Source organism: Falco cherrug, chromosome 8, assembly GCF_023634085.1.
Source record: "Falco cherrug isolate bFalChe1 chromosome 8, bFalChe1.pri, whole genome shotgun sequence".
NCBI lineage: Eukaryota > Metazoa > Chordata > Aves > Falconiformes > Falconidae > Falco > Falco cherrug.
The window spans coordinates 25604439-25870472 of NC_073704.1; the positions used below are offsets into that span (position 1 = coordinate 25604439).

The following is a 266034-nucleotide window of genomic DNA, read 5'->3' on the forward strand; positions in this document are numbered from 1 at the left end:
CACACACCCATTGCTGGGAAGACACAGGATCCTGCTGGGAAACGATGCATAAACACAGATGGAAACCCAAAACCCCACTGCCGCACCCAGCCCATGCAGGGGACCCAGCCAAGGGCAGGAGCCACCCCAATCCATGTGAGGCCCAGGGGTACCATCTCCTCAATGTGCCCAGGCTGCACTCCTGCGGGGGCTGGCAGCCAACTGGGGTACTGCCCTGCCACCATGCCAACTCCCAGCACTCTTGTGCTTTGCTGTTGCTCTGGGACATCAGTCCTCAACATGACACCAAGGGCTTGTGCCTTGTTTTGTGTGAGGGCTGGGCAGTGCCAAGGCAGGGGAGCAGCGGTGGGGTGGGGTGGGGTGGGTGGCAGGCTGCAGCTCGGCTTACACCAGTGACTTGCCTCAAAACCACCCAGCCTTTGGGAAGCGTGTGTGTTCCCGTGCACTTGCACCCCTGGGCAGTGCAGGGACAGCCGCATGCAGGTCAGACCCTGTTTCAGGGCAGCCCCTACTCACCTGGTGCCCGGAATCAGGGCATCCCGGGGTGGCACCGGGTGACCATCCCTGGGGAGCCAGTCCCTGCCCCTTGGCACCCACCCCAGCCCGTCCTGGCTGGGTCCGGCTTCCACCCACCCAGTCCCCCCCAGCTCTGCGCTGACTTTGGCAGGCTCTGGGTTTGTCTGGCTCCGTACCAGGGTACAGGGTGTGCATTGCGTGGTGATGGGTGCAGGGTGCGAGGTGCAGAGTGCAGAGTACCTGGTGTGGGTTGCAGGGTGTGGATTTGCAGGGTGCAGGTGCAGGGTGCAGGGTACCTGGTGAGGGTTGCAGGGTGTGGATTTGCAGAGTGTAGGTGCAGGGTACCTGGTGCGGGTTGCAGGGTGTGGATTTGCAGAGTGCGGATTTGCAGAGTGCAGGGTGCAGGTGCAGGGTGCTAGGGTGCGGATTGCGGGCCGCAGGGTGCGGGTGCTGCTCCCGGGCCGCCCGAGCGCATTCCTCCGCGCCAGCAGGGGGCGCGCCGGGCGGAGCGGCGGGGCGGGGCGGCGGCCATGCAGGTACCGGGCGGGCGGCGCGGGGCGGGCTCTGCCGGGGTTGGGGGGGGTCCCCGGGCCCCCGGGGGTCACGGCCTGGGGTGGGGGGGGAGTCCCGGCGCTGTCCCATGACGGCGGTGCCCGCAGGTGGCGGCGCAGGGCTCGAAGCAGGCCGCGCAGGCGGCGGCGCAGGAGCTGGTGAAGTTCGTGAACCGGAGCCCCTCGCCCTACCACGGTGAGGAGCCGCCAGACCCCCTTCCCCTTCCCCTTCCCTTCCCTTCCCCTCGGTGCGGCCCCCTGACGGCTCTCCCCCCGCAGTGGTGGCAGAGTGCCGCAGCCGGCTGCTGCAGGCCGGCTTCCAGGAGCTGAAGGAGACGGAGCACTGGGAGGTGCGGCCGGCGCAGAAGGTGGGCCCGGCCGGGGGGCGGCGGGCAGCGGGCAGCCCTCACCCTTGACCCCTCACCCGGGTCCTTTGAGCCCTCACCCTTGACCCCTCACCCCTGCCCTCTGCCCGCAGTACTTTGTCACCAGGAACTACTCCACCCTCATCGCCTTCGCCGTCGGTGGCCAGTTCCAGCCCGGGAATGGGTTCAGCCTGCTGGGGGCCCACACCGACAGCCCCTGCCTCAGGGTAAGGCCGCTTGGCTGGGGCCTTCCCCCGGCGCCCCCCAGTTTCTCTCCACAATGAAAAACTGCCCTGGCTCCCCCTGTGCCCCACAGCACTGCGGCTGCCTGCGCCTCCCCGTCCGCTGCCCAGAGCAGCCCATGCAGACCCCCAGCGCTGGCCCACCTGCTGTTATCGCCTCTGCGTGCCCTGTCCTGCAGAGCACCTCGCTGTGCCCTGCGCTGGCGGGCTCAGCCCAGTCCCCGCTGGTTACCCCTGGGTAAGTGCCAGTGGTAACACCTCTGCTCTCACCCAGGTGAAGCGACGCTCTAAACGGGGGCAGGTGGGCACAGTGCAGGTCGGCGTGGAGACCTATGGAGGGGGCATCTGGAACACCTGGTTTGACCGTGACCTCACCGTGGCCGGGAGGGTGATTATAAAGGTGAGCTGGGCGAGCTGTTTGCCCCTAGCTCTGGGTCCATGACCCTCACCCAGAGTGGGACCTACTGCAATGTCTCAGCCCTGCAGGCTTGGCCCCAGCAGTCTTGTGTTTCAGGACCCAGCCACCGGGCGCCTGGAGCAGCGCCTGGTACATGTGGAGCGGCCCATCCTCCGCATTCCCCACCTGGCCATCCATCTGCAGCGCAGCATCAATGAGAACTTTGGGCCCAACACCGAGCACCACCTGTAAGGCCTGGCTTGTCCCCGACCCCTGGCCAGCCCTCAGGAGGGCTGGGACCCAGCTGGAGTGGTGCCCAGCCTCAGCTCTCTCCCTTTGCCAGCCGCTCATCACAGTGGAGAGGTCTGCAATGGCTTTTCTTAGCCCCATAGAGCCCTCCCAGGAGATGCTTCTAAGCTTGGGACTTGGGACAGGACACTGGGGTGTCCTGAGGTGGCACGATAGATCTGTGCTTGAAATGATGTGTGTCCTTGCTCCATTTGACACAGCAGTTGCTCCCTGGAGGAGCAAGGCAGGCACCCCAGGAAGGGTTGGTTGCATGTAACCCAAGCAAGAGAAGTGACCAAAACCCTGGGAGCTAATGGCATCACCTCCCCACAGGGTTCCCATTCTGGCCACTGTTGTGCAGGAGGAGCTGGAAAAAGAAGTGCTTATGGAGGCCACACCTTGCAACTCTGCAGCCCAGGTGAGCCAGGTAACAAGGACTACCAGGAGCAATTGCTAGGACCTCACACTTGTCGACTTTGATTTCCAGTCCTCAGGGACCTGCCAGCAGGTTCCTTTTCCCCTTCTTGTGAACTGATAGTAACCTTCCACTCTGCCCCAGAGCTGTGTACACAATGTGTCTGCTCAGCCATCTCTCTGTTCCCGCCCTGGTCTGTAGCCATCATATAGAAGGGGGTGCAACCTCCCTAAAGCTGTCACAGCCTCCTTGGGGAGACAGGGCAGGGAGGGGGGATTGAAGAGGGGGCAGAGAGCCCCTCGCTGCACCCTGTAAACGACCCTGCTGTCCTGTGCAAAGTGGAGCCATGAACACAGGATGTGTTAGTAGGAGGGAGGACTATGCCAATGTGAGTGGGGTGTGGGACGGCTCTGCCAGGGGAAAGAAGGAGTTTCCCCTGCCATCCACTGCCTGCTCTGCCCGCCGCTCTGCTTTCTTCCCAGACAGAGCGGCACAGCCCTGTCCTGCTTTCTCTGCTCTGCCCCCAGCTGGGGGTGAAACCAGAGCAGATTGTGGAGCTGGAACTATGCCTGGCGGATACACAGCCAGCGGTGAGTAAGGGCAGGAGTGTCCCTGTGCCCGCACGCAGCCTGTGGGCTGGCACTGCACAGGTTTTACCCGGCACGCTTCCTCTGCCTGGGGCGTGCCAGGGCTAGGAGCTGAGTGGAATTAGAGGAGGCAGCTCCTGAGGGGCAGAGGTGAGGGAACTGGAATGGGGACCCAGCGGCAGGTGCTTTTTGGTGACCCAGAGCCTGTGCCTTGCTCTCCCTGGCTCTCTGCCTGCAGATGCTGGGCGGTGCCTTCGATGAGTTCATCTTCTCCCCACGCCTGGACAACCTGCACAGCTGCTACTGCGCCCTGCAGGTGAGTTGAAGGGGCAAAGGAGCCTGGAAGCAGCGGTATGGCCCCCACACACCTCTGCTCAGCTTAGCAGGGCTGTGGGCTGAGCCAAGGCTCTGCAGGGAGGCCTGTTCCTGTGGGGTGGATCGCTTGTTTGAAGATCTGGGGCTGGATGGGGGCTGCCCCTTTGCTAGGTGTGTGGGGTTTCCAGCAGCTTCCAGGGGTGACTCTGGCTGTCACTGGGCAATGTGTGTGTCCACAGCTCCCTTCCTTGGTGCTTTGAGCTCTCCTGGGGAAGTTCATGACAGCTCAGTGCTGACCTTCCCAGGATGGGAACCACTCAAGCTGGTGTCTTTTCTCCTCTGACCCTGCAGGCCTTGATTGACTCATGTGCAGCGCCCTCCTCCCTCTCCCAGGAGCCCAATGTCCGTCTCATCGCACTCTACGACAACGAGGAGGTGAGTGAGGGGCACAGCTGTGGAGTAGCTGGCACAGGGAGGGGCTCTATGTGCTTTGCTCTCCCTGAGCCCTGCCTAGCAGGAGACAAATCCCAGGTCCCAGTAGGGCAAGGGGGATTTTGCTTACCCCTCTGTGGAGCATGGCTCAGGCAGGGGGTGGGAAGCACTGGTGTGGTTGGAAGCCGCTCTGCAGCCTTTGGGGAGCATCCTGTCACTCGGCTGGCCCCTGTGGTGCCAGGGGTTATGGCACATGGGCTGTTACTGATGGTGGTCCTTGGCAGGTGGGGTCAGAGAGTGCGCAAGGTGCAGAGTCCTTGCTGACGGAGCTGGTGCTGCGCCGGATCTCAGCATCACCGCAAAACCTGACAGCTTTTGAGGAGGCCGTGGCAAAGTCCTACATGATCAGTGCTGATATGGCCCACGCTGTGCACCCTAACTATGTGTGAGTAGTCTGAGAAGTGTCACAGGCCAGAGCAGTCTGCTCTGCTGGCTGGGGGGACCTATCCCTGTCATTCCCTAGGGAGTACAGACAGGACAGTCCTTGTTGCAGCAGGGAGGGAGGGCTGTAGCATGAAACTCCTGATTCTCTTTTGCAGGGACAAGCATGAGGAGAATCATCGTCCGGCCTTCCACAAGGTGAGGGAAGCCCTTTGTTCTGGGCTGGGCACTGCCTGTCTGTCCTGCAGTGCTATGAAATGCTGTGGACGGGCACCGTCCTCCAGCTCCTCCCTGGAGAACAGTCACGGGGTGCAGCTTAACAGTGCTCAAATGGGAGACATTTGCCCTGCAGCACTGTTTGGCTGTGCCACACATCTGGTGTTAATCACCTGGAACCACAGCATTGGTCCTGGTGCCCTTCCTTGCTCTGAGCTGGGGCTGTCCTTGTGGCAGGGCTGTCCCCATCCCCACGGATCACCCAGGAAGGGGAGAATGGACTGATGGGTTGGGGTGAGACAGCAGTGCCTGGACATGTGTGTTTTCCAGAGCCACCGACTGGTGCCTTCCCTTTGCAGGGCCCCGTCATCAAAGTGAACAGCAACCAGCGCTATGCCTCCACAGCTGTCACTGAAGCAGTCATCCGGGACATCGCCGCCCGCGTGGGCGTCCCTCTGCAGGTGAGCAGAGCTGGGCGAGCCCTCTGTGAACGTTACCAGCTTGGGCCACAGCCCTGCCCCTGGGCTCAGGAGAGGGGGCCTGTGCCAGACGCCCACCCCTCAGTTACTGTGTCTGTCCCTGCCGGGGTCTGCGCTGCCTGCTGCTCCAGGGCTGCCTTGGGGAGCGGGCTTGGGAACCGGAGAGGGGGGCCTGGTCTGAGCGTGTCCCATCTCTGGAGGATTTTGCACCCTGGCTTGGGGGTGGTGCTGCTTTCTTGTCCCAGGTTGCTTCCCTTCAGGCTTGGGGGCCCATGTGGGAGGCTGTGGGGCAGCGTGGGGAGCTGCTGAGGCTGTGTCCCCATGCAGGAGTTCATGGTGCGCAACGACACACCCTGTGGCACCACCATCGGCCCCATCCTGGCCTCCCGCCTGGGGCTGCGTGTGCTGGACATCGGCTGCCCTCAGCTGGCCATGCACTCCATCCGGGAGATGTGCTGTACCTCAGGGGTACTCCAGAGCATCACTCTCTTCAAGGTGAGCCCCATGTTCCCCCATCCTGTGCGAAGCCCCCTCCCTGCTGCTCTGCATCTCCTGCATCCTCATGTCCCCATCCAACCCCCACCTTGGGGCCAAGCCCAGCCATCCCACTGGGCTCCCTACCCCTCTGGAGCAGCGCTAGTACTGGCTGCTTCGGGAGGTGCCCCCTCGCATCCCAGCCTTCCCTGGTGACTGCCATCCCCAAATGGTTCCTATGGCAACTGGCACTAGCCTTGAGTCAGTGATGGGTTACTATGGCGACGCGGTCCTGCTCTCTGCGAGTAGCTCCTATGACGCCGCATGCACGCCGCATGCACGTAACCCAACAGGGAGCCACTGCCAGCCCCCGCTGCCTGGCCCCCTGCCCCACCCTGATGGCCTCTCTTGTTCCAGGGCTTCTTCGAGCTCCTGCCAGGGATCAGCAGCAGCCTGGTGGTCGACTGAGTGCAGCGGGGAGGCTGAGGCTGTGGGCTCGGCCCTGGGGCCATTAAAGCATCTCTGTCTCAGTCTCACCAGCGAGTGGTCCATGAGTTCAGTAGCGGGTGGGGCTGACGGACCTGGGTCCCCTGGGGCCTCCTGTGGCTCCCGCCTTTTCTCTGCCCTGGGGCCAGGAGTGGGACTTGTTCACCCACCCACAGCGGCCCCCTCAGAGTCGCATTGTGTGGGGGGTCCCAGCTAACACCAGAAGAGGATCAGCCTGCCCCAGGGGAAGCCCAGGGGAGGATGTCTCCTGCCTCCAGCAGCGCTGGGGCTGCCTACAGCCCCAGGAGAGCAAGGGGAGGGCTGAGCCTGCCCTGCCGTGGGTGCTGCCAGCCCCGAAGCTGCAGCCGCTCGGTGCTCCCCGGGGCCGGGGTGGGCCCTGCCCGCAGCGGCTGGGGGTCGGGGCTGCCCGCCCCCCTCCCGCCCAGCCCGGGGCGCTGCCGCCGGGCGGGGGTATGAAGGCGTGGCCCGGTGCTCGCCGCTCATTGGGCTCTTTTGGTGGGCGTGGTCCGCGCGGGAGCCAGTGGGGCCGTAAGGCTGGGAAGAGGCAGGCGGTGATTGGCGGAGGCGCCGCGGGCGCAATGGCACACCCCCGGGAGGCGTGGCTCGCCTCCAGGGAGGTTGCGATTGGCGCCGTAGTCGGCCGTCTTCCCCCCGGGGCGCGACGTAATTGGCCCCGCTCGATAACAGGGGGGCGTGAGCCTCACGTCCAGGGGAGAGCAGCGCGGCTCTCTGAGTGGCTGCGGCGCCGGGGGGCGTGGCGCAGCAGCGGTGGGCCGCGTGCCATTGGCGGGGAGGCAGCGGTGGGCGGGGCGCGCGGCGCGGCGGGGTGCGGGTTGGCGGCGGCAGCGGGGGCGCGGCCGGCGGGTGCGCCATGGTGCGGCCGTGAGCGGAGCATGGGGCGGCGGCTCCTCCGGGCGCTCCTCTGCCTCCTCCTCCTGGCCGGCCGCGGGCTGTTGCGGGACGGAGGTGCCTCCGCTACCGTCACCGCCGCGCATGGTGAGACCGGGACCCCGGGTAGGGCGGCGCCCCGGGCAGCGCAGGGGCCGGGGGGCGCTTCCCGGGAGCGGCGGGGCAGGGAGCTCCGCGGCTGGTGCTGTTGCCGCTGCCGTGGGTGCTGTCACGGCGCGCAGCGGCAGGCCTGGACCCCGCCGGGGAGCAGGAGTGGGCAGCCTGGTAGCGGCACCGTGAGTGCGTCACTGGCACCGGGGGGCGCCGCTCTCCTGTGGCTGCCGGGCCGGTGGTGGTGCTGGCCCCAGGGCGCCCCTTAGACTGGAGCGTTGCTGTCCCCCCCGGGGCCGGCTGGACGGGACGGGAGCAGGGCGGTGCTCGCTTAGAGACCCTGCCCGGGGCAGAGCGGGTGCCTGGGGCTGCCGCAGGGATGGGGAGCCTCGGGCAGCGGCCCTGAGAGCCGGCTCCCCCCGAGACCCCGGCGCCCTTTAGCCGCCCTCCACCGGTAAGCGTGGCTCGGGCCAGGACACGAGAGCGGGCTGGTGTACTTGCTCTTCTCCAGCTCGGCCCGTGCGGCCCCTGCCCGGGGCTCTTGGGTGCCCGTGTGCCGCTGCCGGTAGCAGGGCTGCAGCCTCCCCACCCCCTCCCCTCCCGCGCGCCCCCCCTCACCGTACGGCACGGCCCCGGCGGCCGCTGACTCACTACGGGGCGCCTGGGGGTGCTGCGTCCCTCGTCCTCCGGCGGGCCCGGGAGCGCCGGGACGGGTCCGGCCGCACCGCGGGTGCCCCGCCGTCTCCCGGGAGCAGGCGGGCGAGGATGGTGTCGGAGCGGCTGCTGGCGAGCCCCGTCCTGCCCGGGGGAGCTCCCGGGGCCGCCGCCCCGCCCGGCGGAGTGTGGGGCATCCCGGCAGGAGGCGACGGAGCCGCTTCAGCACCGCGGACAGCGCCAGCCCGGCCCCGCCGGCCCGGCCCGGCCCCCGCTCCCGCCGCCCCCCGGGAGTCGCCCCTCGGCAGCGGTGTCCTGTGCCCCGCTCCTGCGTCGGCCCCCGCCTTGGGGCGAGCTGGCCCGTGGGTGCCCGGGTTCGGGGACCCCCATCCCCACTTGCCGGATTTCCCCGCGGCGGGCTCGGCGGGCCCCTCCCTCCCCTCCCCCCGGTTGTTTTCTCGTTCCTTCCTTGCCATCCGGGGCTGAGTCATCGCCTGCTGCCGTCTCGCTGCTGACGGTCTTGGACCGAGGGGGGGGGGGGGGGGGAGAGGAAGGGGGAAGCCGCCCCCTGGCTAAGTGCTGCCCCCCGAAGGACGTGGAGAGACACACACCCCCCACACCCCCAGCCCCACCCTCCTCTGCATGCTTTGGGGGTCCCTCTTGCAGGGAGAGTGGGTCCCTGGTGTCATAGGGTGCAGGGCTGTGTCCCTGCCTTGTAGTGCTACATGTGTGAGGGCAACAGATGCAGTCCTGCAGGTCTCTGTCTGCTCAGTCTTTCCTTCCTAACTGTTAGCACCCCAAAAAGCTCCAGACCTCCTCCTGCTCCCTAGAGCCAGAGACAGGCTCTGTACACAGCTCAAATCTTGGCTTCTGGGGGGGGGGGGGGAAGGCTGACACTGAGGCCCTGCTCTTGGTTATCAGCTTGTGCCCCCCCCCCCCCCCCCCCCTTTCCCCCCATCACCACATTGCACTGCTACAGCACTTTCCTGGAGAGTGGGTGTCCCCAGACAGCTTGTGATGAGCAAACCCCGTTGGAGCCCCCCTTGGATGCTGTCCTGACTGGTCTTTCTGTCTGTCTGTCCCAGGCTGCCTGTTTGACCGGAGGCTGTGCTCCCCCCAGGAGGTGTGCGTGCAGGGTAAGTGGCTAGCAGGGGTGCAGGGATCCTTCTGTTTTCCCAAGGGAGTGTGGAGGGTACAGGGCTGCCTTTCTGGGGTGCAATGCAGGGGGGCATGGAAGGAGAAAAGTGGGGCTGTGCCCAGAAACCCTCACCCTAGGGTGTTCATTCATCTGGCTGTGCCACCTCCCCTCTTGCAGATGGGCTCTTTGGACAGTGCCAGGTGGGCTCCGTGCAGGACAGACCCTACTTCCAGGTCACCTCTCCCGTGCTCCAGCGCCTGCAGGATGTCTTGCGGCATCTCATGGCACAAGGTGAAGGAGGGAGCATAGGGGGAGTTACTGCGGCCTGGTGGGGACTGCATTGCCTAGTGGCGCTAGGGCTGCCTGGGGTCCAGCTGATTCTGGGATGAGTGGGGCCAAACCCAGGCCATGGGACACAGCGCCTGGACAGCAGGGTGGCCTCCCATCTGCTTGCTCTGTGGTCCCCAGGCCGTCTCTGTCTCTCACAGCCCTCTCCTGTGGCAGGACTCTCTTGGCAGGATGGCATCACCCAGTATGTGATCTCGCAGGAGATGGAGCGCATCCCCCGCCTCCACCCTCCACCCTCGCTGGAGCTGGCGGCCAGGGACAGGTAGGGCAGCACCAGCCACCAGCCTGCGGGCAGAGCCCAGCAGGGTGACAAGGGCTTCATCCCCCAAATGAGGTTTTGGAGGGGGGACCTCCCCTTTACCCAGGTGAGTCACCCCAACACTGTTTGCCTCTGAGGTTCCTGTCCCTCCGTGGTTCCCCCCGGAGACCCCCACTCCCTGCAGACCCCAGCTTGCCAGTGGCTCAGCATCTGGAGCAGCCCCCACCACTGCTGCCCTCCCCGCTGGTGCAGCGGTACCTGGAGCACCTCCTGCTGCCCTCCCCACCCCAGCTGGGCTATGAAGAGGCTCTGCTCAACCCTTACTCTTACCACAAGGTAAACCATGGGGGCAAGTCCCCTTCTCCCAAGTGGAAAGGTAGAAACAGGCAAGGGGCTGCTGCGCTCCCAGCACCCTCCTGCCAGTTCTGGGGTGTCCCCTGGCTCTGGGGTGCCCTGCCATGGGGTGGCAGGGGCCCTGTGGCGTTTGACCATGGCAGCTCTGTGTTTTGGTTGCAGTTTGGCTACCAGGACGGCACTCACCAGCTCCCCGGCAGTTCAGCCAGGCGGAGCCCCGAGACCTCCTCGCTGCTGGGCCGGGTCCCTGCCCAGGCCCTTTTTGGGGCTGGACCTGTATCCTCCTATGGCAGGCAGCCAGGAACGGATGGGGGGCATCTCTTCCAGGACTTGGGCATGCTTTCCCTGCCCAGAGAGAAAGCCAGTCACCCAGACCCTGCCAGCACCAGGCTCCAACACAGCTTGCGGCTCCCCAGTGACTACATGGACATGGAGGAGAGGGAGCAGCCAGCACCTCTGGCCGCCCAGCCACCCCCTGCACAGACAGGTACCATGTCCTCCAGCCAGGCACCAACCCTCATACCTATCCTGTCCCCACAGCCACGTTCCTCATGGCTCAGACTCTCCCTCCTCTTTGGCTTCACACCCACGGGCAGCATATCCCCCTTGCCCACCTGTCCTGACTGCCGCATCCCTGGCCCGTGGTCCCTGTGTGGATGCCAAGCACCTGACCTGATGCTTCCCTCTCTTGCAGATGCTGCTCTGAAGAGACTGGCCTCCCTCCTGGCCAGCTATGGCCTGGGGCTGCCAGAGCTGAGCACCCAGCAGCTGAGCAGCCTCTCCACCCTCCTCCAGCTACTCCAGAGCTCTGGTGAGCAGGACACAGGAATGGGGCAGGGAGGGACTGGCAGTGGTGGGTGCCAACATGCTGTTTAGGGGTAGGGGTTGTTGCCTCTTGAGGTGAGTGCTGCAGGACCTCTGTCTGTCTCCTTCCCAGGTGTTGCTGGCCCCGAAGTGCCAACAGCGAAACGGGTGGGTTTGCAGCAGGGTGGTGCTGGAGGAGGTGCCGCGCCACAGGTGGGATGGGGGGAAAAGGGGCAGCGCCCGAGGGCTTCCGTCAGACGTCTCAGCTCCTCCCTTTCCCTCCCTCCAGGTGACCGAAGGGGATATGCAGCACGGAGAGGAGCCAGTGCCCCCTTCCTCCACAGTGCCTCCCCTCAAAGTCCCAGCCAGCAGCTCCCCAGAGGACAGGCTGAGGGGCAGGGCAGCGTCCTCGCCAGCCCCCTGGGCCGAGCCACAGCAGGGACACAGTGGGAATGCGCTCAGCCCTGGGAAGTCGATCACGGTGGAGAAGAAGAGCTACACAGAAGCAAAGGACAGTGGAGCGCAGCAGGGCATGCGGCCACCAGTCGAGTATGGCTACATCGTCACAGACCAGAAGTGAGAGCCCAGGGGCTGGGCAAGGGGCTGTGCATGTGGGAAGGGTCTGTATCCTGCCAGCTGCAGCAGCTCCACGTGTTCAGCTGAGCCTGTTTGAGCCTCTGGTAGGGTCAGGTCTCCGGTAGGGTCAGCTCCTCCATCTCTTCTTAACCTGCAGCCCTTGTCCCATCCTAAAGCCTTCGTCTCTCAGCTCACACTAAGACCAGAGCTTGTTGCTGCAGGACAGGAGGCTGGGATGGGCTCAGTCAAGTGTGCATGCACAACTGCCTCCGCATGCTCATGTGCAACGGCGGGGTTAGCTCACTCCCATCATCACCACCACCACCACCTCCCATGCTCTTCCCTTCTGCCTATCCTGACACCCCTGCAGCCAGCACAGCCCTTGCTGCATGTGTGGGACTCCCTGAGCCTGCCTGTTCCCCTTCCCCAGCCACGGCGAGCATGGGCTCCCTCCTCACCCACCACCCACTCCTCACCCAGCCACTGTCCCTGCAGGCCCCTGGGGCTGGCCGCTGGTGTGCGGCTGCTGGAGCTCCTCGCCAAGCACCTCCACCTCTCCACGGCCAGCTTCATCAACATCAGGTGAGGGGAGTGGGGTCGTGGGGTGCTGCTGCCACAGCCCTGGCTGTGCACAGCCACCCTGGGCAGGAGTTCTGGAGGGACTGGGCTGTGGTGGGGATGGGGGTGTCTGTGCTTCCTGGTCTCACACGGTGTCCCCTCACTCCCTGGCAGTGTTGTGGGCCCTGCACTCACCTTCCGCATCCGGCAGAACCCCCAGAACCTCTCGCTGGCAGACGTGGCCAGCCAGGCTGGTGAGTTGGACAAGGGTCTCCCAGGCCTGCTCCCCTCTTATGCCCCCCTGCCAGTTGTGGGGTGCTGCTTCCCAGGGACAGGGAAGGCAAGGCTCCCACCATAGATCCCAGTGCCTTTGGCTGAACTGGGAAGCTGGTGTGGGGTGGGCAGCTGTCAGGGGTATCCATTGGCTCTGTCTCTGGGAGGGTCTCTTGGGTGGAGGGGAAGCGCTCCTCTGACCATCTCCTCTCCATCCACAGAGCGAGTGAAGGCAGAGTTAGAAGCAGAGCTGGGCCTGAAGATCATGCAAACAGGAGTGGGAGAGGTAGGAGTGAGCATGCCTATCCCTCAGGGCTGGGGCAGCCGGGGACAGGGCAGTGGGGGTGCTGCCGCCGGGTATGAGCCGGGAAGCATGCTGTGCCCCAGCTCCGGGGCGCAGGGGTCTTCATGAGTGAGCTGCCCCTGTGGGTCTGTGTGGCAGCTGAGAAGCAGAGGGCTCTGGGCAGTGTTTGGGCTGCTGTCTTGGAGACAGACTCAGGCTTATCTGGGACAGGCTGGAGCAGGACTGCTCCTGTGTGACCCCCTTCCACCCGGCAGCATGATGCTGCCCAGCTGCCTGCTCTCCCAGGGCACTCTGCTCTTCCCAAAACAAAAGCTCCACAGGGTTCGAAGGCAGTTTGGGAGTGTCTCCCAGAAGCTTTCCTCTCCTCCATCCCAGACCAGGGGGCTACAGGCTGAACCCTGCAGGGCTCATCTTTACCCTCACTTCTCTCCAGCCTGTGTACCCCATCTTAGCTGCGATGCCCGCACCCCAGTGTTGAGCTGTGCCTAGAGCACCCCAGAGACTGTGGCTAGGCAGGCAAAATGCCATCGTGCCCCCAGAGAATGGCAAAACAGCTGAAGGCAGGGATGGAGCAGGAGCCATCTGCTCAGAGAGGGCCACCTCCTCCCCATGCTTCTCTGGGGACCCCCGGGAACAATCTCCTGCGGGGGGAGCAGGGGCTGGAGATGGCATACAGAGCTTGGCTCCCGGGTTTGCGGTCTGGGGAGGGGAAGTGGTGCAGCACGTCTCTGACCCAGGGTCCCTGTTTCCCACCCTCTTGCCCTGTGGCCGTAGCCATGGGCAGGGAGGAAGGAAAGGGGGACCTTGGAGAACGAGGAGGCCATGGAGAAGGGGTGGCCTGGCCACCGAGACAACCTGTCTCCATCAGCAACATGTGGAGCGTCGCTATGGCAATGCCTTTTGATGTGGCAAGGGGCAGGAGCTGGAGAGATGGCAGAGATGACAGAGCTGGAGCTCAGAGGAGGCTGAGGCAGCTTTGCAAGCCCTCTTCTGCACAGAACTCCCCAGTCGAGACCAGCTTATGTTTTTCCTTCAATACCCACCCTAGGCTTTGAACTTGATGGAGCTAGTGCAAGATTTGGGGAAGGAGGGGAAGGAGGAACGTAGGGACAGCACATGGACAGCAGGGCTCCGGGCAGGGGGCAGGTCCCTTCTGTTCTCCCAGCCCTGCTGACATCGCCAGACCTTCTGACACCTCCAGGGGCTGCAGGGCCGCTCCTGCTTGGGTGCCCTGGGGAGCTGGGGGGTGCTGGCCCTGGTGGGCGCCCCTGGCTGCAGGGCTGGGCCCTGGTGACAGTCACACTGGCCGCTGGGGCTGGCAAGGCTGGGGTGCAGGCGGCAGCAGGGACCCCTGGGGCAGGGCATCCCCGGGTGATGATGATGATGGCGTAGGTGACGCTGATGCAGTGTTCCCTCGGTAACCTCATCAGGCTCGTAGCCAATGGGAGGCCATGGCAGTGAGGTAATGCTGGGCTCTGGCACCTCATTGGGCACGGGGTATTTGGTGGTGCCCCAGCATCCCTGTGCTGCCCCAGGACCTGGCCGTAGGTGGGGACATGGCAGCATCACCGATCACCGGTGGCTCTGGGACAAGGCCCTGGGGGGTCTCAGCCTTGGGGCGGTGTGTGTGTGTGTGTGTGTCTCATCCAGCAAGGGCTCAGCACCATCCCAGCATGGGACTGGTGTGGATTGGGCTGTCCCCCATCAGCTGGAGGGAGGGAGCCCTGGAGGCACTACTTGCAAGGTGGCAGGGGCTGCTCTGTATCCCAGCTGAGGAGAGTGATGAGGAGGACCTGTCCTTCAGCCATTGCAGTTGGGAGGCCACCAGACCTCTGGCAATGCCACCACATCCCTTGTGTTCTGCTGTGGAGCAGTGGCTACAGGGGAGAGCCAGCCCCATTTAAGCGAGTCCCTTGAGAGCAGCAATTGCTGTCCCGGACCCAGCACTGCAGTGGCCCATCCTTTGCCATTAACCCTTTGGGCTGAATCTGGCCTTTGTTGATCTCCAGCTGGGCAGGAGCTCACTGAACCCAAGTTCCATGCAGCTACTGCCTGCCCTGGAGGTGGGCAGCCCTGGGTGCTGGGAGCAGGGGAGCACCAGGCTGCTGCTGCCTGGACTTGGCCAGGTTCTGCTCCTCTTGCAGTCCCAGGGACACCAGTGTGATCAATGTCCCGTGCGACATGCTAGTGGGTGCACCATACCTCACCCCAGTGACAGACGCCAGCTCAGCCCAGCTGAGGGTACTGGGAGCATCAGTGCAGCACCAAGTGCCCTTTCTCTGTTTTAACCCCCAACAGCCCCAAATGTGGTGCAGAATGGGGTCCCTGTCTGCACACACACACCCTCCCCCAGCCATCTCCGCCCCATGCAGATACCCCACTGCTAACCCCTGCTTGGCTGTGTCCCCCAGCGAAATGAGGCTGCTGCCTACTCACGCCCGTCCCGCTTCGGGGAAGGCTTCCACTCAGTGCTGCTGACCTTCATCACACTGGCATGCGTAGCAGGCATTGCCATTGCAGCCTCCGCAGCCTTCTGCCTCCGGCGCCATGCCAAGCAGCGGGAGAAGGAGCGCCTGGCTGCCCTGGGGCCTGAGGGTGCTGCTGACACCACCTTCGAGTACCAGGTAGGACCCTGCGGGATGTGGGATCCTGTGGGATGCAGCACCACTCGGGGTGCACAGAGCTGCCCTACAGCATCACTGTGGCCAAGGGACAGGGCTCTTCCTGGGATCCCCCAGGAGCTGTGCCGCCAGCACATGGCTTCCAAGTCTCTCTTCGGCCGTGCCGAGGCACCAGCAGCACCAGCAGAGACCTCACGAGTCAGCAGCGTCTCATCCCAGTTCAGTGATGCCCCGCAGCCCAGCCCCAGCTCCCACAGCAGCACACCTTCCTGGTGTGAGGAGCCCGTCCAGTCCAACATGGACATCTCCACTGGACACATGATCCTGGTGAGCTGGCCTGGCAAGGTGGCAGCCTCCCTCTTTGTTCCCCATGTGCTGGGCTGACCCCTGCCCCTCTACCCCTAGGCCTATATGGAGGACCACCTCCGCAACCGGGATCGGCTGGCCAAGGAGTGGCAGGCTCTCTGTGCCTACCAGGCTGAGCCCAGCGTCTGCTCCATTGCCCAGAGTGAAGCCAACTTGAAGAAGAACCGCAACCCTGACTATGTGCCCTGTGAGCATCCTAGTCACCCTGCCTCAGGAACCGCTCCCAGGGCTGTGGCAGGAGGGAGGTGTGGGGCACAGGGATGCTTGGAGCCACAGCAGGCTGCAGCTTGGGTTTGCCCCCAGATGCCCCAGGCACTTACAACATCCTCTGGTCTCCATTTCCCAGATGACCACGTGCGGATCAAGCTGAAAGCTGAGAGCAACCCATCCCGCAGTGACTTTATCAACGCCAGTCCGATCGTGAGTGGTCACTGAGGGATTCTGCCCTGCCACCTCGCTCTCTGATATGCTCAGCCCAGGCTCTGGGGTGGAGCTGGACTGAGTTAGCATCCCTGAGGGCTACGGATGTGAGCAATGTGCGGGCCCCATTGCTCAGATGTGGTTAAAACCCATTTCCCTCCTGGCTGTGGCATGTGAAGCTCCCTCCCCAGCCCTCCCATCGCCCTGCAGTATCCCCTCACTCCTCCCAGCGTCACTGACCCCTGGCCGAAGAGCATGCAGTCTGACACCCCCTTTCCTGCTCCAGATTGAGCATGACCCACGGATGCCAGCGTACATCGCCACGCAGGGGCCGCTGTCCCACACTATTGCTGACTTCTGGCAGGTGAGCGTCACCTGGCTGTGTCAGCCCAGCGAGGTCCCTCTGGGTGCTGCCCACCAGATGGGTCACAGCGGCTCAGCTGCCCTCCTGCCTGGGCTGTCACTCAGCGGTGACACCCCCCATGCCTTGCCTGCAGATGGTGTGGGAGCACGGCTGCACTGTCATCGTCATGCTGAGCCCGCTGGCTGAGGACAGCGTCAAGCAGTGTGACCGCTACTGGCCTGACGAAGGCTCTTCTCTCTACCACATCTATGAGGCAAGTGTGGCTGGTAGCCTGGGGCAAGGAGCATCCTCCAGTCCCTGTTTCCCTGGGCACAGTCCCCCTGCCCAGCACTGACGCCCACCGGCTGCCTCTCTTGGGCAGGTGAACCTGGTGTCGGAGCACATCTGGTGTGAGGATTTCCTGGTGCGCAGCTTCTACCTGAAGAACGTGCAGTCGCAGGAGACCCGCACGCTGACGCAGTTCCACTTCCTTAGCTGGCCGGCCGAGGGCATCCCCACCACCACCCGACCCCTCCTCGACTTCCGCAGGTGAGGGCCCACCTGGTGCCCTGCCAGCCCCGGGGAGCTGGCGGTGGTCCCTGCTGCTGGGGACTGATGGGTGAGGACATCGCTGCTGGTGTGATGAGGGTCAGGGCTGTGGCATGGGCCGGCGGGGGGGGGCAGGGGACTGCTGTGCACCGTGCATGGGGAGGAGCGGAAGAACCGGGTTCTGGCCAGCTTGGGATGAGGCTCGGCAGAGCGTGGTGGGCAAGAAACGTCCAGCTGAAGTTACGAGGGCTCTCTAGCCTTCATGGGCAGGGTAGGAAAGTGCTCTTCCATGGAGCTGGTATGGGGGACAGCGCTGCCTGGCCCTCTCCCCAGCCATGGGTGCAAGAAGAAACCCCCGGAGCCAGCCTTGGATAGCTGTGACCAGCTGCTCCCTGTGCCCTTCAGCCAGTGGTGGGTCCCTGGCTAGCCTGGGGAGAGGGCTGTGGGGCTGGGACTGCTCCCAGGAGCTTTGCAGGCAGTGCCTGCTGGGGTCTCGGGGACTCTGGGTGGCGGTGGGCTCCTGCCAGGGACTGGCCAGTCACTGTCCCCAGGCCATATGGGGCCAGAGACCCCGCTTAGGGCAGCGGGGGATCCCTGAGCACGTTGCCCTCCTCTCTGCCCTGCTCATTCTCTCTCTGTCTCTCTGTCTGTCTCTGTCTCTCTCTCGCAGCTGCCGGCGTCATTTTTGTGATTTGCAGCTAGTAATCTGGCTCCAGTTGCATAGTCACAAAAGTGATCGTTGGCAGCCGTGCCTGCTGCATGGAGCATGCCGGGAGCCCTGCCGGCGCCTGGCCCCAGCTTCACGCCCCACCGGACCAGAGCTGCTCCCTTGGGGGTCCCGACACTGCTCCCCACCCTGGGCTGGGCACCCAAGGAGCTGGGCTCCTCTCCCTGTCCCAGCCCTATCCCATGCCCGGTACCGCTGGGGAGGCCGGAGGAGTCTTGCACCACATCTCCAGGGGCACATCATGGGGTGCTCACTGCCCTCTCTCTGACTCTGCACAGCAAGAGGCACCTACCTAGCACGGTTGTGTCCCTGACAAGCAAGACACTGACCTGCTCCCTCTTGTCCTTGCAGGAAAGTGAACAAGTGCTACCGGGGTCGCTCCTGCCCTATTATTGTGCACTGCAGGTACTGCCAGGGAGGGAGGGGGGAATGGGCTGGGGGGCGGCTGCAAGGCTGGGATCTGCTGGTCAGGACTGGTCCCTGGTGTCAGTCCCCCTGGTCCAAGCATCTGTGTCTTGCAGCGATGGTGCAGGCAGGACCGGGACATACATCCTTGTTGACATGGTCCTGAACCGAATGGCCAAAGGTAGGTGCAGGGCAGCGCTGCTTCTGCTCTGCTGAGGGGGCGCAGGGCCAGGTGCTCGGCCTGGGGAGCCCCCTGCTAGCATCCTTCTCCCCCTCTGCCCCAGGGGTGAAGGAGATAGACATAGCTGCTACGCTGGAGCACATCCGAGACCAGCGGCCTGGCATGGTGCAGACAAAGGTACCTCCTCAATCTGGGGATCCCCTCCCTTAGCGTGCACAGCCCAGGGCCAGGCTGGTGGGGATGCTCATGCCCCCCTCCTCTGCTCCCCCAGGACCAGTTTGAGTTCGCGCTGACAGCTGTGGCTGAGGAAGTGAATGCCATCCTGAAGGCACTGCCGCAGTGATGGCAGCAAGCTCTCCCCTCTCTTCTTCTCCCATACCCACCCCCGGCTTCTCGCGCTCTCCTTGCCCTGCTCATAGGGCTGCTCTCCCTGTAAAATGCTGTCTGTGCTGCTGGCTCTGTCCCCCTGCCCCAGCCCCCCCTGCCCCTCTCCCCAGGGACACAGGGCTCAGCCCCTCTGCGTGCAGGGCATGACAGCCTATTGCCCCTGCTGCCACTGCAGAGGGAACTGGGCTTGTGTCCCCTACCCTTGCGGAGGAGGGGACCAGGTGCTGAAGCTGGGAGCTGGCTGTAGGGCCCCCCAGCCGGTCCCGTGTCAGCTCCTTCCCAGTGCCCATGGAGGGGAGGGGGCAGGAGCGGGCAGGGGTCCCCCACGGTTGGGGGGAGCACTGGGGTGCAGGGGGGCCTGGTGCAGGCCCAGGTCCCTTCCGTGTGCTCCCTGCCTCATCACTCAAGCAGAAGATAAATTTCTAGAGAAATATAATTTTGTATCTTGATGTGAATAAAGTTCTCGTGTCACGTTCGTGCAGCTGCAGCTAGGCCTGGCCTCTGACTGTGTATGTATCGGGGGGGGGGTGGTGTACAAGGAGTTCCCCCCTTTCCCCCTCATCCCTCCAGGAGCACAGCCTGTACGCCACAACTGTTGCACACGTGCAGCTGGGACTGCCCCCGCGCCCCCCGCCCCCTTGCCTGCAGGGAAGGATAGGGGGGACCCTGCAGCCCCCAGCTCAGAGACACCCCACAGGCACTAGCTACTGCAAACAGGTTTATTGACAGCTGTCAGCAGAAGGGGGTCATGGAGAGCGGGGGCTACAGCAAGGAGGGGGGCAGAGCCCGGCCCCGCTGGCTGAGCCCAGCAGTGCTGCCCCTCGCTGCCTGCTGCCAGCACCTCCCGCAGCCTAATCTACCGCAATCCCCCTCCAGCCCCCTCCCCTCCAGCCCCCCATCCCCACCCTCCCCCTGCCCTCGTGATGTCTGGGGCATCTTCCCCCCAGCCCCTGGTAGTGCTTGGCTGTAAGCCCTGTCATGCCCCCCACCCCACCCCGCCGCGTCCCACGGAGCCAGAGGGTGCTGGGGGAAGGGGGTGGCAGGGGGTGGCCGTGCAGGGAGAAAGCGGAGTCCTGGCTGGGAGAGCCTCCGTGGGCGAGCAGGCGTGCGCGGTCCCTGGGCGCAGCAGCCTCAGAACACACCTGGGGAGACAAGCGGAGGGGGGGACACAACAGCACCTGTGAAACCCTCCTTGGACTAGGGCTGGGGAGGGCAGGGAGGGAGGAAGGTCCCAGGAGAAAGAGGAGGAGAGCCAAGGCAGGACCGTGGGCAATGGTGAGGGTGGGAACACCTGTGAGCATCACTGAGGGTCACTACTGCTGCGGGAAGCAGGGAGGGACAGTGCCCTGCAGGGTGTGCAAGGCGTAGGGAAGGGGGTGACCAGGCAGGTTCTGCGATGGCGGGGGGGACAGAGGAGGAGGAGGGGGTACAGGCAGGAGCGACAGCATCCAGAGGCGAGAGACAGACACAAGGCACCAAGCAGAACCCACGTGCACACCCCTTCTGGCAAGGAGGGAGAGCCTGACCCAGTACTCCCCAGCCTGGGCAGGGGCAGGCAGCGGGCAGGGAGGCACCAGCTGGGGCCCCTGCCCTTCTGCTGGGCAGGCGGGGAGAGAGGAGCAGGCAGAGCCGGGACACACCTGCCCGTGGGCATCCTGTGCTTCCAGGAGCCAGGGCAAGGAGCTGTCCCTCTTCCCGGGATCCCACCAAGGGCCGCTCTTCCAGCCATGACCCCCAACTCTGGCAGCCCCTCCACCCCTGGGTGCCACCAGCCACCCACCCACCTGAGCAGCAGCAAGGAGGCAGGGCAGGAGGGACTTCGTCCCTTGCTGGGGTAGGCAGGAGCCAAGTCCCAGGCAGCAAGTCCCCACCTCCCCTTTCCTCTCCCTGCCCCATGGGGAGGGGGACACAACCCCAGCCCCACACTCAGAGCAGGGGGCAGTGCCACTGCTTTGCTTTGGGGGCAGGTTCGTGCCCCGCTGTGGCAGGGCTGCTGGCCCCCCGCAGCTCCCGCTCCGGCCCCCCCTGGGGACCACGGGCTCTGTGGGTGGAGGATGAGGTGCCAGGGCTGCCCCCCGGTTCCGGCAGGGTGCCGGGGCCATGCCCACCTGCTTGGTGGTGCCCTGCAGCCTCCATCTCAGACAGGCTGTAGGCCATGGCCAGCTGCAAGTCCTCATCCTCGTCCTCGCTGTCCGTGTAGAGGCAGACTGGTGAGGAGCTTGGGGGTCGGTGCGAGGTGGGCGGCGGGGGCGAGGGGGGCCGTGGGCTGGGGAAGGCTTGCTGTTCCCGCCGGCTCAGCTCCAGCCCCAGTGCCATGTCATCAGGGACGCCTGTGGGAACAGGGGCAGGGGACAGGGGTCGTGTCTGCTCCAGCACTCCAGAGCTGGCACGAGGTCCCAGCAACTCCTGCCCACCCCACGAATCCTCCCTGACAGATCCCCAAAGCCAGGCCAGCCAGGGCTCAGCCCAAAATCAAGCCTGGATGCAGCACGCCCCAAAGGGAAAGGGTGCTTGGAGGTGGCACTGCCAGATCCCAAGTTGGTCTGCAATGCCACTTCTCACCATCGATGTGGATCGACTTCAGCTCCCCATCCTCCTCCACTTCCACCCGCTCCCGCCCGTTCTCGATAATCCTGCAGACAGACAAGTGGATGGTCAAGGGCCAGCCAGCTAGAGCATCGCAGTGGCATGCTGCAGGGTCCAAGATCTGCTGATGAGGGGGTCCACGGGGATGAGGTGGGCCAGCACTGCCCTCACCGCTTTGTGGTGATGCGCCTGCCATTAACAAAGGTGGTGGAGGTTGAGACGGAGCGGAAGCCCAGCCCTGCATCGGTACCAGAGCCAAAGGACGAGGCAAAGAAATCTGGAGAAGGAAGCAACAAGGTCAGTGCCAGGGGGTGGGAGACACAAGAAAGACAGGGGATGGACCCTGCAGAGGGGGATGCAGTGTCCTGGGACTACTCTGCTGGGTAGAGACTGGCAGCATCTCCTACCTGAGGATCCTGGGAAGGGGGAAAAGAAGTGGCCACCCCCATGGTGCCGGGGGCCAGGTCCTCGCAGCTCAGAGAAGGGCAGCATCTCATCTGAAAGGCAGGGCCCCCGCCATCAGCACTGCTCCCACGGCTTGGCAAGCCAGAAGCAGGGCGCTGCTGTGGGGACCCCCAAGCTGGGGCCAGCCATGTGCTCTGCCCCTGAGCCCACCCCTGGACCCCCATGCCCCACACACACCAAAGAAGTCGGCGAAGGGGTCTCGCCCGCCGAAGAACTCCCGGAAGACGTCGTGAGCACTGCGGAAGGTGAATGTGAATTCAGGGGCCCCAGCATCAGCCCTGGACCCCCCTGGTCCTGCTGGAGGGAAGAGGCTCAGAGTTAAGAAGAGCCCTGGATGGGAACACCCAAGTGTGGGGAGCCCTGGGGTCACAGACCCACACTGGATCTTCAGATGGGGCCATATCCAGAGCTGCAGTAACCCCCACAGCCCTGCTCACCCACTCACCTGCCCCCATGAGTCCATCCTTCCCATAGCGGTCATAGACATCGCGCTTCTGTTCTGGAACGAGAAGAAAGGGGGCTGCGGGGAAGCTGGCTGCCAGGCGTGGGCACCGATGCTTCCCCTGGCCAAGGGGGATGCCATGAGCCCCTGCCATGCCAGCACTGCTCCCAAACCCAAGTCAGGGCCTCAGGCAAGGATGCACAAGCCTCAGCCCCGCCGGGGACACCTCATCCTGGAGGCCAGCACCCCAGCATCTCTCCCAAGACCTGTTCTGAGGGAAGGTAACCAGGCCCCACAAGCCAGGCAGTAAAGCTGCCTCCCAGGCATGTCCAGGGATGCCACCTGATGAGCCCAGCAGCAGGACATGCCAGGGTGAGCAGTCCCAAGGGTGGGGGGACACATGAGACAGCACCATGGCCTCTTACTGTCTGACAGCACTTCGTACGCCTCGGCGATCTCCTTGAACCTCTGTTCAGCATACTCCTTGTTGTCTGGGTTTTTATCTGGGTGCCATTTCAGTGCAGCCTTCCTGTACCTGCACAGACAGGCAGCAATGGGCATGTAGCAGCCCTTGGGTACTGGGGGAGTCCTGGGCCAGCAACCCCCTTCTAATCGCACACCTCCGACCCTGTAGGCAGGGGCACCCCAAGGCTGCTTCACCCCACACCCTACAGCTTCAGGCATCAAATGGGAGCTCCCTGGACTGCTGCTTCTGCCTCCTGAGCAAATATTTGTGGCATGACCCCAGAGGTGCAGCCTGTGCCCACCTTAGCTGCCCTTGGCAATGGCTCCGGACAATGCTTACAGGTTTGCTCTGGAGCCTTCCTGGGCTCCACCATGGGCACGCATGGATGAGGGGTTGCTGGGGGTCTCCTGGGTCCAGGTGAGCACAAACAGCCCTTTCTTCCTGCCTGCAGCTAGCTGGGGTTAACCCAGGCTGCCCTGCTTCTCTCACCCACTCTTTGGAAGCCCCCTCAGCAGGGAGCTCTGTCACCCCCAGGTGACACCCATCCACACCTATTCCCCCTGGTGATGCCTCATGCCAGTGAGAGCAGTGAGACCTCAGCAGGGTGCCAGACAGCAGCTGTGGGAGGCTCTGTCCATCCCCAGGCCTCCCCTACAGTGCCTGCGGCACAGCATGTGACCCACCAACACAGCCCATGTCCCTACCAGGGGACATGGTGCTCCCCACCCTGTGAGCACCGGCCCCCAGACCCTGTCACTAGCAGAGCCCCCACGCCCCAGCCCCTGTCATCCCCGCACCCTCTGGCAGAGAGAGGGGATGCCTCCAGACACCAGCAGGACCCACCTCCCACCTTCAGCCCCAGGCAGAGAGCAAGGACAAAGGGACTAAACCCCACCAAGAGATGCCTTTGTGCAGCAGCAAAGCCCGGCCCTGCTCTGGCCTCCGCACAAAGGAAACAAAGGCTGGATTGTCACCTCTGGAGCTGGTCCCTGTCTCCACCGGCTCATAGGGAGCCCCTGCTTTGCAGGTGCCAGGGTAGTGGGGGGGGTCAGGCTGACCTGCCCGACAGGCAATGGCACGCCTGCCGCGCACTTACGCCTTCTTGATGTCGTCGGCAGTGGCGTTGCGGCTCACCCCCAGCGCTTCGTAGTAGTCCACCATGACGTGCGGCTGTCCCGTGGGGTCACTGCGGGGAGGGAAGGCAACGTCAGGGGGTCCACAGGCTGTGAGGGGGCATGGGCGGGCTGCTCTGCCCTCCCTGGGCACCCCAGCCACCCCGCAGGTCCCCCCGAGAGCAGCTCAGCAGCAGCCCTACACACGGCTCCCCAGCACCCTTGCCGGCGCCTCGGCCACCTGCATGCACCCACAGCCCCAGCCGGGGACCCTTGCTGCTGCCGCACCGGCGTCCCCCCAACTTGCCCAAGCAAGGGGACAGGGATCCCTGCCGCCCGGCCCCGCGACGTGTCCACCCCGCTGCCACAGCTCCCCTCCTGTCCCCCCGGGAGGCTCTGTCCCAGGCCGGGGGGGAGGCAGCGGGAGCAGCCCGCTAAGGTGCTTAGCGGCTGGAGCGGATTAAGGGCTCAGCGGGGACCCTCCGCGGCCCCGGGCACCTCGGGGCACTTCAGCCGGCCGGCCCGCTCCGGACCGAGGATGGGAGCGGGATGCCGCTGCTCCAGGCCCCCCCGACCCCCGGGTGCCGCGACACCCCACCCCCCCGCCGGTACTCGCCGCCCGCCCGCGCCGCTCGGGCGATCAGCTGACGGGGAGGGCGGCGCTGGCGCCAGCCCCAGCGCGGCACCGGGAGCGCGGCGGGGCGGTGCCGCCGGGGACCGCCCCCCCCGGCCCGCTGTAAACACGGCGCTCCCGGTGCCGCCCGGCCCGGCGCTGCTGCTGGAAGTTTCCGCGCCGCCCCCTCCCCCGCCGCCTCCGGCGGCCAGCCCCGGGCTGCCGACCGCGGATCTAGGCCACCGGGAGGGGCGGGGGCGGCAGCACGGAAAGGGACCCCGCCGCGCCGTCCCCGCCGCCCCGGCGCGCAGCTCCCCCGGTGCGCCACGGTCCGCCAGTGCCCCCTTGCGCCCCTCTCCCTCCGCACCCCCCCCCACCCCCGCCCCGAGCCGGTGCCCACCTGAGTGCCGCAGCCGAACCCTTCCCGCCCGCCCCGGGCCGCCCGCGGCCGGCGTTGCACGTCCCCCCCCCCCGGCCGCCGCGGGGCCTGGAGGCGGGCTCCGCCGGCTGACGAGCGGCAGCTGCAGCCAACCGCGGCGGCGGCGCCTTGTGACGTCACGCGTTCGCTTTTCAGGCGGGTGAGGTCATAGAGAGGCGTGCTCACGGGCCTTCGCCGCCGCCCGGTCTCCGTCCCCGCGGCCCGGGGAGGGACCTGGCCGGGGCCCCCGCGGTCCGCTGCCCCCCGGCCCTGCCGCGCCCCCCCCCCCCCCCGCAGGGCCCCGCAAGGCGCCGCGGGAAAATCAGGCGGCGGTGGGAGCCCCCCCTGCGGCCCCGGGCTCCGCTCCCAGGGGCTGCGTGTGCGCCCGGGGCAGCACCGACGAGGGGGGCACTGACCCCGCCGGCCGCCCCCGGTGCTGCGAGCGCTGCGGGCCGCGGCCGACCCCCTCCTCCCCGGGCGGCACCCGGGCGCCGCTTGCCCCTGGCCCGCTGCCCGGTCAGCTGCCCTGCCGGTCCCTGCCGGAAAGGCCCGCGGGAGGGGACAGCTGGGGTGACTCAGCGCTCTGCCCCGGCCGTGCCGCCGCCGCGGCGGGGGCGTGCAGGAGGGCGGGCGCCGGGAGCCCGGGCTGTCTGGCACCGCTGCGGCCCCGGCAGAGCATCACCAGCCCCGCACCCTTCCCAGCCCTGCCCGGGCCGAGGGGAGCCGGGAGCAGCCAGCCACCCCGGTGCCGGGGCTCAGGGGACAGCCGCCCCTGGGAGCTTTGACGTGGACTTTCTTCTCTGCATGGCCCCTGCCCAGCAGCTGCTGTAGAGGGGCTGTTCTCGCCCATCCGCAGGGTCACGGGCTGTCCCGAGGCCACTCACCTGCACCCATGCATGTGTCTTGGCCAGAGGGATGCTGTCCCTTCTGGCTCTCTGCACGGGAGAAGGAGGAAGCCTGGTCTTTGCAGGGCCAGAGCCTTTTGGAGCCCCACCACTCCTGCACTGCAGCTGGGATGTCTTCCTCACCTCCCATAGATCCCTAGCTGGGAAGCCTGGCAAACTTTCCTAGTGCTGCTGTACCCGGCAGGCTGGGGAGACCTGGGTGCTGAGACAGGCCGTTCCCAGCAGTCCTCAGGGAACGGTTTCAGGACAGCCGTCCCCGAGAAGAGCCCTCCCCAGCCACGAGCAGTGGGCTTGGGGGAGCACCAACCGGCACAGGTGAAATGCCAAGGGTATCTCTTGTGCCGAGGAGCATCTCCTCCCCAAGGGATGGGAGACCTGTCCCCTGCCATCCGACAGCACTTGATGATTTCCTTAAGTGACTGCTTGGAGTATTCCCTGCTGTTGGGGATTTTCTCCTGGATGCCATTGCAGCAGTGCCCTCCGGCACCTGCCTGACCAGGAGCAGGGAGTGGGCTCCCTGGGGTGGCTGCCTCTGGCCAGGGTGCCCTCGCTGGCTGTCAGGGGCTCTGGTTTGGCTTATGCCCAGCAATGGGCGCCGGGCTGGCCCGGGCCCGGCTGGCATGGGCACTAGATGGAGCCACAGGCTGCTTCACAGGGACCCCACCCTGCTGACTGGGAAGCCAAGGATATGCCACCAGGACCTAGCCGAGTCTCGGCACGTTGCTTTCCTTCCTCATGCTTTTGCAGCTAATGTGGGAATAAGGACGTCCCAGAGCTGCCAGGTCTCAGCCCACTCTGTGCCCAACGGATGGGGAGGCTTCCGTGCTGTGAAAAGGAGAGGGACCCATATGCTGGCCAGGGCTCTGGAGTCAGGGGAATGTATTACTGTTGCTTTCATGGCACGTGTCCCTCACCCATGAGATCAGGATATGCAGTGAGGACTTACACCTCCCTCATGTCCTTATAGGAGGCCGTGTGGAGTTGGGCAGTAGCCTACCGAGGCACTGGCAGGAGAGAGGACGTGGTGCCAACCACACCTTGCCCCAGAGCTGCCACAGTCACTCCCCTACTCAAACCAGCAAAGCCAGCCACCTCGCAGCAGCCGAAGAGAGGCAGCCCATCACCTGCTGGTGCCTCCCATGGCATACACCTTCAGCCACAGCACCCTGCCCTCTTTTCCCTGCCCTTTCCTCCTAGGTCAGCCCGAAGTCCTGGCGCACCCACCTGCCAGCCTGGCTCACACCAGCTTTGAACCCAGCACAGGCATCTTGAGTGTATCTCAAGAAGACCCTTGTTTCTTCACAAATTCTGGGGATTGCTGCGTTGTGAACCTGTTTTTAGCTTTCCAGGGTCACAAAAATGCTCATGAAATATTCCTTGAGGCTTTCTGAGAAAAGACCTTTGGGGTGAGTGAAGCAGGACCCCAAAGGACCAATTTTTTTTTTTAATCCGAGTTACCTGATCTCTTAGGAAGCCAACTGAATTGCGTCATGAACTCGTGCTATATTATTATGCAAACCACATATTAAAAGAGATTTTTTTTTTCAGCGCTGAGCAATATTTCAACTTTTGGTTTCCTCAGGAGAACACAAACCCTTTCACAGCTTACTCAAAATGACATACTGCAAAATCATATTCTTGGCAAATTTTGAGCTGTGAAGTGCTCAGTGAGCCACAGCCAGCCATCTCTTCCCTCCCCTTCTCCCTGCTTCCCGAAGGAAGGTCCCCATTCCAGGGCAGTCATGTGGAGATGCAGCAGGGAGGGAACAGGAGCTGGAGCTGGTGGGATGGAGTGAGAAGTGGCTGAGCAGAGCGAGGCAGGCTGCTGGATGCCATTTCTGTGCCACCTTCCTCTGCCTGCCCGCTCCCAGGAGAGACAACAGCAGCAGCCATGACCATGCTCCTCACCTCTGGGCATGGCTACAGGGTCGGTGAAGCCTCCAGAAAAGGGGTCAGTAGGAGCAGTGGGTTTTCTCACCCCTGGAAGAGCTGCACCAGGGTGGGACATCACCAGCTGGTGACAGCTGAGGACATCACTTGAGTGGAGCACACATTTTTAAAATCCACATTCGTTCTTTTACCCCCAGTCCTGCTATCTCATCTAAACAGCCCTGCTCAGCTCCTCTGAGTTCTCTGCACAGTCGATTTCTCCATACCCTCATGTTTTTGATGCTCCTCGTGTTTGTCTCGATGGCCATGCTCTCAGCCACCTGCCCATCTCTTTCTTAATATGCTCTGTTCTCATCCCAGCTGACTTTTCTAGAATTACACCTTCTAGGAGCTGGGGAGTATCCAGAGAGGCAAAGTCATCTGGCTGCTTTTAGTTGGTGTAGCAGGACAGAGAAGTGAGAAACAGCAAAGTCAGGGTGACTTTCATTCAAGGAGGGCAATGACTTTGGGACAGATTTAGGGATGTGATAGACACAGGCTGTGCATCCCAGGCACCGCCCCATGGCAGTGCATGCCTGCGGTGACGACAAAGCTGCTGCCCCAGCCAAAACCCAGGCAAAACTGAGGTGCTTGCAGATTTTAAATCAACAGCGTCAGAGGCTGGCAGAGGTGGCAGAAGCCCACGACTAAATAGGTTATCCATGACGAGCACTCGCATGGGCCCAGGCAGCAGCTGAGCTTCACAGCAGTAAGAAGTTTCACCCTGTCCCTGGCACATAGTTGATAACAGGGTGGGCCGCAGAGCCTGGACAATCCCAAGACACAGAGGAGCCAGGCATCCCATGACCACCGGGGGGTGAGTGTGGGGGCTGCATGGTCTAGAACTGACCCCAAGGGAAGGGAGATCAGGGGTCATGAAAAGGCTGATACCACACACCCCCTCCTAATGCTGGGGAGCCCTTCAGCCATGGAGGGGAGCAGAAGTTGTGGCTGACGAAGGACAAGAAGGAATTTTATTGAGAAGCAAAACCTGATGTCACTCATGCACATCAACACGCTGGTGCAACCCAACCAGACTCCCAAGCACCAAGACCCTTGTGTCCAGCTGGCTTGGCCAGGTTTTTCTTCAGTGCCCGGTAGGACTGGGGTCACCCACTGTCTGGTCTTCACCATGCCCTTCAGCTACATGGCCAGCCTTGCCCGTTGCCTTTGCGCTAATAGGCGTAGCTCAAAGGTGAAAAAGGAAACAAAAGGGTGAAACAAAAAAGGAGATGCACTCAATTCCTTTGCATTGGAAGAAAACAAGAAAAAGCACAAAAGTATGCCAGTAAGCAGCCTCCTGCTGTTTTCCATAGCCATTGGTGCTTAAATACCAGGCTGTGGATACAATGGAGGAGGCTGTAATTTGGATGCCATCTGTAACAAACCAGTGTGTAAAGCATCACCTGCTAAAATTGACACTTTCAGTTCATCAGGCCCACACTGAGATTATTAATGGACCTAACAGGGTCTTATTGAGCTGCTGATGGTAATTTTTAACAGCTAGGAAAACTGGGGTAATTCCAAAGGACTGAAGGACAGAAATCATTCCAGTCGTTAAGAAAATAAACGGGTTGACCCAGAAAACTCTAGATTACTGATAATACCAGAAAAAAATAACTTAAGAATTAATTTTGATTCTGTCAGCGGAGAATTAAAACTGAAAAAAGCACTTAGTACTGATCAGCCGTGTCTCAGGGAAGGCAGGTATTGCTATGCAAGCTTGTCATCACCTTTCAGCACAATTACATGTCTGGCTGATTCAGATCAACACCACCGGCATGACATCCTTACTTGGAAGCTGGCAGGAGATAGTGATAACAGCATTTGCATAAAACACGATATTGCCGCAAAGAGGGATGGAATAATCTGTTTTCCATGTCCATGGAAGAAGAAGGCTCATAGCTGCTGCCAAAGGTCTTTACAGATCTACTTTTTGCATTGTCCCAGAACATTGACCTCGGCATGCCAAGCCAGCCTGTTTATGTTACTACATTGTTAAGGACATATGAGATGCATCAATAGTAAAGGTGTGCTTGTTAGCCAGGAACTATACTGCTGAGGGCCTTTGTGCTGCGGACCCCCAGGTGTGGGTGCAAGGCCCACAGTGATAAGAAATGTTGACTAATAAAAATTTCGAAAAATGTGAAGCTTAGTGTGGTAATAGCTAGTGAAGGGGACAATTAGCTATTAAGGATGATTTAGAATTGCCCGATTAAAGGGCCACATTGCAGGAAAATTTGCTTTTTTACAGTGAAATACAAAGTAATTGATTTGGGAATTTGGAGGAAGGGGCGGGCAGTCTTGTCACTTTTTACTCTGCACATCCACTTGCCACCCTCAAACTTTATCAGCAGTAATTTGGGTTTTATTTCAAGACCATTGATTAAATCATTAAAGCTGGAGGTGCCTGGCAGGGATCCCCACAGAAGACGGGCAGCCCTTTGCTGATGATTCACCATTGTCAAGCAGCACTTGGGTACCCCAGGCTGCCTCACCAGGCACCACACTAACACTGCTGCTCACTCCTTGGGACACCCTCTGCACTACAAGCCAGTTACATCTCTACCTTCCCCCTGAGCAGACCTGTCATCTCAAGAATGGAAACCAGGCTTATTTGCTGAGGTGGGTTTTCCATGGCCAATTGATGCCTGATAAGGATGCTGAGGGTCCCCCAACACATGCAGGAGCCCTTGGTACGCATCTCTTGCCAGGCTCCGTGTCCTGTTGTTCGGGAGGTGATAAAGCCTTCCTGGTTGTGTTCCATGCAGGGCTATTAAATGGCACTGTGAGAGCCACGCCAACCCAGGGAAGGGCACAGCAGCCCTGGGGTGCACAGGGTGACTGGACATGGATCCTGCTAATGAGGAGGACCACATTAGGCATAGGAGCTCAGCAAACCAAGGCTCCTGAGTCCTTACAATAGGGAAACCCTGCAAAGTAGCTGTTGCTTTACATGCACAGCCCCTCATCATCCAACTTAACTCTGCTAGGAATCTCTCATATATGTGTTCGAGCCAGGCATCCTCAGGATGACCACTGAACACAAGCTCTCAGCCCAGTGACCTGAGGCCACTGGCTCGAAGTGCCCAGGGCTCTGGGAGGAGTAGGGAGGACAGCCTTGGTTTCGCATACCACACTCTGTGTGCACACAAACAGCTCCAGGCAGGAGTACCCTGGGAGCCATTGCCAGGTTGGGTTATTAAATGCATCTTTTATCTCATTAAACATTTCCTTTTGACATTCACTAGTGCTTGGCCAGCTGCCAGCACCTCCTTTCTGCTTTTAACAATTCTATGGCAATCCCCAAGACTCCAGGCTAGTTTCTCCAGGCCCAGCTCTGTTCTCAGAGTGCCGTCAGGCTGGCAAGCTGTTCGTATTACACACAACACACTTCCAAAAGCAAAACCCTCCTTGCTCACATCTGTCCAGCCATCAGAAGCTCAACTCTTTCCCAAAAACCAGGGCAGAGAAGAGCTGCTCCTGTGCCAGGAATTGTTTGCTTTCCCAGGGGACATTGGACTTGCCCACCTGCCAGTGGTTAATCTACCTCAAAGGAGTGGGTGCATCTGCAGAGATGCCCAGGATGAATCTGCCCTATCCTCTCTGCTACCCAGAGGCTGGGCACTCAGCCACAGTCCTGCAGATGAGACGTACTCCTGGGAGCAGGGGAAGTGATTGCTGCCTCTTGCCCCATCACTGCCAGCTCACATAAGCACGCTCTGCAGCATTGCAACAGAGCTGACCACAGCTTTGTTGCAATTCTTGAGAACCCATAAGACAGGAAGGCCCAAAGAGTCAGGGATAAAGACATCACCATACCTACGGTCTTGCCTGGGCCATGCAGAGCCCCTTCAGCCTGATGGGGTAACCTGTGCTTTGCCAGGAGCTCCTACCATCTACCATCACCCAGCCATGCAGAATTCATTGCACTTCTGCTTGCAGTTATTGCTACACTGCTTGTCCCACCGCCAGCTCCAAGAGCTCCTGGAGAAGAGGAAAAGCAGCACTGGCCCCTCCACACAGCCCACCGGTGCTGCAACACTGGCATCCCCTGCAAGCACTGGGACATCTCAGCAGGCTGAGCCCCTCTATCACCTGCCCAGAGGCAGCTTGCTCACACAAGGCATGCTCAGAACCCTGATATGAAGTCACTGCAATTAGCCAGCTGAGGCTTTATTTTGCTCCCGTGGGTGTGTAGCTGCCTTTCCCAGGATGTGAGGAAAGGTGGATGACACTGGCAGCCAGGGAGGCTGACTCTGAACCAGGGAGGCTGCTCAGCCAGGGCTGCTGTGCCCGAAAAAGAGCTAGTCCAAACTCGTCCGCCAGTCCCTCTTAGCCTTGCAGGTTGGGGCTCAGCATGCGTGCGGGGCTGCCTGTATCCCTGGGAGTGCCTCCCCGCTCTTGCCACTGCCCGGTGATTCAGGGCTTAGGACTGTAGCAAGATCTGGAATTAGCTTTATTGTTCCTGTAACACAGCACATGCTCCAGGCAATGCAGCGGGCGTTTCACAATTGACTTCATTTTATCTGAACCAGCAATTACTCTGCTGTTGCTCAGCTCCAGCAGAGAGAACTTCTGTCAGATCACTGCCGTTCTCTGCATCCCAGCAGGTCTTCAGGAGTAAATGCCACACTTGGGTTATTTAAGACATCCACTGATGAAGATCCCCTCTATCTACTCAAGAGGAAGGATGAGGTGCTCAGGGGCCCTTTCTGACTTTAACAAGGCATGCATATCTTAGGGAATGGCAAAGGGAACATTTCTGCCTGTCTCCATGCTGTGCTAGAACATTTCATGGTGGCAAAGCATGTCCCTAACGCTGTCAAGCTGGAAATGCAGCAGCAATAAGACATACAATGCTGGAGCAAGCTGTGCTTTAGGGACCCTACACAGTGGCTTGCTGGGATACTGCTGGGGCAGTTAGCATCGCAAGGGACTAGCTTGAACTCACAGCATCTGCAAGATGCAGTGCAAGCCTCATGCTTTCAACAGACTCATTAGTTTTACCAGCCAATGTTGTTTGCCCTGTGTTAACACAGAGCTGTCTTTCTGCTTTGAGAAAGTTGTCTTCACAACTCACCGTGCAGCAGAGCACTACTGGATTTCTGGGCTTACCAGCCCAGCAGCTGGGTTTGCTGCCCAAGTCCTTGGCTAAGCAGGAGGCAGTGTGTGGCTGTACGGGGCTCTGGGAGCTGTCAGGTTGAAGGAGCTCCCTCCTGCCTTGTGGCTTCTGGGCTCAGGGTGCTGCCATGTCATCCAGTGCAGGCACTGCTGGAGAGCAGACTGCACAGGGGACTGATGGGCTGGAGGCATATCCCAGCTCCTCCACCTCTCCGCTGAACCACACTGCTAAGAGGATTATGGGCAGGGCGACTGTGCAAGGATGGAGCGAGGGGTAAGCAGGGCAGGCACAGATGCAATCTCTTTGGGAAGCTCTTGTCTGAGGTTAAAGACACAGAGAGGAGCCCTGCTCCTGAAGCACCCCTCATCACCTGGTGCTTGCCTTGTGCTCCCCTCAAGCTGGGCTTAAAGTGGAGGGCACTGGACTTCCTCCCTGAACCCACAGCACAGCTGTGGTCTCTTCTAGCTTCCCAAGAGAGTCATGTCCCCAAACTGCCCCGTGACACTATTTGCTCTGCCTGGAACAGCCCGGGTGGAACTGAGGTCTGAAAAGTGGGAACAACAGTTTGGGCTTTCCACAGTGAAGGGAGCAGGGAACCGGGGTGTGGATGGCATGTACCAGACTAGACTCTGAATAGGTCATCTCTTCCCCACTTTCAGCTCTGGGTGCTTTTAGGTGTGGCAGACCTTAACATACTTCTGGAAGACAGCTATTTTGGAGGCTTTGTTTGGGTAACTGCAAGCTCTGCTGACAAGGGGTTCCTGTTAGCAGCAGGTACCCGTCCGAGAGCTGGCTGATCTCCTGGGCCCTGTGTGCAGCAGCAAGCAGGGGTTTCCCCCTACAATGTGCAGGGCTCTGCCCCTGGGGTATCTTCAGTCTGGTTTTCCCTTTCTTCTGTTAAGAGATGGTTGAATTCTGACTCACGAGCCTAAAATATGCCTTGCTTGCTTTATGTACCCCCCTTGGTGCTGGTGCAGGGTCCAAATTTGTTCTGAGTGGTGATGAAAATGATTCCTGAGCAATTCTTGCAACCTTGTGATTTCTGATATGATCTGAAAATGTTTAGAGACATCTTAGGCATGTGGGCAACATCTCTGTGAGATGAGAGAGGGGTTGCCTCGGGATGAATCTTCTTCCAGCCAGGGCAGGCTCAGCCTCCATCGTGTGCTTGCAGGCTGCTGCTACCAGCATCTGGCAGGCTGCTGAGCAGTTAGGCACTGACAAGATGCAGCTGATTGGTGCTTCCTGGATTTAGCCAGCTGTTCTTAAGCATTTCAGAAAAGCTTAGGCATCTGTTTGGGCTTTTCAGATCAGAGGTACGTGGAGATGTATAGCTCTGAATGACTCATGGCTCTCTTGTCAGTCATTGCTGCCCTGCTTGTTCAACATCACAGCATCTGAGCGGTTATTTTCACTGTGAGCATGCATTTGCAGTAATGAAAAACTGGGGATGTTTCACCCTCAGCTCTCTACCAGGATGGTATGTAAACAGATCCAGGCATGTCTTGGAGAAGTATCACATCATTTTACACCCCAAGGTGCTACCAGATTGTCACACAAATCTTCTGAAGTTGGGTGAACCACTCAAGCCTTGTGCAGCTACCTGCCTTCTTGCTGCCTAGCTCTGACAATTGTGCTTCCAAGCACTGCTGCAAAGCATTCATGCTATAAACACCCCGGAATTAATCAGCACCATAAAAGTAAGGAGGATGCTGGGAGACACCCAGCCAGAAGTGACGCCTTGGCATGCAGTACCCATTTCAGTGAGCACCTTGGCAAAGATTTTCATGGGGAAAGATGATCACATCTCTCCTTTTCACACCAATTAACTTGTAGGGCTCAAATTTTGATGCCTCAGTGCTACCAATTACTCTCTCACTCTCATGGACTGTCTGCATCAGCATGGCCTGTGTTATCTAGTGATTTCTGAGGTCGCTCAAAGGACATTTATACCACAGGGAGGAGTTTAGGAATTTCCAGAGTTATCTAGTCACAACAGCATCCTGTCCAGGTTCAGCAGCACTCACAACCTGGGGCACCTCTGTGAAAAATAAACCCTTTTCCCCACCAGCTTGATTAAACCTGCTCTGATTGCTTGGCTCAGCCATTTCTGCAGGTCTCAAAAATGTGTTGCTTAGACACCAGCACAGGCTTCACAGCAGTACCACTGCTTTCAGTCACTTTACATGTGTTCATCAGCGAAGGTGACACTTTCCAGGTGACTCAGGCACAAAGAAAGGCCATTGTGGGTGGATAATTTAGGTCCAGCTTTCAACTTTTGGAGTGAGCTGAGAGATGACAGCGCCTTTCAGTGAAAACTCATTAAGCCAGAGGGCTCAGGCAGAGGCAGAGGCAGGGCTGGCTCTACACCTGAGTGGATGCTGTGAGCATTTTGGAGGGGGGAGGAGAGGATGGACATGTTATTCACCATAGCAAAGGCAGACATCAGTGAAGTCACTGCAAAGAAACTTCAATACTCCCCCTTCAAGGTACTCCAAGCTCTGCCCACCCCCTCACTGGCAATTTCATAAAACTGTGTGAAATCAGATCAAACCCATGGAGGTGCAGCAGAGCCAGGCTGGAGAAGGAGGAGCCTATCAGCAGGCAGGGCTTTCAGGTACAGCTCTGGGGCGCAACTGTCCTTGAGGGGCTTGCGGCAAAGGACAGGACAGAGTTTTCCTGCTTTGTCCTCACTGATCTCCAAAGAGGCCAGCAAAGCTTGCACTTGTCTCTGCAGTGTTTCCTCTGCCCATGCTTTCTCCAGAAACTCTCCCAGGTGTTCCTCAGGGGCCTTGTGTGGCTGGCAGAGACCCAGTCCTGTGCTCACCCAGGGATCACATCAGCACCCACTCCCACCAGGAGGGAAGACCTGAGCCAGGTTCTTCCCTAGCTTTCCTTCCTCAGCTCCTGAAGTCTTCTCTCCCGGTCAATGCCTGGACGGTGCCTTGCACCAGCAGGACACCCAGCAAGAAGGCACCGTCCCACTGCACAGCAGAACCCCTCCGCCAGGACCAGCAAGCAAAGCGAGACCAGCCCTTGTGCCCCGCTGCCCTTCCCCCAAGGGGACCCCCTGGTCTCCCGTGTCCCCTGCATGGCAGGACAGGGGTGCTGCTCCTCCGCGTCCCCGCCAACGCACCCAGCCGGCTGCCGGGCAGCGCAGCCGCATATATGCAGGTGCATGCAAATATGCGTAATATAGGCAAATTTATGCAAGCACACGGACCCGTCTCGGGCGGGGCGGCCTGCCTCGGAGCGTCGGTGCCGCCCCCGGTATAAGGCGGCGGCGGCGCGGCCGTCCCGGCGTGCAGAGCTGCGGCAGCCGAGGGAGGCAGGTCGTGCGGCGGCGGCATCATGGTGAGTGCCGGCCCCGGGCTGCCCCCTCCCTCCGGCCCTGCGGGTACTCCCTGGAGTGGGGTGACCCCCGGCGGGACCCTCCCCGGAGCAGGCTGCGACCCCCATAGCTTCCCGCGGGGGCTCTGCTGGAAGCCCAGAGGTGCGAGCAGCTGCCGACGGCAGTACCCGCTGGGCTTCGCCCTGTCCCTGCCTGGCTTCAGCCTTTGCTGAGCTGCTCCCTCCCAGGCGGTCCGAGCCTCCCTGCTCTGAGCATCCCCTCGCACCCGTCCGAGGCAAGCAGGCCACCGGCCAAGCCCCGCCGTGCAGGGAGGCTGGTGTTTGGGCTGACCCTCTCACCTCTCCTCCTCGGCCTTTTAGTAGTGGTGGTTCTGGTGGTTCCTGCCCGCCTCCCCTGGTAACACCTCTGGCCGGGGAGAGTGCACCCAGCTTGCCAGCCCCCCGTGCTTCAGACGCACAGCTGAGCCCCGGCAGCAAGCTGTGGCTTCACCCACTGCCCCGCGCCTCGGGGGAGGGGGGCCAACCCACGGGTGGGCACCGCTGTGGGTGAGCCTCCGGGCTGCCCTGCTGCAAGCTCCGGCTCCTCAGTTCTCAGCTGCTCTGCTGAGCATCCCAGCCCCAGGGTGCCCAGCCATCCTGCCTGCTGACCTGCGGGGCTGTGCTCCCTGCCCCTCCTGAGCCAGACCTTGCCGTGAAGAAGACAGAGTCTGCTGGCTGGTGACCAGCACTGCTGCATCCCTGGTGCTGCTGGGCTCTGCCCAGCCTGCTGTCAGTGCTGCGTCCCACAAAGCCAGTCCTGGCCACAGTGTGTTGGTGGGGTGAAGTGCAGTGATCAGCATAACTCTGACCCCCGCTCTGGTTCACAAGCTCCTTGACCAGAGAAAAGTCCTTTCTCATTTTGTCTTTCTTGTGGTAATCCAGAGGTGCTTGCAGCTGTGTCAAGCATTCGCTGTGCGCTTCTGCTGGAGATCCTGGAGCTTTCTCAGGACTTACTGTTTGCTCCCTGTGTTACAAAACCTTTATAGACCTGCTGGGAGGGATACGCAGGGTGTCACTTTGCTGCTCCTTGCACCTCAGCTTTGGAAAACATGGGGAGGTGGACTTCTGCCTCTCACCATGGGTATCAAGGGCTTCTTTTTCTGTCATCCCTCACTGTCACTGCTGCCTCTGAAATGCAGTACCAAAAGCACCATAGACACAGACAGCCAGGACTTGCTGCAACCCCTGTAACTTCCTCGGACGGCAGTCACTGCTGTGCTCCCGAGCGCAAAATGGCTGGCTCCACCGGCGTCCTGCCAGCTGACTCACAGCAGGGCACCCATCGCTCTGGAAATCCGGTTTGGTTTGGATGCTCCTCTGCCTTGGTTGTGCCTGATGACACATCCAAGTCCCTGGCAGCAGCAGGGCTGAGGCACTGAGTATTTTGGTTCTTGTTGAAAGGGCTTCAGGCTCTGAGGTGCCTCACCTGGAGGGATTGAAGCTGCAGAGCCCCCCTCCACATGGCTTCTCCTGAGGGACCTGAGGCTGCCCTTGAAGCCCTGGGTGAGGGGACCCTCCCACCTCAGCACTGTGGTTCAGTTAAGAAGTGCAGCTAACACTTCCTCCTCCTCCAGAGCTAATTTAGGGAAGCCAAACCTCAGAGCATGGCAACCATTCACTGCTGCAAATCCCTCCCTTGTCAGGCACCCGTCCTCGGTGATGTCACTTCCTCAGCTCCCATGGTCCAGGTGATACTCCGTTATCTCAGCCTCCAACCCTGCTGGTGGAAGAGCTGCTGCAAGGCCCCAGCCCTTAAGCCATCTGGGTGTTCAGAATGGAGAAGATGTTACTGGGTTCTTCTCAGGGCTGTGGGTCGGGGCAGTCCAGGGAATGTGCTGGTCTGGTGTCCTGGGCTCCAGCAGATGCAACTCCATCTCCCTGGGCCCCTGAGGTGGGCAGTACAATGATGGGAGGCAGAGCATCTGATTTGGGAGAGGGCAGCAGATGGGGATGGACAAAAGGTGCCCAGGCTACACAAAAGGCACCCAGGCTACACGGCAGTGTCGCTTAAACAAGCTGGCAAGGGCCTGGGCTGCCCTGTTGGGGTTGTGCACCACCTGTAGTGATTGCATTTGTGGTCCTGTCTTGGATCTGACCCTGCCTCCCCCTCCCCAGCGCGAGTGCATCTCCGTCCACGTCGGCCAGGCCGGCGTCCAGATGGGCAACACCTGCTGGGAGCTGTACTGCCTGGAGCACGGCATCCAGCCCGATGGGCAGATGCCCAGTGACAAAACCATTGGCGGAGGGGATGACTCCTTCACCACCTTCTTCTGTGAGACGGGGGCTGGGAAGCATGTCCCGCGGGCTATCTTCGTGGACCTGGAGCCCACCGTGATTGGTGAGTGCACCTCAGCTGGGCAGTGACAGCGGTCACTATCTCTGGGAACAACCCACTGCAGGACACTCTGTAGGGTGGCTCCTGCTGCCTTTTCCTAGGGCCCGTTTGAAAATCTCTGACATTGTGCCAACATCTCCTAGATGAGGTTCGGGGAGGAGTCTACCGCCAGCTCTTCCACCCTGAACAGATGATCACTGGCAAGGAGGATGCTGCCAACAACTATGCCCGCGGGCATTACACCATCGGCAAAGAGATCATTGACCAAGTGCTGGACAGGATCCGGAAGCTGGTAGGTGACTGCAGTGGCGGAATGTGTCCCCCTGGGCTGGGCTCCAGCATCTGCTGGGAGTGGGAGCATGGGGCGAGTGCTGCTGTGTCCTGGGAGGGATCTGCAGCTACCCAAGCAAAAGTTTGAAACTTCCCTCCAGCAAAGTCAGTGCTTCGAGGAATCTTACTTGGCTCTCTCCACAGGCTGACCAGTGCACAGGCCTCCAGGGATTCCTTGTGTTTCGTAGCTTTGGAGGCGGCACCGGCTCTGGATTCACCTCCCTGTTGATGGAGCGACTCTCGGTTGACTACGGCAAGAAGTCCAAGCTGGAGTTCTCCATCTACCCTGCACCACAGGTCTCCACTGCTGTGGTGGAGCCCTACAACTCCATCCTTACCACCCACAGCACGTTGGAGCATTCAGACTGCGCCTTTATGGTGGACAACGAAGCCATCTATGACATCTGCCGCAGGAACCTGGATATCGAGCGCCCGACATACACCAACTTGAACAGACTCATCAGCCAGGTTGTCTCATCCATCACGGCATCACTGCGGTTTGATGGAGCCCTGAATGTTGATCTGACTGAGTTCCAGACCAACCTGGTGCCCTACCCTCGCATCCACTTCCCCCTGGCCACCTACGCTCCTGTGGTTTCAGCTGAGAGAGCTTATCATGAGCAGCTATCAGTGGCTGAGATCACCAACTCCTGCTTTGAGCCAGCCAACCAGATGGTGAAGTGTGACCCTCGCCATGGCAAGTACATGGCCTGCTGCCTGCTGTACCGTGGGGATGTGGTGCCCAAGGATGTCAATGCCGCCATTGCCACCATCAAGACCAAGCGCAGCATCCAGTTTGTGGACTGGTGCCCCACGGGCTTCAAGGTGGGCATCAACTACCAGCCACCCACGGTGGTGCCAGGGGGGGACCTGGCCAAGGTGCAGCGCGCTGTCTGCATGCTGAGCAACACCACGGCCATCGCTGAGGCCTGGGCTCGCCTGGACCACAAGTTCGACCTGATGTATGCCAAGCGAGCCTTTGTGCACTGGTACGTGGGCGAGGGCATGGAGGAAGGGGAGTTCTCCGAGGCACGGGAAGACATGGCCGCTCTGGAGAAGGATTACGAGGAGGTGGGCCTGGACTCCTACGAAGACGAAGAGGAGGGCGAGGAGTAGAGAAGCCCCTGGCAAAAAGGACCGTGCTCCTTCCCCATGTTACCTGCAGAAACCCTTTGCAATAAACCGTTTCAGAGCCTCTGTGTCTCCCACTAGCCCCCCAGCTGTATCGGTTCCTTGCCAGGTCAGGTGTGTGGTGAGTGCTTCAGCTCTGCTGCTGGTGCTGCTCTGCTTCCTCCCAGCACTCTCTTCTAGCTCTGGCTTGCCCCTCACATATGTAAGAGCCCCAGTACCAGGGGGATATGGCCAGGATGCATGGCATGCTCTGGGGAAGTGCCCAAGCACGTCCATAAAAGGGATCCAGAGGAGTGCTAATGATGTGATCGGAGAAGTACCTAGCTCAGGCATGGGGTCCTCTTTCTGGGCAGCACTTCTGCCTGCTCCCTGCCTGACTCTGTGGTGCTCTGCCATCGCCCTGGGCCACGTGGCCCCACTCTGCCAGCCCCAGCTTGTCTTCTGCATTGTACCCATGCTGAGTCCTGTCCCTGCCCTGCCCGATGGCAAGAAGTCCAAACATCAGCTCCTGGCTCCAGCTGCAAACTGGAGATTTCTGTTACCCATTATCCAGCACGCTGAGTCCAGAGATTAATTTTCCCTGCTTACCAGTAATGCTCCAGCTATGTTGACCCAGAGGGGCTGTCCTCCCCTGCCCTCCTCCTCCCAGCATGCTCCCGTGTCAGCTGGAAGGGAAAGTGTGAGCCAGCCCCGGGCTGCACTGATTGCTGGAGCCCGGCCAGGTGCTTGTCCCACTGCGCAGGACTGCTGGCACTGTTTCCCATGCCCGTGACCAGAGCACTGCGCTCAGACTGAGTGGTGCCTGCTGCTGCGCCAAAACAGGAGTCACTGCCCCTCATGCCAGGTGCTACTCTGAGCCGCTCCTTACGGAAGTCTGAGTGTGGGGCAAGGAAAACCCCTGCTCCTCCAGGAGTTACCCCATTTGCAGAGATACCTTCTCCCCATGTCTTCACAGAGATCTGATTCTGCTGCTGGAAGCACACAGGAGTGGGAATTGTGTCCTATTACTTTTTTTGTAAAGGTTATCCTGCACCTCTGATCCGGACCCCACCGCAGAGGGACACAGCAGTGTCTACTGAGCAGCAGACCCCCCACGGGCAGGGACAGCTGTGTGAGTGCACCCATGCCCTGGCAGCAAGGACAGAGCCCTTTCCCCGCTGCATGGTGTGTGCAAGGCTGGGGGTGCCGGGCTCTGCCTTTTGCCCAGCCAGCAGCCAGGCTGCTGGTCCACGCATCCTCAGCATCAGCCCTGGCTCTGGCAGGGGAGGCTGCGCCAGCTGGGGCTCAAACTGAGCGGCTTCTCTGAGTGTAGTCACAAGTCGTTAACAGCAAATGGGCTGCAATGACCCTTTTTTTTTGCAGCTGGGCCAGCTCCCCAGCCCAGATTTGCTGTGCTGATCTGCAGTCTCGTGGAGGTGTGCGGCACTGCCTGCCTGTCCCCATCAGGAGAGAAAAGCAGTCCTCAGCCAGAGGTCCCCAAAGTACTGATGGCAGAGGGAGGTTTGCAAGCACCTTGAACTCCAGAGCCTGATGCATATTTCTTAACATGTTTTTCCTACTTTTTCCTGTTGTAGAGGCCTAGGTGGTCTCGAGGTGTCCCTAAATCCCAGGGGATCTGGTGGCAGAGCAGTGTAGAGACTGCTGTACCTGCTCCAGGCCCCATCCTGGTGGCTGAGCACCGCCTGTAACCCCTGTGGTCTGGAGGCCGGACCTCCTGCCCGCAGCCTGGCTGGACGCCCACCGCTTCCTCCCAGCAGAGGAGGGAGGGCAGCTCCGGCCCCCACACCTTAGGGTTCCTCCGCAGCCGGGAGGGACACAGACAGTCTCCCCCTGCCTCCAAGGTGGGTACTCCCGCCCCGCATGCAAATGTACCCAAATGAGGGGGCGTGACGGAACCAAGCCCCTCCCACCTATAAGAGGCGCTGCGGAGGGGATTGCAGCAGCCGCAGCTCTGCGCTGAGCCCCGCCGCACCGAGTCGCCGGGAGAGCCCGGACCCCCAGCCGCAGCATGGTGAGTGCGGGCGGGGCGGAGGGCACGGCGGCGGGGGGGCGCCGCAACACCCCGGAGCACCGGGCACGGCAGAGCAGCCGCGACACGCCCCCTCCTTCCCCGCTGTGACCTTGGACAGCCCTACCGGCCCCTGACCGTGTCCCCCCGCCGCTACTGCCCCGTCGTGTGTGTGTGTGTGTGTGTCCCCTCCGCAACCACCGGTCCCGGGGCGCCTGGGTCCCCCCGCTGACGCAGCGAGGGGGGAGGAGGGGCGGCTGGGGATGGAGAGGGTGACCCCTCCGGTGGGGAACGGTGGCCGCGAACGGACGGGGACAGCTGCCGGGGGTGGAGGCGCCAGCCGGGCACCGGGGGCTAGAGCTGGTCGCTCGGCGGGGCTCCCCCCGCGGCAGCGGGCGCCCCGTCGGGGCTGGCGGCGGCGAACGTGTCTGGGGGTCCTGTCCCTCCCGTCCCGTCCCGCGGGGGTTCTGGCAGCGGCAGAGCGGGCCGGGGCCGCTCTCTAAACCGGGCAATCGCCGCTGCCCTCGCCTGCGGCCGGGGCTATATTTAGCGGCTCGGGAGGGGGACGGGGCCCTGCCAGGAGGCGCAGCGCCCCGCCCGCCGCAGCGCTGACCGGGCTCTGCCGGGACCCTGCCCCGGGCTGCCCCCCCTTCCCGGCGGGCTGAGGCTGCCCTCCCTCCCGGGGGAGGCAGGAGTCCTTGTGCTCCCCCGGCGCTGGAGCAGGGCACGGACCCCGTCGCAGCTCAGAGCGTTATGCAGTCCGGGAATGTGGGAGCAAGGAGCTCTGGGACCCCCAGGCTGAGTAGTGGTGTCCTGCCCGGGAGAGCAGGGTGCTAGGGCTAGCAGAGAAGGGATGCCAGGGGCAGGGGAACAAGAGTGCCAGGGGGAGCAGAGGAAGGATGCCGGGGGTAGCGGAGCAGGCCTGCACCTGCAGGATGGGAGTGCAGAAGGCACTTCAGCTCACAGCCTGCTCCCTGGCACTTCTGCCCACGCAGGTTTTGCAGCACAGGGTTGGGACTGCGCAGCCCAGGGAGTTTCTGTGCTGTCTTAGAGGCTGCTGGGCTTCACCACCAGCCCTCCCCTAGCTGTCACCCACTGCCCCTGCATCCCCAAGGCGCCTTGCCCCAGCAAGCTGAGTGCTTACCTGGCTCTGGAGCAGCAGGAGGGGGGCTCCCCCGTGCTGGTTGCACCTCGTGGGTTAAGTATGTGCCTCTATCAGCTCAGCATGTGTCACTGGGCTGTTGCGGCACTGGGAAGGGGCTGAGGCTGCCAGGGAACCTGGCAGGGTGGCTGGGCCAGGCTCTGTTCCCCACAGTGCTGGAGGACAGCCTCGGGCAGAGTCCATGGAGCTGGTGGCCCACAGCAAGAGCTGGACAGGAGGGACACCAGAGCTGGCTCCTGACCCGGCATGGTGCCTGTGCATGGCCAAGGGCAATGACAGCTGCATGGGGCCCCTCAGGGGCATGCAGGAGATCATCCAAAGGAAAATGTGCTCCCTGGGGCCACTGGCCAGAGCAGGTCCTGTTTGGGTGGCTGTGTGACACTAGCACCAGGCAGAGTCCTCCCTGCGGCATGGGCAGGACAGAGCTGTGTCAGGATCTGACCCTGCCTCCCCCTCCCCAGCGCGAGTGCATCTCCGTCCACGTCGGCCAGGCCGGCGTCCAGATGGGCAACACCTGCTGGGAGCTGTACTGCCTGGAGCACGGCATCCAGCCCGATGGGCAGATGCCCAGTGACAAAACCATTGGCGGAGGGGATGACTCCTTCACCACCTTCTTCTGTGAGACGGGGGCTGGGAAGCATGTCCCGCGGGCTATCTTCGTGGACCTGGAGCCCACCGTGATTGGTGAGTGCTGGAATCTGCACAGCCTGGGGTGCACCTGTGGGTGAGTAGCAAGCAGCTAGTGCTCCTGGTCTGCTGGCAGTATCCTGCACCGGGTTCAACCCGAGGGCCCTCCTTTCCCTGGGAGAAGCCACGAACCTGAGCACCAGCTTTTGTTCTTGAGGTGTCCTAGAGGCAGCAGTGCTGGTCGTCTCGCTACCACATGTGCAGAGAGAGAAACCAGCCCAACCGGCACAGCAGCTCCTGCTATGCAGCTGCACACTGCTGGCAGGCAGGTCCCCATGGATGGGAGAAGCTGAGCTCCCGTGCAGGGAGGTGGCAGTCACCTCCTGCCAAAGAAACATGATGCCGGTGGTGGCCCTGCTGACGTGTGGGCCCTTGGCTGTGCCACTGGCAGGCAGAGCCGGGGAAAGGGATGGGTGCTTGCACCGGCTCATCTGCTTGGTGGCTGGCTCAAACCGACAGCCTCCACCAGGCTCAACCCTACCCTGCTGTTCCCTAGATGAAGTTCGGGCTGGAATCTACCGCCAGCTCTTTCACCCCGAGCAGCTGATCACTGGCAAGGAGGATGCTGCCAACAACTATGCCCGTGGGCATTACACCATCGGCAAAGAGATCATTGACCAAGTGCTGGACAGGATCCGGAAGCTGGTAGGTGACTGCAGTGGGGGGACGTGTCCCCCTGGGCTGGGCTCCAGCATCTGCCGGGGCTCAGAGCACACTGCAAACCCTGCTGTGCCCTGGGAGGGAGGGATCTGCAGCTGCCCGTGGCAGGGATGGACCAGGTCCTGAAGGACTTCTGAACAGTCAAACATTCACAAAGAAATCCATCTCAGAGCAATATCATGTCTCTCTCTCTCTCCACAGGCTGACCAGTGCACAGGCCTCCAGGGATTCCTTGTGTTTCATAGCTTTGGAGGCGGCACCGGCTCTGGGTTCACCTCCCTGTTGATGGAGCGACTCTCGGTTGACTACGGCAAGAAGTCCAAGCTGGAGTTCTCCATCTACCCTGCACCACAGGTCTCCACTGCTGTGGTGGAGCCCTACAACTCCATCCTCACCACCCATACCACCCTGGAGCACTCGGACTGCGCCTTTATGGTGGACAACGAAGCCATCTATGACATCTGCCGCAGGAACCTGGATATCGAGCGCCCGACATACACCAACTTGAACAGACTCATCAGCCAAATTGTCTCATCCATCACAGCATCACTGCGGTTTGATGGAGCCCTGAATGTTGACCTGACTGAGTTCCAGACCAACCTGGTGCCCTACCCTCGCATTCACTTCCCCCTGGCCACCTATGCCCCTGTCATCTCTGCAGAGAAGGCTTATCACGAGCAGCTATCAGTGGCTGAGATCACCAACTCCTGCTTTGAGCCAGCCAACCAGATGGTGAAGTGTGACCCTCGCCATGGCAAGTACATGGCCTGCTGCCTGCTGTACCGTGGGGATGTGGTGCCCAAGGATGTCAATGCCGCCATTGCCACCATCAAGACCAAGCGCAGCATCCAGTTTGTGGACTGGTGCCCCACGGGCTTCAAGGTGGGCATCAACTACCAGCCACCCACGGTGGTGCCAGGGGGGGACCTGGCCAAGGTGCAGCGCGCTGTCTGCATGCTGAGCAACACCACGGCCATCGCTGAGGCCTGGGCTCGCCTGGACCACAAGTTCGACCTGATGTATGCCAAGCGAGCCTTTGTGCACTGGTACGTGGGCGAGGGCATGGAGGAAGGGGAGTTCTCCGAGGCACGGGAAGACATGGCCGCTCTGGAGAAGGATTACGAGGAGGTGGGCCTGGACTCCTACGAAGACGAAGAGGAGGGCGAGGAGTAGAGAAGCCCCTGGCAAAAAGGACCGTGCTCCTTCCCCATGTTACCTGCAGAAACCCTTTGCAATAAACCGTTTCAGAGCCTCTGTGTCTCCCACTAGCCCCCCAGCTGTATCAGTTCCTTGCCAGGTCAGGTGTGTGGTGAGTGCTTCAGCTCTGCTGCTGGTGCTGCTCTGCTTCCTCCCAGCACTTTCTTCCATCTCTGGCTTGCTCCCTGCGCAGGTAAGGGCCCCTGGTCCCCTCCCTAGGGCTGTGGCACACATCCCACCCCATTTGCTGCTCCAGCCAGGGGTGGGTGCTGCTTCCTTGTGTGGTGTATGGCCCCATGGTGTGTGGCCCTGTGTTGTATCCTGGATCTTAGGGGGGCAGGTTTAGCCTGAGCAGGAAAAGATCAGCAGCTGCTGGGACTTCTCCCCCTGTGCAGCCCAAGGGTAGGTGGGCTCAAGTGGACGGACAGTGGTTGAAGCAATGGGAACAGCCTGGCACCCGTGTCTCTGTGGCCACAGTATGGGACAAGGGGCATGCCTGGCTCTGCAGTGCAGCAGGTGCACTCTGCAAGGGTATCCAGCACGGCATGAACCTCCGCAGCTGCTTTACTGCTATGTTGTGGTGAGAGGATTAAAGGAGGGGAATGCTCCCTGTGAAACTGTTTGTCTGCATCTCTTTTTTTTTTTTTTTTTTTTTTTTAACCCCTCTCTGTGGGAAGCCCAACTGCTGCATGTCCCGGTGAGACCTTCCAGCCAAGGGTGCCCACCAGGCTGGGGGTGTCCCCAGCACAGGGGTAGTCATGCTGTCCCCAGGCTCTGCTTGTTCTCAGCAGAACAGGGCTGCTGCACCTGCCTCCCAAGCTGTAGCAGCTCCCAAGCCTGGGCAGCCATCTCCCGCTCCTTGAGCAGCTGAAAAGTTCTGCCTGTACTCCTGCCACTGCCTGCCTGCCTACCTGTGCTGTGCTGAGCCCCTTCCCACAGTGTCCAGCCCCAGAGGCTCTGAACAGCAGAGCCTGGCTCCCACTGCAGTTGGACATGGTAACTCCCATCAAGAGTGTTCTGGGGCTGGGGATTAACTCTCCCTGCTTACTGCTAATGCTCCGGCTGTGCTGCCCTGCCACGGCTGACCTCCACTGCCCTTCCCCTCCGGCAATGCTTGGCTGCTTGTTGAAGACAGCGTGCCCTACTCTCCCTGTGCCCCTGGCAGGACTCCCTCCCAGCAGACAGACACATCCACACCTCTGCAAGAACATCTTTTACTCCAAACGCAAGGCAACGTTGGCGCTGAGAGCTGTGGTGGAGCAGGCGCTGGCTCCCCCCTGCCTTGCTCCAGCACAGCACTGGGACCCAGACCACAGCTCTACCCCAGGCAGGAGCAACCCTCCTGGGGTGCAGAGCTGTGGGGATGCAGCAGCAGCACCCAGGAGAGGTCTCACAGCATCCTCATCTGCTGCTCCTGGGGGTGGCAGCAGCCAGTGAGGGCCCCGTGTTTAGCAGCAGGTCACACATCTGCAGTCCTGGGGCACAGACCAAGCCTCAGGCAGCAGCATCCAGGGCACAGAACACTCCAAATCCAACACACCTCCGGCATGGAGCAGCAGCTCTCCCTCACGTGCAGCAATGCCCTCTGCAACAGCTCCCCGGGGGAGCAGGGACGAGCACAGCTGCTTTTTCCCCTGGCTCAGCTGTATCGCTGCTGTGGGGTGGGACAGGCTCAGATCTGCGTGGTGTCCTGTCCCGCCGGCGCTGGCTGCAGCCCCTCCAGCTGGTGGAGGACATCATTTATACTTGGTCGCTCCTGGGGGTTCACAGTCATCATGGAGGAGAGCAGGCGCTGCAAGCCAGGCGAGTACCTGGAGGGAAGATGGTGAGGAGAAGTCCATGTGGTGCAAAGCACAGGGGGCTGTCTGGGAGCAGGGTCACCCTCCCCAGCCCCTCACCTGCTTGTGGGGGGCATGGTGATGGGGTTCTGCACTGCCAGAGCCACGCTGTCGCCTTTCTGGAAGATGGCATCATAGGGGCCTTCCCCAAACATCATGCAGTACAGCACACAGCCTAAGGACTGGAGCACAGCAGGGTCAGGGCAGTCCCACGGTGGTGGGATGGGGGCCAGGGGGCTGGATCCTTACCCAGATATCTGTGCGTTCATCTATGATGCACTGGCTCGGCACCATGAAGAGCTCAGGGGCACGGTAGGAGATGGTGCAGCGCTGGGCAGCCCAGTCCTACAGGGAGGAAGGTGAGGGTGGGGATGAACAGCCTGGGGCAGGGACAGACTGGTGGGGTGATGTCCCAGGCCACCCACCTGCACGGCCATGGCCTCCCGAGAGCTGTTGACTTCGATGCGAGCTCGGTTCATGGAGCCCAGGTCCATCAGTACAGGCTGGTCATGCTCATCCAGTAGCACGTTCGTGGGCTTGAGGTCCCTGCGGGGATGGACATCACCGAGCGCCCACTCGGCCCCTTGCCAACCCCTCCAAGCCGGGGCTGCCACCCCTCCCACCTGTGTGCATAGCCCTTGCTGTGGATGGCTTGCAGCCCACGGCAGATGCCATGGAGGATGAGGAGGATCCGCTGCTCTGGCATGAAAGTCCCTTTCTCTCGCAGTGCTTCCACCTCGCTCCACAGGGTCCCCCCCTGGCAAATGCAAGCCAGCAGTTACTGCCACTCCTGGTGGCAAGGGGGTGGGGGCAGCCAGGGGAGTCCCCCTCACCTTCACATAGGGCAGGAGGAGCCAGGCTTCATGCTTGGCACCCTTCTCCACCATGCAGTGGGCCACCAGGCGCAGGATGTTGGGGTGGTCGAAGAGGCCATGCATCTCTACCTCGTGCAGGGCAGCCTGACGGTCCTCCTTGTCGTGGCACAGGATACGCTTCAGGGCATAGAAGCGCCCGTCCCGCAGCCCCTCCACCAGGTCCACATAGCTGAAGCCCCTGTGAGGAGCCAAGTGCAGTGTGCGCTGGATGTCGCACTGGGCTAGGGCCTTGTGCTCAACCTCAACTGCAAGCACCCAGGTGAGGGGGACAGAGGGTGCCTGCACCCCTCTCCATGGGAATCCCCCAGGCATGCACATTCCCCTGCCACGCACCCAAAGCATCCCCCCTATGCATGAACAATCCTACTGGCCTAACCACCCCCAATCCCATGGGTCTAAGCACCCAATCCAGGGCATGACTGACGTCTGCCACCCAGCATGAGAATCCTCCATCACGCACAAGCACATCCTACGCTCAGGCATCTTCCCACACCATGCCCAAGCACCGCCTCACACCTGAGCATCCCCTGAAAATCGTGCCTGAAAATCCCCTATATATGAGCATCCCCCCGAGCCTGCACACTCCCTGTATCAGAGCATCACCCCCATACCTGAGTATCACCTCCACCCCCAAACATCCCTCATGCCTGAGCATCACCCCCTTGCACAAGCACCCCCCGTGCCCGAGCATCACCTCCAAGCCCCAAGCATTCCCCCCATGCCTGAGCGTCCCCCCATGCCCAAAAGCCCCCATGCCCAAGCCCCCCCGTGCCCGAGCATCACCTCCAGGCCCGAGCACCCCTTACGCCCGAGCACCCCCGTGCCCGAGGACACCCCCCCGAGCCCCCCCGCGCCCCAGCCCCCTGCGGACCCCTCTGCCAGCCGGTGGAGCAGCAGGTACCGCGCGCCCCCCAGGCTGACGGTGCCGCGGGAGCAGACGCACAGCGCCTGCCCCATCGCCCGCTCGCGTCATCGCCCGCCGCCGCGCGTCACCCATGGCGTCACCCGCCGCGTCACCCGCCGGGCGGGGCGCTGCGGCGTTCCCGAGCCCCGGTGCCGCCGCGGTGGGGATGTCACGCTCCGTCCCGCGGAGCTGACGGGCCGCGGGCGGAGCGGAGCGGAGCGGAGAGCAGCGCCGAGTCGAGCCCCAGGCGCGCCCCCGCACCGTGACCGGGTGGAACGCGGTGACCCCGGCGCCGCGGCACCTCCCGGCTGCGGGCGGTGGCGGCGGCAGCCCGCAGCCTCGGCACTCCCCGGAGCTGGCCTCGGTGAGCCAAGCCCCTCGCCCGGGCGACCAGGCCGGCGGTGCGGGGGACAGAGGTGGTGAGGCCACCCCAGCAGGGCTCGTCCCCGAGGGGATCACCACCTCGCCCTGCCCTGTGGCAGCCCCCCGACACCCCTGACACCAGCTCTGTCACCAGCCTTTGGCCCTCGGTCCAGGGACATTTTCCTTTCCTTCAGACAGCAGCAGCACCCCGGCTGGAGCTATACCCGAGGTCTCCATCACCACCTCTCCTGATGAAGCGAGTGGGCAGAGCTCCCTCGAAGGCATTTTGTCTGGTGGTGACACTTTCATGAGTCATCTTGTCCCTCTACGTGTGTCACCCACCACCCCGGGGGGCACGGGGGTGTGCCTGCCGGCTGGAGCTGGCTCTGGTGGCAGGGGCACTGCCTGCACCCTGCTGGGGGGGCTTTGAGGGGAATGAAGTGTGGCTGGCCCAGGTGTGAGGGGCTGAGCCACCCACCCCTCATCCCTCGTTCCTTCCCCTCCAGCTGTTCCAGCTGCCTGCACTTAGGACCTGGAGGAAGCACCCGGCGCTGGCCAAGAAGGATCATGTGATGGTGGTGTCCACGTCTCCCTTTGTCCCCTATCCTGGGCTTGCTGAGCTCCCAGCGAGGATGGGACTGCCAGCTCTTGCCCTGCTGCTGGCATCGGGGCTGCTGCACACGCAGGTTAGCAAACACGGGTGGAAAGCTTGGGAGAAGCGCGTGGGGCTGAGCTGCAAAGGATCCGGTGGGACAGCTCTGGGATCTGCTTTGCTTTCCTCCCCCGTATCCCTGCTCTTTCTGCTATGGCTTCCTTCTGCTGCAGCTCATGTCCCACCCCAAGTCCCACTTGCACTCCCACCTCCTTGCCTGCCTTCCCAGCACCTGTCCCCAGCAGCACCTGTCCCCCAAAATGCCACCAGATCAGCTGCAGGGTGTTTGATTAGTAAGGCGAGGGGGGGGGGATCAGGCAGTGCAAATGGCTGCCCTGCTTGTCCCTTCTGCTCTCCTGGGACAGCGTGGTTCCTGCCTTGGCCCTGCATCCAGGATGGGGATGGGGAGGGTCCCCCCCAGGAACCAGCCTCTGTCAGTCCCTGTCCCATGAAGGAGTGTGGAGGAGGGGGCAGCTGAGCTTGGGGAGGGTCTGCAGCCCCCCAGCACTGCCCCTTTCCCGCAGGCCTCCTCTCCGGCACGCTCCTTCCAGCTGGATTATGAGGAGAACTGCTTTCGCAAGGATGGTGCCCCTTTCCGCTACATCTCAGGCAGCATCCACTATGCCCGTGTCCCACGCCCTGCCTGGAGGGACCGGCTCCTCAAGATGTACATGAGTGGGCTTAGCGCTGTGCAGGTGTAAGTGATGGGGGCAGCCCTGACGGCACACAGCCCACAGCCATCCAGCCCCTCAGGGTCTCTGGGGTCCCTGGGGTAGGGACAGGGGCAAGGGTGTTGTCTAAGCACAGGGAACGAGGACCAGCCCTTGCACTGGCAGCCCCTGTATGAGCCTGCGCTTTTGTCCCAGTCCAGCCCCAGTTGCCATCCTCAGCTCAGGCTGGAGGCTAGTTCCCAGGGGCAGAGAGACCAGCCTGTGGGATGTTTCCCCATTGTGCTGGGGTGCCCTTAGCCTCTGCGTACTGATCTTCCCTCTTGTCCCAGCTATGTCCCCTGGAACTACCATGAGCCACTGCCAGGGGTTTATGACTTTGCTGGGGACCGGGATGTGGAAGCCTTCCTCGACTTGACAGCTGAGCTGGGGCTTCTGGTGATCCTGCGGCCAGGGCCCTACATCTGTGCAGAGTGGGAGATGGTAAGCCCCAGCATGGCACAGAGGGGTGATGGGTGGTCTGGGAAGGGCACAGCAGGGTTGGTCCTTTCAGCTGGCACAGTGGCCCCGGTGCCATGCCAGCCATGCCCAGGCTGCCACCCTGCAGAGCATGTGCCGCTCCAGTGCCGAGCATTAGCGTTGTGCTGGCCCGGTTTTGGCTGTTTGTCAGCCTGGGCTGCTGAGTGGTTTCTCTGCCTCCCTCTCTGCTGTGCATGTTTTTCCAGGGTGGCCTGCCTGCCTGGCTGCTGTGGAAACCAGACATTGTCCTGCGCTCCTCTGACCCTGGTAAACTTTGGCACAGGGCTCCGGCTGCCATGTCCTTACAGCCTGGTGCCAGTGCCAGCATGCTGGTCTCTCCACACACCTGCCAGCCCTGTGTGCATGGTCTCTCCCATCCTCTATCTTTTGGGAGCCCCATAGTTCATCCTCCACCTCCACTTCCCCATCGTGCTCAGCCCTGCCCCGTCTGCTCCATCCTCCCCCTGGCCGGGTTGGCTGGGGGTGGGCTAGGGTGGATGCTGCAGCCAGGCTGAGTTGCCCTCTGTCCCCGCAGACTACCTGGCAGCCGTGGACTCCTGGCTCCATGTCCTGCTACCCAAGATCAAGCCACGCCTGTACCAGCATGGAGGGAACATCATCAGTGTGCAGGTAGGATGCTGTGGGCCCCCACCCCCTGCCCTGCTCTGGGTCATCTTTGGATGTACCCCAAAAAGCCACCTCTACCCCTTACACCATGACCACATTCTGGCACAGCTCTTAAATAAATCCATCTTGACCTCTGGACTTGGGTTTAAATCCAAAGGCTGGGACTCTGGGGCACCTGCCACTACCCCAGTTGTAGTTTGAGGGACACTGGCAGAGCTGGGGGTTGTGGTGGGGCTGGAAGGTCATTCTCGGGACCCAGATGGGGTCTGTCACAACATCTGATGATGTTGGAAGGGGAGATCTGGATGCTCATCCCAGTGGGCGGTGGGACCTGGCTGCAGCCCTGCCATGTACACACTGGGTGCCAGCCCCTGCCCTGCTCACAGGTGGAGAATGAATATGGGAGCTACTATGCCTGTGACTATGGGTACCTGCGGCACCTGCTGGGCTCCTTTCGCGCACTGCTGGGGAGTGAGGTGCTGCTCTTCACCACCGACAGCATACAGGCCGAGGAGCTGCGCTGTGGCACGCTGCAGGGGCTCTATGCCACCATCGACTTTGGGCCAGGTACCCTTCTGGGGGAGAAGGAGAGGGGCCGGGGGTCCCAGCTCCACCCTGCTCCAACCTCCCTCCCTCCACCTCTGCAGACTCCAATGTGACAGAGGCGTTTGGTGCCCAGCGCCGGGTGGAGCCGAGGGGGCCCCTGGTGAGTTTGGTGTGGGCACCGTGCTGTGGGGGGAATTACCTGCGATGGCTTTGGGGAGGCAGAGGAGCCAGGAGGGTGATGCAGAGAGGGGTGCTGGGGCCAGGCTGTGGGTGAGCAGGGGCGATGTGGCTGAGAGAGGGGTGCCAGAAGCCCCAGCTCCAGGCAGGCAGCCGTCCCTTTCTCCCCCAGGTGAACTCCGAGTACTACACGGGCTGGCTGGACTACTGGGGAGAGGCGCATGCCAGCACCAGCTCGGCTAGTGTGGCCCGGGGGCTGGAGGACATGTTGCAGCTGGGAGCCAATGTCAACATGCAAGTAGTCAGCTGGCAGGGGGGCACATCCCTGGGGGGGATGCCTGGAGTGGGCATCACGGCTCACCTTTGTTCTGCAGGGCTTGGGCAGGGCTGGGACTGTGGCTGCAGCAGGGAGGGAGCGGTGCCTGGAGAGCACCCACAGGGTCCGTGGAGGTGGTGACAGAGCTCTTTGGGGTGTCCTGCAGGTACATGTTCCATGGGGGAACGAACTTTGTCTACTGGAGTGGTGAGTAGGGCCCTAGTGCCCTGCAATGGGAAGGGGAGGCACACTGCAGGGCTGGGGGGTCTTTTCTTGGCCATTCCCAAGGAGCCTATTTGAGGCTTCTGTTCTGTCCCGTGGGGCAGGCTGGCACATACCAAGGGCCCCTGAACCCAAGCTTGTTCCCCCATGGGGAGTCCTTTTATCCGCAGGCAGTGGCTCCCTGTTCTGGGTCATGCCCCTCCATTGCATTGCAGCCAGCCTGGGCCTGGGTTCCGTGTCCTGGGCTCTGCCAGGGCCCCCTTCTCCAGCTCCTGTTGCATTCCCGGGTAGGTGCTGACTTCAAGGACCAGTACAAACCAGTGACCACCAGCTACGACTATGATGCCCCCCTCTCAGAGGCGGGAGACCCCACCGAGAAGCTGTTTGCCATCCGCACAGTCATCAGCAAGGTGCTGAACCTAGCAGGAGGAGGGGGACAGTACTGGGCACCACTGCCTTTGCCAGGCAAGAGCGGGACACAGAGGGACCTGGCAGGGCAGGGGACATCTCCCTGCTTGCCCTGGGGGGCAGCTGACAGTTTGCTGTTCAGTTCCAGTCCCTGCCAGTTGGTCCGATGCCACCTGCCACCCTGAAGTACGCCTACGGCTGGGTGGCTCTGCGGAAGGTGAGTTCCCCGAGGGCTGTGCTGCCCCTGCCTGGCACTGCTGGGCTGCCCAGCACCCATCCCTCTCCTTGCAGTATGCCGACCTCCTGGATCTCTTGGATGTGCTGTGCCCCTCCGGGCCCATTCAGAGCCAGTTCCCCCTCACCTTTGAGGCTATAAAGCAGGTGAGGAGCTGGGTGCAGTGGGGGACACTGGGGGAGATGCTCCTGAGCTTGTCTGCCGTGCCCTGGCCCCAGGGTAGAAAAGCAGAGCTTGTCTCCAGCCCAGTTTCCCTTTCTGTGCCACTCTGCTGTGTCCTGCAGGCCCATGGCTTCGTGCTGTACCGCACACAGCTGCCCTGGGACGTCCTGGACCCAGCTGTGCTGGGCACTCCTCCGCACCACGTCTGCGACCGTGGCTATGTGATGCTGCAGAAGGTGGGGCTGTGGGAGCACACCTGCCCCCAGCCCAGGACTCATGGGGGCTGGGGTCCCTGCTGGCAGCAGGGCTGTGCTATGCCAGGGGCTTGGGGACAGCCAGGGTGCTGAGAGCCACGCTCAGCCCTTGTGGGGTAGCCCTCTGGCCCAAATTTGCCCCCTTTGGGGACGAAGGGCATCCGTGGGCCAGCTCTGGGGGAACCGGTGGCAGGACGCTATGCTGGCAGGCTGCCGGCAGTGTTTGCGATGGTGGGATCTGGGCATGGGGCTGCAAGTGCTGACCCTGTCCCTGCAGGAGTACCGGGGGACGCTGGAGCGGGATGGGCAGACAACACTGTGTGTGACAGGCAGAGCTGGGGAAACCCTGGATGTGCTCCTGGAGAACATGGGCAGGATCAGCTTCGGGGCCAACGTCAGTGACTTCAAGGTGAGGGGAGAGGTTCCCTGGGGCTCCAGAAGGGATGGCCCGGCTGCCTGCGTGGCCAAACACACCTCTCCTGCCACTCGTGACAGATCCCAGCCACAGCAGGGCCATTCCCACACCATCCCCTGGCAAACCTGCCCAGACCAGGATAAGGCCGTGAGGCTGGCACCCCTCTCTCCCACTTGTGCTGCCACAGCAGCCTGGGCTGTGCAGCCCCTCGGAGGGGATCCCATGCCACTGTCACTGGCTGTGAAGGCGACGTGCCTTGGGGAAGGCCAGGCAGCCTGCTTCTCCTGGCAGACCCTGCTGACTCATTTTCCCTCCTGCTCTACGGCAGGGCTTCCTGGGGAACCTCTCCTTGGACTCCAGCCCTCTCAGCAACTGGCTGATCTATCCCCTGGCCATAGACACTGCCGTCCAGCAGGGCTGGCCACACACTGCTCCACCACAATCAAGCAGTGGGGGCAGAGCAGGGCCAGCCTTCTATACTGGGACCTTTGAGACCCCTGGCATCGCCTGGGACACCTTCGTGAAGTTCCCAGGTTGGAGCAAGGTAAGGTGGTGTGTAGCTGGGAGAGGGGGTGAGAGTGGAGAGGGGCACAGCTGTCCTATCTCCATCTTCCAGGGCCAGCTGTGGATAAATGGCTTCAACCTGGGCCGGTACTGGCCCCGCCGTGGGCCACAGCAGACCCTCTTCGTGCCCGGCTCGGTGCTGCACGTTGGCCGCCCCAACAACATCACAGTGCTGGAGCTGGAAGGGGCACCCTCCACCCCTCTCCTGCTCTTCCTTGACCGACCCCTTTTCAACAGGACCCTCAGCCACGGCACTGCAGCCACAGAATAAACACGGGGCTGCCAGGTACAGGCAGCACTTCTCACCAGGGTTGCAGAGATGACAGGGGGCTGGTGAAACACAGGGGTGAGGAGAGGGGCTGCAGGCCCTAGGAAAGGGACACACATCCTGGTATGGACATCCAAAGCTCCTGCCCTCCTCTGGGGCCAGGCGGGGTCTGTGCTACAGAGAAAGTGGCCCAGGACTGAGCTTGTTTTGCATGTTAATCCCACGCTTGTCCCAAATAGTTCCAGTGCTCATGCTGACTCCCCCCATTCCTAGGGGGTCAAGGCACCTCTTTATTGACAATGCAGGCAGAGGAGGTAGTTGCTAACATGATATGGCTGAGGTGCTGATGATATCCAGGAAAGAAGAGGAAGAAGCACAGCCTAGAGGGTGCCCACAGGCGTGGCTGCAGGTGGCTCAGGGCTGCAGGGTCCAGACGTGTCCCACCACCATGGGCAGCAGTGTAGAAGGTAGCCATGAGAAGAGCTGGCAACAGGACCCATGGCTGTAGCCAGGCCATTAAACAGTCTTGGCACCTCACACTAGCACATGGGGACCTCCAAGTTGTCATGTTCCGAGTCACCACCCAGAGTAACATTCATGTCCAGAGCTTTGCCAGGGTTGCCCTGGAATGTGACGTGGCCAGCTCAGTCCCTCTGACCAGTGCTGCTCCACAGGCTCTCCCGCACTGCACAGCCAGTCCTCAGCTGTTTCTCCACCACACCAGTCCTTGGCAGGTGGCAGCAGTCCCCAGCCTTACGTGTGGCTGGCCCGGGCTCGGCGGTGGGTTTGCAGGCAAGCCGTGGAGCAGAAGGAGAAGTCGAGATAATGGAAAGGAATCCGGCCCAGCAGGGATTCTCCACATTGCCAGCAGCGGCTGCAGGAAAGAAAGAACAGAGGTGGCCCTGAGCAAAGGGGACAGCTGCAGGAGGGTTAGAGGAGAGGGCTGTGACATAAGCTACCAGCAGCATGAGGGACCTGGGGCTCCTCTGGTCCTACAGGGCTGATGTGCTCACCCAGGAGCTGGGCCAGGACATGTTCCCTGGAGATGATGCTGTGTGAGAGTGTGGTGTGAGGCACTTAGAGGGAAGCTGAACATGGGGGAAATTGGCCCCATATGGGTTTGTAAAGCCCCTGCCCAGATCAGCACAGGAGTGCCTGGCTGCCCACAAGCCTGTGGGGTGGCACAGGGAAGGGATACGGGGTCAAGGACAGGGGCACAGGAGTGGCTGGGAGGTTGGCTTGCTGTAGATCTGGCTGCAAGTGGACCAAGTTGTCCTTTGCAAAATATTCAGGGGGGCAGGGCAAGAGAGGGACAAAGCTTTTACACAAGCACTACTGGGAATCGAGTGGACAGAAATAGCTTTAGGCTGAAAATGAGAAATGGAGCAAGAAGGGCAGGGAACAGCTGTGCTGACATGGGAGAGTTTGTCTGCAGAGCCATGCTGCCAGGCTGTTACCTGATGTTGGCAAGAGTTGTGCTGGTGTCCTGCAGCTGCGCAGCCAGTCTCCGCTCGGCAGCCAGTGCCCTCTGGGGAGCAGAGAGACAGCTCAGCCCCCCCAGCCCCTGGGAGCTGCTGTGGCCAGAGCCCACCATGTTGGCACTGCCCCACCTGGATCCCCTCCCCCATAGATGGCCTCACCTTCTCTCTGTCGGACAGGGCTGCAAACCGCTGCTTCTCTCCCTGTTCCTGCTCCCAGCGCTGCCGCTCCTCCCGCTGTGCCTGCTCCCGCTGCTTGCGCTGGGCTTTCTGTGCCCGCTTCTTCTCCAGCTTCTTGGCCTCCATCTCCTGTGTCAGGGGCCCTGGCACCTGGGGGCAGAGGGCAGTCAGCATCTCCCGCTAAGCCAGAGGCAATGGCACAAATGGGCAAGGAATGCGTTGCTCTGGAGTCCCCCAGCCTCCAGAAGGTGAGGGCAGAGGGCAGGCACCTACCTTGGCACGACTGTAGTCATACTTGTCTGGATGGTCCACCATGAACTTGCGGAAGGTGTTGCGGGTCAGTTTGTCAGCAGACACACAGTAAGGGGTCCTCTCTTGCCCATCTCTACAAGACGAGGAAGATCAGCTCACCCTGCCATCTTACTACCTGTGTCCCACTGGGCTGTGAGATGCTCAATGGCTACTGCAGGCCAGGGGATCGCAGCCTAGGAGGGGAAAGTTCTTTGTCTCTACACCAGAATCCCCCAAATCCTCCCCTTCTTGCATTTCAAATGCCCTGCAAAGGGTGGTCTCATCCCTACCCTCGGAAATGCCTACTAATAAACCTGGGAGCACTTTGGGACAGTGCCTGCCTGCTGCTGTGCCAGACCAGGCAGGCAGAGAGAATGGCTCTTAGACCCCTTGTAACAAATCCAGATATCCCAGCTGGTAGAGACCAATCCCAGCTGTCCCAGGACAAGGCTGGCACCAGTCTTCCATGGCTGAGAGGAACGAGTTGCTAGGCTCCCACAGTGGGGCTGTGCTCATCAACTGTTGGGTGCCCTGTGGCCATACCTGAGGGCAGGGTCCGCCCCTGCTGCCAGCAGCAGGCACACAGCCTCAGCCTTCCCTGCCCGTGCTGCCACATGAAGCAGGGTGCAGCCGCGCTCATCCACGGGCTGGTTGAGCAGTGCACGAGGCATATCCAGGGGCTGTGCACCCTCCCCATCCTTGCTGTTGCCTGGCAGGTCCCTGCTCTCTGGCACACCCAGGAGGTGCTGCAGGGTCCCCACATCCCCCGTTTTGCAGGCGGTGAACAGGGCATCGCGGAGCTGGGTCTGAGGGTCTCCTATAAGGGAAGGACAGGAGGGGAGTCTGATGGCCCCTGGGGCAGAGCTGTGCTCTGGTCTGACTAGGAAGCACACATGGCACAGTTAAAGCATCATCCTGCTAGCTGGATTTGTGCACTGCAGGATCTCTAGCACCTTCAGTCTGTGACAGTGTGCCACGGCATTGCTGGGTACTGTTAGCAGCAGCTGAGCCCTCTCCTAAGAGAAGACCCACTCCAATCCCCTCCAACACACCTGGCTCAGCCAGGTGGTGTCTGCTCCTCCCAGTTCAGAGCTACTGCTCAGAACACATGGCTCACTTAAAGGCACGTGGCTCCACTACAGTCATCCCACACCCAGCTCCTCTGGGCACCTGCGTGGCAGCATGCCCTTCACCCCACTGCAAAGCCACCAGCAAATGGGGCAGGCATCCACCCAGCCCAGCTCCAGACCCCACTTACCTCCATTGCTCCAGGGAAGAAGCTCAGCCCCAGCTTCCCCCTGCAGCTCTGTCACCAGCTCCAGGCTGGGCTGTCCGCACTGGGTACCACGGCATGCTGTCTCTTTGGCACAAGGCCCTGCACAAGGGAGCACATGGTGTGGAAGAGGGCCAGGGCCAGCATGCACTCCAGCCATGGCAGTCCCTTTCCCCATGCCTTCCTACACTCCTCCAGCCAGTTCTTCCCCCTCACCTTTCTTCATCTTCTTGTCCCTCTTCTTCCTCCTTTGGCGGTTTCGCTTGGGCATCACTTCGAACTCCCGGAGGTCCAAGGTCCCCAGTGTCACTTCCACCATTTCCAGTTCCCCTGCAGGGCTTTCCTCCTCCTCTTCTTCTGTGGCTGAGGGAGGTGATAAGACAGGGCCTGAAGCCCCACACGCAGCACAAATCAGTCGGGGTTCTTGGCCAAGCACACCCTGCCCTTCTGCCCAGCACAAGGCCACACTCTGCAGATCCCCACTGTGGCACCAGGCTCTGTCACAGGGCTGTAAATCTGGTCCTGCACCATAACATCAGACCCCCCTGCTTGCTGAGTCACACCTCCCTCCATCGCTCAACTCACCTCTTTTGTCCTCCTGCAGGGGATCCATCTCTGCTTTCCGCTGCTTCTTTTGCCAGCCCTTCCGGGGGAACCCAGTGATATCCTCCAGTGGAGTGTCCTTCCCTGGACAGCAAGGTTGTTCCTGTCATTGCCTGGGGACAGGAAGCACCCCGTGTCGCCAGGGATTGAGAGTTGAAGAGCTAGCACTTCCACCACATAGAGCAGCATCCCCTAATGCACAAGGGACCACCCTGCCCCACCTGCTCTGACCCACAGGCACCAGGGCTGGTCTGACTCACCATACACCTGCAAGCTGGCCAGTGCAGCATGGACTCGCAGCACCTCTCGCAGGGTGGCCCTGCGGGTGCTGAAGGGGATGTGGCATATGCGAGGGTCACCCCGGGTGAGGGGTGGGTTCCTGCCACTGAAAAGCAGCGCACGGTTGTGACGAGGGGCCCGGAGGAAGATGCGTTGAGCTTCATTCAGGTGCTGTGCCCAGGCTGCCAGCAGGTCCTGAATGTTCTGGGGAGAAAGGGGAGGCACTATGGGGTCCTGAGCACACTGCGTAGACACAGGTAGCTCTGGAGCAGGGAAGTCCCAGGACAGAACAGTCTTGATTGGGCCCTGACGCCCTTCCTGAGCTCACATCCCACCCACGGCCTCCGGCAGTGGTGTGGTACCAGCTCACGGAGCCAGCCATGACCGTGTCCCCCTGCCAAGAGCCCAGTGCTGTGGTGCATCCTCACCTTGAGCAGTGCAGCCTCATTGTAACGCCGCAGGGAGGCTCCGGCTGACCTGGGTGCTGACCCTGGGGTCTGGGCATCACGTAGGCCCTGGGCTGTGCCCTGCCGGGCTCGCACTGTGTAGCGGTGGAAAGTCTTGTGCTCCTGCACCTGGGGACTGTGGAGAGAAGCAAGCATGAGCAACCAGACACCGTGCATGGGGAGGGGGTGAGCTGATGCTCCTGGGGCGCTGGAGGGCTTGTGGCTCCTTTGGGGCTCTAAAAATTAATACTTCTCTTGCAGTGCAACTGGCTCAGCCAGCTCTCAAGCAAAGACTAGGAGCTATGGGTGCCCAGGGTGTGGTAAGCACTGCAGTGGAAGAGTAGGGAGGGGATGGCCATCCAGTGCCTGGCCCACTTGACTGTGCTCACAGGGGCAACCTCAGATCTGTCACCCTGTACTCACCCCCGGAACACAGCTCCTGCAAAATGCCCGCCGCCCATCATCAGCACAACCCAGCATGTGCTTGCACTGAGGCTCTGCAGCGATGCTGTCAGGTCCACTGGCTCCTTGCTGCCACCCTGATACACAGACACCCTTGCTAGCACCCGTGGGATCACCACATTACATCTTGCTACCCCCCAGGACATAGACTAGCACCTCTGCTGACATCAGAAGCAGGTTTCTGGGAGTACCCCAGAGCCAAAAACCAGGCCACCAACAAGCCTGGGGCTCTGACCTGACACCCAGAGACCACCCTTCCCATCATGGGATGTGGAGCAATGTCAGACAGATGTCTACACCCCAGTGCCATCCACCTTCTCTTGGATCCCTCTCCCAACAAGCTGATTGTGACTTGCCTTCCCAGTGCTGAGCACGCAGCGGTAGGTGGAGATAAGCTGGCCCTTCGCATTGCGAAGCAGCACCTTCTGGGAGCGGGGGATCTGGGGAGTCCCAGGGCTGTCACTGGCAGAGGGCAGCAACTCTGACTCGCTGCTTGTATCGGAGCTCTCCGAATCAGACCCTGAAATGCTGGAAACATCACCTGCAAGGGAAAGAAAATGAAGCAGTGGAGCAGGGCAAAATTTAACCAACAGCCTCCCCAAAACTTTGCAGGTGACTCCAAGCACTAGCCCACGACCCCAGGAATGTCCTGTCCAATAACCTACATATCACAAGGGGGCTGTGGGCTGGGGAGATAGAGGTTTGGGGCTCTGGACTCCCAGGTATGTCTAAGCAGGGGCTCAGGAAGAAAATTCCCTTCTCCCCACAACAAGTCAGTAGGGCTCAGGAGCAGTGCTGGACCCCCAGAAGACTCCATAGGAGCAGAATAAAGGGACACTGAACTGGCAGAGGTAGCCAGGGGCTTCATCACTGCACAGAACAGCCCCAGCAAGGCTGCTGCCAGCTCCTGGGCTCAGCTGGGGGAAGCCCCATTCCTCACCTGCATGAGACTTCTCTTCAAACACTTCTACTGGCAGTGTCTGGCGCCCCAGGAGTCGCTGCTTCAGGTTGAAGCGGTGCCAGTCAAGACGGTAGTGTTCTGTCTGTGGAAGAAAGAGGTATCAGCTGGCAGGGTCTTGGTGGTTCATGGAAATTCCCCCCACCAAAGGGCCTGAGGTGACAGAACCCGAGAGCTAAACCGATACTGGGACCCTGCAGTGATCCCGGCTGGAAGACCATGGTACATTAGGGAGTTAGCCACATAACAGTTAATCTAAACAGACACAGGCCTGTATTGCACATACCATTTACCTTCAGTAAATAACATTTTAAGTGATAATATGCACGATTCGAGTACCAGATCCCAACAGGATGTGGGCAGCGGAGCTCCAGGAAGCAGCCAGTGCTGGGCTGCACTGTGTTGGTGTTGAGCCTCCACAGCAGGACCCTGCCAGCCATACCAGGCCTGCTCTCACCTCCTGCTGGGGCCTCAGACTGGCTCACCTGCTCCTCCCGGCTGCCGAACACCTGCCCGCAGGTCGAGCAGCACATCCGCTCTGGCACCTCAGGGACCCCGTGGGCCTTCTCCTCGCTGCTGGTGGTTGCAGGTTTCTCTGGAAGAAGGGTGGGTTGTGCACTGCCAGCTCCCCAGGCTGCACCATCTCCTGGGTCTCATCTCAGCCACCCAAAGAGCCCTGTGGCTGCAGAAGCAGCGTGGGGGGGCACCAAGGAAAGCCCACGTACCCACCCACCAGGCAGCTCCCATGGCGGAGCTCCAGGGCGGCTGCCCGAGCTGTGCTGGGGACAGAGGACAGAGCTCCTTCTGCATGACCTAGGGCTGGCAGACACGACCTGGGCCAAACACCCGCCGCCCCCAGCCCCACGCACCGTGGCCCCGTGGAGCCCCACGCACCGTGGCTCGCTGGAGCCGCCCCGGCGGCCCGTGCATCCGCTGCAGCTGCGGTGACGAGGGTCAGCCCCCGAAGGAGGCCGGGGTCCTGGGCGGCCTCGAACACGGACCTGACCTCCGGGGCCGCCATCGCTCCTGCTGCCAGTGGAAGGGCCTGAGCGACGGGCCCGGGCCCGGGCCCGGCCCCGCGGGCGGCGGGAAACACCCGCGGGTGACCGGACAGGCCCCTGCCCCATCTCGAGGTCCCTCTCCCCGCCCGTCCCGGATCCCACCGCAGGCCCCGCCCCACGGGCCCACCCCCCTCCCTCCACCCACCCGAGCGCACCCTGCGGCCGGGACCCTCCCGCCGCCGTTGTCCCCGGGGTCCTCGCCCCCCGCCGTTAAGTCTCCCAGGCCGTTACCCCCGCGACCTCCCCCGCCGCCGAAGCCGCCCGCCCCCCATTACCCGCTGCCCCCCGCCGGTGACAGGGGCCGCGCCCCGCCACTCACGTGCGGCCGCGGCTGCCCCGGCCCGGAAGCGCCGCTCAGCTGCGGCGCGTCACAGCCGCCTGGCTACGGAGCGCCGCTAGGCTCCGCGCGGCCTCCCGCCCCCCGCCTTCCCATTGGCAGCCCCCGTCCCGCCCCGCGGCTTCCATTGGGCCTCGTGGCCGCCAGTCGCGTGGCGGGCGGGGCGGTGGCCGAGCGGGCCGGGCCGGGCCGGGGCCGGTGGCGGCGGCGCGGGGCCCCGCCATGGCCCACTTCGAGACGCAGTACCAGCGTCTGGAGAGCTCCTCCACCGAGTCCCCCCCCGGCGGCGGCGACCTGCTTGTCCACGTCCCCGAGGGCGCCAAGTGTGAGTGGCAGCACCGGCACCGAGGGCTGGGGCCTGGCCACCGCCGGCGGCGGGGGGCGGCGGCCTGCGCCTGAGGGGAGCTGGGGGCGGAGTGGGGAAGCGTGAGGCGGCCGAGGCGGTGGGAACCGGCGGTGTCCGGGCTGGCCCCGGTGGCTGGGGATGGGGGAGCATCCAGGGACCGATGGGGGAGCCCGGACGGGGGCTGTGGGGCCCGGCGGGGGTTTCGGGGGCCCGGGACGGGGGAGGAGGTGGGGCTGTGCCCGTCGCGGCACAAGGCTGGGCGTCCCGGCGGGCCCCTCACCCTGCGCGTCTTCTGTCTCCAGCTCCGTGGCATCACATCGAGAACCTGGACCTCTTCTTCTCTCGCATATCCTTTGGCCGGGCAGGGTTCAGGCGGGACGCGCCCCGCCGCTCCCGGGCTCTCAGTGCTGGTGGAGACACTGGGTTTGGGGTAACTCGGAGCTGGGGCAGCGTCTGTCCCTTCCTGCGTCCCGTAGGGCACACACAGCTCCAGAGGGGCTGGGGGATGGCAGACCCCCCCTGCCTGTGGGGTGCTGTCACCTGACACTGAGGGGACAGAGAGCTTCTTTTAGAGATCCTCGGCAGAGTGATGATGGTACCAAGTTCTCATTACAATTAAAGCTTTATTTTCTTAACAGGATTCAATTATTAGCATAGCATAGGATTTATAATCGGAGTAGGTCTCTGTAAGCAGAATCAGTGTAGTACAATTCTATTAGTAGCATAGTACAGAACTCTATAGCACTACTTAGCTTATGGTTTGTAATCACCTGGACTCTTTGCAGATTAGTTTATATCTTAATACATACTTTTCTGTATCAGTGTAGTAATCATAATCTAGACCCAAAAATCATATATATGCATATATTAATAATACAAGTCACTCAATCCTTGGAGGAATCAGATGACAGTGGGGGCATCCCTGGCTACTGGTGGGTCCTGGGTCTCACTGTCCAGCAGCAGTTCCAGTCCAAGTTCCCACTTAGGACTTATAACTCCTTGATTTTGTGGACAGCGCTCTGGGTGCTGTGACACTTCCCTGTTCTCTGACAGGGTCATCACCGCCATCAGGTTGGCCGGGTACTGGCACAAAAGGGAGTAATCAGCCTGGCACCTAGGAATCTTGAGGCCAGTAGAGGGGAAAAGAAGAAATCTGTTTGGTTTGTCTACTTGGTTCACGGAAGCTTCAGGGCCTGATAATGAAAGTGATCTGCTCGGTCACAGAGAATGGCTGCTTGCCATTTAAAACGGTGTTAGTTATGCTAACCACATTACCAAGGGTTGGAAGTAGGGTGTGCCGGTCACAGGTGCGAGGGGTACTAAATGCGTTTTTGCCTGTCTCTGTGTTATTCTGCCCTGCCCTGCCCACCCTTGTGCAGCCTGAGGGCAGGCTGAGTTTCTGCTCTGTGTTGGGACAGACCCTTCTCTGGGTGTCGAATGAAGTAAGAAAGGAGCTTGGATGGAGTCAAGTCTTCCTATCCCAGCTGTGCTTTACCTGGGCAGAGTGTGTTTTCCTGCAGCAGAGAACCAGCTTGCTGATGACTAGGGGTAGGAGGGTTTTCCTTTGGTGGTGGAGAGGGGCTTGGCTGGGGAGCTGTGGGATGCCAGTGGGACAGAATCCTCTCCATCCTTCATCAGAGAGAAGGAGTCTCCAGGCTGTTCTCCTTGACTGTAGCTTTCACGTCTATAACCTGCATCAGAAGAATGGCTTCACTTGCATGCTCATTGGAGAGATCTTTGAGCTCATGTAAGTGCAGTTTCCCATTTTTGTGGCTGTGACAGCTGCTGAGGAACAGTCACAGGAGTTTGCTGAGTTCCTGCAGCACAGTGGGCAGGAGGGCTGCCTTTATAGTTGTCCAGTTTCCCCATCATTGGGGTTTTCCATGCGCTGAACCTGCATTCCATTTTGAAGAACTGGTGCCCATGAGCTTTCCTGCCACCATGGCTGACTGTGGGAATGTGTCTCCATGACGTGTGACCCTGGCTGCTTCACGTTTTGAGGGGCAGAAGAGTGATTCCCTCACGCCTGCTCCCTTTTTTCACAGGCAGTTCATCTTTGTGGTGGCATTCACCACCTTTCTTATCAGCTGCGTTGATTATGATATCCTGTTTGCCAACAAAGCGGTAAATCACAGCCAGCATCCCAGTGAGCCCATTAAGGTGACTCTGCCAGATGCCTTCCTGCCTCCAAATGTCTGTAGTGCAAGGTAGGGGCAGTGGAGGGCATGTTAGCCACCACTCTTGTTTTTTCAGGTAATCAGGGTGCCTGCCTGGGCCTGTCTCCCACTGCTTTCCTCTTCTTGCTTGCAGAATCCAAGCAAACAGCTTCCTCATCTGCATCCTGGTGATAGCTGGGGTTTTCTGGATCCACCGACTTGTCAAATTTATCTACAACATATGCTGCTATTGGGAGATTCACTCTTTCTACATCAATGCCCTCAAAATCCCTATGGTAAGTAGCTTGGCCAAGGGTCACATGCAGGGCCACTAAGGGACGTGGGAGGCGTTTGCTGGGTGGTTAGACACAGCTTGGCTTCATTCCTATCCAGAGCCAGCTTCTCTGGGAGACCTGTACTGAGCGCTCTTCCCTCTGCTCCATAACCACACAGGTCTCCTTTCAGCCTCTGCTCCAGCAGCCAACTTATTCCGTATTAACCCTTCTCTGCCCAGTGTGCTTTTCTGCTTGCTGGCACATGTCTCTGCCATCTGCCACCCAATATGTTTGTTCTTTGCTGACGGCCTTTTCTGTGATGCCTTTCAACAGAGAAGGCATAAGCTAGGATATCCTCATAACCTCCCTGGGTTGTGGACAAAGTCATCTTTCTTGTTTACTGGGGGGAAGCTGAGGCATGGAGTTGGTGAAGATCACACTGGAGATTGGGGTGTCAAAGGTGGGGTTTGACATATATCCTAGTCCAGAGTCCTTGCTCTGATGCACATCAGAAGATGTGTCTGCATTCTTTGAGGGGAGACTGCGTCTTGAGAAGAGTAGAGTGAGCCAAGAGGCTTGATTTGTCCCCAGTTTTTCCATAGGTTTCCTCTGGGATACTGCTTAAGTCCCTTCCTCTGTTCCTTTCTCCCTGCTGACTCCAAATGGCAGCTCTGGGAGACCCATGGGAGCCTGGAGCTATGTTTATGCCTCCAAGGTAGCTGGTGTGTGAGTGGCTGGGAAACAGCCATCTGCACTAATCTAGGAATAAAGGGCACCAGGGCAAGGTATGGGGTTTGCTTGCCATAGGCTGAAGCAGTGCAGGGAGGTGCCTCACGTCTTCCTGGTGTTGCACGTGCTTCATCAGCACCCTGAGGTGTGTTCTGGGACCTGGCGTGTGAGTGGGCTCAGCTCAGCCTCTGTCCCTGGGCACATTCTGTCCTTAACCTTGCTGCTTGCCCCCTTCCAGTCCACTCTGCCATACTACACCTGGCAGGAGGTGCAGGCTCGCATCGTGCAGATCCAGAAGGAGCATCAGATCTGCATCCACAAGAAGGAGCTGACAGAGCTGGACATCTACCACCGCATCCTTCGCTTCAAGAACTACATGGTGGCCATGGTGAACAAATCACTGCTACCCATCCGCTTCCGCCTGCCCCTGCTGGGAGACACTGTCTTCTACACGCGTGGGCTCAAGTACAACTTTGAGCTCATCTTCTTTTGGGGGCCTGGCTCCCTCTTTGAGAATGAGTGGAGCCTGAAGGCCGAGTACAAGCGGGCCGGGAACCGCCTGGAGCTGGCTGAGAAGCTCAGCACTCGCATTCTCTGGATTGGCATTGCTAACTTCCTCCTCTGCCCCCTCATCCTCATCTGGCAGATCCTCTACGCCTTCTTCAGCTACACGGAGATCTTGAAGCGGGAGCCCGGCAGCCTGGGTGCCCGCTGCTGGTCTCTCTACGGCCGCTGTTACCTCCGTCACTTCAACGAGCTGGACCATGAACTGCACTCACGCCTCAGCAAAGGATACAAGCCAGCTTCCAAGTATATGAACTGCTTTATCTCCCCGCTGCTCACCATCGTGGCCAAGAATGTTGCCTTCTTTGCTGGCTCCATCCTGGCTGTGCTGATTGCTCTCACCATCTATGATGAGGATGTGCTGGCGGTTGAGCATGTCCTGACCACAGTCACCCTCCTCGGGGTGGGCATCACGGTGTGCAGGTGAGGTGGGTCTCTGCTGCCCCTGTGCTCCTGGCAGCGCTGTGAGGAGCAGTGGGGCTGACAACCATCCATGTAAACATGCTCTTTAGTTGCAAGTAGATATGAATCTGCCTGAATGAAAGGCACAGCTGGGAAGGGTCAGGGGCTGGCAGGAGAAGGGAATTGTGGTGATCTTGGGTGCAGTGGTTGTGTGATATGAGGGGCGTTACTGGAGCTGTACAGCAACACCCCAGGGCTGGGCTGGCAGGAAGGTTTGTCTTGGGCGTGAAGGCTGCAGGCAGAGTTGTGATATGGGCCTGTCACCCTGCCCTCCCAGGATGAGATCTCCCAGGAACTGAGGTGTGATGTTGTGATGTTTCCCCGTCCTGTGCTACAGGTCTTTCATCCCTGACCAGCACCTGGTGTTCTGCCCAGAGCAGCTGCTGCGAGTCATCCTGGCACACATCCACTACATGCCTGACCACTGGCAGGGCAATGCCCACCGCTATGAAACCAGGGACGAGTTTGCCCAGCTCTTCCAGTACAAAGCGGTGAGCTTGGCTTGCATGGGGCTAGAATGGGGACTCGCCCCCATCTCTGCAGGAAGGAGAAGCTGCCAGAGAGCTGAGCAGCTGTTGGGCTGGCAGAGGAACAAGGCAGTCTCAGAAGATGGAGGGCTGGAGCTGGGGGCTGGCTTTGAGACTGCAGGTTTTTTGACATCCTCAAGCTTGTACTGAGCCCATCATCTCTGTGCTCAGGTCTTTATCCTGGAGGAGCTCCTCAGTCCCATCATTACCCCCTTGATCCTCATCGTCTGCCTGCGGCCCAAGTCCTTGGACATTGTTGACTTCTTCCGCAACTTCACTGTGGAGGTGGTGGGCGTGGGCGACACCTGCTCCTTTGCCCAGATGGATGTGCGCCAGCATGGCCACCCGGCGGTAGGTCCTGAGGGTGGTAGGAATGCAGCCTGGGTTTCCCACCAGCATGTCTGGTCCTTTAGAACCATGAGAGGCCATAACTCCCCAATCCTGGCACAGCTCACAGCCCAGCCCAGCCACCTGCCTCTTTGATGGGTGTCTGGGGCTCCTGACACAGTTCAGCAGCTCCAGAAAGCTCTTGTGGCCCAGTTGTGATTATTAACCTGATGTTTTGTGAACCAGGCTTTGTCATTTCTTTATTTGATGTCATTGACTGTTTTCACAACCAAGAGTCTCATGTCCTCAGGAGAGAGGAATGGGGATATCTGGATGTTTGGAAAGCATGACTACTGAGAACCGACTTAAAGAAGCTGGGCTGCTTGTGCACAGGAGAGGGGCAGCCTCAGGGAAATGGGAAGCATTTTCCATTATGTAAAATCTAGTGTGGAGGGAAAGGGTATCCATCTATTTCCTGTGCCTAGGAGTTTAGGTTACTTGTCAGGGAAGACTCCCTAGTGACAGAGTGATGAACTAGAGAGGGGGTGGTCTCACTGTGGCAGGAAGCTGTTAAGAACAGTCATTTGTTGGCTGTACTTGCACCCGCTGCAAGCTGGAGAGTGCAAGAAGAGATTTTCAGCTCTGTATTTTGTGACTAGCACCCATCTCTCCAGTTTCCTTGCAGTGATGCACTGGGGTGGAGGTGGAAGACGCTGTGCTTGCTGCTTCTCCCCCAGGCTGTGAGGGCTGGATTAGTATGGGGCTTTTGGTGTAGCACCTGCTATGCGTGGAGCTGTGACCCAGCTTATGCTGGGTGTTGCGTGCTTTGCCCAGACTGATTGCAAGATTCCTGGGCCTGGCAGGGTTGTAAAGCAGATCCTGTCTCTCATTACCTGTCTATGCTCCACAGTGGATGTCAGCAGGAAAGACGGAGGCCTCCATTTACCAGCAGGCTGAGGATGGCAAGACGGAACTGTCCCTCATGCACTTTGCCATCACCAACCCCAAATGGCAGCCACCCCGCGAGAGCACGGCCTTCATCGGCTTCCTGAAGGAGCGGGTGCACCGGGACAGCAGCGTGGCACTGGCTCAGCAAGCTGTGCTCCCTGAAAATGCCCTCTTCAGCTCCATCCAGTCCCTACAGTCGGAGTCGGAGGTGCCCAGATTGGGGGGGATGCAGGGTGTTCTTGGGTGCTGAAAACCTGCTGATCAGGACCTCTGGGCAATTTTGCCCTTGCCTGGGCTGTATCTGGGGATGCAAATGTGATAGATCAGCACTAGTTGGGATGCTTCTGGGTTTCTAGAGAAGACAGCAGGCTGCCCTGGGGCTCTGTGAGGTGGGAGAGGGGCTGAGAGAGCTTAGGTGCCTCAGCTCTACGTCGCTGGCGGGAATCAGGCCTCCAGGTCTGCACAGGACAGTGATTCTCTCCCTTTCAACTCTGCAGCCTCACAGCCTGATTGCCAATGTGATAGTGGGCTCCTCGGTACTGGGCTTTCACATGGGCCGGGATGGACAGGCCTCCCGCCATCTCTCCGAGGTGGCCTCTGCCCTGCGTTCCTTCTCACCACTGCAGTCTGCCCAGCAGCCTCCCAGCGGCTTCCAGACAGCGGGAAGGGATGGAGAGGGAGCCCAGCCTCGCAGTGCCAGTGCCATGACAGCCTCCGGGTAAGCTGCAGGCTGGAAAGGGGCAGCTGAACACCTTGCAGATTCCTTCAACCTTGCCCAACTGCCATCCTGTTGTCCTAGGTGCACAGTGGCATTTGTCTCTGCAGCCTGGGACAGCAAGGGGCATATTCACCAGCAGAGTTAGGCCCAGGTGCTCAGGCTGGTCCCAAATGACAGTGTGGGGTTCTGGTGTTCTTCTGTAGGTACCACAGTGGTGAGAAACCCCTGGTAGGGAAGAGGCAGTGTCGTGGCAGGGCTGGACACTCTGCATCTGGAGAGATGCTACAGAGGGCCTGTTCCTACCCAGGCCGCAAGCAGATCTGTGCAGGCCTGACATTAGAGCAGAGAGGGGCTGGGCAGTGTGGGAGGCAGCTGGGCAGCAAACACCGCTTGTATGTCCCATGGCAGTGCTGATGCGAGGACCGTGAGCTCCGGGAGCAGCGCCTGGGAGGGTCAGCTGCAGAGCATGATCCTGTCGGAGTACGCTTCCACCGAGATGAGTCTTCACGCACTCTACATGCATGAGGTGAGCAATCTGGAGCTGGGCCAGCCAGAGGGGTGTAGAGCGAGGCAGGCAGGACCGGGGTGCCCTGTCTGGAGTGACTGGGACACCAGTGTGAGTGAGAGCTGAGACCAGTGTCTGTGCCATGCTGGGGAGAGGGTGTGTTTGCGTGTCTGGGCTCTCCCACACAGCTGACTCACTCATGTTTTGGCCTGCAGTTGCACAAGCAGCACGCCCAGCTGGAGCCTGAGCGGCACACTTGGCACCGGCGAGAGAGTGATGAGAGCGGGGAGAGTGCCCACGAGGAGCTGGATGCTCAACGAGGTGCCCCTGTCCCCATCCCTCGCTCTGCCAGCTACCCCTTCTCCTCACCACGGCAGCCTGCCGAGGAGACGGCCACGCTGCAGACTGGCTTCCAGCGGCGATACGGTGGGATCACAGGTACCGGAACCAGGGCAGAGGTCTGAGCTCCAGGTCAGAGTCCGATAACCGATGCCCTTTATGGACTGGCCCAAGCAGCCTGCCAGCTTCTGGACACTGACAGTCCCCAAGGTAAGTCATCTTCCTTCTCACCTGTCTTGCAGACCCGGGCACAGTACACAGAGCTCCATCACACTTCTCCCGCCTCCCTCTGGGAGGCTGGGCTGAGGATGGGCAGTCGGCCAGACACCCAGAGCCTGTGCCAGAGGAGAGCTCAGAGGATGAGCTTCCACCACAGATCCACAAGGTAAGGGCGAAGGCTGTGGCTAAAAGGGGCAAGGTGTACTCTGGATGTCAGACTGGGGTGCTGGCAGCTGGTCCTGGTAGCTGCCACGTTCCCTCTCTGTCTTGCAGGTATAGCCTTGTAGACTGGGGATCTCATGGGAGCTGCAGGCTGGGAGCCTCCTTGGCAGCAGGATGTGGCGTCAGCCTGATTCTTCTCCCATCCTGAGTGGACAGGATAGTCCTGGGCTCCATTTTGTTGCCATCAATTGCCGAAGAGACAAAACAGCCAAACTGGCAGATTTGTGGTGGCACATTGTGTCCAGCCGTGTGTCAAGTCAACGCCACTCTGACTTTTGTGGGGTGAATGCGTGTGTGAGTACCTACATGTGTCTGTGTTCACGTCTGTGTTGTCCATGTCAGAGGATCACTGCAGAGTCTGTGAAAGCTGACGTGACAGGACTAGTGGTGGGAAGCTGTGGACTGGCTTGGAGGTGGCGGCAGCAGCTGCTGTCGGAAGGGATGTGAGATGGCGCCAGCTCCAGATGTCCGCCCAGGGCTGCAACCTGCCTCCAAAACGAAGGCAGGAGCTGTTGAGGGGGCTCTAGCTCAGCTTGTAGCACCACACCTGCCCTGCCTGTAGCCCTGAGGAGGTACTCAGGACCGTGTTCGCCCTCCTGGGGAGGACCAGTGTTGTGCCCCTCAGCCCGGAGCCGGACAACAGTGGGGCAGTCATCCACCCCTCTGCCCCAGCACCCTGCAGAGGGATGGGCCCCGGTGCTGCTATTGTGAGTAAGGGTGGGATCTAGAGCTGGTGGGGACAGCTCTGGCTGGGATCCGGGGATGCTTGCAGCTCTTCCCTGACTCTCATGACATCTGGCCCGTCCCCTGTGCACAAGAAAGGGTCAGTGGGGTGAAAGTCCTGGGTCCCTGACATCCCTCCCAGCTGGCAGCCTCCAGGATGTGCCTCTGGGCTAGGGTAGCGGCATTCTCCCCCCTGCATGGCGCCCATGGGATGTGGGCTGCTAGTAGGCCCTCCTGCAGTGCCAAAGAGACCCCAGAGCGTGGTAGCCTGGTGTCTCCCAGGAGTGCTCGCAGCCCCCTTGGAGCCCACCCTGAAGGTCTTGTGCCCTGTGTATTGGTTCCCTTCCTGCAGGCATGATAAAGGCCTTTCCCCCATGCCCAGGCTGTGGTGCATTGGGTCTGTCCTGCTGATGCAGCCATTTCTGTGGTATTGAGCCTTTCCTCTTCCCCAAGCAAAGGCTTCAGTGTCTCACATCTCCATTGGAGGCTTCCAGCTCTTCCTTCTCTCCTGGAAGGACCCTTTTGCTTGCTGCCAGCTTGTGCTAGCGGGGCAGGGAGGGTACCCTGAACCCAGAAGGGAGAGGCAAACCCAAGCGTGGCCTTGGGGTGGTGAGGGGGGGATCAGGATCGCAGCTGGGCAGCATGGCCTCAGACAAGACCTTTCCACCATTGTTCTGGTTTCGCTCTCTTCCAGCGGCAGCTTGCGAGGATCTGCGCCCCAGCTAACCCCGTGCTGGGCTTTGCTTTCCCCTCCCTCCCTGCCCTTGCCTCTAGCTTGCTTTTGCCGTGCCCTTGGGGAGCACCGCCACCCCTTCTCTGTCGTCGCTGGAGTCCAGGGCTGCCTCTCTTTCCCTGCCAGGATTATTGCCCGCTGCCCTTTGAGACACCTGCTCCCAGGGTACATGCACCCGGGCAGCCAGGGCATGAGCAGGGCTTAGGTGCTCACACAGGGGCAGGCTCTTTGGGGGTGGCCAGGCTCCCTGTTGCAACGGAGAAGGGACCAGAGCTGTGACTGTTCTGGGGTCTATAAGAAACCGCAGTGTGCTAAAGCAGAGCTCAGCATGGGGATCAGCTCCTCACTGCTGGGGTCAGGACTGAGCCAGGCAGGGGGGCCGTGGACCTGGGTGCTGCTGGGGTCCTCCCGTGGAGGAGTGGCTGCAACAGCCCCCACGGCAGCTCCAGCTTGGGGCTGCTATGGCGTGGTGAAAGGAAACTGGAAAATCTCCTGGGAACCCAAGCTCTCCGGTGGCTTCCCCTGCCATCCAGGCTGCCGCCCTGCACAGAGGTGAGCCTCGCCAGGGCGGTGGGATGGGACACTGCGCCTGGGCTTCCCGGCGGAGTTGCTGCTGCTCCGAAAACGGAACAGCCGAAGGCTGGCAGCGGCCTGGGGCACTGCGGGAAGTCTGGGCCTTTCCCTGGGCTGGCAGGAGGGAGAGGCTGGGCAGGAGCTGCCCGGAGTCCTTGCCGCATGTTGTGCTTGTGTCGTCGGTGTCCCATGTGCATGGCGAGCCACTCTTCCTCATCTCCCGGGGCATGTGGGCACAGGGGTCCCTGGGGAGCGCAGTGTCGCGCCCCCCGTGCCCTCACTGTACAGCTGTATAGCCATCTAATAAAGATGGGGTGTATCATCCCTGCCCGTGTCCGAGTGTCCCTTCGCCCTGCCCGGAGCCGGCCGTGGCGCGGGGAACCGAGGTAGCCGGAGGAGCTGGTGGCTGCGGTGGCGGCAGGAGGCTGCCGGGTGCCTGCCCGCTGCTCCTGCCCAGCTGGGCGCTGTCGGGAGCCCGTTCCCGGCCGGCCGGGGCCGCGGGGGGAGGCACGAGCTATATTTGTCCCCGGGAGGGCAGCGCCCGTCCTGCCTGACCTCTGCGGCGGGCAGGGCCCGGGGGCTATCTCGGCACCGCAGGATCGGGCTGGCGGCGGCGATAAGCGGGAGCAGGGCGCCTCGTCTCGGCTTCGGGACCTCCGGGCCCCCGGGCCAGGCGTGCGTTCGTTCGTTCGTCCGTCCCGCACCACCGACGCCACCCCGTCCCCGGCGCTGCGGGGTGGCGGCTGCGGGGCAGGGGGCCGCGGAAGTGGGGGGCCGCGCAGGTCCGTGCAGCCCGGGGCTGGGCGCCGGGGCGGGGACGCACCGGGGGACGCAGAACCGGAATGCGGGCGGGGGAGGGCGGGGAGCCCGGCGGTACCGGGGCGGGGGCGGGGAGGGGGCGGAGCGGAGCGGCGCCGGGGCCCGGCGGGCGGTGGCGCGGGGGGCCCGGAGCGGGCCGAGGGCGGCGGGCCCGGTGCAGGTGAGCGGGCTCGGGGCGCGGGCGGCGCGGCGGGCGGGGCGGCGGGGCCGGCAGGGCGGCTGCGCGGGCAGCGGGCCGAGGCCGCCCGTACCGGGGCCGCCCGTACCGGGGCCGAGCGGCGCCGGCACCGCCCGGACATTGTCCTGGCACGGCCCCGCCGCGCCCCCGCGTGTCCCTCGCCCCGCACGTGTGTCTCCCCGTGCGTGGCCCCCCTGTGTCTCTGCCTTTGCCCTTGCCCTTGCGTTTCCCCCGCGCTGCCCTCCTCTTCCCCGTGCGTCCCCTGGCGTTACCCCCGCCCCGCGCTGCCGCTGCGTTCCCCCCACTGCTCCATCCCCCGCTCAAGCCCGGTCCTAGCACCCCGCTGCCCCCCATGGCTGAGCACACCCCCAAGGGCCCAGGTGGCTCTGGGGGGCCCAGGGCATCGTTACCCCGCCCTCCCAGGACATCGCCAGGGCCCCCAAGTGGGTCCTGGCATGATGCTAGTGTCCATCCCCATGCTTGCACGCACAGTGGGTGCACTGCATGCAGGGTGTCCTTGCGTGTCCCTGTCCCCATTAGTGCCCCCCTCAGCTTGAGCATGCCACCCCGCCCGCTGTGTGTCCCTCCTTGCAGCCATACCCAACAGCCCATCCTGAGACCTTGTTGCAGCCCATCTTCTCTCTGCAGCCGGTGACCTGCCAGGATGGCCGTGCTGGGGGGCTACTGTGAAGGCAACAGCTCCATTGCCCAGGTCTGGGTCCAGCAGGGCTTCCAGCCCTGCTTCTTCTTCACACTGGTGCCGGCCGTGCTGCTGAGTGTCTGCCTGCTGCTGGGTGCCCTGCAGTATGCCTGTTACGTCCGCTTCGGCCGTGCCATGGAGCCCAAGTACATCCCCCGCTCCCGTCTCTACTGCAGCCAGGTCCTGCTGTCCCTGCTCCTGGCCCTGCAGCCCTTTGGTGGGCTGCTGTGGCAAGCAGGGGGACCAGGACGGCTCTACGGGTACATGTTGCTGCATGCCTGCCTCTGGGCCCTCAGCTGGGGCTGTGCCATCGCCCTCCTGCAGCTGGAACACACGCGGGTGCTGGCACACGATCGGACTCGGGGCCACGGCACCGTCCTCCTCCTCTTCTGGGCACTGGCCTTCGCTGCTGAGAACCTGACCCTGGTGTGCTGGAGGAGCCCGCTGTGGTGGTGGGCGCTGGAGGACACCAACCAGAAGGTGGGCTGGGGGGCTGTGGACAGGGAAGGGGGATGAAGCCCTTTGCGGGGGGGGGGGAACAGGGGGCTGCAGCATCGCAGTGCTGGGGTGTGGTGTGCCTGCTGTGCCCTGCCATACCTGGGGTGTGCATGCTCCCTAGCCCAGCAATTGCACATCCCTCCACACCCCCATCTGGCTCAGCTCCCGCTTCTGCCTGGCCTGGTCCCAGGCGTGCAGAGGTGTGGGGGGTCTGCCTGCTCCCCACAGCACTTTAGCCCCCACCTCCCCCTAGGGTAGGGGTCCCCCAAGCCAGAGGGAACAAAGCCAGGTGTGACAGGGGGGAATGAAGGAGTCTGGGTGCTGCCTGAGGTTCTGTGCTCAGCCAGAGCATCCTGCTGGGTGGCATGGGGTTTCCCCTCTCCCCTGGGTGCACTGCACCCCATCCCCATGCCCCACTCCTTGCCTCCCTCAGCCCATACCCATCCTGTGCCAGGCTGGGCTGTGCCAAGGGCCTGCTGTGGCACCTGACCCCCTGCTCTCCATCCAGGTGCAGTTCAGCTTCTGGCTGCTGCGTTACATCTGCACGTTCATGCTCTTCATCCTGGGCATGAAGGCCCCGGGGCTGCCGCGCAAGCCCTACATGTTGCTGGTCAACGAGGAGGAGCGGGACGTGGAGAACAGCCAGGTAAGTCCCAGGGCTGGAGCAGTTTGGGGACATATAATCATAGAATCATTTAGGTTGGAGAAGACCTTTGAGATCATCAAGTCCAACCGTTAACCCAGGACTGCCAAGTCCATCACTAAACCATGTCCCTAAGTATCACCACATCTATGCGTTTTTTTAACTTCTCTGGGGATGGTGATTCTACTGCCTCCATGGGTGGCCTGTTCCAATGCTTGAGACACTGCCAGGGAGGAGTTGGGGACAAAATAGAAATACAGCTGCCCTGGGATTGGCATCATCAGGAGACCAGGAAGGAGCAAAGTTTAGGGCTCCCCAAGCTCCCTGCTGTCAGCAGGATGGGGCCCTGCCGGAAAGATGGAGTGGGGACCCTGGAAGGATGGGGCTGATTTTCTTGGTGGGGAGTTCCCCAGGGCCATTGCCAGCTGGGCTGGGGTGCCAGGCCAATGACCACTCTCTCTGCTCTCCCCCAGCCGCTCCTGCCCGATGCCAGCAGGACCACCTCTACCTGGAAGGATTTCCGGAGGAAGCTGCGGCTACTGGTGCCATACATGTGGCCGAGGGGCAACCACCTGCTGCAGGGGCTGGTGCTGTTCTGCATGGCACTCATGGGGCTGGAGCGGGCCATCAACGTCTTTGTCCCCATCTACTACAAGAACATTGGTGAGGTGCCTGGAGCTCAGAGTGTGGGGCTGCTCACAGCCTCACCAAGTGCTGGGGGCTGTCACGAGTGACCTGGGGGGCTGCAGGGACCTGGCAGGAGCAGGGTCCAGGGGCCCAGGGACCAGCACTGCGTGCTGGGGCTGGTTCCCATGGGGCACCTGGCGATGCTCCCTGCCCCTCTGCCCTGACCTTGCTACGCTGTCCCCAGTGAATGAGCTGACGGAGGGTACCCCCTGGCACACCCTGGCCTGGACTGTCTGCATCTACGTGGGGCTGAAGTTCCTGCAGGGTGGAGGTGCTGGTAAGGACCTGCCGGGAGGGATGGGGTGCCAGGGAGAGACAGCATGGGGCACATCGTGCTGGGACTGGGGTTGCTGGAGATGCCCTTATGCCCCCATCGCTGCTGCTCTCTCTTGGGAGCAGCAACCAGGGCTGGTCCCAGGTTGGGAACAGCTGGGGGGCCTTTCTTTCCCAGCTGGGCTTTCTGAGCTAGCTGCATGCCTCGGTGGTGCCAGTCCCCGCTGACCATCCCGTCGTGCCCTGCAGGCTCCACTGGCTTTGTGAGCAACCTGCGCACCTTCCTGTGGGTGTGGGTGCAGCAGTTCACCAACCGGCAGGTGCAGGTGCAGCTCTTTGCCCATCTGCATGGGCTGTCCCTGCGCTGGCACCTGGGGCGCCGCACTGGTGAGGTCCTGCGCAGCGTGGACCGGGGCACCAGCAGCATCAACAGCCTGCTCAGGTCAGAGCACACCCAGGGCAGGTGGAGGGTGGCCAGGCAGCTGCACCGGGCCAGGCTGATGTGCCATCCCCCTTTCCACCCCCCAGCTACATCGTCTTCAGCATTGTCCCCACCATTGCGGACATCATTATCGGCATTGTTTATTTCACCTCAGTCTTCAGCGCCTGGTTTGGCCTCATCATCTTTGTGTGTATGAGCCTCTACCTGAGTGAGTGGAGGCTGGGGTACAGGGGTGCTGTGCCGGGCTGTGGGGCAGCAGGCACCTGCTGACACAGCCCCCTCCTGACCACAGCTCTGACCATCTTCATCACCGAGTGGAGGACCAAGTACCGGCGGGACATGAACACACGGGACAACGAGGCCAAGTCCCGGGCTGTGGACTCACTCCTCAATTTTGAGACGGTAGCGTAGCCAGTGGGGGGTCCCTGAGCAGTGCCTGGCACTGGGGGGGCTGATCCAGGTGCTGACCCTGGCTCTGTGTCCTGCAGGTGAAGTACTACAATGCAGAGAGCTACGAGGTGAACCGCTTTAATGATGCCATCCTTAAGTACCAGGTACAGCACCCGGGGAGTTGGGGGGGGAAGGAGCTGAGCCTCATGGGCACCCGTGGGGAGGATGGAGCTCACTGTGGGTCTGGTTTGGAGGTGGCAGCATCCCAGAGAACCGTGCCTCTTCCAGGTCTCAGAGTGGAAGGTCAGTGCCTCGCTGGGCCTCCTCAATCAGACCCAGAACCTGGTCATCGGCCTGGGGTTGCTGGCGGGGTCCCTGCTCTGCGCTTACTTCGTCACTGAAAACAAGCTGCATGTAAGACCGGTGCCAGCCTGGGCAGCCCCCTGCCCGAGGTGGGGCCCTGCAGCTGGCGGTGATGGGCACCTCTCCCCTGTCCCTTCCAGGTGGGGGACTTTGTCCTCTTCGGCACCTACATCATCCAGCTCTACACACCACTGAACTGGTTTGGGACTTACTACAGGTAAAGCTGGGAGCTGTGGGGGTGCCTGGGGTCCCCCTTCCCATGGGCACCTGGGCTGGGATGTGGCCCCCCAGACCTTTCCCTCTGGTCTTTGCCCCCTTCCAGGATGATCCAGAACTCCTTTGTGGACATGGAGAACATGTTCGAGCTCTTCCACGAGGAGCAGGAGGTGGGTGCCACCTTTCCGGACCCCGCTCCATGGCACGGCCCTGTGGTCCTGCCCTGGGGACAGGCTGGCTCTGAGCCTGCATCTCTCCTCCGGCAGGTGAAGGATGCGGTGAATGCCGGTGACCTGCACTTGGAGGCTGGGCGGATCGAGTTTGAGAATGTGCACTTCAGCTACGTGGATGGGTAGGGGGTGGCTGGAGCAGGGTGGGACAAGTCAGGCTGAGGCCTGGCACAGGGACGTGGGGCAGCGGAGGTAGCCCTGAGCCCCTCTCCATCTCCCTCTCCCAGGAAGGAAATCCTGCAGGACGTCTCCTTCACTGTGATGCCTGGGCAGACCCTGGCCCTGGTGAGAGCAGGACCTTGGGTGTGGGTTCACTGCTAGAGAGTGGGGGAAGGGGGGCTGGGAAGTATGGGGGTGAGAAGGACAGACCCCCTGATGGGGCCAGCCCTTCCCTGCCCAGCTCCTGGCCTCCAGCAGCTGGGAGTCTCTGGTGTCTCCAAGTCCCTTTACCTTGGCATGCAGGTGGGACCTTCGGGCTCAGGGAAGAGCACTGTCATCCGCCTACTCTTCCGCTTCTATGATGTGTGGGGTGGCTGCATCCGCATCGATGGGCAGGACATCTCCCAGGTGAGGATGGGAGGCCTCCAGGGAGCAGGAGGGGAGACACACCAGCTCCTATGGGCCTCACAACGCTGCTCAGTGCGGGCACTGGCATCTCCTCAGGGCAAGGGTGAGCACGCAGCCCCCACACCCCTTTAGAGGCTGATGTCTGTGCCAGGAGGGGGGTGAATGGCGTGACTGCAGGACCCCTGGGCTGAAACGCTGGAGACTGGCTGGGGCTCCCCAGGAAGGGCCAGGGCACTGGCAGGGTCCCCCCACTGCAGGGTGGAGATGCAGCTGAGCCTGTGGTCCAGGGGGGATGCTGGAGCAAACACCCTGCAAGGAGTGGGGTGGGGGGCTCATGGCTGAGGGGTGGGATTAGGTTTTGGGGGGGGTCTTTCTTTGCAGGGGCTGTGTGTCTGGCTGAGCCCCCCCTTTTCTGTCTCCCCAGGTGAAGCAGGCATCGCTGCGTGCCCACATCGGGGTGGTGCCCCAGGACACGGTGCTCTTCAATGACAGTATCGCCAACAACATCCGCTACGGACGGATCCTGGCCACTGACCAGGAGGTGCAGGAAGCAGCCCAGGCTGCTGACATCCATGACCGCATCCTTTCCTTCCCTGATGGTGAGAACCCCGCGGTCCCCTCTTTGCCCTCCCCTACTGTCCCAGACTTGTAGCTGCCGTCACAGTCGTTCCTGAGTACACCCCTTGTGGGGACACCTGTGTGACCCTGTGCCTTGCTTTGCCGCTTCCCACCATCTTTCCAGGGCTAAATCAGCCCGTGGGCAGGGATGGGCTGAGGCTGCACCAGGCAGCTGTGTGGTCTCAGTAGGACCTCCCCATGCAGCAGGGCCCTGGTCCCCGTTCCTGTCTTGGAGCTCACCAGCACAAGCACTTTCCTGCCCTTGTGCCTGCAGGATACAACACCCAGGTGGGGGAGCGGGGCCTGAAGCTGAGTGGCGGGGAGAAGCAGCGCGTGGCCATCGCACGCACCATCCTGAAGGGTCCCCGCATCATCCTGCTGGATGAGGTAATGGCACCAGCTCCCAGCCCATCCTTGCCCCATTCTGCAGCAGCCCCTGCCCCAGTGGCTGCCTGCACTGCCTGCATCCCTTCCCCACGCTCTGCCTCTCCTGCAGGCCACGTCTGCACTCGACACAGAGACTGAGAGGAACATCCAGGCCTCCCTGGCCAAGGTCTGCTCTCACCGCACCACCATCGTTGTTGCACATAGGTAGGGACAAGGGGAGAGGGCTGATCCAGGAAGTGCTGAGCTCTCTGAGCTGGCCAACCCCCCCAGACGGGCACACAGGCCTGTCCTCCTGCTCAGGAGACGACAGCCCCTGTGATTATAGCTCCTTGCACTGTGCAAACCCCCTCGGACCCTTTCCCCTCTAAGCCAGAATTACCTCCCGGCCTTTCTTTGCAGGCTCTCCACTGTGGTGGGTGCAGACCAGATCCTGGTGCTCAAGGATGGACGCATCGCAGAGCGAGGGAGGTGAGCACAGGGCTCGGGCTCGGTGCTGTCTGCCCATGGGGAACCCTTCCCTGGCTCTGGGGCCAGCGTGGGACCCTGCACCCCTCCGCTCTCCCCACAGGCATGAAGAGCTGCTGCAGAAGGGCGGTGTGTATGCTGGCATGTGGCTGCAGCAACAGGTGGGGGATGAGGGCGACAGCAAGGAGCACTGCATCGAGAAGCCCTCAGGCAGCAAGAAGGGGCCATGAGCATAGCCAGGGCTCTGCTGTGACACTCACCGGGGGCCAGGCCCCCACACCATCAGGGAACCCTTTGCTGGCTGCAAGCTGGGGCCCCACACGCCTCGGGAGCTGTAGGGGCTGGGTTGGACACTCCACTACATTTGTACTCTTTTGCTGTTGTGTAATTTCTTAAACCAGGTCCTTCCCAGCTCTGTGCCTGTGTGCTGTGTGCAGGGTATACATCTGCAGGGCTCCCCCCGGGGGGCTGCGCAGGGCAGGGGCAGGCAGAGTTACTGCCTGTGCCCTTCGGTCAACCAGCAGCTCTGCCACAGAGCTGAGCTCCTTGGGCTTGGAGAGGCAAGGTTGTCGGTGCCTGCCCCATCCCTGCACAAAGGGCTGAGCGTGGCAGGAGGCTGCACTCCAACAGCAAAGGAAGAAGCAGCACAGCTGGCACCTGCTTCACCCCCACGTGCCCCCCATCCTTGTGCCCCAGTTGCAGAGATTCACTGCTCTGGGCTGGACACCAAGCGACTGCTCCCCCAAAGCACCTCTGCATCTTGTGCTATGCTTTTATTTTCTCCCAAGCAGCACTTTGACAAGTCTTGGCATTCCCTCAGCCCAGCCTGAACCCAACTCCAGCCCCAGGGAGGCACTGCCAGCAGGTAACCCCCTCAGCCCTGTGCTGCTCAGAGCAGGACAGCACAGCCCCGCAGGGAAGCACAAGACAGCAGATGGGAAAGCAGCACTGCTCCGCGTGGCTGCAGACCCCCCTTACCAGAAGCCAGCAGGACAAGTCTACCCCCACCCAGGCAACAGCTCCTGCCTCCGACCACCAGCAAGGAAGGGCTGGCTGCAGGCTCAGGGCTGTGTTTGCCCGAAGGGGTTCTGTGCTGCTGCTACCCAGGAGGGGTTCCCCTACTGTATGGCTGGAAGGAGGGAGGCATTCCTGACCCAGCAGCACTAAAACGGGGCCCTGGGAGTTTAGGCCAGCAGAGAACAGGCAGCTGCAGTCCCCCTGTGCAAGTGACACAGTTATAATTGAGTCACTGCTAAGGTTACTTCTCAGTTAATGGCCCTTGTTAAATTAAACCAGAAAGGAAAACGATGTTTCCACTCAGCTTTCAGAATGGTCCTGGGCACCAGCCTAAGGCCCAACGTGCTCTTAAGCATGCAAACAGCGGGGGAGGCACTGAGGGCATGGGGAGTGGGGAAGGGGCTGCCTTCACATTGCCAGGAAGCCACACATTCAGACGTGCCATGTCCGTGTGAGACCATCCCAGCCCCAGCTGCTCATTGCTGAGGGGCTGGCATGGCCCCCCCCAGAGCATGAAAATCCAGCCTCCCACTACTGCAGCAGGCAGCCACAGCCCGGCTGCACATATGAGCATGCAGAGATGTCCCTACGCCGCATTTCCGTCCAGGCTGGCTCTGCCCTCACCCCACAGTCCCAGCAGTGCTGGGACGTGACCATGGCAGCTGTCGCTAAGTGCACGCCGTGGGCTGCTGCTTGCTTTGGTCACTGTGTGCTTGGCCTCGTCCAACAGTCTTCACCTCTTCAGGAGCATCAGCAATTTGCTGCACCGATTTTATACAGGTACTAGGGTGAGGTGTCAGCATGTGTTTGGTGGCTTGCTTACAGCCTCCAGGGAGATGAACTGTCCCTGGTGAGAGACTCTTGTTGTCAGTGTCCAGGCAAGAACCCCATGGCATCCACATGGGAGGCCAGAGCTGCTCCTTCGGTCACGAGTGGAATCCCATGTCCGCTGGCACACCCTGCCTCGCCTGCCTATGACATGCTGCAGTTTGATGGCTTTGAACCGTGTGCCTGGAATGGGAAGCACACAGTGAGCAAGGGAAGATGGGATGCCCTCCCCTGCCTCTGTCCCGTAAGGGGGCACATCCAGTGCCTGAGTGCCCAGGGCTGCGTGTTCAGCAGTGATGCTGCCGCTGCCCCAGGCCAGGCTGCTTTTCTCCTGGTGAGAGAAGTGACCCTAGACAGAGGCCAGAAGCAGCAGAACTCAAGGAGGCTCTCTATGGCACAGCCAGGACAGGATCGACCCCACCACAGTGTGGAGCCTCACTCACCTGCCGCTGTGACTGCTGGTACTCTGCTTCGCTCGCTGACAGCGCTTGGGCCAGTGCCAGATCCTCCTCCTCCTGTGTGCTGCTGGGGACAGCAGTGCATTGTGTGCCTCGGGTCCCCCGAGCTCAGTGGCCCAGCACTCAGAGCCCTTTGGGGTGGCAGGATCTCCTGTCACCACAACCCCCCAGGACAGCTAAGGGCAGGGAGCAGCTGAGGATCACCCTGAACAGACCAGGGGCTGGGGAAGGACCAAAAGATCCAGCTGGGGGCTGGCAGCCAGCACCCTGGGCCAAGAAGAACCATATTAACTCGTCTGTAAGACAGTGCTTTTAGCAGCACCAGGCAATGTGCCCAAGGGTGTAGGCTCCCTGGTGTCCTCTGTGAACACCCCTACTCCACCTCTGTCAGGCTCTAACCACGCTCATCAGCTGACAAGTGGTCAAACAATGGTTTGCCCTGCTCTGTGCTGTCAGTCACTCTCCCCTCCCAGCACCCCGGAGGCCTACTTGCTGAATAGAGCTCTGTGATGGCTCTGGACTCTTCCTTTTCTCCCCCATCAGCCACACAGAGGCATCATCCCAAGCCACATGTTGAGAGGAACGTCATCCCAGAGCCACATGATGCTTCCCCAGGGAAGATCTCATACACAGGCTTGGGGCGTGACACCACGTGTCCCCAGGCCATACCTGGGTGGCTGCACTGAGCTGCATGCTGACTCTGCCAGGGACATCTCCAGAGCTCGCTGCAGTGCCTCTTCCTCACTCTGAAACAAAACATCTTGTCACCAGCTTGGCTGAGGGTGGCAACAGGCAGCCCTGAGGACATGCGGCAGGTACCGTATTGTCTGGCCAGAGGTAGGTGCATGTCCCCTCTCCAAGGCCAGACACAGCCAAAGCGAAGGCCTAGGGCTCAGCACAGACTGGCAGTGCTCTCCCCCTGCCCAAGGTAATGCAGCTCTGCCTGCCGAGCAGGGAGCATGCTAAGAATACCAGCAGGAAGCGGCATGCAGTCTCCTCCTCCTCCACCCTTGGTTTGCAGATCAGACAAGACAATGCCCAGGGTCAACAGCCAATGTGTTTTGTCCCTTTGGGGAAAGCTGACCATCAAACGCAGCTGAGAGGTGCCATTCGAAGGTATCAGCACAAACGCTGATGCCTCTCCAAGCACCTGGGATCCCTGTTTGCCAGGGAAGGACCAGCTGGGGAGCACCACAGCCACCAGCAAAGCATGGGTTAAAAAGCAGTTGCTGCAGTAGCTCCTCACGGCACAGGAACCATGCAAAACCCACCCTAAATGCCCAGGCCAGGCTACTCACCAGTCCATTCTGCAGCATGACAGCTGGAGGAGAAATGCTTCGAGTCTGTGGTGCAGCTGCTCTGCCTCCTCTGCAAACAGGAGAGAAGCTGGATTATTGTCAAGGCAGGGAGCCCTGGTAGGAGTACACATCCCTGCTGATGCACAAGCAGCAGAGAGGTGTTGGTCCTGCATCCCACAGGGAGCCAAGATGAGCCTGGTTGTGCCCACCTCAGAATTAAGAGTCGGGTCAATCACCTTACCTGGCGGCAAGGACAGGAGAAGAGGGGCTGTCTGTTGGCCGGGCTGCTCCACTGCTCATCGTGGTGACTGTTTTGGAGGAGGATGCCTGGGCTCTGGCCACTGCAGCATGCCTAGGACAGACAGGACACCTGTGAACAACTGTTTTACTATCACGAGCCATCCCTGGGCACTGAATACCAGAGAGATGAAGCTGTATGACCAAGACACCTCCCTGGCTCCCTGCTCCTCTTCCTCCTAAGAGTACCCATGTTGTGGGTACTCAACTACACCCAGGAGTTTCAAGTGCTGTTTCTTTCCTCAGAACACTGTGCCAGGATAGGCAGAAACCACCGGCTACAGAATACGGGGCTGGGCAGAGAAGCAAGAGCAAAACAGCTAGCAGGTAGTGCCAGCAGCTTTTGCTACAGGAGGGACAGACTGTCTATACAGCTGTGCTGACTCTAAAAACTTTAATGCTGCTGGACGACACCCCAGCGCACAGGGCAGGGAGTGTGAGAACACAGCAGTCCCAGGCAACAGGTCAGGAGGAGCCAGGATTCTTCCGTCACTCATCTGGCAAGCACAGCCCCATCCCTGCCAGCCTGTCCCCAGGCCCTCACCCTGCTTTGGAGAGGGGATGCCCTGCTCCACTGCAGTCGTGGTCCAGGGGGTGCCGGTGCTTGAGGCAGTAGTTCTTGTGGCACTGGTTGCAGATCACCTTCATCATCTCCTTCTGCTTGCAGCCAGGCTTCAAACACTTGTTGGTGAAGATCTGAAAGATGACACGGCAGTGGTGAAAAGAAGCATGCCCTGCAAGGCCAGGGCTGTCCCTTGCCTCCATGCCAGGCCCTGGGCAGTGACCGGCTTTCCTCACCAGTGCCTCTTCTGTGGGGCTCTGGAGTTTGTCTCTGAATACTAGTTTTCTTCAGACAGTTTATTAGTAATTCACTGGTGCTTCAGTCTCTATAGCGAAGGGTCTCCACGACCACAGAATACACAGCAGGAGAGAGACCACCTCACCTAGGGACTCCTGCCTGCCCTGCCAGGGCAGTGGGGGCAGCCCAGAGCCCTCCAGCTGTTGCTGGGCTAGAATCCTGCAGGGCCAGCTTCCTGCAGCAATTTCCTCCCCTGGCAAGACAGGGCAGCTGATTGCATCTTCCTAACGGCAGCATGCTGTTTCCCATCTTCATATCCCAGGTGGCTGCCCAGCCCCACTCCATCACTACCTCAGCCCCAGACTCACACCACAAAGCCCTACACATGCACACACCTCCAGCTCAGCAACCCTTCCTGCCCTCAGCCTGCGCAGAGGCGGCACGAGCAGGGCTGACTCGTGTGTGGTTTTCGTCCCACCCCCAGGCTTTGGCAGGGACTCAGCAGAGCTCAGCAGCCACATGGAGAGCACCAGGTTCCCACCTTGCGCTTGCGCTGTGCGGGGTCCGACTTGCAGTCACGGTCAATGTGCTCACCCACCACGACATCGGGCATCTCTCCCCGCCTCACAGGGACCGGGGTGTTGCAGAGGGGACACACAGGGACCTGCACATCCTGTAGAGTCAAAAAAAAGGGTCTGGGAGCTGGCAGCTGGGCAACCTCAAGTGCTGTGCGGTCACCTCGCTCCTTCTCAGGATCTGCCTGCCACAGCTTGCACAGCATCACCTGCTGTGGGAGATCCCACCCAGCACCCCCCAAACAGCTGAGCTGCTTCTGACCTGGCAGGTGTGACAGGCACGGGCACAGGCTCTGGGATGGGAAGACAGCACGGCTGGGAGATGCCCAAACCGTTTCACCCAGTGGCACAAGGTGGGGTGGAAGTGTGCGGCACCAATAGGTATCCTGGATTTCAGGGACACCTTCAGACTTGGCACACGTCCCAAGGGGGATTGCCCAAGCGACAAAAGAAGTCGCAAATTATTCTGATCCCTGGCCGGGAAAGCTCAGCAGCTCTGTGTGGGAGGCTGGATTAGACCTCCCCTCCGCCCTCACCTTCTTGTAGGCAGAGGTGCAGTCATGCTGGGCGTAGGCGATGTGGTCGGTGCAGAAGATCTGCTCGCAGGCATCGCACTTCAGGGGGAGGAAGTCTGGGAGCAGGGAGACGCCGCAGACACAGCCCGTTGAGGCCGGCGCTTGCCGCCTGCGGCCCGGCCCCCCCCCCCGCCTCTGCCTTCCCGACGGCTCAGCCCGGAGCCACGGCAAAGCCGGGGCCGCTCCCCTCTGCCCCCAGCTCCCAGCACGGGAACAAAAGGGCTGCGGGTCCGCAGCTACATCTCCAGGAACCCCTCGGGCTCCTCCTTAAAACACCCCCTCCCCGGGTTCAGGAGCAGCATCCCGACACCACACCGAGCTCCCCGGGGGCTGCCAGCCTCAAGCCCGAGGCGGGAGGCCCTCCCCCACCCGGGGCAGCCGCTGCCGTGAGCCCCGGGGGGCAGACGGGCCCTCAGAGCCCCCCACCGCCGGCGGGTCCGGGCTCCCTGCCGGGTCCCGGCCTTGCCGTCCCTGACCGATAGCCGCCGCCCCGCGCCCTCCGCCAAGGGCAGGCCGGGCGGCACGACCCGCCCTTCACCCCTCGCCACACCGGCGGGTGCCGGCCACCGCCCCGCCGCCCCCCTCCCCTGCGGAGGCCGGGCTACCCGCGCCGCGCCGCCCAGGCCCCGGCCTGCGCCGCCTTGCCCGGGCGGGGAGCAGGGCCCGGCCGCCAGGTACCCCCCCACCCCCGGCGCGGCCGCCGTCCCTCACCCAGGCGCTGGCAGGCGGGCCGGGAGCAGTGCGCGCCCAGGTCCGGGAACTCCATGGCGGCCCCGGCGGCGGCTCCCGCCGCGCCCGCTTCCGGCACGGCGTCACACGGGGCGGGGACAGCACCGGCCCCGCCCCGCGCGGCGGCCGCGGGACCCACGGGGGGCACGTCCAGCGCCCGCTGCGGAGGCACCTTCCCGGGCGCGGGGGGAGGCTGAGGGCACGGCCCGGGCGGGACAGCTTAAACGGGGGGCGGGGGGCTCCCTCCCTCCTCCTCCTTCTCCCGTCCCCCCTCCTGCCCCTGCCACCCCCCTCCCATCCCCAAAAGGGGCACAGCGCGAGGGTCCCCCGCTGTATAACGGAGCTCCCGGCTCCCTGCAAGTCACTGCGGAGCCTTCCGGCGCCACGCGGCCACGCCCGACCCAGCGCGGGTGGGTGCCTGCAGCGCCGGGGGTGCAGTCGGCGAGAGATGCCCGGGAGAGACCCCGGCAGGAAGGAACGGGAGTACCGAACAGGGCCAGGAGCAAACTTCATTGATTGCAAAAACCTCTACAGCCACCCAGTAGCAGAACCCGACTCAGACAGGGAAAAAACAGGTATTGCCCAACACCCTGTTCCAGCAGTGACACGAGAGGTGATAACGGTTTGCAGAAGGGGGTCTCTTCACTGCCCAGCACCCACCTGCTTCTGCCCCCTCACTGCCACGCCCCCCTCCGAAGACCCCTTTCCCTCCACTAGCTCCTGAGAGCTGCGTTTGACTGTGCACCCCCTCCCTCCCCCCCAGACGAAACCAATGGAAGTTAAAATTATTTACACTTTTAGCCATTTAAAAACCCAATAAAATAAGATTGCATATGTCCTACTGGGGATGTGGGTATTAGCAGCAGCTACAGCTAGCTCGGTACTCTGCGTGCAAAACGAAAAGACAAACAGAAGACAGACCAAAATACTGCACCATTACTAGGAAGCGTTTGCTGGGGTTGGTGTTTCGATTGTGGCATAAGGCTTCTAGGAGCTGGCTCCTCCCCAGCTACAGGGCAGGGGCGTCTCCTGCTCAGCCAGCAAAGGCCGGGCTCTAGAAGGATGGAAAGGATTCGTTATTCCAGACACAGCACATTAACACTGACGCGTTTCCATCCCAGTCAACACAAACATCTAAAAACCCACTGCACGTTCACCATGTGAGTTTTTCCTTCTTTCCAGTGACGATGGAGGAAAAGGGGGTGCATGAAGAAGACCTACGACATAGATGCTGCTGTCATCACTGCCGCCTCCTCATCTTCTTGCTTTGGCAGCTCAGCAAGTGTGGGAGAAGGGGGGGCTGGAGCAGCTGGAGACTCTTGTGCCTCCTGCTCCTCTCCAAGCCCCAGCTCTACATCCATTTGCTCCAGCTCCCCCTGATCCAGTAGCTCAAAGTCATCTGCTTCCTCCTCGTCCTCTGGTGAAGCTGCTGTCTCTGTCTCCACCACGTCGCTCTCTGACAGCTGTGCTTGGAAACTCAGTTTCTCTTCGGGCTCGGTGGGGAGGAACTCAGAGAGGGAGGGTCCCTCGCTGGCCTCGGAGGACCGCAGCAGGGCGGAGAGGGTGTTCTGCACCGCCGTGGTAATGGCAGTGGTGACGATCTCCTCGCTCAGCGTGTCAATGCAGATGCCCAGGCCCGGGGCAGGGACAGTCTTTGGCTCTGCACTGTCTCCTGCCGCCTGCCCGCTCCCATTGAAGTGCGTATTTACAAAATGGAGAGGAGACGCCAGGCGAAGGATGGAGAGGTCAGAGTCCGCAGCCTCCTTCTCTGCCGAGTCCAGCTCACGGGCAGCATGGGCAAGCTCAGGACCTAGAGGCACACCAAACGCGTCTTCATCACTCTGCGGTCCCAGGTCTCTGGAATGATACTCTTCTACGGAGGGAAACTCTGCCAGGTCCTTGGAAAACGACTCCTCTGGCTCGCTGTGCAGGCTCTGCTGATCTAGGTCTGAAAGGCACCAGCATTAAGAAGCAGGTCCCCTCACCCTGACCCAGGGCACTGACCCCTCCCACCCACCTCCCCTCAGGTGACACACCACAGCTCACTTTTGGGCATCCTCCCAGCTCTCGGAGCGCAGCAGGAAGGATCTGTAGTTATTCCCTTCACCTAGTGGCACAACTCATGTGATGAGCGTCCCTTTTCTCATCCTGTTCTACATACTCTGTGCTCAGAGAGGACTTACTTCTTCAGCTCACACTCTCTGCATCTGGAGCACCCCACTGAAACCCACAAGGTCAGGTAAATTTTGCACGTCACCTGCCTGTTCCTCCCCAGACACTCAAGTGACCACATCTGAGTGGTTACCTTCACCTCACCACTAACCAGCCTTTCTCTCAGCTTGTGAAGTCTGACAGGGTGGGGTGTCCAACCTGTTTCACCCAGCATCATTTACGGGTGTATGACTATACTATACAATTATTTCTATGGGACTTTGTGGATGGCCTTGCTCCCTTGCTGGAGTCACAAGAGAGCATTGCCTCGTGGGTCAGTAATCAGAGGCAGATGTCCACTCAGGACCAACTCATGATCAGGCATGAAGCCAGGGCATGCTGCACTGCTGTTACAGCTTCCTCCTTTCAGTGCTCTTCCCCCGGAAAATACCTGGGTTCTCTCCCTGTTCTCCCGTTTGGACGACCAGTTGTTTTTGAAAAATACATCCAGGGTAAGGAAGGCAGCAAGGTGTCCCATCACGTACCTTCAGAAACGTCTGTCAGCTGTGGGGTGGTAGCCCTTGAGACAGAAAAGCCCCCACTCTCCAGAATGGAAGCCTCCTCATCAGACAGCTCAGAATCTGTTATTGACAGTGCCAGGGCAGTCTTCTTCACATCCACCTGCATGGGATGAAAGCAGAGGGACAAATGCCTGGGTGCCTGACTACCAGTGCTGCCTACCAGGCACTTCTGCACAAACCAGAGGTTCCAGGCAGAAGTCCTTGCTGGAGGGACAGTACGCTGCACAGGGACGCTATGAAAGCAGGAGCGGTCTGGGCAAAGTGCTCATCGCACTGCTGGGAAGGACAGTCTCAGCTCACTGGCTTTCCTGCAATAATTCACTGCCTGAAGCTTTGCCTGCTCTCAGTGAAGAACCTGGAAGAGCCAGAACAAGATGGGATCAGCCTGTGGGAGTCTCAGAAGGCTCTGATCCTTCTTCCTCTCCTGGGATCACCAAGGAGTGGAACAGCCCTTCCCTTTTGCATTCACACTGAGCCCAATGAAGCCTTCTACAGGCAGCAGCAGTTCAAGTATCCAAGTTACTTTGGAAGCTGAAGCTTCCAACTCACAGCCTAGCTACATGCCCAGAGCTCCTGTAAAGAGTAACACTTGGTTCATTTCTGTGGTGCACATATAGAAAGGTCACACCCAGTCTGACTCAGATCAGGGAACTGTGTACAAGACACTAGTGCTGCTCATCTCCCTTTCCCGGTGGTGGGGAGCCTCTGCACATAACACCAGCAGAGCTGATTTCTTTACAAGACACATTCTCTGAGCATCAAGTGTAACCATCAAAGTGATACCACAGGTCAGCAGGAGGATGGAGCACAGCTCACCCTGTCCTGCTACTGCATCATCAGCCCTGAGGCACTGAATTCTCAATACCCAGACTGGAGACAACAGCCTTCATCAAACAAATACCCTTCTTCCCTTGGGATTCTGCAAAGAAGTCTCTGGTTTCTGTGATGTTTGTTATCAATGCAGCTGTACCCAGACCACCCCTTGGCTCTCAAGATACCACAGACCAGACAGGAGGCACTGGTTCCTGCTCAACTCTTTGTGCTCTTACCACTGGGGAGAAGCCTGACAGCTCTGCCTCACTCTCACTCTCTGTTTCTGCCGTTGGCTCATCACCTGCTGCAGGCTCACTCTTCCCTTGTCGCTCTATGAGAAAAAGAACAAAGGCTTTACATGAGACTGAAGGAATTTTATGCCTTTATACAGGGGTCCTCAAACTACGGCCCCCCAGCGTCCTCAATCCGGCCCCCGGTATTTACAGAACACCCCCCCCCCGCCCCGGGGGTTGCGGGGGGAAACCAAGCAGCCGCAGATGACTGCCTGCCACTTCATCCATGCACCGGTCCCCTGTTTAAAAAGTTTGAGGACCCCTGCCTTTATACGTCGTTTTTCCACTCCTACTACACTGTGAAACTGCACAGGTTTCCCAGAAGCCCAAGGTTCCCAGAGACAAGTGTAACCTGTTGCTTTCATTTGTTATTCCCAGGATCACCTGTCCAGTTTCTCTCCCCATAACCCTAAACTTTCAGTCTGTTTTCCCCTGCTCTGCTGTAGCCTATCACCAGTGTTGGCAGCTGTGCTCTCCACTGTCCCTTTGCTAGGGCTCCGACCCAGGGAGTACGGCACTGGAAAAAGTTAAGAGAGAAGGTGGGTCCTTACTCTTCTTCTCATGCTTGTGGTGCAGCGTCTCTGCCTTCATACTGTAGTCCAATTTCATTAGGACGGGCTCCAAACGTGTGTACATCCTCTGGATCAGCTCGTGGTAGACCACCAGAGGCCAGAGCAGAATGCTGAGCACTGCGGACACAGGTGTGGGGAATGTGAGAGACAGACTGAGCACAACCCAGCCCAGCAAGAAAGTCTGCATTGAGGGAGGCGCAGCTGAATGGCATTTGCTCTCTCATCTGACTCTGTCTAAATCCTCATCCATGGCTAATCTTACTCATTCCAAAGCTGCTTGATTAACCAGGTTTTCCTCACAGATCTCTGTTAGGATACGGATTTATGTTAAGATAAAATACAAAGCCCTCCTCTTCAGCCACTGCATCACAGCCCCAACATGCAATAGAGGCCCTGAAATGAGGTTATTAAAACTAAAAATCAACAAAAACTTTTATAAGGGTAGCAGCATAGAGCTCATACAGAGATGCGCTAGCAGCCAACCACCTGAACAGAGTTAGCAGGGACTCACAATGCAGTGAAAAAGGTCTTATTTACTAAACATGCAGCTTGCTTAACACCTCTCGATATGGATTTTCCCACTCTAGGAACTGAGGGACTGCGGCTTTCTGCACCCCTGGAGCTCCCCGGCACGGCCGGGAGCGAGAGCTCCCCCTCCTGACTCCGGCGTTGTACTGCATTCATGCACTTAAAGCCAGAGACTGCCCGGAGCACACTACCCGTGTTAATTAATCATCTAGCGCAGATTCCCTCAAGAAAATCACAAATACGGTTCTACCAGTGTATCAACAGCACAGTTAGGTCACGTTTCAGCTTAAGTCAGACAGAAGAGCTGCTTATACTCACAAATGATGTAGGAGATCATTATGCCTGGAACATAGTGTCCAACTACAGCCAGAATCAGGCAGCCTGAACAGACACTCATGCAGAACTGAAGGAAGAGAGAGGAACAAAGAGAAGTGACAAGAGGCAGAGATACGTCTATGCAACCAGTGCAGGAAACCCAGTTAGAGCAAAATGAGGGACGCTCCTAATAAAGTCAGTACACCAGCTTTGCATTGAGTAACATTCAGATGCTGACAATCACAACTCAGACAGCTTGGTTGGGTTAAGCTGTTAGCATTAGAGGTTCAAGTGCAGGAAGACCAAGATAACCCAACACCCCAATAAAATGAATCAAAAGTTTACTGGACGCTTCTTTACGAAGTAAATTATGTTCCTTGAGGTTAGGATGGGATAATGCAAATTGCCATTTTAGAGTACATCTCTCCTGCAGAGCCCAGCATTTTAAGAGAAGCCTGTACTGTTCTGACAGAGACAGGAAGCTGTTACAGAGTCACCAGATGCTGTGCCACTGCTATGCCATAAACCAGCTGGCAGAAGCATTAACAGAACCCACGCTCCCACCAGACCAGGACCTTCTGCCCCTGGAAAAAGTGGAAGTATAATGGTGCAGCCCTGATGGCTTGTCCTGCATTCTCCTGGGGAGGGAGAGAAGTGAGAACAGACACCCTGCAAGCCAGGGCACAGGTTCAGGCATCAACTAAATCCCACGATGAAGTTTCATTTGTAATGGAAAGGGTGTACAAAAGCAAGGGCCCTCTGAGGGCTTTGCTCCCAATGAACTCATGCTTTATGGGCATCTTTGTCCTGGTCTCCTGCTGCCTGTATTTGGGAGAGTGTTTTCACAGAGGAGGAGTAATCAGCAGTCATAGAAACCTTTTGGTACACTGGACCTCAGCAGCCCTGATACAAACCCAGTGGCTGGCCTGTCCTATTTTTTGTGATCCTAAGGCAACTCCTGTCTACAAACCCTTTCCAAACAACACACAGAGCCATCACAGCATGGTTAATCACAAGTTTCTATGCAATCAGAAACACTGCTGCATTTGGACTGGGCTAGCTAGGATCTTGGCTAGCAAAATAGGTAGGACCAGCTTAAAAATGGAGCCTGTGAAAGGGGCAGAGACTGCAGGCTCCTTTTTTCTCCTCAGTCCCAATCTAAGAGCTTCCTTTGCATGCTAAAAAATAAAATTAAGCATAGCTAGCCATTCACAGAGGGCTAAAGTTCAACTCCAGCTTACAAATACTGGAAGCCAATTACTCTATTTACGCTTCCCATGGCACAGAGTTTGAAAGGAATCAACAGCAAATGTTAAATCGGGACAGCAATTGTAAAAAATAATGATTTTACATTCTTCCATCTCCTAGGCCACTAGTAATGGAAAGAAAAGCCCCTGCACAGAAGAGTAGGTATCTCCAGCTTACCTTGGCAGGATTTTGCCTCTTGTACTGTAGCAGTTCCTGCAGGTACAGCCTGAAGGTGACCCAGCTCTCTGCCAGACAGTGGCACAGCTCAGGGACACTGAGCAGGTGAGGTTGTGCCCCTGAAGTCACCCCCTCACTAGAGACAGACAAGAGCAAGAAGACAATCTTTGAACATGGTCTGTTTTGTTGTGGGAGGGAACAGCTGCAGTGGGAAGCAGGGATGCCTACCAAAGGCTTGACAATACTGACTGCATCTTCACCTGAACTACAGAAGCCACCTGGAGATACTTTTTTCCTTTAATCAGGAAGAGAGCCAAAAACCACCTGAACCAAGCAGCAGCAGCAGACACCATGCCACAGCATCCCTGTGCCACAGGCCCAAGATGCAAAGGAGTTTACTCAAAGCCACACAGACAGAAGAGCTGGAGGTGGAACTAGTTATGTGGCTTCCTCTGGCACCAAGTCTTGAGGTAGCCAGTGCGGGGCTCAGACCTATAACCACGGCCAAGCACAGAATGCAAGCTACGCCACCACAGACAGCACGTATGGCCTGCAAAAGTCAGTCTCAGGGATTTCCTTCTCTCTGGACGATTCTTAAAATAGTCCAGGACAGATCCAGGGAAGAAACCCAAGTTCCTAATGTCAGAACTACTTGAGCTTTATTGCTACTGAAAGAACACTAACTTTCCCCAGAGTCTCAAACTGTGGCTCCTGAGCTGATAAGCAGCTCCCAGTGCAGTAGAAACAGCTCCCAACATTTCACAGCAGGAGCCATGCAGTCTATCGACAACAGCAAAAAGGGCAGGTGAGATCACCACACTACATTAAGGCTTCCCCACTCTCCCCTCTCACCACGGAACACATCGGTGAGCTTACCTCTCCCCTCCTGGCTCCTCCGATGGCTGTGCTGTAGAGAGAACACAGCAGATTAGTCAGCCAAGTGAAAAACACAACCCGACATTTTTATCACTTGAACAGAGCAGAGCTGGAGATGTATCATCCTTAGCTAGGGATGCACCCTGGGGACCTTCTTCATGCTGTCACGCAAGCAGGAATCACTGGCTTGGAGTCTGAGCTGCTCAGGTGTCCTCATTTTGGCTGAGATGGAGTTAATTTTCTTCCTAGTAGCTGGTACCATGCTGTGTTTTTGATTTTTGTATGAGAATAATGTTGATAACACACTGATGCTTACTTTAAGTCCAGGACTTTTCAGCTTCCCAGGCTCTGCCAATGCGGAGGTGCCCAAGAAGCCAGGAAGCTCAGAGCACCCAGAGCACTGGTCTCAGAGTGCCCCAGCCCCAAACTTGCAACCTGTGTTGACAAGACATGGCAGGACACTCATATCTGAGGTGCACCCTGCTGCTAGCACACGGGCTCTCTGCTGCAGCGATTGCACAACTTGCCCTGGCACCCCATGTGTGTGGGCAGTGCCATCCCTAGGGCAGCTGCCTAGCCCTTGTCATTCACAGAGGGCTGCCAGCGTGGTTTCTGAGCTGGGCAAAGCTTCAGCTCCCACCTCAGAGCTCAACGTGGCACCAGCAGGTCTGAGCTGCATTTCTCACCAACCAGCCCAGACCACAGTCCCTGTCAGGATGCTGTGTACAAATGCCAGAGATCTCCCTGCTGTCTCTATTGTCTCCCATGGAATTAAGTAACAAATAGCAGTCTTGTGTATAATTCTCTAATTTTAGGGCTCTTATGTCCCCTGACAGCCCTCTCTGCCATGCACAGATAAAACTACACTCCTAAGGTCCAGCAGTCTGGATAAGAGCAAGGGAAATTCTCCCATTCTTCTCTGCACCCAACCCAGTGATGGAACAGGCACTTCATGCAGTACTGAAGGGAGGAGCGGTGTTTCAGTGGCAGAAGCCACATGTGATTGTTCTCTGCCTTTAGATAGATAGAGGAAAAAAATCCCAAATATTTCTATGCCAACTGGAACTCATGAGCCTGGCTGCCCACAGATTTGGGTGTCCTGGCCAGCTGACTAGTGTCTGAGGATGTACAGGCCTCAATCAAAGCTCTTCCAGCCTTAATAAGCCTCTTGTGTCTAACAAGGCCCTGACCATGCTGTGAAGGCCCCTCGAGGGCTACCCTCCTCTACCAGTCAGCCTACTGTCCTAAAGGTGGTAGGGATGGATACATCTTTGATGTTGTCTAGCCAACAGCAAACTTGGTCCAAGAGGTTCTAAAAATCAGTAGGACCCTATCTCCCATACCACATGTCACTGCATAAACAGGACTAAAATCCATGAAGAGTGTTTATGCTCTAAGTACAGGCCAATTGTTAGAAATGGGCTGAAAAATGCAACATGAGCAAAAAGGGGGTTGAATCCTCCCTGGAGTCATCAGCCAGATGCAAAGCCCAAAAGCAGCAACAACTCCCCCAGGGATGCACAGAAGAGGCAAACATCCGTCACTGCCAACACCCAGTGAGACTTCAGCCTCCAGTTCAAGTTGCAGAAGAAAGCAACTGCTTGTAGCAGCCTTGCCACTGTTCTCCCAAGACACAGGATGTTGGGCCAACTATGTCAGACTCCTCCTACAGCTGCAGGCACTGCACCAGCCGCCCTGCACAGTGCAGCGGAGCGGGAGGCCATCCGCTCAGGGGAGGAGGCGATTCTTTGAGAGCATGACCCAGATTTCCAGTAATCAGGCCTGACAAGAGGAGTCAACTGCTCTCAGGCTGGGCTGCCCATCCGCTCCTCTGCCCATGACTGTTCAGCGCAGTGGCTGGGGCAGCTGGCAAGCACTGCTCACAAAGGGAGCTCGGCGTGCGGTGAGTATTTCGGACACAGCTCCACCCCCACAGAGTGGTTGCTTCTCTCACGCAACTGTCATTGCTGTATTTTGTTACTGTGCTCAGGAATCTAAAGCTGCTTAATCACAGCACACAAAAATCCAGCTATACCTCAAAAGCCTCATTATTACCTGCACTAAATCACCAAATAAATGACATTTGGCACTAGCCAGTCTGTGATGGCTGACCATACTGGTTGTACCAGCTACCAAATGAGGTGCTGGGATGCTTGCCATACTCTGCTGGAAAGATGTGCCTTAACACAGTAAGCAGGATGGCACACGAAACCCATTCTGCTCCAACTGCCCGCAGTAATCCAAGCCATCCAAAATATGCCAGCAGAGGGAGTGAAACAATTCTCACTTGCTTCTGAAGGTTTCAGAGATACTTTGGGGAGCTGCAGAACATTTCAGCAGGCTGCAGAGCGTTCACGTGATTTCAACTATCTGGCAAAACACGAGCTGTCTTTAAAATCAACAGTATCTTACTTCCTGTAGCACAGTAGTCTGCCTGCTGGCCATCCCAAAGCACTGGAGTCTTAAACCAGTTGGAGGAACAGCCCAACCACAAAAACCCTGAAGCATTTCCAACAGGACACATACACTCAATTAAGGCTTAACTCCAACCTGTGCTGCAATACTGTCTAGCATCAGTACAACTAAGCCAGCAAGCAGAACACCCACAGCTGGCCTCAGATCATCAATAACTGGCTGAAATCTTGCTGTCGGCATTTCACACTGGGCTGTGGATTGATACAAACCACTCAATATACACCAGACTCTTCTGGGAGACCAGTTCAGGTTACATGTTTGTACTGACAAATTATTGCTGATGGATTCCTCGGCTCTCACAGGTTTTCAATGCTTCCCCAAGAGGCTTTCTCCATCTGTGTGTAAACTAGCTAGAAAGCAGGGGCCCTTTTTAAGAAGTACTAGCATTCAATTGCAATGCAGCCTTTGCAAGAGCTCCTGCATACTACACTCTCCTACACTAACAAAAACACAGCTGACAATGCTACAGAAAACATCCCTACTTGATATCCATTTCAGGACAAAATGAAGGTGCTTCATAAGTCCTTAAACAATATTTAAGTGGAACTCCATGTAGAGGTGGTTACATATGGAGAAAATAACCTGCATGGGAGGTGAAAATATACAGTCTTTCCTGACAGGACCTGAAAAAGTTGTGAATCTCGCTGCTGTTAGTGTGTCCCTGATCACAGTGTATGAGTAACTGCAAAATACACACTGAGGTTTTAGCATTCCTTCAGAAGCGATGCTATAAGCAGTCACCTGAGACATACAGAACTGCCACAGGCTGAGGTTTGTGTATATACGTGCCGACTCTTGAAGGTGTGGTACTGACCTACTTCCAAAAGCTCCAGGAAAGACTTGCAGGAAGCACTGAGGAGGAAAGCCACAAAGCTGCAGCTCTGCTTCAGCAGGAAGCAAGAGGCACACAAGAACCCCAAAGCAGTGCCAGTTCAACCAGAGGCCCCTCAAGAATGCAGAGCACTGCTCCTACCTTGCAGAGGCTGAGGAAGCATGGTCAGCGGACCATACCGAAATCAGGGCTGTGGCCCAATCAAGCACATCAGAAAGGTGTCTCTGTCAGCACCAGAAAAGCAGCAAGGAGTGAAATATGGGGAAGAACACTGAGGAGCTGCTCAGTAGGATGTGCACTGACAACTTGCAGAGCTGATGACACTCATGAGCCTAAGCCCTGGTGTGTTTTTTGTTTGCTTTTATTCTTTATTCCTCACTGCTCTGCAACATATACATTGATTTCAGTATGGATTTCCTATTTCTTCTGTGATAACACAACTTTTACAGGCCTGGTACTTGCTGAAGCGATTCTACCTCCACCTGTCTCAATGACACCATTCTGTATTGGAGAGCAGACTTTTGCATTTCTGGACAAATTTCAAGTGAGATGTTTTGGGTTGGCTCTAAACTATTTCCTTACAAACCCAACGTGAATAAGCAGGAAATTAAATTGGCCAGTCCAGTTTAGCTGCCTCGTTACCTGAACCACACAAAGCAAACAGTTTCAAGACTACAGCTGAAACATATCTAATCTTATCAGGACTTCTGTGAAAGCACCCTTTAAGTCAGTACCTTTTAGGTCAAATAAAGGGCACCTTACAAACACACATATAGAGAGGCTTTCATTCAGAAACCCTCCCTAGAGTAGGGGGACAGGGGTGGAGGGCCCCCGAGCTGCCTTTGAACAGCAGCAGCAGATACAGTAGGCAGGTCTGGGTTCAGTCATTTAATAAACTCCAATGAAGGAGGCACTCAAAGCAGACAGCAGCCAATCCACGCCTATCACCATTACGAGCCTATCCCCCTTGTTGCTTTTGCGTCTAACGTTGGCAAAGACTCTTCAATAAATTGGAAAGATAAGCCAAGTGATCAGGCTCACCGATTAACTGGAGACCAGATGCTGTTCAGTACAGGTACAATACACTAACTGTCCCTGCTGTCAGACCTCATCATCCACTCTGCTACCCGCCACAAGGAGAAGTGGCTGTCTTCTGCTCTGCCACTTTCAGGGCACAAACCCACACTGTACTTAAACCAATACACTTCAATCCCCATTTCCTTCCCCCAGCTCCACTGGCCATATATGCTTAGACCTGGAATGATCTTTTCCGCATGACACTTACGGGAGAGGAAGAACACAGCAGAAACACTGCATAATCCCTGTTACCAGCTTCCCTGATAAGCTAGCTGGGCCCCCTTAGCCGCAGTCAAAATGAGCCACTCCCAGAACTTCTCAGCACCGGGAGCAATTCTCCCTATGCCCAGAGTATAAGGATATATCCCAATACTCTGACACAAATAGGTAAGAGGCAGCACCAGTACCAAAGCCTACAGTTATAGCAGACAGGACTTACATGACCTATGAAACAGCTGGGAAAGGACTGTCTGTGGTCATAGCCCAGCAGCTGATAACAACAGAACTGTGTCGCTAGCTACAGCGCTACTCATCACATACCTGAGAAATCAAAGAGGAACCTGGGCTTCCATCTCTCCAGCAAGAGGATGCCAAGAAGGGACATGCTGAGGAGAAAGAGAGGTCTCAGGGAGGTGGAGGAAAACAACCTAGAAATCAAACGAGAAATTGTTAGGCAGGAAAAAGGCAGCAAGTTACTGCTCTTGATGAGCAAACAGACATGGATCAGGGTACAGCAGAGCAGAAACATCCGACTGCTACCGGCCATTGCAGGAAGCTTTGTACTCTGCAGACACCCACCCCCGCCCACAGCAGATTCTCAGATGGTGCCTTTGCCCACCACCAGATAGCTGACTACCTGCCATCTCTCAGTGTTCTCCTCCCCTGCTCCTGAGCTCCTCCTTCGGTTGTAAAACAAGGCTAATGCTCCCTCATACGAGTACAAGTCTCTGCAAATTCTCAAGGTGGAGGCTGCAGATAACATAAATACAGATTTTGCTGTAGCAGAAGACTGGTTGAGAAGCAGCCTGTTTGCTGAAATCTTACATCCTATTTGTAATCACAAGGTCCAGCATTACCCACAGGTAGCACCAAAACACATCATGCATCTGCTTCTAGATGCCTGTTCTTTTATCAAAAACCTCTCCCCATTTCATCAGAGCCTAGCACTGAAACGATTTAGTTGCTCGCTTGACTCTATCATAAAACCTTTCATGTCTCTCATCAACACGCTGGCTTCAGCCAAACGCCAACTCACACACCACTCCTCACATATAGTCACGCAATCGCACCGTCAAAGAGTTTATCTCCCCACTCCATACAGATTCAACAGCAAAAGTCCCAGGGTAGCACTTGTGCAACCAGCAGCTGTCTGCATTCCTCCTTTCCTCTAAGCAAGAGCATCAGCACTTCCCTCCAGCTCAGAGGAGCTGTTTTTATAAAGTTACTCCAGAAACAAATGCCTGGGAAACAGATTCACCTGCACCCCTCCAATGAACCTCCTTTCCAGAAAGGAAGAGCCGCTCTGCTATTTTCCTTGCTCCTCTTCAGTGACTATTTACAAATAACTAATCTCAAATGCACCAAACAATGATCAGAGCCAGACAGCATCTTGCTGTGCAGCACAGGGAAGGGCTGTGCTTTCAACGAAGCCACAGTCAGAGGTAGCAAGATCTGCCTCACCAGGCACCACAAAATGAGTGCTACACACTTTCCACGGGCTTACAGGACCCATACTGACCTAATCAACTGTTTTTATCCCTTCTCATAGGACAATATTGTAGTTTAACATGTCTGCTTTGGAAGAATTTCTTCCTATTCCACCTCACTTATGGATTGCAGTCCAAGGATGCTGGCGGAATGCTCCATGGGACCATAAATTCCTCCCTCTCTGTGATATTTAAATCTCCCTCTGCCGTCCCATATTCTGGGCGTGCTTTGTTCTCAACCTTTTTAAACACAGTCCCTTAGCTGTCATTGTCTACCCTCCCTGCCATCTCATGGCATGCCTCTTCCCCTCCCACAAACTTCAAAGCTCTGCTTTGAGACCTTTCCAGCTGGTAGAGTAGTCCAAAACCATTTACATACTGGGCTACCACATATGCCTCCGATAATCATATGGATGAGGGAGCAGGATGTCAGTGGCCTCTTCAGACTGACTTCAAAGGCTGTTTGGCCACATACTTTTCCCTTCTCTGACTTCAGAATCCGTTCCTTCCTATTTCATCTGCAAACAACATTTAACTCTTTCCCTGGCCAGTTTTGACCTTTTCTGCTGAGAAAGCCACTGGCTGAGAGTGCTTCTGCCAGTAAAACTGACGCACTGTTTATACAAACACACAGGATGTTTTTCATTCCCCTCCACAGCTAGGCTCTGCCACTCTCACTCCTGGTGCTGCTGCCCTGCCTGAGAGGCAGAGAGGGGAAGGCGCGGCAGAGGGCACATGCTCGTGCCCAAACGGAGCAGCCTCTGCCTTCACGCGAAAAAATTAACGAGAAGAGCTTAAATAAAACACCACACCGCAGCCTGCCGCCGCAGGAGGCTGTGGGGCTTACCGACCACGGTTCCGGGCTGAAGTCAACCGATAAAGCGTGCATGCAAAAATTACCCAGAAACGTGCCTGGGCGAGCCTCCAGCGGAGCCCAGCTGCGTTTTATTATCGCGGGGCAAATCCTGCCCGAGGTGCTGGCACCCTGTCCCCGCAGGGAGGGGCCTGCTTACGCCTGTCCGATGGGACAGCGCGGCTGCTCCCGGCCGGGCGCATCCCGCGGCGCTGGGCTGCGGTAGCTGCAGCCCCCAGCTCTGCCGCGGCACCGCTGGCCGCAGGCAGCCCAGTGGGGACGGCCACCGGCCCCGGCGGCCCGCGGGCGGCCCCCGCCGCGGGAGGGCCCGGCAGCCCCCGAGCGCCGCCCGCCCAACCTGCGCGGCCCCGGCCCGGCCCCGCGGCCTGCCCCTCCCCAGCTCACCAAAGGGCCCCGCCGAGCGCGGCGGCGGTCACCAGGCTGTGCAGCGGCCTCTCCCACACCAGCAGCCGCTGCGCCGCCGCCAGCGCCGCCTCCCAGCCCCGCAATCGCTGCCGCAGCGCCGCCGCCAACCGCGCCGCCGCCGCCGCCGCCGCCTCCTCCTCCTCCTCCTCGGCCGCTGCCGCCGCCGCTGCCTCCTCAGCCCGGCCGCTCGCCATGGCTGCGGGGGGGGGGGGGAGGGAGGGGCCGCTGTCACCGCCGGCGGGGGTGCGGCGAGCGCTGCACCGGCCCGGGCGGACGGCACCGCCTGAGGGGACCGGCGGCCGCTGGCGCCGCGCGCATGCGCACCCCGCCCGGCGGCGGGAGGGACCGGCCGCGCGTGCGCCCCGGGGAGCGCGAGGGGGGGCGCGCGGCGCAGGCGCGCGGCGGGCCACGCCCCCTGCACCGGAAGAGGAAGGCGGGCGGCAGCGCTTGGCCTGGCAGCGGCTTCGCGGCCTCCGCTCTGGTCACCGGGCCCGGCCTTGGCCCCGGAGGGGACCGGCATTGCGTCCTCCGAGAGGCTCCGGTACCCGTCGGGCGCCGGAGAGGGCCTGGTAGCCCCGGAGAGGATCCGGCTGCCCCAAGGGGAACCCGGCAGCCCCGCCCCGGGGGCGGGCGGGATGGAGCTGGACGGGCTGCTGCTGGACGAGGAGGGCACCTTCTCCCTCAGCGGATTCCAGGAGTTCACGGTGAGTCCCCCTGGTAGTGCCTGGTGTCCCCGGCCCAGCCTGTCCCCAGCTCTGCACCTCCGCAGGCCCCTGGGCCGTTTCCTTCTCGACCCCTGGCCCGGAAGAGCCCCGTGTGACCGCTCGCCCCTGGCGGAGTTCCTGGGGCCTCTGCCGGGCCCGGTGTTACCCCGAAGCCGCGCTGGGGTGGGGAGTGCGGTATGGGGAGCGCTTAGGGCGTTTCTCACGTTCCCACTGTCTGCCTGCAGTTCTTGCCCAGGCACCAGCAGCTGAGCGAGAGAGTGCGGAAGCGGCTCTATTATGGCTGGGAGAAAGACTGCAGCCTGGATAATCTCTCTAGCCCCGTGGCAGGTGGGTTGCTGAACGTGCCCAGATGGGAATGCTGAGTCAAGGGGGTTGGAAGTAGCCCAAGGCCTGAGACCAACAAGTTGCCTGCTCCATTGCCAGTGCCAAATCCCACTCCTGCCCAGCCTTCCTTGCGCCGCACAGCAGGCAGGATGCCAGAGCCTCATAGCTCCTGGTCTATGTTTTGTTACCCTGTCTGACTCACTGCTGCATTTTTGACACCTCATTGGTGTGCAGAGTCCTTTAGATGGCTTGCAAATTCCTTGAGAGTGAAGGCTGTGTCCCTGTCTCATACGAGAGGTGTCCTGAGCAATTTCTTGTGCTCTGCAAAGTACTGGGGAGTTCCTTTAACTTCTAACTGAGCACCAAGGGAACGAGTTCCTGCTGTGTGTCTGTCTGGATCACATCAGGGGTGTTTGGGGGAGCAGAAGGATGCAGCCATGTTTAGGCTGAGAAGCTGGTGCAGGTGAGGGTGGAAAGGAGTGATTGAAGGCAAGCAGTGGTTTACTGGAGGGCCTTCACAGTGCGGTCATGTTAGCATTTCCATTAGCTGTGTGCTGGGGAAATGGTCTGAAGTTGTCAAGAGGCTGTGTGTGACTTTACCTTTGCGAGAAGGGGGATGCTGGGCATGTGATGATGGAGCAAGACTGGGCAGGGCAGCCAGCTGCCAGGGCACTGCTAGTAGTCACGAGTTCTGACACAGGCAGTGTGAGGGAAGCATGTGGCTCATCTTTAGGGTTGGCATTGTGCCTGGATGCGGGATGGGGCTGTTCCGCAGGACACTACCAGTGTTGAAAGTTCAAAGGGCACATTCACGGAAGAGGACTCTGTTGAGGGCTATTAACTATAAAGACTTCCTTGCACCCAGGAAATGTCTCTGCTCCAGCAGCTGGGGGCAGGAGTGACACACAGACAATATGTCTGCAGGATTATGGACTCTTACAGCCTTCTTTAGCCGGCTGTTATCAGCTGCTGTCAAAAAAACAGGACCTCAGACTATGGCATCTGTCTTGGTACAGCTGTGCCATTGCTACATGGTGAGTTTATGCCACTGCTCTTCAAAGGAGATGGTGGGGAATTGTGGGAAGAGTCTAGAGTAGCAGGAGGAGCTGGAAGAGGTCTTTGGCATTGGGGGTTGTTGCAGGAAGCAGTATGGGGCTGGCTGAGGAAAGAGGTTGAAAAGTAAATTTGTTCCTTCTGGAAAGGAAGAACCATAACCACCCTCAGCATGCTGTGGCTGTGGGATGGGGATGATGATCAGCTGCTTTGGGCCCTCTAGGGCAGGGCATGCTGTCATGGGCTGGATTTGTGGGCTGAAGAATTAGGTTTCACATCGGGACAGAGGCTAGGGGCCCTTGTGTACTTCCCATCACTCAAATTGCTTCTGCCTCTGTGGTGGCACAAAGGTGGCCCAACAGCGGGGAAAGAGAGCATGAGCAGTGTGGGAGGCTGGGAAGTGCCAGCGGGTGGCTAGAGCTGTGTCTGCCTGTCTGTGGATCCTAGCAGTGATGTGGCTAGAACAACCTGGGGAGGTCGTTAAAGGAGCATGTTTCTGACCTTGGTGGCTGTTGTTGGGCAAATGATTCATTTGGGACTGCAGTTGTTCCCTTAGTTGCTGGAGAGTTGTGGAAAGAAGGCATGTGGAGAGAAGAGGTTGTGTGGTGATTCTTTCCCTGGGCACCGGAAACACAAGACTGCAGGGATGAGATCTGCTTTCTGTCAGCCAAGGGCTCGGCAGCAAAGTGGAGCCAGTTGCCTGTCAAAAACACTTGCCAAGCACCAGATTGTAGTGCTGTTTGGGATGCTCCCAGCTGGTCCTATTGCATTGAGAAGCGAGACGGGAGCTGCTGAAGCCATCTGCCAGCATCCGTCAGTCTCTGGCCTTTTCAGTGCTTGAATGCTGAGGCACATCTGTGAGCATGGGGGAAATGGGCTGAGATGAGCTGCAGTTATACTGTATTGCTTTTTCCATACTCTGTTAGTGCCTGTGGACTCCCGCTCACGTTAATACATTGTCCATCATCATCATCTCGGGAGCAGCAGGACTGTGTTGTGGGAGAGACTGAATCCGTGCTGATGAGCCCTAGAGGAGGAGGATGCTGGTTGGAGGGGAGCAAAGAACTGGGAAGACGTAGTGTTGACATCAGGTCCTAGAAAGGCTCTGAAAGGGCTGCCTGAGGTCCTGCGGGGTGAGGGGAGGGTGTTAGCCTTCCTGCAGCTGACCACGTAATTCCCCATGACGCAAACCTGCTAATCTGGATCTGGTACTGCCACTGAGCCTTGGACATTTGCATCCTATTCCTGCTTTGGTCTGGCTGTCCTGCCTATTTGTTTGTTCCTTCCTCATCCCTGACTTCTGATAAGGCCTGTCCCACCTTTACAGTTTAATTTAAACTTGAGGGGCTGAGCAAACACCAAGACTCAGTGGTCTTGTGGAAAGAAGGGGAAGGGTGGGGGTGGACTGTGTCATGAGAGGCTAAACCCTTTTTGCTGCTTTCCTGTCCTAGATATTGCCGTGGAGTTGCTGCAGAAAGTGGCTCCCAGCCCTATCCGCAGACTCCAGAAGAAATACGTGTCCCGTGTATCTCGGTAAGAAGCAAAACCTGCTCCTTCATGTCCCGTGTCAGAACTGGGTGCTCTGGTCTCATCTATGACTCACTTCTGTTCCCTGGCCAGCACTTGCTTTGTGCTTAGGCCTGATTAGCGTCAAAGAGGAGCTGGGGGCAGGTGGCAAGGACAGCAGGCACAGTGGCTTCCTGAAACAGCAAGGCCCACTTCGAGTTGGTCCTGCTGTCTGGGATGCAGGAGTGCTCTTGTTATTGGGAGTCTGTACTGGATGGTTCTGCAGCTCACTGGGTAGCCGTGTCTGAACCCTGGGTCTGGTCTTGGCAGCTGAGCCTTTGCAGTGTGTCTGGCTGCAGGCAGGGCTGCTCAGTTTGGAGCTGGCTGCGCCTGGGAACAGGAGCCAGGGTTTTCTGCTCTCCACCCTGCATCCCCTGCACTTTCTCTGGCTGCAGCTCAGGACAGCTGGCATAGAGCTGGCAAGGCTGGGATATATCTAGCTGTCTATTTACTAAACCTCCCCACTGCCTACCTGGGGACGGAGCAGCCGAGTTGTGCCGCGGTGGCTGGGATGTTTGTAGCATGCAGATAACCTTTGGGTTGGTTCTTGCCTTGTCTCACAGGGAAGCTTGCATCTCACCCTGTTCCATGATGCTGGCGCTGGTTTACATTGAGAGACTCCGGCACCGGAACCCAGAATACCTCCAGCAGATCTCATCTTCAGACCTCTTTCTGATCTCCATGGTGAGTGGTGTGGTCTATGGGGTAACTGGGTTGGAGGGAGGCCTGGAGAAGTGCAGGGGGGACTGAGATCCTGTCTTTTGTGCTGCTTTTAGATGGTGGCTAGTAAGTACCTGTATGATGAGGGTGAGGAGGAGGAGGTGTTCAACGACGAGTGGGGAGCAGCAGGGAAGGTGGATGTCCAGACCATGAACACACTGGAGATGAACTTCCTAAGCGCCATTGTAAGTGGCACTGTCACCGCGGCAAACTATTTCACAGGGTGGGGGAAAGGAGGCCTTGAGGGGAGTCTGGATTTCTGTTTTTTCCCCCCATGAAGGAATAGGGAAGGATGTGTCTGGGTGCTGGGTGGCCTGTCCTGATTGCACTGACCTTTCACTTCTGTCCCCACAGGATTGGAGTCTCTACACAGATCCCCGGGAGCTGTTTGAAGTGCTGAGCTGGCTGGAAGGACGGTAGGTGTGTGGGGAAGGGGTGAGCATTTCATCCACCGTGCAGCCTTGGCACTGCCCCTGCTCAGAGCTAACTCTGCTGCAGCAAAATAAAAGGTTAGGGTACCCATGAGCTTTTGCTAGGCTCTGCAGCTCCCTTCTACAGACCTTGAGCAGGGTCTTCTCCAGGCCTGCCTCGGCTCAAGCTTCTTTGATGGAGAAGGTCCATGCCACATCCACCATTCCCTCTTTTTTTTTTTCTTTTTTTTTTTTTTTTTTCCTGCAGTGTGGCAGAAAGGCAGGGCATGTGGCGTGGCTGGTTCACCTACACGGATCTGTGTGTCCTCATGGAGCAGTCCATGTGGCAGCATGTGCTGGGACAGTTCTACCAGCAAGTGGTGAAGGTAAGGGTATGGGATAGCAGTTCCTTGCAAGAACTTGGGACCCAGCAGGCCACGGATTTGGAGCAGGACCCTCTTTTCCACTGGGAGCAGCAGCTTGGTTTATTCCCTGTTGTAAAGGGAAGCTGTCAGAAGCCAGAAGATGCTGATTTGCAGCCATGCTGCCTGAGGCACTGCAGCCTGGTGCTGGGTTGGTCTGTGCCCTGTGCTGGACTGCAGTACCCACAAGTCATGGTGCAAGGTCGCAGTGGTGGCATGGAGGGAACTGTGTGCCGGCTGGGGATTTAAACAGGAACCGTTCAGTTTTAAGCTGGGGCACTTTGGTTTGTGGTATTTAGGCCCCGCTTTCAAGAGGCTGTGTGCCATCTGCTGTTAGCACTGTGGCTGTCTGCTCCCCGGCATCCAGCCCCGGCGCTGCTGGTGCCACTTGTCGTCATGGCTGCTGGGTCAGTGTGTGGCCATTCTGGGTCACAGCTGGCTGTGGGGTGCTGCTGGGGAGTCTGGGTTAACAGCTGATTTCTCTGCAGCTGGCCTGCCTCCTGGGTGTGGTGTACCTGACCGGCTTTGCTGCCATCTTCGCCTCTGTCACTGTGGTGCACCGGTCTGTGTGCGTGAGGAGCGTCAGCCCTGCAGGCCCCCGACCTGCGCTGTTCCCCGAGGAGGGCAGCTGCCAGCTGGATGCCCAGCCAGCCCCAGCTCCAGAGCAGCCCCAGCCTGAGCTGCCTGACATCGCCCTAGCCAGCAGCACCCATTGCCTGGGAGAGAATAAGACAACCGAGGAGCCTCGTTGTGGGGGTGTGACGGCAACTGCGCTTTACCTGTGGAGCAGTGTGATGACGGCTCTATCCTACCCGAAGGTGCCTGACAAGCACCTCCCACCCCAACACAGGAGCCCCCTGCAAGGCCACTTCCAGAGAGTACCCACTGCCTGTGAGAGATCTAACCGTACCGCCCCTGCTGCAGCCCCAGGCCAGCCTGGCCCCTTCGGACTTGCTGTGCTTCCAGCTTCTCCGGTGCTCCACTGCCATGCCTGCTCTGCTGGTGTGGGCCCCACGTGGGATGCAGCCCCCAACCGAAAGGACTGGCTGGACCCCCTGGGGCTGAGGCAGTGCTCCTTGCATACTGCCATGGATCTCAGTAGAATCAAGAGCTTCATTTTTCCCAGCTAGAAGCATGGGGCAGCAGCCCCTTGCCCCTTTCCTCCTAGTGTGACACAACTCACTTCTTGCACTTCTGGGACCCTGGTCCCTGGGGATGCACGGGGCTGGAGGCCCCTGCGTTAGTTCCAAACCAGCATTTTTGTCTCCTCCACCCAGGGCAGGGGTGTCCTTCACTTTGGGGGCTGCTGGGACAGGTTGGGGCAGAGTTGACTTGCTGTTGGGGTGCTGGGGTGGGAACCTACTAGCTGGAGGGTAGAAATGGGGTGCCCTTGGGCTGGGGTGCTAGGTCAGGAGGGTTGTTGTACCTCTTCCTACAGCAAGTGGGATGGCCCTTGGTGGTGCTGGGCAGAGGTAGGTGGTGTGTGGGATGTAGGATGCTGGGGCTGTGTGTGGAGGGGCTGGGGCGGTGACCCCAGTGCGGGGTGGGGTGCCTGGCTTGGGGAAGAGGAGGCTGAAGGAGCCAGGGAGCGAGCAGCCTGAGCTGGCTGGCCATAGCAGCAATTCCCCTTGGAGGCCAGGCCACTTCTTGGGAGGCGCAAGGGTCACAGCAGAAGGGGACCCTAACGTCGCTGTGCCCCCGGGAAAGGTGGTACCCCATTGGGCTTGGAGGTGGTAAAGTGTGGTTAAGGCTGAGCTTCCTTATCCTGCTTGTGTTGGGTGTTTTTAAACTGCGGTGCTGCGTGATCCCATCCCAAACCCCAGCTGTCAGCGGCTGTGAGCAAACCGTGCCTGACTGCTCCTTGGGTGGGGGAGAAAGTACCTTGTCTTGCTGACCAGCCCGGCTCATTGTGCCCCTTCTTTTTACTGTGGATTTTACACCTGTTTTTCACTCTTTTGTAGATGCAAATCTCTTCCAATAAAAGTAATTCTTGCTGTGCACCTGCCTGGTCCTGCTGAGTTGCTCCATGCTGGCAGCACGCATACTCCAGCGTGGAGCCCCATCAGTGCAGCTTGTGCTTGCTCTCTGAGCTGGTGTGCAAAGCGGATCCTAGGTGCTGCAAGTGAGCTCAAGAGCACTGTAAGACCTGTCCTGCAGGGCTCAAGAGGGGCCAGGCTTTCTGGTGACAGGAGGGATATCAGGTCTGGTGCCTGGGGAAGGCAAGGGCAGTGGGAGTGAGGAGATTCCCCATCCTTGAGAATGTGGGGAATGCATGGTCTCCACCGCTCTTTGCTCTCCAAAGTCTTTCCAGTTAATGAGTGAGCCCCGAGTGGCAAGGGTTTGGCAGGGTCACTGTTGTGGTTGCTGGCACAGCCACCTCTGCCCTGTGACAAAAACAAGCATCCCCTGCCTGTGATCCCTTGGAGTCTTGCATCTTTGTCTAGTGGCAGGATTCAGTGCTTTCCTCCTAGGAGCATGGGGGACATGGTAGATCCCCATCAGAGACCCTCCTAGTGTGGGCACAAGACCCACAGAGGGGAATGGCAGGACCTGGGGGGAGCCTGTGCAGCTTTTAATGGGCTTCTTGGGGCCTGATGGTGAGGAAGGGCTGGACCAGGAGGGCAGTGGAATGCTGTGCTGGGAAGGAACAAGCATAGGCAGGAGGGCACACTGGAGCTGGAGGATGCTGCTGGTGAGGGTGCTCCAAGCTCCAACACCCAATACCCTGTGTACCACAAAAGGCGTGGGTGGAACCTGGGCAGCTGGTAGTGTAACAGTGTCCAGTCTCCTGGCCATGGGTGGCTGTCACCAGGCCCTTGTGGTGGCAGCCCAGGGTGACACTTGCATTCCTGGCCACAAGGGCAGGTTACTCACCAACTCAAGTTAATGGCTAACCCTGGGGCAGCTCCTGTAGAAGGTGGAAGTTCAGCCATGTGAGGGCTGTGAGGACCCCTGAGGGGTGTAGGAGCCTGCCCCACCCACTCTGTGCCACAAACTGGGAGAAGTGTGGGGAGGCAGCAGCATGAATGGGGGCCACTGTGGTGCACCTGGTGCCAGGAGCCCTGTGCTTGCATCCTGCTCCCTGCAGAAGATGTGCTTCTGGATGCTGAGCTGTTGCTTAGCCCTTCAGGTAAGGGGGGACCATGGTAAGCAGCCACAGAGATGGGGTGGTGGGGAGAGGGCCGAGATCCTTGCAGGTGGCAGGGTGGGGGCCGCATCCTGTCAGGCAAAGGACTCTGGCCATGGTGTGCTGGGAGGGGACTGTGCAGTGGTGGGCTCTGCCCAGGGGGGTATCAGTGAGCACGCATCCACTCAGGGAGGCCAGGCATGGGAGGGTTACAGCTCTGAGCGCCACAGGGAGTTGCAAACACCCTGTCTCTTCCCCGCACAGCACCTAGCCGTGCAGGCCTCCTTGCTCTGCATCTTCCACCTCCTCCTGCTGCCCACCCTGCCTGAGGAGCCATCCCACACCCAGGCCACCGGTGAACTGCTGGCACGCAGCCTCTTTGCCTGTGGCATCTCCACGGTGCTGCAGACCACCCTGGGGAGCCGGTGAGCAAGGGGGACGAAAGGGGTGCAGCTGTTGCCAGGAGGAGGGTGATGCTGCGGCAGGGCATGCCTCTGCCCCCTCTTAGGCTGTGGGAAGACAGGCTTTGCTGGAGGTGGGAAGGGGCAGGAGGGCAACCCCTTGCCCTGCATCTCTGCACAGCTGTCCCCTCCCTGCCATTACTGCTTCTCCTGTCTCATGCATTCCTCTAGCAAAACTGCTGTACTTTCCCTCTAGCTCCTCGCTGCCTTATTACAGCATCACATGCAGCTCCTCCAGACCAGCTGGTGCCTGTGCTGCCCACGCCCCACGCAGGGCCTGGGTGTGTGCTTTGGCAAAGCCCCTGACCTCTGTGCACATCCCATGTGGTTCTGCTTGGGATGTGCTAGGGTACATTTGGGACATGGGGTGACATCTGGCCACTTTGGGGTTCTCATCTCCTTCCTTTCCCACGCCTTGCTCCTCCTGCAGCCAGGGCTTTGGGAGCATCCCTGTCCCCTTTCCTCCCTAATGTGCCTTTGCTGTCCCTTCCCCAGGCTGCCACTGGTTCAAATCCCATCGTTCGAGTACCTGATCCCTGCCATAGTGCTGAGTTCCCACCTGTCCCTTGGTGCCACTGTGGACAGGAATGGTGAGTGCAGCCCTGGAGACTGCATCCCACAGGACCTGGGCCATGCTAGTGCTAGGGGAACAGCAGTGCTGAGGTGCATGGAGTAGGGATGGGGGGGTAGTAAGGGATCCCACCTGCTGGCCCCTCTGGTGATAGTGCACAGCACCCTACTTGCCCCTGAGCTCGCCTGCAACACATCTGGTCACCTCCCTAGGGTCAGTACGTAAGGGGACAGGGATGCTGGCACACTGGCCCTTCTCCAGCTAGCAGCCTCTGTGCTGCATGCTCTTGGACTCAGCTCCAGGAGCCCAGCATCCATCCGTGTGCATCATATCCTTCCAAAATTCCCTTCCAGGCACAGCCATGGTCAGCATGTGCCCTACACCACACTGCACTGTTGCAGGGGGCCGAGCTGCCTCGCTGCAAGAGGTGAGTGCTCCTGAGCTGGGGGTCCCTGTCCTCCTGCTCCACCAGAATCCTTGTTGCCACCTGCATCCCTGCACACCTAGTCCCTTTTCCAGCCCTCCTGGGGATTGCCGTGAATGTGGGGACACGTCTCCATTGCAAAGGCAATGAGGATTGTGGTGAATGTGAGTGCATGTGTTCCCCTGAGCTTGGGCGTGAGTGCAGCACAGGGAACAAGTGATGCTACTGGGGTGGTGGGAGTGTGGCCAAGGGAAGGTGTTGGGTTGATCTCCATGGGTCCCATTCTTTCCTCCTGCAGGTCTCTGGAGCCGTGCTGGTCTCTGGGCTGGTTCAGCTGGTGCTGGGAGTGTCCGGTGTGTGCGGGTGGGCAGCCCAGCACTGTGGGCCCATGGTCCTGGCCCCCAGCCTCTCCATCATTGGGCTGTCTGCATACAAGGAGGCTGCTTTTTTCTGCTCCACTAACTGGGGGGTAGCACTGCTGTACGTGACCCCAGGGGCCACACCGGTGTGCAGCCCCTGGGGCTTCCCTGTGTCATGGGGATAGGAATGGGGCACAGTATGCATTTAGGGCCCTATTGCCGTGATGTTGTATGGTGACCTGTGCTCCCTTTCCCAGGTTCATGGTCCTTGCTGTTACCTTCTCCCAGCACGTGGGATCCTGTCGCCTGCCCTTCTGTGCCTGGCCCCAGGCTTGGGGGGTCTGCATGGGGCTGTCTGTCCCCACCCTTCGCATGTTCTCGGTACCATGGGTTGTCTGCCCCTCTCCCTCTGCTGAGCCCAGGCTTTTCTTTGAGTCTGGCTCTTTGGTGTGGGGTTAGGTGGGACCTGGTGGCCATGGAACAGAGCTGGGTGCTGGGAGCAAAGACAGGGGTGAGAAGTCCTGGTGCAGCTCCCAGGGCTCCATGGGCACTGCTGAGGGATTGCGAGGGGACCTGTGCTTGAGAGTGTTGGAGCACCAGAGCCTGGGATGCTCACTGCAGGGGTAAAGGGGGATGTGGCACAGCCTTTTGAAAGAGGTGACGGGACAAGGACCCGTCCGGTCTGGGGCACAGCAGACGGGGCGCTGGCCAGGGCATGTGGGGAGGAGGGTCCCCTGCTGAGGGTTCCCTTGCTGCCTTGCAGGTACTGCTTCCATTTGCTGGTGTCGGCACCCTCTGTGCCATCCTCAGCCACCTCCACATCCCCTGGGAATCACTGGACCTGGACATGGCACAGCTGTCCTGGGCTAACAGCACCTTTCATGCCCCTTGGGTCCGCATCCCCTATGCAGGTGGGGGACGGCAGGGCTGGGTCAACCATCCACCTTCTGCCAGGGCCTCTATCATCTGTCCCTTCTCTCTCTGCTGCAGGTGAGTGGGGGTGGCCACTGCTCACCCCTCGGGCATTGGCAGTGGGCATCGCCATGGCCATCAGCTGCAGCGTGAACTCAGTGGGCTGCTACGTGCTGTGCGGGAGGCTGCTGCGAGCTCCCCAGCTGCCCCCCTATGCCTGCAACCGGGGGCTCTGCACAGAAGGGCTGGGCAGCCTCTTGGCAGGGCTGCTGGGCACCCCGGGAGGCACGGCTGCCAGCATCGCCAACGCCTGTGCCACTGGCCTCACACAGGTATGCCCAGGGTGGGGGAGGAAGGTTGGCAGGGGATGAGGAGGCAATGGAACAGGAGGTGTGGGGGACCTGCAGTACCCAGGCTGTCACTGAGCCAGCACTGGGAAAGGCAGGTCTGTATGGCAGAATGGGGGGGACAGAGTAGAGGGTGATGCTCCCCACTCTTGCTTTCCTGTCCTTCTTTCTGCCAGGCTGGATCTCGCCTCTCAGTGCAAGTAAGCGCACTGGTGTGCGTGGTGCTGGGCATGTCCCCGAGGCTGGCAGGGCTTCTCACCCGCATCCCACTGGCTGTTCATGGTGGGTACCGGGTCCTTCACCCACACTGTGGTGCCCACAGCCTGCCTGGCTCTGCCTGACTCCTGCCCCTCACAGGAGGGGTGCTTTGTGTCACCTACGCCGTGGCTGTGGGTATGGGCATCTCCTACTTCCAGTATGTGGACATTGACTCAGGAAGGAACATCTTCATCGTCGGTTTCACCATGTTCATGGCGCTGCTGGTGCCGCGGTGGTTCAGTGCAGCTCCGGCTCACCTGGCCACAGGTAGTGGGGACATTCCCCAGGCAAGGCAAAGGCTCGGGCTCAGTGGCATGGTGACCACGCATCTCTGATGTCCTGGGAGGCTGGGTTAGCTCACAGCAGTGGGCAGTTCCCTCTCCAACCCCTGGATCTGTCATGGCAGCTCTGGCCTCTTCCCTGCCACTGAGCTGGGATGTCCTGAGTGATTCTGGCACTGTCTCTGCAGGCTGGGTGCCCCTGGACCTCCTCTTCCTCTCCCTGCTCATGGTGCCTGTCTTCTTAACTGGCTTCTTGTCATTTTTCCTGGAGAACACTGTCTCAGGTGAGGGGGTGCTCTAGGTGCTCTGCCTACATGAGCTCCTGCTCTGAGGGCTGCATCTGGCTATGGGACTGTCCCCAAACTGCCAGCTCTGCCTCCAGGCAGTTCTGCTGAGAGTCCCGGGGTTGGTGTGGGCTGGGAGGGTGCAGCTGGAGGAAGGGGCTTGCGTCTCGCTGCCCATTGCCCTGCTTGCAGGAACCCTGGAGGAGCGAGGGCTGCTCTCAGAGCTGGTGCTGTGGAAAGCCAGGACAGGCAGTTGCCACTCCAATGGAGAGAGAGGAGAAGCCAGCCAGGCATATGGGCTCCCTGCTGGGCTGAAGAGGCTGCTGCCATCTTCCTGCAAAGCCTTTCCCTGCTGCTTCCTCTGCCTAGGGAGTGAGGAAGAGGAGGAGAAGGAGGAAGAAGAGGAGGGCAGCCGTGCCACAGAGGTGGGCACTGCTGCCCCAGGAGAAGGGACACACCTGCTCCCCAAACCTGGCTCAGGGGAGCCGCAGCTGGCCAGGAGGCTGAGTGAGATGGAGATGCCTGCATGGCACACCATGGCTTGACCCCATGGCATGGTGACACCTCATGGGGCAATGGGGCTGTGCCCCCAAGGCAGCTTGCAAGCCACTTTGTTCCTTGTTTCTGAAGCCCACGTGGACTGGAGGGACCTGTGCTTCCACGCTCCCAGCACAAATCCCATTTCCCTGCTTGGGAGCAAGCTATAAAAACTTTCAACCAACTCTGCCTTTTCTAGGGCTTTCCTTTCCAGCTGGGATTTGCCTAGGAGCTGCTAGCCTACCCTCCCTTGATGCCCTGAGGACTGTGGCTGTAGAGGCTGTAGCCACCTGGTGCTACAGCAGCTGGGGATGTCCATACCCCTAAAACCCGCCATCACCCTGTGGACGTGGCTGGGGAAGGGACCGGTGCTGTGGCTGGGGAAGGGACTGGTGCTTTGGCCAGCCCCAGTGGGCTGTTGCCCCAGGCTCTGCTCACCCCCTGGCACTGTGCTCATGGAGGGCTGCCTGTCCACCTCCTCCCTGCCATGTCCCAGCTGTGTCCATGGCCCCTTGATGTCCATGGCACCAGGTGTATACTAATGCCCTGGCTGTGGCGCATCAGGATGCCCCAAGCTGGGGGCGCAGCTCAGCTCAGTTCTTCAAAGCAGTGAACCCCTTTTCACCTGTAGTGGATGAGTCCTAGCTCCCCACTTAGATGTCCCTTAGGTATTGCTGTTGTTGCTAAACCAACCAGCAGTGGGAAGAAAACATCACCTTTGACCCCTGTAATTAAGCTCAGTGCCTGGGTTGTTTCCCACTGTGGGCTGGTTACATCAGCTGCAGCAGAGCCTGCACCAGCCTTGCTCACTGCTCCAGTGTTGACAGCAGATCAGAGTCCATGGCCAGGGCCCTGTGGTGCCTCCACCAGTCTGAACTGGCCTGCAGAAGCCCAGGAGGGGGGTAGGAAAGTCTGGGGCTTTGCAGCCCTTGGGTGATGCAAGCTAGCCCTGGGTGCAAGCTTGGAGGAAGGATGGACTTGGGCTGGGAAGACAATGGAGCTGGTCCAATGGAGTGACGTGCTCAGGCTGGACCACAGCTCCACGTTGTGGTTGCCCATTCCACCTGGCTGCAAGGAGCTCCACAACACCCAGGAACACTCAGAGGTGGCTGCAGCATGGGGTAGACATGATGCCACCGTGCGGGCAGGTCCCCAGGGGTGAGCCCCCTTTCCCCAGCTGCCTGTGATCCCCACAGCTGCACCCACTGGGCACAGCATATAATGCACAGCCCAGCCAGCACCCCACCTGGGCCCTGCACCCTAACCTGGCCCTGTGCTCCAGCTGTGCTCAAAGCCCAGCTGTGTCCTGCACCCCAAACCCTCCTGCACCCTAACCTGGCCATGCAACCCACTTGGTCCTGCAGCTCAAAGCCCCTGCCTGCTGCTGCTGCCCCTGCCACCCCCTTGGGATGCACACTTGCTGGGGTGACGCACAGACACACACATGGACACAGATACACACTCTCTCTCTCTCCCAGCTCTGACCCAAAAGTGGCTGCAGCCTGCACACTAGGAGAAGGGGTCAGTCGGGGTGTGAATAGTGTCCAAATGGGGGGCTCAGAGGCAGTGCAGGGGCGGAGGGTAGTTTGTGGGTGCAGGGTGGATGTCCTCAGTGCATGGGGTGCAGGCGGGGGATCACAATCAGCGAGTGGGGGGTGGGATGGTCAGTACCCAGGGCAAGGACGCGGCTGTCCTCACCGTGGAGGAGGCTGGAGGGGCACGGTGCCCACAGCCGTGTTCTGTGGTGCCTTGAGCCCTGTCCCCGGGCATGAGACACACAGGCACCTGCAGCCCCCGCTCCGTGGGGCTCGCTGGGGTGCAGCAGCCAGGTCCCACAGCATGCCCTGGGCCGTGCCTGCACGGGCACCCTGCGGCTGCTGGGGCAGTACGCAGGAATAAGCAGGGTGCCCCGGGCTGCTGCTGCTGCCTCTCCAGGCTGTGCTGTGTCTGCAGCCCGAGGCACTTGCACCAGAACGTTTCATAACGGGAGCAAACACAACGCAAAGCCTTCAGGCATTCAGTCCCTATCGCTTTGCACAGTGTCTTGGACGTGGCACCTCCTGTGACACCCGGGGATGCTCGAGAGGGATACGCCAGGGGATCCTCACTAGCAGGCAAGGGAGCAGGAGCTCCCCGGGCGCTGCAGTAGCGACGGCTGCAGCTGTCCCCCCGCGGATGTCGGGCGCCGTGCGGCGCTGCACATCCCGGCGTGCCCGGCCCCGCAGCCGCGGAAGAGCACAGCATGCCGGGAGTCGTAGTGCGGCGCGCTAGTAGTGCGGCCCCGCACCGATCGCTCCGCAAAGCCCCTCGCCCCGCAGCCTCCGGCCCACCTGCTCCTTTTGCCCTCGGGTAACTACGCGGCTCCGCAGAGCCCCGGTCCTTCGGGCACCCCGGGGACGGTGGGTCTCCGGGTGTTTGCAGGAGGCGGGGAGCCTGGCGCCGGGAAGGGCAGGAAGCGGCAGGCGCAGCGGCTGGCGGGGACGGCCGCGAAAAAGTGGGGCAGCTTAAATGTTAATTTGGACGTGGAGGTCTTGCTGTTATGGCAGCCAGCACCGTCTGACGCCGGGAAGGCAGCAGTTACGTTGCCGTGCATGTGCTGGTGCATTCGGGGTGCTGATTGTGAGCTGGGGTAGGAACTGCCCTGCACAGAGCTGCCCCAAATGCACACCCCAGCAGAGCTGCGTGCATGTGCAGGGATGTGTGTGACCAGGGCTGGCTGAGCATCCTCACCTCAGTGCTACAAGGTGGGGCTGGCGTCATGAAAGGGCTGGCAGGGACCAAGTCTCTCTGTGAGACCACACTAGGGACCAGGGTCTTCCTGGGTGGGCGGTGAGGCAGAGACCTGATTGCTTTCTTGCAGATGGAAGGTTCAGAGGAGCTGGAGAGAAGCCTCCTGACACAGCCCTGGGCTTCTGTCTGCTTTGGTGAGTCCACTTTTCTTGCCAAAGCGTCCTTCAGGGATACTGGCTACATCCTGCTGATCTCCGACCTCAGCAGCGTCTGGTACGAGAGTGCAGACGCTGAGGCTGTGGGACAAAGGTCCAAGGTGAGTGTCTGGAAAGTCCAGGGACCTCCTTTTCTCCTCACAGCAGCTGACATCCCAGTATAAACTGCTTGGTGACACAATGGCTGTTTGATCCGACAAGGTTTGAGTGCAAACACCTGGCCCGGGAAGTCCCTGGGCAGCTTTGCCCAAGCACTGTTACCCCAGATGGCTAAGCACCCTCCTCCTGGGAGAGCGGGCCAGGCTATTTAGCATGCCCAGGGCAGCCAGGGGCTGCGTGCTGAGGCTGGCACACTCGTTTCACTTGCGGGCTGGATGGGCAGCTGTTTTCTCCAGGACCACTGTACTGAGGAGCTTGAAACAAGGCTGCCTTCCCAGTGATGGAGAGACTCCTGTTCATGTTCTTAGCCAGGCACAGGCTCCCATGGGTTGTCCTGCCAACATGTCCTCCAAAACACATGGGGACATGCCTCATCCCCTCACCCTAGCCTGTGTGCCCAGGCGCCCACGTGCCACCCCTGTGTGCCGTCTCCCTCTGTCACAGAGTGGCTGTGCTGGGTGGCTGGTAGCAGGATGGGTGGGCATGTGGTGCAGCCATCACCCAGCTCTGCATTTTAGCTGAGCTGTGACAGCTCTCAGCCAGCCTATGACACTCATGGTGGCATGTGGGGCAGATGTGCTAGTGGAGACCTTTGCACCCTGCCCACCACTCAGACCCTCTTGGGCTGGTAGGGCAGGGGAGCCTTCCCAGCTCAGCTGGCCTGGGAGATCCAGTGGGGAATGCCCTGTTGTGAGGCTGGGAGCCAAGGCCCAGGGACGGCTTTTTCAGCACTGGGACACGCAAAAGTAGTTTGGCTCCTTCTATGCTGGAGTTTCTGCTGCGTTTTTTCCCAGTGCCAAGCTCCCTGGAGTGTTGCTGTACCCCTAACCTTGTCTTTCGCCAGGAGCTGAACAAGCGGCTGATGGTCCCTGTGCCTGCCTTCCTGCACCGCCTGTGCAACCTGATGTGCCCCTTGCTGGCAGGAAAGCCAGACACTGCCACCTCCTTCTCCTGCCACCGCACTGCCAGTGGCCTCAGCCTGCACATGAAGAGCGAGCTCTCGGGACTGCCCTTCTACTGGGACTTCCACTGCTGTCCTGCTCCTGTGGAGATGGTGAGCAAAGCTGCAGAGAATCTAGGATGGGGGTCAGCCAAAATTAAGTATTGTCTCCTAATGCTGGGAGGCTTTTGGGTGGTGTTGGGCTGTACTGGTGGCTGTAGGATGCCTGGCTCTGCCTGCTGTCCCTCCTGAGGTTCAGTGTCCCTGTTTCTTCCCATTGAGGATTTGGCACCTTGTTCGGTGCCTCCCAGTGAGGCAGGGATGGCCCAGCGCGTGCTGCTGCCAGGGCAGCAGGGAGATGCCCACTTTGGGATGATGCCCCACCAGTGCCCCGCATAGCAGAGTGGTGCTGTTCTCCACAGGCGCGCACCATGAAGCGGGACACAGAGCGGCAGGTACCCCAAAAGCACCCGCAGCCCATCTGTTGCAACAGAGGGTATCAAAGCAGGGTCTCCCTGGCTTTTAAGAGGCTGCTCTTACCCTGGGGTTGCCTAACATTTTGAGCCTCGGGAAGCAGCCCCCGGAGCCCGGTGTCGCAGGCTGAGCACCCGGGGCAGCACCTCGGCCGGAGCCGCGGCAGGCGGGAGGGGCGCTGCGGGCCCAGGGCTCCCCGGGCCGCCCCTCGCCCCCGCCGCCGCCCGCCGGGCCCTGCGGCCCTGCGCGCACCAGAGGGCGCCCGGCACCCGCCGTAACCGCCTCGGCGGGAGCCTACGGCGGCAGCCCCGGCCCCGGGCGAGCCCCGCGGCTCCGCTGCCGCGGCAGGCAGCGCCCTGCAGCCCCGCCACCCCCCTCCCGCCGGGTCCTGCCACGAGGCACGTCCCCTCTCCCCCCGCCGCGAGCCTGGGCATCACCGGGAGGAGTGCTGCGCCCCCCCCGCTGCCGTGGGGGTGTCTGTCCTCGCTCTCAAGGTGGAACTGGGGAGCACATAAACTCGGGGTCCCGGCTCGGCTCGTCTTAGGGGCTTGCTGTCCTTCCCTGGGCAAGAAGCATGGCGGCTGAGCTGAGGAGATGCACGGCCGGAGCTCTCGGCTGGTACCCGCTCCTCTCCTGCTTGGAAACGCACTGGGTGTCTGCAGGGCAAGTGGGAAGCAGCTGCGCTGCGAGTGGCTGGTGTGGATGCGGGAATGGCAGCCGGCTCTGCCCTGCTAAGCTCGACTCAGCAGCCGGCCAGGGGCTCCAAGCAGGCACAGAGCCCGCCTGGCAAATCGCTGCTTGCCCTGTCCCTGCTCCGCAGGGGCCGGTGCCCTCTGAGGGCTTGGGTGGGTGATGGCCGTCACCTCTGTGGCTCGTGCTTGGGGGTGAGCAGAGCATGGAGCCCACTGTGGGCTCATCGCAGGAGCGAGAAGGCTTCACGAGCGATGCTGGGTTTGCTGCCCTCTCACCTTGGGGCTCAGCCTGGCCACAAATACAAGGGGCATGCTGGGGCAGGAGGATCCCAAACACCCTCCCAGGGGCTGTGGGAGGTGATGGGAAGGAGGCTGCTTCATGTGCCTGGTGGGCCAGGGTGGCCCAGCCAGGCTCCAGGGCAAGGGACGTGCCCAGGGCTCTGCATGGGGCTTGTACAGCCATAACCTAAGGGCAGGCACCAGTGGGCTGCGATGGGGACTTGCAGCCTGCATGAGTCCTGCGCATTGGCATCCCTTCTGCTTTTGATCTCACCTCCCTGGGAAAGTCTCTCCTGTTCCTCAAGCCACGGTTTGACATCTTGGTTCCCTGTTCCTGTTGCCTGTGCAGGAATACACCGTGGGGTGCACAGAGCTGTGGGGAGGGCCGGGGTGGCACATGGGGAACTCTCTGCCTCCTGCTGCACCCAAATGGCTGGTGGAGCACTGCCTACCCCTGTGTCCTGTCCCTAGCTGTGAAAGGATGGAGCTGGGATGGAGGGATGTGTCCCACAGCACCTAGCTTCCCTTCTCCCAGCTTACATTTTTGACTGCTTCCCACTGGATTTGGGTGGGACATGGGGTGTCTTGGGGAACCCTATGTGACCTGGGATGCAGCTTTTGCTAGGGCCTTGCTGGCTGCCCTGCTTTGACCGCTCTATGGACAGCTGTGCACCTCCCTGGACCTTTCCTGGAGCGTTTCTCCTCCATCCTAGGTGTCCCATCACCTTGTGCAGCCCCTAATTCGGATGAGCCTGGTGCTGCAGTACCAGGTGCAAGAACTGACTTCTCTGCTGCTCCAAAAGGATGCTGAGATCGAAGACTACAGGGAGAGTGGGGCTGCTCTCAGCAGAGGTGAGAAGGGGTGCCTGGGGCCAAGAAAGGAGCAAGCAGGGAGCGAGCTTCCTCCTTAGTGCAGGGCTGGTGTGCTCTGCTCCCTCTGGCTACTACCCAGCCAGGCTTGTGTTTCATGTTCAGCCATGCCGGCAGCAAGGCAGTAGCCAGAAGGCTGGGGAGCATCCCCTGGGGAGAGCTGAGGGAGGAACGGCCCTTGACTGGTAGCTGGAGGAGTTGGGGAGCCGCCAATGGGCTCTCTGCTTTGCCGAGGGCCCCTGGCTGCTCCTCAGGAGCCAGCCGGGATGCCAGTGAGGGCTGGCCCTGGAGCGGTGTCAGGCACCCTTCCCGAGTACGGTAGCTCACCAAGCACTTGGAGAGCAACCAGGGGCTACTGGCTTTCCCTGCCGTGGGAAGTGCAGCCATGTGTGTGGGCCCCTCTCCAGCGCCCAGCCCACCTTGCCATCCTGGGGGATGGGTGGGCAGAAGCCCCCTCGGGTAGGACGTCGGTCAGGACCTGCCTGGGGGAGCCACTTTGGAGGGGGAGGCATGTCTTCCACCCATGGAGGTTGTCTGGGCACTGTTTTTTTGATTGCCCCTTGCTAGTGCCATGCTCTGTCCTGCTGCCAGGGTAATACTTGCCCTTCTGCAGGAACATTGTCCCCCTGGGATGTGAGCTCTGATGACGTCAGCCCGAACTTATGTATTATGGCCAGGAAGGTGATGTTGCCTAGACCCCGTCCCACAGCAGGTACCCCACCACAGGAGCCTGGGTCTGCCCTGCAGCTGCACTAGACCTGTGTCAGCCGGGCGTGCTCCCCTCTCCCCCGCTGCGTGTTGACTCTGCAGGGCTTGGAGCCGTCAGGACAACCCAGTTTGGGTCCGGGGACTGATGCTGGTGGGCAGGCAGCCTCTCTTGTCCCTTGCCTGGGTGGGACAGGAAGCTGGGAGGAAGCTTAGCACCAGTGCTGTTAAGCAAAGCTGGGCAGGTGCTTCTCCAGACGACATCTTAGCAACGATGGGGGAAAATTAGTATTTTGAATGAAGTGCAGAGCAGAATGGGCCATAACAGGGGTTTGGCCCTGTCCTGCAAGAGGAGGACACAAGCTGGCTCACCCCTCTAGAAAAGCAGCTGGAGACAAGCAGTCCCCTGTCCCGCAGTGTTCAGACCCTGGTAGCTTTTTTAAGCTGTAAGATCTAGGAATGGCGCTGAGCATGTCCTGCCACTATCCCCTGCTCTTCTGTGCAGGAGGGTCTGGGACAAGTGTGGATGGGCTCTGGGCTCTGCTACCTAGCTGCTGTGTGCGCCAGCAGGCTCAGCCTTATTCTCCCACCTCTCTGTGGTCCTTGCCTTCTGCTGACCAGGTGATGTGTCCCTAGCTCAAGACACCTGCTGGGCTCTCCCACTGGCTCTGATATGAGTGTGCTGGAGCTGTTCCCCTGCAGCCCCCTTGTTCCCTGGGCAGGGAAAGGGGAAGCTGGGGCGGGAGGTCTGGCCAGACCTGCCAGGGCTGATCACTGCTCTCCCTTGCAGACCGCCTGCGGACAGAGCCCTTCCAGGAGAAGACATTTCAGCAGAAATCCATGGCTGAGGTAAGGAGCGGTGCAAGTCCTCCCTCCTTTGGCAAAGGGTGGTGGGGAGCTGGCGCCAGGAGCCCCAGTGTGAGGTTTTCCAGGCTGCGTGGGGACACTGATGGGGTTGGCTGAACTTGCCTGGAGAGGGGTAATGCCCATGGGCTTTCCTATGTCCTCGTGTCCTTGCACCTCATCTGCAGGGTGAGCAGAGCTGGGGGCATGCCTGGCATGGCTGGATGGGGACATGGCACCATGTTTTGTCACCCTCTTGCTACTGGGAGTTGCCAGGGGTGCGAGCCAGGCTGGCTGCTCCATGGGAATATGCCATCACTGCGGCATCCTCACCTGCCTCCCACACTTGCTGTGGACCTGAAAAACTGATGCTGATGGCAGAGAGCAGGTGAATGAGGAGAGGCTATCTGCTCCTTTTGGTTGCTCCGCTGCTTTTGGGGGTGGCCTTGCAATGGCACACTGTGGGGACAAGTACCTTTCAGCCTGTTATCTGTGCCCTGCCCACCGCTTTCCCCTTGGCAAACTCAGCACTAAAATCAGGCATGTGCTTTGAAGAAACAGGCTGGAGGAGAGGGTCTTTCCTCTGATCCTTTTTTGTTACTGGAAATAATCACAGAAGCACTAAAATGATTCAAATCAATGTGGCAAGATGAGAAATGATTGATGCCCATCAGTGCAAAAAGACTCAGGATGCTTCAGAGTGTTCCTGTGCTCACTGTGAAGGCACAAGAGTGGGGAGCAGTGGTGTCTGCTGGGGACCAGGGAGTCAGCCGGGGTGTCTGTGGTGTCACACAGGCTTTGAGAGGACGTCGCTTTATGAGACACATGCTGATGCTCTTGCACAGCCAGCAATAAACAATCTGCAGAGTTTCTAAAAATTAGAAGTGATCCCTCTTTTACATGAGAGGCATTGCATCCAGCACAGGCAACTTTCGTTTCCCCTCGGTTATGATGGATAGAGATGAATTCACTGCTGGACTGCAACTTGGAGGTTGCCTAGGGACCGATGATCATGACCAGATTACATTCACCCTGGGCAAAGAAAAGACATTCCTGAACAGTAATTTATATCCTTCATGCTTTGAAAGGGCTAATTTCCCAAAGCAGGGGGAAAATTATGAGTGAAATCAGCTCAGAGGAAACATTTAGATAGAAAAATGTGAATGAAAATGGTGAGCTCTTTCAGAAGAATTTCAGAAGCCACAAAAAGCCACAATTCCACAATCAAGAAAGAGGGCAGTGCTGGCCAAGAGCCTGTTCTGGTTCAGCAGTGAAGTGAAGGCAGCAATTAGAAATAAAAGAGCAGTTTATAACAAATGGGAGAGTGGGAGTAGATAGCAATCAATATAAATTAGAAATTATGACGTGTAGAAAATGGGTAACAGAAGCTAAAGACATCAGGGAAAAATCATGGTGAAGGACAGAAGGAAAGGCTTTTATTTAGTGTAGTAGGAGAAAACCCCGAGCTCCCAGCAACGGGATAAGCTTCTTAGTAGATGGAGGTGGTAAGATGATTGATACTGGAGCAGACATGGCAGAAGCAGTTGGCAAATGTTTCAGTGCTATAGCTGGAAGGATGCAGGCAAATGTGCCAGGATTGGGGGATGATGAAGTGTGTCTTTGTCCAAGGGTCATCTGAACAACATCTGCTAAAGATGAACATCAGGCTTGAAACTGAGAGTCCTCCAAGAGCTGGTAGAGTGTGGGGCATGGGGGAAGGTGCTTGGTGATGCAGGGTGGGCAGGAGGGGAGTGACGCAGCCCTGCAAAGCCTTGCAAAAGCAGCTGGTGGGGAGCTCACCTGGCAGAGACTTAAAAGATGGGAGGGCAGCTGGTGCTGTGTGTCCTGAGGACAATCCAGGAGCAGTGTCCTGTGGCTGGGGCACCAGATGGGGAATGGGAGGCTTTTGGAGATGCTCCCCCTCTGCATCCCCTGGCAGCCAGGTCTGAGCACCAGCCGTGGAGGAGAGGCTGGTGGAGGGATGCAGCTGCGCGTTCAGTCTTCCTGGGGGGATCTGTCCTCTCTGCATTCATCCCATTGCTTTATAAACCCACTGATGATGCTTTTGGCCGATGCACCATCCTGCAGCAATGAGATGTGACATGTGAGCAGCTGCTGCCTTTGGTTTGCGTGTGGTGCCCTGTCATTCCTCCTGATGCCTCCTAGGTCTTGTGTTCGAGAGGAGCACCAAAGACGGCTTTGCAGCTCTCCACCACCAAAACTGGGTATTCACCCCAGTCTCCCCTCTCTTCCTGTAGCAAAGGGGTGGGCTGGATGATCTCGTTGTCTCTGGGCAGGTATTTCAGAGCCCCTGGTAAATTTAGTACTCCCTTTGCCAGCTCCAGAAAAGAGCAGCATGAAGGGCTGGGGTCCCTCGGGACATGCTGTGGGGAACTGGGAATGCTGCAACTGACTCCTGTGTCTGAGTTTTCAAAAAGACGCCGGACAATCAGCACGGAGTCGCAGGAATGAATTGAGGGCTGAGGAGAGAGCCTGGCATTGAGAGACTTGGAAGGGAAGAGCTCCGACTAGCTTATCAGGAAGAAAATTGAGAGGCGCCTTGATTACAGTGCGTGAGGGTCTTTACAAGGAGAAAATGCTGGTTAGTGAAGGGCTCTCTTTAATCTTGCGGAGAGCAGCGGAGCACAAGCCAGGCACCGGGAGCCAGAGCCAGGCAATTTCGAGCTAGGGCAGAGGCACTTGGGTTTGCTCCTGTGGACGATTAACGATCGGGGCACACTCCCAAGGGCAGCGGTTGATCCTCCATCTCTTGTTGTCTCCAAAAAGTGGGCTGGGAGCCCACCTGGAAGAAAACCAAGTTGCTGGGCTCAGTCTTGGGGTGTGCGTGGTTGGATGTCAGTGGGCAGGAGGTCAGGAGGAGAGGTCTGATGGTCCTTCCAGCCTCTCCTTCTGGGAAATGGGGCTTCAGGTTGTGGATGTTTGGTAGTAGTAAGCACCTCCTGGGATTGTGATGGTGTGACACAGGGCTGGTGGGATGTGGGAAAGTGCTCCGCAGCTTTGCTCACTTCCCAAACCTTTGCTGCATTCCTCGTGGAGAGGAAAGGACCTGCCAGTCCCCTAGGGCAGAGCTGCACAGCCTCTTGGCTTAAATATGCCCTTTCCCTGGGCTTGTGTGCATTTGGCTGTCCAGAGCATTTTAACTAATCATGGGGAGTTTTCCAGCAAAGCCCTGGGAATATTTATACATTTAGGAAACGACGCTTTCACACACACAGGTTTTGGCAAGGGTTCACTGCTGAGCAGCTGCCTGGGCTTGGGCAGAGCTGGAGGGAGAGCGGTGGTTGTGCGTGAGCCGAGGCAAAGCCAGCAGCTTTTATTGGCAAGCCCAGGGGCTCACACCGTGAGCTGAAGGAGCAGGCGGCTGGAGAGGGCTCAGTCCCTTGGGGCTGCCCCGACAGCCTTTCCAGCAGCCTAGGACCCAGCAGGTCGGGGGTATTTTGTCCTCAGGTGTCCCTTTGGGTTGCAGAGGTGACCCCACGAGGCAGCATGGGGTGCCTACACGTGGGTTTTAAGGGCTTGCCCCAGCCTGGCTGAGGTCAGTGTTTTGTGACACAGCTGGTGCCAGAGCCCACGGTCTGGCTCTGGGAGGGGGACAGCGGGTCCATGCAGCGCCGTGTCCCCTGGCCCGGGGAGAGCAGGAGCAGGTACGCCAGAGGCAAACATGCTGATACTATCAGTGCAAATATAGCCCCTGCACCTCAGGATGCTCTGCCTTGCGTATTTTTATCTGTTGCGGCCGGTGTGCACGGGGGTGGCTGCTGCGCACCTCTGCAAGCCGAGCGCGGGACCTCGGCAAACAGGACGCGGCGGGTTCATGGCTCGACCCCAGGGCCCGGCGAGGAGGAGGAGGATGTGCCATCAAAACAAGCAACGCCGGAGAGGAAGATAAACAAACAGGCGGCTTCCAGCACGGCCCCGGCCAAGGGCGAGTGGGAGCCCCAGGGCCAGGGCTGGCGGCGGTGCCGGCAGCAGTGCCGGCTGACGTCAGGGCGCCCGGGGGTCACCGTCCCTCTTATTGTTCCCCACCGGGGCTGGGACAGGGGCCAGGCGCCTGTCCCCCTCCCACGAGGGGACGTGGGCCAGCGGGGCAGGTGGAGGGCGGCCAGGGCACCCGCCAGAGCCACTGGCCATTGCCATTGCAGGGTCCAGCTGGGCACCTGCCCGCACGCTGCCTGCCTCCAGTGCTCTGCCTCTCCTTTTTAACAGGCACTAAAAATAAGCCCCAGGGAGCGGCTCTGCTGCAGCCCGGCCAAGGGCGAAGGCAGCAGTGGGCTGCATGTTTTGCAGGGTGGGGATGGCATCCCTCAAACCCGCGCCAGCCTGGTGCGGCAGGGAGGAAGCGGCCTTTTGGCTCCTTCCAATGAGGGATGTTTTTAATTAGCACAAGGTAGCTGCGGCTTTGCAGCTGCAACTGGGCCAGAGCAGGGCTGGCGCGTGGTTGCGACATGGGCTGCTCACACGCAGGGTGCATGGCCTGGGGGAAAAGATGCTGCAGGTGCTCAGCCAGGCTGGGGTCTCTCAGTGTGGGGCTGGGGAAGGAGCCAGTGGCTGTGGCGCTGTTGCTAGCAGGGCTGAGCAGTGCAAAAGTTGCAAGGCCCCACGCAGGCTGGCTCGGCAGCACGGGGCTGACTTTTGGGGATGCTCGGATGAGTGGAGCAAGCTCTTGTGTGCGCCCACATCTGTGTTGTGCTCGTCCAGTGAGATGCATGGGTGCCTGCGTCCTGTACTGGATTGGGTCCGCTTGTGGAGTCCTTGCTTCATTCCTGAGCAAGCCTTGGTCGCCCCATCTCATTGCTGCCCTGGGTCTAGGTCCCATGCTAGAAATGCAGTGGGCTGCGGCTGTGCTGGTGGGAGTGAGGCACACGCCACCATGCACATGTGTACACAAGGACCTGCGTGCTGCTGCACTCAGGAGGAGCAGAGGGTCACTCGTGCTCAGTGTAAGCATGTATGTGAGAGCACGAGTGTGTGCACAACAGCAGGAGCGTGTGTGCTGGCACCAACGGGCACAAGGGGCAGAGTGCCGTGTCTGACGGCTGAGGGGCCAGGGGCCAGTGCTTCGTGCCCACAGTGGGGCTTTTGGGAAGGAGAACAGGCACTCATCACTGGGTGGGGGGGTCAATCACTGCATGGACACTGCCCCCCCTGTAGCGTTTGCCCTGGAGGCACGTGGCAGGCAGCGCTGTGGTGTCATTTATTTATTGCTGAGGCATGATCAGGTGAGGGGGGCCTGGCCAAAGCACACTTTCTGGGCTGCTGCTGGTAGCCACAGGCCACTTGCACAAGCAATGAGTCAGTGGAGCTGCACGCTGCTAAAACCAAACTTGGCATGGGCACCTCAGGGCAGCAGCCTGCCCAAAATAGTGCCCAGACTGTGGGCAAGGCGTGAGCCCCCTGCAGCTGGGCTGGCCGTGATTGCTCCAGCCCTTGCATCCACTGGGGATGGGAGTGCACTGCGGCAGCAGTGGCTGCTGTCTCATGAGTCCTCCAGGGATGCTCCTGCTGGGGCTGTAGGGTTGTTCACAGCCCACCCCCTGGTGACTGTGCTGTGCCTGGCCACAGTTCTGGCACTGCCACTGCAGAGAGCAGATGGCACCTGAGCCAGGTACGGGCATCTGCCTGCTTGATCCCAGCCTCACTTCAGCCCAGCATCACCTGTTGGCTTGTTTGGGGATGGAGGGATAGACACGCGTCGTCACAGCCATCCTCCCTGGGGCACCACATAGCCATTAGCTCTGCAGTAGCACATGGTCTGGCACAATCAGAGAACCATCCTTTGCAGTCAGGGTCTTCCTCATCTTCTCCATGCTGTGTCATGCTGTGCCATACCATATCATATCGTGCTGTGCCATGCCATGTAAAGCTGTGCCATGCCATGCTGTACCATGTTGTGCCATGCCACACCACACCATGCCATGCTGTGCCAGGTGCTGCTGCAAGCAGGCAGAGAGGCGTCACGGGCTGTCTGGCAGAAGGGGCCAGACCCTGCTCCTTCGGGAGAGGCCCCAGCCCATGCATGGGCACCGGCTGTGCGGTGCTGCCGAGGAGCAGCTCAGCTCAGGGGATGATTGATCTCGTGTCAGCAAGCAGTGGTTTGAGCCAGTGCCAGGCCTCAGCTCAAACAGGAGCATTGAAGGGGGAGAGCCCCTTCCCCCTCCGGAAAGCAGAGCAGCAATCCCCCCGCCACCACTCCCGGCCCTGCTCCACATTTGGACATTATTGGCCCCGTGGCCGCAGGCAGCTGCCCAGCCCTGAGGAGCACGCGGTGGGCAGTGGGGAGAGTGCAGGCACCTGGGGTCCCAGCCCCACTGGGCTGAGCTCGCTGGCGCTGTGTTTAGGTTAGAGGGCAAAGGGGGGATGCAGGGATGGCTGGTGGGGGAAAGGTGCAGGACACAGTCTGCCCCACGCTGCTGTGCCCTGCAGCTGCCTGTCCTGGTCCTTCAGCTCAGGATGTGGCAGTGGCTCCTAAAAGCAAAGGACCTTTTGGGGAGGAGAACAAGGGGGACTTTGATGGGGCTCTAAAGGCACTGCTCTGTGTCAGCAAGGGATGTGGTGGCTTCTCTGCCCCCAGCTGATGGGGGCTGGACTGGGGCATTGCCATCCCTGCCGGCTCTGCTGGCCACAGGTAGGGCAGGGGAGCAGTGCTGCCTGCACGGCTGGTGCTGCTGTCCCCTGCTCCCTGCACTCCTGCTGAAACAGGCTGCCAGGTTTATTCACTGTGTCCCTGCGTATTCTGAGCCCTCCACAGCTCCCCCCATACCCCCAGCTGTGCCCCTTCTCCTGTGACATCCACAGGCAGCTTTTTTCAGTGTTTCTGAGAGCTTCTTCTTCCCTGTCCCTTGGACTAATGCCCCCGTAGCCTCTGCCAGTCATGACAGCCCATGCAGAGGTGGTACCAAACAGCTGGGCACATCTGGGCAGGCAGCAGCAGCCTGGGGAGGGGTTGCTCTGCACCCCAGGAGGCACAGCCATCAGATTCCTGAGGCTGCCTGCTCCCACTCTGCTCAGACCTTCAAGTCCTATGTATCTGCGTAAGGAAACAGAGCCATTCATGTATTTCTCTCTCTATTTATACCTCTCCCTTTCCGTATTTAGTGTGTGCGCAGGCAGAGGGGGCAGTGAACGCCAGGGCCACTGATGTTCTTGGCTCCAGTGCTGGCTGGAATTTCGTCCTGGAATGTATCATGAACCGCTCTGAAAACACGAATAAATCTCTGTATGTTGTGTGCGTGTGTGTACACAAATATATAGACAACATATAGACATGGAACCGTATGGGGCATTTGTGAGCTTTGCTATTTAAAGGAAGGAGTAGTTAGAGGGCTCTTGGCAAGGCAAACACCTCCAGATCAAAGGGATGCAGGGCACTCTGCTAGCAGCCAGGCACCTTGGGAGATAGGTGGCCCTTGCTTTGTCCTCTCCAGGGACCTGAAGCCACCCTGTTCATGATGTACCCAAGGTAGCATGCCCAGCCATCCCCAAGAAGTGCTCTGATCCTTCAGAGGCTGCAATTCATGGAGGTCTCTGCTCCCTGGTTGCCAGTTTCCCGGTGAGAGCCCCAGAGAGCCAGCTCCTGTGCTGCTGACACAGGCTGCAGAGCTTGGTGTGCAGCCAGATGCAGTAGGGCAAGGATATCAGCCCCTCTGGGGCACAGGGTAGTCCAGGGCTTCTGGAGAATCAGGGGTAGCCTCCTGAACATCAACTGGTGCTCACGGCTGTTGAGAAAAAGATGATGATGTGGAAAATGAGAAAATAGATGTTGGGTAACACGTCCCAAGTAGATACTGGGCTGGGCATCTCCTTGGGATGCTGGAGCATCTGGTGCTCATGGCTATCTGTGAAAGACGATGAAAAGGAGAAAACAGAAATTGGGTACCAGATCCCAATCAGGATGGTTGGCCATGGCAGGAGGGCAAATCCTTGGGAGGTTCTGACAGCTGCCTTGCTGGGGGTGCTGGATGAGGCCCCAGCAGGAGCACCACTGGGTCTCCCAGCACACCTTGGCCAGGGAGTGGTTGCCCTATTTAGCCCAGTTCAGGGTCGTGTCAGCTTCTTGTCTTCTGGGTGCTGAAAAACCTGATATTTTGGGCTGAAAATGCCCACATTTGGTCTCTGGCCAAAGGTGATGTGTTTGTGGGTGGGGGAAATTGGAGCAAATTCCTGCTGTGAGTCCTGCACATGTGCGCGGGCGTGTGGATAGGGGAAATACAGTTTTCCTTTTGAAAAAAAGCCCCGCTTATTTTTATACAGAACTCCAGAAGGGCTGAAGGTGGAAACTTGGCCTGTCAGCAGCTGTCACAGGGGAGCGGGTCCCTGCCTGAGTTTGGGGGGAAACCACAGCTGGGTGTTAATGGGACTGTTAATGAATTAATGTTAGCTGCTGGGGGCCAGGGGGGAGCCTGGCTCAGCGGTGCATGCGCGTGTGGAGCCCTGCCCGGCACACGGGCTGCAGCTCCCGGCACAGCTGCTGAAAGCCCTGGCTCTGGGAGCCATGCATCTGGGGAGGTGTGAGTCTCCCCTTCCATTTGTGTCTTGCTTTCCAGGTTGTGGAAATGCTTGGAAATGTGGCCCCGTTTTGGGGGAGAGGGTCCCACACCAGAAAGCGTGCATGTAGCCAGCATGGGCGTGTTAATCTTTTGACTGTGAGCATCTGCTGCCTGAGCTGGTGGTATTGCTTAATGCTAGGTCTCCTCGGCTGCCGAAACCAAATCTTTAAAGCAATTTAAAGAAAACAGCAGGGAAATGAAATCCCCCCAGGTTTATTTATGGGTTGGAGAGCTTGTGCTGCGCAGTCAGTGCAATGTCTGCAGCAGCGCTGCTTTCTGCACGGCACTGCCTATCTGCAGCCCTTCTTGGGTTTATTTCTCTTGCTGTCTCCCCTAAATGTGGAGGAGCATCCATGTGAATGCAGTGAGCACAGCCATGCCCCATGCTATGGGCTCTGCAGTAGGTTTGCACAGCTTTCACACCTGGCTTGGTGGGGACAGCTATGGAGGAGGAGGTCATGGTAATGTGCTCACCTAACGCCAGCATGGTAGGGGTGTAGTGGGGCTGAGGAATAGCACCGTAACCTGGTAGGTCTAGAAATGAGACAGAAAATGGAGAGAGAATCTGGGAAAGAGAGAGCAAATTCTTCTCCATGGACCTCCCTGCTGTGTCCTTCAGGTTCTGTGAGTGAGGTCTCAGCCATGGGAAACCCTGTGGTATCTCCTGGGGTTTCACCCTCTGGTACCAGACAGCTGTTGAACCAAAAGGAAAGAGTGACCATCCTGAGGGAGGGATGACTGTGCCAAGGAAGGGATGGTGAAGTCAAAGAAGGGATGACCAAGCTTAGGAAGGAAAGCCCACACCAAAGAAGAAATTACCATGCCCACCATGGGACTGTGGATGGACACATTTGCCAACAGAAGATGCTGTTATGGATGGAGACAGAGCCTCCTCCTCTGCTGGGAGGAAGGCTGGAAGAGCCTGAGCTCTTGGGAGCTCTGCTTGCTCCCCAGGGATGCTGTGCTTGCACCTGGGCTGCAGATGTTCTCTGCCAGCTCTGGTGTTGGGTATCTGTAGGTGGGTGCAGACAGACCCTCACCTCAGTAAGGAAACCTCTTGGGGCTGTTGGACTCAGTACCTTTCCTGGGACCTTGTGCTGGTCCTTTGGGGTCAAGCTTCAAGTGTGCAGCCAACATCTGCTGCCTTGTGCCAAACCTGGCTGGTGGGGCTGAGGACCTGGAGAGGGCAGTGCCTGAGCTCTGCTCCTTGCACAGATGGGCTCTACACAACCACCCCCCACCACTGGAGAAAGTCCTTCAGAGAATCCCAAATCCCAGCTTGGAGGGGCTCTGAGGCTCCTCTGTGCCCAGCCACCAGCTTCTGGGGACTAGCTCTGGCTCCGCTGGGCCCAGAGCCCTTCCCAACCCCATCCCAGACAGACGGATATCCCAAAACCCACTGGTCCCAGGGGCCCCAGCTCTGGGTCCCTCTGGCTGAATGAGGTGGTGTGCGTGTGCCCAGACTGTCCCCTCCTGTGACTGTACGGTACACACGGCTAAATATATGTCTGTGCAGATACAGGAACTCAGAGGGGCTGAGTGATGCTCCTTTCTATACCTCTTTTCATGGGGAGAGCTAATGAGATTCATGTCATTAAAGGGCTGATGTTTTGTGGGATGGGAGCCTTTTAAACGGGATGTGTCCTGGCTTAGTCATGGCAAATATTTACCAAAAAAGAGAGAGAGAAAGAAAAAAAAGGGACATACCGTATAAAATTAGAGTTCTGAAAATAGTATTTAGAGCAAGTGAGAGAGAGGAACATAAAACAGAAAATACAGTCCAGCCTGTTCAGGAGTCAGGAAAAGAGAGAGCGAGGGGAGGGGGGGGAAAGCCAGAGATAAAACGAGAGAAACCTCGGCAGTAAAAACAGCATCTTGGTAAATAGACTATTAAAAAAATTCTGACCTGCTTTATGGCTTTCTTGGCTGCCGTTCAGCTGTGCTGCCCTGGCCGGCACGGAGGGAAGGTAGCAAGAGCCGGCGTCTGTGTGGATGCTCAGAGCCCCAGGACGCGGCTTCCCCCCCACCCCCCAGCAGCCACGCAGGGCGTTAAATTTAGCCACATAATGATGGCCCTGAGGAGGCAGCCTTTTGTAGCCACACTGTAATTACTGCCTTGCTTATAAATTTTATTTTTCTTATTATGTTTCCTCCTCCGCTGGGGAAGGGGTGGGGGGGGCTTCCACACCCCCATCAAACCCACAGCTCTCCAGGGAGCAGGGGGTACCACTGCAGGGATGGAGCAAGTCCGTGGGGCCAAGGGGAAGGTGGGAATGGCTGCCCGAGCCCTGTGCTGCCCTGTGCCGCTCCCCTGCCTTGATGCAGGGCTCAGCCCTGCATTTGGGAAAGGGGGAGGCATTGGGCTAACTCTACTGTGGTAGGGTCCTCACAGCCCAAAGCGTGGGTGTCTTGGCCTCCCTGAGCCTTAGCATCGCCCTGTCACAGATGCTAAGCCCTGGGAGATGGGCTTGTGCAGGCAGGACCAAGGGGTCTCTGGTGAGTCTGCAAGCCCATGGCACAGCCAAACTGGGGAGGCAGCTGGGACCCCCATTAGATGCAAGGAATGACCATCTGGACCTGCTTGGCAGGTCACTGGCTCCAGCCCTGCTCCTCGCAGAGGTGGGAAAGGCAAAAAGGGCGAGGGCTGGCCTGTGCCCCCTCCTTCTGCCGGGAGCAAGACAGAGGGAACGGCTCCTCTCCAAGCCAGTGCAAGTGGGGGGCAGCTTCAGGCCGGGCAAGAACGTGCCAGAAAAAGTCTTGTTCCCCTCTTGTTTTCCCAAAACAAAGGAAGCAGCCTTGCATTGCTGGAAGTCGCGTGCTCAGGCTGTGCTGGGTTGTTATCATCCGATAACCCGGCGACCCAGGAGCTGCCCTGTTCCTCACCCGTTGAGCCCGCACTACGGGATGCGAACAGCTTCCGCATGAGCTGCCCTTTGCAGAGATCCGTTTTCCGCTCCCTGGGTTAGGGGGGAAGACAGCAGTGGGGGCTGCCGCGGTGGCCCTGGCCAGCCCTGGGCTCACTGTGTGCTGTGCACTGTGTGCCTGGTGCAGGACCTGCCCATGCAGGTGATGGTGGATGGCGAGGGCAGAAGAAACGCAGAGGTGGCATGTGCCTTGGTGTGGTCTGGGTGTTGCCATCTTGTGCGGTGCACGGAAGAAGATTTGGGGCTCTGCTGTATCTTGCTTTGCCCCTTGTGACTTCCCCGAGAGCACCATGACCAGGCTGTGCTGTGGAGTAGGGTGGGCAGTGTGCAGGGCTGGAGGCCAGGGTCCCTTGGGGCACACAGTGATGCCTTCAGGGAAGGGAACCTTGCAAACCACTGAGGAAGGCTGCGCAGCACTGGAGCTGCCTGCTTTCCCTTCCAGCTCTGCCCGTTCTCCCAGTTCTTGCCCTGGGGAGCATGCAGTGGTGCTGAGGTGCTGTAGGGACTTTAGTGAAGCTGGTGGTCAGGGTGATGTTCATCCATCACTGTGGGAGGTGTTTGAGGGGGAGCATCTCCCTGGCAGAGCTGTGCGTGGGGGACATGTGGGACCACGCAGTCCCACCCAGCTGTGCCCAGGGGAGCTGGCTCATTCCAAAGCAGCTCCTTTCTCCTGCCCTGTGCTATAAGGGCTCTGTTCAGCACTATGATGACCCGAGGCAACCTCCATCCCTTGCTCAAGTGCCCATTTCAGGGCAGGTGAGACAATACTAAATCAACTCCTTTAAAGCCTCCCGACCCGCAGCCCACAGACGTGCTGGTCTTCATCCCTCCCTCATCTCCTGCGGGCATGCTGGGGTCTGGCGCGCTGGCCAGTTGCCCGGGCATGGGGCTGCCTTGGCTGCTGGCCAGGAGGCTCCTGGCCTGGCTGGGTCTGTGCCTCGACCCTCTGCCCCACCATGGGGTCCGTAGCTTGTGCCAGGGATTCAGCACCGAGGTGGTCATGGGAGCCCTCAGGGACAGTGACCACCACCTCACTGGTGGTGGCTTGTGAGCCCAGGTGTAGAGAGCGCCGGGGACTACGAGACAAAGTGTCCATTGAGCCCTGGAAAGATGTGTGTGTGTGTATGGAGGGTAATGCCCGCTGCCCCGGCGAGAGAAGAGGTGAGAGCGGGGGCTGGCTCCATCCCTGCTGGGAGCCGGCCCCACACGTGTGCCTCTGCGTGTGCCTGCGTGTGGCTCTGTGTGCAGGAGGCTTATGCATTTCCGTCTCAGTGTATTTATGTACGTCATGCATGTGTCTTACTCATCACTGTGTTTTTCTTTCCTTGTTCTTGGGTCTTTCCCCCACCCCCGCCATGGATCTATAATTCTTATGGCATTTTATTCTTTTTTTTTTTTTTTTTTTTTTTTTAAATCTCCAGTTTTGGAAGTTGCTGGCTCCTTAGGAAAATAAACTGTATTTTTAGTGCCTGTCTGCAAGGCTGCTGATCCTGCCTGCCCCTGCTCCTTGCTTACTCACTATTTGTTTAAGCTTTTATTTTCCCCTTCACCCCGTGCTGGGGTGCGGGGGCAGCCAGCGGCGTGCTGGAGCTGAGCGGCACGGCGGGAGTGCGCTGAAGTTGTCAATGAGCAAAAGGCAGCTCCAATCTGGCCTTTATTGAGGTCTGGGCTTGCGTAGTGCTGGAGCAGCCTGCCCTGTAATCAGCCAGCCACCAGAGCTGGCCAGCCTTGTAATAAAGCAGCTCTATATTTATTTGTTCTGTTTATACCCTGCTCTGTAATAAGTTGGGAGCCCTCCCCACTCCCCCCATTTTCTTTGGGAAGCTCCTCCAGGTCTCCGAAGGGATCTGCCATCCCACGCAGAGTGGATGCTCGGGGCCTTGAATCCTGTGAGCAGCTCTGGCCACATCTGGGCCATGCGCCTCTTGATCTGTGTGCCCCACACACCCTGTGCCTATCATCCCCATCCTCTCCCCAGCATCCCAGCCCTGTTCCCCCACCCAGAGAGCTCCCACAGCTCTGCCGGTACCCCACATCCCTCAGTGGCCCCTTCTCCCCATCCCCGCCATCCCCAGCGCTACCTCTGCCAGCCCCCCTCCTCCCCCTCTCTATTTCAACCTTGGGTCTTTTTAAAATACATTCATTAAAGGGAGCTCAGTTGCCCTTTCCCCGGCAAGGCTGGAACACTGACAGCCTGTTCACCCGCATGTCTGTAATTAAACTCAATCTCTGGGTGAATACAACAATGTGACTGCACAGAATAATTCCTGGAGATCCTGACGCCGAGGAGGAGTGTGGCCTGTGAGCGGCCCATTCACGCCTGGCTTTCTATAAATACTTTACTATGTGGCACTAAGAAAACTTCAAGCCTTCCCCCCCCCCCTTTTTTTTTTTTATTAGCGCTACATAATATAGTAATTGTGCGACTAGAAGGTCTCCCCTGTGCCTGCCCGGGTTCATGGGCCTGGGTGTGACCTCGCACTGCACCGGCCGAGCGCGGGAGCCTGCTGCGGTGCCCGCGGCTGCCACGCTGGTCCAGGGTTGCCAGCCTCGCCAGGGGCATCAGGTGGCCCACAGCACCCTCCAGCCTGGAGCTGGGGCAATGTGGTGGGGATGCTCTGCCAAGCCAAAAGGCTTACACCCCTAAAATCCTTCCTGATCATGTCCCTGCTGGCAGCAGCGCTTGGCTGTCCCCTGTGGTCCTGGGTGCTCTGGCTGCTGGGTGGAGATGCAGATGAATATCAGGGCAGAGGGAGGATGGATGGGTCTGGTGGAGCATCCCTAGATCCCCATGGCCCTCAGCATGGCTGCTCTTCAGGTCCCAGCCCAGGAGCTCTCTGGTCCTTGGGAAACCCCAGGGCAGCTGCTCCCCAGGTCCTGTCCTGCCCAAGTGTGGTCACATCCCACCTGACATCCTCATGCCTCTCATGACCCTGCTTGCCCTCCCTTCCCCTGGAGCCTGCTGGTAGCATGGCTGAATGCATGCTCAGGCACTGCCACCTCCCTAGGGAATCCTCCCTCTGGCTCTTAACCCTCATCAATGATACTTTTTAAAGCATTGCTGGTCCATGTAGACCCTGCCAGCGTGGGCTGACCCTTGCCCAGAGGAACTGGAGCCAGTCAGTGCAATTTTCCCCAGCCGTGGGGTGTGCCAGCCCCATGGACATCCCTGCTTGTCAGGCAACATCCCTTGGCTGGCTTCTGGGGTGCTGCAGCCACACGTGCCTGGCACAGCACAGGTGCCACAGTCACAAAGCAGTCAGCTCCCTGCCTGCCTGGCTCCTGCTCCCTGCGTTTCGGGACCTCAGGGTTGCAGAGAGAGCAGGGCTCCCATCCCACTCCCCCAGGCTGCCAGGAGCTGGAGTACAGAGCCTGAGGACATGGGCTGGGGAACTGACATGCCACCCTGGCCCTGCCAGTTGGGGCATGCCTGGCATGGTCCTGGCAGAGTTGATGTGAGGATATCGCTCCATTTGCATGGCCAAGAGTAATATTAGATCTTTGTGCCGTGTTGATGTTCCTGAAAGCTACAACAAGCATTAGTATTCATGAGCCCACTTGGCCTCATCCATATTCATGTCTCATCCCTCGACTTCGAAGCCCCTGCATGTTTTTCACCTGCTTGGTGGTGTGGTGCCTGGGGAGGTGGTACCATGCAGAGCCAGAGGTGCCAACTCACCGCTGGGCAGGGCTGAGTGAGGGCCCTGGTTGCTGGTGCAGGATGAGCTGTGGGGATTTGGGGACCTGCTCTCCCTGGGTGCTGCCCCATTTCGTGGCTGCCCAGTTGAGCTCAGAGCTGAGCAGACCCACGGGTAGCACCTGGGAACAGTGACTCTCTGTTGTCCCTGCTCCCAGCTGCAGTCTGGCATGGTCTCCAGCCCCTGCAGCCCTGTCCTGCCTGGCACCCCTGCCTTGGTAGGACACCTCCTAAACCCCCCAAAGCTGCCCAGTGTCTCTGGTAGCCCTTGGGCAGTCTCTGAACCTGGTGATGTGGAGCAGAGAGCCAGGAGGGTCTCAGGTACATCCATACCCTGTAATGCTCCATCCCATCCCCTCCATACCTCTCCCCCTCTCTGACTGTTTTGCTGCTGATGTCCCCCTGCATGGGCACCTAACTGCCCTGCTTCCTGGATTTATTCTGCAGGACAAGCCAAACTCCCCTCAGCCCCGGCGCTAGGGGCTTGGGGCCCAAAGGAGACAGCCTGGAAGCATTTGTATCCTCATCACCGTCACACTGCTGCAAAATGCGCGTCAGCCGAGGCTGTCTAAGCTGTGCCTGCAGTCCCCAGGACATCTCAGTGCTGTCATCCCCCCCACCATGCAGTGCTGCGGGCTGCCCTTGCACCCCGCAAGCACCAAGCCTTGTCCCGCACCCATCCTGCGCGGGGCTGGGACCCCTCCGGGCTGTCACGCCGGCAGGTGGAAGGGCAGAGGGGTGAGCAGAGCGGGCAGCACGTTCCCTGCCCGTAGCTGGGACCCCGCGCCCTCCTGGCTAGGCACGGCGGCTGGCTCCGTGCTGGAGGGTCTGGGGACACTCCGTGCGCCGGCGTGTGACAGGGGCGCGGCAGGTGGCGCCCTGTCCCCGGTCAGCGGCCGCCGCACTGCCCGCAGCCGCCGGCACCGCGCCTCGGCGTCCCGGGCACGGCGATCACCGCAGCCCTGGCATTGCGTTCCTGCATCCCGGCTTTGGAACCGTGCAGCCCCAGCATTGCATCTGCAACATCAGCGCCACAATAATTCGTCCCGGACACTGTGTCACTGCAGCCTTGGCCCTGCATTTCTGCATTCTGACTTTGTAACCCTGCTACCCCAGCACTGCATCTGTCTGCAGCTCTCGCACTGCATTTCTGCATCGCCCTGGCTGCAGCCTCTGTGACAGAGATGCTTCTGGGCAGTGGGGCTGGTACCAGCATTGCACTTTCACCTGGGTTAGCGGCACAGCAGGGAGCCATGCAGTGGCTGTCATGCAGCAGGGATGCTGAGTGGAGCAGCCAAGGAGCTTTCCCCCATCCCCAGCATCAGCCCCGTGTGGGTTAGGAGCAGGGACATGCCTGGAGCTGGATCCTGCTGCACAGGTCTCTCCATGCTCATTGCTGTCAGGGCAAATGGATCAAGGCAGGGAGTGGGGTTAGGCCACAGATTTGAGGGTTCTGGGCCTTTTTTCTGCTTTAGGAAGGCTACAAGGAGTGAAAGGTTTCATTGGGAGTGGCAGAGGGCTAGGTATAGGGGCCCAGCTCCCCAGTCCCTGCTAGGGCAAAGCAAGAAGGACTGGAGCCAACTGGGTGCTGCCTCATGCAGTGCAGGGAGCAGCATCAGTGGTGACAGCAAACTGTCATGGCTCACCTCTCTCATCATTTAATGCTTACTCCTTGGCAAGGGCCCTCTGTCTGCTTATTTGTTTATGATTTTCCTGTTGATATTAGAGAGTTTTCAAAAAGCTCAGCTCTCAAAGTGAGGGGATTGTAGGAAAATGTGTGTCTGCTATATAGGATCATAGGGGCTTGACTGGCTCATGGCAGGTATACATGAGAGGATGCTGATGGCATCCCTGAAGGGACATACAGATTGCTGCATCTCTGAGGCTGCTACCATCTGCTCTGCTGTGCTCAGCCAGTGCTGCCTGTTTTTTTCCAACTGGGATCAGTGGTTATTTTCCCACTGCCCCTGCACTCTTCCCTGTCCTGCCTTAGGCCCCCAGTGGATCTAGACATTGATACCACAGTGGGCTGCTGTCATCCACAGCAAAGACCTTTGTGCATCTCCCCCTTCAAGCTGCTTCCAGTTCAGGGGTATCACTGAGGTCTTGCTGTAGCCAGGCTCCCCTGGCCCTGCCCGCAGCAAGGGTTCGGGCTGCTGAGGGACCCTGGTGGGGCTTCCCCAGCCCTGTGAAGGGGCCTGTCCCATGCAGGCCCATGGAGAGGTCTCTCTGTCCCACAGGCTTTCCATGGGCACAAGTCTCTGCAGGGCCACGCAGTGCGGACCCGGGGTGCCCTTCCCCTGGCTCCTGGCCGTGCCGGCCTGTCTGCACAGCTCCCGGCGCTGCTGCCTCCCCTGCCTTTCACTTGTGTGTTTTTACGGCTCGGAGGGAGCCGTCCTGCCCCAATTCCCCGCGTGCTCCTAATTTCATAGTTCTCTCCATATATCCATATATATCCATATAGCATTTGATACAGGTTTTATGGGCATTTCCATACGTTTTACAGACACAGCCATTACAGAGCCAGGTTTCACCCGAGAAACCTCAGGGGAGCAGAGCACTGAATCGCCTTAGTCTTGGCCCCAGAACAAGGCTCTCTTCTCTCCCTTGCCGGCACTGCCGCTATCATTGCTGCAGAGGGCTGGGGGACGGTGGGGAGCTGGCAGTGCCTGCCCCGGGAGCCGAGATGCTGCCCCCAGCCTTATCAATTCTGCTCCTTTAGCTTCATCCTGCAAACCCCCTGTCACTGCTGCCCTTTGCTCCCTCCCCAGCTGGCTGCCACTGACAGGGGGCTGCTTTGGGCTGGACTGCTCGGGGCAGCTCAGGACCACAACCTGTATGGCCAGGTTGCCAGGATCCAGCCTGTTTGCTCTCTTGTTGGTCTGTGCATCCAGCTGGCTGCGGAGATGGTGGTGGTGCAAAGGGTGATGCCATCCTGGCTGTTGGGGCAGTGACACTGCTGCACAAGGCTCTGGAGCAGCTTGGCTAGCACCATGCATGCAGATCATCTGAGCTCTGGCAAAGCAGCCTCTGGCTGGCAGAGAGGCAGAAAATGGAGCCATGTACATATGGCTCTCCACACATTTTGGCATGCTGTGGAGGCTGCCAGCACTGCAGTAATACCCAGCACTGCTCAGGGGCTGATTGTGTTCCTGGTACAAGCGGAGAACCATCAGACCTTGTTTAAAAAGAAGCTAGGTGACACATGCCTTTGTCACCACCATGATCAGACCCTGGAGCAGCCTGCAGTGCAAATCTGGGGCATCCCCATAACATCGCGCCCAGGCACTGGGCTGCCCAGCACCAACTGTAGGGGAGGGTGGATAAGGGCAAATGGGTGCAGGGATGAGCCCTCCCTCAGCACCCCCTGCAAAGTGCTGCTTGCCAGGGTCAAACATAGCAGCACTGGTGCCACTTTGGGTACCCAGTTCCCTGGCCTCTCACTGGACTGGTGGGCTAAGGAATTTTCCACGCTGCATGTGAATTCCCATTTGTAGAGCAAATGCTCACTGCCATCCAGTGATGCCTGTGGCCAATGCCACAGGGACTGTTCCTTGCTGCTCGGCCATCCCTAGCACGGCTGTGGCATCATTCAACCCAGCCCTGCATGTGAGCAGTGCCCTGGCTCAGCTATTAATAGCAGCTCCCCTCTCCCATTTTGAAGGCTGGTGGGAGCCTAGGGTACATCCCACTCTGTTTTCTTGAACAGGTCCTGAAAGCAGGAACCATTTGTGGCTTCCCCAGCCGGCATGTCTCTCCTTGGCCTCCAGCATGTGCTATTTTCTGTGCTGTTTACTGTTCTTCTGTGGGCTGTCAGGTTTCCGTGCTGGGGGAAGGCTTGTAAATGGGGAGGGGGGCGGGGGGCAGTGAGTCTACACGGAGGGGCTATGGGAAGGGGTGGTGGTGGAGGAGCACAGACATGGCCTTTATCACAGCCTAGGGGATGTGTAGCTCATAAATCTGACCCAGGCAGATAGGGGATAAATCATCCCAGCTCGGGCACTGGTGGTTACCCATGGTTAGAAATTAACTTTATGTTGGATGGGTCCCAGGCTGTGGGATGTGAAGGGGAGACTGCTCCAGGCAGCGTGTGTGCCTCCTGCCCGCCTGGCCCCAAAGCCAGGCTGCAGGCAAGCAAGTGGGTGCCTGGTGCCCTGGCCTGGGCAGGCAGGGCTGGTAGGCACAACAATTAAAGCCAGAGCTGGTGAAGCAAAAGGCCAGGAGTGGATGAACCAGTGCGATGGGCAATGATGCTCTGGCACTCTCACTAATCTGTCCAGGGTCTGTCACCTCAATGACTGGCTGTAGCCACTGCATGATCCGTGCTTCAGCTGCAGGCACAACGGGCACTGGGAGGCACTGCTCTGTGTGGGAGGGGATGGAGACCCAGGGTGCCAGGGAAAGTGGCAAGGTGTGTGTGCAGGGCAGGAGGATGGATGTGCTCATAGCGGGACTATCCTCTCCCCCCACAGCTGCAACCCAGGGGCTTGGCAGAGCCGGGACCTCATTCTGGTATCATAGGGCCAGGCATGCTGGGGCTGTCTCTGGCCCCAGCTCTGTGCCTCCAAGGGTGGGAGGAAGCAGTGAAGCCCACAGACTCCTGTTTCACTTCCCCTCTCCCGCTGTAGCATCCTTCTAACCAATTCTCCTTTCTCCCCTCCCTGGTGTCTCCTGCACAGCTCCATGAGCATCCCCAAACCCTGCCCTGTGTAGGGCCAGAACTTCCCAGGGGACTTTTAGGCATGCAACTACAGCAACCTCTTCTCCATCTGCTCAGGCCAAGTGCTCACAGTGGGGACCATGCCACCCTTGGGGTCCCAGAGCACCCCACCAAGGGTGCAGAAGGAGCAAGACTGGTGGGGACACCCCTCCTGCAGTGGGTCTCCAGGCAGCTCACTCAGCTCACTGCTGGATGGCTCTCTAATAGCTCCCCAGCTTTCCTTTCTAACGAGGCTCTAATTGGAAGCCGGTTGTGCTTCCCTTCCCCTCTTCTCAGAGCTCTCCAGTCCCAGTGCTGCAGGGCGATTAAGCTGAGGTTTTGCGTTTTTTTAATATGGCAAAATTATTTTGGAAGGGCCAGGATCGTTACATGACGGGCTTCTTGAAAAACCCCAGGCTTCGCCTTGCAGACGAGGCCTTTTCAAGTGGTTTTGCACAGTACACGTCTCTGGGCAGCGACCGTCTCGAACAGTTACTGTTAATTATAGATGCCTCTTTCCCGCTCGCCCATTACTCAAAGGATTTTTGTGTGTTTTAACAGTGTTTTACATTAGCCTGAATAAGACTCTATTCAGTATTTCCGAGAGCTGGAACTTGGGCATCCCCTGCTGTATGTGTCGTGCTCTCCTCCCTGCATCCTTAGGGCCAGGCTGATGCGGGTACAAGCCTTCCTCCCACTGCCCAGCCAGCGCACACATTGTTTTTGGTGCAGGAGTTGTGCCTGCTGCATGCACACCCTGTTTGCATCCCTCTCCTGGCTATGCATAGCCTTAGGTTTGCATGCTCAGCTACCATCATGCCATCTTCTAAATCCACCCTCCATCATCCCTCTCACATGCTGAGCATTGCTGCCTGCTGATCCATGCTCAGTGGGACCCTGTGCCCACTGCCCTGTCATCCCCTTTGGCCAAGGACTGAGGGGCAGTGGCAGCCCACGCACGCTGGCCTCATCCTGGTCTCCTCAAGGTGTGCGGGGTCCTCTTCTCTCTTGCGAGCCCTGGACTGGTGTGTTCCCCTTGCATGTCTGGATGTCTCCCCTGTGCTGTGCGCTGCCTAGCTGGGGTTGCTCCCCATGTCCTTTGTGCTGCATTTATCAGCACTGATTTCATGCCTCCTTCATTGCCCAGCTGTTCAACAGCAACTTGTTGCGCTCAAAAGTCTTTCCAACTGCCCTGAAGAGTTTAATATAATTAGGAAATGCTCTTGCCTCCTATGCTACCCCATTTGTATCTTCTGCCTACAAAAGCCACCCTTTATTCCAACTTGCCTCCTGTGCTTTACCCTAGGTGTAGGCTGTGAGAAGAGCTTGCCTCTTCTCCCATGACAGCCGAGCTGATTTAGCCATCCTTGGGGAAACACCTTGCCCTAAGTATTTTTCCAGTCCCACTGCATCCCCCAGTATGCTCAGCTGGGAACGCTGACCCCTCCTGAGAAATCTGGTGGGTTTGCAAGGGGTGACTTTCCACCACAGAGCAGTGCTGTGCCTTCTCTTTGCATCATTTCAGTTGCCAAGTGCTTTTTGTCCCCTTGGCTGCAGGCTGCTGGCATTTCTGTAGCTCCCAAAGCCTTCCCAGATAGAGGACCGAGCCCTGAGCTCTGGGTCCCCCTCAAGAGATGGGAGCCCCCAGGATGTGCTGGGCACTCTGTGGAGGGAGCATGGACTCATGGGCAGAGCAGCCTGCCCAGATGCTGGGCAGCTGGGGTTTGGCAGGGGGTGCCAGACATTAAGGCTTTGGTCAGTGAAGTATGGAAGGGTTGGAAGAGGAGGGGCAGCTTCAGGACTGCTCTGCTGGACCAACTTCACAAGCCCAGAGGGGACAAGAGCTTCCCTGGGGTGCTCCAGGGCTGTCCATGAGCTGCTGGCTGCTCCCCCGAGAAACCATGATCTGGGGTGAAAAGTAGATCCAGCTCATCCTCGTGCCCACCATCCATCCTCCTTCAGGCTCGAGTGGGGACTCTGGGGAGGGTGGGGTGCAGCTGGGAAGCACAGTGACATTTTCTGGGGAGATCCCCATTCAGGGAAGGGGGAAGATGCACCTCGTTTGATGTTTGAGCGCCTCCACAGTCCTCATCTCCTCCATCTCAGCGTATAGGGCACTGTGGTCAGGCCCATTTATAAAGCTGGTAAATATATCGGCAGAGTTTGTGTCCCCTCCAAAGGTCAATATTTGTGCAGAGTTTAATTTTAACTTAACAAGCAGTTGTTTGCAGAGGCTGCCGTGTTTTTGTGTGTGTGTGTGCATGTGTGCACGCTTTCCCATGGATCAATGCTTGTGGGGAGGCGTGCGAGCAGCTTGCGTACATGCACCAACTCACTGGGGCACAGAGGGGGTTGGTGCAGCTCCCTGCTCCCAGTGATGCTCCGGATGCAGGGACAGCACTGTGCAACCCAGAGGACAAGGACCAGGGTCTATGGCCAAGTCTATAAATGCAACCCACAGACCTCTCCAGGAGGTGACAGCAGGCAAAATGTGCCCCGTGAGGCTCCAAACAGCAGCCGATAGGGATGGTGGCTTTCCCAGCCTGTTCTGACTGGTGCCCTGGGCTTGCTGCAGGCAGCTCTGCGGCCGCACAGCCCCCGGCCTTGCCCCTCCTGAACCCATGTGGCTTTGTGGCTCTCACCCTTGTTCTGGCAATGTGTGTCTCTGAGCTGAGCACATTGTTCAGGCCAGTTCCAGCGCACAGTGCTGGCTTTGCACAGGGTTCAGAGTGCTCAGCACAGGCCCCCATGCACAGCCACTCTGAAAACAGCTGGGTTGTTTCTTACAGGGCTCTTCCAGCATCACTACCCATGGTGTTTTATCCCACTCTGTCTGCCCTCCCACCCTGCTGTGCAAAGCAAACCTGCATCCCACACACTCCTGCAACACCTCACCGAGGCTGGTGGCTTCTCTTTGAGAGGTCTAGAGCTGAATTGCCCCCACGCTGGCAGTGGAGAGGGGAGCGGTGCTGCCCTAATCTGTGCCCAGGCACCTGAGGCTCCTTGTTTCTGCTGCTCCCAAAGTTTTTCTAGCTGAAACTCTGTGCTGTGCTTTACCCTGGGGCTCGACATGTGTTCCCAGCTGGGATCAGGGTCAGGCTGTGCATCTCACCTACCCCACAGCATCTCGCCCCTTGGGATGGAGGCTGGGTCCTCTCAGGTACCTGCAGTGCATCCCAGCATCCCAGGGCAGGGCAGGACAGGACACCAGGCTGGGTCCGATACCCTCCCCCTGCCTGCCCTGCTACCACACAGAATGTGTTATCTGCGGGGAAATGGGAGACTAACAGCGGGCACAGCCATGGCTGCCAGAGTTTTCCCAGCAGCTTGGGGACAGGAAGGGGGAGACGAGCCCGGGGAGAGACGGGAGGGCTGGGACGGAGCCCACCATCCCCGCAGCGCAGCTGCTGGGGCTCCGTGTTTTGCAGCCCGCCTTGTGGGCGCTGAGTTTGGTTTCCTTCTCTTTGCTCTTTTCCTCGCCAGGCCCCGGGGCTGCCGACCAACCTCAAAGGGTAAAGCGGGCTGCGAGGGACAGTGGCGGGACGGGCAGGGGTAAACACGGGGCTGGGGCCGGCCAGGCGGTGGGTGATGGAGGTGAAGTCATGCCGTGACGTCAGCCCTGCGGCTTTGGGGACAGCCGTGGTTAGGCTGCTCAAGGAGGGGCGGCTGTTTTCCTGCAGCTCCGCCACTCGCTCCTGGTGCCCGTCTAACTTATAAACTTTAATGGCCAGTTTAAAAGGTTCCTGCCATGGGCACCTTGTTGCCAGTTTTAGGTTTTTAATTTGGAAACTTTCCTCTCTGTGGTCGGGGGAGGAAGCACTTGGGTCCGCTCGGGGCCAGTCATCAGGACATGCGGGTGCCAAAGAGACAGTCCAGAAGGGCTCTGTTCCCGTCACTGGTGTCAGGGCAGAGTCGGCCACACCAGTGCCGAGGAGGGCAGTGGGACATGAGCCATGCATGGGGCAGACGGGCTGGAGGATCCCCCCTGTCCCCTCCTGCTGCCCACATATTGGTGGAATAAATTTAGCTCTTCCTTGGCCGCTGACTGGGCGAGCACCAGCAGCAGACACCTGCTCCCAGTCAGCGTGGTCCTACCCCCCCCGCCCCAGGGGTCACCATTGGGTTCTGGACTGAGGAAGCAGCATCCTCACCCTGCAGCCCTCAGGAGATGCTGGGAGCCCTGGCACCTCTGCTTGGGGGGTGAGGAGGCATGGGGCTACAGCCATATTTGCTCCTCCAAGTGCCTGGGTCCTCATCCTGGCTGTCACGGTGTGACCTGGTGCTCTGGTGTTCTCGTGGCTCATCGCCCAGCTGCTGCCACCACTGCAATGGTTGTCCTGCCCCATGGGGCTGCCAGCGGTGGGTGTCTTTGCTGCAGAGGCTGTTGGAGGGGTCTGCCTTGTCCCCTGTCCTGCAGTCACTGATGGCTGTGACCCCACAGCTACATCGCAGGGAGTGCCACCATCTCTCCCCATGTCTTGCTCTTGCCACGCTGCAGCCAACAGAGCTGGGGTTAGGTGCAGAGCTGTGCCTGCACGTGCTGCTTGGCAGGAAGCAAAGATGTGGGGCCAGTGCTTCAGGAGACACTGAGGGCATGACGCTGCTGCTTTCTTTGAAGCACTCTTTGCTTCACAATATTCTTCTTTGCTGCCTGCCTTCCTTGCAGCACTCCAGCAGCCCCTGCAAGGTGTGTGTTGGCAGAATCACATTTCACCAGTGCAAGCTCCATAGCTCCATTGTCCTCTGCCTGCAGTGACTCAGGAGGCCCTTGCAAATGCCCAGGAAGTGCTGGGTGCTGAGACATGGGGCCAAGGCCTGACACCCTCCCATGCAACAAGGAAACCAGCCTACAAGCTTGAGGGGAGCCTCCCCACAGCCTTTCCACCCAGCCCTGGAGAGAGCAGGGACATCTACCCCCAGCTCAGCTGCAGCCACCTGGGGTTACTGACAGTGGGGTTCCAAGGGGTGACCATGGCTTGGCTGGATCTCTCCTTGCCACCAGACCAGTCTGGTGGAGCTTGTCCATATGTTTCTGCTGCACATGCTGGTTGTCTGTGGGTGCTGCATGCAAGGCTGATCCCTCCAGTGCAGGCTGATGTGGCTATGCTGTGAGCCCCTGTGGCTGGCTGGGTCCTAGGCTCAGCTGGGAGAGCCCACCTTAGAGCACCTTAGCTATCAAGTGAGTCCAGGACCTTTTTCAGACCTTGCTGGGGGTCCGGGGAGCTGCATGGCAGACAGGAGGACTGACTTGGCAAAAGTGTGCACCCCAGAGGTTGAACTCCCCCAGGGTGGGCACTTGGAGCACGGTAAATAATGCATGGAGCCAGAAGAGCAGAGGAGTGGCCCTGGTTTACCAGCACTTTCATACCATGGCTTTCAAGTGGTTCCCCTGCTTCTTCCCCATGAGCCAGTGGCACATCTGTGCCGGGGCCAGTCAGTGGGCTGCCTCCAGTGCCATGCCACGTGCTCTGTGGCCGCTGGAGCTGGTGCCGCCTGCCAGCCCCAGAGCAGCCCTGCCTTTGCCAGCCCCGTAATTGATTCCTGCTCTCCTGCACGAGTGGAGGCTGCAGATGTGCAGCCTGGTAGGAGGCAGTGGGCTGTGGGTACCAGCTCCAGGAGCCAGCCCAGGCAGGGTGAGGAACATCCCAGTTCTCGCCTTGGCTCTGGTGTCTACTTAGAGAGCTGTCTTTTGAATTTCCATGTGTTTGGAGAGGTTGTCTCCCAGCCTTGGCTCCTGTGAACATAGGAGATTCGGGGGGACCCTTCTCCCCCTGTATTGGGGCTGCTGGAGGAGCTGGGGTTGTTGGGGAGCAAAGAAACAGCTCCCCAAGTATCACTGTTGTGTCTGCTGGTGACAGGCTCATGTTCTGAGACGATGGCAGCTGGCGGCAGGGGGGGTGGTGGGGTGGTGTGGTTCTAGAGTTCCCTCATTCTCCTGAAGCTGCAGAAAGACCTGGCTGGGGAGGAAGAAGGTCCTCCTGCACAGTGCCCCAGCAGCTCTGGAAATTGCCCCCTCCAGCCAACCAGCAGCCCCATCAAAGGCTGGGGTCCAGCAAGGCAGGGCAGGGGCACAAGGAGTCAGCATAGTCTGGCTTGCCAAGCCCTCTGATGTCTTTAAGGCTGGCAAAGAGCAGGGCCGTGGGGATGGCAGGAGCTGAAGTTATGGAGGAGAATTTTCTAGCCTGGCACCATATAGGAGACAATATATTGGAGCATGTTATTATGGACAAGGTTAAAGATAAACCAGTTTTTAGACTTGAAGAGGATGGTGGTCCAGGAGAGAGTGACTGCAAACAGATGAGATTTGGCATGAGCAGAGGGGAGCTGCAAGCAGGTGTTCTGGGTACCTTGTTTTCCAGTGCTGCTGCTGACAGATAGTGCTGCATGGAAGAAAATGCCTAGAAAAACAGTGATGAAAATGGTGAGGCTTTTAAAAATCCCTGTATTTAGCCAAAGGGCATGGTTTTGCTGTCTGGAGATGGCAAGGGTGAGTGAACCCTTTGGAGCAAGGCACACCTGAATGGAAAGAGCGGTGTGACGAGTGGGCAGGGGGCTGTAAGAAGCAGCAGTCTCTGGAGCCAGGGAGGTCTTTGCTCTTCATTGCCCACGGAGGATGGTGGGGCTTGGAGCATCATGCTGCCAGCACAGGCTGGGGTCCCTGCCCTCAAAAACAGGGAGCGACGCAAGCTGCAGCAGATGAACCTGGCAGGACAGAGATGGATGGGGCTGAAGCGGCAAGGGGAGGTCTGCTCGCCCGGGTGGAAGGGCGCAGCATGGGCCAGGGTCAGGGCCATGGCTCCTGGCTCCTCCAGCCCTCTGTGACCCCCTGCCCAGCACCTCAGGGACCCCATCCCTCTCTCCAAGGGCTGAGAAGGCGAAGGTGCCCTGACAGAGTGTTTTATTAGCAGCAGGTGCCTGAAATCCAACCCGGGGCCCAGCAATCCCTCCCCTCACCTGGAGATGAACCCATCTTGGGGGGCACGGCTGTGCAGGGTCAGGCCCCACCAGTGCCGGGATTACCCCTGCCGTAACCAGAGCGGCTCCCTGGCAGCCTGACGGGCTGGTCCTGCCGCAGGTGACAGGCGCGTAATGCCTGATTTCACAGCACTGGTGTGCTCTGTTTGGTTGTGGCAATGATCTCTCCTGCCCTGGCTGGCTCCAGCCCCTGGCTAGACCCCGACCTGCAGCTCTGTCAGCTGGGATTAGGTATAAGATTTAGGCTAAAACCTCTTTGCTCTTGGATGGAGCGATGACAGAGGAGGGAAAGCCCAGTCCATCATCTCTGGAGATGGAGCTTCTGCCCTGCCCTCCAGCCCAAGTGTGGCAGCTCCCAGACCTGCCTTCAGAGGTGGGGCAGGAGCATCTCTACTCCTGGCTGCAGCCAGCACTGGGTCTTTTCAAATGTCACAGCATCCCCATGGCTGGGAGCAAACTCCGTGCAGAAGAGGAGGGAGGCAGAGACTCCTGTATCTCTCTGACTCTGAGATAATCCATGAGATGGACATAGGTCGCCGGGCCATCAGATGCTCCTGAGGAAGGGACCTGAGGGGCAGGAGTGGTCCCTGCAGAAAGGCTCTCCCCTTTGTTGCCTGCAGCCTTGCTCCCAAAGTGCTCCTTGCTGTCTGCAGAAAGCTTGTTCCAGCAAAGTCATAGCTGGGAGGAAGAGCTGTGGGGCAGACAGCCGGCAGCCCCCTGCCCTCGGCACCTCCAAGCAAGGGGCCGGGGCTGGTTCGGCAGCAGATGAGCAGTAGTGCCCTGCGGGAGGGCTGGTGCTGGTTGCCTGGAGCAACTAGTGCCGGGGGGTATGCAGAGCAGGATTTGTGCAGCAGCCAGGGATGCCATGGCACCCTAGCAAGCACCAGCCCTGGACTTGCAGGAGCACTGTATCTGCGCCTCGCTGTTGCACAGTGCTGTGCCCAAGCTGAGGATACTCATCACCTCCTCGCGGGGTGCACAGCCCCAACCAGCCCTCCATGAGCCCGCAAGCTTGTCCTCTCCCAGAGTGTCGCTTCCTGCTCGTCTTCCCAGACTCTGGCTTTGTTGGCTGAGCTCATTTAGCTTTGACAAAGTTTAGAGCACGCTGGAATGCAGAATGGCTGCTGGCCTCCCTCCAGCCTAAACATCCCCACCCTGTGGTGCGACAGGAGCTGATAAGGGTGAGTGCCGTTGCAGGCAGGTATCTCGTGCCCAGCCCGCGACCTTACAGCCACATGACCTTGGAGGTTGTCATTTATCTCGTGTGTGTGCGCGCGCGAGCTGTCTCCCATCCCCAAGAAATGTTCTCAGCGTCTCTGGTTTTCTCTGCAGGCCAAACCCACATGCACGTTGCCCGAGACCAACTCCGAACAGACTCCTTTGATGAGCAGGGCTTAAATATATATTTGGCATTCCAGCGGCAGCGTGCCGAGCACGGCCAAGGGTGTGAAAGTGTTTGCTTGACAAACGCTGGGGGCTCTCGCCTCTCTGCCGGCCCTGGGGACTCCAGGAGAGAAATGTCAAGGAATTTTTCACCTCTCTGTTTTGTTTTGTGTTTGTATTTTGTTTTTCTTCTGTGAGTGCATTTTTAGCTCTGGTAAAAAGTGCCTGATTGACAGTCCCAGAGACTAAGTCTCCTGTCTTTGCTAGGATAGGGACAGTGGGAGCAAACATCCAACCCTGCTCCCCGGGGAAGAGGGAACAGCCCTGCAAGCCTTGCACTGACTCTGGAGGCTCCTGTCTCCTCTCCACTGGCCCAGTCACCTCTGTGAGGCCAGCACTGTCATGGACAGATTTGGGTACCATCAGGATGGAGATGTCCCACATCCTAGATGTCCCAGGCTGTGGTCTGCTCGCAGCTGGCCCTTTTGCAAAGAGCCTCTGTCTGCTGAGGGCAGTGTGAGGTCTCAGTCACAGGATCCTTTGTCGCCGCTCAGCTGGCCTCAGAGAGCCCTCCACCCCAGCACCATGCTGTGAAGATGCCTGTGACCATTGCTCCCCAGAGGATTTTGCAGCCAGTGTCCCCATGTGCCACGACACCACCTTGGGGTACGCACTGGCCACCAGGCATCTTTGGGGATGCAGAGAGGTTTTGTCACCTTGCACCTGTGCAAGGGGAGATGGAGCAAGTGGAGCAGGAGAGTGTCTCCACGGGCAGGTTGCAGGTGGACAGGCTGGATGCTTGCAGCCTCCTAAAATGATGCATGGGAGGCACTGGGAGCAGGAAGTCAAAGCCACCCTGATCTTCACTTGCCGCTCAGTTCCTTCTGGGCTGCAGCTGGCGATGGGGCTGGTCTGTCACCAATTCCTATGTGATGCAGTATCCATGGTGGGGCTGGGACATGCAGGGCAGAGTGGGTTAGAGACCTGGGACCCTGGGCTTGGGTGGGAGCCCAGGGATGTCTCCTGCACGGGGAGGAGGAAGGCAGAGCTTCCCCATGACTCCAGCCACTGTGTCCTGGGCTCGTGGGAAATGGGGAGGGGAAGCCCTGGGCAGCGGATTCAGTTTCAGAGCCCATGTCTGCAGTGCCTGCAAGAGCGGGGCGAGATCCAGGCTGACTCTTGGGGAGGGGGCTTGGGCAGCTGTGTCTGTGTGTTCCCAGCTGTCCTGAGTGTAATCCCTCACGAAAGAGAATCCCCTGCCCTGCTGCATCCCTGTTGTCTGGTGGCAGTGCTGCCTGGCCCTAAATCACCTGCCTCTCCCAGCCTGATAGATCACCATGGAAATGGGGGTGCTGTCCCCCAGGCCAGCGGAGGGAGAGGGTCTGGGGTCTGTGGGGCAGGGGTCTGGACTCTGGAGGCTGCAGAACAGGGATTAGAATGCTGGGAGCCTAACAGGGTGAGTCTTGGTGCCTTGGGGACCACAGGGCAGGGACTTGTATGGAGGGCTACCAATTTGGGGGCAAGGACTGGGTTGCTGTGAACTGTAGATGCTGAGAATGGGATACAGGGGGACTTCAGGGCAGGGTTGGGGACCCTGGGGGCATGTGGGGCTGGGAGCAGGATCTATCCCTGGGACAACGGCAGGCTTGGCTCAGGCTCCCCGAGGTTTCCTTCCTGGCCCACTGAAGAATCACTGGCTTGTCTGGTGGAGCATGGACCTGTGGATTTCCTGGGCAGCGAGTCCCTTTTATGTGGCCACTCGCAAATTCTCATGACATCACCAGAGGCTGCTCCTCCTGGAGACAAACCCAGTGCTTTTTAGGGGTTTGCCATTCCCACCCCCCCACCCCCCGCCCCAGCCTGTGTGTTTTGGCTCGGGGGGGGGGGGGGGCGGGGAGGCCTGGGGAACCAAGTCCAAGAGCAGCCGTTCTGGCAGGGAGATGGTGCACAGGGCTGGCGGGCGGGGGAGGGCAGTGTGTCCCCCCTTCGTACTGAATAAACATGGGCTGGCCAAGGCTGGAGGGGGCTTTTCCAGGAGGACCACACCCCGGGGGGCTATTTTTTGCCATGAATGAAAGGGCTGTGTGCTCGCAGGGCAGCCTGGCCTCCTGCCGCTGCTGCTCTGCACGGAGAGCTCGCCTGACACTCAATCCTGTTGCCTGGCCAGGGACCAACATCTGTGCTGAGCAGCTGGGTACTGCCCGCGGGACACCTGGGCACCGGCACAGCTGGGCACTGTCGGAGGGACACCTGGGCACCAGCACAGCTGGGCACTGCCTGCAGGGACACTGACAGGCTGCCGGGGCTGGGAAACACGGGCTGTCATGGAGCAGGGGGAAGCGATAGTGACTCAGTGGCTGTGCCAGTGACAGTACCAGGGCCACTGGGGCATGTCAGAGCCAGCCCTGCCAGGGCCGTGTGCCAGGGGAGCCACCTGCACCAGCCCAGGGGTGAGGCCTGCTGCCCCCCTGCCCCATGCAGCAATGCTTTCTGCTGCGGTTTCGGGTGATGGTGGGGCAGCATCCCCAGGAGCTGTCTCTTCGGCTGCACCTGTATTTGGGAGGAACTGCAAAGCCACTGGGGTGGAGCAGTTGTTGCCTCCTGATTAGCCCAGTCCTGAACGCACCCAGATTCCCCCCCAAACCCCTAATCCCTCCTGGCTCAGCTCCAGCTTCCGCTCTGGGCCCTGTTAGCTCAGCTAATCCTTTGTGTGCTGGGTTTAGGGATGTGCTGGGTGCAGCATCCCCCTGGGTCTCCCCTGCCATCCCAAGATTTCACTTCTCAAGGGGTCTACAGGCTGCTCTGCCAGTCCCCAGCCATGACCCATGCTCCTGCCGCCTCTACCAGCCCCGCTGCCCCATGGGTCCCAGGGGAGCCGCAAGTGTGCCCATGAATGAGTGGCCTGTCCTCACCGGGTGGAGACTGGGTGCTGGATCCCACCCCTCTCTGTTCCTTATCACCACACAGCATCCTTGTGATTCACTAGGTGTGGCTCCCTTTCCATCATCCCACTTTGCAGGAAGTTTCCCGGCCAGCCCCCCACAAGCCCTGTGCAATAATAACAAGCTGGGATGAGCTGGCCGGTCTTCCTGAGCAACCCTAGAATAACAAACCAGCGCGATGTGTCCAGCTTTCCTGGACAGACAATAATAAACCCTCATGAGCTGGCATGCTTTGCAGAGGAACCCTACAATAATAAGCCTGTGTGATGTGTCCATATCCATCGAGCCACCCTACAATAACAAGACAGTGCAAGCCACCCAACTTCCTCGCAGAGAAGAGGGGTCCCTGAGCTGTCCCCATGGGACAGGAGGGACCCTGGCCACCAGGTCTTCATGTCTTCTGCTCCTGGGCTTGCCCAGGCCCTCTCCTGCCTGCATTGGCCCCTGGAGGAGGCACCCCATGCCAGTGTTGGGTCAGGATGGCAGAGGTGATGCCAGTAGGTGCCATCAGCCTGCGGCTTTGCCTTCCTGGAAGCCAGCATCAAGTCCTCACAAGTCCTGGCATGCTGGGACCTGCTGCTCTTCAGGGCATCCTCGTTGCCCAGCTCCCTTCCCAAATTGGCACCCAATGTCAGCTGCTCCAGAGGCTCTGCTGCTGTCACCCTACAGACTGCTGGACAGGATGACAAGTGCCCATGATCAGGCTGGAGCTGGGGGTGCCACCGGCAGCGGCATTCAGCCCCTGGGTAGCCATGTTCAGCTCCTTGCAGGGTCACCCAGGTAGGGAGGCAAGCCTATAACAAGGGCTGCTCTGCTGGACCCCACTCTTTTTCAGGGAGTTTGTTGGCACTTGGACAGTGGGACGGCTCAGATGCCTATGGGTTTGCTGTGGGATGGCCTCTCTCCAAATGTGATGGGGTAGGGGCTGTGCCCACTGCGGGCTGGAACCCCTCATGTCCCCCAGACCTCTGCCAAGCCCCAGGCTGCTGCTGGTGGGCTGGTCCCCACGTGGCTGAGGAGGAGATGCTGCAGCCTCCTGCGCTACCTCTGCACTGCCGCTGACCCTCCTTTCTCTGGGATTTATCCCTGGAAGCTGGAAGCAGCAGTGGGTCGGCAGGGCAGGACACCCGCCCCAGCATGCCCGCATCAGGGGGACCCGCATCCACCCCAGCAGAGCAGCAGCACAATGCAGAGCCCCTGCTGCCACTGCACCCCTCTGCTCAGTGTCTGCGAGAAAAGCTGTAACCCAAGCTGCTAAAACAGCACAAGGAGAAAAGAAAAGGGTATTGAGTGGCGGGGCTGCTGCGGTCACCAGCCAGCATAGACTGCTGGTTGTTAAGCGGGTGCCTTGCTTGCAAAGGCTGCCTTGATGAAGTGTGAGACAGCACTTACGGAGGGACGCGGGCAGGCATTCTCGCTCCATCTTCCGCTCACAGTGCCGCTCTTTATGCGCCTGACATTTGCTTGCTGGAAAGGCCCCGAAAGTCAGGGGGAAAGGAAAACATTGCCTGCAGCAGGGCCAGAGCGGCACTGGGAGGAGTGCCGTGCCGTGCTGAGCTGGGCTGAGTTGGGCTGGGATGCTTGGCCGTCCTGGCCTCACCACCCGCTCTTCCCCGGGGTGACCCCTTCACCTCTCGGCAGCTCTCCGGCTGCCTTTCCCTGCCGGCACCACCGCTTCCTGCCAGGTGTGCTCAGCCTGGCTCCCTGCCTGGGAAGCCCTGGCCATCCTGCCCCTGTCTGCTCCACAGGCGGGCTGGCAGCACCGCCAGCTCTCCTAGCTGCTGCTGCTGCACGTCCCCAGGAGCATGCATGGTATGGGGTGATGGGGACAGTGCAAGCTGAGGCCAGGTTACTCAGTCATCTGTGGTTGGAGTACGAAGTGCACCACCAGGGACTGCTCCAGGCTGAGGTGAGCATCTGCAAGCAGATCCAAGGACTGGAGGAGCTGAGGAAAGGCATCGGTGATCAGTGTGAGGCAGCTCAGGGTGCTTTGGGGCAGATCTGGCCCCAGGGAGAGGGTCCCTCCCTAGGGAGCTGGGGTGGGACACCAGGCTGATATGTCCTGCTCCATCCTGGGGGGATGAGCTGCCCCTTTCCTTGCCCTTGATCCCAGCTGGAAGAGAGTAGTTCAACCCCCTCCATCTGTATCCTCCCACAGGCAGATCCTGGCAGGATCCCATAGTCCAGTGCTGTTGGCAGAGGCTGGGTGAGCAGCTAGCACAGATCTGTGCTTACCTACCTGGATCCCAGGGTGGATCCCCAGCCTGACTGACACTGGCACAGCCATGAGTAGGAACGCCCAGCGTGCATCCAGTGAGCCATGCCAGCCCTGTTGCCAGGAGCGTGGACAAAGCTCACGGCAGGGGAAAGCACCGAGGGTAGCCTGTCCACAAGGCACAGGAATGCCATGGCCATGGAGCACTTCCCCTGCCCACCGTGGGCTGCTGCAGCATCGCCAGGCTTCGCCCATGCTGGCATGGCAGCAGCTGTGCCCATCACCAGAGAGGTGGTGCACAGTTCCTGGGCTGCTGCTCCACTACGCTGCTTCCGCAGAGCCTGCTGGTGGGGGGAGCCCAGGGAAGCCATGCCCCCCCCCCAGCCCACACCCCTTGGCTCCCAGCCCTGGCAGGAATTATTAAGTGTGCCCCTGTGGAGCATGTGCTGAGGCTGGCCACGGGAATGTGGGCAGATCTGACATACAAGCCACAGCAGCCAGGCTGTAATTTCCAAACAGGCCCCATTCGCTCTGTTTTCCAGTTAAAAATATATTAAAAAATAGGAATGTGGGGTTTGTAGCAAAGAATGTTGGTAACCGCTTCGAACGTCTGGTGTGATAATGAAAGGGTCAGTCCCCAGCTTTGAGCAGGACCGATTTAGACTCTGGTGCTTGGCACCGGTGTGGGGGCCCAGCACAGTCCATCCTGCCTGCAACCCCACCTCGGGCCTGGGCCAGGGGAAGGTGATGCTTCTGCACTGGTGGCACAGTGCTGGGTTGGGTGACGTGCCCCTCCTGCTCACACTGTAAGAGGGCATCTAAAGCACCGTCCTTTATGGCCTCTTGAGAAGGGAGTCTGGTCAGGGGTGGGTGAAGGCAGGATGGCTGGAAGCTGGGTGCTGTACCTTGCCCACCACTGGCCCTGCCACCCCCCTGCACTGGGGTACAGCCCCATAGCAGAGCCCTCTGGGATGGGGGGCATTGAGAAAGGCTGCAGTCCAGCTCTCCATGAGCAGCCTCCACAGCTGCGGGGCTGCTGGTGAGCACAGCTTGCTCCGGGTGCAAGGTCAGGTGCCTGCTCTGCTTCGCTGGGGCAGCTCCCCCAAGCTGGGCTAATCGCAGTTCAGGGTGTGCTTCTGAGCTTCCCATGCCGCTGCTGCAGCCTTGAGTCACTCCTGATAGCAGGGCATCCCTCTTGGCCTTGTGGCCAGGTAGTCATAACACACGGGGCAAGTCGTGCCAGCTCCCTGGGCATCGCTCCCCAGTGCCCGGTGAGCCACGTCGTGGCCATCACTCCCCCAGGTGCCAGCTCGCTGCTTGTGCCGCTCCCCGGACCTCAGGCATCATGTTTATCCTGGAGATGGGTAATCTGAGAAAAACAAGTCACTGGAGGCCAGGGCTGATGTTGGAGCGGGGGCAACAAGTTGGCTGCAGTGGCGTTGAGTTCAGGGATGTGCTGGGGCAGTGGGGCAAGGAGGGAGAGGAGAGTCACCGGTACCCAGGGCTTGTCCCCCCTGCAGCCCCTTCTGAGGACACCTCCTTGTCCCTCTCAGCCTCCGGGGCCATCAGGTGGCCGGTGGCTGGCACAGCACGCTCTGTTGCCTGCTGAGTCACGGCTCTGCAGGGAAATGCTTCCAGCTCTAGTTATAAACCCATTTCCCTTCGGGATTGTGAAGAGCAGCCCTCCCATCCCGGCATTGGCCAGCTCCGGCGGCCCGATGGCTCTGAACCTCTGTCTGGGCTTGAGCCACCGGGAAGGGCAGTGTCAGGGGGCAGCCGGTGACTCCCACATTCCACCCCAGGCTTGCCAAAGCTGTGACCTTCCTGGAAACATGGGCAGCGGGTGCCCTGCACCTGCAGACCCCTGTGCCATCCCGGATTCCCATCTTACCCCGGGGGATACTTGTGGTGCCGGGTACCCTTCTCCCAGCACCTCCTCAGGGTGGTACCCCGGTCAGTGTGTGTGTGCGTGCCAGTCTCGGGGACACCGAGTGGTTGCAAGCATGGTGGGAACTCCACAGCATTCCCCTGTCCCCAGGGTCACCATGGGAACACTGTGCTGGCTCTGGGCAGCTGGGCCTAAGCACCAAGAGAGCAGCTGCCCTGCCTGGATTGTCACCTGGATGCTGGGAAGAGGAGCAGCCTGAGCAGCCCTGGGGCTCAGGGCATGTCCCAGGTCACCCTGCACTGCAGCCTGCAGCCTGGCTGGGCTGGAGCAGAAGGGGGTGGGCAGCACCCTACACCTGGATGCACAGACTGCCCCATAGCCCTGGAACCCCCTGGAGACCCCTTGGTGGCAGGAAGAGGAGGTGGGCAGCAGACTAGTGGCACCCAGGCCCAGGTGGCCCTGCGGGGGACTCTCTTGCCCTCCCCAGGGCATTGACCCATGCATTGCTATCTAGTACACTTTGCTCACTCCGCCACTGTTCCTGGCTTTCCTGGGAGCTGCTGTTTGCTTTTCTCTGAATTATGACTCCAGCTTGTGCCTTTGATCTGAGCTGTGTCAGCCATCCGTTGCCAGCCCCTCTCCTGCCTTTGAAGTGCAGTCACCTTCCCAGCCTCGGATGCTGCTTTTGCAACCTCAGGTGCAACCCAGGCCCCATGGAGCGAGACACCCAGGGCAAGAGCATCCCCAGGGTGTTTAAGGTGCTCAGCATCCCTCCTCCTCCCCTGGGACCTTGTGATAGGCCAGCATAGCTCATGGCTCAGATGCCGGGCAAGGAGTCATTGAGAGAGGTGTTTGCCCGGTGGCAAGCAATCCTGGGGATGCTTGCAGGGCGCTGGGACCAGAGCACCACTCCCTCCTGTGGTGGTGGGCAGGGACACAGGAGATCCTGCACAGAAGCTGGCCAAAAAGCAGACGCCGGTGCCATGCATGTCCTACAGCTGATGGGCTTTTCATGCCCGCAGCTCCGGAGGCGGGATGAGACCTGCACAGAAGGCCCGTTGTGGGCACCAGCCAACCCATCCTGGCATCAGCTTTGCCCCCTCCTCGCATCCCGCAGGGAGCAGCGCCGGGGGGGGGGGGGGGCGGGGGGGGGCGCTCAACCTACCCTTTCTGCCACTGAGAAGCTGGGGCCAGGCTTTGGACTCTGGCCTTGAGTGGGTCTGTGCGTCCCCATCCCCTCCCCACTCCCCTGCCCCAGAGAGGATCCAGCTTTATCTGTTACACTTTGTTCTGCTGTCTGGGTGTGGAGTGGAGCAGAGATTAGTGTGTAGACCTTTGGCACACACACACGCACAGGCACACTGCCACACAACCAGCGATGCATGCACACAGGGCCAGGCTCATCTACACACAGCCCCCATGCATGCAAGCATACTCACATTTGCCTGCACGTGTGCACCCATACTCTGCCTCACGCACCCCTGCGCAGGCACCCCCTTCAGGGCACACACACGTTTCCCCATCCCAGCCTGTGTGTGTTTGCTGGCTGTGTGCTGCATTAGGTTCCCAGTGGAGCATGGTGCTTGCCCAGCCCGCCGTCATGAGAGCCAAGGTCCCCCATGCACAGCAGCATGGTCCAGAGAGTGAGGGCGGCATCCCACAGACCTGATGGGGGGGGGCAGGAGGAGCAGGGCATCCCTGGGTGGAAGAAGCCTGGACTGCAGAAAAAAATGTGGGCGGGCAGGAGGCAGGAACTGCTTTGGCAGCCTGGGAGCAAACTTTGGCATCCCTCATCTCACAGTCACATTGCCCTCACTCGCCATGGGGCCACCAGGGATGGCTTGGGCTGCCTGCATAGATATTGCTGGAAGCAGTAATGGCAGGCAGGGCTCCCTACCAACCTCATGGCGAGGTCCTGCCCCTGCCAAAGGCTTGCTGTCCTTATTGGCAGCCCCAGCGCTGCTCCTGCCAGGGAAGCCATAGCCCTTCCCCCGTGTGATCTTATCTCCTGCGTTTCATGAATGATTTGCAAGCCTCCACAGTCTGCCTCTGAATGGGAAGGCAGCCCACTGGCTGGAGCAGGTGTGCGGGTGCGTGCACACATGCATCTGTATGTGTATGTGTGCAAGGCTGGGGAGCAGCCACGTCCTGCCCAGTGCCAGAGCTGGCTGGCCCCGCAAGCTGTGCCACAGTGCCTGGGGTGAAGCAGATGGAGTCTGATGGGCAGAGGGATGCACAGCCCCTTCTCTGCCCCTCTGTGGCACCGTGGCAGGGTGTCCTGGCAGGAGCCAGCCCCTGGCGAGTGATTTCCTGGCAGGGTGATGGTGCCTCTGCTCTCTCCCACAGAGCCTGCCCCTGATCTGTGGTGTGGGAGAAGGGCAGGCATTCGCCTCCACTCTGCGGCAGCTCTACATGGCAGTGATGCAGCAGGAGGCCAAGCAGGCTCTGAAACGGCAGCATTCAGGTGAGAAGCTCTTTGGCTGTGGGATGGGGAGTGTGTGAAGCACCCAGCCCCCTGCAGCTGAGCACCCATCCCAGGGAAAGGGGAGAGGGGCCCTGGGCACAGCTTACCCCATGCAACAGTCTCCCCCTTTGCTTTCTCCCCGTGGGCTGAGCTCCCCAACCCAGGCACCCTTCCTGGTGTGGGTTTGGGCAATGCCCTGTGCTCCCTCATTTCAGTCCCAAATTGTGTCTCTTTCTGCTGGTACCAGAAGATGCTGAGGGCCCAGCACCCACTGCAGAAACCACAGGGCACCCCCACCTGCTGCCTCCATCCCAGGAGGATGAAACAGCATCTTCCAGCAAGGCAACCACGGTGAGTGCAGCTATAGAAATAGCCTCTCCATACCAATGGCAGGATGGGGCTTGCACCTTGATTCCCTGCTCGCATCCCAGCCCCATGCCTCTCCGGGATGGGCTGGGTGTCTCAGCTTGATTCCTAGCCCATCCTAGCCCATGCACTCTGGCTGGGGAGCACATGTGGTTTGCACTCCTGTGAATGGTACGCATTCCCCCACAGGGATGATGGGGGTGTCACTGCTTGCAGATGTACACCCATCCTGTGTAACCCCCTTGGGGGGGACTGACACTGCCTCCCCTTTGCTTCCAGCTGGCCTCCTCCCCAGCTCAGAAACCCAGGCAGCCTGTGGCCAAGGCCAAGCCAAAGAAGGCGAAGGGGCTTTTTAGCTGAAAGACCGCTGCCACCCACCCTGAGGGTCTCTGCTCCCCCCAGCATCCAAGAGAAGCAGTGCAGAGCACCCATGCATCTTCTGCCTCCTCTCCTGCATTTCCTGGTGGACCTTGTCCTGGTCATGGTCCCCTCCTGAGGTGTCTCCAGCTGGGGAGATGGGGTGTCTCCTTTCTTCACCATTGTCTCAGAAACTTTTCTACCTCTTCCCTGGAGCAGAACTTGCCCAGGCTGCCTTGTGGTTGAGCCAGTGATGGACCTGGGGTGAGTGGGAGGGATGCTGCTGGGCAGGTTGGGACAGCTGGGACTCTGGCAGGACTATGGGGTTTGGATGCTCTTATGTGGGTTTGCAATAAAGGACTGTGGGTGAGATTCCCTCTCCTCTTGCTCTGTCCCCCCTAGGCCTGTAATGTCCAGGCAAGGGTGCAACCCTTGTTGTGGCTGGGTCCTGCTGAGGTCAGTCCTGATGTTCCAGGGGCTTGCAGCAGCTCTGGACAGTGAGGAGGTGACAGCAGCTCATTGTTGGGGGGCAGGTTGGCAGCTCCCAGACCATGCTGTGCCTCATCCTGAGCAGCAGTATGTGGGGTGGGGTGTACAGGAGGGGAACCCCGAGATCCTGGGGGCACAGCATACTGGAGGGGGCTGGGGCCCACATTCTCCTTGTCCCATGCTGGGGACACACCACGTGCTGGTGCCTGGAGCCAGGTGAAGCCCTTGTAGTAGCAGGTTGGCAAAGGCATCCTGGCCGGGCTGAGGGGCACCCTCCATTTGCAGGCAGCTCCCCCAGAGTTAGTGGGCAGGTGATAGGGGGTTAATCCATGCTCTGACCTCCAAGGAGCAGGGGACAACCAAGCCACTGACATGCTGAAAGCTCCCAGGCTTGGGAGCAGCCCTGGAGCAGGTTGTGGATGCTCCCTGGACACCGAGCACAACCCACACCCCATCCATCCATCCATCCATCTACACACCCACCCATCCATCCATTAACCCCTGCTCTCCTTTTCCAGCCCTTGTGCCTACATGCTTCCTTTGGGGCTGGGACTCTACTCCTGCGTCCCAGCCAAGTCCTAAAACAGCAGGCAGAGTGAGGCAGCACTGCTGCAGGTAGGCTGCAGCCCATGGTGCTGCTCTCCTGGGATAGGGACCTGTGCCCCTGGCTGCCCTGCTCCCCTGGGCTGGGCCGGCCACAGTCGTGCTGCCGGCTCTCCTGGGCGGCAAGGGGGAAACAAAAACATCCGGAGCAGCCCCTGTGTCTGTGGAAGGGGAATGAAAGGGCCTTTGCTGGGCCACAGCCGGCCAGTCCCAGGGCGAGAGCAGCTGGTTGCTTTTTATATTTCCTCTCCGAGGGAGCAGCATACGAGGCAGGGTGGGTGGTGAGAAGGGGAAGCCATGGGATGGGGAGCTTGTACTGACAGCCTTAACTATGTATCCTGCCTTCTCCCATCTGCCAGGATCTTACCCTAGCTGCTTTGGATCTGCCTGCCAGGCACAGCTGGGAAGAGGGGTAGGACTGGGGGCAGCAGGAGTTTAGCAGCTCTCCGTTTCATGTGTCTTCCGTTACCAGGCTGTCCCCTGGTGCAACCCCTGCTCCATCCATGTGAGCTCCATCTCCTGGCCTGGGAGCTGCTCTGTTCCAAGCCATGTCCCTCAGCTCCGTGCTGGGTCTGGGGTTTGTGCTGCTCCTCCATGCAGTCCAGCATGTGCAGGAGGAGAGTATATCACCCCAGTGAGGGCATCTGGCTTGTCTGCTCCCTTTGGGGCTGAGGGGACATTGCGTGGTGAGGGCACATTCCCATCCCGGCTATGCCAGTGGCTGGTGGACTTTATAGGGGAGTGGGTGTACAAACCAGCACCTGCACCCCCAGGTTGTCCTGGCTACCCGCTGCACCTGGGCTGTGTCTCTGCTTCTCTCTGGAGTGCTTAGCTCAGGGGAGCCAGTCCCAGGGATGCTGCAGGCGTGTTGCTCAAGAGCTCTGTCATGCTGCAGAGTAAGTTCCCCCAGAGTGCCCTGTGGCCCTGTGCCCCAGGGATGGGCAAGCACCGCAGTGGGCATGGACTGGTGGTAAAGACCAGCTGCAGAGATTGATCCTGCTCCACTTACCCTGCTCCCAAGGCAAGGGAAGGTGGAGATGCAGGAGCATGGATGCAGGGTAAATAAAAGCAGGAGAGTGAAGACATCAGTGGGAAAGACTTCTGCTGATACCCCCCAGGCCACTGCAGGGACCGTGGCCCCCAGGACTCCAGTGTGGGGCTGCCAGTGCCTCCCTGGCCAAGTTGCTCTAGGGAATGTCACCACCTATTGTCCCATCCTGTCCCGCTGGGGTCTCCTTCCCTGTCCCCACCCCCTCCTCCCTGGAGCCGGCTGGATTTGAGCTCCCGACACACATTAAAGGCCACAAGTTCGGCCTCGGCCTCCATAAATTTGATTCCATAAATATTAGTTTTCGCAGGGTTTAATGAAGCCGTTATGCCGGGCACGGCCCAGCACCCCGACCCGTGCCCTTAATAAGGGCTCTGTGGCCTCGATTAAAGGGACCTTTCAATCGCTGTCAAGTATTTTTAGAAAAGGAAAAGAAAAAAAAATAGAGAGAGAGAGAGAGGAGAAGAAGACGACCAAGGCAGCGAATAGGGAGAGGAAAATCCCAAACCCGTCCAGTGCAAAAATAGAGAAATAGCACCACCTAGACTGCATCGCCTGGCTCCACCGCCCGCTTGCCCGCTCGCCCTGCGCAGCGCCAGGCTCCGGGCAGCCCCCCGGGGCCTTGTGCCAGCCCCGTGCCCCCACCCCGGGCAGCCTTGGTAGCCCAGCGAGGGGTCTGCGGGATGCTGCCGTCCTGCTCGGGCCAGGGGTAGAGGGATGCGGTGGTGGGGAGAGCTGCGGTGCAGAGGAAGGAGGGACTTGGGCACAGTCGGGACGCAGGCATGAGCAGTGTGTGGTGGCCGGGTGTCCCAGTGGTGCCTGAGGGTGGCTGAGTGCTGTGGGAGATGCCATGTGATACAGGGATGGACGCTGCATCTCTCCCACCTCCACTGGAGGTAATTTCTCCCTGTGACTTAGTGTTGTGGCAGCAAGCATCCCTTCCCACCAGCTCCTTGAGCAGAAATATGTTGTGTGTGTCCCCTCCCATCCCAAGTAGAAATCTCCCGTCACCCCCTGGTTAAGTGGACCCTGTCACAGCCTCCAGCCGTCTCCCCACACACTGAGCTCTGGCTGCCCTGTCATGCTGGGGGCTCCTGTCCCACCTGGCCACATGTGCCGGTGGGCTTTGCCTGGTAGTGACACAGGCTGGCACTGGAAATGCTGCAAGGAGAGGTGACGGACTCTGCACCCAGTGACAGGACACTGTCACTGCTCGCTGTGGCCAGGATACCGGGGCCCCTGCATGGGTAGGAGGGGCTGTCATGGACAAACTCAGCTCCCTGTCTGCCTGGGCCTCTGTGGAACATGAGTGTATGAACGAGGGCAGGGCTAGGCTGCTTGCTGTCAGCCTGGAGCTGCTGGGAGGGGGACAGACACCTGTGACATGCACGCTGCGTGCTGGCAGGCTGCAGAAGTTATTTGGAGGTCTGGGTTTGGGACATTGGCAGCCACAGGGCACTTCTGCACCCCCTGGATGTGCTGCACCCCCTAGACTTAGCACCAATGCAGACAATCCTGTTCCCCACTCCCTTGTGGCAGTGAAGGACAAAGTGGAAAGCTGCACTCATTCCTTTGGTGGGAGTACGAACTAGCCTGGAGAACCCTGTGAACCTAGTCCAGGCTCTGATTTTCCTGTGCCAGTGATGCACAGATAGCTGTGTCCCTTTGGCAGCCCTGGGAAGTCAGGGGCAGGGATGAGGAGCAGTGCTGTGACACATCACCTCTATTCTCTCTGCTGATGCTCTTGGGATGCTCCACTGGAAGGATCAGCTGAGGAGATGTGGAAGTGGGGTGGTCCCAGGCTGCTGGCCAGACCATCTTGCTCTATCATGTACAGGAGCAGCAGGACAGCCTCACCTGCACAGTGGCAGGACTTCACAGAGGCTCTGGGCACCCAAAGCAAATACAAAAACTTCATGGGGATGCCTCTGGCCTGTTGGACGTTGCCTGCAGCTCCTGCAAGGAAAATGGTCCACTGGAGCCACTGGATAGCAGAATCTCAAGCCCATGGGTGCTGCTGGTTCCCCAGCCTGCATCCCTCTGACGGGTTGCTTGGTCCTTCTGAGGCCAGCACAGCCCTGCAGCCAGAGCTGGGCATCTGGCAGCTATTCCAGCCTGGCCTCTCTGTGTATCCCTAGGAGTGACCCCGTGCCCTGTGCCCACCGAAAAGGTGGCAAGGGGACATCCCTAAAGAGAGTTGGGGGAGAGGGGGGGCATCCCAAGCCACTTCCTCACCTGGGAAGGTGCTAGGGATCCAGAAGGGGTGCAAGCAGAACCATGCTGGACCCCTCCCTGGCACACAGCTGGGGGAGAACTGGGGGGGGGGGCACTGCAAGTCCTCGCTCCTGAAATCAGGGTGTTGTATTTACTTTCCCCTTTTGGCAGCTAGAAGGGGAAGCCCATCCCAGCCCCTCATTGTTGTCTCAGCGAGTTAATCAGATGCCATAATCCTGTTGTGGAAATATCGGGCCTCCCTGGAAACAATGGGGAGCGAGAATATTGTGGTTAAATTTCAACCAGCTGCCTCCCTGCTCTGTTTGATCCCCGCCCGTAGGCCCGGGCCCCTGGCGAGCAGGCGGCGCGGCAGGGGCCGGAGCCCCGGGGGTGCCACCCCGCGCCCACGCCGCCGCGAGGGACCCCCCGCGGGGTGTAGAGTGTGCGGCGGGCTGGGCGCGCCTCGGGGCGGCGGCGGGGCTGCCCCGGGGGGCAGGTGGCGGTGGGCACCCCCGGCGGGGTGGGCTGCGGGCCGCGGGGCTCGGCCGGGGGGAGGAGGCTGCGGGCGGCCCGGGGCAGGTTCCGCGGGGAGGAGGCGAGAGAGGGAGGGCGCTGGGAGGCTGGGACACGGGCAGGGTGCGGTCCTGGCGGTTCCCGGTCCCGGATCTCTTCAATTTCCCCTCTCACTCCTGCCCGGGGAGCGGAGGCAGCGGTGGCTCCGGCTCCGGCTCCAGCCCCGCCGCGCTGACCGCCGGGGCGCAAACCGCGGGGGGCTCCGGCAGCGCCGAGCCCCGCTCCCCGCGCCCCGCAAGCGGCCGCTCGCCTGCCAAAACAAACGGCCCTTCGCTATTTATTGCCGCCGCCGGGCCACGGCAGCTCAGAGCGGGCCGACGCCAGCCCGCCGCACCGGGCAGCCGGAGCGCACCCGCGCCGGGCAGCCGCCGCGCCCCGCCGCCGCCGCCACCGACACCGGCACCTGCCCGCCGGCTGCGCGCCGCATGGGGAGCCCCGGGGCGGGCGGTGGGAGCGGCGGCCGAGCCTAGCGGGGCCCCCGGAGCCGCCGGTCCCCCGGGCCGCCCCGGGGCCGCCGGGCGCGCCATGAAGCCGGCGCGGCTGCTGCTGCTGCTGAGCGGGTGCGCGCTGCTGCTGGCGCCGGCCGTGCGCGGCTGCGGGCCGGGCAGGGTGGTGGGCAGCCGCCGCCGCCCGCCCCGCAAGCTCATCCCGCTCGCCTACAAGCAGTTCAGCCCTAACGTCCCCGAGAAGACGCTGGGGGCCAGCGGCCGCTACGAGGGCAAGATAGCGCGTAACTCGGAGCGCTTCAAGGAGCTCACGCCCAACTACAACCCCGACATCATCTTCAAGGACGAGGAGAACACCGGCGCCGACCGGCTCATGACCCAGGTACGGCCCCGCCGCCGCCCGCTTCTACCCCCGCACCGGGCATCGGCGGGCACCGGAGCTGCCCGGGAGCGCCCTGCGTCCCGCTGTCCTGCGGCAGCGCAGGCAGCAGCGGGGGACCCGGCGCTGCGGTTTCCCCGTCCTGCCCCGGGCATCCCGGTGCCCGGCTCGGGCTGCCGGCTGTGCGGCGCGGGCATCGCCCTTTGCCGGGCGCTGCAAAGCCTCTGCCCCTTCGGCTGGGCTGGGCGCGTTGGAGCCGGAGCTGGCAGCGCGCTGCTCCTCGATACGGCAGCACCCTGTGCCCGGGAGGGCAGCACCCTGCCCCGCTGCCCCACGGCGCCTGTAGCACCCGTGTCTGCTGCACCCCGACGTGTGCCCTTGTGCCTCCCGAGCTGGCAGCAGCCTGCCCTCTAAGCTGGCAGCAGCCTGCCCTGGTGCCCTCCGAGCCATGCCACGCTGCTCCCGACCTGGCAGCACCTTGCCAAACCACCCCCGAGCTGGCAGTGCAGCACCGCATCGTTCCCCCATCGGGCAGCACCCTGCCCCGCTGCACCCATCCTGCCCGTGTCCCTCCGCTCTGCCTAGGGGCTGGCAGGGAAGCAGCCTGCCTGTTAGCACGGAGGGACGGCGCAGAGCCCGGTGTGCTGGCCGGGAGGCGAGCAGGCAGAGCCGCGAGCTGGCATCCAGGAGCACCCTAGCTGACCTTGTCCCCACTCTGTCGCCGGAACCCTGTGCCATGCCTCAGTGCCCCCTTTCCCTGTGTGTCTCAGGTGGGATGGGGAAGGGTGCCCAGTGTGGGCTGCTTGCTGCGCACAGGGACGGGAACAACCTGTTACTGCAAATGCCCTGTTGCAGTCAGTTTACAAGTGCCCTGGGCCAGTGGGAAGGAGGGGTGGGGGGGACAGAGGACGGCAGCGGAGGAGGGGGTGATGCTGAACGAAGGTTACTCTGTGTTTTAATATTGCCAGGAGAATGCCTGAGGGTTTCAGGAATGCAGATAAGGAGCTGCACGGCCTTGCTAAGAAAACTGGCCACCAGCCTCAGCACTGGGTTACAGCCTGAGTGAGCTCCTGGGGGAGGTGGAGGGGAGCCAGGGCTGCTCTGCTGACCACTGCACCCCCCGGTCTGGGGCTGGTGGGTGAGTGAGCACAGGTGTCTGTGGTGGTAGGCACTGAGCGGGGGCTCTGGCCATGGTTTCTGACTGAAATGTTGCTAACAGCGGGAGGAGGAGTTGCTTGGGTGCTGGCTTGACAGCTCTGCAACCCCACATGCCCAGGGGCAGGTCCCTGAGGGCAGGGGCCGTGGTCCAGGGTGGTTCTCAGGCTGGGGACTGCAGCAGAGGGACCAAGACCCCCTGTGAGGCAGCACCAAGCTTGGGGAGTTGCATAAAGCATGGTTGCTGGTGACTGGAGCCCTGGGGCTGGGCTGGAGCCTGCATCCCCTGGGGAACAGCTTCAGGGATACTTGAAGAAGCTGTGAGCTCTGCTGGTCTGTGCATTGGGGAAGTGGTTGACATCGTCTTGCTCGAGTTGGAGACAGGAGAGGGTTTCTGGCTGCATTTGCTCTTGAGAGTGCTCCCACCACCAGCCCTAACCCAGCCACAGCTGTCAGCCCCACACTTCTTGCTGTCCTGCTGCCTCGTTGGCAGGGTACCTGGAAGCTCCCTTGTCTTCTTGGGGTGCCCAAGTGAGGGCTCTTACCCTGGCCACAATGCATCTGTGCACAGATGGATATCATGGTGCCTTGGACAGCTCTGCAAGGAATTGTCCCCACTGCTGTGGAGGTGGCATGAGTTCTGGTAGCCTGCTGCCATCCCACGGCCCTCTAGGCTTGTCCTGTGGCCCCTGGCTGTGGGACATGCCCACAGACACAGGAGCTCTGGCTCTGGCACCATGTCCTGTGTTGCTATGGGTTGGGAAAGGCCATTGACCCAACTCCTTGTCCCTTCCCCCAGTGCACTGGCTTTTACTGCTGTTGACTCACTTCAAACCTGTTTTCTTTCCCCAAGTCCAAGGGTCTGGGTGTCCGAGGCAGCCGGAAGATGCCGCCTGGTTGGGGGGTGGGTAGTGCTGCTCTCTGCCCGCCTTTCCTTTATCGTTTCATCTTCCTCAAGAATTCCAGTGTGTTTGCTCTCACTGGTCCCACTCGGAGGTGCTGAGATAAGGCTGGAGGCAGAGCCCGCCTTACCTCTCCCTAGCAGCCTGGCCCAGGAATGTCCCGGGCCCCCTGCCCCCATGAAGTCCCAGCCCCAAGCCTCTCCCTAACCCAGCCATCACCCCTTGCAGCCACTGTTGGCCCAACTGGCATGGAGACCTTACTTAGAGTGGTGAGGAATTTCTCATGGAGACCTTGGATAGGACTCTTGGCTTCCTCTGGGAGAAACCTTACCTGGGGGAGGGGAGATGCTAGTGGGAACCCTCTTCTTCTGGCCAGGCTCTGGACATGGAGGTAGCTGTGGCCAAGCACACTCTATCCACAAAGCCTCTGCTGAGACTGTGGTTACACCTGAGTGTCCTGCATACCTCCCCTGAGGTGGCCCTGGAGTTCTTGCTGACTGTGCCCCATCCTAGAGCTGTGCCCTTCCTTCCAGACCTGCTGCCTTCCCTAAAGGCATTTGGCTTCCTCCACAGGACATGATCCTGTCCCCGGTCTGGACAAGAAGGGAGATGCCAGTGTTGGTCAGCGGGGAGAACCCAGCCCAACATTCCCATCGTCTCCACCATGATGTGCGTGGGACAGCATAGAGCCACCCAGGTCAGCATAGTCTGCATGTGGCCTGGGGTGCCCAGTCAACCACGCTACTACAGGGACAAGCTGTGACCCCACACACACACTGTCACCAGCCACCTTCCCTCTAAACCCTGTAATACGCCTGTTGCACGGGTTTCAGCTCCTAGCTTGGCACCAGAACAGTGCTGGGGGCACTGAGCCATGGCCAGGGCTCAGTGCCACATGCTTGGACATCTCACTCCAGCCTGGGCCCTGGAGGGCCCATGGGTCATGGTGGCATTTCCACATCTTTGCTGTCACCTTGTCACCCCTTCACCCCCAGGCAGGAGGGGGGACTATGCCATGCAGGCAGGCATGGTCACACTGGTCCCTGAGGATGCTGTAGCCATTTTGGGCTGTGCGTGAGGATGAGGTGGGATCTCCCTGCAGCACCCAGCAAGCACAGACCCTATGGCCAGCCCATGCCCACAGGTTTCTTGGTCCCTGCCTACCTGTCTGTGCAGGCAGCAGTGCCCCTGGGCAGGCAGTGTCCATGCCTGTCTGCTCCCTGCCCATCTGTGCCTACTCCCTGCCACCTGTGCCTGCTCCTTGTCCATTGCTGCCTGCTCCTGGCCCATCCCTGGCCATGCCTGCCTGTTGTTGTCTTCCCCCTGCCTCCAGTGCCAGCTCCCTGCCCATTCCCACCTGTTTGCCCTTGCCTATCACTGCCTGCTCCCTATTTATCGTTGCTCATCCCTCCCTGCTCCCTCCTCATACTTGCCTGTTCTTTGCTCATCCATGTCTGCTCCCTGCTTATCGTGCTCATCCCTCCCTGCTCCCTCCTCATACTTGCCTGTTTGCCCATCCATGCCTGCTCCCTGCTCGCTGCTGCCCGGTCCACTCGCGCCTGCTCCCTACCCGTTAGTACTTGCTCCCTTCCCGACCCTCCGTGCCTGTCCCTGCCTGCTTACTGCCCGTCGCTGCCTGCTCCCTGCCCACCCGTGCCTGCTCCCCTCGCGCTGGTACCTGCTCCCTGCCGGTCCCTGCCGGTCCCTGCCCGCGCTCTGACACCTGCTGGCCACCGAAGGCACAGGCATTGCCGCCGGTACCGGCAGCCCGGGGGCAGGGTGCCCCGGGCCCTGCCCGCCGCTGTGCGCCCGGCCGGGCACGGGAGGGGGAGGTGGGACCCTTGGGATGGGGTTGCGCTGGGGAACGCACATGCAAGGGACGCGGTAGCCCAGGTGGGTCCCACTAGGAAAGGGTGGCCCTGCCCCGGCGTCTGGTGGCAGGCAGTGGGACAGGGGTTGGAGGATCTCGCAGTCTGTGTGTGGGCAGGGTGCCCTTGGAGGGCAGAAGGGGCCGGCAGTGAGGGCATGAGGGGTGCCCAGAGCAGGGTGCTGGTGTGGGAGCGGCAAGGGGACACCTGGAATGATGGCTGAAGGATGCAGGGGACCATAGGGGACTCCCTGCCTGCCTCCAGCCCTGAAACCCCTTACTACCCTTCTCTGTGGGGTCCTCGTGGGGCTGGGGACCTTGAGAGCTGCTTGTGCCATGTGCCAAGTGGCACCATGGTGGTGTTGGATGGGGACAAAAGTCACTCCCTTCCCTCCTTCTCCTTCCCTCCCCTGGCAACTATTTGTCCAACACCTTCCTGGCTTATCTCCCCACACCCAGGGAGCCCTGGGCTGAGGGCAGAGGTGCTCCACCACCTCATGCAGGGCAAAGGCTTGCCTGGCACTTCCCAGGGCCTGAACTCTGCCAAGTGCAAGCGAGTTTTCCTGAGAGCAGTAGCATCCACCTTCCTGGGATGGGAGCAGGTGCCTGGGGATGGGGTGAAGGCCTATGTTTTTGGGGAGCAGTTGGGCAGTTTCCTGTTGGAAGCAGTGCTGGAGCATTTCTGAGCCTGGAGGTGTACCTGGCATCAGTTTTATAGCCCTGGCTCATGCTCAGCATGACTGTTTCTCACATCCTATGGTGGGAAGTTCCAGCACTGGGGTGGGCATCACACAAAAATGTCCCCTGCAGTGGATGGTTTTCAGGCTGCTGCCCAGCTATTTCATTTAATGTTTCCCAGGGCTAGCCTCATGTGTGACCGTGAATATTCTGTCCTTCACTCTGATTTTGTAGTGCTCTCCAGGACTCCCCAGCGTCTCCTTTCCAGGCTGCACAGTCCTAATCCATTCACCTGGTTTTGCATAGAAGCTCCCGTATTGCTTTCCATACACCTTTTCTAGCTCTCCTCCGTCCCTTCTGCAGCACGGGAAGGGACCCAGAAGTGTGGGCTGTACTTTTGCAAGCCAAGCATGCAAGGGCTTGGTCCCTCCTTGAGATGCTGCTGTGGCTGGGGGAAGCAGGCAGCGCAAGGCGAGGCAGGGAGGGCTGTGGCACAGGCTGTGGCTGGCATCCCTCTGGTTGCTGGGGAGCACTGCGGCAGGGTGGACAAGGCAGGGCAGTTTCCTTGCTTGTGTGACCTCTGGGACCACTGGGTGTGGGGCTTTTAGGATCTGCTGCTGTTCTTCAGCCCTGGCTTTTCAGCCCTTGTGGCAGGGAGAGGTGGAGGGGGCTTCACCCCACATCCTTTTTGCTCCAGTGTCCCAGAGCTCTTGGGCGGGTTTTGCACTTCCTACGTCAGCAGGGACTGGATGAAGCTGTGAGACTGCCCAGTACCATGTCCTTGTGCCTCAGGACTTGAGGAGTGATACCAAGCAGAGCTGTGCCGAGGACTGGGCAGGTTGTTTCATTTGTGCTTGGGGACAGTGCTGGGCACCCTGAGGAATCCTCCCAGCCAGGAGGCAGCAGGGTCTCAGCTCGTGAATCCTCCTTCTGTGAGCTGGGAGCCCTTGGGGCAGTGCTAGCACAGGGCAGATGTCCTTTGAGCAGAATGGGTGTTTCACCCCAGCCCAGGCTGTGCTGCCCAACAGGCTCTCCAGTGAGCCAGGAACTGGGGGAGAGATGGAGGCGATGGGTACCCTGCTGGGAGATGCTGTGAGAAATGGTGGGGTATCAGGCACTGTGGGGAATCTGTGGGGCATGGGAAGGACAAAGCACTTCATGTTCTCAGATCTTCCTCTGCTGGACCAGCCCCCAGAGGGTTTGAGGACCCAGAGAGGCTTCATGGAAGCATGGTGGGATACCTGCCAACCAGGCAGCTAACCCCCAACTCCAAAAGGCTTTTACTGACTCTGCTCCTCTGCCCTGCAGCGCTGCAAGGACCGCTTGAATTCCCTGGCCATCTCCGTTATGAATCAGTGGCCAGGGGTGAAGCTGAGGGTGACAGAGGGCTGGGACGAGGATGGGCACCACTCAGAGGAGTCACTGCATTACGAGGGCCGAGCCGTGGACATCACGACATCGGATCGGGACCGCAACAAGTACGGCATGCTGGCTCGCCTGGCCGTGGAGGCTGGCTTCGATTGGGTCTACTATGAGTCCAAAGCGCACATCCACTGCTCCGTCAAGTCAGGTAAGGCCAGTGGGAGCAGTGAGCAGGGCCCCCGTTGCAGTATGCCTGGGGAGCCTGACTGGCTGGGTAGGGTGCTCCTGGGGGGTGCTGGCTCTCCCAGCAAGATTTCCCTATCTGGGGCAGTCAGGTGGGGAGTGAGTCACGCAACCTGTGGCCAGCAGTGCCATGGGGCAAATTCCCCATCTATCTTGCACAGGCTTGCATCCAGACCTACCCTCTCTACCCTCCTTTTCCTGCCCCACATCCTCTTCTCCCCATGGCTGTCCCCCCAGTCTGCCCATCTCATCTGTCTCCCCTGCCTCTGCCCTTGCTCTCCCTCAGTGCCCAGCTGCTCATGCTCAGCCCCATCCAGCCGTGTCCTCCACCGCCAGCTGCTCTTGAGCTCCTGCATCTGTCGGGCCCTGGCTGGCAGGGGCTGGGGGCAGGGACACGCGCCAGGGTGCCCTGGGATCAGCTCTGCGCGGAGGGGAGCAGAGCTGGGGGGTGCTGGGGGCAGCGGCAGCCGGACTGGAATGAGGGTTGCTATCGTCGCCGGGGTGTTCGCGGTGCAGTGCGGGGGTGGGGGGGCCGCGTTCAGGCCCTGCTCGGGGCCGGGACTGCGTGGGGTGCAAGGGTCGCCCCCGGCCCGGGGAGCAGCCGCCCTGCCTGGGCTGCCGCAGCGCCGGGCCCCGCGCAGCCGGGCGGCAGAGGGCAGCAGCGCCCCGCGCACCGCACCGGCCCCGCCGCGCTCCCGCCGCGGCCGCACGCCCAAGGGGCCGCGCTGCTGCCGCCGCCTGCGGACCCGTGTGGCGGCAGGGAGGGAGGGCTCTGCTGGTGCGTGGGCTTGCGTGGGCACAGCGGCGGCCTCAGCGGCTATACACACACACACCGGCACCGTGCGGAGAGCGGTGCGGGCACACAGAGCCCTTGCACACGCGCACACACGCACAGGGAGAGGCTGCGCTGCCCGCCCATGCCCTCGCACCCATGGGTCACACGCCGTGCCGTGGCGGTGCCGGGGCTGGTGCTGTCACGCGTCTTTTGTCCCCGGGCTCGGCTCCCACCACACTCTGCCTGTCCTACCGCCCTAGCCCGCGGCCAGCGGCCTGACACCCCTCGACGCCAGCCTGCCCCCCCGCGCTGACCCGCTCCCCGTGCCGATGCCAGGACGGGCGCAACGCCAGCCGGTGATGGAGGTGGGGCGACTGCGCCGCAGAGAGGGAGCAACGCGCCCCAAAAGAAGAGAGACAAAGCATGGGCGAAGGACCAGGGCTCCCATGTCCCAGGGCACCCTGAGGGGGTGGCCAGAGGAGTGGGGCCAGGCTCTGAAGCAAGGACCATAACCCCAGAACCTCTTGGGGCTGGCCAGAGGAGTGGGGCAGTGCCCCTGGAGAAGGATGGAGGCTCTTGAATCCTGGGATGCTTCCCTGGACCAACTGAAGAGGGATGCGGTGGCCCAGGAAGCAGACTGGGGCCCTGAGGCCCTGGAGGGCTTCTGGAGACCAGCCACAGCCCCCTTGCTCCACAGCAACTCCCTGGGGCTCTGAGTCCTCTGTATTTATCCCCAAGGCCATGGGGAGCCCAAGGGTGCATGGTGGAGGCTGTGTGGCACATATCCAGACCCCCACAGAGCTATGTACAGAGGGCAGCCGGGCTGCCCCTGCCTCTTAGTAAATGGCTTTTATTTTTGTATAGATGGCCACATGGCCTGTTGTATGTGTTGCGTCTCCTCGGGTTCCCCCCTGGCACCCGCGCACCCCTCCTTGCCCAGTGCCTGTGCCCCCCACTTCTGCCAGGTGCCCTCTTGTCCTTCTGCCAGCCCCTCCCCACAGCTCTGCCACCTGCCTGGGGATACGGGGTGCAGGATTTGGGACCTGCCTCTGGGGCAGGCATGGGGCGGGCACTGCACCTCATCTGAGCAATAAAAGGATTCTGTCCGAGAGATGGATGCCTCTCTTCATGGGCCTGGGGGCTGGGGTTTGGCTCTAACCAAAGTGGGGGAGTGATGGGGGGCAGTGCCATCTGGGTGGGGACACTCAGGAATTAGATGAGGGCCCAGAGAACGGCTGGGAGCTCGAGGCTGGGAGCATGCAGGGCCAGGAGCAGGACCATACATGAGGTGTCCTTGGCAGATGGTGGGAGGGCATCATATAGACACGGAGATGGGTGTTGCTGGGGCTTGGGGGACCAGGGCTGCTGTGGAAGCTGAACATCATTGCTTGGGAAGCCAGGGTTCACCTACTAAGTGCCAGGATGGGCCCCTGGATACACTTGGTGACTTGCTGCATCTTTTCATCTGGGGAGGAGTAAGAGCACTGTGCCACCATCCCAAGGGAAAAGCCCCAGAGAGTTTGGGTGCTTTACCCTGTGACAAACACTAGTGAAGCCCTGCCCAGGAAGCTGGTGGCCTTTGCCTGATGATGGCCACAAGCTGTGAAATCTCCCTGCAGCTCAGAGAGGGGGTTGGCTGGCATTATCAGTCCAGGGACGAGCAGGCGAGAGAAAGGAGCAGGGCTGCAGCATGGAGTGGAGGCGTGCTGTGATGCTGGGGGAGGGTGCTACACCCTGCGCCGTTCCTTGTAGCATCCTCCCCAGGAGTACCCAAGCCCACCACTGCAGAGAAAAGGGATTCTGGGAGCATGCAGAGTGCGACCAGGCACTCTGCTCCTCAGCCTTGCACCAGCTCAAGGCTCTGCCTCCTCTCTTTGGAGCTTTGGGTGCCCCCTGGCACTGCCTTGCACATTTGAGGCTGTGGCTGTGCCCCGCTCCCCCTGCCAGGCAGATTTCGGGACCTGGCTCTGCAGAGCAGTCCCAGCACTGTGGCACCAGAGTGGGGAGTAGGTGCTGCTGTGCAAGGCTCGAGCCCCCAGCTGCCACCCCCAGTGAGACAGTGGCTGGGGGAGCAGGCACCAAAGCAGGCTGGATTGGTGGCTGGGAGTGTGTAGAGTACATGCACGTTGGTGATGCCAGGAATGGGTTACCCCTGGGTGGACAGCCTGGGAGGGTCTCTGCATTGTGGAAGGGTGATACTGGGGGTCTGGCAGATGGGTAACCCTCCTGTCCTCTCTCTCCCCATGCAGAGCACTCAGCCGCTGCGAAGACGGGGGGCTGCTTCCCTGGGCGGGCACTGGCGACGCTAGAGGATGGTGCCCAGACTCCACTGTGGGCACTGCGCCCAGGCCAGCGGGTGCTGGCAATGGACGGGACCGGCAGGCCCACATACAGCGACTTCCTGGCTTTCCTGGACAAGGACCCCCATACCCTCACCTCCTTCCATGTCATCGAGACGCGGGAGCCACCCCGACGCCTGGTCCTGACACCCACCCACCTGCTCTTTGTGGCCGAGAATGCCTCGGCGCCTGCCACCCACTTCCGTCCCACCTTTGCCAGCTGTGTGCACCCTGGACATTTTGTGCTAGTGGCAGTGGTGGGGGGCGGCTTGCAGCCTGCTGAGGTGGTAGAGGTGTGGGACCGGAGGGACGTGGGAGCCTATGCCCCGCTGACACGCCATGGGACGCTGGTGGTGGATGGCGTGGTGGCCTCGTGCTTTGCCCTAGTGCAGGAGCAACATCTGGCGCAGCTGGCCTTCTGGCCACTCCGGCTCTACCATAGCCTAGTGGGGTGGCCAGGGGTGCAGGGGGACGGTGTGCACTGGTACTCGGGGCTGCTTTACCGCTTGGGCAGACTGCTTCTGCCCCCTGACAGCTTCCACCCACTGGGGGTACCCCAGATGGAGAGCTGAGGGTGCACCCCAGCTGCAGCCAGTGCTGCTGGTGGAGGTGGTGGCTGCGGGGCGGCTCACCAGGGGCCAGCACCCCCTCCCAAACCTGGGTGCCCATGGGGACCTGCCTCCAGCCCTGCCTGCTCGAGGCACAGCCACCTCCTGGTTGGGGGGCACTGGGGTTCCCCGGTGTGCCTCCTCCATGCCCACCGCCCCCTCCTCACCCTCTGTTCCTGGGGGCAGGGAGGAGGCACGAAGGGTTCCCCCATGGACATGGGGGTGCCCCCGGCTGGATCCACATGCTGCTATTTGTGTGTGTGTGTGTAATGTGCGTGTGCGTGTGCAGAATCAGCTAATGACAGAGGTCTGATAGATAAAGGGGAGCGGGAAGGGAGCCCCTAGCTGCAGGCTGCTCCCGCGGGGCTCCCAGTCTGCCTGCACCCAAGCAGGACCCTTTGCTGGGCAGCCTGGGTGGAAGGGTAGGCAATGCCATTACCATCCCAAGGACGTGGCAACTGGGAGGAGGGTGACCCAGGTACTGGGACTGTGCCTTGCCCTTAGCCCTGACTGTGGGTGCAGGAGGCACCCAAAACCAGCCCCTGTATGCTTGGGGTGCCCAAGCAGTGGCAGGGCTGGAGGGGCTTACATGGCTCTGGCACGAGACCCCTGGCTTGATGACATGAGTGCTGCTGGAGCAAGAGACTGGGGAGCGGGACCCCAAGCTCTGTCCAAAGCCAGCACCATAGCCACCTGGCCAGGCACGCCCATGGGGACACTGTGATGGCATGGGGGGCTATGGAGGCGGGCATGCAGGCAGGAGGATGTGAGTGCCAGCCAAGCATGGGCATACACTGGTGGGAGCAAGGGTGGGGAGAGCCAGGGCTGCAGCTCCAGCCTGCCAGAGCCAGGGGAAGGAAAGCTGCTGGGTAGAAAGTGTTCCCTCCCTTGCCTTCCCAACGTCCTGCCCTGAGCTGGCTCAGCCCAAAGACATGCCTTTCCCACCCCAAAGCTAAAACGTTCCCCAAGCTCCAGACCCTCCCTGGCCTGACCTCCCAGACCCCCCCAGCACCGCAAACCCTCAGGGTAACTCATTGCTGCTCATCTGCTCCCGGGACCTGGGGGGAGTCCCATCAGAGCTGCAGCCACAGTCGTCCCCCCCAGAATCCTAGCTAGACCCTCAGCCTCCCCTGGCTCCATGTTAGCAGAGGTGAGGGCATTGTGGGGGGAGTGTGACCCATGTCCCTCCTGCAGCATCACGCATCTTTATTTATTTATCTGCTCTTTGTATGTACCATAGATGGGAGGCAGCGTGGGCACGTACAGGGTAAGACGGGAGTGGGTGGGGGGAAAGCTGTTTTGGGGGGGGTGATATTTTTTTTTTAAACAAAAGCAGAAATTATTTAAAGATTATTTTAAAGCACAGTTTTTATGGTGATTGTTGTCCAGGGCGAAGTGAGAGTGTGAGCACAGCCAATGGCAGGTATATTTTTGTCTTCACTGGATGTACTTTTCCTGGTTGGAGACACAGCCCAATAAATCCATCGTCTCCTAGGTGGGAGCTCTGACCTCTGGTGTGGGGAGGGCAGGCAGGGATTGGAAACACTTACTGCCCATCATAAACAGGGCAGGCAGGCCTAGAGGGCATCTTGCATTTGTCTAGGAATCTTTCTCTGGCAAGATTTGGCCATCCTGGTGCCCCCCACGTGTAAGGGGCAAGCTCTCCCTACCCACTGCCCCATACTTGGGGGAAGTGGGCAGCTGGAGGCTGTGGGAGTGACCCAGCCTATAAGGGACCAAGCTGTCATTGGGGCTGCCTTGAAACTAGGGCAAGCAGGGCAGGATGTAGGAGGGACAGTCACCATGGGACTGCCAGGGACAACTCTCCGTCGCAGTCTCCATCACCCCAGCACCTGGTTGTGCTGGGACATCCTTGCCCACCATCTCCATCACCACAACACCCACTAACCCAGCGCTTCTGGAGAAGGTGTTCCCCTTACCCTGTACACTGGGTTTCCAATGCCGTTAGCACTAGTCACTGCTGGCTGTGTCCCCTCACCCCTTGCCAGCCCTGTCCCCCCTCCACCCCATACCCAAGCCAGCAGAAGGCAAGACCACCAGCCAGCACCCCACACAACATCCCCATACCCATCCCACCCACGCGCCTCTCTGTGAACTCCCTGCCCCATCTGCAGGCTGTCCTGCCCTGGTCTCCTGGGGCGGGGGGCTGGCAGTGGGGTCCCACCAGGGCTTTCCCTGGACCCCACAGCATGGTGAGTGCAGAGCAATTCGGCAGCAAGCTGTCAGCAAGAGCCCTCCTCACCGTGGCTAATTTAAGGGCTCTGCGAGGCGGCTGAGCTAATTTAATTAGGTTCTTATTACAGAGAAGGACAAATTGGTCCCTGGGGGGGCCACGGGGTCAGGCTTTCGAGAGGCGCTTTATGGAGTGAAATTTCAATCAGGCTGCCGTCGCTGGCACGGCAGGGGGAGCCAAAGGCAGGGGATGCGTGTGGGGAGGATGTGCCCTTTGGGGTGCCCCATGGTGCTGTGGGAAGCCCATCTCCAGGCCCAGGTTTTTAGGGTATCGGTGAGAATGGGGGAACAGTTCTTCGCCCCATTAGGAGGATGCTGCAGGCTATTAGGGGGCTGCTTTGGGGTGGAAGCAGGGAAAATGGGGGGATCCTGCCCAGGGCAGTGAGGGGAAGGGTGGACACCCATAAATAAGATTCTGGGGTCTTTCTGAAGCCTCATTAACTTTCCCCTGGCTCCATAAAGCCCCATGACGAGGATGGTGAGGACAAAATAATGTCCAGCTGACAGACAGGACTTATGGGGGGCTCTTCCTTCACTGAACGTCCCTCCCTCTTTTGTCACTCTGCCCCAGGAGAGCCAGGTCAGCCTGGGGGCTGCCCCACTGCTTGTGGGCACCTGAAGCAGCCCCATCTCCCAGGGTGCCAGTCCCGGGTGGGGAGGTCTCACCAGGGTCCCGGCTGGGTGGTGATGGATGGGGATGTTGGTGGGTGGCCGGCAGAAGGGACACGCTGGAGGGTACCACAATGGATGGTCTCTCCATCAATTTGTCCTCATTACCATGTGAATGGTGGGCGGGAGGGAGAGGAAGGGCATGTGGTGGCAGGAGAAACCCCCCACATGCTCCCATCTGGGGTAGTGTGCCGCCCCCCCTCATCCCTCCAGCCCTGTCTGGAGATGTTAAACCAGCGCTAATACCCCCCGGCCCCAAATTCAGGGGAGGAGACGTACCACCCCCTATTCAGAGCCTTGAAAAGGCTACAGGGTCCAGCGCTGTTAACAAGGGGGAACTCTGTTCCCGTCCCCGCCTCTCCCGTCTGTCCCTCATCCTGTGGCCTTCTGCCGTGGCAGCGCCAGCCAAGCCCGCTCCTGTCCCCAGGCTGGCATGCTGGGTGCTCTGGTCCTGGCAAGGCGAGGGGCGTCGGAGAGCGGGAATGGAGCACCCTGAAAGCATCTCATGTTTGTGGGGAGCTGCACCCTTGAGTAGCATGGGCTGGAGATGACAGCAGGGTGGGGAACCTGCAGGACTCTAAGACAAAACCTTCCCCACAGAGGGGGGAATATCTTCGGGCAAGGAGGTGGCTTGTCTGGGAGCTCTGGGTCCAATCAGATCCCCAGTGCCTGGGCTGTGATGGTGATGGGGGCTTCACCCCAAAATATCTGGGCTTGTGAGCATTGATGCAGCAGGTTACGGGGATCCTCCTCCCAGTGGGAGCAGACCAACCCATAGCTGCCCCCCCAAAAAAGCCCGGGAGAGGCTGCCCAGCCCAGCTCAGCACCACACATTGCCAGCCAGCGTGTGCCCACAGAAGGAGCCCATACAAGCCTCTCACTCTCACTCGCATTAGCTTAATGGCTTTTTGGAGTGATGCTGCTCCAGGGGCAGGGGCAGGACCCTGCTCTCTGCAGAGCTGTTGTCGGGGGGGGGGGGGGGGGGGGGCAGTGCTCTGGCCCCAAGTCCACAGGAGCCCCAGGAGGGTGTGTGGTGTGGGCTGTGAAGCTCATCCCACGCCCCCAACGCCTCCAGCATCTCCCCCTCTGCCCTAAGCCCCCACCTCCCGTCCCTCTCTCAACTGCCGCATGTGTGTGGGGACAGCATTGGGAGCACCCCCTCCATTACAGGGACTGCCCCTCCACAAAGCCTCTCTGCCTGCACTTGGCAGCTTGCCCCCGGGCAGAGATGGAGGTGCTTTTAGCAGGCAGCAGCCTCTGGGAGTCACACCACAGCCCTCTGTGCCTGTACAGACACAGACAGACACACACACACATCCACTTCCTACACATACCTTTATCCCCTGGACACACACATGCCCACCATCTCACCAGTCAGGTTTGGACACCTTCTGGTTCTCGGTATCGCCACCTGGTCCCCCAAATTACTGCCTTTCTAGCCTGGATACTTTATATTCCAGGCAATGCCCGGAGCACCCATGTGTCTCTGTATGCCCACCTTTCCCTTCCTGTATCCCCGCCTTGGTCAGCAGGACCCACCCAGCACCTGCTGTGGGTCCCCACTGCAGGGCAGACAGAGCTGGAGGTGATGCTGGTGGTTCCCCACCCCCCGTACAAAGAAGGGGAAGGCAGAGGTGGTTGGGGACCACGCCGGGGGTCTGGCAGCAGGCATCAGCCATTACCTCATACACTATCCCAGTATGAGATGGGGGGCTTCCAGCGCCACGAGGTCAGCTAGCAGGATACGGACACATAGGAAACCCTGCAGCCATCCAGTGCTGACTTCCACGAGTGGCTCTGGGGTGCCCCAGGTGTTGGGACAGGGGCTGTGTGAGTATGCACCCAGGCACAGGGGACAAGTAAGAATCTAATCAGGATCTTTTTCCTTAATAAATCATTCGTCAATCCAACGCCCTCCCTCCTGCTCTAATAACTCCCAGCACTGGGCCTCACAGCCACAACAATGCAGCTAATGGAACGATTTATTTTCATAATGGTGCTGGTGGGGAGAAGGGACGGCCAGGGTGGGGGCAGCACGCTCCGGGGCAGGAGTTTCTAATTAGTGAATGAAATTTGATGTAAGGCTGGAGGAAGATGGATTCGCTGCCTGACAAGGGGCCTTTCAGCTCATCAAAGTGCCTGAACAGGGAGGTAAATTAAATTATTTCTAATTCTTCACTAACCTCCAGGGAGTCACCCTTCCACCAGCAAAAGGTGGGTCCCTTGCTGAAAAGAAGAGATGCTTGAAGGACTTGAGGCTGAGTGGAAGGGGCCGGTCTCTGTGAAGGGATGGGGCTGACAGGATGGGGTGGGGTGGGGTAGGACAGCGGAGAGGGGCAGGCTGCCACTAACTTTGCTGGAAGAATGTGGAGGGAGAAGGTGGTGATGGAGGGAAGAGTTGCAACCAGTCAATAAATAAACTCCAGGAACTATTTTGCAGCAAGTTTCCTCCCAGCACTCCTGCTCACAGAGGGACCCTGTAGTGCCAACCTGCCACTAGCCCAGATGTCCTTAACACCAGAGTGCAAAGAAAAAATCTTGGTGCTATGGCTGAAACCAGTCCCTGGCTCTCCCTGGAGCACGGAGCATTACAAGCTGCCCTGAAAGCATTCAAGGCTGCCCCACAGCTCCCTGCACAGTGGGGCCAGGGAAGCCCGTTTAGGGACAGCAGGCAGGTTCCCAGGGGACTTTCTATATGAAATCATGGTCTGCATTTTCTCACAAGCTCTCCTGCTCTCCCAACCACACTCAGCACCACCAAGCAACCATGGTGGCAGCACAGCCCAGGGAGGGAAATAGGGGTGCTGTGTCTTATCGCAAGGGGCTGGGGAGGCATGGAGGGAGGGGTTGGGGCCCTGCAGTGGTGCCAGGGGCTTGCTGCAGGCTAGGAAGCACAGTCCCCTCCCCACAGCTGAGCTAGGTAGAGCTGGGACAGGCACAGAGCTGGCTGTGCTGACCTAACACTCCAGGAATTTAATTTGTTTAATATATTCCCTGGGAAAGAAGAAAATAAATAAGTGGCACCTTGCATGCCCCCATGTCTCACTCTCACAACCGAGGTGTCAGCTTAACGAGCCGAAGCCCTCAGCCTGATTAACCAGCCGCTGCTCCCACTAATAGGGAGCCGCCGAGCAGCATGATTGATGTACAGAGAGCATTAGCCCCTGCAGCCTGGCGCTGGGCAGCTGAGCGGGGGCATCGTGCCCGCCCCAGCCTCCTTGCTCCTGCCCTCCATACCCAGGCCCAGGTCAAGGTCAAGTCAAAGGCTCCCTCTTGCCCCAGGGCAGATCATCCTGCCCCACCACTCTGTGGTGTATGCAGTGCTCTGGGAGATGGAGCTGGGGCTGCTTTTTCCTCTAGAGGCAAAGACATGCTGGTGGGTTCCCACCGGCTGTGGGGCAGCTCCTCAAAATAGAGACTGAGGGCCAGTGTTGCACAGAGGTTTTGTGCTGAGCTCTAGGTCTTGGCCATACCCTCCCCCATGAGCTGGGATAGGAACTCTTGGGGACACTGAGGCACAGGGATGCACTGGAGGTCACAGTGACAACCCAGGGGGAGCCCATGAGTCTTGGCAGCTCCTTCAAGGCTTTAATCCTTCCTACTAGGAAGAAAGCCCAAGTGTCCTGACCTCCCCCTTGTCCCATCTGTCCCTCAGTCAGGCCCTTCTGCAGTCCTGCTTGCCTGTCCCTCCATCTGTAGCCCCCTTATTGAGGTGTCCCTAGGTCTCACTGCACAGACATCACACACTCCTGCCACCCCTGTCCCACGGCATTGCCACCTCCTGCCCCCACCTTGGGAAAGGGTTAATCAGCAGCCAGGGAGACAAGGTAATAAATGGCCGTTATCTTGTTAATGAGCTGACATTAATTAGAGCCCAAGGTCCCGGGAGGAGCAGCTGATTTATCCTGTCACCCTGGGAGCAGGTTAGGAGCTGACTCCATGGAAAGGCTATTAACAGGGAAGAGGTGAGGCTGTGCTGCTGGGGGGGTGTCACTCTGCAGCCATCCCTGCGCTGCCCCCTCCCCTGGAGCTGAGCCCTGGCTCTCTTCCCTCCCAGGGAGCAGCTCTGGCCTTGGGACAAGACCCAGTGAAGCAAAAAACAGAAGATCCTGGAGATGACAAGAAAAGGCAGGGCTGGGAGATCCCCCAGTGTGCCCAGTGATGGGTGGGGGAGCAGAGGGATGGCAAACCAGGTGGAAGGAGAGCCTGGCTGTGCCAGGGATGTGTGACACTGGGCACAACGTGCTGGGCAAGGGCTGTGGGAGCAGGAGCATAGGGAAGCAGCAGGAAGGATGCTGTGTGTTCAGTCACTTCTCTGGACAATACCGGGCTAATGTGAGATGCTGGCTGTTTAGCCTCTCCCCCCAAGAAGCCAATGTCTGGGTGAAGGCAGAGGTTGAGAGTGAGCCCAGATGCTACCAGAGCTCATTTTGGGGGCAACAGGCTGGACAGTTCTGGCTCTGGCCTCATGGTGTATCAGGCTCTAAGGGGAAAGGGGTCAGGGGCTAATGGGACTGGAAATGTAGCAGTCAGACCCTGGGTTCTTGCTAGAAACAGATCCGAGCTGACTGTGTGCCCCTGTCTCTAAGGCATGCATTTCCAATGGGACAAGCCATCTGTCCCCACCTCTGCAGGGTATAGCTGCGTCCCAGAAAGCTGAACCAACAGCTGATAGAGGGGAACCCTAGGGCATCCCCTGCCTGTCCCATGCAGCCATATGGTCTGATCCTGCAGGGTGCTGGTGCCCCAGCCATTCACAGCGGCAGTACGCTAGGACAGGTGTGGCACTTCAGAGCCACTCTGGATGTTTCTGCTGGAGATAGGCACCCTCCCTGCCCTGCAAGCCTTCCTGTGCCAGTTTGCCATCCCGCTGCTCCAGGATGGGAGCTGTTAACATGTTTTTCTGCTCAGCCTTGCCATGTCCCATCAGAAATGGGACTGCTTATTTGAGGAATTGCTTGGCTAAATAAACAGCTGCTCCAAAATCCCTGCAGGAGGCCTGTCTAGGACAGACTGAGCCATATTTGCTTTGCCTGTTAACCCTTTCGCTCAGGGCAGGTACATGGAGCTCAGTGTGGAGAGAGGCGCGAAGGCTGTCTAAGGTGGCAGGGGGACCAGTGTCCCCCACCAAGGCCACACAGTGGCAGGGGGATAGTGGCATGGGGATTTCTGCCTTCGAGGATAGATCCCTGCCTGCTGATATGCCAGGATGGAGAATTGCTCAGGAGCCTGTGCCTGACTTGGAAGTCCCTGGGGTGAGCAGGAGCAGGCAGACCCACACAGGAGGGGATGCAGGGAGGGCACAGCAGTAGTGACTGAGCACAGCACCCCTGGAAGCAGACAGGGAGGTGGCTTTAGGGTCTTACCTGGCACTTGTCTCCTGCCATCACCACAGTAGGGGAGACCCCTAAAAACATATGAGGGGCCCTGTGTGCATTTCTGTAGGGCTCTGTAGACAACCAATCTGTCCCCACAGTGTGGATGCCTTTGCTAGTGTTTCTGCAGAAGGGATGGCCACTAAGCAGCCTAAGACCTCAGACCTGGCACAGCCAGGTCTGACACAGACTAAAGTCAGCTCCTACCACTGTGAGGCTGATTAAGACCCATTATCTGGTTGGTTAACGGCCCCTGGGCCACTCACAGGTGACTTCAACTGTTCATTTAGCTACAAATCACCACAGGGCTGGCAGTTTATTTACCTTCCCCACCAGCCTCCTGTGGCTTCCCAGACTCCAGAGATAGCGGGTGGCCCTGCTGTAAGGGGCAGGGAAAGGGCAGCATCCTGCTGCAGGTAGTAGTTAGGGCTCCTACAAAACCTGGGGCTCCCCCCAAACAGGAGCAGACCAGAAAATTTTACACCTAGTGCTTCTCACCAGGGGCTCAGCCTGCTCTGGGCTGGAGGCTGCAGAGCACAGATCAGGGTGGGACACTTCTACAGCCCCTGTCATGGGGAAACAGCTGGGAAAACAGCTGAGAGCAGTCTCACAGCCTGTGTCTGAAGCATTGGTGATGTTTCTGGGCTATATTTCTTCACTAGCTGGCTTGGGCCTTCAGAGTGCTGCAAGGTGACCTGAGGCACCAGGGCCAGAGCAGCAAGATCGACTGCTTCCTGAGAGATACTTTAAATGAGGTTGTTGCACTGTAGGTCTCTTATAGGCAAGTAATTTCTAAAGACGGAAAGCTCTGATAACTGTGACCTGGGGAGAAGTTAATGCTTAGCAAAGCGGGTGCAGCCATCTTGGGGATAGGGAGCTTTTTCAAGGCTTAAAAGCTGTATAGCCTGGGCAGAAATGAGGGTGCCTGCCACCTCTCTGGGACGATCTAAGCACATCTGTTCCTGTACCAGTCCCTGTTTCAATGGTACCATCTATTGACTGAAGGCAGGAGGTGACCCAAACCCACCAGAAGGACCTGGTGCTAAATTGTGCATTTAGGAATAGCAAAAATGACAGGTTAGGTGGCAATCAAGACACAGCCCCAGCATGGGTCATGTGTTCATCTGATGCTTGGGATAAGGACTTGATCCTGGGAAAATGAAAGTCTGGTCCCAGTCGGTAATTTTTTTATCAGGGTATGGATTTTCCTCGGCACCCTTCACTTTGATCTTGGGGCAATTGGGTTTGCTCAGGGGATGTTACATTGCTTCCCAAGGTGACACTGAGGAAGTGGAGGAGCTGTAAAACTGAACTGTGCTCCCAAACACTACCTGTGACTCCCCTGGCTCGTTTCTGAGAGCTCAGGCGCTGCTGGTGACAGTTTGGGGAAGTCTGTGAACTGCTGTAGGGAGTGTTGTGGGTCTCTACTGATGCCAAAAACTTGTGTGCACCAGAGCTGGGTGTCTTTGGTGGCCATGTGGGTGTTTGCTCTTCTAGTTTTACTCTTGCTGCTTGACCTCACGTGGATGGAAGTTGCATGGAGACAATCCATTTGAGGCTATGGACACAGCAAAGAGGGCTCCAGTTGTCTAGCTAGGCACCTTCACATCAGCAATAAAAGGCTTTTCAGGGCTTAGGTACACCTGCATAGGTACTGCTGTGACTGCTGCTTTCAGGTGGCTGAAGAAAGACTGGGCTCTGAACATCCAGCTGAGGCACACCCAGAAAATCGCCCCCAAATGCCTGGGCAAATGACAGAGTCTCAGGAAGCTCTGGGCTGTGTGAATGCTTCTGGTGCTGCCCATTGCCCAGTGAGGGATGTTGTGATCAGGGCCCTCCTGGAGAAGTGAGGGAGCTGAGGAACCTCACTGCTTCCTGGGCAGCATGGACCTCTCCCTGGTCCGCACTTGCTGGCCAAGAGTAGACTAAGTGATTAGGTGTGGAGGAACTTTTAGGGCACAGTCAACGTGAGGTGCATCAGGCAGGGGACAAATGGAGATGCTGATGGGGTGGGTTTGAGACAGCAAGGGCTGTGGAGATGGGAGTAGCACCTTGGCTGGTTCAGGGATTTGAAATGGTCCATCTAGGTCTCTATGGGGCTTAGGAGATCTGTTCTGGATGGGTTCAAGGTCTTCCACAGCAGCAAGGTAGTGTTTGCTGGCCTGTTTCACAGAGTCTGTCACCTTGGGAGGGCTGTGCTATCACTGGGTGAGCAAAGGAGGCCCTGGGGTAATAGCACAGGGTAAGCTGTGGGGCAACTGGAAGCAGTGTGGTGCTGGCTGGGAACATTCACACCCTAAACTGCACCTCCTCCTGAACTGGGGTAGTTTCCTGGGGCAGCTCCTGTCCATAGTGCCATGTACCCCCAGGCTATCGGGAACAAACTGTCTCTCTGGTTGATATCCAGGAGTCTGCTACCTGTGGCTGTCAGGGTTGCCTTAGATCCTCTATGGAGGAAAGATGCTGGGCGGAGGTGAGGGGCCAGGCCACAGTCACATTCACTTATTACAGTTCTCCGATCTAGTTAGCAACCAGGTGAGCTGTCACCAGAAGTCATGATGGATGGGGAAGAGGGTTCCCTCCTTCCTGAGGTGGGAAATGAAGCTAATCAGACTTCAGACACCTTAATCCAGCTCTGATCTGATTAATGACCCTGAAGACTGTGAACTCATCAGCACCCTGGCATCTATCACTGCCTGCATCCCTCCCCTTCTGCCAGTCACTGCCCAGCACAGCTCTCCTGTGTGCAGCCCTGGGCTCCAGCTTTCTGCCCTGCATGGTGTGGGCTGTGTGCCAGCTGCTCCAGCCCTGGACTACCCTCTTGCAAGGGTCCCAGTGTCTGGCTTTGACTCATGTGGAGGAGGGAACCCTCTCTGTGATTTTCCTAGGTTTTATGGCTGGTGTCTGCAAAGATTTCTTGCTTGTGCAATTCAAAGGCTGTGGTTTGGCTGCTCGTACTCACATCACCTTGGGATTTGTGAATTGGGCACCAGCCTGGGCTGCTGATCCTTGGAGGAGCTGCTTGTCTTTGGAGAGCCTTCTTGGGTAGTGCAGGGAACTTTCGTGAGGACAGTAAGGCTGTGACCCAGACCCTCAAGCAAGCCCCACTCAAGCCCTGCTCCCACTGCCCAAGGTACTGCGGCTACAGCCTCAAATGTTCTTGAGGCTTGGCAGGGGTTACACAGGCTCTCCTGGGCTGGCTATCTACTTGTCTGCCACCCCATGGTGGTCACTGTGGTGGTGACTTCTCTGTTGTGCCCCAGTGCAGCAGCCTCAGTCTCTGCCCCAGGTCTCAAGGCATGTTCCCTGTGCAAAGCTAACAAGCCATTGCAACCCTTGGAGCCAGTCCTGGGGACTCAGATAAGGAAGCAGTGGCTCCTCCCCTTGCTGCTGTCACCACTGCAGGCTGTTGACCCGCAGCAGAAGAGTTGTCCTGTCTTCGTTGTGCCCTCTATTCCTTGAATACTTACTGTGTTTTTTGCCTGCGCTTGGGAGTGAGGGCTGCTCCATTCCTCCCCAAATCTTGTCCTGCCCATGCCTGCCGCTTGGCAGGGCTGGCTACTCGAATGGTGGGAAAGTGGAGGGGTGGATGCGGCTTTGGGAGGGTGGGGGTGGGTGGCTACAGACTCCCTGATGGTGGGAAGATGGTATAGCAGCAGGCACAGGGGTGCTGCGGGTGGAAGGGGGCAGTGTTCCACCCCCAGCACCCTCTGTCCAAGTAGGATGTGTTACTGCAGGGTGACATCTACAGCAAATCCCTTTCTGAGCAAATCCAGCTCTGGGCCGTCCATGGGGCTAATCCCTGCCCTCTTCCCTCCCAGGGAGGCAGATGTGTGTGTCCAGCTGAGGTCCACTGATCTCCCTGGCCCAGAGTGGTGCCAAGGGAAGTGGCACAGCTGGGTGTTGCCAGTGATCCCGACGAGCCTGCTGCTGAGCTAGCACCTCTCCTGCCCTGCCAGCCAGGCACTCTGCCCCCTAAGTGCCTGGGGGCTCCGCAGAGCCAGGGCTGCACTGGAGCCCAGCAATGCTTCGCCTGCATGTGCCCAGGTCTGTTTAGTCTCTCCAGGGCTCCTGCAGCCCACAGACGGCTCCCCTGCAGCCACGGACCCACTGCCCCGCTGAGCGGCTCTAAGGAAAGTAAGACTGGCTCAGGGTCAGGACGATGGGCTCAGCGCCCTGGGCGGTGGGTCCTGCAGGCTGGGGACCCTCTGGCTGTGGACCGGGACTGAGCTGGGTTGCCAGGCTTGGGAAGAGGCAGAGCGGTCCGGGTCAGGCCCCGGCACGTCCCCGCGGCTGCGGCGCGGGGATGAGGAAGCCGGAGGAGGGAGGCTGACCGACGGGGAGCCCGGCTGGGGCCCGCGGGGAGGCAGGCCGGACCGACGGGGCGGGGGGCCGGCGCGGAGCCAATGGGGAGCTGGGGCAGATGGAGGGGGGGTTAAAACCCCCCCTGTGCCGGCGGGCGAGCGAGTGCCCGGGAGGAGGAGCGGAGAGGAGGGCTGCCCCCGAGGGCAGCCCCGCGGAGCGCGGTGCGGCGGGGCCCCGCCGGTGGATGCCCGCCAGTGCTGGCCCGGGGCTGCCCGGCCGGGCTGTGCCCTGGCAGGGGAGCGGCGGGGTGCTGGGGGGCCCGGCGGCTCTGCAAGGGGCTGGGTCATGCACAAGCCCATGGAGAAGTCCCAAAACTTCCGCATCGAGGCGCTCCTGGCTGAAGAGCCGGCACGGAGCGGCTCCCCGCCGGGGCTGAGCCCCGGGAGCCCCGCGGCGAGCCCCGGCCCCGCCGGGCGCTCCGACACGCCCTCGCCGCGGGCGCCCGCGGCTGCTGCGCCCCTCGCCCCGGCCGGCTTCGTCCCCAAGCCCGGCTTGTTGCACCTCCCCGGCCCCGGGCTCGGCGCCCTGCCGGCCCTCTACCCGCCCGCCGTGTACCCGCTCCCAGCCCTGGGGGGCCAGCACCCCGCTTTCGCCTACACCGGCATCCCACACTTGCCGCCGCCCGGCGCAGAGCATCTGAAGGCGGCCGTGGCCGGCTCTTTCCCGCTGGAGCACTGGATCCGAGCCGGGATGCTGGTGCCGAGGCTCTCCGACTTCCACGGTGAGTGACCCCGGGGACCCACCCTCCTGTCGGGCGGGACGCGGCTCTTGCCCCTTCCAAACCCCGGAGGCCCCCGCCGGCACAGCGGGGTGCAGGTGCCCTCGGGGACGGAGGGCTGAGGGTTTCCGAGGCCGCCTCTTCGCAGCTCCCCGGCGGTCCTGGTCGGGAGCCCCGCGGGGGCGGTGAGCCCTCGGAGCTGACCCCAACGCGGGGCTTTTGCTGCGCCCAGACCCGCTCCCCAGCCAGGGCATGTGCAGGGGTCCCATTGACGGGGGGAAGCAAGACCCGCGCTTCGGAGACCTTCGAGGGTTGCGGGGCCCCGGCAACCCGATCCGAAGGGCAAAGTCTCGCCCTACGCCGGCCCGGTGCTTCGGGACGGCCCCGAGGGGCACTGCCCGCCCCGGTGCCGCCGGAGCAGAGCTGCTCCAGGGCCGGGCCAGGCGCGCCGGCCCCAGCTGCCGGTCCCGCACGGCCGTCGCGGGCTCGTTGAGCTCGGCCGCGGCGGGAAGGAAACGAAAATAAAGAAGCGGCGGCGGGAACCCACACTGGGAAACGAATAACTCCCGCCCGGTGTACTTGGGAACGAACCGTCCGGATCCCTGCGGCTCGACACCGAAAGGTGCGCGGCGGGACCCGGCCCCTGGGCCGGGGAAGGGCCGGGGCTCCCGGCACCGCCCTCCGCCGCGCTCGGCTCGTGGGGGCGAGGGGCCGCTGAGCCCGGTGCCGACGGGAGATGCAGAGATCGGTCAGCCCGGCAGCGCGCTCGGCTCCCGCTCAGCGCCGGTCCCTTCGGGCACGCAAAGCGGGCGCCGGCTCCGTGCACAGCCCCTGGCACGGCGGGCACGGGCAGGGCTGCGGGCAGGCACCGGCTCCTGCACTGCAGCGATGGGCCACGGGTGGGGAGGGTCCTGCAGGGCGTGGACGGCGCATGGACCGACCTCGGGCTCTTGCCCCGCCGGGCACTGGCACCCCTGGCAGTGTGACCCGGCCCCTGCCCTGTGCGTGGGGTGAGCGGAGGTCTGGTCACTGCAAAGATGAGGCCAGTGGGCAATAAACTCGGAGTGGTTTGAATAAACCACCAGCAGAGTATCCAGACTGATTAGCTGAGTTTAGGGTCTTAATAATCTGGGAGCCCGCTAAAAAGAAAAAAGCTGCCTAAGTCAGTTAATTAATAAACTGGCTGCATGAATAATAGTACAAAAATGGAGAATTAACATGAAACATCCCATTCATTGTTCCTTCCTCAAATTATACCTGGGCAGGTTGAAGGGAAAGAGTCTGTTCCCTTCACTGGGCTGTCTCCCTTTCCCTGGCTCTCCCTGGACTGTAGGGTAGGTCCAGCCGTGAAGTGGTGGTGGCACCTAAAGGTGTAGAATAAGCCTCCAGTGCTATGGGCTGTGTGCACTCTTCCAGCATGTTGTTAAGAGCGGGTGTGTGTGTGTAAATATTTCTATTTGTTGGGTGGTGAAGCACCTTCCTACTCCTCTGCAGAGGCCACATTGTCCTCACAGGGTCTGAGTCTGTCAGTGTATCTCGGCATCCCAACAGTTTCACGCAGGATTGTGTTTCACCAGGGTGGGATCACACCACTGCATCTGTCCCTGTGGCCTTGAGCACAGCTTCTGGCTGGAATAATGTAGAGATATTTGTGCATCAAATTTGCATTTGTGCATCAGCTCCATACCTCTCAAGTGCAAGATGCACTCCAGAGCTGGTTGTGTCCAAAACCCTGCTGAAAGGACACAAAGGCCAAATCATGGGTGCGAGAACAGCTTGTGCAAAGAGCTTTTGGGCTGTGCTAGGATGCACGGGAACCCTGGAGAGCCCAAAGCAGGGTAGAGCCAAAGAAAGGTACATGTAGGTTTAACAGGGATGCAGCAAAAGCTGCCAGATCTGCTGATTTTTAAACCAGTGACCACCTTCAATCCATATCCTTGCCTAAATGTGTCTGCTCCCAATTCTGGGGAGCCTTTTGCAGGGGGGGATTCTTTTTTCCACAGACTGTCCCATTTAATATTTCAGCAATTCTCCTGCTGTGAAGGTTTTTGTGCTCCGGTTTGCTCCCAAGATTTATCACACCAAACACAGCAAATCACTATCCATTCTCTTTGCTTGCCTGGTCTGCACATGGCAAGGTAAGGTTCTGTAGGTCCCTTTCAGCTTTCTCCTCCCCCCACTACACAGCCCAACTGCTTCCATCTCCTCCAAGCCAGTTTCCATCCTGACTGCTTTCAGGGTTTTCTTCCAAATGTCCCCCTGTCTCAAAGCACAGGGGCCAAGCTGGGTGCAGAGTGTGAGCTGATGCCTCCCTGAGGCAGAAGGATGAAGCTTTGTGCATTTGCAGCTGTTCTACCTGCCCGTACTTCCCCACAGACATCACTTCTGACCTGAGGGGCTTATGCTTAGCTTGGGGTCTATTCTTCTCTCCACACTTGTTCTCCCGAGGATCCTGCTCCCCTGGTCCTTGCTTGGTGTTATTCCCAATGCCATGTAGACTGCATCGTCAGACCCTGCTCTTCACGCATCTTCAGATCCTTGTTTCAGTCCACTGGGAACATTTGGGTTCTCAAGTGTGTCCTCAGCCTTTCCTCTTGTGGGCTCGTTGCAGGCTCTGAAAGCAGGTCCCTTTGCAGTGTGCCTTGTCCTTGTAGTCACTAGCACTGGCTCCAGCTGCATGTTAGGGCTGTGTCTGGGCTCATATTGCCCCAGTGTGCTGGCCATGGTGTGGGGACAGGGACAGTGGCATGGGTATGCAGGGACAGGAAGGGGCACTTGCTTAGGACATGCTGCCTGCATAGCCCATCCTCATTCCTCTGAGGGTGGTGGTGGGCTGGGTGCCCTGTCCCAACACCTAGCCTAGACAGACAGATGGACCTGCCTGGCTGAGGTTTCCACAGTGACTGAGCACAAGTGTCCATGCTACTGGTGCTGGTCATGTTTAGCTATCTGGGTAGCAGCCGACATAGATAACTGGAAGAGATGAATCTGAAAGCCTCCTAGGACATGTTCTGGGGCATCCCAGAGGGAGATCACCTTTGTGATTTATTTATAGGGGATTCCAGGACTAAATCCTGGAATAAATTCCTTCTTCAGCTGCATGCATAGAGGTGTTTTGCAGGTATGGTCTAGTTTGGTCTCCTGGGAACGGTCAGGGTAGGAGAAGGAGTGGGACAGCCCCTGAAATGAAGCCACAAGCTCTGCGGGGATGCATTGCACACACTCGCCCTGCTCTCACCTGTATATGAGGGAGGTAGGGTGCTGGGGAGATGGTCTGAGACTGTGGGTACCCTTAGGAACCTGGCCTGGTCTTGGGTGCTGGGATTGCTCAGAAAAGTGCTCCTGCTGCAGTGCAAGTGGGTACCATGCCTTCCTCACTATCTGCCTCTGCAGAGTCACAGGCAGTGCCTGGCTGCCTCTGCTGCAATGCGGAGTGAGAGGGCTGGGTGGGGAGGCCTGAGCATAGGAGCAGGCATGCCCTTGCTGCAGCTGCCTGTCTCCAGCCTGGGTCCTTGTCCTAGGGCTTTGAGCACTCCTGAACTGCACAGGAGGAGCGTTTTGCACCAGGGTGCCGTGCCTATTAGTATTTCTGGGAGCTGTGATTTGTTTGCCCCAGGTATCAGCATGGAAATGCAGTGGTGGTGGACCTGCCTTGGCAGAGAGCTGTAGGAGCAGGGGGTGGAGTGGTGACATACAGCTGCAGACTCTCAGGAAGAGCAAAGGATTCCCTGCAGGGGACCTGGTGTTCAGATGGCTTTCCTGGGATGCTGCTTCTCTGCATCATCTACTTACCACCTTGATGGCTTGGAGCTCTGGCCAGATCTTGCCCACAGCAGCAGAGACCTGGCTGATGGGCTGTGCTGGGCTAGGAGAGCAGGCAAGACAGGTCATATCAAACTGTTTAAAAAATCACCACTTTCCAAGGCTCACCAGGTGCACACTGGTCCATTGTCAGCAGGAAGCATGGGCTGGAAAACAGCTGGCAAGCAGCAGTCAGGGGTCAAAGGTGGAGCAAGTAAGGAGCTAACAGAAGTAGCAAGTGCCCTTACACAGGCTGCCCACGGACAATGGTTAGGGCTGCCAGCAGACCAGGAGAAGCCTCTGGTGATGGCCCTGATGCTGGTGAGACCACATCTCTCCCTCCCATCCCTGACATCTGCAGAAACACCTCCAAAGCAGTCAGGGTGCTAATTTCCTCTCCTTTATTTGCCAGCCCACAAAGTTAAGTGAACTATAGCTAAACAAACCAAATTAAAACCAAGTGGGTTAATATCAACCTAGGATTACCTTTGTTATCAAGTAGACGGAAATGTATCAAATAAACCAACAATTTTTTATAAGCTTTATCTAATTATCCAGGAGGCAGCTGCCTTGTAGAGCTCCTGACCTCAGACTCAGAGGACATTCCCGGCTCCAGGCCAAGCAATTAATTTACTGATGTTGCAGCCAAATGCTGGGTACCCATCAGGGGGTCCAAGCCCTGCCAGGCTGAAGGGACATTGAGACAAATTCTGATCCTAGATGTAGCACTAGAGGAGATGGCTGGGAAGATAGGAAATCCTTTGGCAAGCAAAGGTGTGATGCTGAGGCAGTCGCTGGTCTTCTGGTAGGAGCTGGATAATGGGGAGAGCCTTCCCAAAGGGAAGGCACCCCATCTATGGGATGCCAGTTGTGATGAGGATGGGTTCATAGCTCAGCTGGTACAGGCTGGGGGAGGTGATCCCTGGGGGGATGCTTGCTATGCATCCCCTGGGACAATGCTCTCCATGCCCATGTGACAGATTGCCACAGGACAAGTGGGGGCAGGACTCCACTAAGCACACTGGCAGGACAGGCTGGAGCTGCCAGTACCCATAAGACATCATTTCTTTGCATGGGAAAATTAAACCCTCTTCATATCCTCAGGCTCCACTTCCTCCTCCTCCCTTTGCTCCTTCCTCAGTGAGAAACAGCAGATCCTTTTCCTCCATATTCTCCCCATGCAAAGAAGCCAGGGCCCTTCCAGGAAGCTAACAGCAGCTCTGAGACCAGAGATTTTGGTTGCTCAGGTCCATGCTGACCTGCTGCTTTGGGTGGCTGAAGGTCAGGTGGACCTTAAAGCTATGTCAGTTTGGGCTCACCCCGTTTTGTCTGCAGCCAAATCTTGAACAAGTCACAGTGGGGAATGGTGGTGATGGGTAATAGTAGCTGCTGAAGGGCATATTGTCAGAGGACGTCACAGGTTAGGTGGCCAGCTGTGCCTGTGTAGGCTGGGCTTTGGACTGGTGGTGGCTTGAACTGTATAACACCACCACAGAGGGGTTTGAGAGTTGGGGTTTTTTTGTCAGCACTGGGGCAGGAGGCAGGGTGGGCTCCCAGGGAAGTAAGGGTCTGTACAAGGTTTGTAATGGACACCACCGCACTGAGCCCGAATTGGAGACACCGAGATGAAGAAGCTGGGGCTGACAGAGGGATCATGCTCCAGCGGTTGGTCCCTTGCATTGGTAGTCATCTGGCATATATCCCATTTGGATTTATTTGGCTTTTGGGCAAACATTCTATTCTTCTTTTCCCTGCTAGACCAAGCAGTCCTCAGCATCTTACCCAGGGAACAGTGAACCCCTTGCCGGGGGGCATGGTGGTGTGTGTTAAAGCAAGCTGCCTTCCAGTATCCTCTGAAGCTGGACAGACCAAACTCCCGCTGCTTTTGGGGCTGAGACTCACTTCTGTGCCACCACTCTTCCCACATCTGTTTTTAGGCTGGCCACATCTGACCTTATAGGAGTAGGCACAGAGGAGCCTTTCAGAGTGGTCTGTGCTCCACAGAGCCAGGATGCAGTGCCCTAGAAGCCAAGTCCTCGGCTCTCTGCTTTGGGGTGGGGAATTCAGCCTGGGAATATGGTATTACTTCACCTCTGGCAAAACAGCCTCCAGCTTCAGACAGCACAGAAGTCCTGGATCACTGAATGCTGGGATGTGGGCATACCCTCTTCCCTTTTCTTTACCTGAAGCATCCTTTACAGACCATGCCCAGAAAGAGGACCTGCGCAGAGGGACCCTTCCTCGACCTGGTATAGCCAGCCTGGGCAATGCAGCCCCTGCTTCAGGGCAGGACTGAGGCACTGGGTGCCCCAGTGCACCCCCGGTCTCTGGCAGCAAAGGGGGCTTGCCAGGTGCCAGAGCCCTCAGGCTGCCAGATGCTGTCTGGGGCTGCTTTGTGTTGTGCTCCCCACCAACACTGGCTGAATGAATTTCCCCACCGGTTCTTTCTGATGCATCTCTGGCCTTCCCCGCCAAGAAGCTTCAAGGAGTGTTAGCATGGGCTGCCCTGTCCCTGCAGATGCTGGTCCCTGTGGTACCTCCTTTCCTTAGCGGAGTAGAGCCTCTCAGGTCTGTTTGGTCCCATGTCTCTACTGAGGATTTGTACAGCCAGAGCACCCACGGCCAGCCAGAGCCCAGACAGCAGCCAAACTCTGCGGAGCTGAGACATCTTTAATCTGACATTTGTATTTGTCCCAGAAATCCTTTGAGCCTCTCATTTGGTTTTAGCCTTGAATATGTTTTGTGTGCAAAGTAACACACCATGTATGTGTGTCAGAGCTGTCGGCACAGCGTGCCTCTATTCAGTCCCTAGTTTAACCGGCCAGTGGCTGCAAGGTGGGTCCCATGGGCTGTCTCTCCTGGCAATGTGAGGCTGCAGGCCCAGGCAGGGTCATGTCCATCTCCACTCCCATGAGGAGTTTGCAGAGCCCCAGCCAGCCTGGGCTCTGCCTGTTTGACTCATCCCACCCAGCATCCAGGTACTTGGGATCAAACCTGGATTGCGATCAGTTAATTCCTGCTCCATAAATTCTTGCCTCATGTGTCACAGCTGTGTTTGTGAAGGGCTTGGTGGACACCTTGGGAGATGGGCAGGTCGGGATCAAAGCTGGAATCTCAGGGAGATAACATGGATGGTGCCCCATGTCCTGGAAAGCGGGCCAGCCAGAGCAACCCTTGCCAAGCAGGGCACCTCTCTGGGGCCACGATGCTCCATCTAGACCCCCCTGAGATGCAGTGGTGGGGATGTGCCAAGGACCTTTCCTGTTAATGCCCCCTCTGGTGCCGCTCTGGCACTTTACTCCCAGCTGCAAACCTCTGGGTTTGATTGCTGCTGCAGTGCTAGGAGAAGCAGTAAAAGCTGAACTCATCAGGACAATAAAGCCAGCAGAGAGGAGATAAGCAGGGATCAAACACAGCGCAGCAGCCAACCCACACTGCACTCTCAAAGGTCCCTTTGTTCCTGCTGCCTCCTGATTCAGCGCCGTGCTGCCTTCAAGGGCTGCAGGCAAGATAGCGGGGCTCTTGGGCAGCCCTGCCGCCACAACCCCTGGCAGTTGGGCAGCCACCTGCATGGCCCAGCAATAAAAAAGGAGGATTAATTTCAGTCACAGGACTGATCCCAGTTGCACACCGAGGCCTGATAACATATCTCACTGGTTCCTATCAGCCAGGCAATAAAGCCATTATTGGGGCGGGAGATGATGGAAGAGACACTTGCCTTCCTCCTCATCCCGGACTTGCTGAGGGGGTGTCCCCCTACACCCCTGCTATCCCCTGACCCCTGCCCACTGTCTGCTCCACAGCTGCCCCACAGTCGGGCTTGATGGGGAAGTGTCGTCGGCCCCGCACAGCCTTCACCAGCCAGCAGCTCCTGGAGCTGGAGAACCAGTTCAAGCTCAACAAGTACCTGTCCAGACCCAAGCGTTTTGAGGTGGCCACATCACTGATGCTCACCGAGACACAGGTACCTTGGTCCTGGAGGGAAGGAGCATAGCACCAGACAGCTTCCAGGGAGGGAAGTCAAGGTCATGGGCAATGCTGATGCCCCTCACTTGGCTGCCATCAGCGCCACACACCTCTGTCCCCACCAGCAGCCCTTCTGGAGCGTCTTCTGCAGAGACCTGCCTGGTGGGCTCCAGGCCCTTCTCTTGTGAAGGGCACCCAGAAATACTGCTCCTCTTCACCTGGCACCCCCAGCTTGGGTTTCAGAGCTTTCCCATCCCTTGGTACACTGTGGGAGGGGGCTTTCTGTGGGGCTAAAATTAAAACCTCCCTGTGCATGTCCTTGGGCATCCTGCAGAAGCTGGGCAGGGGAAAGCAGCCCGCTATGGACTCCTCTCCCCACGACAACCTCAGCCTCCTTCCAGAGACCCGCAGCACCACGGGATGCCCTGCAACAAAGAGGTTTTGGGGGATGCCCTCCATGCAGGGAAGGTGAGGGGGTGAGTGGGGACAGGATGGGGCAGGGGGACATGCTCTCCCCTGGGGTCTCTCCTTTGGCAGGTGAAGATCTGGTTCCAGAACCGCCGCATGAAGTGGAAGCGGAGCCGCAAAGCCAAGGAACAGGGGGCACAGGCAGAGGCTGAGAAGCAACGAGGGCTCAGCAAAGCCTGTGAGAAGCTGCTGCCAGGCGAGCCCCAGGGACAAGCTGCCAAAAGCCACGAGTTGTTGGGGCACAGCCCTGGCTCCGGCTTTCTGCACTGCAGCACCGCCAAGCTGGGCTACGGCCCAGACTCCTCTTGCTCAGGAGGCGAGGAGGAAGAGGAAGAGGAGGAGGAGGAGATGGGTGCCATGGAGAGGAAGATCAGCTCTGTGTTGTGAAAGGCAGACGGAGCCAGCTGGGGAGAGGGGCTGGGCTGCAGTGGCAGGGATCTCCCTGCTGGCAGACACAGACTGTGCCTGGGCAGAGCTGGGGGGCTGCAGGGCACCTGCCTCCCTTTAACTTATGTGTGTTTGGATCCTATTTAACTCATAATTATTCCTCTGTGTGTATCTGAGGGAGTCCCCACATCCCTCCCCTATAAAGCTGTTATCTGGATGCCTGTGCTCTTCCTTAGGGGACAGAAGGTTCTGCCCCACTCCTGCCACTGCACTGTCTTACCAGGGTACCTGGGGAACTGGGTGGGGACAGCAGACTTGCACAGCTGGCAGCCCACCAGCATGGCTGGAAGGGAGAGACCCCCAAACCCTCCTTCGACTGTGCACTGCCCCTTCCTTGTTGGGTATGACAGTGCCTGGAGCAGTGTATCCCTGCGTGGTGCCAGCTGCCCTTCCCCTTGGTTGCATGAAGGGCTGGGAATGAGGATGCCCAGGATGTTGCCAGCCTGCCCTGCCTCCTCCTGCACCTGCAGCATCCCTGGTGGGATCTGTGCTTTGCAGGACAAAATTAACCTCTCCTGTGAAGCCGAGCTGGTTCATCAGCTAATGCAGCAGTGCTGGTTTCCATGCTGCAATTAGCCTGGTTGCATCAGTGTGGCATTGCCCCAAAGTAAGGCGGGGACAGAGGCCTCCTAGGTTGAGAGAGATGCTCAGGCTGTTTGTGAGGGTTCAGTGCTGTGGTGAATCCCCCTTTTCCTGTGCCAATGTCTGAATCCCGCTCAGCCACTTTATGGGCTCATTTCATGATCTTCTTCGGACCCTGGTCACTCTGGCTGCGCTCAAATCAACCCCTGGTAGCGGGATGACAACAGAAACTCTGCCACCTCCCTAGAAGCACTAGGCAGACACTATAGACCTCCCATGCCTCCTGCACACTTTTTGGGCCTCCCCTTGGGGATGCTGAGATGGCCATGAAGGCAGAGGGACCAACCTGGCAATGTCCAACCTCCCCACCCCCCCCCCGCCTGAGGGGGCAGCTTCACCACCACAGTGCACATAGGGCTGCAGGGGCAGGGCAGGGTGGGCTGGAATATCTCATTCCCAGGCAGCCTGTGGTGTTTCCCTCCTGCCTCACATCTTGCTGTCCCCTCCTCTCTTCTCACTGTTCCTGCCTGGATGTGGCAGGGAGGGCTGTCCGCTCCCAGGACCTGCGGTGGGGCTGGGAGCTGCTGAGGGGCAGCAGCCCCTGGGGAGCCCCGGGTCACCTCCAGCAGCTGGTCAGTGATGGACAGGACAGGTAAGGGTCTGTCACACCTCGCAGGGCTGGGTAACACCTGGCTGCAGCTGGGGCTGCAGTGGGACTAGGTCTGGGTAACACCTGGCTGCAGCTGGGGCTGCAGTGGGGCTGGTGGGCAGCACCCCGGGCAGGGGAGCAGATGCGACCCTTTTGGGACAGAGGGATAGGCAGGGGAAGCAGATGATGGGAGGGAGGATGGATGGATGGACGGACTGACGGATGGGTGAACGGACAGACAAACGATGGTCCCGTGTGGAGTGACAGTGACCCACAGTGGCTGCTGGCAGCTCAGCAGCTTTCTCCTGGATGCATGGCATTCTCGGTGCCCAGGTCCACTGTCTCCAGGCAACACATCCCAGGGCACAGCAGGACCCCACTACTCACGTAGGAGGTGTCCAGACCCTGGCACTGCCCAGACGGGAGCTCTGGTCGTGGGGAGGGTGCAGCTTTTGCTCCAAGGGAGATGTGAGCCAGGGTAGGGGTCAGGTGCCAGGAGCCTGTGATGGTTGGTGTAACATGGAGCAGGAGAGGAATGAATGGGGAGAAGGGGGAAAAAAAGACAGGGAAGGAAAGGAGAAAGGGAAAGAGAAATAGGAAAGGATGATACCCAGCTACCTGCCATAACCCTGCAGGGACAGCAGGGCAGGAGAGACCCACTGCCGCAGGGAAGCTGTGCACCCCCCCAGCAGGTATGCAGGACTGGGCACGGAGATGCTGGCAGATGCCAGCCCATGGCTGCAGGAGTCTCAGTGCCAAAGACATCTACCACCTGATGTACAACCTGGTCTTCTGGCAGTGGGGGAGCACAGAGAGCACCACAGGCTGGAGCTGGGCACACTGGGGTGGGGGTGAGGTTGGGGGGACAGGAATGGGGAGGGGCAGAGAGGAAAAAGAGAGAATGGAAGCAACAACAACAACAAAGTACCAGGAAGGAGGAAGGGAGCTGAAGGGATGTCACAGACTTAAAACGTTCACCTTGATGGACTGTGACAGGTTTAATTTCCAGAGTACAACCATTAAAGTGATGGATGGGAGGCGTTCATCTTGCGGCTGGTGCACATGGGTCCACCGTGGCTGCAGGAGGGTTTGTTTTGTTGCTGTTATTTATGAGGTTGTTCCTGCAGGAGCCAGCCACTCATCCAGTGCTGGGGGGACAGAGGAGGGGACAGAATTGATGCTGGAGGAGTTGGGGTGCTGATTTATGGCTGCTTAGCCAGATGACTCATGTTGTAAACACCAACAAATGCCATTAAAGCTGCATCCGCTTCCTGCCTCTGCCCTGGCACCCTCCCCAGGCTGTGGGACTTGGCCATGCTGCTGCCTGTGTACCCTAGAGGGGCTCTCTGGCCCTCCCCACTGGGGACACGGGGTCCTCCCCTCCTGTAGAGCCATCCAAGGCACTGGGAAGATGCAGGAGAGTCCTATGGCGGTGGTGGTGCCCCATGGGAATGATGCCCAGGATACCTGATGGGCTCCTGCAGCCAGGGCTCCCCTCTGCCAGTCTCGGCTCCATAATTGCTTTTGGCAATGGTCACGTTGTTATTTGTGTCACCGGTGCTGCAAGGACCCCAGAGTGACCTGGCCGCGTTAAGGTGCCACCGCATCCCTACGCCAGCCCTCTCCAGCCTGCTGCGCCCCTCGCCCCGGCATCTCCACCTCAGCCCCCCAGCCCCCTCACCCACCCATCCCCCCGGGCACCCCCTTCGCTGACCCAGCCTTGCGCCTGCCTCCCTCCTCGCACCCCCCCATCACCCCTCCACCCTGAGCTCTCTCCTGCACCCCCCCGTCTGCCCCCCGCCCCTCTCTATCTCCCTGCTCCTCAGCTCCCCCTTCTCCCCCCGGCCCCCATCTGCCCCTGCACTCCTTGCTGCCCCCCCCTGCACCCCTCCAGCTGCCCCTGCGCTTCCGCCCCGTGGCTGCCCCCTCCCGCCCGTACCCTCCCTCCCCGGTTCTGCGCGTCCCTCTGCTGCCCCCTGGCGGCCGCCCCGGCAGCGCCCCGCGCGGATTGACCCGAGGCGGCCGCCGTCGTTGCTCGGGGGGACGCGGCGGTGTCCGGTCCCCATGGCAACACGGGCCGGCGCCTGGTGGCGCTGAGAGGCCGGGGCCGGCGGCACCCGAGGTGGCCCGGGCTCCCGGGGCCGGGCTGTGCTATAGGGAGCCGGGCTGGCGGCGGGGGCCCGGGGCTCAGGGCCCAGGCCGGGTTGCGAAGGACTGGGCCGAGCCCTAGGGAGCTGGGCAGGCTCTTGCTGTAGGGAACAGGGCCGTGCCACAGTCGTCTGTATAGGGTTTGAGGGGCCGGGCGAGGCTATAGAGCAGGGCCTTGCTATACTGGGCTCTGTGGGTCTATAGGGGGCTGGGGCAGGGCAGGGCTTTGCAGTAGAGGCCCAAGGAGAGCTCTGCCACACGGGGCTGAGCTGTGAGGGAGGTGGGGGTCACGGCCTGTGCCAAGGAGCTGCGGTGTGGGGCTGCAGCAGTCTGGGGACAGCAGGGGCTGTGGGGAGGGCTGGACTCCGCTGGCAAGATGGGGTCACGAACGGGGACACCGCAGCCCCTGCGGGGAGGTGTGCCGCCCTGAGCCTGAGGAGGGGCCGTTGGGCTTCTGGGGAGCCCAGGTCCTGGCAGCAAAGGCTGCCTAGGTGCAGGAGCAGCGTGCGTGAGGACTTTTCCCTCTTGTTTTGCAGATGCTCGCTCAGGTGCATGGCGAGCCCCAAAACTCTGACTCTTTTCGGAAGCTGCGCTGTGGCTGCATCAGGAAGGTGAGTGGACGAGCGAAGCATGCAGTTATCGTGGGTGGATTACTGGCAAGGCAGGGAGAGAAGGAAAACAAAAAAACCCTTTAGCCTTTGCTCCCCTCGTTCATGACATCCTTTAGTATCTGTTGTTTGGGCTGTGGCCAGGAGGCGTCCCCTCTGGACTCCTGCAACAGGGCTTTTGGTGACTCTTAGAGCTTTGCCGCAGGGTGGCTCCTCCTGTCCTTTGCTGGAGTCAAACCTCTAGCTAGAGAAACAGCTGTTGCGTGATTTCTCCTCCCTCCCAAACTGCTAATGTCTCTGTTGCAACTCCTTAAGCTTTCTGCAAGAAAGGCAAAGAAGAAGAAAGGCGTATTCTGGGGCATCGAGGTGGCCGAAACACTCAGGTGGCATGGCTGGGAGCTTGGAAAAGAGACGATCAAACACCTGATCTTGAAAAACATTCATGAGAAAACCCAGAAGCTGAGCTACAGGTGCGTGGGGAGTTTGTTTCTCCTTCGTACTCCTCATGCTTTCGCTGCATTATGATCCTATCTCTGCTGTATCAGTCACATTAGCACCTTTTCTTGGGTTCCTCTGTCCCCTCTCTCCTTGGTCATTGTGCTATAGACAGCATATGAACACTTACGTAGCAGGACAGAAACCTGCTAATTCAGAAGCACAGCCCTTGATCCTGGCAGGAATATTTTAAATGAAATGCCTTTTTTTTTTTTTTTTTTTTTTTAATTCTGTTTTGCTGATACTTCTGTCTGTGAGGCATTTCCAGTCTAGTGAGATTTTAATTGTGGATGTATGCCAGCCAGTCACTAGTGTGTCCTAAAACCATTGGTCCCGGGAGTCCCACTGGATGTTGAGCCACTCCAGCACTCCCCATGACCCTCCCTGCTCTGAAACTCAAATATGTGTTTTGCCCATGCTGCATGGCCTGGGAATGTAAAATATTGTTCAAGGAAGGGGTAGGTATTTAGAACTGGGAATGGGTTTTCAGGACACCTGGGTTCTGCCCCTGTTTCTGCTGATTTGCTACAAAGATACCCTTGGGGTCAGGTGTGTAAAGCCCTTCTAGTTGTGGGGTCTGGAGGTTTTGATTCTTTATTCTCTGTTCTGCTGTCTGACTTAACAGCTGTATGCGCTCAGACAAAATCTCTTGTTTTGATTTCATTATCTAGATGTCCTTCCACGCGATTCTTCTTCACTGTTTTTCCACAGCCGATTACCCTGAGCCCTGGTATGTCTTTAACTCTGCCCATCGTTTTCCGGCCGACTGAAAAGGTAAAGTGGCAACATCTCTCTCAGTGCTCAGGCTGGCTTCCAGAGGGGCAGTGGGCCTCTGACTCTCTTGTCCTTTCTGATTTGTCTTCATTCACCTGAATGTATCGGTCTTTAGGAAAGGTTCTAGCATAGAAATACTGGGCAGCATGACCTTCCTGCTCTCCCCGCATATTCGTCACCTGAGGGAGGCCTAACCCCTGGCCTCTCTTCAGAATTTGCCAGCAGTTAGGAGAGCGATCCTCACAAAGAGTATTCCCAGTTTTTCATGTGCTGCTTCTGGCCATGAAATCAGTAAGATAAAGTGCTTGAACTATCCATACCTCGTTTGATCCCAGGGAACCTCAGCTGGGTGGTTTTAATGCAGAACCTTGAGTCGAGGGACTTGCGCTCTCTGCTTTCTTACAGGAGACCCAAAAGCCTGTATATTAAAGGGCTACTGATTTTTCTGTAATTATGCCAAGAGCCTCCCTTTTTTTGGATGGGGTGGGTTGCTTCAAGCTTTAACAGCCCCTTTTTACCCAGACCCTTTTCTTGATTTTTCAGCTTGTGTGTGTCTTGGTTCTGAGTGTTGATCTCTAGCTCTTGTCCACAGCTGTATGTCTTCCATGTGAATCTCAGTGCTAGCCATAGAGTGTGATCACTGGGTGGATTCCCAGTACCCTGCACTCTTAGTATCATGATTTTCTGATGACTGTTCACTGTTCCCTTTATGAAATAAGCTGCTGGCCTTGTTCCATTTTCAGAGAACCGTTTGTCTGCACCACATCAATCGCTAGAGCAGGAGGCTTGCTTTCTTAGAGAGAGCAAGGACTGCGTGTTGCAGTGCCCAAGGTCTCTCCTTACCTGTATAAATGGTACTCAGGAGAGGTGATGATTGGGGAGCATGGAAGACGTATCTTGCAATTCCTTCTATCTTAGCTGGTTAGCAGAAGTCCTGGGGCTATTTATACACAGTGCTGTCAACACTGCTTTGTTAAGTTGTGCGTTATCTGCTTAGGTCTCTAGCTGACAAAGCACTTAAAGACTGATATTTCTGTGCTCATGGAGCCCCAGGAAAGGCTGTACATGCTTCAGTTTAGCTGAATTGGGATCTTGGAAACACTGAAAGAAATCCATCTGCATTGAAACAAATGAGGTGAAACAAATGTGGTCTTCAATTGCTCGCTCTGAGGGTGTTTGTGTGTTCCCTGTCAGAGTGAGGAGTATGCCTGAGTACTTCCCTCATTGACTGCCTTTTCAAAGTGCTTCATATGCTTTCTGTCCTGCACAGAGGCCTCCCCTGTTTTTTTTTTCCCAATATTCTTACTGTGGTGAAGGTGATGGATGTCCATGGGTAGAACTGCAGTACCTGCAAGATGCAGCCTAACTGCTGTCTCCCCTTGCTTTTCTGTGCAGAGGGAATATGAAGACAGCATCTGCTTTAAAAAGGCTGAGGGTGAGTTCTCTGTCACCTTGCGTGCTACGCTTCCACGCCCCTGTCTGTTCTTCCCAGCTGCTGTCCAGCTGCCTGTCTGTGCTGTCCACAACGTTACAGAGACAACATTCCCTGTGCGCAATGTTGGGTGAGTGGGACATGGCTGGGCAAACTGTCTTTCTGTTTTGTCAGGTATTTTGCTACCTTCTTGGACTCTCCAATGAATGCAGCTCATTCCAGTTATTGGATCTACTGGCTGCCTTAACAGGCAGCAGACCTCTGCCTCCTCTGAGGTCATGGCTGAAAAGGCAGCAGAAATGGTAGTGTGGGTCAGATCTCACTGTGGGCACATCCTGGCACCTCACATCTGTCTGTTTCCAGCATACACTGAGAACCGTTCTTGTGCAGAAACTAGATGGGGACCAGCGTGCTGTCCCACTGAGAACATCCCACATTCACAGGAGAGGTCTAGGCTTCTAGTAAATCAAAGGCAGCCTGCCCAGCATGAGCAAGGAGTGATGAGCTACTTGCTGGAAAAATTTTAGTCTTTCTATGTTGCGACATGTCTTCCCTCAGCACAGGAATACCATGGGGGTGGCAGTGGAGTTGCTGGTGCTCGAGCTGAACTTTTTGATCTGAAGGCAGGCAATACAGAAGTCAGAGAGTCTCTCCAGTGCCTGCTTTTAGGTTCATGGAGCTGCCCAAAGCAGTGGCAGTATTTTGTGTCTTGGACTTGTCATTTAGGAGCGAAGATGCTCCCAGTTACCACAGACTGTTATTGTAATGAGGGAAGGGCAGTACTTCAGGTAGTATTGTAGAAAGGAGTGCAGTGATGAAATTCGCAGGCAAGGAGGAGGTTTACTTCTAACTATTCATGGTGAGAGCAAAATAACCTTTACTAGCTGGAAAATGGCCTGTGCTTCCCAAAGCAGTCAGCTCATGTAGGAGGAGGGTGGAAAGGACAGAGGGCACGTATACTTTCAGCAGAGCAAGGTATCAGTCAGAAACCAATTCAGGTGATTTATTCTCCCCTTAAAGAAATCATTTGTGCTGACTAAGAGGTCCAGGGTAGTGGAGGATATGGATGGTAAGTAACACACAGCTTGGAATCAATAAAATATAAAAAGCTATAAAAGGTATGTCATGTTCTTTGCACAAATCAAACAAGCAAAGGGAGTTCTGGAGAGCTGAATGAAGCATTAGGAAAACAGCTCAGTTCTCTCTTCTCACCTGGGCATATAAAAGGAACAAACGTTCATTTGGAATTAAGTAGCAGCAAATTTAGATACAGGAAAAGCAAATACTCCATTCTGGAGCTGATTTGTTTGCTATCACATGATGAAGCTGAGACATTTTATGGCCATTAATAAAGTTCTTAGATGTAACAACTAAATTTCATTAGTGTGGAGTGTTTGCAGAGCCTAGAGACAAATTTCTTCCCAGCATCACATATTTGGCCAGATGCATTTGGGATTCTGCCATTCAACATTGTTTGCTTCACATCCTAACTGAAAAACCCATTGGGAAAGGTCCATCCTATGTGTGATTGCACAGGCAGCCAAGGATCCATTCATCTACTTAAAAACATATCTCCATTTCCTAGTGATCTTGTTACTGCGTTTGCCTGGGAGACACCAAGCCCTTTCCACATGGTTCCTGACCGTGGCATGCTGAACCCAGGTGCTGAGTGCATGGTCAAAGTGGTCTTCCAGCCCAAGGCGGCTGTGGTGTATGATGTGGCAGCAACATGCTGGTTTGGAGGTGAAGAGAAACGAAAGAGGACTATCCAGCTAAAAGCCCTGGGTGAGCCTTTCTTGCATTTAACACTCAAAGAAGTGTGTATCATCCCTAACTGTGGAATAGCATTCCACAGGGATACATGAAAGCGCTGTGCTCTGAGGCTGTGCCACAGTGGGCTCAACCCACTGATGAGCAAGTGAAGCCCATAGTTTGAAAGTGGCCTGTGAAAATCTCTAATGTACTTTTGCCATTTTGGAAGTGTGATCTGAAGAGACACAGGGTCCAATATATCCAATCCAGTGGCGTCCTTTGGCCAAACCAGCATTTCTGGAGCCTGCTTAAGCTGACCAAGGGGAAGAAATGAGAGAAGTTCATTGGCACAATGCAAAAACCTCCAGAAACTCCTGATATTGTCTGCACTCAGTCTCTCCTGTCTGTCCGTGCTAGACAGAGAGCCAGAAGGAAATTTCTAAAGCTTTCTGGATGCAAGCTAGAATAAGCAAGGGTTTCATTAGCAAGTCCTTGCCTGAAGTGCCTTGTTGTATGGCCACTGACAGAAGATGTGACTCTGAATTTAGTAAATTAGGGCTGGAGGGGAGCTTATATGGTTCAAAGCAGGGCCAGCTGAGGTTCTTTAGAGGCTTGTCCCGTTGTGTGTTGAATATACCAAGGATGGACATTCCACCTCTCTTTCTTGACCCAGTATATTATTCCCTTTAACAGCCAAATACCCCTACCTGCGGGTGAGTGTGACAGGGGAAGAATATGAAGGTGTGCAGCCTGGAAAGTTTCAAGATGTGCTGTGCTTTGGATCAGTGCCAGTGGGGACAACTGTGGAGAAGTGTGTAGAAATCTTCAACATGTCTGTGGTATGTGGAGAGGGAGAGTACTTGTGAGAAGCTGGCATGCTGGCATGTTTCCCTGGCATATGTGGTCATGAGTATCTCCCTTGATGCTGTGAAAATAAGCCAAGAGGGAATGTGAATAAAACAGGGAATGTGATGAGCCTTCTCCTACCAACCAGGCCATTGACCCTTGCCTTCCAGCTACAGTGCTAGCAACTCATCCATTTGCAGCACAGGGTGGAAGTTCCCTCCTGCTTCCTACTGTGCTTGGTCCAGATCAGGAAGCCAGTGTTGTCCTTCATATCCTGCAGCTCTTCTGCTCACCCTGTACAAGCCCATCAGTTCTGCGGGGCAGCTGTGGCAATCTCAACTTGGCATGAGTGTGTCCCAGGCAGCTGATGGATCTTCTGCTTTCCTCAGTGGACTTCAGCCTGGTGACTTCTCTCAGTGTCAGGCAGGCTGCATTTGAGCACCTTGTTCTCTGTGCCAGCTCAGCCCCTCCCAGCCTGTTAAAAGATGAATGTATTCAGAGACTGCTGACATGGGTGACAGCAGTGCTGACTCCTCCACAGGCTCTGCAACTTGGGAGTGGCAAAGACCTACTAATTTATTGTACTGTTACTCACACTGCAATGGTGCTCGGCATCCCCCGGCAAGGATCAGGACCTTTTTTTAGGGACTTGAGGGAGGCTTTGGGGCGCCAGTCTTGTTTTTTGAAAAAGATCCCCAGACAAGGTGGAACTGTGGATGGAGGGAAATAAGTTATCTGCCTGCCTGTCCCCCTGGTCACAGCAGTCACTTAGGCTATGTTGGCCCTTTGGGACACCTTGAGCCAGCCTCCCTGCTACCAGGAGGGGCATTCCAACCCCAGAGGTCACCAGGACATTTTGCTGCAGCCCACTGGCTTCTGAGCATATTGTGGGAACTTGCTGCCAGCAGCGCTCCAGCAGGACAGGGCTGCAGAAGGTTGCACAGCATTTCTGTGCTGGGCTGCAGTAGTCTTGGTGTTTGTGGTGGTGGTCAACTCAGCTGAAAACTGCAGTTCTTCACCAATTAGTGTCCTGCATTCAGAGCCATCCTGGCTCCTGTTGGCTCCTTGTTAACCTATTCCTTTTCTGCTTGCAGGTTGATGCACCATTTAGGATAGAAAGAGCAAAAGTTCCTCTGCTTCAAGATCATGTTTTCTCCTGTGATGTGTCCCATGGTGTTGTCCCTGCCAGAGGGAAGCTGGTCTTGTGCATACGATTTCAGCCTCAGACAGCAGGAGAGCACAATACTGACTATTTCACTATCCTATCTGCTGGATGCCTCCTGCAGACTGTGCTGAAGGTGGTTGGCTCATGTAAAGGTACCAGAGTGAAAGCCTTCCCAGTTTCTCCCCATCTTCTTCTTATCACTGCAGGGGAAGGGCTAGTGCTTGAGGAAGGACTAGGGGTTGCCACAGTCATCAGTCATAGACTTACCTTCTGTGGGGACCCAGGCTGTCCCTGGTGCACCGTTCAAGGCTTATACTTGCTTGAGGCAGATGTGAGACTGTTGGAAGTGACTGTCCAGCAGTTTGCTAGGACTGGTGGGCTTGCTGATGAGGTGATTCCAGTTTGGGAAGATCAGTTAAGTGCAGCAGTGGCTTATGATGTGTCGACAGAAACAGCTATGACAGGTCCAGGATCTTGTTTTGCATGTTGTTGTGCTAGGTCCTTTGGTGTCCCTGCATCAACATTCTGTGGACTTCGACTGGATCAATCTTGGGCAAAGTTTGGTGCAGATGTTGAAAATCAGCAACACCTCAAATGTCCCAGCCTATTACCAGTTTGATATTGATGGCAGAGGGAGTGTCTTCTCCTTGGATCGCCCCTGTGGAGTCTTGGAGGGCACAACAACACTAGCACTGAAGGTGACCTTTCGACCTACTCACCCCATCAGCTATCACCGCAGAGTGGTGTGCCTTGTCCACCATCAGGTATGAAAGGCAAAGGGTGGGTTTATCACTGTAATAGGTCAGAGGGATCTTCCAGTGTAACCCACCAGGGCTGGCCTCTCTCTTAGTAGCCCTTGGAAATCTCTTCCCACTGCATTGCCGTTGTTACTTATCATAGAATCATTTACATTGGAAAGAACCTTTGAGATCATTGAGTCCAACCATTAACTTAGCACTGCCAAGTCCACCACTAAACCATTTCCCGAAGTGCCACAACTACACATCTTTTCAATACTTCCAGGGATGGTGACTCAACCCCTTCCCTGGGCAGCCTGTTCTAACGTTGACCACCCTTTCAATGAAGGAATTTTTCCTAATATCCAATAACTAATATCTCTCATCCTGTTGATTATTACTTGAGAGAAGAAACTGACACCCACCTTGCTACAACCTCCTTTCAGGTAGCTGTAGAGAGCAATAAGGTCCCTCCTGAGCCTTCTCCCACTTCAGGCTAAACAACTCCAGTTCTCTCAGCCGCTCCTTGTAAGACTTGCTCTCTAGATCCTTCACCAGCTTCACTTCACTGTTTTTCCTGTAGCAAGGGGCTCAAACCCCAACACAATATTTGAGCTGTGGCCTCACTGGTGCCAGGTACAGGAGACAATCACTTCCCTTGTCCTGCTGGCCACATGTTTCTGAAACAAGTCAGGATGCTGTTGGCCTCCTGGGCCACCTGCGCCCACTGCTGGCTCATATTCAGACAGCTGTCGACCAACACCCCCAGGTCCTTTTTTGCCAGGCAGCTGTCCAAACACTCTTCCCCAAGCTTGTAGCATTGCATGGGGTTGCAATCCAAGTGCAGGACCCAGGCTCCTGTGGAGCAGAATCCCCATGGTGCAGGTTCCTATGAGCAGTAGAGGGCTGATGTCAACAGTCAGTAATGCCTGTGGGTAGGGTGGGGTGCATCCTCAGTGGCTCCTTTCCATTTAGGTCTCTAAGTTAAATTTAGCTGCACAGCTGTGCACTGAGTGCCTTCAATTTTTATTCCAGTTTCAAGAACATTCTTGGGCCACAGCAAGACATAAACTAAATGGCAGTCTAGAACTGCAGATGCTAAACCTTTCCCAGACATGGTTTTGGAAGTGAGATACTAGGATGTTGTAACTCTCAAAGCAATCACAGAAGGAAAGATTATTTCTTATTACTCCTTCTGGTGTTTTCCCAGGAACCCGTGTATGTGGACTTTTTTGGTACCTGCCATTCAGACACAGCTAAGCCAGCCATCCTTCAGGCAAGACACCTCTCCTGGTACCGAACCAACATGGTGAGGGGACTGACCTTCTACCCCCCTGATATCCTGAGTGTGATGCTGAGGGATGGGAAGCTGCAGATGGATGAAAAGGGGGCCCTCATGCTGCCCCCTGAGGTATGAGATGCCCTCCCTTTCATCTAAGATACTCCCGTGTTGTTCTCTGTAGATGTTGGGCCTCTCTTACACAGGCCAGATAGATCTGGGACTTGCAGGTGCCAGACTGATCTCTTTAGTATCTCTTCTGTTAATGTTCCCACCACACCCCAATATTATCTTTGTCAGCTGAGTCTTACCCAAGCTCAGCCACTAAGCTACTTTCTGTCAAGCATGGGGTCGTCTTTTGCTTTGTGTAGTTTCAGATTCAGGACTGGCTTACAAACAGGAGCTTCCTTGAAGCCTAGACTTTGAACTGTCCTGGGAACTGTTACTGAAGTGCACCTTGTGCACCCTCTTGCTCATGAAGGCAATCAGGACTGTAGTGCCTGGTGTCTCCCACAGGCACACTTCCCCTGCTCATACTGAGATGTTTCCATCCCATAGATCCCTCAGGACAAGCCTCCCAAGGAATATTTTGAAGCCAACTCCATGACTGAATATTTCTACGATGGTGTAAGCAGTGACCAGGCCTTGTTTCCCCCTCACGTTAGTGTCAGCCCCAGGGAGTATGATTTTGGTTGCTGTGTGCCACTTCACAAGGCAGAACCACTTCCTCTCCGTGTGACCAACCACACCAAAGGAAATATCACAGTTGCCTGGACTCCAAGCCATGGCAGTGCCTTCCAAGTGAGCCCTGAAATCTGTGACATCCCGCCTTTGAAGTCATCAGTCTTCTGGGTCCTTTTCCAGCCCACTCAGCTCAACAGTCTCTATGCAGCAGAGCTGGAAGGTTTTGCTTTCTACAAGGTTAGTAGGAATTATGAAGCCCAGTTTCCAGAGAGGGCCTAGCAAGCAACTTTTTGCAAGCTAAAGGCGTCTGAGGAAGTTAAAATTAAAATGGAACCTTTTTGTTTGAATTTGGCTAACTGGCACCTTTATTAACTCCTTGGGCCACTGCTTTGATACACTGGTGGTTCAAAATTTCTCCTTCATCTGCGTCCTGGCAAAGATAAATCAGCAAAGCAAGCCACAGCTCGTGCATAAAGGCAGTTACACTTGTTCTTACCCCCAGTGAATGTGAAGTAATGTACACCTTAGTGAAGGAGGAGTTATTATTAAGTACTGCGATATTAGTGAAGATGGGAGCCTGCACAAGCGGGGTTGTTGTGGCCTGGGTGATGGGCAATAACTTGTTTTTCGTGTCTGGTCGTCTACAAGTAAAGCTGCTGAGGGCACTGTATATGACTGCAACTTCTCCTCCCATGTGACGTGGGATTTATGTCACACAAGGCTGCAATTGCAGGAGTTTTAGCACCCAGAAACATTCTGGTAGGTGAGAGAGATCTTCATTACATTGTTGATTATTCTTCTTGCATTTTTTTCCCCTTTAAGCCAGTGTGGAGGATATCTGGGAGTAACCATAGAGTCAGGAGTTTCTTAGGCTCAGGTAAAGGATAGGTGATTATTTTCAGTGACTTACTGTTAAGTGCCACTTCAGCATCTGCAAGTATCTCAAACTGCACTAGAGTGTCTATAGACCCTCCTTCGCTAAGGCAACTCTTGTACTTTTGCAGAACAGTTTGGCTAGGTCCTTCTGCTTGAAAGTCACTCAGTATCTTTTGGGTCTGAAATGTAGCTATTTGGGAAAGCAGCACTCGTGTTCCTTATCCATCACTGGTCAGCCCTTCTTCCCGAGAAAGTAAATGCCTCAGCCCCAGGGATGTCATTGAAACAAAGTGCTGCTTGTTATGGTACAGGCACTTGAAGTCACCATGCCCCACTTTCTTACTGCATGCTCTCTGTCCTGTCCCTTGTGTGCCTGCAGGTGCTGAGACACTACAGCAACATTGAGGAGGATGCCACCATCTGTCCCTCCTGGTGCCTGACTGTCAGGCTGAGAGCACATACATATGAAGCAGAACGGGAGCACTTTATCCCACATTACATCCTGGATGTCCCCAAGGTGTGTAACTGATAAACATTTGAATCTTTGTGGAGGCACCCAGTGTTTACATCTGAAGTCTTTACTTTGTCTCCCATTGCACCATGCTGAGATGTGGCTTAGGTGGTTTTTGGTGGTGGTACAGAAGTCTCTGCTTTGGTACAGAAGTAGGATGCTCTTTCTTCTCCTGTATTAGCTTCCCAGCCTCCAGTGTGTCAGATTGCACCAAGCATCTTGTTAGCTCTGAAAGGGAAACTGTTGGGATCTCCTTCCTTTCTGTTTAAGTGGACATAAGTACTGACAAGGGTGCTTAGTCCCCTCCTGGGAGCCTCAAACACTCTGCATACACTTAGGCAAATGGAGAATAGCATACAGAATCCACACTTTTGGAAGAAAAGTGGATGTGAGGCAGAGTGGAAGTTTTCCTAACTCTTCCTGCTGTTTCCGTAGCATGAGAAAGTATTGTTCCTGTGAGGTAAAGTGAGCTCTGACCCTGGGAAGTAAGGATAGTCTTGAGAACCTCTTAGAAAATCTCCCCAACTAGTCCAAGACACACAGGCTGTATTTGGTATGCATGAGCTGGAGCAAATTCCAGCCTGCTGGAATTCTTAATCCTGGAGGTCACTATCCATGCAGAGAGAGACTGCAGGCCCCAGCAAGCAGCTTTCTTATTGGCTGAACGTAAAGCATTGTGTAATAGAAAGGATCTTCACTGGTCCCATGAGCCTATGAAAGATGAAGGACACTGTGGGAAGGGAAAAGATCGTGACTTGTATACCCTTGAGTGATTTTCTTTCTTTCCTTGAAAAGAAGCAGTTACAAAGTTCTCCATAGACTCAGGGTAATGGTTGTAGGAACCTGGAATTCAACATAGGGCAAGCTTTTTCTTTAAGCTGGTTTTCCAAATCCAATGCAAACAACCCTTCTTCCTTGTCTCCACCAGAGATTTCCTCCTGTGGCTCCTAACACTGATACCTACTGCAGTATGCTGCTCTTGAACACGGGCACCTCTTTGGTAACCTTCAGTGTGAACCAAGCTGCCTGTCCCTCTGTTTTGGTCAAGCCCTGCTCAGGATGCGTAGTTCCAGGAGGCCACCAAATTTTCTTTCTCTCCACTCACCCAGTTAACACAGTCTTGCAGCAGCATGTCCTGCCGTTGCAGCTGAACTCTTATCCTGGATACACCAAGGTAGGGAGAGGGAAGTAGCAGGTGGTGAGCAAAAATTTGTTCCCTTGTAGTCTTTTCTTTTCACAGTGACTTGTGCTGTGATCCTTGTTGTATCTCCTAATGGTTAGTCTGGATTTTTCCATTTGGAAGTAGGAATGAAAGAATATTTTTAACATTTAAGGCAGGGTCAACACTTCAGGTAGAAGTGGTACCAGACTTCCTGTACCCCTTTTTATCCTTGGGTTTCCATCTCATGGAACGCACTATACTGTGCTCAGAGCCCTCCTTGACAGCACAACCTTAAGTCCTTCCCCTCCTCCTTCAGACACAGTTTGTTCTTGCTTCTCCCTTGGAAGGAGAAACGTCTTGGCAAGATCCCTCTAGAGGCAGCTGAGACTTGCAGCTAATGTCTGTTACTTTTCCCTTAATTCCACAGGAGATTGCTCTCCAGAGTTGTGGGGAGTCCCTTCTTTTGCTCTTAGAAGGTGATGGAAATCTATACTTCAAGCCTGTCTATATAGGAACCTCCTCTACACGAATGTATACCATAAAAAACGGCACAAGGCTACCTATGGTTTTCACATGGAAGATCCGTCAGTCTGACAGCAAGATCCTGTCTGTCAGCCCCACTGCAGGGATCCTCCAGCCCTGTGAAGCCATGGTAAGTTCAGGTTCTCCCAAAGTTGTATTTTCCTCTCTACAATACAGCTGTGGAGTGTTTAGAGCAGAAATGTGAGGGTTGCCAATCATTTTGTTGTTAGTGTCAAAGTTGGAGAATACCAGTCAGTGTCTTAGCTTGGCTTGTTAGCCAGCATCTGCGATCCTACAGTGTGGATTTGCCCAAACATGATGACATCCTGCTTGACCACAGGGCCAAATGGGTCTTAAACAGGCACTAGATAATGATACCCTGGATGGGATTGGCTACTAACATAGCAGCAACTTTGTTGTGCACCAGGAGATGTTAAAAGACAGAGGACAAATGAAAGCATGAAAGGGTTTATGATGTTGTTCTCCCACTTGTAAATTCAGGTTCTAAACTTCTACTGTATTCCCTGAGTGTTTTTTGAGAGTGGTGAGGACTAGCACATCTCCGCAGCCTGGCTTTGAATATCTGAATGTGTGTTCCCAATTTGAACCTTTGACACAAGCGGGGATGGTGGAGGATTGAAGCGAGAGCGTCTTCAGAGTTGTCTGTAGAGGACTAGGTTAGCTGTAATGGAAAAAGAGGCTGTGCATTGAACGCAGCTGTTGCGGTGTATAGGTTTGCCTCTGGTCTGGAGCGCCTGTGAGCACTTTTCTTCCCTCTTGTGATTTCAGGCTCAGGCATGGACTTTTACTCCTGACAAGGAGACCAAGTATCTGCTGCGAGCTATGGTGTTTGTGAGGAGGCAGAGCCCAGACCCAGTGTCTCCCAAAAATGTCCATTATGCCTTACGGATTGTTGGAGAGGGGGTGCTGGGCACCATCAGGGTAAGGAACTGGGGCTCACTGGGTAGTAGTAGGAGTACTAGGGTGCGATGAGGGTCTTGGGCTTCCACTTTCTGCACAATCTGTACTGGAGGCAACCAATAAGGATTTACAGCAAAATTCCCAGATGTTGCTTTCAGTGGAGATAACAGAACCGATTCTGGCAGCCTAATAGCACCAGCGTGATGTAGATGTCCTTCCAGTTCAAACGTGACCTGCCCAAATCCTCTGGGATCACTCTGAAATCCCCTGTTCCAGACAAACTGAGCAAGGCATTTGGCTCCTTGGGACTCCCAGCTCTCTCCTCTCATTCTGTCTGCTTTCTTTCTCCATTTGTTCAGCTTTCAGTCTGATTTTTAAGTGTAGTGCACCTAACTGTTAAAGTGGTGTAGCCAGCACAAACTCACCTGGCTTTCCTCCTACTATCTGCAGGTCTGTGCGGCCACCTTCATTTTCAGGCAGGTTTCTTAAGGAACCAGAGCTAAATAAAATAGTACTTTTTAAGTCATTGCCTCGTGTCAATCACATTGGACAGATGGGTGGTAATGTCTTGGAGGTATTTAGTCACTATAACAACTAGCCAGAGGAGAGGAGGACTCTTAATGCAGTCATGGAGGGATCAGCAGACATATCTCAGTCTTGTCCCAAGTGCAGCTGGCCATCTAATGTCCTCACAGACCTGAATATGCTACATCCTACCCATCAAGCAGCCTAAATAACAGTAGGAGGAAGCATTTGGAGGAGGGATTGAGCCCCTTGCAGCCCTGTTCCAATATCTCCCAGGGCATGCCAGGTCCTATACAAAGTAGGGAGCCCCTTGCACAGCACTGTGCATGCCAAGGGATCAGCATGTGGTCAGAGAAGTGGTGGCTATGCTCAGCTGCTACGCTCGATGTGTAGCAGTGACCTTTGCCTGGTGGGTTTGTATTCTAGGCACAAAAAGAGCACCTGGATCTTGGGAATGTTCAGGTTGGTGACCTGCAAAGCTGCAGCATTGTACTGCTAAATGATGGGATCTGTTCTCTGAAGTACGTCCTCAGTGTGGAACAACTGATCACTGGGCCTTGTGACACCAAAGAGCTCCACAGTGATCCACTAGGTACTGTAAGGGAATTAACATGGGATGGGGCCTTGGCTTTCTCCTCTTTTCTGCAAAATCAGTCTAGCATGAACTTGGAGGCTGGGCTGCTTGCCGGCTAGCTTGCATTGATTCTCTTAAGTGCCTTTAGGTGTCTGCTTCTTTGCTTAGGGATTTGCCACAAGTGACTCTTCTATCTTGGTGTAAAAAGCATAACCCAAAGCCTGACAATTGAAGTTACGCTAGTGTGGACCTTGAAATTAGATGTGATTTCCTAGCAAAGAAGTGAGTTAAATAAAGGAGCTTCCTGGAAGGAATAGTGGAGTACAATCTTTAGCTGCCTTTTTAGAGGACACCTTCTGAGGAATTTCCCTGTTCTCGTCTGGCCAAAGGCAAGCTGGGTACTCCCAGTGAGCTGCCTACAGTTGTAGTCTGGGAATCCCAACTTCAACATCTGAAGCTGGTCCTAATGATTAGGCATGGGGGGAGGTGGCGGTGGCTTGAGTGCAGGTAGGCTTAGGGAGCTGTGTGCTGAACACCTGTAGTGTGACATCAGTGATGCCAAGAACTCATACTATCTCTTTTCTCCTACAGCTCTGGCACTGGAACACTCCAGAGGGACAATCCCTGCAAGGTCAAAAGCTTCTGTCCGAATAACAGTCAGGCTGACCCGTCGGCTGCATTACACCTGGTCAATCAAATACGTTATTTGTACCTCCACAGGTGAGAGATGGGTATTTTGGGAAAATTATCCCCTCCCAACCAAGTTGACTGTGCCATAACATGCTGAGCTGCACAGTTCCCAGTGTATGAGTCCTGCCTGAAGAAATCCCAGAGGTGAGCAATTCACCAGAGCCAGATCCTATGTGCTGTCTCCTTTTGCTACACCTTTTGGGGTTAGGTACGATTAAGCCATAGGACACAGACAGGGAGAGCTCCAAGTTTCCTGCTGCTGTGGTCACAAGATTCCCTGCTCCTCTGCATGATCATGGCCTTTTACAACATGTCCTGAAACAGATTCTGAGAGCTTTCTGCGACTAGTCCTATGCAGCTAGGGTCCTTTTTGCAGATCTGGATTGGTCCCTTATGAGAAAGAAGGCAGTTGAACTAGAAAAGGCATGGAGGGGGGCAACAGGGATGTTCAGAGTTGAGGAACAGCATTTGTACAAGAAAGACTAATTATACAAGGAGTTTCCAGCTTGGAAAGTGGAGAATGACAATGTCACATGAATGGCATGGAGAAGACAAGATATAAACAACTATTTATGATTTTTCAATGTGAAAACGAGGGACGCTTCATAAAATGACTAGGCTGTAGGGTTAAATTTTAAAAAGGGTTTTTCACATAGTACAGAACTAAACTGTGTAAATACGCTGTTGGAAAGGGTTACATTCATAGTCTTTTGGTGATTTCTAAATGTGGAAGTCAAAGTACAACTAGAAGTCAGTAGTTCAGAGGTTTTCAGAAGCTGCCAATGAAAAGACAATGTTTAAGTCCTGTTCGTTCTTTCTTTTGTCTGAGTAGGGCCTCTCTCTGTTTTGCTGTCCCAGGCAGCTGCCCCTTAATGGTGCCTGACTACTTTCTGTTGTTTCTTTCTCTCGCAACCTACAGATCTGGCAAGCACCAAAGAGGAGCAGCAGCCCCTCTGCTGCATTGTAGCAAAAGGCGTCTACCCAACTTTCCGCATCGCAGATGCCTGTTCAGCAGGGAGTGCCAGTGGTATCAGCAAGTTGCACCTCTGGAAGCTTTTTTCCTTGGACACGCTGAATGAATACTTGCAGCGAGACCCAGCTCCCAGTGAGCTCACCTACAGAGTTCCCACAAGGCACAGGTGAGATAAGGACATGGCTCAGTTCCTTTGAACAAGCCAGACAGAGATGCTGTGGCTGTTGGCTTGTGTCGTAGTGCACCGCTGTGTGGCACTCTGTTATTCCATCCTAGCTGCTGCAGGCAGTTGCTCACCTCTGCTTCTCTGCTTACCTTCCCTAGAAAGGAGCCACAGAAACATGGAATAATTTAATGGTAATAGACCTCTAAAAGTCACTGGTCTAACCCCTTGCTCAAAGCAGGGACAACTAGATCAGGTTGCTCAGAGCCTTGTTCAGTTCAGTGCTGAATATCTCTGAGGACAAAGAAACCATAGTTTGTCTGGGCACCTGATTCTGGTGTTTGATCACTTCCATGGGAAAAAAACTTTTTCCCTAGTGTCTAATTGGAATATCTTGTGTTGCAGCTTGTGCAGTTACCATCCTTGAGCCCTTGCTTCATAAGACTGAGCAAACCCAGGTCTCTTAGTCGGTCTTTGTAAGGAGTGTGCTCCAGCGCTCAACCATCTTGGTAGACCTTCACTGGACCTGCTCCAGTATGTCAGTGACTTCCTTGTACTAGGGAGCTGAAAAGAGACCTTAGCGAAGCAGGACTATCTTATGCTACTCACCATCATTAAGCATATATAAAGAGTTTTTTTGAGAGAAAATCAAAAGGCCTGCCTAATTTCCAGTATCTTTTCTCCCAAAAGGGCCAAGAACATAAGGTCAGAGAAGAATTATAATGAAGAGAGCTGGTGTGGAATGACCCTTTCCCCTGTCATGCCCTGCCAACTCTTCCTCATGTCTCAATTTAATCTCCTCTTTCTCTCCTGTGACCAGCACATGCTTGATCCCTCCAGTGTACACTCCTCTCCTGCTGGATTTCAACTTTGGGGCTGCCCCAATAGGCTCAGAGCCTACCCTTGTGATGCTCCTGCTGGAAAACAATGGTGCGGTGCCTGTGGAGTGGTAAGCAGTGCTCGCTGGAGCTCAGCCTTCTTTCTGGGGTCTGTCTGGGCGTGTGGAAGTGCTTACAGGAGCTGTGAGACATTTGCAAATCAATAGGGTGGATTTTTTAGGTGCAGCTTATGTTGTGGAGTTGTAACTGAGATCTGTTGGTGGGTCTGGGAGGGGAAGCAATCAAGGAATGGCAGAGAGTTCTGCAGATCAGACCTGATGAAACATGATGTGTCTGCCAGCTGGGCTAGGCTTGGCTGGACTGAATGTGCTAACCATGGCTTTGAGGAAGTCGTGTGTCCCTGTTGCTGACCAGTTGACTGGTTCCCTAGGGCCTTCTTGTTTCCTTCTGATCAGAAGATGGACATGGAGTGCTGGGCAGAGGATGCTGAGTTTAGCTCCCATGAGCTGCACCAGATGAGAATTCAGGATAACCAGCTCTTCAGTGTTTCCCCAAAGTCAGGGAAACTTCTTCCAGGACAGGAGGAATCTGTCCAGCTTTCACACAGGTGATGGCAACTACTTGTGCTTCAGAGCCTCATGCTGCGTGCCAGGACAGCACATGCTTATCAGTCCCCTGTGTTTCCATGCTGGATCCTTTCCTTTAACATGCCCCTTGCCCAGCAGAGATTGGGCAAGTAAAAAGTCACTGAGCATGTCCAGTTTCTGGACCCAGCAAAGCTTGTCTTCCTCAGGGGAATATTATTAATGTTCTTTAACACTATAGTGCAAAAGGCATTTAATGTTTCATGCTGAGGACACTGGGCTGCCTTGACTTCGCAGCTGACGAGATGAACAAGATGCCGCACTTCCTGCCGTTTTGATTGTACAGTGATATTCTTTTTTTTTGTCATCAGCTAGAGCTGCTTCTGTGCCTGTGGGAGGGTATGAAGAGCACTGAACACCTCCCCTTTCACAGCAGACCTGATCTGAGACGTACTGGCATTTCAAATGGCATTGGCCTAGAAACTTGGGTCCCTAAATTGGTATATGACTAAAATCAACATTGCATCACTTGTTCCCACCCAAACACAACTGTTCCCCTCCTTCTTTCAGTGGCCCTTACGCAACAGTGACTCTTTAGCTGGGAAGTGAATTGTCTCTAATGTACTGTGTGACCCTGATTCTATCACCCTGGGCACAAGGTTGGTTTCTAATGTTTTCCTCTCTCTCCTCTTTCACTGCTAGACATGATTTCATCGGCACTGATCACCTCCCTGTCCTGCTGAAGGTTTCCTATGGCCATGAGATTCTGGTAAGATAGCAGGTGTCTTTTGCTTCTCTTTGCAGCAGCAGGTAGGAACTGAATTAAAAGGTGTTTTCCCCAGAAGCCGGATGGTGTGCAGGGGCTGTGGCCTTCCCCTGGAGTGTGCACTGGCCAGGCAGTAACACAGGGCCAAGGAGAGACATAAAACCATCATCCTGACAAAGTCATGGTTCCAAGACAGTGTGATGTGGCAGTGCACTGGTAAAATGGCCCTCGGATGTAGCATCTGCTTGTTTCCCCCGGAAAAGAATTCTTTATTTGATTATTTATTTATTTATTATTAACCTTTGTATTTTACTGGTGGTGGTAGTGCTGAATTCCTTCCTCCTCCTCCAAGCCAAGTTCAAAACAGCCCTCCTGGGTTTTGTAGTCCCTGCATGCTTTCCACAGTCAAGCGTAACTCATGGCCAGGATTTCTGTGCTTGCTTCCCCTCATTCTGTCTGTGTCACCATGAGTTCTTCCGTGCAGTAATCCATGACTTCAGACCTGCAGCCCATCCTACTTCTCTCATATGCAGCTTTCTTGAATCTCTCCATCTCATCGGTGCTCTGTGCTCTTCAAAACCCTCCAGAACGCTTTTCTCTGAAAGTGCCACCTGGCTGCAGTCTGGAGAGACACATGCTAGCACAGGGTGGCAGAGTGTCCTCCAGCTCTGGAGGTATGGAGGCAGCTGCTTCCTCGGGCCCAGAAGATACTCCCTGCATTCCTGGTTGGCTGTTCCCACTGCAGCCCTGATGCCTTTGTCCACCCGCTTATTTCTCCTGCCAATGATGGAGGAGCTTCCTACTCATTCTTCCTGCTTCACAGCTTGCTAAAGCATCCCAGAGCTGATCTGTGGTGTGTTTTCCCTGAGCATTTCCTCAGGCTTGGAAATAAATTCTCTCTCTCCCCCTCTTTCAAACTGTCAGTTAGAGTCAAAGTCACCTTGTGCTCTGCCGGGCACAGCTCATGCCCGGCTGAGCCTTCCTGTCTGTCTCTGAAGTTTCCTATGAGACCATTGTGTTCACACATCTCTTTTATTTTTCTTTTCTTTCAGGACTGTTGTCAGCTGAAAATCCAACCCTTTGACCAAGCTGTTCAAACAGTGGCTTAACTGTGCCTTCCCTCAAAGCCCTTGGACAGGCTCCCTGTGCTCTGCCTGCCTGGCACAATCCTGAGAGCAGCTGTGAGCATTTCACCAGCTGGCCAGTGAGGCAATAGATTTCGGAGCACCAGAAGCCTATAGGGCACATGTCCTCCCTTGCCACATAGCCAGTGGCTTTGGCGGCTATCAGAGGCCACTACCCTACCTCATACTGTTATTGCAGAAGGGGCTGAAAAACCATGGGAGGCCCTGGAGATGATAAAAGATTCCTGGGTGCATTGGAGCTCTGGCAATAGGAGCTGCAGAGGCCAATCCAGCAGTCGCAACTTGCAGGAATGTACTGTGCCAGTGCTGAACTTCTAATATCAGAAAGTAGGAGTGGAAGAGGCTTCTCCTTCTGCAGAGAGGGCAGCTGAGGAGCTGAACACGGTGTGCCTTCTTTCCTTTCAGTCATGGCATGAAGAGCACAGAGCTGCCAGACCCTGTGGCAGACTGTCCTAAGCATGATCGTATGCCAGGGTTGAGCAGATCCTCACCTGAGAATCTGTTGGAATGTGCAGAATACATAGCTAACCTTAAGGGAAGCAAATGCTGTCATGTCACCCCCAAAGTTAAGCTTTGGAAATCTGAGAAAACAACAATAAGGAGAGGTAGAGACCATCAGGCTGCGGTATTGCTTGGTCATTCTGCCAAATTCCAAATTTCCCGGCTTTTAGGTGGTGATGTCAGTCAGCTGCAAGCTAATGCCTGATTTTTTTTTGGGGGGGTGTCAAATTGACCTCTGTGATGGTTCTACCCATATGGATGGATTTTGAACTCCCACTCCCCTGCTTTCCCAACAGAGCCTGTCTGATTCATCTTCAGGAGCCGCTCCTTCTCCATTACTCCTTCCCCACTCAGTGGCCAGTGTTCACTTCTGCGGTAACTGGATTTATAGGTGCTCTGAAGGATCCAAACTGATTTCCCATTGGCAGTTTCTTCTGGCTGCAGGATGAAACTTCTGTGGGACTCGTGTTACCCAATTCCTTGTGCAGTAAGGAAATGGCCTCCCACTGATCACCACAGCCTGCCTGTGCAGCTGTGACCACCTTCTCAGAGCTCTGGGATCGTTTGGCCAAGCAGAATCTGCAGCCTTCAGCAGTTCTAGTAGGAAAAGCCCAGCCAGCTGCAGGTGTTGCAGGGTGAGATAGGCTGGTTCCCAGAACTCACTGGAGAGAAGGGCTGGATCCCATGGAGAATCCCCAAGCACACAGGATCATAAACTGGAAGTGGTTGCACTTCATAGCTGTTAATTAGGTATTGTGAGATGATGTCACTTGCAGCATGTGTTCTCCAGGCAGCTCTCTTCCCTGGGGAATTTGGCATCCCTGTCCTCTCATGCTCTAAGTCATTGCTGTGAGACTAAGTCCATGTACTCTGGAAGGAGAACTGATTGCCACAGGTCTTCAGTTTTCTCCATTTCTCTACCTTTAACTGATAGTCCTCTAAATGTCACATCCTGTGTCTATGGAAACTGATTACAGTTTTTCCTTAGCAGTTGTCTTGTGGAATCCAAGTCAGCATTTTGACTCAAGTAATATAAATGGGTGTTTCACTCCCAAAGCTCAGGAAGGTTCCTGTCCCTTTTTCTCTTGCAGTTTGAAAGTGTCAGTTTTTGTCCTCCAATTTGCACTTCATCTGACTTATTGAGGCCCTCAAGAGGCTGAATGCTCATGTAATGCTTTAAAAAGATAGATCCCGTGTGGGACCTTGTTAGCATTGTATTTCTAGTCCTCTCTCCCTCCTCACTTTATGGACCTGTGTTGCGACGGAGGGAAGACACAGTCACTCAATATGAGTGATCAGCAGACTTCGTTTATTGTCTCTTACAGTCACCTTTTATGCCTTCTTATAATTAGCTCATACATATTACAAAAGTTAAGCTCATTATTGGTTAGTTGCCTAAATACCAAGCCCGCCCCTAGTTTCTCTTCTGTAGTTTTCTGTTCCCACCTGCAACATTCTTTTCCCACCAAAATCTTCCTGTTACTGTGTAACAAGGACAGCCAAAGACAGTGTATTTTGCTTTACTTCAGATAAGCTGAGAGCGATGTGCATTTTTGTCCAGCCAGCTGGACTATGTCTATGTGACCCTTTTCAGCTAGCCAGTTATCCACAGACCTGAACCGGTACGGTTTGTTTTGGAGGAATTGGCATTCTCTGCTCTTTGTTAAGCAGTGGATACAGTATCTCCTGCAGATGTTTGTGAAGGCATCCACCTGCCTTCACAAACATCCTCTCCATCTTCTGCGTATGCACTTGAAGAACAGCCATGCTTTAGGCTTAGTTAATTGTGAATTGCAGCAACTTAGCTCCCTTTGGCCCATGCAGAGGCATTACTAGCTCTGTGACCACTTTGCAGCCTCTGCCTCAAAGGAGACAGCTCAGGGGTGCTTTGGGGTGATCTTGCAGGAAACTGTGCATCATGACTCATCTCCAGCCTAATTGCAGATTTCTCAAAATGCAGAATCCTCTGTCTCTTCCTTTCCATGAAATGGCTCTATAAATCTCTCCGCTTTGCTTGAAGTGCCTGGCAGCTGCTTTGCTAACAGGATACTGTTGATTATTACTTGATCACTTAAAATTCAGCTGGGATCTTTTTGCAGCTTTTGGACTGTTAGACATATTCTCGGAGCAGGATGTCCTCACTCTGGAGGACAGAGTGGTCCTTCCCAACAGAAGGCTATTACTTACCTAAAATCCTGTCTTTCCAAAGGATTTGGCTGTCACAGCTACACTGTCCTATGTACAGTCCAGACACATTCATTCATGTAGAATTTCTACCATATACTTGCAAAGAGAAGCACTGGGGCTGTTGTTGTGACATAGCAGAGAGAAAAGTACCTTCTCTCTGGAACAAGATGCAAACCTTTCAGAGAAGAGCCAACAGTTAAGTAGGCTCCCCATCTCCTGGTTTTTTTCTTAGGACTCATTGTCCTGGTATTATCAACTTAAATCTGTAACTGTGTTGCCCTCAGCTTGCAAAGTCCTTCAGTTTGCAAAGTCTTTGTGCAGTTTTTAGGGATGGAACCAAGGCCCTGCGAGAAAGTGACTGTATTTCATTCTACCGTAGCTGAACTTCAGTGGTGTGACGGTGGAACAGGACCAGCGGTACATTCATTTTGCATCCACTAAGCACCGCTTCGCACCCATTGCCATTGGGACCTCCCACCCACCCATACAGGTGGGTATCCCGGGACCAAACCCAGCAGGAAGTGGAGGGAAGGAGCTAGTGTTACTGTGTCTCAAGGACAGGCATTGTCTGAGGCGTTTCCCAAGAAATAGCTCCACAGGAAAGCATCACAGCAGAACTTTGAGGCTAGTACTAGGCAAAGCCTGGAAATGGCTTCTGGGATGGCAGCAGGGAAAGTACCTTTTGCTGCCTCCAGTTTGACAAGATTTGGCTTTCACTCTAGCCAGAATGCTTATGAAGTGTTCTTTGGGCTGTTCCCTTACTCTCTTGCATTGACTTTGAGTGAAAACTTGTCTAGCTGCTCCAGGAATTCTGGAAATAAATCCTAATTAGTTTTTTAGTAAATTAATTAAACTTCCTTAAACACTTATTCAGCAAAAAGGCAGCTTTGATTCTGCTCTGCCTAATTTATTTGGGAAATGAATAAGTCTGAATTGAATTAAGAACACTTTAATATGAGTGCTTTTGCATTTCAAGTAATCCGCTTTACAGTGATCCCTTCAACTAATTTGTATTAATTTTCTCTTAGACTGAATTTGCAGGGCACCACTTTGAGAGGCGCTGTTGTTATCAATGTACAAGTGTGGTGATAAACCTTCAGCAGTCTCCTATCAGAGCCTCAGTGATAAATCTTGAAACTATGAGGTTTCCTCATTCTTAGGAGACAAGCGGACTAATTAATTATTAATGCTTATCAGAGTCCTCTGGGGAAGTGTTAACTAGTTTAACTTGTGTATGGTATAATAAGCACTGCTCTCTGACTCACTTCAGATTTATGAACTCTACAATGGTGGCTCCACGCCTGTGATGTTTGAGGTTCAGCTGGACAACGTGAGAATCCAGGAGAAGAATTTTCAGCATCCTGTGTTTGTCTGCCTAACTCCTAGAGGAGAAATCCCCCCGGGCACAACAGGCCACACTGAGTGGATCTTCTCACCACTGGAAGCTAGAACATACTTGGTAAGACCCTCCTCATGACTGCCAGAAACAGTTTCTTTCTGTTGTTACGTGCCTAAAATTCTTTAAACCTCTTAATGATGGTTGGTCCTTGTCATGCTACAGCTGAATTCCATTCCTCCAAGAAGCCAAGAGTAGCGAGAGCAAAGGAATGGCTGGTCTGGTCAGGAAATGGAGCAGATAAATTATTTCATAAGTTTCTTATTCCCAAAGAACAGAATTCTTCCACAACCAGAGTCATCCCAGTATACATTTTTTCAAAGATCAAGCAGTGACTGGGGATATCAACAGTATCTGATCAGATTTGTCATTCATTGTTTGCCTCCAATAACTCCCACCAATGAGACTGAAGTCAGTGTCTTTCATCATTGCAGTGTATGCTGCTGCAGATCTCTGGAAACAGCCTTCCCAAAGACCTCTGTAGAGCTGGAGCTCTACTCATTACCCCACTCTGTGGTGGATGCATGTTAAAAAAATAAATAAATTTTAAACTCCAGCTTTTCCTCCATGAGGGAGTCCGTGCCCATCTCATACAGTAACTGGCTGATTAACTACTTAACCAGCTTTCCTGGTTAGCAGGGAAGGTCAAGGCCTGAAAGAGCAAAAGAGACTGGATTTCTCTTCATCCATGCATGTGGCATACATATTTAGACCAGTTCATTAGCAAGCATACTGGCTTATTGCACATCTCTTCCAAGTATGACTCTGGACTTATAACTCTTATCTTGTCCAAGGCAGGTTGATGTTCCCATCCACATCCTGGGGGGTGAATCAGCTCTGATCACCTTTCAGGGAGTAGGCTATGATCCGAATACCACACAAGAGACTGCCACATCCAGAGAAGTCTTGTGTCCTTCAATCTTTCCAGGTTCTACCAAGCTAACTGTGCCTGGGCAGGTAAGTCCAAGTAGGCTGATATGAGGAATGTGATCAGTCTAGAAATGTGTGAGAGACTGAAATATGCAAGTGGCCTTATCTAGCAGTAGCCTGTGTTGCAGGAGAGTTCTTTTGCCATGAGATAGAGCAAGATATTTCCCTTCCAGGAGGTCATCTAGAGCTTAACTTATAAAAGCTGTTGTTCTGAGAGATGCCTTCCAGCTTGCTGGTTCCACTGCTATTAGAACCAAAAAGGCTTTAGGGTTTGTTCACATTCTGAATTTTCTATTACAAGTTGCCCCCATCATAGCTACCTTTCTCATTTGCAGCTACACCACCTTTTTCTTTGGTAACTCATTCACAAAAAGAGCAGTATCCTTCTGACCCTGTCACGGCTCGGCTGCCACCATTTCACAGCCAAATGCAGATGATTCATAACCTGAACACAGACTGCAGGATGGTCACTAAATCAGGGACATCCCAAGACACGTACTTGTTTGACCTGTCGCTGGCTCAGCAGGAACTTGTTTGGCCTGGCTAGAGCTGGCCTGCCAGCCTGGACAATCTGTTGTTAAACCCACCCACAGATCCCAGTGTACTGAATCAGCATTAAACAACATCAGCAAAGGCATACTCCAGGCAGGTAAAAGATTCATCCTGTGTGACATTAGCATGCATAGCTTGGAGCCCAGCCACAGCTACATATGCTCTTTAGCTTCCAGCAGGGCAATTGCATTCCTGGACACAGCAAAGATGATTAAAAACCTGTCTCAGGCTGCCAACAAAGATACCATTCCACAAGGCTCTGTTGTCTGTAACCAAAAGTCATTAGCATCTCTGATGATCAGTGTAATTAATTAGAATTTGCACTGTGCCTGGAGAATGGACAGACTAGTAGCATACTAGTAGCAAGGTGCAGTAGGGAGCAGTTTCCCTAACTTGCATTCAGATTGATGAGGATTTTGCACAAGCAACTGCTCACATGTTTGCCAGCTGAAGTAGGAAAAGGCCTGAATTGCAAGTACTGCAGGGAGAATCTGAGTGCTATTGGTCCTCCGTGCTCCTGAGATCCTCTCCTGCTCAGCACCAGCATTATGTTCTATTCACTGCTCACTCAATCCCACTGGAACAGGGTTGTCCTCTTGCTGTAAAGAGTCATTGTAAACAGAGCAAAAATGAGAGAAATGTAACACTCCTTCAAGTTCTTATGATAAAGGTAACTGCAAATATTATCTATGAATTGCTGAATCAATTAAAGATAGCTGTGTGACTGTCCTTCCCCAGCGACGACATCCTGTCTTCCTTCCCTGCTGTTCCTCCTGGTTTCACCTTTCTTCCTGCAGGCAGCCACCTTGTCACACCACATGATTTGCTTTGGAAATATCCCCAACTCCACCAAAGCCAGTAGACTTGTCTTTCTCAACAATATCTCTGAAAGCAAGGCTGTTGTGTTTGCCTGGCGAATAAACACTTGTAAAGACAAAAGGGTGAGTCCTTCTCTTTCCTCTACAGCCTTCTTGCCCATCTCTGTTGTGCCACGAAAAGACCTTACAACTCCTTTTTAACCAGACACTCAGAAACGATCCTAGGGAATTGGCTTTTGTACTAGCTAGAGACTGGAAAGGGCAGAGAAAAGTGAAGGCAAGGATTAGGATGGGGTGGGGAGACAGAAATACAGAAGGGGAATGTGAAGACTTCAGTGAGGATACATTATCACATCCTGGAACTACAGGATGCAATAATGAACATCAGGACCCTGTCTACCAGCAAAGTCCACAGTTGTTCTTTGAATGTATCAGCTTCTTCTCTCTCATGCCACATACCTTTGAGAAGAGGAGGGGGGAGAATCCTACAGTCCTGTGTTTACTGCAAAAAGAAGGTACATAGGAAGGTCCTAGGACAGCGAAACAGCTCCTCTATGGCTTGGCTTTTTGTTTTTTTGGGGGGTTTTCCCCCCCAGGTGTTGCAGATTGCTCCAGAGTCAGGGGTTGTGCAGCCTGGAGAGAGCATCCCCTGCTTCATCACGCTGCAACCTTCATGGAGTGCTTCCTTCTGCAGCACAGATCTGGTGTGTGAGGTGAGACCCAAGAAGTACCTGTGTATCACCACCACTTGGGCATGTCACTGCAGTTCCCAAATGACTAGCCCCAGAAGTCAGCTGCCTGCTGCTTCCTGTTGAAGAAATCCTTCTTTGTTCCATGATGCTGGCCAGCACTTCTCATTCTTAAAGATACTAAGCTTCATCTCTCCTGATGTTTTAAGTGTCTCTCTCTCTGTGGCTCACTGGATGAGGTGCAATTGTGCAACACATGGCTTTGAGTTGATCTCAGCTATTAGAAATCACAGTTTGAATGGGCGTGGCTTTCAGTGGATGTCAGAGACTTAAATATATGTAAAAAGCAAGTCTTGCTTCTGCAGTATTAGTGGGGGCATAGACTTGCAGTAGTGCCCCTCTGGCCATTTTCCAGGTGTCCTTTGGCAAGAGACTGTGTCTTCTCTTGCCAAGTAGTCTCATAATAGCACTGTCCTCTCCCCTGCCTGCCACTGGGATACACAGAAAGGGAGTGGGCTTCTGGCTGGGACCTTCTGGGAGGGAGGAATTAGTGACAGGTGTGGACTCTAGCCAGAAACTGTGTTATGTGCAGCTCCTTTGTAGCTCTGCTCTCTCCAGTCATGGTTTGCTTCATAGGTATACATCCAGGAGTCCCTGGTTCAGTATGAGAGGGACCTGCAGGAGTGGGAAAAGGAGAAAGAACGGCAGGCTGTGGAATTCACCATCACAGAGAAGGACCTTGGAACTAAGAAGAAGCCAAAGTCACATGCAGGGGTAAGTGCTTCCAGAACTTCACACCAACTTAGCTCAGTTCAGAAACAGCAACCAGTGTCAACAAGAAACATTCTTTAAGAAAATCTAGGCAAGTTGGCAAAAGGATATGAGGCTCTGATCTACTCAAGATCTCATGGTTGGTCTGTGGATAGTGGAAAATGAGATCTTGGTTTCTAGCCAAGAATCACCTTACAAACTCTGAAATTGCTAATGATCATTTGAAATTTAGAAGTGCGTGAGAAGTCTTAGGAAAAACAAAGCCAGTGGCTCTGGAAGCTGACGGTTGGATTTTTAACCATGAGTAAACACTGGAGAGAAATCTGTAACTACCAGTGAGAATGTAGCCCAAGTGAAGAATGGGAGGATATCATTGACTCTTAGCTGGGACAAAATAAAACAAAGTCCTAGAATCTTGGAGTCTTGTTCTGCTCCATACCTCTCCTATATAGCAGTTTCTCTTCCTTCTCTTTTTTTTTCTTTCTTTCTTTCTCTCTTTTTCTTTTCAGAGGTCATCAGATTCTGAAAATCTTCCTGAATCCTCAGCTGTGATCAGGAAATACAAGGTAAGTCAGGCCTCTCACCCGTAGTAGAATCAAACTGACTGCTTTAGAGAAGAGGCAGATGCTGGATATCACAGCGTGGGAGCCTGCACAGAGAGCACAGCCAGATTTGTAGCTTCAAGGCTTTGGGAGGCAGACTGTTTGGAGGAGCCAGAAGAATCAGACTGTCTGGCTGTGTCCTGTGGGCAGTAACTTTCCAGCTGAGGTGAAAGGGAAGTGAAATTGGAACCAAATGTGCAGCCATGACTGGAGAAAGAGGGAAAGGTTTTGAATAAGCAGAAAAGATGGGCACAGGCAGGGCAGTCGGTACCTGGACTGATTTCATGCTGGGGCCATGAAGGAATGTGTGCCACAACAGAAAGCAGTAGGACCTTGGTGTGACATGGTACAGACTTTGTCCTCACTGCTAAAAGAGCTGTGTTCTGTGCCTCTGGAGAAGCTGCAGGTAGGAACTGCCTTGATTTAAATATGCAGAAAATTTTAAAGCTCAGTTTGCCTGGTTCATCTCTGTTTCCCCTCAAGCTTGCGCAACTCTGTGCACTGCTGGAAAGGACAGCTTTTCCAGCAGTAGTGGCAAGATATGAGACAAGGTCCCAGCAAATGCTCTGCAGAACAGCCTGGGCCCAAAGGCAGAGCCACTCTGCATCTACAGCCATCAGCAGGATGTGCTGCGGGAATGACAGGGCTTGTGGAGGACCAGCTAACGTAAGATGTGGAAGGGTTAAGGGAAGCTGCGACTCAGCTAGGAGACACAGCTTTTTACCTTAGGACTGCCACCATAGTAAGGCTGTAGCAGTGCTCGTGAGACCCCACAGAGTGCCCTGTGCTGTCCTGGGCGAAGGTATCAGCTTGGACTGTCTGCCCTGTGCTGTTAGGTGTTATCAGTAATGAAGGTCAAGGGATGAACATAAGGAGGCTGGGGAAAAGTAAAAACAGTTTTGTTTAGTCCTCTAGGGTTTTAGCTCCTAGTGATAATTCGGAGACTGCAGTCACCTGCTGTGTCTGTCTCAGGAACGGTGAAGGCCTCTGGCCTCATTCCCAGAGGCTGGACAACTCTGTTTCAGAGGTCATTGAGGTCCTGTGATGTCTGAGGGCTTCTCCAGAGCTGGGTGGTCTCCTTCTGGGCCAGGCTTCTGAACTACTCCTGCCCTAAGAAGTGTCCCCCAAACTGGCTGCTGGTACTGCAGCCCCAAACATGCCCATGTAGTGTGGTTGGACTCAGTTTCTGGTTTCCTTCCAGGCTTGGAAGACAATTTCCACATGCATTCCTGCACATAACTTCTTCCACAGCACTCCTGGTGTGCTCGAAAGAGCAGAGATGATCTCCTGGAGTTCTACAGGGATGGACTGGAGTACATCAGCCCTGAATGTCTTGGGGAGACCCTGAAGCCCTGCTGACACTTGGGGCTGGCACACTAGGCAGTGAGGAGGGAGCAGACCTGATTTCCAGCATGGTTGCTTGTGCCTGACAGCAGTACTGCAGTGCCAAGATCATTCTGATGTGGTCCTCACTCCAGGACCTGGAGGCTCTGGCTGCTGGGCTTTCCAGTTCTCATGCCTGTGCTCACACCTACACCAGCCTACCTGCAGCCAAAGGAGCAACTAAGTACCTGCCATTTCTTTCTCTCCAACAGACATTACCCCCTATTAAAAACCACCCTACGCCAAATCTGCCAGCTGGACATTGTCAGAGGAGGCTGCTGTTGGAAAAAGAAGCCAGCCGGGTGTGGGTCAAACCAGAACCTCCCAAGCCCATCCTCTTACACCTTGGTGTGACAGCTAGGTCCTACTCTACTGAGGACTTCTTCAGTAACTTTACCTCAGAGTCCCCTAAATACTTCTTGTCCCGGTAAGAGATCCGTCTTTTTGGATTGGCATCTTCATCTGAGCCAGGGCTGCCCGTGCTGCGATACACACTGAACTTGGAGCTCTGCTCTGCTCCTCTCCAGTGCCTCAGTAGTAGGCCAGAAGTGCCTTGCTTTCCCCAGCATTAGCTGACGTGACCTGTTTCTCTCAAAAGGGAGATACTGCCAGAACTCAGTGCTCCTCTCTTATGACAGTGTCCCTGCTGCTGTCAGAAATGCAGCACTTCCCACTCTCCTTCCTCTGGTCCCCTGCCTTGCTCCCTGCTTGCTTGCAGTGCTGCTGCTCAGCCAGGATGATGCAGGTCTTTGGTAGTTTGGTTGAGTAGTGCTGCCACTGATGGAACAACTCCTTCTTTCCCAGCCCCTTCAGCGACCAGCCCTTGGAGAGCAAGGTGGATGGGAGTAGGGACAGAGACAAGATGGACATGGAGGCCACATGGCTGTCCCTGGCTGCTGCTTCCAAACAGGAGTGGCAGACAGTGAGTGACATGCTTACAGGTGTGATCAGGTGCGTGCCCCTTTACCCTTACCCAGTTTGGAGCCCCTGTCCTCTAGGGGAGTGTGTGCAGCATGGCCAGCCTTCTGCTAATTCCAAGAAGTTTGTGCACTCCTGCTGCACCAGAATGGGGGATCCAGCCTTCCGGAGGCTGCCCTGGGGACTAGAAGCTCAGGAGTCCTGGTGTGACAGCCAAAGGCAGGGTCTTGCTCCTCAGCTAGGGGCTGGTCCCATCTCTGCATACTAAAGAGTGTCACTGCCCAGGAACCAGGACACTGCCTGCCATGATCTTGGGAACAGGCTGCATTGGGATTCATCTATTTTGTCTGCCAGCTGCAGAAATGTAAAGAACTAGTGCTGGGGAGGCAAAGGTATTTTCCTTAGTTTAAGCCATCTTGCTGCCTCTCTTAGGCCCAGAAATCAAGAAGGGACAGACTAAACATTGATATCAGTTGGGGTTTTCCTCTGATTTGTACTGTCTGGTAATGATCCTCTGCAATCATACAGATATCTGATTTGCTGGGACTCATCCCTTATTTTCCTCCTCCCAGAGGCCTCTTGGAAGACACCCAGTTCCATGATGCAGTGAGAAGAATCCTCAATGAACCCATTCCATATTTCTCCCAGTTCCGGTGTGCAGAATCAGCAGAGCGCCAAGACAGGAGACAATGCTCCACGGTCCCTTCCAGCGTCTCTGCTTCACAAGATCTTTGCCCTGAGAAGGATGGAGAGAGGAAAGAAATGAGGCAGGAAACCTCTCCCAACAAAGATTTGCTGGAGTCCTGGGAGATTTTTCACCAGCTGAGAGAGCAGAAGGAGATGCTGAGCCGGTGAGGAAATGCTCACGCAAAAGGCAAGAGCTGTACAGGCAGGAGAGCCATGGTAGCACACTGCCTGGCCAGAAACCCATCTGTCCTTCAGCCCTGTGGCATTTCTGCTGGGGTGTTCTGTGTGCTCTGAGTGGAAATCAATGCTAGCCCACCTAGCCACCCGCTCCCGAGCGTGATTTGTGAAGAGTGCAGGTTTGCTGTGTCTTGAAGTTGAGCCATGGGCAGTGCCAGGATGCGGCTAGTGAGTGAAGTCTGCTTTGTGCTTGGACAGTCCTGGCTGTATTAGACATTGGAGTGTGATGTGTGTTTACCTTACCTTTTATTTTCACTGAAGTTATTTCATCACCTTGCATGTGCTGTGGCTGCTCCCTTGCACACTTCTGCAGGCCACAAGCATGTACACAAATACTAGCTACAGCACAGCTTGGAAAGAGAAACCAGTAAAACCAGAGTCACTCAGCTCTGTCAGAGGTCAGGGCCTGATACAAGCTGGTGGCAGTTCTGGGAGAAGGGTCAGCACCCCATTGCTCAAGTCTTTTGGTTCATTGGCCTCAGTGTGTAGGAAAAAGTGTGTGCTCCATTGCTGTGCCTGATGTGTCCTGGGGGAGTCACAGCAAGCAGCCTGCCTTATCTGCTTGCTGATAGCTGTTCTCTGCCTGTACTTTTGCCCCTCCAGGCAGGCGGCCTTTGAGACCCTTGTGGAGTTGGTGCTGGAAAACACACTGCAGAATATCCTGATCGAAGCCAGCCGTGGGGAGGTGGTGCTGACAGCCCGGCCCAGGGTCATTGCTCTACCCCCCAGCCCTTCCCGAAGGTAGCAGAGCCTATCTGTGTTGTGGCCAGGGACAGGACCTGTCCTTAGTATGTCCGGCTGAAGTACAGCCCATTTTCTAGACCACGTGGATTAGCTGGATCCCTGCCTATCAATGCCAAGGCTGCTTGTGCAAAAGGGGGAATCCAGTCGCAAAGCCTCGGCCCCTTCTTGGTTTGTCCCGAATCACAGAGCAGAGGTGGTAACAACACCCAAGACCATCACACAGCTCTGGGGCAGGGCCCTACGAGTGAACAGCTGGAAGAAGAGGCTGATCCGAGGCACTGGAGAGCCCAGCACAAAGAGGGTCTCCTGGGGGAAAAGGGTCAAGGAGCAGGCAGCACAGCCTCTGACAGCAGCAGGGGGCAAAGCTTTCACAGTCCAAAATGATGTGGGATCTAGTTAGGTTGAGGCAGTAGCCATTGGTGGGGGCATAGGTTTGGGGCTGAGGGCAAAGCATGAGGATTTGCCTCAGCCTGGGGAGATGTGCAGGGAGGTGGGACTGAGGGAGGATGGGGAAGAGTTGTTTGAACCAGAGCTGCAGGAGTCTTGTCTAGATAGGTGATGGCTGTTTCCTGCGATTCCTCAGGGAGGGATGGTTGCCTGTGGGGAGCTGGAAGCAGGCAGCACTCTCCCCATGCCAAAAGCAATCTCTTCTTCTTCAGAATCATCAATCCAGCACCCCCACCCTCAAGAGCGTAACTGCTGTGCACTGTGCTGCTTGACCTCTTCAAACACATCAACTGTCTCCACTCTTCATCCCATCCCTGTGATGTCCAGAGCAGCTCTGATCCTCCACACCATGACCAGCATGCTGGCTGCCTCTGAGGAGGTATGTCCTGATCATATCCTCAGCTCCAGTTTGAATCCTCTGCCAACTCCACAGCAGATTTCATGAGATCTCTCCTCTTTGTGGCTGGCCACATCATCCAAGAAGAGCCTCCCTATGCTACAGAGAGCACATGGCCAACCTCTGTGGCTGTTCCCCCTGCCCCCAGTCTGTACTGGCTGGGAGAGGAGTGGAATCCGCTTTGAAATGTAGCTGAGGAAGGACTGACAGCTGGGCACTGAGGTGGTGAGCCCCTGCCGACAGCGGTAGGACACAGGTACTGAATCCACCTCCTCTCCTTGCTCCAGTGGCTGCCGCAGGTCCCACATACAGTGACCCAGACCTAGCGAGCAGCTGGAGCGCCGTCTAGCACACTTGGCAGCCCAATAAAAGCAGCTTGGCCTCTGGGCACACAGGCACTGGTGTGTGACGTACGTGATCTATGCATCTGGATTTGGGAGCATCCTGGACAAGCTCTTCCTATTTCAAACTGCAAGGCTGTCACCTGGGCAAGGGGATGCTTTGAGCCTTGGCCTGGCATAGGGGTCCGGCAGGCTGCAGGAGGGTGTCACTGTGAAGGAGCGGGGTTTGTCACAGCCGGGAGGTGGCAGTGTTAGTTGTAAGAAATCCTGGGTGCCAGCGCAGAGCCGGGGCTGGGGCTGGGCACCGGCTGCCTGCTCCCTGGCAGGGGCTGCAGGCTGGCCGTGCCAGGCAGCGGGGCTGGGGGGCTGGGTTTGCAGCATCTCCCTTCTGCTGCCATCCTACAGGGTCGAGACGTGGTGCTCACCAGCCACCCTGCTCTGGTGGGGATGCAGCTGCTGTCCCCCTCCAAACCCTCCTGCCCTCTGTTCCCAGTGCCAGTGCACAGCCAAGACCACAGCTGCACCTTTGCCCCTTGCAGCACAAGAGAAGACCATGCACAAGGAGCTGCGGAGGGTGTTGGACCTGCTTGGCAGGAGGCAGGTGCCTGCTGTGCCTGGGGCTGCTGCAGCTCACCCAGCACCACTCCAGCTCTCCACTCTGTGCAGGAGCCCTGCGTGCATAACCCTTGCTAAGCCCCAGGGCTGAGCTGTTCCTGTTGTCAGAGATACAGCAAAGGCACTGCCAGCTCCTGAGCTCAGCCTGGGTGCCTGGGGCCTTCACGTGGGTCCTGGATCCTTCTCATGATAAGCGCAGACCCGCTCCTCTATCCCCAGCACTCCGAGTGCCAGGTCTCCTATGTCATGGCAGCTTTTCTGTCTTCCTCTGGGCTTTGGCTGGTGCTGAACAGGCAATGGGTACCACCTCCATCTTCCCCAGCTCAAGGCAGCTGTGGGGCCAGGCTGTCCGGTCCAGTTGGGATGACTCTGCCTGGCCCAGGCTCCTCGCTAGGATTTGCTCACTACAGATGTTCTGTAGTCCTGTGACAGGCTTCCCAAATGGGTAACAGGCAGGGGCAGGAGCCTTGCCACTGTCCCAAAGCAGGCTGAATCCAGCTGCCTGCTGGAGCCCAAGGGCAGCCAGGAGCAGTGGAGACAGGTCAGCGAGTTTGTACATCCTCAGATCTGCTGTATGATCTGACGCTTTCCAGACTGCATCAGCGTTAACTCCTCTGCCTTGTGGGACAGATGGATCGACATGGGAAATGCTGTGTGTTAGGCTGGTGTAACACCCAAGAATGAATGGATGGAGCATGAGTGCAGATACGTGTAGGGGATGATTTTTTTGTCATTAAAGCTCCTATGCTCCCCACTCTCCTGTGCTGAACACAGCCTGGACCTGAAGAAAATGGAACTCACACTGTACTTGCCTGTTGAAATGCTCTCAAGAGGTAAATCCACTTCTCTGATTAGCGTCTCTCTAGTAGGACTACGAGAGACCTGAGATAGTGTCTTCAGCAACAGGTGAGTTAGGGAACAAGAGGTTTGAGAGCTACCTAAACCTTTGGGAAATAAGTCTTTCTTCCCTCAGCTCCTTGCAGGGGATGTGAGATGGTGGTGTGTCACCTCTGTTCTAGGTCTTCTCTGTTGCCTGTCAACCAGAACCACCCCAGAGTGCACTAAGCAAAGCCATTAGCAGCTGTCACACTCTTGTCTTCTTTTATCCTCATCCTAAGTTAAAAATACACCAGGGACAGCCCCTTTCCCAGGCTGGGGAAATTCCAGCTTCCTCTTTTCAAGCTGGGAACTAGACCTTGGCCCTGGTTTTGGAAAACGCTAGAGTGGCTGAGCCACAACCCTGTCCCTTTGGCAAAGGGAGTGGGAGACAGCAGCACCCCCAGGCACCGCTCAGGGCAAGCTCTGCAGAGCGGGGAGCCTACAGCAATGCCCTCACCCGGGGGCTTCAGTGCTTCCCTGCTGCTCCTGCCCACGCTCGGGTCTTGGGTGCAGCGGTGAGGTGGAGGGTGGGCACAGATGTGCGGCGCTGGTGGAGAGGCTCAGCAAGAGGCTTTGTTGCTACCCTCTGCCAAGGGTGAAGGCAACGAACCATGGAGCTGTAGCAGAGCCTGACCCACAGCCCCGCTCGCAGAAGGGGGAGGAGGAGCCCTGCCTGCTAACCGCGGCTGGGTCGCAGGCAGGAGGAGGTCTCATCCTGCTGTACAGACTTCCAGGGCTGGATTTATCCCCAGCCACGTTTCTAAAGCACATCTCCCAAATGGAGATATTGTTGATCCAGGTCCTGCTCCTTCCCACTGGTGTTGGCGGGGTGATGTTTCGATGGGGCTGGGGTTGGTGGCCAGGTCAGGCTGCCAGCAGGTAGACGGCCAGCGTGAGGATGGCTGGTGTGAGCCTGGCAAGCTCAGGGGGCTTCCCCTCCTCCTAGTGCTGGTTATCCGGAGTGCTCCGTCATCAGGCAGTTGGTGCAACACGGAACAGGCCTTTTCTTCTTGGGCTGATAGTCCTGGCACCTAGGGAGGGGTGTAATGGCCTTGGGGCAGGAGGGCAACAGAAGCCATCCTGAATCCCATTAAAACATTTAACACCTGCTGAATCGCGCCATTGTCTGGGAGATAAAGGAAAGGGAACAAAGCTGCTCTTGGTCTTCCCTAACAGGCAGCCTGCACGGCTCTGCAGTCCCATTGCAGCTGGGGAGCCTGGATCCCCAGCAAAGACCCACTTGGTGTGGCTCTGTGTTCATGATGGGAAGATGGCAGCGTTAGGGGACAGTCCCTTGGGACCCCTGCTGCAGGTGTGCACAGCCCCTGGTTGGAATCAGTCCCTTCTCCCTCTCCTCCCCCCTGTACTGAGTATTCGATGGGAACCTGGAAAGGTCCTGCCCTGACCAGCCTGCAGTGTCTGCACAGGCAGGGCAAAGTCTGGAGAGCAAAAACATGACGGTGATCCTCCCAAAACCCTTGGCAGAGCTGGGCAAAGACCCTTCACCCTTGGCCTCCCATGTCTGAAATAGCAGGCTGTGCTGGCTCAGCTGTGCTACCGTGGTATTTGGGAATGGGGACTTTTTAGTCCGTGCTCGGGGTCAGGCCAGGGCACGATGGTGGCTGTGAGAGGTGCTCTGATGTGAGCTAGTCAGTCCTCATGGGACAGCAAGGCAGCACAACCCCTTGGCTGCTGCGAAGGGCTGCGCCTGCCTGTGCTGGGGCCAGCCTTGCCCAGTGCGTGAACTGGGGCTTAGTCCCAGCCCTGCCTGCATGCCAGGGAAGAGCACATGCCGGTAGCTGCTCTGGAGATGCCGGGGCAGGTGGAAGATGTTCCCTGGGATAGTTGCCTGGTTCAGGGTACTCTGCAAGCTTGAGACCTGCTTTTCTCCTGTTTTCTGTAGGACAGCCCTACAAGGGCAGTCTTTGCTGTCATTGTGTGCATAGTGCAGCCCTGCCCTTGCAGAAGAGAAAGGATTTTGACACAGCACATAGGCCTGGAGACGTCTGCTGGAACTACAGTGGCCCCATTGTGGTGTTTGGGGTTTTTCTGGCTTCTCCAGAAGGAGGGGCAGCCAGGCAGCTTACACCAGGAGTTGCTGCCCCTCTCATCCCAGCTGGGAGAGGTGAGAGTCCTGCCCGGTGCATTTCCCACATCAGGAAAGAAGTGTGCAAGCCCAAGTGAAATGGCTTGTATAGCATCAAATAGAGGAGGAATATCACATTGCTTCTTAGCACCACAACCCAGGGCAACAGTGGTTCTGCCTTTCCTTTGCTGGCAGAACTACTGGAAAAGAGGATCAGAATGGCCAAAGACAGCAGGTTGGCATCACTCCAGCTCCTCCCTGTGCCAGGCTTGGGGGACCCCAGCCTGCAGAGGCAGCAGCAGGCAGGAGAGATGGAACCTGCCTTTCGAAGTCCTGACCCTGAGAGGGCCAAATCTCCAAGGAAGAAGACTTGGGTGGCAATGACTGATAAGAATCTGCCGCTATCTACTTACATTTGGGAATCCATTTACTGCAACCTGTAAGTACACTCCAGCTCTGGAGAGAGTGATGGCGGTGGTTTCTAGAGCATTCCCAGGACCATGACACCTGCAGGTATCTGCTGTGGGAGTTAAGGCAGCGTTACCCGCTTTCCCACCCACAAACACACCCATCTACACAAACGAACAGGCCAGTGCACTTGCACAAAGGAGCTTCTCCTGGCACCGCAGCTGCACTTCATGCTCTGTTATCCAGGGAGCTGTGGGTGCCAGAGTAACCCGGAGAGATAGCCCAGCTCCTGCTGGCTCCAGCTGAGATCAGCTGAGGACTGTCAGGGCTGAGTACTGCGGCTCCGTGCTGTGGGAGCCTGTCTTAATTTCTCCTGGCCCCCATGGGCTCTGCAGGCTGCCCCCAGAGCGACCATGGAGGTATCTGCACCAGTTACCCTGCTGGGTAGCGACACAGACAGGATGCAGGAGAGTGCTGGGACTCTGGGATGCAGTGACCCCACGGGAGGTGCGTGCACATGAAGTGAAACACATCCTGTTCTTGCGGCTGCGTTAGGACAGCTGGCTTCTGGCCCATGTGGCCATGCTGGGAATGGTCCCAAAAAGAGCAAGCAGTGGTGGTTTTGTCGAGCTCTGTTTTGCTGCCTGGCTCAGAGGTTGATGGGCTCCTCTAAACAAAGTGTGCATTGCCTTGGTGTACCCAGGGCGGGTTCAGCATGAGCAAGGGCATTGGCGTGAGGGTAAGGGAGTCCTTGCCATCACTGGCACTCAGCATCAGGCTGCTTGGGGTAGGCATAAGCTTTGCTTTCCTGCCCTGGGACCTTACCGCTCCCTCACCTTTCAGCAGCCCAAAGCATTGCAAGCAAGCAGCCCCCACCCCTGAGCTGCCCAGGCAGGATACCCCCACACCTGCCTCCCCTGGCCCCCCGCTCTCCCCTCACCCCCAGCTGCAAAGTGAGCCAGGCAGGTGGGTGGAAAAGTGACAGCTGGTGTTGTTCCAGTGCAGGTTAATGAATGTCTCCTCCTACACCACCACCACCACCACCACCACTACCCCCCCTCTCCACACCCCAGCACCCAGGCTCCTGGCTCCTATCAGCCCATCAGGCTCCCATTATCAAAGGCAGCCCTGGAGAGTTTGCATAGAGACCTGCTCTGCCTCTAATCTAGGTGGGCTAATCGCCTCCCTTGCCCAGCCTGCCTTCCCTGGGTCAATATTTGCTCTGAGCAAACACAGAGCTGTGACAGGTGTGCTGGGGAGAAGGCTCGCCGCCGCCAGCCCAGCCCTCTCGCCTGTCTCTGCTCAGTCACATCTCTCCGGCCCCCCGATCACCGGCCAGCCAGCGCTATTTTTATCAGGGCTATAAAAGCCCCATCCAGCCAGCGTCACCCTCATTTTCTGCTCGTGAGCCAGCGGGGGAAGGTGAAGCTGCTCACCTGCCAGCTGCCAGCGTGTCACCGGAGCCAGGTGAGCTGCTGTAGCCCAGCACACCTGGGCCAGGGTCCTGCCAGCCTGGCGGGGAGCAGGGTGCTGGGCTTGGATAACGCTCTGGGGACTCCTGTGGGACAAGCACTAGGAGTCCAGTAGCACCCCTGAACTCCTGGGAGGGAAGGGCATGGGCTTGGAGGACACTGTCCTGGCTGTTCGCTCCCTTCACTCTTCCCTTCTCTCACATGTATTTTCCAATTCTTTCTGTTCCCCTCCTCCATTTACTTCCTCCCTTCCTTCCCGGTTTTTCTACCTTGCCATGCCAGTTTAACCCGCCTCTGCTCTGTTTGGCTTTCCCAGGCAGCAGGTGTCAAGCATCCACCTTCCGGACTTTACCCCCGGAGGAGCTGGTTCACAGCAGCGGGTGCAGCAAGGACAGTGGCTCCCAGCCTGGAGGGACCTGGCTCAGGAGGAAGGACGGGGAAGGGGCTGCCGACAGTCCACAACAGAGGACCCCTCCAGCCCACACCATCCAAGCCGGAGCAACTCTGCACTTGCCTGGCGTCGAGCCCCACGTGCAAGACCTGACCTGAACGTTTTGTTCGTTCGGCTCGCGTTAGGCAGGTCCAGCCCATCTGCAAGCATGCGGCTGGCACGCAGATGCGCCACATCACCCGCACACCATTGCCGCATGTCCTGTGTACCTGTCACCTGCAGCTCACATAGGAAGCGCACGCTTGCTTGCAACTCAGGCAGGACACGCAAGCTGGTTTGCAGCACGTGTGCCAGGATCAACATGCAGCCCGTGTGCGGAGTGCACAAGGGACATGCACAACATGCAATCTTCACCTACACATGCATGCAGCATATGACCTGTGCGTGGCGGCACATGCATGAAAGTGATGGACAGGCAGTGCACACAGGCAATGCAATCCACATGCAGCATGCATGAACGCCGCGGGACCTGCACATGTGTGGGACATGGGACCCACGTGGCATTGGTACACATGGCGTTTCTGACATGGTTTTGCAGGCTGTGATGTGCAGGACCCCTATCCATATGCCCACGGCATGACGGGCACGTGTAACACACAAGGCACATGCATCCCATCTGCATGTCTGACCACTGCCTGTGGCAGCCTGCCGGGGAAGGGCAGCCTGGCCCTTGCGCCCCGGCAGTGCTGCAGAGCTGGGGCAGGTGTGGGGATCCCTGGCAGCGCTGCCCTGCCCTGGCACAGAGCTGGCCCAGGGTGGAGCTCACCGGGCTCTGCCAAATGCACAGGTAGGTCTCAATGGTCTGCTGGCACCAAGGGAGCTTTAGCTGCTGACACAGGGCAGGCAGTGGGGAGGGAGGGCAGAAGCAGGCAGGGGGGAGCAGGGCAGAGGATGGGGGGATGTCACATCCTTTCCTACACACCTCTGACCCGGTTCAGTCCCAGTAGCTGCACTTCCCAGCCCTTACAGAGTCCATCTGCTTGTGCACTGGGCTGCCTGGGTGTCACCTGCTGCAAACCCTCACCCTGCGGGCCAGGTACCAGCTCCTGGTGGCAGTCCCTCTGCCTATGCTTGCTGTGGAAAGGTATGAGGGGTGGCTCTGGCAAGCCAGCAGGTCCCTTTCAGGACTGTCCTGCCCACTGCCTGCCCTGCTTTCAAAGCACAGTGCAGTGCTTGACCTGGATTCCTGTCCCAACTTGTGTCCTGTCCTGTCCTGTCCCTCCACAGCCAGCACAGCGACATTCAGAGCCTGGGGCTGCTCCTAGTGCCTTGGAGACAGAAGGGAGTCCTGGAGATGTGGGAGATGGGACAGCAATGGATCTGCTTTCCTCTCCCCCCGAGATGTTGTTTGGGAGTGGAAAGAACCCTGTTCTTCCCTGCCTGGCTATGCCTGGCTGTCTGCGATTTCTCTGAGTTCTGAGCACACTCCTGCCAAGCCCCAGGGCATAGGCACTTCTCTTGTAGCACAGGATCCAGCTCTGGCTGTGCCATGCTCAGGGATGCTCTGAGTTTACAGGTGGGTCCTGAACCCTTCTTGCAGCCTTTCTGCAAACGCTGTGAAGGCTGAGCCCAGCCCTGCAGTGTGGATGGAGGAAAGGCTGCAGGCAAAGGAGCCCAGGAGTGTGCCAAGGGACAGGATGATTCCTGCTGCTTTTCCTCGCCCCGATCTGATCCATGCATAGCAGCCCCTGCCCTGGAGCAGGAGAGCCCTGTTCCTTCCCTGGAGTGCTCCTGCAACAGATGGAGATAAGGTACCTCCTGGGCTCCCTGCCTAGGCAGATGCTCAAAGAGTTTCCAACAGGTGGTGTGGGAAAGCATCAACATCAAATTGCATTTCCAGGGTGCTGAGCTCACCGCATCTCTTCAGAGCCAAGTGCACATCCTAGCCTGGGAACAGCCACCAGCTGGTGCAGTGACACCCCATCACAGTGGCCACAGGCCCCTTTGGGCCATGTCACCAGGCTGTCTCCTGCCACCAAGCCTGGCAAAGTTGAAAGGCCAAGAAAGCACAACACATCCCCCCGATACGCACCCCACCCTCCTGCAGGTGCCCTGCTTAGGCTGGGATCAAACACAGCATGATTAATAACTCTGAGTAAAGCCAGACCCTGCTGCTCGTGCTGCTCCAGCCGCCACACGTGCGTCCCTGCGGGGGCAGAGCCCAGCAGAGATGGTATCTGGCACAGCAGGGCTGTGGAGATGCTGCCTTACTGCCTTGCTCTCCCTCAGTGACTCCACACACTGCTGAGCTGCTTTGTGCCCTGGCACAACCTGGCTCCCCGTGGGACCCGTGTTGCACCCTGTAGATGGCCCAGATGCTCCAGAAGAGCATTATTTTGGCTTTTCATGGTATCTGGGCAGCAGCCAGGAAGCCAGACCCTGTGCTGGCACCAGCAGGAGGTCTGTGCACAGGACAGCATGTGTCCCAGCAGGAAAAGGGGACAGCCACAAGCAGCAGCACTAGAAATTGCTTTCCCTGCCATCTTGCCAGCCTGCTCTCCCTGCCCCGGTTCTGCTAGCCCGGTGGCACTGGGAGGCTGTGAACACTGTTCAAAGCTGGGGGTGGCCCCAGGAAGCCAGGTTGCCCTACAAGCTGTGTTGGCTGGGGACTGCCCCTCTGGCAGGGTTGGCACCCAAGAGTGAGCTGATCCCCAAGCCAGGCAGAGCCCAGGGCTTTAAACACCCATGTCTCCCACATAGGAGCCAGAACTGGTGCCAAGGGCTGTGCCAAGCTGGCAGGGGATGACGGCGCGAGGGGGTGCTGCTGCCCGTGCTGCGTGGTGCTGGCTCCCCACGCCTGGGCCCTGCACGGACATTTGCATGGCTTTGGGACTTGGGGACCTGGGCTGGGGATTTGCATGATGCAGCTCTGCACAGAGAGGCTTTGTATGGGGAGGGCACGGTGCAGGAGGAGCGCTGGGGAGGCATGAGCAACCCAGGTCTGCATTTGCATATAGGTGTAGTTTCATACAGGTGTGTATATGCATACATGCATGTGTGTGTATTTGCATATGTGTTTTCATGTGTGTGCATTTGTGTGCATGGCTGTGTACGTGTGTGTGTGTGCCCTCCCTGGGTCGAGCAGGCAGTGCAGAGCTGGTACATCCCGTTGTTGCATTCACTTCCCTGTGCGTGTGCTCCTGCGGAGGTGAATGTGTGTCACTGGCCATACCCTTGCCACACTCGCTGCTCTGTGTCCTGGTGTGCGCGTTGAATAAAGGTGTGTGTGTGAGCAGAGGCATGCACTGTCACCCTGTCACCACTGCCTGCGTGTCGGGCCCAGCCCCGGTGGGGTGTTGGGGTGTGCCATCCCAGGGCAGGCACTGCTCTGCCACATCCTGTGGCAGAGCCAGCTGGTGCCCTCTGCACCGTAGCTTCCCAGGGGGACCAGCTCAGGCAGCTGCCGGTACACACAGGGCTGTGCGGGCACACCTAGACCCATCTGTCTCCTGCCCAGCCTATTTGCTGTGGCTCTGGTGTGCCAGGAGGAGATGTCCAGGCTGAGCAGGGGCTCCCTGCCCCTGAAGGTCACTCGGTCCCAGCACCACTGTGGGTACCCAGCCAGCTTGCACAAGGAGACAGGCTGCTTGTGTCCCTTGGGCTGGGATAATGTTGGAGGTCAGGGTGTTGCTGAGCACCCTGTGGCTGTCTGCAGCCCCCCAGCCTGCTCCTGGCTAAGGCAAGGATTGGGGCAGGGAGCATAAAGGACTGTCCTAGCTGTGTGCTGGGGTCCTGAACTCCCCATGGAGACACTTTCCCCAGGCAATGAGTCCATCTCACACTTTTGCCCCAACCTGGGCACCATAGAGAGAAGCAGCCTTCAGCCCAGCTGCCTCTGGGACAAGATTACTGCTATTTGGCAGGCAGAGTGGAAGTGAGAGGTGGGTCCCAGGCATGAAGCTGCATCCTGCCATGGTGAAACAACAGGCAGCTCTGCCCACCCCCAGCCCATTCCCTGGCCATGGGGAGCATCAGGCATAGAGTGGGTAGAGCCTGGCATCCTCCCCCCTGCACCCACAGGCTACTGAGGTGGAGGGATGGGGTTTTGCACTACCCCAGGAACGGCCTCTGAACCCCCATAAGTGAAGGAGGTAAGGGGGGGCCCTGCTGACAGACTCAAGGTGCTGGGGGAAAAACCCAGAGCGCTTGTACTAGTCCTGCATCTCGGAGTACATCAGACCCATCCTCCTACAGGGCCTCCAGGGAAGGAGTGAGCAATGGGAGTCCCCTCTCCCAGGCCAGCTGGTGGCCCCTTGAAACACATGGGCAGCATGCACAGGGGATGGATGTTGAGCAGGGTGCCAGGGCCGCTGCTCCTGACCCAGCTGTTGCTGGCTTTGGGAGCCTAGAGGCAGGATGTTCTGTTCTTGCTGCAGCACCTGGCTCAGCCCCCGCCCGCGCTGCCTCCTCAGAGCTGCTGGAGGAGGGGAGCCACTGCTACCAGGCTTTTCATCTGCCTCCTGGGTGAGCATCACCCTGGCTCAGGGCACCTGGCACTGTGAGGGTTGCCAACAGAGGAGTGAAGAAGCACTGGGGTGGAGTAGGGCCTTGGCCAGATGCTGGCTGAGCCGGCATCCTCTGGCTGTGGGGCTGAGGGAGCTGGGGAGGGGAGGACCAAGGACCATCCCACCCCAGCCCTGTCCTTACACCCTGCACCCCCATGGCAACACTTTAGGTGCTATATGTAAAGCTGGGACCCAGGAAGCTGTGCTCAGCCCATGGTGCCCCTCCAAATATGATAGGATGTATTGAAGGAGACGTACCTGCAACTGCATCAAGCTGGGTGCGCGGCTGGACATTCCCCCTGCCTTCATCGCCACTCCCCTGGGATTCAACTGCACTGGGCACTCTGCGGGGACCAGTATATTCCTCCAGGACACTGTAGCTGTGGGGTGCCCTGGGGGTGTCAGGCTGGGGTTATTTGGGGCAACAGGCAGGAGGTCACAGGGACTGGCACCAGCAGGCTCCATTTCAGGTCAGGATCTGGACCCAAGGACCAGATACCACCTCCTCTGCCTTGGTGGCTGGCATCCCCATCTGGGTAGTGTACGACAGATGTGGGGAGGGACACCTGAGGCTGCAAGGGACCTGCTACCCTGGTGCCCTTTTTTGAAGAGCCCAGATGGGTTTTGTCCCACTGTCTGCCCCATGCCAGGGCTGGGCCAGCCTGGGGATGCAGCCGTTGCCACCTGCTCACACACAGGCTGTAATCCACAGGCAGGAGGTGAGCAGCTGGCGGAGCCTTCCTGACCTTCAGGTGGGATTAGTCCCCATGGGAACAGTGGGGAGCAGGCAGGTGAGGCCACGGCTCCCCAGCAGCTCCTGAGGACTGAGCAAGGCTGGCAGAGCTGTGGGACTGAGCACACCCCCACACCGGCAGCAGCCTGCAGCCAGGGCCAGGCAGGGACCATGCAGGCAGGTCCTGGGTGGGTGGCAGGGGGTGAGCATGTGTCCCTGGGAGTATCCTTGTCTTGGTGGGTCTTTGCGGGTGCCTCTCTGGAGCTGTGGGTGCCACAGGGCAGAGTGGGCACCCATGGTCCCACAGGAAGGGGGTGAGCAGCATGCCTGGGGGTGGCCAGGGTGCCAGTGGGGACAGTGCAGGGGCAGGTCTGGAGAGTCAATCGCAGTGGGGGTACTGGTGCCTGGCTGAGGGCCACAGGTGCATGGGGAGAGCGGAGGCTGGGGTGAGGAGTGCTGTGTGGAAGCCATCTCAGCAGGCTGTTGGCACGACCCAGTTGTGAGTAGGAATGTGCGGGTACCCCTTGTACTGCAAGTGGCTGCACCCTCCTCTGCGTCCTTTGCCCTTCTCCATCCATTAGTGATGGTACCCAGAGATGAATCAGCATCTTGGTCCCCAGTTCACATCGGGGTTCCTCTCCCACTGCCTGCTCACCCTGAGGATTCATCCTGCTCTGGGTGCAACAGGAGCTGAGGCAGGTACCCACTGAGCTCTGCCCTGGGGGGAGCCCAAAGGCCTGAGACCTCTCCGGGCATGAAACAGCTGGCAGCCCACGGTGTGCGTGTGTGCCTGTGTGGGAGCTAATCCCAGCAACATCTGCCAGGCTGTTTGCAATCCCGGGAGTTTCCGGCTGTGGCCGGGTGCACAGGGGACACGTGCGTGCGAGGTGGCTTTTGTGTGCCAGGGCTCCCTGTGCAAGGAGGCTTCTGTGGCGAGTATGTGCCTGCACACGTGTAGCCTCGGTGGCCAGCAAGGCCCCAGGAGGGGACAGGTGGTATTGCAGACCCCAGCGAGCCCCTCACCTCTAGGATATGGGGACCCAGCAGGTGCAAGTGGGTGTTTTGGCTGGGATATATGAATCCTGGTGTGTCCATATTCAGAGCAGCCCCGAAGTGAGATGCGTGGGGAGGGAAGGAGAGGGTTTGCATCCTTGCCGAAGTGGATGATTTCCCAGGGAAATGAGGCTGGGGGAGAAACGGGGAAAAAAAAGAGCAATGGGGCTGGGTGGGGGGAACAATACACTGCCCCGATCTAATCAGCCAGACCCTGCAAATAAAAGCCACCTGTTTTGGCCCTAGCAGCAGGAAGCCATCCTCAGAACAAACAGAGCACCAGGCAACTAGGAGAAAGACAAACAGGGGCCGGCACCAGCTCCATCTGCTCCTGCTCAGCTCAGCCCCTGGACCTCCAGCCCCTTGGGGTGTGATGGTGCAGCCCCCAGTGGGGTTGGGGGCAAGAAGAGAGGGGCTAGAAAGGCTTGGGGAGGGTGGCCAGGGCTCATCCCACCGCATCAGCCAGATGCAGGACTGCACACAGCTGTGCTAGCCTGGTCAGCTAGCCTCAGTACTCATAACAGCAGTGGGAAAGACAGCATGCTGCCATGAGCCCCAGATGTGTCCCAGATGTGGCATCAGCATCACGAAGCCTAGGCAGTGCCTGCCTCACCTCCCTTGGTGCTGCCTTTCAGCCTGCTCAGCTCCCCAGGCTGTGCACCGTCCCAGGACCAGCACCTGCACAAGGCACAGGGTGTAACCCCATGGCTGGAGGCCACGGCAGCATGGTGTGGGCATGGCATGGAGCACCTGGGCACCCCTGTTCTCCCCCCACACCCCAGGGCTGCCGGCCACCCGCCTGCACTGTGCCTGGTGGCACGGAGAAACACGATCTGTTTTGCTAGCGCAGGAACAGGCTGAGCCGGGAGCGACGTGGGGCTCTTATTAAATTAGCCTATGCAGGAGGCCCTGGGCAAGCGCTAACCAGCTCCCAGAGCCAGTATTAGCAGCTGCCCTTGAGCAGTCACTGCCTGCCCCCACACCAGCCCCTCCTTGCCCCTGTCCTCAGCTGGACAGGTGTGGCTGGGGACTGGCAGGTGACAGCCACGGGGTTGCTGGCTGGTGACAGGGACAGCCTGGGCTCTGGGAGATGTCCTGGGAGGCCAGGCTGTGCATCCTGGGGTGCAGTGGGGAAGGCCCTTGTCACGGCCTTTTGTGGGTAACCCCCCCTCATCTACTGTTCCCAGACGTGGCTGTGCCTCCCACGTAGCTCCCCCAATGTGCCAAGCAGGGGGTGAGGTGTGGGACACACTGAGAAGTAAGGAGGGGCACACCTTTCATCTGGGGGTGGGTGTCTCCCCTGTGCCCTCCCAATGCTTTTATCCCAAGGGTTGTATGGGGGTAGCTGAGCTGCCTGCGTGCCCCTCATGGCACACCACCAATGCCCCATAGATCTGGCAGCACACTATGCAGTGCCACGCACACCCCACACGCACACCCCATAACAGACTGCAGCCCTCCAGACTGCCCTCACGCCTCATAGCACCCCAGCCGAACCTGTGCCCCATGGCTCTGCTCACGCAGCGCAGGCGAGGGGCAGCAGCGCAGGGGGGGGGGACGGACACAGGATGGGGGACGACGGGACGGGACAGGACCCTGCAGTGTGCTAGCTCCACACCTTGCCCTACCTTCTGCAAGGTGTTGGCTTCCCTAAGGGTGCCCAGACCTGTCCCCCAGCACTTTCAGGGATGTCCCCAGGCCACCGGGCTGCAACTCGGGGATCTGCTTACCCCCCCATGCATCCCCTTCCCTCGCCGGAGAGCAACCCCATCCTCTGCTCCCCCAGGCAGCTCCCGGAGTGTGCCCCCCCCCCCCCCAGCCCCCCGCCACGGGCACCCAGGCCGTCGCAAGCTGGCGGTGGCTGCTTTTTAGGGCCACTCTGTCCCTCGGCTGGAGCCGGCCCCAACCGCTGCCAGGCTGCGCCCCCTGCTGGGCCCGGCCGGCACCGCGCAGCCCCGGGCGGGGAGGGGGCGCTGCCCGGAGCGCTGCCGAGGGGCGTGTGGGTGGGACACACGAAGAGGACCCGAGAGCCCCCAGCCCGTCCCTGCTGTCAGTCCTTAGTCCCCAGTTCTTGATGAGAACGGGACAGAGATGCCAGGCATCCTGACAACCCCCCCAGCTGCCCACACTGCACGCTCCATCACTGGCACTGCTGGGCTCTCCCGGGATGCTGACTCTGTGCTCAGGACCCCCAGGAGGGCTGGGGTTTTCTTGGGAATGTTTGGGGTGCTCTGTTCCAGCCCTGGCCCAGAGGCCAGGGTGGTTCCTGCCCAGCTGAAGGTGAGGAATGCCTGGCCTCACCGCATGCTACCCAGGGATGTTGCAAGAAATGCTGCTGCCAAGAAACCTCACAGCCCAGCAGGGCACTCTTCTTCCTCTCCAGCTTGCGTTGGCCTCATCCAGCCCAGGTCCTGGTGGGAGTCACTGGGGATATATGCATGGCACGGTGCAGTCCCAGGCAGGGCTGGTCCTGCTGCCCAGGTGGAGGACACAGCTCTGCCCCCAAAGCTGATCCCTTGCCTCTGTGCTTGGCGTCGCAGGTGTGCAGGGAGCACAGAGAGCCCTTTGCCAGGCCAGGGGACATGCCCAGGGCATTGCAAGCGAAGAGCATGTAACTGGGGTCCATCGGTGCCCAGTCTGGAGTCAACACAGAAACCCAGTGCAACACAGAAACAGTCTTGCACATCTCCCAGAGCATGGACGGACCAAGCTGTGGCTGTGCCAATACCTCCTCCACCCCTCTCACTCACCGCAACCTTCTCCCACCCCACATGGAGCCCTGCCCATGCAGACTGAGTCCCTGCCCTGCCCTGCCAGCTTGGGACGTGCAAGCAGAGCCTAGACAGAGGAGGGACCTGTGGTGGCAGAGCCCCAGGCGAGCCCAGCATCCCAGGGCGAGGACATCAGTGCCCCTCAGCTCCCAGCTGGCAAATCCCCGCTTCACCCTGGCACCCTCCTTCCCACCAGCCTCAACCCTGGCAAAGGCTGTGGGTGCCCTGGGAAAGGCTGGGTCCCTAATCCCCGGGCCAAGCAGTGACATTGTCCAGGGGCAGAAAGGAAAGCGGCGCGTCAGGCCCTTTGCCCATTGTGCCCTGAGCCCCTGCGCAAACACAGCCCAGCATTTTCATTGTCAGCCCCGAGGGGCACGGGGGGGCTGCTCTCGCCACACTGCCTAAGTGGAATGGACAGCCAGAGTCTGGGGTGGGTGCACACCCCGCTCCCCCCCCCCCCACCCCCTGCCTGCTGACACAGCGCCCTGCCCGCCTGCACCATCGGCACTTCGGCGCCCGCCTATAAAGGGCGAGGGGAAAAGCCGGCGCCGGCACCACCACCTTCGCCTCTGTGCCCTGCCGACCAAGTAAGTACCAGGCTGTGAGCCCCCAAGCCCCCCCCACTGCACAGGCGCTGCCACGCTCCCTTCGACCCCCCACACCAAGCCCTCCCACCCAATGCACACTCTGGGGAAGGGGAAGCTGCGGGGTGCTGCATGGCACAGCAGGGGTACCCTGTGCAGGAAGGGGGGATGCTAGCACCCATCTTTGCAGGAGCTGGGCTGCTCTGCCCCGGGCTGCACCCCACACCCGTGTCTGAGTCGGGGTCACTGCCACCCCCCTGCACTGGGTACAATGCCACCACACCTGGCCGACCCCAGGAGCCATTGCCAAGGAGCTTGGGGGCAGAGAAACCGAGGCAGCCCCGGGTACACCACATAGAGAGATGGGGCATTGCAAGGGCCCCCTGCAACTTTAGGGGGTTACTGGATGGAGATCCCCCAGCACCAAGGGAAGGGGAATGGGAAGCATCCCCCATGCCAGCCTGGGAGGGCAAGGGTCTGGTGACAAGGGATGTGTGAGGACAGCACCGACAGCAACCTAGGCTTGGTGGCAGGCAGTGGGGTGGATGGGGGCTGATGGTGGGCACCTGCCCGGGGTGATGCGTGGGGCTCTGCCAGCAGCCAAGCGACCCGCATGACCAGCAGTGAAGCCATGGACACGCTGGGGCAGTACAAGATCACGGTGTGGGAGGAGGAGAGCTTCCAGGGCAAGCGCTGCGAGTTCCTCATGGAGTGCCCCAGCATCATGGAGCGCGGCTTCCGCAAGATCCGCTCCATCAAGGTGGAGTCTGGCCCGTAAGTGCCCCGCCAGCCCCGCGGCCCCGTGGCACACCCCACTCTGGCAAACCCACTGCTTCCAGGGAGCTGTCAGGAGCTGGTGGGGAGCCAGGACACCTGGGTCCTTCCTCAGCTCAGAGACAGCCTCATCATGCGACTTCCCTCTCTGCATTCCTTGCATGGTGCCTCAGTTTCCCCACCTGCATAGCAGGGAGATCCTGCCAAGCCCAGGCACGGGTCGGAGGCAAGTGGGGCCTTGGGGAGAGGGGTCCCACTCTCAGAAGGGATGTTTGCTGCTAGCAAGGACCCTGACCTCTGTGACAGTCCCATGCCTTGCCAGGACGTCTCCATGCCCTGTGCGAGAGGGAGAAGCTGGCCCTGGGCTGAGCCTGGGGGCTGCACCATGCATCCCTGAGGGCTTTCCTCCTCTCCCCTCCAGCTGGGTGGGCTTCGAGTACCCCGAGTACCAAGGGCAGCAGTTTATCCTGGAGAAAGGTGACTACCCCCGGTGGGAGGCCTGGAGCGGGAACAGTGGATACCGGACCGAGCACCTCCTCTCCTTCCGGCCCGTCAAGTGCGCAGTGAGTGAAGGACACAGCACCGCGGTACGCTGGGGGCAGGCAGAGCCTCCCCCCGGCAGCCTGGCACGAAGGGTGATGAGGGACAGACAGGAGGACAATTACATGGGATGTAGAGTGGAGGGGTGAGGCATGAATGGAGGTGTCGTGGGTTGGAGGGGGTAGCTGCACACACCGGCTCCCACTTCCCTGCAAGGATCCTGGGATGCTTTTTAGGGCTAAAATTTAGCCTGAAACATCATCCCAGTTCCTTCTGCTTTGTACATTGGAAAGCCACCTGCCCGGCTGGGGTCCCCAGGTGTTGTGCCCCTACCCGGGGATGGGATGAGCAGAGAGGAGCTGGCAGGACTGCAGGGATGCTTGGGGTGCAGTGTCTGTCCCCCTCCCACCTGGGGTACCCAAGCCGTGCCCAGGCAGATGCAGCCTCTATCGCTCCATCTGCAGAGACACTGGTGCTCGCAATAGCGGCACGTCTGTGCCTCTGAGCGGGGGGTCCCCCCCCCAACTTTTAATAATCACCAGGCAGATATGCTTGGGCTTTAATAAAGGGGATGTGATAAGATCACTCCTTACTGGCAGGACTGCTCCTCGGTGCAGATAGATGCGTGTGGGGGCTGGGCACGGGGGACAGTGCCGCATCGCTCAGTGTCCCAGCAATTAACCCCTTGGTGCCTAGCACCCTGCAAAGCCCCACAGAGCTGGGGTGACTGCTCTCAGCAGCCTGCTTTGCCCTGCAACCCTCCCGCAGCCTCGAGGAGTGAGAGGATGCCGAGGGCAGGAGCCCGTGTGGGTGCAGAGGATGTAGCCATTGTCACCTTCAGCAGCAGCTGACCACAAGGACATGAAAGTTGCATTCTCCAGGCAGCCCTGGGATGTCCTGGTGAGGGGGTGCCAGGCTGAAGGACATCCTCATGCCTTATACCAAAGCTGGGCATGGTCCCAGGCCTCCCATGGTGCCCTGGTGCATGTCCCCCTGATGCTATATCCCCTATTCCTGCACAAGCCGCCCCATCCCCGCTGAGCCGCAATGCTCTCCTTCTGCAGAACCACAATGACAGCAAAGTCATCCTCTATGAGGCTGAGAACTTCCAGGGGCACAAGTTTGAGCTGAGCGACGACTACCCCTCACTGCAGGCCATGGGCTGGGGCAACAAGGAGGTGGCATCCATCAAAGTGAACGCTGGAGCGTGAGTCCCGCTGGCAAAGATGGGGGTGGTGGGGGCTGAGAGTAGGGGTTCAGCAAGTACCTCCCTTCTGCATAGCCCCAGAGATGGGGAAGGGGGACCTCAAAAAGGAGGAGTGCTTGCCTGCTCCACTTCCCTTGAAACTCCAAGTCATGGGGTGTTTTCTGTCCCTCCCCTCCCAGGGCAAGCAGAGGGATGGGATGGGATGGGATGGGATGGGATGGGATGGGATGGGATGGGATGGGATGGGATTGGAGGGGAGGGGAGGGGAGGGGAGGGAAGCAGAGGGAGGGGAAGGGGAGGGGGATGTTTGGCCCATGGCTCTGAAGCAGAGGTCTGCCTGCAGATGGGTGGCATACCAGTACCCAGGATACAGGGGCTACCAGTACGTGCTGGAGCGGGACAGACAGAACGGCGAGTTCAAGAAGTACAATGAATACAGCAGCCAGGCCCACACCAACCAGATCCAATCCATCCGCCGTGTCCAGCACTGAGCAGGGGCAGGGCCACATGCCCCGCAGCCTCTGGGCTGCTGTGCAATAGACCTCTATCTGGTAGCAAATAAAGGCATTTGTCAAAAAAAGGGTGCTCCTGCCTCTGCTCTACTCCTCGGGGGACTGCCAGGTCTGGGGGACCCTCTGTGGGGTGGGAGGCAGTGTGCTTGCCCCAGCCCTGCTGCCCCCCAGCTCTCAGCAGATGGAAAGGGTTTCCCCTTCCCCAGGTGTTTTTGGACCCATGGCCACCTCCACCCTGAGCTGAGCTCTCTGCACCCCACCTCTGGTCCATTCACAGCAAGTAGAGGGGATGCAGAACAGTTCCCACCACCGTGATGCTCCAGTTGGGGAAACGGGAACTTTTACTAGAAACTTACTGGCCTTACTGGGCAAAGAAGGGGCTGGAGCTGAGAGGTGGCATCCGGAGGGTTGTGCCCTGGGTCCTCCTCCCAGGCTTGGTGCTAGGGGAGGTGATTGCTACAAAGTCTGTGAACACGATGGCCCCTCTCTGTACTGGTTTGGAGGAGGGCGGGGGGGGCTGCCTGCTGTGGGCCTGGGGAGGAGGAGGAGCATTGTGGTCATTTGCAGGTGGGTGGGGGCTGCCACAACTGGGATGCCCACAGCTGGGGCAGTGCTGGGGGCACTAGCTTATAGAGGGAGCATGCAGGGTTTGTGTGGGTGTGCGAGGGACAGGGGCAAGAGGTCCTTGGGGTAGTGTCCTGCAGCTGTCAGGGGGGCTCTGCTACCTGCTCCCAGCACCCTTAGGGTCTGTGTTCCCCCACCCCCAGCCTGGCCACGCCAGCACATCCGTGCCAGCATCCGGCTCCAGCTCAGCCGGGCACATGGGCAGCCCCACCCAGCCTCCTCCTCCTTCTCCAGCACCCTTTCCCGGCCTCTTCCTCCTCCTTTTCCATCCTGCTCTGGCATGCTGAGCCCTCCCAGGGCACAGGCCTCCAGTCCTGAGGTGGTCCCCACACCCAGGACATCCTCTATAAAGCCCACAAGACAGTGGAACAGCGCTGGGTGGCTTGGACACCTGGGTCCACGGATGCCCACTCTGCTACAAGCACTCCTGGCCTTGGAGCTGTGGGCACCCCAGAACGGTGCTGGGAGACAGGGAGGGACTGGGCTGGGGGTTGGTGGGTGCACTCCATGCACCAAGGGCACTGCACACATGAGCTTGCAGACAAGCGTGTCCATGCACACCCTGCATGTTCCTGCTCCCTCTCCCCTTGCACCTCAACATGCACCTTGCAAAAGCCCCCAGCACCTTGTGCATCCCTATCCCACAGGGTGTCCCAGCTGTGGAGTGCCCTCCAGCCCTCCCCTGTCCTCTCGTGTCCCTGCTGGCCCCACCCCGCCACAGCCCCACGGCAGCCAGCCTCTCCCCCTGCACAAACACATTCCTGCACACCCGGCCGGGCTGCAGCCAGCCCAGGGCCACGTCAGCTCGGCTCCGCTCCGTGCCACCACCAGCACACAGGTGAAGTTGTCCTGGGCACCTGCGCATAGGGCTGTGTTTGGGGGGGGGGGGGGGGGGGGAGGGGGCCGGGGGGAGCTGTGGGGGTCACAGCAAAATGTGGGGTCCTTATTGCTCCATCCTGGGGAGGGGAGAGAGCACTGTGCTGGGGGGCGGGGGGCAAACTGGCAGCTTGCAGCCAGAGGGACCTTCGGCGGCTGCCAGCTGGGTGCTCCACGTGTCCGGGCTCTATCCCCTGGAGCCCCACAGACCTGAAACCTCATCTTCCAAATCCTCCACAGACCAAAGCCCCATGCCCTGGCTCCCCCCTGGACATGAGCCCCTGTTCCTTGGATTCTGTGTGTACCTTGCCCCCCCGCCCCCATTCTATGGGCCTGCCCCAGCTCCCCCATGTACCTGGGGTCACATCATTCAGGTCCCCAAAGCTCCACATGGGCACCAGGCTCCCCCGCCCCTGGGACCCCACACTCCCTGCCCCTCTGTGCCTTGCAGCCCCCAGCTCACCCAAAGTCCCCAGTCCCCTCACACCACACTGTAAGCATCCCCACGCACTGGCTTTCTCAGGGGCCCAGGAGTCCCTATTCCCAGTGCCCACCCCCACCCCCCACCATCTCCAGCTTCCACAGCCCTAACCCTGTTTCTCAGGCTGTTTCCAAACTGCTTCCCCCAGTCTGGACTGATGTGCTGTCCCTCAGCCCAGACCCCCTTCCTCCATGCTCTACACCATGCAGGTTTGCTGAGGGAAGATCCTGGTCACTGGGGCTGCTTGGGAGAGAGGGGCTCAGTGGGTCTGGCCCCCTCCTTACCTCACCCTGCTGCTGCCGGGGCTTGTTTTCTGTTGCCTGCGGTTTGTTCCAGGGACTCAGGCAGCGAAAGCAAGTCTGGGAGGCTGCGGAGCAGCTGCTGGGAAAGCTACACTTGGGGGGCTGGGGAGGAGGCGGGCGGGGGAGCAGCCAGGGCTGTTGGGCTGTACAGAGCTGGGACACCCACTGTGGACACTCACGCCTGGCCGAGCATTGCTCCCCATGGGCTGCAGCTTCTTATGCAGGGCACCTTTTGGCTGCAGTATAAATAATAACCATGGGTCTTGCATGGCCGTATCCTGGTTTCCATTGGATTCATGTCTCATGATGACTATTTTCAAGAAATTCACTAAGTTCAGTGTGAGAGCTCATACTTTTACTGGACATCAATGAAACACTGCAGGAGATGTTGTGGGCTGATGGACGGCTTGGCTGTACGGTATTGGCCTCATGGAGCAGAGCTCATGCCCGCTGCTGGCACGCTGCCTGGCTGCCTCAAGTCATGGGGTGCTGGTGGAGGGTCTGCTCTTGGCCTGGGGTTCAGATCCTCTGCCAGCACCTGACAGCTGCATGTAGCAGCTGGAACCATGGGTGATGGGGGGAAAAACCTGGCCAGATGTGTCTTTTGGGAGCTGACATCACCCCAGATCCTTTCCCTGTTACAAGTTTCTCCCCAAATTGCCCTCCCATCTTCACAAAGCCCAGGGCTGCTCAGGAGAAGCTTGTGGAGATGGGGCCATTCAGGTTTGGCTGGGTGTTGGGGGTCATCCAGCTTCTACAGGTCCTAATAAAGATGGGCAAGAGACTGGGACAGGGCTGGGGGACCCCATGGTGGTCACAGGCTTAATCGTCCCCAAGGCAGGGACTGTCCAGAAAGGCACAGAGAAGCCAGGGAGGTGGCAGACGCGTGGTATGTCTTGGTGCCACCAGCCATTGGAGATGCACTTACCCTGGATATCTGGGCACTGCAAAGGGATTCCATCACCAGTGTCCTGGAGCTGGAGGGACATTGTGGGGACCCAGCTGACCCACCCCAGGGCTCTGGCAGGTGCATGGGGACCCCAGAACTTTACTGTGGAGCCCGGATTTGGAGAAGGGGCAGGCACAGAGCCCCATGGCTGGCCGCATGGGTGGCTTCAGAGGACAGAGGCAACCGGGACGATGCTGATGCCGTGCAGTGAGATGTAGAGGCCCCAGGTGATGCTGGCAGCAGAGGGACCGCTGTGCCCGCCATCCGGCTGTGCAGGTCAGGGAGCGGGATGCTGCTGGTGGTGGTGGGAGGCCGGGCCCAGGCGGTCTCCAGGCAGTGTCCGAGCCCCGCTCCCAGCTGGGATGGCAGCGCCGTGTTTGCGAAGAGTTAAGGAGGCGGAAGAGGCAGGAAGCGGCCCGAGCAGCTCTCCATAGAAACCCGCGGCCGTGATTAAAGTCTGATGCGGGCCCGATAGCGGGGGTGTGTGTGGGGGTGGGGGGTGGAGGGGGGGGTGGAGGGGGTTGGGGGGGGCAGTGCCCGCTTTAATTACAGCGGAGGAAATTGCTGGAGCCGGGGCCCCGAGCCCCTGCGAGTTGCCTGGAAACTCCCCCCCCACTCCCCCGCCTCCCCCGTCCCCTGCCCGTCCCCTGCCCGTCCCGCTGCCATTTATTCGCCATCAGCTGCTCCCTGATAAAGTGGAATAATAATAATAATAATAATAGGGGCAGGAATATTAAAACATGCAGCCTGCGGGCCGCCCCCACAGCTGCCATGAGACACGGCGCCGGAGCAGTGCCACTGCTGCTCAACATGTACCTGCCAGGTACGGGCGGAACCCCCGGCTGCTGCCCCACCGCAGCGCCGTGCACTGCACAGCACCCGGCCCCCACCCGCCCTGCCCCAGCGCCCTTCTCTGCCCCGCTCCCTCCAGCGCCCAGCCTGCCTTCTCCTCTCCCTCTGTCCTCCTCCCTTCCTGCCTTCCAGCCCCATAACTATCCCTTCCTCCTCCTTTCCAGCCGCACTCACAGCCTTCCACGCCTGCACACCCGTCCTCCCTTCCATCTTTCATCCACCCTTCTCTCCTTCCAACCCATCCTTCCACCCACCCGCCGTTCCCCGTGCTTCCACTCATCCTTCCACCCCATCCACTTGTCCCTCCATCCTTCTTTCTGCCCCTTCTACCAGCCATCCCCTCCACCTACCCTCTGTCCCTTCCATCAGCCTGTTCTTCCACCGTCTTACCCATTACCTGCCCTTCCTTCCATCTGTCCACCTCTAGCCTTTCCTTCCCTCCTTCTTCTTATCCTTCCCTCCATCCACCCACCCATCCATCCTCCCTTCTGTCCTGCCATCCATTCACCCATCTCTCCTTCCTTCCATCTAACTCTCCACCTATCTCTCGTTTCCCCAGCCACCCGCTCTCCAAACACCAACACTCATCCTTCCTTCCACCCGCCGCTCCTGCCACCCATCCTTCCACCACACACGCCTCCTCCCCCTCTACCCCTGCCCCACAGCTCTCTCCCTCTCTCCTCCCTACCCCAGCCCGCGGGATTTTCTATTCCTATTTAAAAGCTTCCCCGGCTCGGTCGGAAATCCGATTTCCTTTTTCCTGGACGCGTTTCCTGGCTTCGCCGCGGCGGCGGGGCAGGCGAGGGGGAGCGGCCGGGGGCTGCAGGGAGGCTGCCCGCGGGTGGGCGCAGGGGGTCGCGGTCCCGCCTGGCTCCAGCCCCCCCCTCCACCCCCACCCGCGCCCCTTTTTTTCCCCCAGATCCAGTCGGGGAAACTTTGTTCAAAGACGGGAAGAGCCAGGCGTGGGGGTCTCTCAGCCCCGGAGTGCAGAAAGGTAAGAGCACCGCTGCCCCTTCCCCTGGACCGGCCCCGCTCCCCCCGTTCCGCACGCAGCGGGAGCTCCGCGGGGCGCCCCCACCCTCCCCGGCCCCGCAGCCATCGGGGACCCGCTCCGGTCCGCGTCGCGGGCACTGTCCACGCAGGACACGGCGGCTGCGGAGCCCCGCTCCCTGCTGCTGCGGGCGGCTGGGGCTGGGGGCATCCCGCCGCCAAAGCCCACGGGGAAAGCAGCCGAGCCCCGACGGTGGGAGCCGCCGTCCCGTTGCAGCGGAGAGGAGCGGGGTGCCCAGCACCCCAGGCCCTCCCACCGGAGCCCCGCAGCGGGGCAGGTGTGGGGTGCCAGCTCGGGTCCTGCCGGTGCTCCAGGGACATCCGATGGGGAGGGAGCTGCCAGCCAGCCCGGGAGCTGGGGGAGCTAATCCGGGCTCGGGGGACCCGATCCTGCGAGCGGGACAATGAGGTGCCATACCACCTGGAAGGAGCTGCCGGTGAAGGGCTGGGGCTCCGGCAGGGCATGGGTCGGCTGGGAGATGATGGATCCCTGGGAGCCAGAGCCATCCGTCTGGTGCAAACCATCCAGGGGTCTCGGGGATCAGCCAAGGGCTGGCCAGGGAGCAGCCTGGAGCCTGCTGAGGGGTGCAGCAGACTGGGCACTGGGCAGCCGCGGGGCCGGAGCTGTGATGTTTGGGCCACGTAGCCTGCCTGTCTGGCAAGGAGACAGGGACCAGGGGGTGAGCAGGAAAAGAGGCAAAGCTGTGACTGCAGGGGCAGCCCTTTTGCCTCTGCACTGCGGACTCTGCCCAGCTGTACTCCCCTTACTGCGCTGCAGTGAGAAGGACCTTTGGGGGTCCCTGGAGGGGTTTCTTCAGGGAGCTGCCAGGTGCTGCAGCATAGCACCCTGCAGCAGGCAGGATTGAGCCTTGCTGCCCCACCCAGCTGCACCCCCAACACCTCCCTGCCCTCCTTGCATGGTGTGAGGGATAGCAAGACCCCATAGTGGGGTCTATGGGGATGAAGAGGCAAGGGCTGCAGATGTACCCTAAGGAGAAGAGATCCCCCACCTCAGTCCCAGGATGGGGAATTTGGGAAGACAATACCTTGGAAGGACCTGGGCTTGTCTGCCTGGATTAGGATTTCTGAGCAGGGTTTGGTGGAATGGGGAACGGGTGTTCCCTGCTTTTTCCAGAGCAAGAATTGGGTGCAGCAAATAAAATCAGTGGATTCAAAGCAAGCAGGACAAGGTGGTTCTTTGTGGGAAACGTAGCTGAGCTGTGGGACTGCCTGCTGCAGGGGTTGTGGGTGCTAAACCTCTATACAGGATCCAAGCATCTTTAGACAAAATAGTGGCAGAAAAGCACAAGGACAAGGATGAAACGGGAAGACGCTTCCCCTGCTGTGAGAAGAGCCTGTGTTGCCAGGGCTGGGATCAGAAGCAGCGATGCGCAGAGCGTGCTGCTTGGGAGGGAGTGTGGGAGATGGGGTCTAGGTAAGTGCAGGGCTGCTCTTCAGGGTGGCTGGGTCCCAGAGATAGGATTGCTCATCACCCTAAGGTCCAGGGACACTCTCCTCTCATGACCTCTGGCCAGACCCAGTGGAGCCTGTCCTTGTGCCTCACCACGTGCATGACAAGGTGTGCCACACTCCTGTGTGTGCGCAGCCTGGCACAGGGGCATCTTGGGCATTCACCAAGGGTGCTCTTCAGTGCAATCTGTGGGTGCAATGGCCATGGCTCAGAGAGGACGATATTCCTCTGGAAATAAAGAATATCGGTGCTGATTCAAAGCCAGAGCAGGTCCTCCCCTGTCCTGGCCTCCCCTTACCCCATACCTGCCTGTGGCTGCCAGGGGTGCAGGTCAGAGCAGTGTTGCACCCTGACTTCTGCTAACCACGGAGATATCCTTGCAGGGCACAGTTCCCTAGAGACAGGCAGGGGCTGTGACACCAGTCCAGTTCCAAGCAGAGGCGGTAGTGAGGAATATTGGTGCTGGGATAGATCTGGGTACTGTCTAGATCCTTCCTTCTTGGGGTTGCAGATGAAAGAATCAGGCCAGATCCTCACACCAAAGCAAATGAGCAGGTATTCATCTTCAGTGGGGTATGAATGAGGGCAGGAGGGATGTGGGGACCCTGGATACAGACCCATTGCAGTCTGTGTTGACCTCTGAGCACTCCTATCCATGTCCCAAGGTGCAGGGGTGTCCTCTCCTCCTCTTGCTTGGTGGGTAGGAGGGGGTAGGGATGCTGCAAAGGAGACACAACCCTGTTACCATTTTCTGTGTCTCTAGAGTAAGGAACACACAATGAGGTACACCTGAAACCTGGGTCTGGGAGGGGACAACATAGCAGGGGATCAAGGAGACTGGGGCACATCCTGCCCCTCTCCTTGTGCCCTGAGAAGGAGCTTTAACCTCTCCGGGGCCCGGCCTTACAGGCAGTGGGCAGATCCAGCTGTGGCAGTTCCTGCTGGAGCTGCTCTCGGATCGCGCCAACCTGAACTGCATCGCCTGGGAAGGCACGAATGGCGAGTTCAAGCTGATCGACCCCGACGAGGTGGCACGGCGCTGGGGCGAGCGGAAGAGCAAACCCAACATGAATTATGACAAGCTGAGCCGGGCACTGCGCTACTACTATGACAAGAACATCATGACCAAGGTCCACGGCAAGCGCTACGCCTACAAGTTCGACTTCCACGGGCTGGCGCAGGTGTGCCAGCCGGCTGCCCCTGATCATAGCCTCTACAAATTTCAGGGCAACCTGGCCCCGCTGCCCTTCTCAGGCATCTCCAAACTCAACCTCATGACCTCAGGGGTGACTCCTGCTGGCTTCTCCTACTGGCCTGGCTCCAGCCCATCCCTCTACCCTGGGCATGGGCTCCAACCCTCTGCCCCATTCAGCACCATGGCAGCCTCCCACCTCAACAACATGAACAACCATTACCATTAGAGGCTTGGCTGCACCGGGTGGACCTTCCCGTCCCCAGAAGCGTGGGGCTGTGGAGCTGGGGAGCTCAGCAGGGAGGGATGGGGGGTGGGATCCTGCCCTGCTCTCAGTTGCCCCCTTTTAGTTTGAAGAGTGGTGTGGGGGGCGAGGGGTACTTGCAGGGTAGCTGGGTTGGTTCCCTGACATGGGTGGCTGGAGGAGAGAAGCCATCTAAATTTAGGCTGAAGAGGGATCCATGAACCTGGGAATAGAAATGGTACTTAAAGCAAGGTGTGAATGGAAGGAAAAAACCCAGGCTCTCCTCCTAGCAGGGACTGTGCCCCCAGCCCTTCCTTTGCAACATGCTGCCCACCCAGTGAGCATCCTTAGTTCTGCCCCCAGCCTGTGCCTGCCCTCCCCTCTCCCTGCAGAGGGGAGTCGGGAGCTGGGCCCCAGGGCAGCTGTATCCATGGGTGACGATCCCACTGGGCACGGGCAGGGAAAGGGAAGCCTCCCTGCAGCTCCTTGGTCCCCCACCTTGTCTCCAAAGCCTTCCTTTCCTTCATCCATCCTACACCTCCTGCTGATGGTGGCTTCCTCCAGACCTCAGGAGAAGCCTTGGTCTGGAGAGCAGATGCCCTCCTCGGGTTAACTACTGTCCAGGGCAGGGCTCGGGGGTTGGAGGTGTCACTGGCAGGTGTGGGGGACACTGCCAGCCTTCAAGGCAAGGCCAAAGGCTGGAGGCAGCAGACCGTGGCCCCTGCAACTCTGCCCTCTCCCCAGTGCCTGAGGACCACGCCACAGAGCAGGATGGACCCCAACACCTTACACATGAGCCCATGTCTTGCTGGTCACTTCCAAGTTTAATGCTCCAGTTTTACTGTGGCTTTAGCCCCTTGTACACAGGGCTTGGTAGGACACCCTCGGTGGGTAGGGACATCCCCAGGAACAAGGCTGAGTGGGAGGTGGAGCGGAAGGTATGACAGCAGGGCTGGGAGCCCTGGGCACTAAGGGGCAGCCCTGGGTCTCTCCTCCTGGGTCCAAGGTGCCCCCATCCTCAGGAGCAGGACTTTGGCCCAGTGGATGCAGAAAAGGTGGGCGTGCTGGGCTCTGCACTAGCTGGGGGGAGGGATTGGTCTTCAATAAAACAGAGAGGTGCTGTGACTTGTGTCCTCTCTTGTCTGCAGGGGGCTGGTGAGAGAGGAAACTACCCAGCAAATCCCCTCCCATCTGAGCCAGAGCACCTGCAGGGCTGGGGTGGGGAGGACACAGCCATCCTGCTGCATCATCTTTTCTCCAGGCATCACCTCTGGCTCTTACAGCCCCCACAAAACAGGGCAGAGTTGGAAACCTTTAGGCTTTTTAAGACACCCTTTCAGGGAAGCCACATACCCTGTTCCCAGGCTGGCAAGGGGATATGGTAACTGGAGGCAAGGAGGAGATGCAGTCAGTCTGGTGGAATTCTGCCATCCTGACATCATCCACAGGAATTTGCAATGCCAGGAGCCAGATCGCTCACAACCCACAGAACGCTGTGCAACCAGCTCAGGACAATGCACTGGGCCCAGCATGGCCTGATCCGATAGTGGGTGTCCCTGCTAGGTTGGGCTGTGCCAGAAGCAGGGAGGTCCTGAGCCATGGGGCCAGACTTGCATGTGACATTGATGCAGGGGTAAGTGAGAAAGCACCGATTGCCTGGATTCAGCAACATGCCCACAGATCCACTGGTGCCCATGGTGGCTAGTGTGAGCTCAGGGGCTTCCCTCTGCCTGCTTCTCCCCTTGGGGCTGTGTTCCCCATCCCAGCCCCATCGGAAATCCAAGGTATCAGGGCTGAGGGCTAGGCTTATGGCAGGGATCAGACTAGCTGTGTAGGGGGTGCTGTGCAATTACTCAGCCCATGGAGATGGTGGTCAGCTCCCAGCTCCTCTCCCTTGCATCCCCCAGATGAAAGCAGCCCCCAGCTCTGGGGGATCTGTGCTGCACCCTCTGCATCACTCCAGGGTCTGGTCACTCTCATGGCCTTGGTGACATCTGCACTGATGCGTCCTCACTGCCCTAATCAGCTTAAGGAAGGGGGATCTGATGTCAATGACTCTTCCGGGGAGGGCTCAGGCTGCTGGGTACGGGGCCTGATGCTGCCAGTGAGGAGCCCATGTGTAGGAAAGGAGCTGCAGGGGCTGGGAGGCTGCCTTCCTCTGGACCTGAGCGTTGCACAGCCCGGTCCCCAAGGATGGCAGGAGGTGAAGTGGGGGCAGGGGGGTGGGAGTAGTTACCCCCATGCAACCAGCACTCAGGCTGGACGCACACCCACACACCCCAAGCATGGCCTTGTAAGGGACAAATGCAGGGGGTATCTGCCACAGCTGGCTCCCTCGGAGGCAGAGCAGGGGCTGTGACCCCTCAGGAGGAGTCTGCTTTGGGGCTTAGGTGACTGCATCATGCAGGGCAGGACATGGATTAAGGGATGTGGGTGACTAGTAGCTCCCCCCTGCCATTCTGCCCCTATCCTTCCTGTCCCTCTGCCAGTGCCTGCACCAGGGAAGACAAGGCAAGCCCAGTTCCCTGCTCATTCCCAGCCCTGCAATCTGGGTCCCTGCTGGATTGGAGGCTGGACATGCTGGGGAAAGTGGTGAGTTACCTTTTCGCGGAAGGGAGGAGCACTGCACACCCCCAGTGCAACAGGCTGCTGCTGAGGGGTTGCTTCACTCTGCTCTGAGCTCACCTGGCACAGTCCCCTTGCTCTGTCCCTAGAGTGCCACCCCAAAAGCCAGGAACCAGCCCCGTACTCCCCAAGGATGGCAACCGGGAGGGAAGGGTGGGGGACAACCACGCAGGACTGCACCAGGGATGCTTTCGCCTGCCTGAGGCAGCAGCTGGTGTCACCATGGCAACTCGGGATGCTCCCATCCCCAAGCCCCGCTGGCAGCAGCGCCCCCCTCACCCCCCACCCCCACCCCGCCCCCGCTGTGATTACTGGAGCGCGGGACAGAGCATCAGCCCCCACCCAGAGCCCTGTCTGACCCAGCCCGCCAGCAGTGCTGCTTTCTTCAGTCACCAAAACTGCCGGCTTGGAGCAGACTGCAGCAAAATCCTGCCAATGGGCGAGCAGGGCCGAGCCCAGCACAGCTCCCAGCGGAGCATCCTCCCCTGCCCCGGCCGGGGGTGCCTGGCTCGGGGGGCTGGTGGGGGAGCACCGTTCCTGGCACTGGGGTGCACCAGCTGGGTGGGGAGCCTGTCCGGGGTGGCAGGCAGCAGGCTGCATGGGCCCAGTGCACCCACGGGCTCCAGACCTACCTGCGGGGAGTCCTCGAGTGCTCTGCCCAGGGTCAGATGGGGGAACACAGCCCCAGAGGGCC

The 266034-nt window shown here is 58.3% G+C and overlaps 22 protein-coding genes across 44 annotated transcripts in view; 15 read left to right on the plus strand and 7 right to left on the minus strand.

Moving 5' to 3' along the window:
• The first annotated feature begins 1023 nt into the window (after positions 1 to 1023).
• DNPEP (aspartyl aminopeptidase) lies at positions 1024 to 6254 on the plus strand. The gene is made up of 15 exons (XM_055719369.1): positions 1024 to 1052; positions 1176 to 1263; positions 1347 to 1435; positions 1546 to 1659; positions 1949 to 2074; positions 2189 to 2319; positions 2693 to 2777; positions 3257 to 3364; positions 3600 to 3677; positions 4028 to 4111; positions 4393 to 4553; positions 4708 to 4747; positions 5125 to 5226; positions 5572 to 5739; positions 6136 to 6254. Exons 1-15 carry the CDS (start codon positions 1047 to 1049, stop codon positions 6184 to 6186), a joined length of 1431 nt encoding a protein of 476 aa, XP_055575344.1. The 5' UTR covers positions 1024 to 1046; the 3' UTR covers positions 6187 to 6254.
• Positions 6255 to 7053: 799 nt separating this feature from the next.
• Positions 7054 to 18983, plus strand: PTPRN (protein tyrosine phosphatase receptor type N). Of its 3 annotated transcripts, none has more exons than XM_055719401.1 (23): positions 7055 to 7221; positions 8964 to 9014; positions 9194 to 9307; positions 9521 to 9626; positions 9761 to 9959; positions 10140 to 10464; positions 10672 to 10788; positions 10915 to 10994; positions 11071 to 11357; positions 11853 to 11939; positions 12090 to 12169; positions 12410 to 12474; positions 14904 to 15116; positions 15231 to 15440; positions 15519 to 15666; positions 15826 to 15899; positions 16186 to 16263; positions 16397 to 16516; positions 16625 to 16791; positions 17870 to 17923; positions 18040 to 18104; positions 18208 to 18281; positions 18376 to 18983. In XM_055719401.1, exons 1-23 carry the CDS (start codon positions 7119 to 7121, stop codon positions 18445 to 18447), a joined length of 2889 nt encoding a protein of 962 aa, XP_055575376.1. In that variant the 5' UTR covers positions 7055 to 7118; the 3' UTR covers positions 18448 to 18983. The 3 variants fall into 3 exon arrangements, with proteins under 3 accessions (XP_055575377.1, XP_055575376.1, XP_055575378.1); XM_055719403.1 differs by having other exon boundaries at positions 10305 to 10464; XM_055719402.1 differs by lacking the exon at positions 11853 to 11939 and having other exon boundaries at positions 7054 to 7221.
• A 213-nt stretch (positions 18984 to 19196) lies between these two features.
• DNAJB2 (DnaJ heat shock protein family (Hsp40) member B2) lies at positions 19197 to 43064 on the minus strand. Of its 4 annotated transcripts, none has more exons than XM_055717515.1 (10): positions 24576 to 24733; positions 23547 to 23636; positions 22410 to 22519; positions 21988 to 22041; positions 21720 to 21836; positions 21485 to 21574; positions 21249 to 21354; positions 21054 to 21124; positions 20600 to 20821; positions 19197 to 19633 (listed from the first exon to the last, which is right to left on the minus strand). In XM_055717515.1, exons 2-10 carry the CDS (start codon positions 23609 to 23611, stop codon positions 19623 to 19625), a joined length of 846 nt encoding a protein of 281 aa, XP_055573490.1. In that variant the 5' UTR covers positions 23612 to 23636; positions 24576 to 24733; the 3' UTR covers positions 19197 to 19622. The 4 variants fall into 4 exon arrangements, with proteins under 4 accessions (XP_055573490.1, XP_055573489.1, XP_014138494.2 ...); XM_055717514.1 differs by having other exon boundaries at positions 21720 to 21839; XM_014283019.3 differs by lacking the exons at positions 19197 to 19633; positions 24576 to 24733 and adding an exon at positions 42891 to 43064 and having other exon boundaries at positions 19640 to 20821; positions 21720 to 21839.
• Positions 35797 to 39802, plus strand: LOC129736590 (tubulin alpha-5 chain-like). Its single transcript, XM_055717512.1, has 4 exons — positions 35797 to 35906; positions 38058 to 38280; positions 38421 to 38569; positions 38752 to 39802. Exons 1-4 carry the CDS (start codon positions 35904 to 35906, stop codon positions 39721 to 39723), a joined length of 1347 nt encoding a protein of 448 aa, XP_055573487.1. The 5' UTR covers positions 35797 to 35903; the 3' UTR covers positions 39724 to 39802.
• LOC102055950 (tubulin alpha-5 chain) lies at positions 41639 to 45507 on the plus strand. Its single transcript, XM_055717511.1, has 4 exons — positions 41639 to 41749; positions 43370 to 43592; positions 44092 to 44240; positions 44457 to 45507. Exons 1-4 carry the CDS (start codon positions 41747 to 41749, stop codon positions 45426 to 45428), a joined length of 1347 nt encoding a protein of 448 aa, XP_055573486.1. The 5' UTR covers positions 41639 to 41746; the 3' UTR covers positions 45429 to 45507.
• Positions 45508 to 46652: 1145 nt separating this feature from the next.
• STK16 (serine/threonine kinase 16) lies at positions 46653 to 49172 on the minus strand. Its single transcript, XM_055717516.1, has 7 exons — positions 49037 to 49172; positions 48124 to 48343; positions 47914 to 48047; positions 47716 to 47836; positions 47540 to 47635; positions 47351 to 47472; positions 46653 to 47263 (listed from the first exon to the last, which is right to left on the minus strand). The coding sequence occupies exons 1-7, from the start codon at positions 49120 to 49122 to the stop codon at positions 47125 to 47127; spliced, it is 918 nt and encodes a 305-aa protein (XP_055573491.1). The 5' UTR covers positions 49123 to 49172; the 3' UTR covers positions 46653 to 47124.
• Positions 49173 to 49175: 3 nt separating this feature from the next.
• Positions 49176 to 55502, plus strand: GLB1L (galactosidase beta 1 like). 5 transcript variants are annotated; one of them, XM_055717507.1, is made up of 16 exons: positions 49176 to 50118; positions 50609 to 50781; positions 51085 to 51235; positions 51478 to 51538; positions 51807 to 51901; positions 52267 to 52465; positions 52546 to 52604; positions 52794 to 52915; positions 52996 to 53144; positions 53451 to 53569; positions 53710 to 53784; positions 53859 to 53948; positions 54087 to 54200; positions 54496 to 54627; positions 54962 to 55177; positions 55250 to 55502. In XM_055717507.1, exons 1-16 carry the CDS (start codon positions 50005 to 50007, stop codon positions 55466 to 55468), a joined length of 2088 nt encoding a protein of 695 aa, XP_055573482.1. In that variant the 5' UTR covers positions 49176 to 50004; the 3' UTR covers positions 55469 to 55502. The 5 variants fall into 5 exon arrangements, with proteins under 5 accessions (XP_055573482.1, XP_055573483.1, XP_055573484.1 ...); XM_055717508.1 differs by having other exon boundaries at positions 52285 to 52465; XM_055717509.1 differs by having other exon boundaries at positions 49177 to 50118; positions 53104 to 53144.
• A 197-nt stretch (positions 55503 to 55699) lies between these two features.
• Positions 55700 to 62570, minus strand: ANKZF1 (ankyrin repeat and zinc finger peptidyl tRNA hydrolase 1). The gene is made up of 15 exons (XM_014282953.3): positions 62330 to 62570; positions 61921 to 62030; positions 61418 to 61520; positions 60834 to 61018; positions 60439 to 60554; positions 59998 to 60151; positions 59551 to 59773; positions 59273 to 59374; positions 58904 to 59074; positions 58673 to 58789; positions 57958 to 58231; positions 57397 to 57508; positions 57106 to 57273; positions 56923 to 56993; positions 55700 to 56339 (listed from the first exon to the last, which is right to left on the minus strand). Exons 1-15 carry the CDS (start codon positions 62454 to 62456, stop codon positions 56219 to 56221), a joined length of 2154 nt encoding a protein of 717 aa, XP_014138428.3. The 5' UTR covers positions 62457 to 62570; the 3' UTR covers positions 55700 to 56218.
• A 408-nt stretch (positions 62571 to 62978) lies between these two features.
• On the plus strand, positions 62979 to 73523 carry ATG9A (autophagy related 9A). Of its 2 annotated transcripts, XM_055717506.1 has the most exons (14): positions 62979 to 63158; positions 63482 to 63524; positions 64861 to 64926; positions 65225 to 65386; positions 65490 to 65631; positions 66578 to 67326; positions 67703 to 67856; positions 68064 to 68243; positions 69130 to 69375; positions 69665 to 69885; positions 70294 to 70411; positions 70606 to 70828; positions 70972 to 71114; positions 71222 to 73523. In XM_055717506.1, the coding sequence occupies exons 1-14, from the start codon at positions 63056 to 63058 to the stop codon at positions 71225 to 71227; spliced, it is 2556 nt and encodes an 851-aa protein (XP_055573481.1). In that variant the 5' UTR covers positions 62979 to 63055; the 3' UTR covers positions 71228 to 73523. The 2 variants fall into 2 exon arrangements, with proteins under 2 accessions (XP_055573481.1, XP_055573480.1); XM_055717505.1 differs by lacking the exons at positions 62979 to 63158; positions 63482 to 63524 and having other exon boundaries at positions 63552 to 64926.
• A 315-nt stretch (positions 73524 to 73838) lies between these two features.
• Positions 73839 to 81086, plus strand: ABCB6 (ATP binding cassette subfamily B member 6 (Langereis blood group)). 4 transcript variants are annotated; one of them, XM_055717797.1, is made up of 20 exons: positions 73841 to 73981; positions 74845 to 75376; positions 75903 to 76040; positions 76511 to 76700; positions 76909 to 77001; positions 77247 to 77439; positions 77526 to 77647; positions 77732 to 77841; positions 77928 to 77993; positions 78118 to 78243; positions 78333 to 78409; positions 78515 to 78578; positions 78675 to 78760; positions 78866 to 78923; positions 79101 to 79205; positions 79630 to 79804; positions 80098 to 80210; positions 80320 to 80414; positions 80610 to 80678; positions 80779 to 81086. In XM_055717797.1, exons 2-20 carry the CDS (start codon positions 74861 to 74863, stop codon positions 80903 to 80905), a joined length of 2523 nt encoding a protein of 840 aa, XP_055573772.1. In that variant the 5' UTR covers positions 73841 to 73981; positions 74845 to 74860; the 3' UTR covers positions 80906 to 81086. The 4 variants fall into 4 exon arrangements, 3 of the variants coding, with proteins under 3 accessions (XP_055573772.1, XP_055573773.1, XP_055573771.1); XM_055717796.1 differs by lacking the exon at positions 73841 to 73981 and adding an exon at positions 74103 to 74178; XR_008733455.1 differs by lacking the exon at positions 80779 to 81086 and having other exon boundaries at positions 73839 to 73981; positions 80028 to 80210; positions 80610 to 80652.
• Positions 81087 to 81429: 343 nt separating this feature from the next.
• ZFAND2B (zinc finger AN1-type containing 2B) lies at positions 81430 to 87380 on the minus strand. 2 transcript variants are annotated; one of them, XM_055717803.1, is made up of 9 exons: positions 87234 to 87380; positions 86484 to 86578; positions 85914 to 86045; positions 85118 to 85269; positions 84518 to 84628; positions 84277 to 84346; positions 83648 to 83724; positions 82964 to 83045; positions 81430 to 82703 (listed from the first exon to the last, which is right to left on the minus strand). In XM_055717803.1, the coding sequence occupies exons 1-9, from the start codon at positions 87286 to 87288 to the stop codon at positions 82665 to 82667; spliced, it is 813 nt and encodes a 270-aa protein (XP_055573778.1). In that variant the 5' UTR covers positions 87289 to 87380; the 3' UTR covers positions 81430 to 82664. The 2 variants fall into 2 exon arrangements, with proteins under 2 accessions (XP_055573778.1, XP_055573779.1); XM_055717804.1 differs by having other exon boundaries at positions 82964 to 83042; positions 87234 to 87375.
• Positions 87381 to 87735: 355 nt separating this feature from the next.
• RETREG2 (reticulophagy regulator family member 2) lies at positions 87736 to 102368 on the minus strand. Its single transcript, XM_055717801.1, has 9 exons — positions 102154 to 102368; positions 99730 to 99836; positions 94806 to 94836; positions 93930 to 94065; positions 92508 to 92592; positions 91641 to 91778; positions 91033 to 91127; positions 89948 to 90083; positions 87736 to 89199 (listed from the first exon to the last, which is right to left on the minus strand). Exons 1-9 carry the CDS (start codon positions 102366 to 102368, stop codon positions 88469 to 88471), a joined length of 1674 nt encoding a protein of 557 aa, XP_055573776.1. The 3' UTR covers positions 87736 to 88468.
• Positions 102369 to 102490: 122 nt separating this feature from the next.
• CNPPD1 (cyclin Pas1/PHO80 domain containing 1) lies at positions 102491 to 109394 on the plus strand. Of its 2 annotated transcripts, XM_005442833.4 has the most exons (8): positions 102602 to 102878; positions 103124 to 103226; positions 105728 to 105809; positions 106406 to 106526; positions 106619 to 106747; positions 106917 to 106978; positions 107241 to 107358; positions 107883 to 109394. In XM_005442833.4, exons 1-8 carry the CDS (start codon positions 102810 to 102812, stop codon positions 108522 to 108524), a joined length of 1326 nt encoding a protein of 441 aa, XP_005442890.1. In that variant the 5' UTR covers positions 102602 to 102809; the 3' UTR covers positions 108525 to 109394. The 2 variants fall into 2 exon arrangements, with proteins under 2 accessions (XP_055573777.1, XP_005442890.1); XM_055717802.1 differs by lacking the exon at positions 103124 to 103226 and having other exon boundaries at positions 102491 to 102878.
• Positions 109395 to 109542: 148 nt separating this feature from the next.
• SLC23A3 (solute carrier family 23 member 3) lies at positions 109543 to 115139 on the plus strand. 4 transcript variants are annotated; one of them, XM_005442832.4, is made up of 12 exons: positions 109543 to 110524; positions 110786 to 110946; positions 111478 to 111572; positions 111907 to 111980; positions 112276 to 112457; positions 112594 to 112717; positions 113100 to 113247; positions 113327 to 113580; positions 113772 to 113877; positions 113953 to 114120; positions 114323 to 114418; positions 114611 to 115139. In XM_005442832.4, exons 1-12 carry the CDS (start codon positions 110417 to 110419, stop codon positions 114961 to 114963), a joined length of 1869 nt encoding a protein of 622 aa, XP_005442889.1. In that variant the 5' UTR covers positions 109543 to 110416; the 3' UTR covers positions 114964 to 115139. The 4 variants fall into 4 exon arrangements, with proteins under 4 accessions (XP_005442889.1, XP_027666597.1, XP_055573774.1 ...); XM_027810796.2 differs by lacking the exon at positions 113953 to 114120; XM_055717799.1 differs by lacking the exon at positions 110786 to 110946 and having other exon boundaries at positions 110443 to 110524.
• Positions 115140 to 117199: 2060 nt separating this feature from the next.
• NHEJ1 (non-homologous end joining factor 1) lies at positions 117200 to 161709 on the plus strand. 4 transcript variants are annotated; one of them, XM_027810730.2, is made up of 8 exons: positions 117200 to 117304; positions 117816 to 118001; positions 118904 to 119113; positions 121158 to 121296; positions 122810 to 122868; positions 160499 to 160616; positions 160864 to 160967; positions 161262 to 161709. In XM_027810730.2, exons 2-8 carry the CDS (start codon positions 117816 to 117818, stop codon positions 161340 to 161342), a joined length of 897 nt encoding a protein of 298 aa, XP_027666531.1. In that variant the 5' UTR covers positions 117200 to 117304; the 3' UTR covers positions 161343 to 161709. The 4 variants fall into 4 exon arrangements, with proteins under 4 accessions (XP_027666531.1, XP_055575098.1, XP_055575096.1 ...); XM_055719123.1 differs by having other exon boundaries at positions 117241 to 117354; XM_055719121.1 differs by lacking the exon at positions 117200 to 117304 and adding an exon at positions 117402 to 117699.
• Positions 126255 to 144970, minus strand: LOC129736671 (uncharacterized). Its single transcript, XM_055719119.1, has 2 exons — positions 144807 to 144970; positions 126255 to 130598 (listed from the first exon to the last, which is right to left on the minus strand). The coding sequence occupies exon 2, from the start codon at positions 127829 to 127831 to the stop codon at positions 126896 to 126898; it is 936 nt and encodes a 311-aa protein (XP_055575094.1). The 5' UTR covers positions 127832 to 130598; positions 144807 to 144970; the 3' UTR covers positions 126255 to 126895.
• Positions 161710 to 166257: 4548 nt separating the features above from the next.
• IHH (Indian hedgehog signaling molecule) lies at positions 166258 to 178514 on the plus strand. The gene is made up of 3 exons (XM_005442830.3): positions 166258 to 167094; positions 173002 to 173263; positions 176323 to 178514. The coding sequence occupies exons 1-3, from the start codon at positions 166792 to 166794 to the stop codon at positions 176982 to 176984; spliced, it is 1227 nt and encodes a 408-aa protein (XP_005442887.2). The 5' UTR covers positions 166258 to 166791; the 3' UTR covers positions 176985 to 178514.
• Positions 178515 to 189951: 11437 nt separating this feature from the next.
• LOC102047645 (motor neuron and pancreas homeobox protein 1-like) lies at positions 189952 to 199123 on the plus strand. Its single transcript, XM_005442965.2, has 3 exons — positions 189952 to 190403; positions 198005 to 198165; positions 198705 to 199123. The coding sequence occupies exons 1-3, from the start codon at positions 189968 to 189970 to the stop codon at positions 199020 to 199022; spliced, it is 915 nt and encodes a 304-aa protein (XP_005443022.2). The 5' UTR covers positions 189952 to 189967; the 3' UTR covers positions 199023 to 199123.
• A 3234-nt stretch (positions 199124 to 202357) lies between these two features.
• On the plus strand, positions 202358 to 236141 carry CFAP65 (cilia and flagella associated protein 65). 2 transcript variants are annotated; one of them, XM_055719426.1, is made up of 32 exons: positions 202358 to 203072; positions 203385 to 203539; positions 204236 to 204338; positions 205734 to 205900; positions 207356 to 207555; positions 208216 to 208361; positions 209463 to 209685; positions 210032 to 210297; positions 211481 to 211681; positions 212108 to 212470; positions 213489 to 213626; positions 214549 to 214794; positions 215210 to 215434; positions 216094 to 216246; positions 217177 to 217342; positions 217916 to 218044; positions 218934 to 219153; positions 219971 to 220099; positions 220420 to 220596; positions 221276 to 221342; positions 225552 to 225662; positions 226443 to 226631; positions 227367 to 227525; positions 228848 to 228991; positions 229465 to 229581; positions 230194 to 230331; positions 230838 to 230894; positions 232526 to 232740; positions 233118 to 233264; positions 233804 to 234082; positions 234759 to 234896; positions 235559 to 236141. In XM_055719426.1, exons 1-32 carry the CDS (start codon positions 202998 to 203000, stop codon positions 235593 to 235595), a joined length of 5280 nt encoding a protein of 1759 aa, XP_055575401.1. In that variant the 5' UTR covers positions 202358 to 202997; the 3' UTR covers positions 235596 to 236141. The 2 variants fall into 2 exon arrangements, 1 of the variants encoding a protein (XP_055575401.1); XR_008733709.1 differs by lacking the exon at positions 235559 to 236141 and having other exon boundaries at positions 233880 to 234082.
• Positions 236142 to 252254: 16113 nt separating this feature from the next.
• CRYBA2 (crystallin beta A2) lies at positions 252255 to 254729 on the plus strand. The gene is made up of 4 exons (XM_027810733.2): positions 252255 to 252415; positions 252837 to 252978; positions 254020 to 254162; positions 254506 to 254729. Exons 1-4 carry the CDS (start codon positions 252255 to 252257, stop codon positions 254651 to 254653), a joined length of 594 nt encoding a protein of 197 aa, XP_027666534.1. The 3' UTR covers positions 254654 to 254729.
• A 2576-nt stretch (positions 254730 to 257305) lies between these two features.
• FEV (FEV transcription factor, ETS family member) lies at positions 257306 to 263840 on the plus strand. Its single transcript, XM_055719287.1, has 3 exons — positions 257306 to 258729; positions 259678 to 259752; positions 262189 to 263840. The coding sequence occupies exons 1-3, from the start codon at positions 258678 to 258680 to the stop codon at positions 262698 to 262700; spliced, it is 639 nt and encodes a 212-aa protein (XP_055575262.1). The 5' UTR covers positions 257306 to 258677; the 3' UTR covers positions 262701 to 263840.
• The window catches only part of CDK5R2 (cyclin dependent kinase 5 regulatory subunit 2), a 13068-nt gene continuing 6654 nt past the window's right edge, over positions 259621 to 266034 (minus strand). The window contains exon 2 of the mRNA XM_055719285.1: positions 259621 to 261998. The gene's annotated coding sequence lies outside the window, so the exon portion shown is untranslated. The remainder of the gene's footprint in view (positions 261999 to 266034) is intronic.

Coding starts and splice junctions, on each gene's coding strand:
- DNPEP (XM_055719369.1), top strand. Junction 1,660..1,948: donor CCGACAGCCCCTGCCTCAGG/GTAAGGCCGCTT, acceptor GCTCTCACCCAG/GTGAAGCGACGCTCTAAACG. Junction 2,778..3,256: donor CTTGCAACTCTGCAGCCCAG/GTGAGCCAGGTA, acceptor CTTTCTTCCCAG/ACAGAGCGGCACAGCCCTGT.
- PTPRN (XM_055719401.1), top strand. CDS start 7,119: ATGGGGCGGCGGCTCCTCCGGGCGCTCCTCTGCCTCCTCCTCCTGGCC. Junction 10,465..10,671: donor GCCACCCCCTGCACAGACAG/GTACCATGTCCT, acceptor CCTCTCTTGCAG/ATGCTGCTCTGAAGAGACTG. Junction 16,264..16,396: donor CTATTGCTGACTTCTGGCAG/GTGAGCGTCACC, acceptor CCTTGCCTGCAG/ATGGTGTGGGAGCACGGCTG.
- DNAJB2 (XM_014283019.3), bottom strand. CDS start 23,611: ATGGTGGACTACTACGAAGCGCTGGGGGTGAGCCGCAACGCCACTGCC. Junction 21,840..21,987: donor GGATGGACTCATGGGGGCAG/GTGAGTGGGTGA, acceptor TCTTCCCTCCAG/CAGGACCAGGGGGGTCCAGG. Junction 21,355..21,484: donor CCCCTTCCCAGGATCCTCAG/GTAGGAGATGCT, acceptor TTCCTTCTCCAG/ATTTCTTTGCCTCGTCCTTT.
- LOC129736590 (XM_055717512.1), top strand. Junction 38,281..38,420: donor CCTGGAGCCCACCGTGATTG/GTGAGTGCACCT, acceptor AACATCTCCTAG/ATGAGGTTCGGGGAGGAGTC. Junction 38,570..38,751: donor TGGACAGGATCCGGAAGCTG/GTAGGTGACTGC, acceptor CTCTCTCCACAG/GCTGACCAGTGCACAGGCCT.
- LOC102055950 (XM_055717511.1), top strand. Junction 43,593..44,091: donor CCTGGAGCCCACCGTGATTG/GTGAGTGCTGGA, acceptor GCTGTTCCCTAG/ATGAAGTTCGGGCTGGAATC. Junction 44,241..44,456: donor TGGACAGGATCCGGAAGCTG/GTAGGTGACTGC, acceptor CTCTCTCCACAG/GCTGACCAGTGCACAGGCCT.
- STK16 (XM_055717516.1), bottom strand. CDS start 49,122: ATGGGGCAGGCGCTGTGCGTCTGCTCCCGCGGCACCGTCAGCCTGGGG. Junction 47,473..47,539: donor ATGAACGCACAGATATCTGG/GTAAGGATCCAG, acceptor GCTGTGCTCCAG/TCCTTAGGCTGTGTGCTGTA. Junction 47,264..47,350: donor ACCATGCCCCCCACAAGCAG/GTGAGGGGCTGG, acceptor TCTTCCCTCCAG/GTACTCGCCTGGCTTGCAGC.
- GLB1L (XM_055717507.1), top strand. CDS start 50,005: ATGGTGGTGTCCACGTCTCCCTTTGTCCCCTATCCTGGGCTTGCTGAG. Junction 53,145..53,450: donor GAACTTTGTCTACTGGAGTG/GTGAGTAGGGCC, acceptor ATTCCCGGGTAG/GTGCTGACTTCAAGGACCAG. Junction 53,785..53,858: donor GCTGGGTGGCTCTGCGGAAG/GTGAGTTCCCCG, acceptor CTCTCCTTGCAG/TATGCCGACCTCCTGGATCT.
- ANKZF1 (XM_014282953.3), bottom strand. CDS start 62,456: ATGGCGGCCCCGGAGGTCAGGTCCGTGTTCGAGGCCGCCCAGGACCCC. Junction 59,774..59,997: donor ATGAGGCTGCACTGCTCAAG/GTGAGGATGCAC, acceptor CTTTCTCCCCAG/AACATTCAGGACCTGCTGGC. Junction 56,994..57,105: donor CCCTGTCCGACAGAGAGAAG/GTGAGGCCATCT, acceptor TCTGCTCCCCAG/AGGGCACTGGCTGCCGAGCG.
- ATG9A (XM_055717505.1), top strand. CDS start 64,379: ATGAAAGTGATCTGCTCGGTCACAGAGAATGGCTGCTTGCCATTTAAA. Junction 68,244..69,129: donor GCCAGCATGGCCACCCGGCG/GTAGGTCCTGAG, acceptor TATGCTCCACAG/TGGATGTCAGCAGGAAAGAC. Junction 70,412..70,605: donor ACGCACTCTACATGCATGAG/GTGAGCAATCTG, acceptor TTTGGCCTGCAG/TTGCACAAGCAGCACGCCCA.
- ABCB6 (XM_055717797.1), top strand. CDS start 74,861: ATGGCCGTGCTGGGGGGCTACTGTGAAGGCAACAGCTCCATTGCCCAG. Junction 77,842..77,927: donor CACTCCTCAATTTTGAGACG/GTAGCGTAGCCA, acceptor TGTGTCCTGCAG/GTGAAGTACTACAATGCAGA. Junction 78,579..78,674: donor TCTTCCACGAGGAGCAGGAG/GTGGGTGCCACC, acceptor CTCCTCCGGCAG/GTGAAGGATGCGGTGAATGC.
- ZFAND2B (XM_055717803.1), bottom strand. CDS start 87,288: ATGGAGTTCCCGGACCTGGGCGCGCACTGCTCCCGGCCCGCCTGCCAG. Junction 85,270..85,913: donor CCGCACAGCGCAAGCGCAAG/GTGGGAACCTGG, acceptor GTCATCTTTCAG/ATCTTCACCAACAAGTGTTT. Junction 83,046..83,647: donor AGCTCAGTGCAGCCACCCAG/GTATGGCCTGGG, acceptor TGCTGTCCCCAG/CAGCACACAGGAGGAGGAGG.
- RETREG2 (XM_055717801.1), bottom strand. CDS start 102,368: ATGGCGAGCGGCCGGGCTGAGGAGGCAGCGGCGGCGGCAGCGGCCGAG. Junction 91,128..91,640: donor CCACAAGCATGAGAAGAAGA/GTAAGGACCCAC, acceptor TTTTTCTCATAG/AGCGACAAGGGAAGAGTGAG. Junction 90,084..91,032: donor TGTCAGGCTTCTCCCCAGTG/GTAAGAGCACAA, acceptor CATCCCATGCAG/GTGGATGTGAAGAAGACTGC.
- CNPPD1 (XM_055717802.1), top strand. CDS start 102,491: ATGCGCACCCCGCCCGGCGGCGGGAGGGACCGGCCGCGCGTGCGCCCC. Junction 106,527..106,618: donor ACCTCTTTCTGATCTCCATG/GTGAGTGGTGTG, acceptor TGCTGCTTTTAG/ATGGTGGCTAGTAAGTACCT. Junction 106,979..107,240: donor CTGAGCTGGCTGGAAGGACG/GTAGGTGTGTGG, acceptor TTTTTCCTGCAG/TGTGGCAGAAAGGCAGGGCA.
- SLC23A3 (XM_005442832.4), top strand. CDS start 110,417: ATGAATGGGGGCCACTGTGGTGCACCTGGTGCCAGGAGCCCTGTGCTT. Junction 111,573..111,906: donor TGCCACTGTGGACAGGAATG/GTGAGTGCAGCC, acceptor ATTCCCTTCCAG/GCACAGCCATGGTCAGCATG. Junction 114,419..114,610: donor CCTGGAGAACACTGTCTCAG/GTGAGGGGGTGC, acceptor CCCTGCTTGCAG/GAACCCTGGAGGAGCGAGGG.
- NHEJ1 (XM_027810730.2), top strand. CDS start 117,816: ATGGAAGGTTCAGAGGAGCTGGAGAGAAGCCTCCTGACACAGCCCTGG. Junction 118,002..118,903: donor CTGTGGGACAAAGGTCCAAG/GTGAGTGTCTGG, acceptor GTCTTTCGCCAG/GAGCTGAACAAGCGGCTGAT. Junction 119,114..121,157: donor GTCCTGCTCCTGTGGAGATG/GTGAGCAAAGCT, acceptor CCTCCATCCTAG/GTGTCCCATCACCTTGTGCA.
- LOC129736671 (XM_055719119.1), bottom strand. CDS start 127,831: ATGCTTACACTGAGCACGAGTGACCCTCTGCTCCTCCTGAGTGCAGCA.
- IHH (XM_005442830.3), top strand. CDS start 166,792: ATGAAGCCGGCGCGGCTGCTGCTGCTGCTGAGCGGGTGCGCGCTGCTG. Junction 167,095..173,001: donor CCGACCGGCTCATGACCCAG/GTACGGCCCCGC, acceptor TCTGCCCTGCAG/CGCTGCAAGGACCGCTTGAA. Junction 173,264..176,322: donor CCACTGCTCCGTCAAGTCAG/GTAAGGCCAGTG, acceptor CTCCCCATGCAG/AGCACTCAGCCGCTGCGAAG.
- LOC102047645 (XM_005442965.2), top strand. CDS start 189,968: ATGCACAAGCCCATGGAGAAGTCCCAAAACTTCCGCATCGAGGCGCTC. Junction 190,404..198,004: donor GAGGCTCTCCGACTTCCACG/GTGAGTGACCCC, acceptor TCTGCTCCACAG/CTGCCCCACAGTCGGGCTTG. Junction 198,166..198,704: donor TGATGCTCACCGAGACACAG/GTACCTTGGTCC, acceptor CTCCTTTGGCAG/GTGAAGATCTGGTTCCAGAA.
- CFAP65 (XM_055719426.1), top strand. CDS start 202,998: ATGCTCGCTCAGGTGCATGGCGAGCCCCAAAACTCTGACTCTTTTCGG. Junction 218,045..218,933: donor CGTTATTTGTACCTCCACAG/GTGAGAGATGGG, acceptor CGCAACCTACAG/ATCTGGCAAGCACCAAAGAG. Junction 234,083..234,758: donor CAGAAGGAGATGCTGAGCCG/GTGAGGAAATGC, acceptor TTGCCCCTCCAG/GCAGGCGGCCTTTGAGACCC.
- CRYBA2 (XM_027810733.2), top strand. CDS start 252,255: ATGACCAGCAGTGAAGCCATGGACACGCTGGGGCAGTACAAGATCACG. Junction 252,979..254,019: donor TCCGGCCCGTCAAGTGCGCA/GTGAGTGAAGGA, acceptor CTCCTTCTGCAG/AACCACAATGACAGCAAAGT. Junction 254,163..254,505: donor ATCAAAGTGAACGCTGGAGC/GTGAGTCCCGCT, acceptor GTCTGCCTGCAG/ATGGGTGGCATACCAGTACC.
- FEV (XM_055719287.1), top strand. CDS start 258,678: ATGAGACACGGCGCCGGAGCAGTGCCACTGCTGCTCAACATGTACCTG. Junction 258,730..259,677: donor GCTCAACATGTACCTGCCAG/GTACGGGCGGAA, acceptor TTTTTCCCCCAG/ATCCAGTCGGGGAAACTTTG. Junction 259,753..262,188: donor CAGCCCCGGAGTGCAGAAAG/GTAAGAGCACCG, acceptor CCGGCCTTACAG/GCAGTGGGCAGATCCAGCTG.